At 42.2% G+C, this 275,141-nt stretch overlaps 5 protein-coding genes across 7 annotated transcripts; 2 read left to right on the top strand and 3 right to left on the bottom strand.

Annotated features, from left to right (window-relative positions):
* The first annotated feature begins 16,785 nt into the window (after positions 1–16,785).
* Neurog2 (neurogenin 2) lies at positions 16,786–17,589 on the top strand. Its single transcript, XM_051185483.1, has one exon. The coding sequence runs from the start codon at positions 16,786–16,788 to the stop codon at positions 17,587–17,589; it is 804 nt and encodes a 267-aa protein (XP_051041440.1).
* A 38,323-nt stretch (positions 17,590–55,912) lies between these two features.
* Positions 55,913–163,698, bottom strand: Alpk1 (alpha kinase 1). Its single transcript, XM_051185531.1, has 14 exons — positions 163,536–163,698; positions 110,219–110,449; positions 105,957–106,111; positions 75,092–75,290; positions 71,162–71,221; positions 69,407–69,493; positions 67,750–67,826; positions 66,849–66,944; positions 65,514–65,618; positions 61,723–63,820; positions 61,316–61,469; positions 59,615–59,777; positions 58,036–58,222; positions 55,913–56,408 (listed from the first exon to the last, which is right to left on the bottom strand). Exons 2-14 carry the CDS (start codon positions 110,337–110,339, stop codon positions 56,209–56,211), a joined length of 3,702 nt encoding a protein of 1,233 aa, XP_051041488.1. The 5' UTR covers positions 110,340–110,449; positions 163,536–163,698; the 3' UTR covers positions 55,913–56,208.
* Positions 163,699–177,788: 14,090 nt separating this feature from the next.
* On the top strand, positions 177,789–178,775 carry Tifa (TRAF interacting protein with forkhead associated domain). Its single transcript, XM_051185482.1, has one exon. It carries the CDS (start codon positions 177,791–177,793, stop codon positions 178,346–178,348), a length of 558 nt encoding a protein of 185 aa, XP_051041439.1. The 5' UTR covers positions 177,789–177,790; the 3' UTR covers positions 178,349–178,775.
* An 8,797-nt stretch (positions 178,776–187,572) lies between these two features.
* Positions 187,573–216,851, bottom strand: Ap1ar (adaptor related protein complex 1 associated regulatory protein). Of its 3 annotated transcripts, XM_051185528.1 has the most exons (10): positions 216,614–216,850; positions 204,895–204,943; positions 203,988–204,014; positions 201,115–201,140; positions 197,200–197,296; positions 195,740–195,838; positions 193,742–193,797; positions 193,043–193,116; positions 192,729–192,857; positions 187,573–189,288 (listed from the first exon to the last, which is right to left on the bottom strand). In XM_051185528.1, exons 1-10 carry the CDS (start codon positions 216,688–216,690, stop codon positions 189,026–189,028), a joined length of 897 nt encoding a protein of 298 aa, XP_051041485.1. In that variant the 5' UTR covers positions 216,691–216,850; the 3' UTR covers positions 187,573–189,025. The 3 variants fall into 3 exon arrangements, with proteins under 3 accessions (XP_051041485.1, XP_051041486.1, XP_051041487.1); XM_051185529.1 differs by lacking the exon at positions 195,740–195,838 and having other exon boundaries at positions 216,614–216,851; XM_051185530.1 differs by lacking the exon at positions 201,115–201,140 and having other exon boundaries at positions 216,614–216,687.
* Positions 216,852–247,653: 30,802 nt separating this feature from the next.
* Positions 247,654–274,571, bottom strand: Fam241a (family with sequence similarity 241 member A). Its single transcript, XM_051185527.1, has 2 exons — positions 274,275–274,571; positions 247,654–248,856 (listed from the first exon to the last, which is right to left on the bottom strand). The coding sequence occupies exons 1-2, from the start codon at positions 274,416–274,418 to the stop codon at positions 248,611–248,613; spliced, it is 390 nt and encodes a 129-aa protein (XP_051041484.1). The 5' UTR covers positions 274,419–274,571; the 3' UTR covers positions 247,654–248,610.
* Between the last annotated feature and the right edge of the window lie 570 nt (positions 274,572–275,141).

Genomic DNA, 275,141 nt, shown 5'->3' with positions numbered 1-275,141 from the left:
AAAATTGACAGAGAAATTCACAAGCATTTCAAGACAGGCACAAACTAAACAAACTCATGACCACCAGGCCAGCATTGCAGAAAGTATGAAAGGGATCCCACACAGTGGAAGAAAGCCGCAATCATGAGAGAACAGAAAAAATATAAATTTCGTGAGAGGAATAGGTAAACAAAAACAAACAAAAAAACTAGTGAAGAATCAATTGTGTTCGACTCAGAAAACCTTAACACTTACAGGGAGAGCTAATAAAAACAAATAATAATTGAACCAAACAGGAAAACAACAGAAGTATAACAACCAGCCAATCCCTCTCAATAACTCAAAGTGTAAACTGTCATTAAAAAGACTTAACTATTGGGCTGAAAAACAAGAACTATTTGTTGTTCATAAACACCTGTGTGGGAGAGATACGCAGAGTCAAATGATGGAAGTTTGTATGCCAAGCCAAAGTTATAATTAACTCTGATAAGGTAGACCTCAAGGAAAATCTTAAGATAAAAGAATGTCACTATATTTTATTTACAGGAGCAGTTCATCATGAAGATATACCAATGGTGTACTCAATTTTACAAAAACATGATAACCACTCCTAGATACAAAAGGCAGGTCTGTCCAGATACGGTAATAGTGGGCAACCTCAATATCCCATTTTCATCAACAGTAAGGATGATTAAACACACACAAATCAATACATGTACAGACTCATGGGCAGACGCCTCATGATCTCAATGGAGACAAAAGGGTTTCAAAAATTCAACATCCCTCTGTGATAAAAATCCATATGGAAGCATATGGATTTCATAGAAAGAATGTACCTCTAAAAAGACCCATAGTGAAGAGGAAGGTAAGTAATAGGGATGGGATGGGGATAAGGTAGTAATAGTAATAATTTGTGTGTGTATGTGAATTGTCAAATAAGTAATTTGATTTTTTAAAAGGCTATATTGGCCAGGTGTGAAACGCACCTTTAATTCTAGTATCCAGGAGGCAGAGGCAAGCAGATCTCTGCAAATTTGACACCAGTCTTGTCTACATAGTGAGGAGTTCCAGGCCAGTCAGGGCTTCAAAGTGAGACCTGCTCCTCCCTTGAAAAGGCTATAATTATGCCAACCTATATCCTACATTATACTAAATGTGATAAAAGTTGAGAGCATTTCCACTAAAATCGGGAGGTACTGATGTCCACTCTTTGCAACACCCCCACCACACACACACACACACACACACACACACACACACGCACGCACGCACGCACTCACGCACACACATCAGATAGGGTCTCTCTGTAGCAGCTTTGGTTGGCAGTCCTTGAACTCAATATGCAGATCAGGCTGGCCTTGAGCACAGAGATCCCTCTGCCTCTGCCTCCCAGGTGTTGGGATTAATGGTGTACGCCACTATACCCAGCCTTATTTTTTCCAGTTTAATCCATTATAATGCTTGAAATTTTAGTTAGAGCAATAACCTAAGAAAAAGATAATTAAAAATGAAAACTATAAAAGAAGACAAATTATCCTTTTTTTGCAGATATTACTTAAAATACTAAAAATACCCAGGCTCTACCAGGAAACTCTTAGACTGATAAAATGCTTTTAGCAAAGGAGCAGAACATAAGTCAGCATTTAAAAACTTGGTAAATTTTCTTTATGTCTGATAAAACTGTTTTAAGAAAGAATTTCTTCACAATAGCTTCAAAGAACAAAGTGTCTGGCTGTTGGTTCAGTGGTTAAGAGCACTTGCTGTCCAGGCAGTGGTGGCGCACCCATTTAATCCTAGCACTCAAGAGGCAGAGGCAGCTGGGTATCTATAGTTTGAGGCCAGCCTGATCTATAGAGTGAGTTCCCAGACAGCTAGGGCTGTTACACACACACACACACACACACACACACAGAGAGAGAGAGAGAGAGAGAGAGAGAGAGAGAGAGAGAGAGAGAGAGAGAGAGTTTTATTCAGTAGTAAAGAACAAAATAGGGGCTGCAGTTAAGGGCACTGCCTGCTCTTCCAAAGGTTTTGAGTTCAATTCTCAGCAGCCACATGGTGGGTCACAACCATCTGTAACGAAATCTGGTGTCCTCTTCTGCAGACATGCAAGCAGAACACCGTAGATATAATAAATAAATTTAAAAAAATTGTGTCGTTCCCAGAAAAGTGAGAGGACTAGAGATCACCATGTTAAATGAAACAAGCCAGATCCAGAAAGACAAACAGTTTTCTATTATATGCAGGATGCAGATTTTTAAATAAATCACATGAGAGCTGAAGGTGGACTAGGTAGAAGGCATTTAAGGGGAGAAGGGAGGGGAACAAGAAAGGGTAATGGAAGAAAGACAAATATTATGTTTTATTTTGAGGCAGATCTCTACCTATCTGATATGGAAGCCAAAGGGAGACTATTGGGGGATAAGACAGGCCCACAGAAGGAAAGGGCTAAAGGTGAGTGGATATGAGTAACTACAGTGATTAAGTGTGTATGAGGATGTCATTAAAAAAAAAAAAAAGCCCATTCTTTTGTATACAAGCAAAAATGAGAAATAAAATAGAAGGGAACCCTGCAATGCTGTGATCCAGCATGCCACTTAAAGCAAGGAAACATGATGCTTAACTGGGGTGTGTTAGTAGCTGAGCTGGGTTGAAGACAAAATGTTTGTTTTATGGTTCTCTCCTCTGCAGCCAGCCAAACCTGTGTTTGGAAGCATATATTACAAGTTAAATTTTGAAGTTACGATGCCAAATTTTAAACTTCAAAGTAAAACATAACTTTTGGCATTATTCTTTCATATTTAAGCAAACAGTCTGATTGGAAAGTGCCAAGGCAAATCCTGGAGGCTGCATGCTCTCAACTACAGTTTAATTTGAAGGCAGCTGTGAAGTAGGTTTATACTAATTAGATTTTTTTTCATATTAAATAAGAATGAACTGGAAATTGGTGATTTACTTGACAGGTAATTGGGCTTTGAAAATTAAATAATTGCTCTAAAAACATTAACTCAGCACTGATTTGAAATGCCTGCTTTGTTACCACTCATGAACAGAAAGTAAGTTTGGTCCAGGTTGCATTAATATGACTTGATTATACAGTCAAGGAAAAATACTGCCCACCTCTCCCTGAATCCCTCCATTCTTTCCACCCATAAACACGAGTTATGTTGATTAAAATCTAAACCTTCTCTGTTAGTCTCTAAGTTACTGGTTTTCTGCTCTCTAATTAGACAAATCTGAGTGGGGATAAATGAGTGTGTGAGATTGTGTGTGTATGTTGCACATATGTAAAGAATTAGGAAGTGGGCAACCGAATAGTCTGGTGCAAGTCTCCATGACACGTGTGTGCAGCTTGTTTTATGGGTCAGACTAGGCAATGAGGAACTGGTTACAGGCTACTCTAACCTCAGCTCCTGGGGGGAAAGGTATACATATTCTCCCTTACAGAGAAACCTTCAAGCATTCTAGAAGCACAAACACTAGGCTCTATCCACTCTTGGAATGTGCCCTTCTTCTTCCTCTCCTCTTCCTCGTCTTGTTTTTCTTTCCCCTTCTTTAACATATACTGCCTGGGGACTGGAGATAACTCAGAAGTTAGGAGCACTGGCTGCTTTTCCAGAGGACCAGGAATCAATCCTCAGGGTCCACATGGCAGCTCACAGCCTTCTATAGCTCCAGTTCCAAGGTTTATGACACCCTCTTCTGACCTTTGTGGTTAGTACACATGCATATGGTGCACAGACAGACATACACGCAGGCAAAACACTCATACTGTAAAAGTAATACATTTTTAATTGCTTTGTGTGTGTGTGTGTGTGTGTGTGTGTGTGTGTGTGAGAGAGAGAGAGAGAGAGAGAGAGAGAGAGACAGATTTGAGACAGAGAGAGAGAGATGGACCGTCAACTTTCATTGTTCTTGTGGCTCCTTTTAGGTATTATGGGACCTATCTGGTGTTTTGAATGGATGATGAAAACCTTGAGCAACATGGTACCATCCAAACTCGGTATGAGTTCAGGGCATAGCAAAAATGTAATGGACAGCAAGCAGGCCAGGAAGACTTGCTGAGCTCAGTACCCCTGTGTGAAAATTATACTTGCTCTTAGGTGCCTTACATGTGGAGTAAGCAAGCTAACTGAATGAGTTACCCAGGACAAAACAGACTGCGTGTCAGTGAAGGAACTGATACAAACAGTTTCGGTGCCAATGGTTCTTCAGACTGTGCTTTGCATCTGTAATTTGGTACTGGCACTAACATGATAGATGAGCAGTGAATGTTATCCACCAAGTGATGTAAGAATCAAGAACAGGGCTGGGCATGCATTAAGAACACTTGGCCACAGGTGCAAGGCTTTGGGTTTAATCAACATTGCTGGAAAAAAAATGTAGAGTGACCAAACAGACTTTTCTTTTTAAAAAACACCACCTACTTTATTACATTTTTTTCCTATATATTTGGTTGGCTTGTTTTTGAGATAGGATCTCATTATATGGTCTTGCCTGCTCTTGAACTCAGAGGTCCACCTGCCCTCCCGGCCAAGTGCTAGGACTAAAAGCATGCTTTCAAAGTAAAGAGGAAAACTAAGTGTTGGCTGGAAACACTTGATTTGGGGTGCACACATTGCTGTGGACAATAAGGTTATGCATGGGCTTCACCTTCAGATTGTGGTTGCCTTTACTTGGTAATACAAGCCTGAATGGAAATAGCATGTTGTTTGTGTTTGTTACACAGGACAGACAGTCCTTCACTCATTGAGTAGTGGATACTGTCCAGACTAAACTCCACTAAACAATTTAGATCAGAATCAAGTAAAACTGGCTAATTCAAATCAAGCCATCGGTCAGGTTCCAGTTGGGAGTGCATAGCTCAAGCTAAGAAGTGCAATAGGAGAATTTTAAGAACTAATTAAGAGGATAATTAGAGAACCAGGACCCAGCAAGAAAAGTGAAGCAACACAGAAGTTAATAAACCTAAGGCAGGCGGTATCAGAGTCCCAGAGCTGGGAGTGTGCAGTAGGATCATGGGAAGCAATTTGGTAGGCCCTGAATCAAAGCAGTTCTGCTAGGATCTGGGAATGATGGAGAGAGGCTTGGAGTTTCTGGCTGACTACCAGCGTAACAAACTGCACCTGCCACAGGGATGCTGGTCCTTACTAGACAGGCAATCTTCAGCACAGCTTAAGGAAATGTGTAAAAATAATAATTGTGTCTCAGCAGCCACTCCCAAATAACCATTCAAAGACTTAATTATAAATGCCTGACCAATAGCTTAGGCTTGTCTCCAGCCAGCTCTTAACAACTTAAATGAACCCATTTCTATTAATCTATGTGTTGCCCATGTTTCATGGCTTGTTACCTTATTTTGTACATGTCCTGTTCCCTCTGTGTCTGACCGGGGACTCCTCAGATTCCACCCTTCTTCCCAGCATTCTCTCTGCCCTGAAAATCCTGCCTAGCTATCAGCTGATCGGCTTTTATTAATCATAAGAGCAACACACTTTCACCGTGGCCAGAAGGATTATTCCACAGCAGATAATGGCAACAATATCCTCTTTGGGATCTGCATGAAGGCAGAGTCATATACAGAGTTCCTATTTGGTATAGTTCAGGCTCAGTGTTTCTGCCTTTTCAGAAGTTCCTGGGTCCCTTTTTCTTTAGAAGTTTCTCTTCAAAAATTTTAGCAGGTATGTGTTAGAAATAAACCTTTATAAAAAAAAAAGTCAAAAAACAAGCAAAAAAGCTGGTTGCCTTTAATTCCAGCACTCAGGAGAGAAAGGGAAGCAGGTCTCTGTGAGTTTGAGGTCAGGCTGGTCTACAGAAGGAGCTCCAGGACAGCCAGGGCTACACAGAGAAACCCTGTCTTTTTGTGAGGTGGGGTGCATTGTCCAATTGACTCTAACTGATCAAGTTACCTTGATGACTAAAGAGAAATGCTTGGTAGATACAGATTTTTCTTAAGTATAAAATTACAAGTTCCAGTTGTGGATTATGGCTGAAATTGATGTCCAGTTGTATCTTTTTGGCCTGATGCTTGAAACTAAAGATCATTCTACTGAATCTAATGGACTACTTGAGTGTATTTTTAGTCATTATTTTAAAATTCCATGTGACACATTTATAAGGAAGTGAAAAATCATGTTGGAGAAAGCAAGGCTGTTAGCTTAATGAAGAGCTGTTTCTTAATTAGTCTATTGTGAATAAATAATCTGTGTCTAGGTATCAGCATGGAGGAAGGTATCACTGGATACAGCCTCATGAGATAGTGGAAGCTGGAGTAGAAGCCAAAACACAGTGCGATTCTTTGGGAGCATCTAGATATTATCTTAAAACCTCCTAAAGCAGGATCCTCAGCCTTTATTGCTCAGCTTCTGAGAAACTGTTCACCCAACAGAACTCAAATGGCCTGAAGGATGTTCTAAGAATGGAATCTCAGTTCACGAAAGCAACAAAACTGTACCCCCTCCTGTGTGTGTGTGTGTGTGTGTGTGTGTGTGTGTGTGTGTGTGTGTGGTGAATTAGATTCTTCCCAGGAGGGGAGCTTAAAGAAACTGTATCTTATTTGCAGCAATCAGTGACTTCGGGGTTGGTTAATATTGACATAGTTTTGTTGCTTGAATTTATAGCTTATTTTGTGCTTTCAAAGTTTCTTGTTAGACTCAGCACAGTCTTAGAAACTCTCTTTTCATTTCTTTCTCTTGATTTTTTTCCTAAACAATATTATTGCATCGTGAAATTAGTTTTTCTCTTCTAGGGAAAGTAGACTCTAAAAGTCCTCAAAAATAAGAAAATGGTTGACTTACTAGGGTCAGCACTCTTAAAGAAAACTGACTTGCCCTCTCCCAGAAGCTGTCAATTGCAATATTTTTATTTATTTAAGATGTATGTTTGTTTATGCGTATGTATCTGTGTCTGTATGAGTGCAAGCCCCTTGCACATGTGGATCCCTCCAGGAGTGGAGCTATAGGCCATCGTGAGTCTGGAGTCATGAGTGCAAGAGCAGTATCAGTTGCTCTTAACTACCAAGTCATCTCTCCAGCCCTGTCACTAACACTTTATATGCATAATACTAGTAAAAAATGAACAGTTAGGGGCCAGTGAAATGGCTGTGTTTGAGGAAGACTGGCACCAAGTCTGATGAAGTGAATCTTTTTTTTTTTTTGGCTTTATATGGTTTATTTCAAATTATTATTTATTTTCTTATTTTTATATTTATTTTTTATTTTATTTAATTTTATATAACAAAGTCCAATTAAATGAAAATAAACATTTATACACAATATTTGGGAATTTGGGCGTCGTTCTTTCCAAGCTACTTCCTGCTGGTAAGGGGCGCTGTCTTGGGGGGATTCGAAGAAGATTGATGAAGTGAATCTTATGTGTATATTGCTACTCTTAACAGTCATTATTTGTTAATAATACCTCATTGGTCAGACACACACACACGGGGGGGGGGTCGATGGTGGTGCAAGTCTTATATTCCAGCGCTCAGAAGGCAGAGGCAGGCAGATCTCTTAATTCAGGGCCAGCCTGGTCTACCAGGCGGGTGCAGGCCTGGGCGGAGCTGGCTTTCCTGGCCGGGAGGGGGCGGCTGCGGCTCGCTGGGCAGCGAGCGCTCCCCAAACAAGTAGCTCTTCTACCTCTTTATATGCACTCCCCCAAAAACTTCGCGGGTACCAGGATAGCCAGGGCTCTAAAATCCTGTCTCTGAAGGAGAGAGAGGGAGAGAGAGGGGGAGAGAGACAGAGACAGAGACAGAGAGAGACAGAGACAGAGAGAGAGGAGGAGGAAAGGAGGAAGGGAGGGAGGGAGGAGGAGAGGGAGAGAGGAGCCACCAACAAGGACAATGTTTATCTGTGCACACAGCATATGGATGCTATGTGAAGTGCAGCTAGTCCCTGTTCACTGTCTGGAGTCAACTCTTGCCAGCCTTTTGGGCCTCATGGCTTCTAGTTAGACTGAAATTCTCACAACAGCTTTGAGGCTCACGTGCCATTGTTCTCAAGCTTGCCTGCCGTCAGAACCCCGAGGGGAAGTGTTGGTAAGTCTATCTCGTTTTTTTCGCCGTCCGAATCCGCGGGCCCGGTACCGCACATCCTCTCGGGGAGCAGCAGGTGCAGACTCCAGAAGGGTGTGGGGGGGAGGGAGGCGTCGCCTGGGTCCCTGCGGGGCTGGTGGATGCTGACCGCGAGTTTCCCCGGCCGTTCTGGGAGGGGCCGTACTGCCAAGTCCCGCCAGGGGGAGCCGCGACCTCGCCTGCCCGCTGCGCTCCCGCTGAGGTCTCTGAGCTGTCGAGGCTCAGGTGTGGCCCGAAGGTCGCAGCGGCCCCCGTCGCCCCGGGCTGCAAGAGCCCCTTCCCCACCGCTGGGCGCTGGAGGAAGGCCCGGTGTTGTGTTGTAAAAGCCTTCTCCGCCCCGCACTGCTCCTAGGCGTGAATGAGTGAGGGGTAGGAGGGGCGCGCGGGCGAGATGGAGAAAAGAGGCTCTGGCGGACTGAATACCTCCTTTAAATTACTGCTGACACCTCGGTTCCAGGCCCCTAAAATCTCAATCAACAATCCATTAGAACTCAACAGGAGTAAAACTAAATCCTCGTTTAAGTGTATTTATCCGATCTCCTTTCTCTCTTTCAAATGCTAAATCCATTTCAGCATATGCCCCTTCTTTCTCTCGCCTTTTTCTCAAGACTGGCAGCCCATACCTCTCTTGTAAATATGAGAGATGCTAATCATATGACATATCACGTCTCCGTCGGAGCCGGAATAAAGCCTTCAGATTTGGGATCATTGCCTCCAGACAACAGCTTCATCAGCCGGAAAGTTGGTTTTTTTCTCCTTTCCTTCAACTCTCAATCCCCTCTTTGTCTGGAGGAAAATGCAGCCGACTCGAGCCACCCAGGCCATATGGTTCACTCTGTATTTTTTTAGTTGAATTCTGAATTGTTTCTGTGACTTGCGAAGTTTTTGGGGGAGTGCATATAAAGAGGTAGAAGAGCTACTTGTTCGGGGAGCGCTCGCTGCCCGGCGATCCGCGGCCGCCCCCTCCCGGCCAGGAGAGCCAGCTCCGCCCAGGCCTGCACCCGCACAAGCATGATCTCAATATTTTGACCAAGTGCAGAGCCCGGGGACTGTGTGATTCGCCCCAAGTGCGAACAGGGCACCTCTCTCCTGACTTGTTACATAAGAGAGGGTGAATATATTCTTTCATTGTTGGGGGAGGGGGCTTAAATATCTCTTTTCAGCTTTGAAAATTAACTATGCTTCCCCTCGTCTTTCCATTACACTTTTGTATTGTCTTCATAGTGCGGACCGTTTACAGACGCCTGTAGTTTAAACAAAATTCTGTTTGTTTGAATGTAGTAAGCTCCATGCAGCTACAGAATGGTGCCTATGCTGTGTTTCCCCAGCGTTTCCCCGGGCTGGCCCATTGCTTGGCATGTCTCGGATGCTCTTAAGCTTATCCTTGAATGTAGGAAGGAGGGAGAGGGCAATGAATAAATTAATAAATATCTTATTCCTCCAAAACGTAGATTAAGAAATCGTGTCTGCTGAAATTCATACTTATATAACACATACCAACAAGAAATGACACTCTTGTTTATTTCTAGAAGTGTTTCTAGGTTTTTGCTTTCCTTTTCCTTAGTGGGAAAATGAAGGGGTGGTGGTGGATCTGCTTCCAAGATCTTCATCTATTTCTCTGCATACGTTTTGTACTTTCCAGGTTGGGGACAGTCCCTGAAGGCTGCCAAATTTCCTTTCTCTCTAACTCCTAACACAAACCCCAAAGGGCCCTTTCACCAAATCATTACATTCTACTGAGGTGGTCAAGCTAGCACTGCTTTTCATGAAATGGAGAAAGAAAAGGGTCCTTGAAGTTTAGAAGATGCCCAAGGAAAGTCCTTGAATGACATCAAAAGAATGAGTTTCCATAGCTGTTGAAGCGCGAGGGCAGTGTATCCTCACAAAGGGGGACGGGGCACCAGGACGGGCCCACTGCTCTGTCCCAGGACAATTGGGTCACTGAAATAGGGAATTAATTACCATTGGAGAGTGGGCAGCCCATTCACTACTGGCTGAGTTTTATTAAACGCCAATATAAATAACAAAACAACTCTTGTGGCTGCACTATCCCTACACGCCAAAGGAAGGATTATGCGGAGGATTAACATCTTAAAGTCTATGAGACTTTCTGACTCAGAGCTCGGGGCTGGTAATCGCGTTTGTCTCCTGGTTCAGCGATTAGTGCTCTTTCTTGCACTTTCCCTGGATAGCCAATGTCCCTTTTTGCAGGCACACAGGCTTGGGGAGGAGTTCTCTTCTTAGAAGGTTCCCCAACTTCACATTCAGGCGTGGGCTATTCTTTTCCCCTCGCCGGAGCAGGGAGCTAGCCAGGACTGGCAGAATCTCCCCACAGTGAGTTCTTTCCTTCTTGGGGAAGAAGAGGGGATCATCAGTGATTAGAGTCTTCCTGGCTCTGCCTTCCCCAGAGCTGGCTGGGGGGGAGGGGTGGGGGGGATGAGTGGTCCGCCCTGCATTTATCCGACCCTGTGAGGCGAGCAGGGTCACCAGTGTGTTTGGCTTGCGGTCACCCAGAGCACTCTGCTGGGCTTGGAGCAGTGAGTGGTCTCAGACCTGGGAGCAAGCCCTCTGACCGCAGTTGTTCCTAACTGGTTCCTCTGATTCCGAAAGAGGGAGCACTGGCACTGGATAAGCTTCGTGGCCACGCACTCCTCCGGGACTCTGTAGAAACCGCAGTCCCTCCTCACCGGATCTAAGAGTGAGAATCCGGAGCGGGAGCTGGCGGGGGGGGGGCGGGGGGAGACTCAGCAGGTGTGAGTTTAGGTTACTCCCCGGGACTCCTTGGCTCCCGAGAGCTCCTGGAAAGCGATACTCTCTTTTGCCTCTACCACCAATCATTAACCTTAAAATCACAGGACTGGGCCAGGCGGGTCTTTAATCCCAGCGTTTGGGAGGCAGAGGCAGACGGATCTCTGAGTTTAAGGCCAGCCTGGTCTACAGAGTGAGTTCCGGGACATTCGGGGCCACACAGAGAAACTGTGCCAACTAATTAATTAATAACAGGATTGTCTCACAAAGATAGCCGATTGTCCCCACGCCCAGCTCCCTGAACCCCTAACTCTCGGGAGCCACAGGCACTCTACAAACATGATACCCCGGATTTGCTAACTTTACTTTTTCTCCGTCTTTCCACCTTTCAGACAGCTCTGGCGGAGGATTAGGATTAAGGCTGCACAACAGTTTCTTTCTGCGCAGTGTAGACGCGCTCCCTCTTGGAGGTGTCGCGGGCTAGCCACGAGCCCAAGGAAGAGCTCCCTCCTTCTCGCCCGGATAGTCATCTGCTGAAGTCTGGACCATTTGTCCTCTCTTGCCACTTGTGAGGTCGAAATGCTGACCTCCCCACAGAGACACCTACCCTAAACTTTAGGGCTTTGGGCCATCTCAAAGTTCAAGCTTCTCAGAAGGAACAAAGGTTTTCTAAAGCTCTCCACCCCTTCACCCCTCCCCTCACTTCAACTTTTTCTCCTGCTACACGCAATCCGCCTCCTTTCTAAGGCTTGGTTGGGGATGAGTTTAAATCACTGGGCTCCCATTTCGTGATAACAGCATGCTTTGAGCTTTTGTTCTCCTAAAGTAGGATTGCACACTGAAAGAGGGACTGAAGATGAACAGTTTGACCCTTTAGGACAGTTCACGCTATGGACAGGCGCAGCCCAGGGTCGCCAGCCTCGTCAGGGCTATTCACGCGCTCCCCGCCCCCTTCACACACATTTCAGCGAGGAAGGGGGAGGGGTTCATCTACACAAACTTTCAGACCACACAAGTGCCTCTTGAATTTATTTAAGTTAAAAGAATGCTAGAAGGATCTAGCTAAGGATGCTGGACTTTGGTCACGTCTGTGCAAAGCTGAGTACAAATCGAAATTGCCTTTTCATTTTCCCAGCAAAACTGGGCACATTGTTGAACAATTAGAAATCTGCTATCCAGACAACTGAGCATGACCGGTTAGTTGGCCTCTGGATTGCACAGTATTTATTGTCAGATTGTCTTTGGACTTCTTTTTTTTTTTAAAATATTTTTATAGTGAGAAATATTATAGGAGTGTTTTAGTATTAAGAGCTGGCAGAAGACTGGATGTTGTGACACAAGACTTTAATCCCAGAACCCTAGGAGGGAGAGGTGGATCTCTAAGAGTTTGAGACTGATGGTCTACATAGTGGGTTCCAGGCCAGCCAGAGCTACATGGCAAGACCCTGTCTCCAAAAATAAGAAACTGGGCATTGGTGGCACAGGCCTTTAGTCCTAGCACTCGGGAGGCAGAGCCAGGCGGGTTTCTGTGAGTTCCAGGTCAGCCTGATCTAAAGAGTTCCAGGATGACCTCCAAAGCAATACAGAGAAACCCTGTCTCGAAAAACCAAGAATAAATAAATAAGAGCCAGCGAGCAAAACACACACACACACACACAGACAGAGAGAGAGAGAGAGACAGACAGACAGACAGACAAAGACAGACACAAAGCACCTCTTCAGAGCGACAGCACAAACATAATACTTAGTTTCAAAAATTTATGTCTATCCTTCATACAATTGCATGAACCAAACAAGAGCTTCTTACTGAAAAAGTGAAAAATCTAGGAGCCCACGACACCCTGATATTTAAAGGAGAGATTGATAACATCAAAATCTGAATATGCATAAAACTCTTAAGTTTCTTGACAATTTTGAAATGCATTGGGCACTTTTTTCCTTTTTTTTTTTTTTTTTTTTTTTTTTTTTTTTTTTGAAATAGGGTTTCTCTGTGGCTTTGGAGCCTGTCCTGGAACTAACTCTGCCTCCCAAGTGCTGGGACTAAAGGCAGTGCCATCACAGCCCAGCTGCATTTTGTACTCTTCGAGGAGTCAGTCTTAACACTATTTTACCATTTGTCAGCATCTGCCCAGACAATTCTGTGTGCATTATTTTCATGAACCACAGACAGTGTATATTTTGTTTGTTTGTTTCTCCAGACAGGGTTTCTCTGTATTGCTTTGGAGCCTGTCCTGGAACTAGCTCTGTAGACCAAGCTGGCCTCGAACTCACAGAGATCCACCCTGCCTCTGCCTCCTGAGTGCTGGGACTAAAGGCATGCACCACCAACGCCTGGCTAGATTTGTTCTTTTTAAAAAGATTTCTTGCTGGGTGTGGTGGTGCACACCTTTAGGACCAGCACTCAGGAGGAAGAAGCAGGAGGATTTCCATGAGTTGTAGACCAGCCTGGTTTACAAAGCCAGTTCCAGGACAGTTGGGGTGGTTACACAGAAAACCCCCGAAAGATTTGTTTATCTATTTTATGTGTGTGAGTGCTTTGCTTGCTTGCGTGCATGCACACACTCTGTGCATGCACCCGGTGTCTGGGGAGGCCAGAAGTGGAGGGAAAGTCAGAAGAGGATTGTCTCTGCGAGGTCAACAAGTGCTGAACCATCTCTCCAGCCCTTTAGGTGTGGCTTTGTCAAAAGAAGGCCTGTACATACTCAGGGAATCATAACAACAGGGTAAAATGTGGGAGTCAGACACCCCAATACTGCCAATAAGCAATGAAAGACTTCCATTATTTCGCTAGCGCCAAGTGTTAGACCCAGCTTGATGTCATCATTATTAGAGCTACACAAGGCCCATAAGGTTTCCCTTTAAAAAATTGCATTTAACTGTATTATGATTATGTTCTGCCAATATTTTGTCTTTAAGTCAGCCAGAACTCTCAGGCTAGGCAAAAGAAAAAAAAAAAAGCCACTTGCACAACTTACCCAAAGAGATGTATTTCTACTGATATCCAAATAAGCCTTCCTTTGTGTTCTATTGCATTAATTTAGTGGCTTGTCTTTCCTTGCAGGCAGCCCCTGTGGAGAGGTGGGGCTATCCCCAGGCCAGCACAGCAGGCTGCTCTCATCATTCTGGTATTTGTTTTTAATGGTCTTTGATCATTTCATCAGATCCCACTGTTCTCATCCTTTATTCCATTCAAGTTTAGGAACAAACACAAACTCTGCATCCACCCCTGCTTGTTCCTTCAGTTCCCACCCTTCCAGCCAAGGCCAAACAGACCCTTAGTGGTTTCCTTTTAGCGGGGATTTGAACATGGTTAAGTATTTGGTGTCAACGACCAGTACTTATAAAATAATGGTCACTGCACCTGTACCATGTGGACCATCCTACACCCTTCACTCCGAATCTACATTTTGCTTAGATCACATTGCCTTCTGGAATGTTCTGCTCCCGAGGGGTCCTAGACAGAGCAAAAGACCCCAAAGAAGACACTCTGAGGGGGGCAGATGCTGTATACTGAGGACACAATGTGGCTTTTATGTCTTTTTGTCATTTCAGTCCTGTCTACAAGGGAAATCACACTGTTCTGATAGGATCTAGTGGGAACTAGATGAAATAATGCTTTTAAATTTAGGAAATTTGCTTTTAAAGGGAGAAATGAAAAACATGTCTCAAAAAGCAAATTTTAAAAATCATTTCCAATTTGACAGAAAAATGTGAAGGTTGGGGAACTGCAAAGACCAAATGTCTTCCCTGGGACCTTAATTTTCCTTTTCTTCACCCTATGCCCGCCAGCCCTGCTCCTTAGCACTCTGGGGAAACCTTGCCAACCGGAACTCTCCTTGGCACCACTTTTCTTGGAAATTAAACTTATTTTCGAAGTCGAAGACCTGTGGATAATCTGTTTTTCTGGTTGGGGTGGACTGCTAACGCCCCTCTCTAGACACTCCCAGTTTAAAAGTCTTTGCAAAAAAGCAAGTCAAAGGATGGAGACTAGTGATACCCGCCACCCTATCCAGGACTCACTTCAGGAGAGTGACAGGCGAGGGCGCGCGGGGGAGGCGAGCTGAGGGGGAAGGGCTGGCGAGCCATTCAGAACAAGTTTCCTTCCAAATCCAGTAGTGCTCCTTTGTCTCTCTCTGTGTCTCTGTCTCTCTCCTCATTGAAAAAGCAGGAGAGCCTCGGGAGGACGGCCCGGTGACCCAATAACGCCCATCCGAAGTGGAACAGAGGTCACACAAGAGTCAGCGTGACCCATTCGCTCCTAGAAGCGGCAGCCCTCCTGCCTCTGGCACACACACAGGAAGTCACACTAAAGTGTACTCTGGTCTAACCTGTGGTCGACACCCAGCCCCCCCCCAGCACCAGAAGTCCCCCAAATTATGTCAGTGCGTGAAGCTTCGCTGTGTAGCGGGTAAAATGAGTGGGTCAAGTGAGTGCGTTTATTTCTTTAAATGCCTATCAATTGCCCTCCTATCTCCCCTTCCAGGGGTCGTCTCTGTGAGACCTCCCCCGCCTCATCCTACATGAGTTTGTCTACAACTCATTCACTCAAAAAGTGCCTACTGCCTGCCACCCGTATGTACCCCTTCCCTTTCCTAACCAAACGAAGGCGTTAAAAAAATAAAGTCTACTATTTGACACAGCCTCAAAGAGGCTTTGCAGAGAGATGGCCGGGATTCTAACCCCCCCCCCCCATTAAGTAATTCCACGGCTCCCATCCTCACTTGAGGCCAGGCTGCAATGGGTGGGACGCGTGTGCGCGCATCCGGGCAGGGGCAGCCCTTGCTGTCTTGAGGACCCGGGCGTGAGCAGCAGTCCGGGTGCACACCCCCACCCCCCACCCCGCACCACGGGCCCCCAGCGCTCGGGCCCCTAATGAGCTGCTGAAAGAGAGCGGGCTCCGGTGCGCGTGGCTCGCAGGCCTCCCGGAGTCCCGGGAACACTGATTGGCCAGCTGCGCCTCGCGACCTCCTTTCATTAATAAATTAGTGGCACGCTCCAGCCGAGCGCGAGCCACCAATCACAATAGACAGCGGCGGCGACAACAGCCGCAGCTTGAGCTGCTGCTGCCGCCGCCGCGGCTTCGGTAGCTTGGGCTGAAGCCTGGAGCGCCAACAGGAGCTTTAGAACCATTTTATGCTGATTAGATAAAGGGGGGATGGAGGGGAGGGGGTGATGGAGGAGGAGGATGGATGGCCGGGCCAGGGGAGGGGGAGAGGGACCAAAGAAAGGGAAAGAAATGAATGATGATAATACGATGAAAAGAATAAGCCGGGGAGGGAGAGCGGGAGGGGGGACCAGGGGGAGGAGGAGAGGGCGGGGGAAGGGTAGGTGAGGAGGGGGCCCCGGGGCAGATCTGATTGTTTTCTTGGTGGTATATAAGGGGTTTTAAGGAGAGTCGTGTGCCAGACACACAGCCACTGAACCACAAGCAGCTCGGCTTTAACTGGAGTGCCTGGGAGTCGCGTGCCAGCAGCCTCACGGCCAGGGACTGACTGACAGACAGACACGCACGAGCACGACAACACACGGGACCCGGGCGGGCTGCCGCGGTCGCCGGGGCTCTTGGCAAAGTCACCCAGTAGAGAGGCCCCCCGCAGAGGTGTGCCTAGGAAGCGCCAAGTCCTCTGCGCTCTAGAGGAGCGAAGGACAGCGCTCTTGGTACCCGGCTGCGGGGACATTCCCGGACACACACCAGAGCAGCAGCTGTGCCGCAACACATCTGGAGCCGAGTAGGTAAGCGTGCCTTCCTCGCCTCTCAACTTCGCAGGCAGTTTGCCCGCACAGGCTGACTTTCTATCACTCTAGACGCTCTAGAGGCTTGGCTTCTGGGACCCGCAAAGTGCACGGTCAGGTGCTGGCCCAGCCTGGGGCGCTCCTCCCCAGCCCCATCCTCGCCTTCTTCACGGCTGCACCTTGCGGGGACACGAAAGAGACACTTCTACCGGTCTGTTCCTGTAGTAAATTTCATCTGCATCTTCTTTCGCAGGATGTTCGTCAAATCCGAGACTCTAGAGTTGAAGGAGGAAGAGGAGGTGCTGATGCTGCTGGGCTCCGCTTCCCCGGCCTCAGCCACTCTGACTCCGATGTCCTCCAGCGCGGACGAAGAGGAGGACGAGGAGCTGCGGCCGCCTGGCGCCGTGCTTGGGCAGCGTGGGGCGGAAGCCGGGCAGGGGGCGCAGGGCAGTTCGGCGTCGGGTGCTGGGGGTTGCCGGCCAGCGCGGCTGCTTGGCCTGGTGCACGAGTGCAAGCGTCGCCCGTCCCGCGCACGGGCCGTCTCCCGGGGAGCCAAGACGGCGGAGACAGTTCAGCGCATCAAGAAGACCCGCAGGCTGAAGGCCAACAACCGCGAGCGCAACCGCATGCACAACCTGAACGCGGCGCTGGACGCGCTGCGAGAGGTGCTGCCCACTTTCCCCGAGGACGCCAAGCTCACCAAGATCGAGACGCTCCGCTTCGCCCACAACTACATCTGGGCGCTCACCGAGACCCTGCGCCTGGCGGACCACTGCGCGGGCGGCGGCGGCCTCCAGGGGGCGCTCTTCTCCGAGGCGGTGCTGTTGAGCCCCGGAGCCGCGCTCAGCGCCAGCGGAGACAGCCCTTCGCCCCCCTCCTCCTCCTGGAGCTGCACCAACAGCCCTGCGTCGTCCTCCGCCTCCTCCAACTCCACGTCCCCGTACAGCTGCACTTTGTCGCCCGCTAGCCCCGGGTCAGACGTGGACTACTGGCAGCCACCACCTCCGGATAAGCACCGTTACGCACCTCACCTACCCGTCGCCAGGGACTGTATCTAGAGCTGCGCATCCCCCCCCCCATGCCTCTACCTGGTCCTCCCTCCGTCCTTCTCCCGCCCCCACCCTCCTCGCCCGGCACTCCACTCCACTTCACAGAGCAGAGGTAGCGGTGCCAAGCCCCCCGGCTGCTGGTGCATTCGCTGTGGGTTAACTTCACACACACTGTCTCTTATTGAAGATGTGAGGATTTGTGGTCAAAGGGGATTGTGGCGTGTGGAGTTGGGGTTGGGGGGCTGGGAGGGGAGACTTCGTGAGATTATAAAGACAGATACTGAGAAAAGATGCCATTGTCATAACTAAAGAGTTTGCGGAGCAGACTGGAGCTCCTCCCCTCTCTCTCAGATGCTGGAGAACTCTGTCAAGCAGTCCAGTCCGTGTGAATCTCACAGAGGGAATGCAACTGGTCCCTGTGATCTTTTCACCTTCGTTTCCACATAGAGATGTTAATGTCAGTCGGAAAGAAATGTGTCTTAGCATCTGAATGAATTTACCGGTAATAATATTATCCACACATTTGCAATGGCTGGCATCTGCTCTATTCCCATTGCTGTCTGCAGGCTGTGGGAATTTCACCTGTCAAACCAAACTTTCCCTCTCTGATGTGCACTTTGTTCTTTTCCCCAGATTCGTCACAATGCCTATTGTCCCGCCCTTCTCTTTCCTTTTTTTCTCCATTTTGCCATCTGTCTCTTATGATTTATAAGGGGAAAAACTTGTTTTGTTTGAGGGCCAGGTTAGAAGTCATTGTATAATTTGTAGGCTTTTGTAAGGATTGAATGCAAGCGTGGAAATTTAGGCTGAACTCTCTATCAAAAGGAAAAATGTGGAGGAAAAGGGAAAAATCAGGAGGGAGGATTGCTTCATGCATTATTTATCTCGACCTTTTAGGGGAGAAGGAACTCCCCCATCCTTTCAAGAGATTAAAAATAAATCAACAGTCTGAAAACCTAAGCAGACACGGGGCATTACCAGGATCAGCCACACACGTGTTCCCTTCTATTTATTTTGAAGAAAACTTTCATGGGAAAAGTATGTATTTTTTTGTATATTCTACAGAGTTTATTCTAGTATGTATTTACATCTTGAAGAACAAGAAAATTGTTTTGTGATTATGCTATAAATAAAGTATCTAATTTTCATAAGTCTGTATTTTTTCCCCCATGTGGTCTTCAATATAGAATGAGTTTTATTTTACTAAAGTTCTTGGCATGTTGAATTGACTATATTTTACTTCTTGGGTAATGTTTGGTGTGGAATTTCGCTAAGAAATTGCAAAATATGGAATCATATTTGAAATATCAATAGTGAGATAAGAATGTAATTCATCACAAACTCAAATTTTGCTTTTAAGAAATTACTTCTTAGAGGTACAGAGATCTCCATGAGTTCAGAGCCATCCTGGTCTACATAGTGAGTTCCAAAACAGCCAGGGCTACACAGTGAGACCCTGTCTCTAAATAAATGAATAATTCTCTTCTTATGCTAAGAGGTATAGTTTAGTGGTAGAGCACTTGCCCAGCATGTCAAAGACCCTGGATGTCTAAATAAATAAATAAATTTTTAGCCAAAGAAAAAGAGCATGAGGAGGGGGTCTTAAATAATAATTATGTTGCAACAGGCTTTAGAGTTCAGAAAAAAATCGATTTTTAATAATGTTTGTGTTGGGCATGGTGGTGCTCACCTTTAATCCCAGCACTTGGGAGGGGGAGGCAGTGAATCACTGAATTGTAGGCCAGTCCGGTCCACATGGTGAGTTCCAGGACACAGCCAGGGCTATGTAGAGAGACAGATGCTGTGTGTCTGTTTAAAAGAAAAAGGAAGAGAAAAAAGAATTTTTTTGGTAGTGTTCACAAATCTCTTTCTTTCAGTTAACTTCTTTGAGATTCCCCTTTCATCTTTAAACTGTAGGAGTTGTATATTGTGCCCAAGGACCCGCCCCCTCCAGCTCTAGCTTGTGTAATGTGAAATATACTTTTAGTTTGTTATGAGTGGCTGGTTTTGTACTAACCACTTCAACAAGCTAGCTTGCTTCAAAAGGCAAAGTTCTAGAGAAAAGGAGACATTCAGGGTTAGTTCCAATGCAAAGACTATATTGAGGGAAATAGCTTTGCTTTCTCATCTTTATCGGAGTCATTTGAAGGGGAAGCAAAAGTAATGGGTTTATATCTCACTCTCCAAACACTCCGATGGCTGAAAAATGACCAAGTCAAAGCTGACCACAACTGAGAATAAAGCCCCAGGGGAACAGATGAACACAGCAAAAATAAAATCATGCAATTTAAAAAAAAGTTAGTTGTTCATTGTACTTTCTTCCTATAAATGTCATATCTGGTTTTGTCTTGACTAAATCCTCAGTTCCTTTGTGTAGAGAAATGGTTGCTTCTTCTGGGATTTCTGTCTGAAATTCTCCACGAATTGGGAATTTTTGGTGTTTAATACCTTGGACTTTTTAATTTTTTATATTTATTTTATATGCATGGCGTTTTTTTTTTTTTTTTTGCCTGTATGTATGTCTGGGTACTATGTGTGTGCAGTGCCAGAAGAAGTCAGAAGAGAGAGATACCATCATGCCATTGCTGGGAACTGAATACAGATCATCCGGGAGAGCAGCCAGTGCTCCTAGAAGCCACCTTTCCAACTCCAGTGCTTAATATCATCAAAAGAAAATCAACCCAGAGATTTTGTTCTGGTTTCATACTGATCAAAAGAGGGTCTGTTGGACCCACCCCCTTCTTGTGATAGGCTAGGAATGAACCCAGTGTGTCATGGACCCTAGGCAAGCACTTATCAATGAGGTACCCTTCTGCCTCAAAAACAATTCTTTGTAGTTTAGATGCCATCATTCATCGTGTGATGGTATGTTATGGAGATAACGTGGTACTTTTCTTATTTATGTTTGTTCTCTTAGTACTAAAAAAGCTAACCAGCAAGCTGAGGATGGATAGTGTGAATGGTTGCAAACATCAGTGGTTTGATGCCCAAGTGTGTCATTCTGTTGGCAATGATTATAGCCCTAGATGGCATCTCCTTTGGAAAATCCCTGAAGAAACAGCAGTTGAGAGCCAGGTAGATGTTCTAAGGGCTTAAGCAGTAGATGGCACAGCCACTATAGCTTTGAGTGATGGTAACATGGTGGATGACACACTGCCAGGCATCTGCTAGTCCAGCCTCTACAGATTCTCCAGGCCCAGGGGTTTTCCTACTTCCTGAAGGCAGGGGCTTGCAGGTAAACCACACCTAAGCATCACATGCTACATGCCAGGGGTTCTTGCTTAGCGCTCCAGAGTCCTGCTCTAGCTCTCCCTTCCTCGTGGAATCACAGGCTAATATACAGCAAATTTGGTGCAACTGTTTTTATGGTGCCTAATTATCTCCAACAGTTAAGAATGCTGTTCTCAGGGTAGTGATGATGGCTCAGTACAGAATATGCTTGCTGTGTAGTAGGAACTGCATTTGATCTCTAGCACCCATGGAGTGGGGAGGGATGGGGGGGCAGGTGTGGCAGCCAATTTGTGAGCTCAGGTTCAGTGATAGACCCATTTTTTCCTTTCCAGAATAAATGTTTTTCGAAGCAGGGTTTCTCTGTATAGCTTGGGAGCCTGTTCTGGAACTCAATCTGGAGAGCAGGCTGGCCTCCAACTCACAGAGATCCTCCCTCCTGTCTCTGCCTCCTGAGTGCTGGGATTAAAGGCATGTGCTACCACCACTCAAGGAAATCAAGCCAGCAGTTTTTGTTGTTGTTGTTTCCCTGTGAAAACAGTTCTGGCTGTCCTGGAACTCGAGATTAATTGCAGTATTTCTCCCTTCCCTTTCCTCCCTCCAAACCCTCCCATATACCTACCACCCTTCTCCTCCAAATTCTCCTTTAAAAAAGTTGCAATTGCATGCATCTATGTAATGCAATTCACATACATTCCTAAACATAACCCGCTCACTCCTGTATGATATTATCTGTATGTCTGTTTTCAACGCTGACAGTTTGGCACCGAACAGCCAATTGGTGTGCTCTCCATACCTACTTCCTGTGTGTCAGTCCACACAACATGTCAGTCCACATGTGAGCTGAACAAATATGACACCAGTGAACGCACAAACTGGATGGAGAACAGCAAACGAGGCCTCAACCCTACCACAGACTCACAGATTCCATTTGATACAAAAGGAGAGAGGTGAGGAGGCTGTCTTGATTTTGATTTCTCTCTCTCTCTCTCTCTCTCTCTGTCTCTGTCTCCCTCTCTCCCTCCCCCCCCCCTCGTGTTCACTTAGCCCTAGGAATTCTCCATTTCTCACTGTTACTTCCAAAGCGAGTGGGCTGAGGCCCAGTTCTCCCTTGTAAGGATGAACACAGGCACAGGATAGAAGCTGTTGCTGCATCTGCAGTTGACACCAAAGACCTTTCCCCTTCTCCCTGCTCCGCCTTGGTGAGCTGGTTCTGCCTGCACTACGGTCTCGCTGATCTGGGACTGTCATACCATTTTTGGCAGGCTCTAATGAAGGCCGCGATGCTCTTCTGGGGACAGTTCACTGAGTCGCTGTTTCTAGGTCTTTCTAACACAAGGGCTTACTTTCGGTTGGTTCAGTCCTCAACATTGGATGAGTTATTTATTGTGAAGTACAAAACTATCTGAGGCTGAGAAGGGGGAGAAAGAGCAGGGCATGGCCCAGAGAAAGGCCCGGGTTCAGAGGAATGGCTGGGGCTTATGGGATGTTCCAGGCTCTGTAGGAGGGTCGTCGGCCTTGGCCGCTAGGGCTGGATGGTCAGAATAGCTCCGAAGGTCTTTACGCCCACGCTGGCCTCCGCAGCGCCACCGGTTGGTCGCGGTCGCAGGTGCTGAGGCTGCGCAAGGGCCTGGCCGGCAGACCAGGATGGGAGCTGTGGCACCCCTCAGCCCTGAACATCTCCTGCACCCCACAGCCGTGGGCGGGTGATGGCCTCTGGGCACTGACACCTGGAACCCGTTAAAAGCTCCTTCTCACGCCGGTCCAGGACCCCCCCCCCCACCCGCCTAGGGCTCCCAGGCAAGCTTTGAATGAATTAATTAAATAAAGCAGGCTGCCCTTGAATCAGCCAGTGGTGGGAGCTCCCAGGAGCGTGAAAGTCCTGGCCTGCGAATCAGCAAAAGAAATGTGTGAAAAGAGAATTAGTGAAATTAGGTTAGGCCAATAAAACGTGAGGGGTGCAGCACCCCCCCTCCCTGCTCCCCAAGCCTGGGGCTAGAAGGGCTATCTGGTCTGATCCATTGTTTCCCTCCCTGGCAGGGGGTTCATTGTGTGATAAATAATTCCCCCTCCGTTTTCTTTTATTCTTACTAAAAATGGGTATTTGCATAATCAGTGCTTTGATGTGGCCAGAAATCAGAGGTTTGGTGTCCCCCAAGTCTGCTATTGGGAGCGAAGCAACAAAGCAAGACCCCGATCTCTCTTTCATTACGCTGCGAGCGTGTGGGGCAGACTGTCACTAACAGCAACGTTAAGCCTCTGCCTCCCTTTTTTTTTTTTTTTTTTTAAAGGATCTACTTTAATGATTAAACTTTAGGAACGACCAAAGTGTGTGCGTGTGTAAGAGATGGCCGTTCTCACCCCTCTCCGGCTTCTCCCTATGGAGTTCATTGTCCTCCCGAGTTTGTTTTCCAAGGCTCTTGAGGTGGGGGTGGGGCGCGCCTGGATTCAGGCCGTCCCACGTGGCTTGGAGAGGGTCCCCACAGGGGTCCCAAGAGACCAGGAGAGGCAAGGCCTACTGTAGTGTATCTTTCGGCAATCCCCTCTTCCCCAGCTTTTGGTTTTCCCAGTTTGGCTTAACCAGCTAGGATGAACCGGGTTGATCTAATGGAGGATAGGAATCAGAGTAGAAATTCAGTCCCGGGGTGCAATATGAAGGTGGGGGTGGGGAGTCCAGATGGGGGGGCAGTTTTAGTTTGTGCCCTTCTCGGGATAAGAGAGACCCAGTCATCCGAAAAGCAGACCGCCAAAGCGGGTGTGTCGAGCTATAATTATTCCCATTGCAAGGTGGCCGGGTGGGAAAGTTTCCTGATGGTGCATGCTCTGTAATGAATGAGTTTTCCTCCTCACAGTACCAAAGTCCCGGGGCGGGAGGTGCAGACGGGTCTGCCTGCGGTCTCTTACTCTTTAGGTGTTGGATTACTGATGTGAAGCTCCTAGGCCCTGGCCCAAGCTCAGCCACCCTACAATCACTACAACCACAGTCTCTCTCAACAAGCGCAAATGGATGTCGGGAAGCAGCGAACCCTGGGAACACTCTCACTGTCAGGGCCGGGTTCTTCTCTCAGACCTCTTCACCTTCCAGGTCGTTCTTCACGTGACCTACCAGCTTTGGATCTCAGAGTTTCAGCTTTGGTTCGCTCATCAGCACTATACTTAAACCTCTGATTTATTTGTTTATGTATTTATTTATTTATTTGTACTTTTCAAGGCTGTGACTGTATATAAGTGTTTGGCTTTCTTTGTATCTACTTTCTAAAGAAAAAAACAAAGTTAACACACGTTAGGAGAAAGAAAGACAGGGTTCCCTGATTGATTCCGGATGGAAGCTTGTCCTCAAGATCTGGCTTTGGGTATTCAGAGTGCTGGTGCCTGGTGGACACTGCATAGAATACACCGAACTCCAGAAGTGAAGACCGAAACGTTAACGCCATTTGTAGACACACGCGTGGAAGGGAAGCTGTTCACACTATAGGTGGCCTTTGAAAAGGACTAGAGATCTCGGGTGGATTCCATCAGCCACTTGTCCACCAAGCCCCTCCCTTTCTAAGGAAGCCACCGTGTCCCTCCCTCTTCACCTTGCCCTCTTACATTCACATGCTCATTTCCATTTCTGGTCCCCTACCTGGAAGCATTCCCGCAGACGTTAAACAGTGGAGTAAAGCACCCAGATCTCTGGATTGTATTTGATGTAGAAACAAACGAAGGCGTGAAACTCCATAGAAAAATGGAAACAGGAATCTTGAAAGTGGGAACTGAGAGCTGGTTTCCATGGCAGCAGCTTGCAGTAAAGCTTAATTCCATGTGACAAAGAGGTCATCTTCCTTTTCAAACGTGTTTATGATCCTTTTGTGTATTGTATTTTGGCATAAAAGCTTGTGTGCCCCGACAGGGCTCTGCGGGCGTCTCTGTGACTCTCAAGGGGGTTTATTGCCTCCTTGGCATAAGAATAGCAGAAAGAATCCAAACCGGTGCTGTTGCCACAAAGGAGAGAGATCCTATAGCTTGCCCTTATTTTTCCCTGTAATACATAAATCTCACTATGCATTGAAGCAATTAAAAATGAATTATTTTTGTTTGAGTTTTCCACAACCTATTGTGTTTACTGAAACACACATGCAAACAAATACAAGAAGACTGATGCAACGTAAGGATACAATTCATTCATTCATTTGTTTATTTTTATTAACCATGTGGGAAAATAAGTCAGTTTCAGTAAAGCCTTAAACATGCTGAGGGAGCTCTGTGCCAGGGAGGCCAAGATCAACTTGAGAAGAATGCTGTATTACTACATCTGGGCTTCTTCTACGCTAAAGTACCACAAAGTGTGCTTTAAATAAAATTTATCTAAACCAGTCAGCGTATTTTGCTACTCTCAAAATTTCCATGCCGCTAGCTTGGAGGCAGATAAGGGAGAAACGCTGCACTGGTGGGACCGTAATGCTCCTGCAAGGTCCTCCATTCAGAACCAGCCTTTCCCTTGATATAGGCGGGGGTGACTTTGGATGACGTGTGTGTAACAATAGACACGCGCACAGCAAAGATTTCCAGTGGAGCACTTGACAGCATCTGCAATGGAGCCCCATCATTTTCATTAGTTGTAGACTGCTTCACCAGACATCTTCAGCTACCAGGAAACTGACTTATTACTCTGTACGACTGTAATTTGCAAAGGGTTCCATGCTCCTTGGCTGCATGCTCAGGTACTTAAGACTGTGGTGCTCTCCGGCATTGGTGGCTAGTGGTGGGGGTGGGGGGTGTCTTCTGGATGCCCAAGCATTTCTTTCTCAGGGCACAGGACACCCCTATGACAGCACAGGACATCTGGCAGTAATGCCTCCCTCACCACACAGTGCTCAGTGCTTTGTGGAGGTTGCCTAACTCCCCAGCATTAAGACAGCAATGACCATAAGCTCTGGAAAAGCAGGTCGGTGCAAAATTGCTAGTCATAGATTGCTAGGTAAATAGCATTTCTTATTCTTACCAAAATAGTAGACGTCATAATACATTTCTTTTTTTTAATAGTGTCCTTTTCTTATCTCAGCAAGGAGATACATGAATGAGTGTGAAACTCTGCCCAGAGCCATTCTGACCTTGATGTTACCACTTTTTAGTGAACACTTGTTCCTTGAGCTTTTTACTCAGCCCTTTTGTTTATAATGCACCTTCAAATTATAGGGATTTTTTTTTAATCCAAAAGGATTAGGATCTCAAAAGAGCATTAAAACCGTGCTTGGTGTCATGGCACACACCTACAATCCAACATGGGCAGAGAAATCTTGATTTCAAGGCCAACCTAAGCTAAATAGTGAGGCCTGATCTTAGAAAAACTAAACTGCAAGACAAAGTATCATTAAACAAGGTGGTATATACCATTTAGATGTATTTGAGCCTTATAGAATCTAAAGCATCAGATGACTCACCTAGTTTCCTTCCACACATTTAAAAATTATTATTGTTGTTTTTATCTTTATGCATGGTATATATGTGTGGGGACACATACCACAGTGTATGTGTGGTGGCCAGTTTTTGGAGTTGTTTCTTCCTTTCTTGTGTGGACACCAGCGGGTTTAATCTCAGGCCATCAGGTTTGTGTGGCAAGGGCCCTTTACCCACTCAGCCATCTTGACGGCTCATTGTTCTTTTTTTTTTTTTTTTTTAAACCATCGTGGGTGGACATTTGGAATAATTAAGAGCACATGCTGCTCTTGCAGAGGACCCAGGTTCAGTTCCCAGCAGTTCACAATGGTCTACAACTCCAGTCCCAGGGGATCCAGTTCTGTCTTCTGGCCTCTGTGAGTACCAGAAATGTATGCAGAATGCATGCATACATGTGGACAAACACTGACACACATAAAATAAAAATATCAATAGCTAGCTTTTGAGTGCACAGTATAATTCACTAGTGCTGTGTCTACCATATTATTTTACAGGCAGTTAACTTTTTACAGATTTCTAGAAAAAACTTTTTCATCCAGAAAACTTGAACTTTATGTCTACTTAACTATAACTCCCTAATCCTCCTTCCTTCCCTCCCCCCACCCCAGCTCCTGGCAACTTTTATCTTCTTTATACTATGAGTTTAATAGCACAATATATTTCATATAATAAAAATGATTTTATTTTCCAAGCATGAAAGATTCTGTTTCTCTCTCTCTCCCCCATTTTACTAAACTTTACATTTTCACATTACTGGTGTGGAAATATGTATAACATCATACCCCTTACCACATCCAGTCCTGCTGATCAATTACATGAAGCCATTCTCCCCTTTGCATAGTGGCTCACCGAGGACCACTTTGCAAAAGTGCTCCCATTGTCTGGGCCCTTGTCCCTCTTTAATGACAGTATCTACTCCTGAAAGAGTCCTATAGGTAGTTTCTTGGTTGGAATTTCTATTGCTGTGACGCTGTGAAGAGACACCGTGACCAGGGCAACTCTTATAAAGGGAAACATTTAGTTGGGGTGTCTTGTTTACAGTTTCAGAGGTTCAGTCCATTATCATCAAGCCAGAAGGCCTGCAGGCAGAGGTGATGCTGGAGGAGTAGCTGAGAGTCCTCCATCCTATAGGCAGCAGGAAGTCACTTGGGACCCTGGGTGGTACCCTGAGCATATGAAACCTCAAAGCCTGCCCCCACAGTGACACACTTCCTCCCACAAAGCCACCCTCCTAATAGTACAACTCTCTATGAGATTATGGCCAATTATAATCAAACTGCCACAGGTAGTTATGGTTTTGTCTCATTTGTTCTAGGAAGGGCCCACACCAGTTCTATAGCGCTTCAGGGCAGTTTGAGAAGTAGATTGATCTTGGGACACATGGATAAAATTCACTGAGATATTGAAGCCTAAAAGGTACTGTTAACTGCCACTAAATCACTAATTTAGAGTATGTGGTGAGGCTATCTTTGTTTGGTTTTGTTGCTTTTCCATTTGAGGGAAACCAGTGTTCATGAACTCAAGCGGCCCGGTTCACAGTCTTTCCAGTGATTGTATTGAGTGACTCTGAGGCTGTTGGGCCTAAATTACATCAAATAGCTATGATCAGAACAGGGTTTCCCAGAGATTAGAGCCAGAAGATTGTCAATCTTTCCTCAAAACAGACAAGTTTTGCTAAACAAAACCTGACATTTTAATTTATTTTCAGTAAGACTTGTGTGTGTGTGTGTGTGTGTTACAGACTGAACTTAGACATGCTAAACACATGCTCTACCACTGAGCTACAACCCCAGGCCCTGTTTTCAGACAACTTTTGTTTTCCAAAGAGCCCATATTGATGACCAGACTAGCCTCAAAAGCAGAGAGATCTGACTGCTTCTTCTGGAGGGCTGGGATTAAAGGCATGCACCATTTTACACAGGCTTTTTATGGCTATCTCTTTAAAAGTGAAAGCCAGGGACTAGAGGGAAGGCCCAGCAGGCAAATTTCCTAGTTGCTTAAGCCTGAAGACACAAGTTCAATCCCTGGAATCCACATAAAGCCAGGAGAAAACAGATGCTTTAAAGTTGCTGTATGCACACACACTCACACACTAATAGTAACTATAAATACATATAACAAAATGAAAGATTTAAAACTTCAGGAAAGCAACCGAAAGTGTCCTTAAGCTACATTAAGGTTTGTCACTGACATCTGACTTGCCATGTAGCACTTATCTTTGAAGAGAAGCAGAGTATGTCAGTGGTGGAGCCTGGGGTGAGGAGGCATCTCCTCATTCTAAGCTCATCCCAGGTAGGGGGTGAAGACTTCTTTCATTCAGAGGCTCTCCTCCCTCATCCTGCCTCCTCTCTCCCAAGCTCCCTGATCCTCACAGGTGTTTCTTGATTTAGGCAGCACGGATTTGTAAGTCCATCGAATAGTCATTTAAAATTGCTCGTCTTAGGGGGGAAACAGATTAAGTCTCGGCTCTTCATGAATAGCTCTGCTCTTTTTTTTAATAAGGAAGAGCTAGACTGGACCAGCGCCGACGGCATATTTACCTTCATGAGCTAAAAGGGGGGAAAAAAGTTAATTACTGCTCCAAGCAAGTTAGTCTGGCTGTCCTGAGCTGTCTTTTATTAGTTATCCCTTCATTAATTTCCCTCACTGGATTTGCTGCTAATAGCTGCCTGGTCCCGTCATCTCAAAGCTGCATCTGTGCCATTGAGCTGAAAGTAGGAGCCTGGCCAAAGGGGGGTGGTGATGGGGTGAGGGACGCTATTTACAGATCAGCTCTTATTAACATGACGGGCTGGTGTGCTGAAGAGGGGAGGGGGTGGCCTCTGAGCCCAGGGCTGGAGAGCAGAGGGAAGGCCCTGAGATTTGAAAAGCCCTGGGGGAAAAAGGCTTTCAGATTTTCCCTTTTCCTCTGTGCCAGTGTTCCTTGAGCACCACCTTAGAGTAATGAGCCGATGAAGCATGCTACCTTTCACTGAACTTCACTTTGAGTTGTGAAAATGTTAGTCTTTCATTAAGGAAGCTTACTTTCCTTATGCTTCCCTTCTATAACTTGCAACCTTCTAAAGGACATTAATTCAGTCAGAGGCAATGTATAGAGTGATAATTCAGTTTTTATTTTTTGCCCCACATCAGAGGTATGTTGTTTTGGTTATAGGCAACTTTATTCATTTTTCATACATTATCATTGACAAGGGTCCTCTCTTACTAACTTGGTTTGTATTGTCTCTCATTAAAATGGACAAGTTTGTGTTTTACCCACGTGTGTGTTGTTTAATGCTGCTAGCTCCAGCATTAATGTATGTGCCTCCACAGAGTAGAGATCCAAGAAACGTGTGTGTTAGAGCTGGACATGGTAGCATGTACTGGCATGAAGTCCCAGCCACTCGGGACAATGAAGTGTGAAGACTGAGGTCATAAGTTAGAGATAAAACTCAAAACAAATAAATAAACATGAAAGGTGTTTAAGAAAAATATTTGAGTTAAGGTCAACGAATGAAGAAATATTTCACAAAGAATAGTTTTACTTCCCTGTTCACGCACCGAATAGTTTAGTAGTCAGTGAACTTTGTTTTTGTCTTGAAGCAAATATTTAAAGCACTGACCTCAATTTGCCCCACAGGTAGGCATCCGTTAGTTTTTCCTGCCTTAGACAGTAATACATCTTTTCAAGGTACACCTACAATCTTCAGAGACTGAGAAAGCCTACTTCCAGTGAAATTGTAAGATATTGGGTGTGGTTGGAGTCGGGGGTTCAAAATACAGTATCTATAAACACAATAGCTTGAATAGCTGAGAGAAAATGGGAACATTTTCCTGCCTTTGTTGTGATACATGAGCCTGAACTTGCATTGTGTTGCTATAAACAAACAGGAAAGTGACATATCAGGACTCTGTTAGTGCCCAAGTTTTTACGTCTACCAGCTCAGGTTCTGATCTCGCTTCTAACAAATATTAACTTTGTCTTATTAAAAACAAAAAAACAAACAACCCCTCTAACTTTACTTGTTTCTTCCCCCCCTCAAAAGTGTGCTCTTTAAGGATCTCACATACATATACAATAGAATATGATCATATCCATCCCTAATTTTCCACTGGCTTTCCTGTATCACCCAGCAGGTCCCCCTCCCAACTTCAAGTCCTTTCCTCCCCTCCTCCCCCCCTCCCCCCCTCCCCTCCTCCTGTTCCTCACTATCCTTTCACATCACCTACTCAGTCACTAGGTGCAACTAGTGCTGTTTGTTTGTGCATCTTGCAGCATCCACCCTCCCGTACCTCCTCCTTTCCACCCCCACCCCCCATCTCTTCTTAAACCTTTAACCTGCAATAATTTTCTCGTTTCTTTTTTTAAAAAATGTTTTTATTTACTTTATTTGTACGAAGGTTTTGCCTGCATGTTTTTGTATGTATTCCATACATGCTTGGTGCCAGTGGAGGCCAGAAGAGGGAAGCATTACTAGAATCACAGACAGTTGTGAGCTGCCATGTGGGTGCTGGGAATCAAACCCAGGTCCGCTGGAAGAGCAGTTAGTGCTCTCAACCTTGGAGCCGTCTCTCTAGCCTCTTCTTTCTTCTGTCATATCTTCTACTATGCTTTCTAATTATAGTTTTAAAGTGGGTTGTGACATAGTGGTTTCCCTACGGCTTTCCTCCTCTACTTCTCCCCATCCTCCCATGTTCCTCCCTGATAAAGCATTTCCACCTCCAGATTTCCCTCTCTGTTTCTATTTTACCTGCAATCTACTTCCCTCAATGAACCCCAGTATGACCTCTTTCTTTTGTTCCATTTGTTTCTGTGTTACACATGTTTTTGCCTTTCTGAGATGAGTTGGGTGGCGATCTCAGTTGGATTTGCTAGGGGAACACTCCTACATTGTATAGTATCATTTTGGTGAGACCACACTTATAACAACAGTTCCATAAGACTATAACAGAGACCCTGGCTTTGATGGAACACACCTTTAATCCCAGCATTCTGGAGGCAGAGGCATGTATATTCTTGTGAGTTCAAGTCCAGTCTGATCTACATAGTGAGTTCTAGGACAACCAGAACTTCATAGTGAGGCACTGTCTCAGAACAAAACAAAACAAAAGTATAACAGCTAAAAATTTCCTATAGCCTAGCCTAGTGATGTCTAATTAGGGTCACTGATACTTCATTTATGTGGATTGTTTTTGAAATAAAAAAGACTCATAATAATACCCAGATGCAAGCATTTTATTTTCTTTTATAGAGGGAGGTGATGGGAGATGTCATTCTGTAAATATGTTTCTCTTTTTGGTTAACGAATAAAGCACTGTTGGCAAATAGGAAGGCAAGATAGGCAGGACTAGGAGACAAGGAGGATTCTGGGAGATGTAGTAGACAGGAGTCAAGATGTAGGGACTTGAAAGAAGAGGTCCGGACCCTCTCTCCGGTAAGATAAGACCACGTGGAAACACTTAGATTAATGGAAATGGGTTAATATTTAAGACAGAGTAAGCCAATAAGAAACACTAGTAACAGGCCAACAGTTTTATATCTAATACAGCATCTCTGTGTGTTATTTGGGGCTGATGGGACTCTGGGACCAGGCTGGGGGACAACTACTTGTAACAGGGAGGCACTGACATTTAAATAGTAATCATAGTCATCTAATGGCTGGACTGTAACTGTTTTAAAATTAGTAGCTATTATTCATTTGATACTTTTCTTTTCTTTTTTTTATTTAATTTTATATAACAAAGTCCAATTAAATGAAAACAAACATTTATACACAATATTTGGGAATTTGGGAATTTGGGCGTCGTTCTTTCCAAACTACTTCCTGCTGGTAAGGGGCGCTGTCTTGGGGGATTCAAAGAAGATTCAGATATCCTGGCTGTAGTCTGTAGGGCTGTTTTGTCCAGCTGTTTTGAATGTAGGATCAGCTTGTACTCTGTTTCAGGCGGTCTGGAGTGATCAAACCACATTAGTCTGGAAGGAATCCACATCTTTTCATTTTCTGTGGAAACAAGTTACTGGGGAAAAGGATTTCTATTTTTGTTTCCACAGAAAATGAAAAATCATTTGATACTTTTCAACCCTAAACATGTAACCCTCTTGTGTTGTGATGAAATAATCCTAACACAAACTTTATCTTAAGTGTTTTTTTTTTTTTTTTTTTTTTTTTTTTTTTAAGCAATTAACCAGAATTCACTGCAATCTGCACTGATTTCCACTTTGAGAACTTGCTTAGAATTTCAGAGATTTTGTGCCCACCTAACAACAGCCCCATGCCACTCCAGACTCCAGCAAACACTTTTTTCCCCCCACAAAATTGCTTATTTTAGGGAGCTCGTAGGAGTGAAATCATATCTTGCTTTCTCATTTGTGTCTTGCTTCTTTCAGTTAGTATTTTCAAGATTACTCGTGTTGGGTGAGATGGCTCCATTGATAAAGGTGTCTGCCTCCAAACTACCTGAGGTCAATCCATGGATCTTCTTGACCTCCACCTGTGTGCCATGACACGCATGCACATGGACACGCATGCACATGCGCATGCGCGCATGTGCACACACACACACACACACACATGCACGAGGCATTTATTCTTTTATTTTGGTTTGCTGTGTGTTTGATAAATGCAGTCATGCAGAACGGAAGACAGAGTTGTTCTAAGTCCTTCTCCAGGCCACACAGAGTAAGTCTTCAGTTAAATACTGCGCCTTCAGTTAAATACCATGATGAGCCTTTTTCTTGAATCTTTTTCTGAAATTTTCATCAGGTCTAATTTGTTTTTGTGGCAGTGTCTCACTATACAGCCCAGCTGGGTTGGATGGAACTCTCTGTGTAGACCAGGCTGGCCTCAAACCCACAGAGATACACTTGCATTTACCTCCTAAAGTGCTGCAGTTAAGTATGTGCACCACCACACTATTGATAGGCGACTTTTAATGTTTAATTAACGAATTGGGTGCATGAGAAAATCTGACAGTGACACTGCCCCAAGGTAACTGTTGCATCCATTATGGCTGCTAGGAAGGTAAATGGAAGGAGCTAAGGGGGAAAGCCACCGAAGACGGACATTAAATTGCCCTTGATTTGAAATCTACCCACAGATGGGTGGCTTAGGCTTCCCTGTGCTGCTGTGGTGAGGTGTGCTGCCTAAGCAAGGGGAAGATAATACTGCATTAGGAGCCAGCAGGTAGCTCTTAATAGTCATTAGCTCTCACCTGACTTTCAAGACCCACCTAGTGAGTTTAGTAACCTCTGATGTAGTTTCTGTCCCATCCAGTCACTCTCCCTTGATCCATCAAACAGTATTTACCAGGGAGCCATTCTGTGCCAGGTATGTTTTGAAAGCCCAGGAATCCCATCACAGATGACACAATTTTTGCTTTCATCCACAAGAGGCTTGTCAAGCCCAGCAGGGATTGCAGCAGTGCATTTTTCTTTAAGAAGAATGACACAGGAACATAAGGGACGTGGCCACCACATTCCGAACTGGCTGGGATGTGATATTTTAGAAACCATTGATAAAGTTTCTGAATGTTAGGAAGAATGTGAATGGAGACTCGGGTTTGTCACTGAAGAGATGTAACTTAAGCCACAGCTATGCATTGCAGTACCTAAGGGGAGTGTATAGAATGCACTTGAGAAAAACCTTGTGTGAATGCCAACTTCCAAGAAAGAGAAAGGAGAACTAGGGACGCTAAGGAAGCCGAGGAAAGGGTGAGCAGGAAGGTGTCCAGGAGCAGGATGTGGCCCACTGTGCAGCTGCCACCAGCAGGAACCAGCATTTGCTATATGGCAGGGGAATTCCAGGGCCAGCATCTTTAACTTATGCTAGTGAGACTGGCAGAGCTTCGTGGGAGACTCAAAAAACTCACTTCACTGGTTTCAGGATTTCTTACATTTTGTTCAAGAGCAATACAAGACCCATTATATTTTCAGTTGTTCTTGAAGACAATGGCAATATATTTGGTAATGCTCACCAGGTAAAAACTAGAGGCTTTGGTGCTGGAGAGATGGCTCAGATCTCCGGCCACTGTGGACACCAAAACTCAGGTGTACATATTCACACAGAAACACACATGTACAAATTTTAAAAAGAAATCTTTTATTAAAAGGAAGAATGACTCCACCAGCATTGTTTATCTAATCATTGAGGAAGACTAGTGACTATATATATATTCTCATTTCCGTTTTGCACTGGCAGAAAACCGAAGCTAAAGGAAGGTAGTCACCTTGTTCAGAGTCACACAGAGAGATGGTGGTGTTGGTGGGAGCTGAGGGTGTGGGTGAGGCTTTCAAGATAGGTAGCACTGACAAATTTGGTTATTGATGTTTAATAAGGATCAGGAGAAACAAATAGGCCGAATAGATGTTTATTCAGGGAGAAATAACTCACAACATAGACAGATGAACACCAGCAGGTTCCTGGTCCCGAGGATGCCTCCGATGTACTCCTGTCCCCATGCTCTGAGCCCTCTCCTCAGACTTAGTTCCCCCAGGTAACGACGTCTCCACCTCCAATGGACGTGGTCTATGCCACAGGTTCAGACAAAGTGAATATCTCACTACACTTGGTGCTTAACCACACACTGCTTACAGTTTGACATTCAGTTTTTTTCTGTTTAATTTTTGCCAGATTTGAGCTGGAAGGATCTTATCAGTTTATATCACTAATTAATAGGTACTAATTAACAGGTAAAAGAACACTGAATGGCCTCTCCTTTCTTCTCTCCATATATAGAAGCACAAGATCTGAGAACTTTAATTCAGGGCTTCTTCAACTTGTGGGCCCTTTCCACATGTGAACATTTTAGATGACCCTAGCTTTATAAAATTTATGAATTTATGAAAATGAAAACAACTTTATTTTCAGTTATTTCATCTGCATATGATTTTTACCATTGATTAAAGAGAGAAATTGGTTTGCATAATAATGAGGTGGCTGTGCTTTGTAATTTCTACATAAGGAACTAAATATCTTGGGTGAATATTTGATACCTTAGAACATGTATCTTCTTTCCTCCCTTTTTCTTTCTCTTTCTCTCTCTCCTTTCCTTCCTTCCTTTCTCTCTCTCTCCCTTCCTCCCTCCCTTCCTTCCCTCCTTCTTTCCTTCCTTTGTTTCTTTCTTTTAAGACAGTGTTATTTTGAGTATCCCTGGCTGTCCTGGAACTCATTATGTCGACCAGGCTGGCCTCAAGCTCACAGAGATCCGCCTGCCTCTGCCTCCTGAGTGCTTGGATTAAACGCGTGTGCCATCACTGCCCAGCTTCCTAGATCTTTTCTAAAGTTTTCCAAAGTTGATGCGTATTGTGATTCACTCTCATTGACACTGTGAGTGGGACTTTACAGAAACACAGTACATAATGGCACCAGTGTGTTGACAGCCGTATCTGAAAATGTTAGGAACTCTGTCCGAATCTCAAGTCCATGTTCCAGCCCGTTTGGTTGCTGGAGTGGGAGCTACATTTCTCTGTATTCCAAGTAGAACAAGAATGAGAAATGTAAACTCCAAAGACACAGAGGAGAAAATCCTCGAGAGTGGCTTTGATTTTGTTAATGGGGAAATTCACCAGCACCTGCTCTGTAGTCCCAGGTCGTCTCCCTGGCCTTGGGTTTTCATGTGAGATCACTTGTCTGACTGTCCCACACTCAGTCTAACTAATGCTCCGTAGAGGAGTCAATGTTTCTTGCAACTGTAACTTCCTAGAGTCAGAGCCCCACTCACCTTGTGTGGAAGGCAACCCAAAAATGGTGCACTAAACATTCTCATGTTTTTGGTTACTCAAACTGACACCGTGGCTTCTGCTAAGAGATTTAGAGGAGGCAATTAAAGTTCCACACCAGGTGACACTGAGATCCAGACATTATCTAAATAGGTCTAACTCAACCAGACTACACTTTTTAAAAATTGATTCTTTGGGAGTTTCACATCATGCACCCCAGTCTCACTCGGTTCCCAGTTCCTCCATATCCGTCTGCCCTTCATCCTTGCACAGTCCCCACAAAAGAAAATAAAAACATTAATAAAAAAAGAAAAAAAAAAAAACAGCAGCAGCAGCAGCAACAACAACAAAAACCCAACAGCAACAAAACACCTCTCCATCACCTCTTAACTGTCTTAAGGGCATTGGAAGCTGCAGTGTGTCACGCAGTATACACTTTTATCCAAACAGTTTTACTTGCAAATGTTCATTGCAATGAATTGTTGGTCTGGCTCAAGGCCTCTGGCTTCTGCTACACCATCAACACTGGACCCTCACCAAAACTCCTTTCCGATATCCTGCTTTTGCCCCGAGTCATGGAGGTCCTACAGCTACGGTTCCATAGGACGAGTCACTTTACACGCTGGTCATAGATGTAGCAGATGTGGAGGTGGGCCAACTCAAAGCCCTGGATGTGGGCCTGGGTGGTAGCTGAGGGTTTTGTTATAGTTTTAGAGGTTCAGTCCATTATCATCATGACGGGGAGCATGGCAGTTTTCAGGCAGACATGGTGCTGGCTACATCTTGACCAGAAGGCAGCAGGAAGTCAATTGACTCAAATGACACCTTTTAAAACAGAAATTTGCTCTGGCAGTGTGCTGTTGCTGGCTTTGAAGGCAGAGGGACTTAAGGTAGCTGAGTGATACCTGGCTAACAATCAAGGAGAAATGGAGACGTCCATTGTGCAAGTGTAAGGGACAGAATTCTGCCAATAACAGGAATGGGTTTGGAAGCAGGCTCCATGCTCATGAGGGCATGGCCAACGGCACATAAATTTTAATCTTCTTCGATCGTGAACAGAGACCTCAGTCACAATATCTGTCACTGCCCATGTTCATGGGGAGGGGGGCTCCGGTCAGGTCCAGCCAACTAATCTGGTCCACACCTGAGAGGGGGAGTGTGGGTTGAGGGAAGGAATAGACAGGAGACAAGAGATAAGAGTCGAGAGGGTGTCCAGTGAGTGCCGAACCGCTTGTTTATTGTGCCCAGACTTTTTATACCTGCACCCCCTCCCCCCATCAAAAGAGGGGAAAAGGCAATCCTGGCTGTAAAGCTCCCAATAGCTGCATGATCTCATTTGCGTTTTTACAGACACCTGGTTAGGTGGGGCCTAGCCGATCATACCCGAGGCTGTACGGCCTCATTAACTTCTCTCAAATCCCCTATCAGTTCCCATTTTTCAGATTTCCTTTATAACTATGAAAATAGGAGAATGTCTGCATCCTCTCCTCTTCTAAAGGTTATTGAACCATCTATATAGGCTCCTTGGGCTCTGGCCATTCCCTGCTGACCAGCTCTGGGGGGGCAGCTGTGGGAGACATAGCTTGACAAATCTTCTTGTTAAGGCATTGTCTGACCTGGTACCCTCCTGACTATATCCAAGGCAACTTCAGGCCCTCCTTGTCCCTGGGCCATGATTAGTTTGTTGGAATAAGACACCTTTGACTGAAATCCTCTGTAATGCAGCAACTATAGCTAATTCTTGAGTGTATGAAGGTCCAATATCTGAACAAATTCGAATAAAATCAGAGATATCATCTTTCTTTCTAGAAAGTCTTACAGCTGTTTCTGCCAGGCTGCACTAATTAGCATTTTCCATACAGTTAGCTGGGCTGGAAATGGCAAACCCCCTGAATCTCTGGCGTCCTGCTGGGATTGGCCGTTGCAGTGGCGGGTTCCAGAGGTCTCAGCACATAGGCCTCTGGGCCTGGGCAGGCCTGCTGCAGGCCAGTGGTGCCTATGGTTGCTTGCAGAGTAAACTGCAGCATGGGTGCATGTGTGGCTCTTACCGGCTTTCATTATCCTGGGTCCGGAGCAGACTGAAGGGGCAGTAGCCTTGCTCCGTTCCGTTCCGTAGCTGCTTGGCTTCTTTATCGCTCTTACTCGTTTTTTCTTTTAGCAGTGGCTCCTGAGACCATGGAGAGCATGGGTGGGGCAGCACCTTTGTTTCTCTGAGTTCGGGTACAGCTCTGAGGTGGCTGTGGTTGTGGTTTTGGCATTTCCACGATCTATGAAGTCTAAAACTTTTTGTACTTGCTCCTGCTCTACCCCACTTCTCCTGACTGTTAAAATATACCCATGTACATGTACCATCATCTGGCTACTATCATTCTGTCCCATATCTACAATTACCTATATTTTTATTTACATTTTTTTTTACTTCCCACATTTCACTTCACTCCTTTTCCCATCTCTTTTCACTTCTGTCCCCCATGCTCAGGCCCCATGGTGGGTGGGCACCAGTTGGTCTTTAGGGGGAGTCGGTTGGATCCAGCTGACCTGCCAGGTCTGTACCTAAGAGGGGGAGTGTAGATTGAGAAATGGCAGGTGGAATAATTAAAGATACTAAGGAAAAGACAGAGAAACAGAATAAAGTCGGGAGGACATCCCAGTGAATATTGAACATCCCATGTTGATTTCTCAAAATTCTTGTATACCCCAACCAAAAGGGGGGAAACGCAAAAGAGTTCTTTACTATGATACCAGGAACAAACAGACTTTCTTCCTTAATTCTTCAAGCATTTAGTAACCATACCTTAGACCAAATCTCTTGTTATTTAGATAAGACATCCACACCTTAGACCAAATACCTTTCAGTAGCCAAGTCTTAGACCTTTAGGTCTTATGACTTTAACCTTGAAAGAGTAAGGATAGTTTTGAACTCTCTGACCTTCCGTCAAGATGAAGCGAAGTTATTTCCATGGGCCCTGACAAATATCCTAATTGCTGATCTATAAATCTGTGAAATCATGAGTAGACACAGTGTTATTTTGATATGTATCAATAGATGGACAACATAAGCTGATTCTGATCAAATGGATCTTTCTGACTCTATAAGGTGCTTTAGCTCTGATGGCAAAAAACTTTGAGATCCTACAGTATCAGAACCAGATGCTTTTGGAAAATCGTGTTTATAGAATCATGATGTTAAGTGGGTAGTGATGGGATAATAGAAACCTCCAGGAAATGCCACGAAAAGAAATGTGAATGAATGGCATTAACAACACAGAAAGGAGATGTTATCAATAAGCAAGAATGGAGACAACTCACATGCACAGAGTGAATCACATGCTCAGCGAGAATGGACATTAGTGTAGACTACTGTGTTTCTGCTGGTGGGGGGATGAAAATATGATGGATAAACAGTAACAACAATGACAAACCACCACTAAGCCTGGAACATCCATTCTGGGTTAGATGGTATTCTAGCAACTTCTATGTGCTCTTTGTGATTATTACAGTGAATCTCCTTAGCCACTGGGCATCAGGCATGAATAATCCTAAGTTAATGGGAGGAGAGGAAATAAGGACACCATTTGGGCATAGGAAACATAAACACCTCTTTTAACCTCATCACAGACTGATTCTCAGTCTTTAGATGCTCTATATATTAAATAGGAGACACATTTGTAAACTCATGAAATGTGAAAAAAGCTATGCTTGATAGTCACTAAATATTTAAGAAAATAATCCATGCTTGGACACTTGCTTTGCAAGTGTGCTGATGTGAGCTTTATCTGAAACACCCACCTGAACAGGTTCAGTGGCCTTTCTGTAGTTCTGTAGTTCTATAACTTAAAGACAGAAGCAAGGGATATCCAGGGCAAGTTGGCTAGCTGGAATGATTGAACTACTGAATTCTGGGGCATCTAGTGTGAACATTGACCTTCATATGCACTTGCACACATGTACCCACAAACATGGAAGTAATAAATGCAAATACGCAGGCACATGTACAATACACATGTATGTTCATGTGTTGAGTACACATACATACATGTTGAAAACACATAATACATGCATGCCACAAGCACATACACGTATAGAATTAAAAAACAACAATACTTGGGCATGATTGATCTCAGCACTCAGGAGGCAGAGGCTGGTGGATCTCTGGGAGTTTAAGATACACCTGGTGCACATAGGAAGTTCCAGTCCAGCCAGGGCTACACAGTGAGACCCTGTCTATCCCCTTCTCCCCCAAATATGTATCTATGTTTCACTGGAAGCATAGCACATAAGAATCCACAGAATATAGTTTAACAGACTGTATGAATTGTCCTAGAAGATTGGGATTCAGTACATTTTGTCTACACAGCAGTAGAGTACTCCTAGAGATAATGATATCACATCTCCAGAGTGGAACAGATGGCCCTCAAGGGTCCTGGGTGTGTGGCTTGCAGATTCATAAACAATGACATAAACCCTCAGTGGCACACTAGTATCATTACTTTTCCCAGTGTAGATCCATGTGCCACAGATGACTTAATTTTAGCTAAATAAGCACTAGAAGCTCCCACAGACCTGAAAAGGGACAAAGCTCTGTAAGTGAATGTGTTCGTGCATTTTTGCTTTTTAAAAAGCCTAGATGAAACCCAACAAACAAACAAACAGAAAAGCTGCTTCCCCCATCTACACAGCAGCCAATCCCTTTCCTACAGTCATTGTTATTTAGATGAGTCTTCTTTTCAGAAACAAAGATGTGGGCTTGAACACAGCTTTTTCTAGGCCCGAGAATGCCTTCCTTATTCAGATTTACAAATAAAGAAGGCCCTCTGGATCTAATTAAGAGATTTTCACCTGCCATCATTTCTTCATTCATTCCACAGACCTGCATGAGGCACGTGCTGTGTTCAAGGCACAATGCTAAGCACTGGCTACACTGAGAGTTGGCCCACAGCGGACCAATCATAAACTCATACTCTTAATTAAACGTGATTTTTAATGATTTAATTCTTTCCTTCACTGAGGCCTTATTAACAAAGAAGTGCCAGGCTAGGCACAGGGGTTGCCAGAATGAACTCACGGCCTCTGGGTTCACGTGCTCATAATCTAATGGGGTGTGTGTGTGTGTGTGTGTGTGTGTGTGTGTGTGTGTGTGTGTGTGTAGAGACAAATAACTAATTATCATGCAATTTAAGTCCCATCCAAAAGATCTGTGGTGGCTTAAAGGAGAGAGGGAAGGAGAAAGGGGATATGAGAGAGAGGGGTATTGATTTACTAGGAAAGATTGCTCCTAGTGGGGTCACAGAAGTTCTCCTGGAAGGGATTCTTGAAGAAGAAGACAGTTTTCCAAGCTGATGGGAGCACAGGGAGATAGTTCAGGGAGAATAGATCTGCTTTCCTGGAAGGATGGGATTCTACCTGGAGATGATCCTGGAAGGAGAGACTCATGCTTGAGAAAGGATGGGAGAAAGGAGGGAAAGCCAGCAGCCCTTGCTAACATTAGAATAATTTTAAAAACAATGCTCTTACTAATTCTGTGAGAATTTCATACAATACATTTTAATCGTATTCACTCCCTTCTCCCAATTCTTTCCAGATCCTCCCCAACACTGGTACCCACCCAGTTTCATATTCTATCCTCTTCACTGTCTCCTTAAGAACAAAAACAAAACAAAACAACAACAACAAAAAACAACTAACCCTATTCACTCCAACTTGTGTTGTCTGACTACTCTGGGACATGGAGCCTGACCTGGAGTATAATAGATGTACTAGGTGTCAGATCATCGTTTAATGATCTGACCTAGTACAGGAAATGACTTTCCTTCTCCCAGCAGCTATAAAATGCCAACAGCTCTGTAACTAGAGTTGGAGCTCCCTACCTATTTCTTTCGTCCATGCTGGGATTCTGCCTGGTTTGAGTTTGCACAGGTCTTGTTCACGGTGTCACATGGAGTCTATAGTTGCATCTCCCATGTTGTGTCTGGAAAATATCATTTCCTTGAAGTCATCTGTCATCTCTGATTCTTACACCTTCTCTTCTCATAGATTTCTGAGCCTTGAGGAGAGGGATGTGACATTAACACACCATTTAGAGCTGAGCATTTCTGTGACTCTTTTTCTTTGCGTGTTGTCCAGTTGTGGGCCTCTTTGTTAATTACCATCTATTGCATGAGACAGCATCTCTGATGAGGGTTTGGAGATGCACATTCTACAAGTGCAGTAATTAGTCATTAGGAGTTATTTAACAGAATAGTATTAGTAGGCTTTCCCATAGGGCCCATGCCCTATTTAGCCTCAGGCTCTTGGCCTAATTGATAGTGTCAAGTTTCATCTCCTGGATGAGTCCTAAATCCAATAAAAATAAAAGTGATTGGTAACTCCCATAATATTTATGCCACTATTGCACAGTGGCATAGTTTTGCCAAGGGGATAGTTATTGCAATTCTCAGGATTCCTAGCTGGGTGATACTAATGACTTTTCCTCTGGTAGCATGCATTGTACCTTCTAGCACTGTGAACATTAGCTAGTGGGATGAAGCTTCTGGGTAGGTCTAGCTTGATTTCTCCACATCCTATGACTCAGTGTGTGGTTTGTTCAGCAATAAGATCTTACTATATGGTTCTGATGGGTAATGAAGAGCATTGGCAATGGGCCACAATATTTGTGGGTCTATGGGACCCTATACACAAACAACTCAAAAAGAAGTAATCCATTCCTGGTACTGGGGTTTTTATTTAGTACTGAGTATATGACATCTAGTTGGAGTATTGTCCCGCATTATGGGGTAACTCCACTTAAACTTTTTTTCTACATGTGCATATATCCATTTTAGGAATCTTCTACAATAGTAGGTTTCCTTGTGGTTTCTCAAAAGGCCTTCAGTATTAGTTATCCCTCCCCATATTTCCTCCACTACCCTTCCTTCCCACCCCCACATAACTAAATCCTTTCCCCTCTATTTTTAATAATTTAATATACTTCCCCTTTCTTAAAAGATTCCCCCATATCTTCTGCCCCCTTACTATTACCTAACTTCCATGGATATTTCAAAGGAAACTTTAAAAAGCTAGCATCCACATGTGAAAGGAAACATGATTTTTTTTTTTTTTTTTTAAAATCTGGGTTACCTTACTCAGAATGATTGTTTCTGGTTTCATCAATTAACTTGAAAAATTTATTTCTTTTTAAAAACTGAATACCATTCCATTGTTTAAATGTGCCATTGTTTTCATTATTCATTCATTAGTTGATGGACATCAAGGCTGTTTCCATTTCTGGCTATTGTGAATGGAACACCAGTGAACATGGATGAGCATGTATCTCTGTATTAAGACAGACAGTCCTTTGGATATATGGCCCAGAGTGGTATAGCTGGATCTTGTAGATCTGTTTTTTTACTTTTATAGGAAATCCCACATTGATTTCCACAAGGGCTGTACCAGTGTGCATCCCCACCAGCAGTAAATAAGTGTATCCCCACCCAACCATTGACAGCCTCAACTATCTTATTGTTTTGTTTTGTTTTGATCTTGGCCATTCTGATTGGGAAAAGAAACCTCAAAATATTTGTCAGGCATGGTGGCACATGCCTTTGTTGCCAGCACTCAGGAGTCAGAGGCAGATGGATTTCTGTTAGTTTGAAGCAACCCTGGTTTAGAAAGTGAGTTCCAGAGAGCCAAGCTACACAGACAAACCTTGTCTTGAAAAACAAAAGCAAACCAACAAAGAAGAAACAAATGAACTTTGGGAACCTATTCCCCATGGAGGGATACTATTTCGGCTCAGATACAAGGGGGGAGGGCTTAGTGATGTAACAGACTTTGATGATCCCCCATGGAAGGCCTCATTCTCCTTGGGGAGTGGATGGAAGGTGGGCTGAGTGGGTTGGTGGAGAGCATGGGAGGATGGGAGGGAGAGGGAATGGAGGGACTGATATGTAAATAAGATTGTTTCTAAATAAAAAATATAAAAAACTATATTGGGAAAAGAGGTAGGGTGATACTGACATAAAAATGCCATTCTTGGGGCTTAAGATACAGGTCAGTGAAAGGTATTTGCTTGGTATACACCAAGTTCTAGGTTCATATCTGTAGTTGCATGAAAACAAAAGAATACCATCCAAAATGTGATACTGTGCAAAGTCCTTCACAGACATTATTTCTAACTCCCCAAGGTGGATTTTTTTCTTTAACCTTTTCTATATGGAGACACCAAGACACCAAATGGCCAAGAGGACTTAACTAGGACCAATTTGCTTATGAGTGGCAGATTTAGATGCATTTCTATTCAATTTTCTAGACACTGCCTTCTATGGAGGCCCAAAAGTGTCTGTAAGCAGTGAGAATGGACTTGATCACCAATGGAAGTTTACCAGCCACTGTCCCAGAAGGGAAGGTTGTTAGCTCCAGGAAGTATTTAAGACAGAAAGTATTTGTTTACTAATTTCTTTTTAGTTTTTAATCTCAGGGAAGGAGAAAGAAGAAAAATTATAGAACATGGATGTGAAAACATGGCAGGAAAAGTGGTGAAGGCAGGGTACCATCCCACAGCCCCTTATCCAGTGCAGAGGAGCCATCTGATTCCCTAGTTAAACCCTTTGTTTACCGAGGCCAGAACGAAATGCTGTGCTCAGTGATGACTGTGTCAACTGGATTCACATCAAGAGGGAAAGCTGATATATCGTCAACTCTTCACCAGTTCATTCTCTTAGAAAACATGCACAGCAAGGAAGATGTAGTGAAGACAGTGTAGCATGCAAGTCTGAAACAAGTCAGTAGGGGGGTGTTTCTACATTGTTGAAGTGAGTGCTGACATGACTTTGCAGCAGTGTTGGGTTTGAGAGCCTGCACTTCCCGGTGGTTCCATCACTAAGCCTCTAGAACATTATAGCATCGGTGCATCAGAAGCTTTGTTGTGAGCACAGCATCTCATCTATTATCCCAGGGGTCCATTCTAGAAACCACCTTTTAGATACGTCTTCTCATTTGTTTCTTAAGCCTCACCTACCAAGAGTGATGACAGGGTCACTCCTTAATACTGAAGAAAATTCACTCAAAAACTTTGCCAACTGAGAAACAGCCATTCACAGTCAGCACTTTTAAACAGTTTGAAAAAAAAAAATATCTTAGGCTCAGCAGTTAAGCACATATATTGTTTTTGCAGAGGATCTGAATTTTTGCAGAGGATCTCAGCACCCACACTGGGCAGCTTACAACCACCTGCAAATCCAGCTCCCAAGAATCCAACACTCTCTGCTGGCCTCACTGGGCACGTGCATGCACCTGCCCATACCCATATCCCAACATACACGCATTATTTCATTAAAAATGATATAATAAATGTTAAAAAAAAATCTTATCAGTTTGAACCTATGGTTTCTCTGGCTTTCTTAGTCTTAGACTTTTGGTAAAAAATATGGTTTTGGTATGGTTGTGACTAAGGAAATGACTGGAATCGTTTTATAGGGTCAAAGGGAAATGCTTCAGCAAGATGGAGTGTGTAAATCATCTTTCCAATAGAAGACACCTCAATAAATAATCAACCCCTCATCCAGCTCTCTTTTGCAATTACATTACATTGGCATGACCAAGCCAAAATACTGTTTACTGAAAAACACAATTTTCTTGAATATTGAAATGGCTATTAAAATGAGTGGCTATAAGGACATTGCCTTTCCTTTTACATTTTTCAATTTTGTCTTTTAAGCATTTGAGATGTATATTGGTTGGAGGATGTTTGTAATTGGACCCTTTTGGGCAAATCTTCAAAAGCAATCAAAGAGGTAAAGGGCAATGCATGCCAAAGGATGAGCATGCTCAGTTCATGCTGAGTTGCATTTAATCAAACTCTTAAAAACATGAATAACATCTTTTTGACATGTTGGGCAACTTAAAACTGTCTGTCCCCTGGACATCAGCTGTGATTTAGCAACTATACTTTAAAAAGGTATTCAGCCAAATAGAGTGGATCTTAAACAACCATCTTTCTGATCACCTGCACATCCCCTCTCCCAAATGGGAGCCGATTGTTGAGGGCAGTAAAAACTGATGCTCGGCAATGAAGAGCACTATAGACTGGAGTGTAATTCACCCTTGTACATCGTTACGTCTACCGATGCTTAGGAAAACCTCTTTGTTGGTTGGTGGTATCCCAGCTTAATTCAGATCGAAAAGCAGGGGCACCGTGAAGTGGAGAGATGATAGAAGGCAGGGGATGGGCTCAGGTCTTTCCTACAGCTGATATCTCCGTCAGCCGAGCTATGGCGCTCTGACTAGCCACCCCCATTCCCGTCTGTCCTCACTGGTGCCTGTCTGTAAGTCCAAATCATTTGCAACTGCTTTTGTCAGGACAATTTTGAGTCTTTGTGTATGTTACGTTTCAAACAAACAAACAAACACACACTTCCAGGTTTTACTGTTTTGGACATTTATGGTTCCCCATTGACAGATCTTGTTAACGTGTCTATGATGGGGCTGAGGCTGGCACAGGATGCTTGTGTGTGGGCCCAGCCGGGCTCTCTGCATGAACTCGCCCTGGAGGCTGGGGAAGGATACAGCTGGCCAGAGGCTCCTGGCCCTCATCTTCCGTCCTCTGTTGCTGCAGGTGGCTCAGAGACTCTGTCCGGCCCAAGGGAACACAGCCCATGATCCAGGTGCTGAGTGCAGAGAGAATGCTCCCTATTGAAATCATGTTGGGAACATGGCCCCTCGAAGCCAGTCTCTGTGTGTTCTTCTGTTTTGTGGACAAGACCATGGCAAATGTCTAACAAAAGTATTTAAACAGTCCTTTTCATTTTTGGTGATTTGTGTAGGGAAAGGAGTTTAACTCTCATGACTGTCTTTAACAGAGAAAATACATGAAGTCCACTGCTGACTCTTGATCATACAATATACTTAAACACACACACACACACATATGCGCTCATATAGAGTATGTTGTATGTGTCTATACACAGTATATATTTCACAGAATAGAGATTAAAACAGGTAAAATCACAAATTACTATATTCGTTGACCTGAAATTACTATGAATATAAAAACTGTACTTAAAAAAATTTTAATAATAGTGTTGCCCGAAATGATGAAATCCAAAAGAAAACAGAATTCTTTTTAATCAGTGTTATTTATGGAAAGGTTTAAAAGTAGGATGTAAACTGAACTTGAGAAATCTTTTTAGTTGAAAATATTTCATTGGAAAGAAATGGCCTTTTCCATGTGTTGTGTATTTTTGTTTGACATAATTGTTTCCCGTGAAGTGAAACACTCTGATACTTAATTTGTCTTCTTGCTTTTGAATTTTTTTCCCCTAAGAACAAGAGTGTCAATTACATATTTGATTGTATAAAACTTTGTGTAACGCAGTTATTTGCCTTGTGGAATAAAGGTTGCAGCCTCGTCTTTCACTATAAGTTTATGGCTATAAGAGATTTATTGAAGATTTAATTAGTATGTGGTTAGGACAATAGAATAGCAGTCTTGGTAAGTGGACACTGTGGCTGACAGATCTGTAACTTCCTCAGATGAAGCCCACTGCCTGGGGGCCAACGGCTGCTCATTTATTTCACCAAATTTAAATCAACTGTGGAGGCAACGAGACAATAAATTGTGTGTCCATCTCTGGTAATCAAGTTGGCATCTTCAACAGCGAAGACTTGTACAAAGATTTCACAGCTCCCTTTTCAAGCTGGATTCCTCTTTGTACCAGCTCGTGCAGGGAATAAAAATGGCGCTTAGCTGTAAAATCATGCTCTTTTCTCTGTTCTTTTAGTACACTCTCTGCCTTACCACCTAGTAGTGAGACAAGAGAGGTTTCAGCTTCTGTGAAGCTGCCACTTAACTGCTGGAGGGGGATTCTTTTGTCTGGGCTTTGGAACAAGATAACCGACTTAATCTTCCTAGAAACACGTGAGTCGCCATGTATCATTTTAATCTGTAAAACACTAGGGCTGAGTAGTGTCACATGCTGATTTTACTTTTCTATGAGAAAGTGACTCCCTGGCTCAATGATGGATTGCTTGTTCCCTTTAAACAACAGTCAAGATGGTGAATGCCCTGGGGTGATAGACAAGAGCATGCAGTGGGAACCAGGGCAAAGCTGATGGCCCCGTTCAAGTTCACCTGACAAAGCTGGTGCAGTTACAAGCAGCATTCGAGAGAGGATTATTCACACTTGCATTATATTTCTGAATGCATTTTCTCTCCCTCGCAGCTGCAGAGCTCTGGCACACTGAAGGCTTATGCACCATAATAAAGAGATTTCTCGTCTCTCTCATTCTCTCGTTTTTTACACGTTACACCTAGTTTCTACAGAACTGTTCAGGCTGAGGACATCTGTATATCCAAACAATACGGAACAAACACCGTCTTCAGAACAATGGCCCCATTAAAGTCAGTAATGCCAGCCTGGTATTTCTCATCTCCAAATGGGGTAAAGACTAAGCATTCTTAAGTTGAACTTAACTCCTGAGACTCAGCCTTTAAGACAAAAATTCTACACACTGAGTAAGTGAGAGAGAAAGATCAAAATTATTTCAAATTAGAAGGATGGCAATGGAGTTTTCCTCGGACTTCCTTGAATTCTGTGTTCATCTGATAAAGACTGAGATATATCAAAGGATGGGGAAGGAAACTGGAAAGCTTTCAATACTCCATCGAAGGAGGTTTCTGTACTTCCAATTACGGTTGGGTTGAGGAAATTCTGAATTTGAATTTCGCCCCACCACCTAGCTGCAGAGTGATTTCTCTGAAGTCCTGTGGTCCAGACGCTTTCCTATGGCTTCTTAGCTTTGTAGCAAGATGGAGGGAGCAGTAAGCAGTTACTGAACACGAGAGTCACATACACTCATCTCCAGCTCCCTTCTTCCTTTAGGTTTTCATCCTCCCAGTTAAGCAAAAGTGATCGAGCAAAGCACTGGCCATTTAAGACGACACTATAATAAAAATGTGCTAGGAAAGGAAGAAGCTGCAGACCCAGTGTGGTCTGTCGAGACATGTAGCCGTGTCCCTAAGGCCTCCCGTGAGCCCAATCTGCCCTTTTGCTCTTTTTGCACACTTTTCCAGGATGTGTCTGTATGGACAATACAGCATGAGTGATGGTGTAACTTCTGGGGTGAGGTGTTACAGGCACTGTGGTTTCTGCCTGCCTGGCTGATGAATTTCTCACTCAAACAAGCTGTCAGGTCCTGTGGAGGAGGGAGCAGAGGCCTCTGACCCTCTGCCCAACTACCGATGGCTGTGTGAGAGACAATGGATGCAGATTTTCTAGGCCCAGTCAAGCTCTCTGAGGCCTACAGCACCCACTGACATCCCTATTGTCACCTAACGGACCCCTAACCAGAACTACCTAGCTAAGCCAACCCCAATTTCCTATCTGCATAAACTGCAAGGTAGTTAATAAATGGAGTTTTAAGCCCTTGTGTGTAAGAAATATTATTTGTGTTAGTGAGAGTAATAGGTAAATAATAGAAAAACCGTTAGCATCTAGTTCCAGTATAGATAATATGGTTCAGTCTTAGGTTATCATTGGTGCTAGCTGAACAATGAGACCTATCCAGCTATTTTGGGGGCTTAAAGTAGGCTTCTGTAGGTTCTAAAGGGGCCAGGGAGAATAAAGGCTCTTGGGGAAGAAGATCTTTTTCACTAGAATGTTAAGAATTAAGTTTTGACTAGCATATACAATAATGGTTGTCAATATGACATTTTCTTTAAACAATTTCAAACGAATTTAGTCATTGCTGTGTGTATCTGTGTGTGAGGTGGGTGTGAGCATGCTGCTGTGTGTGTGGAAGTCAGTGGACATCTTTTATGAGTTGGCTCTTCCATTCTGCCTTGTTGTGGGTCCCAAGATTTGAACTCAGGCCACAGATTTGCATAGCAAGTGCTCTTATCCGATGAGTCATTTTGTTGGCCCCATTACGACATCTCCATGCACTCGTATTTCCCCTTAGTGTCCTTTCCCATCACCTTTCTCCCCAAGTAGTGTCTCTTTTGCTGTCATGCCATGTATATATTTAAATATGGATTGTAATATGACCAAGGGTTTTGTCCTTTTCCCCTTCATTATTCTTGATTTGTAAGAATCCACACAAGAAAGACACAGGCAACCATGCTGGTTAAGCCAATTAAAAGTATATGAGCCCTTTACTAGTTAGCAACCGAGAACGGGCTTGCGTTGAAGTCCAGGGATACAGTGCTTTTAAAGGCAAAACTCACAAAGAGCATAATGCATGTCAAAGTTAGATGAGGGCCAGAATAGCCTTGGTTCATAATAATTATTTCAGGCATACCATGAAGATTATTTTTGACTTACACTTTCAGTTATTTTGGTTATATTAGTTAGGTGAATACGTTGGGACCACAGTCAGTGTCATGGGAATCTCAAATGTGTTGCCAAGTCAGCTGTAACTGTTGGTGGGTAGAGGAGTGAGAAGTGTCTAAGCAGATATGAAACGGTGTTAGGACAAGATGGTATTACCTTAGTCACTTCACTGTGCCTTTCTTGGGGAGATGGAAACAGCTGCCCATTCATTCCGGGACAACACCAATGGCAAAGCAAAACAATTATCCCACTCAGATCGAGTTTAGGGAATCACTGACTTTTGTTGGGGTTACTTTCAGGAGCATGCGTGACTCAAATCCATCTACTGTCACCCCAAAGCCTACCCCAACATGGGTGATGATTCATGAAAGCCATGTCCTTAAAGCTAGGCTCCTGAAAGCTCATCCGGTCAGGCCAGAGAATATCCTTCCCAGAAACGTTAACTGCTTATGTAATCCTGGGGAGGGCTTTGTGCCCTTTTAAGTTTAAAGCTTCCAAACATTTTAAGTTTGTTTACTTTCTGAGCCCTTCACATGGAGACAGCATGCTGATTTGTCTGAGCCCAGCTTACTTTTCTTAACATTTTCCTGCAATGAGATGTTATGGTTGGAAAATAGTTCATCTTGCATGAAGATAACACATTTTCTTTACTCATCATGGGCATCTGGGCTAAGATTTTCTGCCTTGGTCTCTCTCTCTCTCTCACTCTGTGTGTGTGCATGTGTGTGTTTGATGATGTTTGTGTTTATGTAACGGCCAGAGATCTAATTATCTTTGTCTCTCATACCCCATCTTAGTTTTTGATACAGGGCCTCACACTGAACCTAGAGCTAATCAGATCTCTTGAGAAAACTGGGTGTATGGGGGGAGGGGAGAGAAAGAGAAGAGAAGAGAAAGAAAGAGAAAGAGAAGAGAAAGAGAAGGGAAGAAGAGGAGGGGAGAGGAGGACATGAGGGAGCAGGAAGATTGAGTCAGCAGAAAAATCCAGGAGAGCAAGAAAAGAGATACCATAATAGAGGGAGACATTGTAAGTCTAAAGAGAAATCTGGCACTAGGGAAATGTTCAGAGATCTAGAAAGATGACCTCAACTAAGAATCTAAGCAATAGTGGAGAGGTTACCTTAAATGCCCTTCCCTGATAATGAGATTGATGACTACGTTATATGCCATCATAGAGCCTTCATCCAGTAGCTGATGGAAGCAGAAGCAGATACCCACAGCTAAACACTGAGCTGAACTCCTGGAATCCAGTTGCACAGAGGGAGGAGTGATGAGCAAAGGGGTCAAGACCAGGCTGGAGAAACCCATGGAAACAGCTAACCTGAACAAGGGGGAGCTCATGGACCCCAGTCTGATAGTTGAGAAATCAGCACAAGACCGACCAAGACTCCCTGAACATGGGTGTTAGTTGTGAGGACTGGGAAGTCTATGGGGCCTTTGGTGGTGGGTCAGTATTTATCCCTAGCATATGAATGGAATTTGGGAGCCCATTCCTCATAGAGGGATACTCTCTCAGCCTAGACACATGGGAGAGGGCCTAGGCCCTGCTCCAAATGATGTGACAGACTTTGAAGATACCACATGGAAAGTCTCACCCTCCCTTGGGAGTAGAAAGGGGAAGAGATAGGGAGCTGGTGGGGGGGCAGGGGAGGAGGGGACAAAGCGGGAACTCAGATTGACGTGTAAAACAAGATTGTAATATAAATTTTAAAAATTGTTAAAAAAAAGTAATAAATAGTATATTCAAGTTTGATAGTATTTTCTTCCAGGGAATTTCAGGGAATAGATTTAACTTTCTTCTTTAAGAGTCGTACTTTCCAAATAGTGTGCCATAAGCATGGCATGTCTATCCCAAAATAATATTGAGTAATCCAAAGCTAGGCATGGTGGCATGCCCACAATCCTGCTGTTTGGGAAATGGCGGTGGGGGATGGCGGTGGGGGATGGGGGTGGGGGGTGGGGCGGGGATTGGGAGCTGGACTGACCTGAGACTTTCTCAGAGGCCATGATAAAAGGACAAAGGAAACATTAGTTCTGTGTCCTTGTCTAGGAGCTGACAGGCCACTCTAGTAGGAGCTGGGAAGTCAAGAACGCTGAGAGTAATGTAGCCGGTAGAGGTCCAGCTCAAGAGGTTTCAGCATAAGACAGTATTATCAACGTGTATGGAGACTGTTCCTGTGATCGGTTTTTGACTGCTGTCTGCCCCTTTGCTAAGAACATGTCCGAGGCTAAATTAAAAACTAATGAACTAATTTCTTTGGTGGAGGCCATTTTAAAGCAGCATAACACTAACTCTGCGGTGAGGTTACTGTCATCATTTTAATTTAGTTATTTTATTTTGTGTGTATAGGTATTTTATTTTGTGTGTATGCATACTCAGTTGGTTTTCTCAGATACCAGGCAAGGGAACTGGATCGCTTGGGATTAGAGTTACAGATGGTCGTCGTCGTATGGGTTCTGGGAATTGAAGCTGGGTTCTCTGGAAATGCGGCCAGGGTTTTTAACTGCTGAACCATTTTTCCAGCCCTCAGCTTAGTCATTACTGACGAATGTTATGCTGATTTACAATGGAAAAGAACAAGTGAGGCAGAAATACAAAACCTGTGGTTTGAAGAGAAAAGAACACCACTAAACTTAATGTTGCAGGGGAGGTTTGTGCTGAAAGGGAGAAGGCGATTTGTTGCCACCAAGGAGATTCCTTCTGCATGCACTGGAGTAAAGAGAAGGGTGTCCTTTGGGCACTACCCCACCCAGATAATCTTCCAGCTTGTGAAAGGAAAAGGCTAAGGCATGTTCTGTTCCTAGAAAGCAATTTAAAATATAATTCAAGGGGCGGGGGCTCATTCCAAACTAGTAGCCAGACTTGGCATTGTGGTCCATGTGGTGCTGACTTTAGGGTCATGGAGGATGAGTGACGGTGGGAAGGGATCGTGAATTCTTTCTCTGTGGTTTCAGAGAGCTGGTAACCCTCCCCAAACAGTGCCACCAACAGGGGCCCAAGTGTTCAAATGTCCAAGGCCATGGGGGAGAGTCCTCATTCAAACTATTAAAGGACCACAATATATTGGAGATGCCAAAGCTATGAGATGTCTCCCCAGCAGGGCAGCTTACAGGAAGCTGAATCAGCCTGGCGGGGGGTGGGGGGTAAGGGGTGGGGGGTGGGGGATGCACGATGTCAGCAAAGATGGAGGGGTGGAACCACCTAACTCCCATGAAATGAAAGCCCCAGACATGAGGAGGTCTGGAGCTACTGCGCTTGATATCTGTTCTGATTGATCAGTATTTCCCCATTATGCCCCATTCCCTCCCTTTGGGAATGGGAATGCATATTCTATGTTGGAAGTATGTAATTCAATTTTTGATTTTTTACAGGGCTTACAATGAGGAGTCTTGAGTCGTAGAAACAAATTTGGACTTTGAGATAGCACAGAGACTGTGAAAAACAATGGGGCCTTTTGAAGCTCAATGAAATGCATGTGTATGTATGACCAGGAGCCTAACAGGCCAATGAGTAGATGTGGTGGTTTAAACAAGAACACCCCCAGAGTCTTGGGTATCTCAACACGTGGTTCCCAGGGGGTAGTGCTGTTGGAGGAGGTTAAGGTAGCGCAACTGTATTGGAGAAAGTATCACTGGAGATTGGCTTTGGGATTTAAAGTCTCATATCATTTCCAGTACACCCTACACATTCTTTTGATTCAATCTTGAGGTTCAAAATGTGAGTGCTCAGTTTTCTTTTCTACTTCTGTTTGTTTGTTTGCTTTCGAGACAGGATTTCTCTGGGTAGCCCTGGCAGTCATAGAACACATTCTGTAGAGCAGGCTGGCCTTGAACTCATGGATCTGTCTGTCTCTGCCTCCTGCATATTAGAATTAAAGGCAAGCCACACCACTTGTTGTCATGACTCTGCTCCAACATCATAGACTCTTGTCCTTCTGCAACCATAAGCACAAATAAACCCTTCTATATGCTACCTTGGTTGTGGTGTTTTAACACAGCAACAGAAAAATAAGGTGAATGTTTATTTTTCCTGATATGGTCTTAATAAACTTGTGTGCTCATACTGTCTCAATTCACCCCAGTGAATTTAAAGGTGGAATTCTGTCTATTTCAAGGAATGTCACTTACTAGTCTGTGTTGTATGAATAAATGGTGTTTACTTCTTCATTCCAGGACCTGGTTATCCTCTATTTTGACCTGGAGTCAAAAGTTGTTTATAAGATGGAATCTCCCTAGAGGAAGTCTGAAAAACCACTGTTTTTTTTTTTTTTTAAATAGGGAATAGGGCATAGCTTGATCTCAGCAAATGTCCATGCTGAGCCCCGCAAAGGGGAAATGGGAAGTCAAGTCAGAGTGAATTGGGGGATTGGACCAGTCCTGATCAGCATGGCTCTTGGCTATGCACCCTGAGCAATGAATCTACCTGCTTCTCTATGATGGGTCCCTGGGTTGGCGATTGAAGAATGTCTAGGTCCCATCAGCAGCTAATAGCCTTGATGGTTTGGAGGCTTTGGTGACCAGGGGAGAAAGTAGCACATTTTATTCTCGAGGGAACAGTTGATGTGACGGTTTTAACAAGGCCTGGATCCCACTGGTGGAACAATGTGGATTTCCTTGCCCTATACTTGTCCCTGGATTTGGGGGTTTGGAGGGTGGAGTTGAGTCCATTGGTGGACCAGTCCTTCTCCATCTCTTCAGAGAGGTGTTATATAGCACTGAAAAACAAAACAAAACAAAACAACCTTTGTAACAACAAATGCCTTTCCTAGTACTCTTGACTCATGGTCGTGGATTCTAGTTTACTGACTTCTGTCCCATGACATCTAAAGCCTCTTCATCAGTTAATGGCCTTTCTTGCTGTCACAATTTCTTTTTACTGTCATCATCCTCAGTCTCTCATTCAGCACGCAGTCTATTTTTTATTGTTTTTTTTCCGTAGAACTTTACACAGTTTGCTACTTTTCCTTATATTTTTTCTTGATTAGTTTGATAAAAAAAATATTGATCTTCCTCATCTCTCTCTGTGCACTCCTCAGACTCTATTTGATGTTCCTTTCAAATATCTTATATTTAAGAGCAAAGCATGGAGACTGGGAGTCTGTGATGTACACAGACTTGTGTGCTCTATCCTTTGTGCCATTCACAAGGGTCAGTGCAGTTGCAGGAGAGGGTTGATGCTTTGAACTTTTATGCTTTCCTGTCTAATTTCATTCATTACTTAAGGAATAAAGTCTTGCATTTCAACACAATGGGTGGGATTAGAGGATGCTCTCAAGGGAGGGGCTGGGGAACTTAGGTCACTTGTAAAGGGGCTGCTTAGAGCTCCCAATGTTGCTCTCCACACCCCACCTGAGACTTTGAAAGGAACACAAAGTCCTCTCCAAGGGAAGATACCCCTTGGAGGCCCAGTAAAGAAGAAAGGGATAACCGTTTTATGAAAAGTCAAATGTTAAAAGAAAAAACAAAACATGGAATCTTACCTCAAGAGTCTGAGCTTTTCAAGCTCTCAAGTTAGTAGGAAAACAGCAATAGTGTCAGTTGTAATAGGTAATGACCAGAAACTTCTAGAAGACAGACAAACAAAACAAAACAAAAAACAAAACCAAAACAGAAAAGCCAAATCATAATGACTTAAATGACAGAAGTTTATTTTCAGCTGAGTTTTGTATTCTTTATATTGCCTTCACCATACAACCCAGGACCTCCAACATCACATACAACTGTAAAACCTAGCACATTCCCTTGACATGTTCCTGTGTCAGGGGGAACAATGTCTGCCGGATCTTGTCTTGGCAAGCAAGTGTGAGCCTGAAATTGACACTTTTCAATTCCTCTTGTGAGTCAATGGCTGGAATCATTCAATGGCTGCAAGGATCAATACATGCCATGCTGTGCCTCTCAGAGGAGGCAGATGAGATGCTAGGCTCCTGAAGGCCTGTCAAGCTGCCAACTTACAGCCTATACATTGCTTGGTTTCTCTAGTGAAGGTCTGGTCAGAGAAAGACGACGGCATATTTCATTACAGCTTGCGTGCTGGTTATTAAAGAAGTAAAATATTCCCCGCTTTCCAAAATTTGTTGTGACATCTTTCTGATCAATGGAGTGAATCTGAGGGTCAGTAAGATAGATGAGGCCTTTCCCATTGCCAGTCACCCAACCTAAAAGAGAATGAATACATCTGAACACCACATACCCTAGAAATGTCAACACACACACACACACACACACACACACACACGCAAGCTTACACACATGTGTGCACACACACATACGTGCATGCTTAAAGAGATACATTTAAAACTTGACCATCCTGTGATTTATATTCAGAAAGTTTATGCCAAGGAATTTGAGATGTATACCCTAACTGAAGAGAACTGAATACATTGTTATATGCGTCAAGTGTGACATACTGAGATAGTGAATATTCACAGAATTGTAGAGCATAAAGTTCATTTAGAATAATTATTAAAATTTCAATGTTGAGCATTTCCCTCTTGATTTAGAAACTTCTTTATGCTGTATTCACTAGGTCCTATATTTTCCTACTTACCCTACACTTACATGTATCAAGTGTAGATACTGTACAAAAAAGTTTTATATATTAAGTACACAATAGTGAACAAGATAAGCAAAAATGTTTTTACCCACTGAGCAAACATTCTCATGAAGGCAAACAGATAAATAAACTGTGAATATGTAAAACATACAGTGTGAGGGGTATAAACACTATGAAGGAAGAACTGGATTAAAGGGCTCTTGATAGAATATTCACTGACATGAATTATGGTGAGTACAGTAACCAACAAACTGAAAAACTATTAATATTAATGGGGATTTAAAGAAAAGTTAATTTTAAATACATTCAGCTTTCTGTTACATAATAATCCCAATTATGAAACTCAATTATCAGCTTTCACTCTGAATAAAGGGCCAGAGAAAAGAAAAAGTAGAGATGATTTTAAATTTAATTAGTTAATTATTGATTTGTGTGTGGTGGCGTAACAGTTTGAATGAAAATGGCCCCTATATACCCACAGGGAATGGCACTATTAGGAAGTGTTGCCTTGTTGGAGTAGGCATGGTCTTGCTGGAGGTAATGTGTCACTGTGGAAGCAGGCTTTGAGGTCTCATATATGCTCAAGCCACTCCCAACATGACAGTTTGTTTCCTGTTGCCTGTGGATCAAGATGTAGAACTCCCAGCTACCTCTCTAGCACCATGTCTGCCCACATGCCACCATGGAGATAATGAACTAGATTCTGAAAGTGTAAGCTACAACAATTAAATGTTTGCCTTTGTAAGATTTACCATGGCCATGGTGTCTCTTCACAGTAACAGAAACCCAAAGACAGGAGGCCAGGAGTGGGTGTCAGATAACCTGAAACTAGAGTCACAGACAGTTATGAGCAGCCAGGATTCTGGGTACAGGGATTGAACCCAGGCCCTCTATAAGAACAGCAAGGGCTCTTAACCACTGAGTCATACTCCAGTCCCATGGGAAAAGTTCAGAAGATTTTGAAGTGGGTTGTAGTAATAAGAAAGTTATTTTATTTGCATCTACTCAATTGAGTAGAAGCTTCTAGGGACCAGTCTACAGCTGAGCACAAGAGGCCACATTATGGATATCAAGATGCTTATGTCAGGAATCATTTGCTACATGAAGTAAAATCAATGAACTTAATACCAAACAGTACCCTGCACACAGAATGGTCTATGAGATATGACTAATGATTAGTGAAACAAGTTGCAATATTCAGAATAAGAAGTAAACCCTGCTTTGCATACCTTGTAAATCTACCACAACATCTCTGTGCTTAGAAAACTCATAAGAAAAATGACCATAAGCCAAGCCGTATTCTGTAGCTTTGTACTCAGTTTTGACGACTTTTGTGTTATTTGATAACTTGACGAATTCTCCCAGTATGTAAGGTTCCACACTGATGCATCCCTTTATAGTCTTGTCTTCCAAAATCTGAAACATAAAGATGGGAGGTAATGCACACAATGGTGAAGGACACAGTCTCTGCAGTGGGGTGGATCTCAGTTTGGACTGGGTTTTTGCCTTGTAGATTTATTATTCTAGACTTCAATTTCTTCAGAGATATGTCTAAGAGTAATAATAACTCTCTAGTTTTGTCAAAAGGATTCAATGATAAAACAAATACAAAGTACTTGGCATATGTAGCGTAAAATATGATCCAAAGTAATTATTGTTCATAGATTAAATTGCTCACTTAAAAACTAGGCCACAGGGACTGGAAAGATGGCTCAATGGTTAAGAGCACTGGTTGCTCTTCCAGAGGACTTGAGCTAAATTTCCAGCATCCATACATTGGCTCACTTCTATAAATCCAGTCCCTGGAAATCCAATGGCCTCTTCCAGCCTCCAGAGGCATAGAATACACAGTCGTGCACAAACAATACAGACAAAATATTCATATACACAAGTCAAGTTAGGGCACAGTGACCTCACCTCAGGCTGGCTTGCCAGAGTATGTGAGTGGAGCATGCTTTTGAACTAGAGGCTATTATCTCATGAATTTCCATATAATGAGTTTGACTTACTGGTTAGTATCAGTGCCTGTAAGATGCTTGAATAGTTTCTGACATGAAGGTACAAATCAGATGATATTTATATCATAAACACTAGAATAATGAGTCGAAGGGCCTCTGGCTAATGAAAAAAGTCATCACAAATATGAATACAGAAAGGAGTCAGTCTATCTGGAGAAACAGCTACTCTTGATCTGTACAAAGAAAAAGGAGTAGGGAGATTGCTTTCATCTCTCTGAAGTGATGTTTAGTGAAGAGAGAATGGTTTCAGTATCCCTGAAGTCTAGAGTAGAGGAAGACAGATTGGGCCACGTCTAAGAACTGCCTAACAATTATCTAAGTAGAAAGTGAAGTACTTGCATTTTTTTCCCTTGCTAAATGTATTTAATCCACATTGGTTTCAAGGACTCAGAGAAAAAGAAATGGAAAACAAGGGATTTATGCATCATGCTGAAGGAATAATCTGTACAAAATACAACCCTGAAAGTCCCTTTGCAAGAGAGACAACACGTAAAGAAAAGTCTAGTGAGTATGCTAACTTAACCAGACATTAGGGTCAACCGTTACTGTGATGTCACTCACTGACTGGACTGTCTAGCCCAAATGAATGTGTCGGAGTGGACAGAGGATCATTTTTCTCACCTATCTTTTTAACAGGATGAAGCTGATGAAGCAGATAAAGGAGCCTAGGAACTGGATGTATAAGATCTTACCAGGACCATGTTAGAAGTAGATTTGTAATACAAGTACAACCTAATACATACTTGTAGGCTTGTTTCATTAACCAAACTCATGCTCTCTAAGGACTCACCAGCAATACTGTAGACGGGATGTAGAACATCTGTGTTGGAATCTTTTGCTCGTAGAGTCTTTTGTTAAATTCCGTCACATAGTGCTGTGCTGTCATCTGTCGCTCCACATCAGTGAAGTGGTGCCGGAGCCCCTTCCACTCTTTGTATTCTTTCCCAACGTATCTACAGATGGACAGACCCCACACAGCAACATGTGAAACCCCTCGTTACTAGAGGGCAAATGAAAGGGGATGAGACACATGAGTTTTAAAACATATTTCTACTCCTTATCTAACCAGTATCAATTGTCTTAACTTCAGATTTAAATAATTTTGTAAGAACCACTTCTACAACGGAGCACAGCTCATGCTAGCTGGCCTGAAATGATATGGAATGTGGAGGGAAACTGTTGGTCTAGTCAATGTAGTTCTTCACACCTCTCTGTAAACCAGGGGTCAACACAGTGGATTCTAGAGCCCGATACTCTGTCATCTGCAGCATGGGGTTTCCATATATCAACTAGTTGGTATGAAACCCTCCTGTACCCCTTCCTTGTGGGATTGCATTCTTGAATACTAACTTTGCTAACACCTATTATTGGCACACTAGTGTGCTAGTTCTGAGGGCATGGAGAAAAATATGAGATATAAGACGTGTAACTTTCAAGGGCTTATAGTATAATTGGACAGAGACTATACATGGTAGTAAGCAATTAAATAAGACAACAATCACAGTGCTATTTTCACTGTAGTAATTTATACTTACTATATGCTAGTATGAATTTATTAGTAATGTCCCATGTGCTTGGAGTGACCCTCAAAAACCAGAGGGAGTCGTCAGCATCACAGACCATAATGACAGCAGCCCACCTCCTTCCCCCTTAGAAACCTGAATCTAATATGCAAGGAGACTACAGTCCTGGGCATCCAGACTCTTGAGGATGAGAGGCGTCTGACAGTGAAAAGTGCACACCCCAGTGCTGGACCCAGGTCTACAGACGGTGTGAACTAATCCAGAGCATTTCCTTTATTGACTGAGGCCAGAAGCATGCATGTACAAAAGGGCTACCCCTGTGGGATACCTTTCTGGATCATTCTTCCAGAAGTATGGATTATCACTCTATGAATAGGGAGATACCTTTTCTCTCATTTTATGCTATTTATTTCTTAGCATGGATTTGCTAGCAAGAAATTTATTGTAAAGGTCACAAGTTCTACCATGTTTAAATGTATAATAAGAAAAGTAAACCATGAGGTCAGTCTCTGGAAGGCTGCCACCCAAAGATGGCACTGTCTTGAATTTCATTCTTTACCTCTCATGGATCCTCCTCATACCTCACAGGCCATGAGACGTACGTACGTACGTGTGTGTGTGTGTGTGTGTGTGTGTGTGTGTGTGTGTGTGTGTGTTGGGGGGGCAGTTCCCCAATAATCTACAATGTAGCCAACATCTCTAATTTTCTTGTCTATACAATGGGTTTAAAAATGTTTCCCTCATGGACTTGAGATCATGTATACGCAGCATCTGGACACTCATATGGCATTGCTTTGTGATGTATGGAAACTGGTAATCAATTGACTAATGAAGAAGAAGGAAGTCAATATCTGCAAGCATACATTTTGACCATATCTCAACCCTTTCAAAAATCTCATGAATGACTACTTAAGCAAAAGGAAAATTAGCTCCAGTGTGCTGATGACACACATGTTTTCCAACAATACCTCCCCAGACTTTCCTCTTGATGAAGGTAGTGGACCCAAAATGCATTTCTCTGTTTGCCTTTCTTCTTCACTTTCAGGTAGTCCCCTAAATACACCACAGTTTCCTGGGCTGTCCACAACTCAGACTTTTTGGAATATTTTAGCAGTAGTGCATCTGAAAAAGAAATAAGGTTAGACTTCTTTAAGCATTTTGAACAGAGCTTGGCACCTAGTAAGAACACTTTTTGCATGCTCGCTGTAGGTTCTTGCCAGGCAGGAAATTCCATGGCTAGCAAAGCCATTTTCCCAGTGAACCACAAAATGCATCTTTCATGATCAGTGAGCGGTATACCAGCACGCTCTTCCAAGGGCTCCCAAATAGAAATGCCCTGACGCCTGGAGCTATAGAGCAAAAAAGTACTACGTACTGTGTGCTCGCTGGAGTTGAACGGGCTTTAATACTCCGGTATTGTCTAGTCTGTGAAGGAGCCAATCATTTGTCACTCCTGCCAGAAGCTTCTCAAAGTCGTCAGGCTGTAGGGTGCGAGCTTCAAGAAGCTCTTGCCTGCTCCGTCCAGGCAATGAGACAAAAGAACTTCTGCTGGAGTTTAGAAGAGACCATGAACTTTCTCCCTCCAGAGAACTGTTGGAAAAGGCAGGTGATTTCCGCCACCACTGTACGGATGAACTGGAGTTCTGGCTACACTTCAGCATGCTCCCAAGTTCCTTTTCTTCCTCTGTGGTGCTGAAGTCTGCATCGAAGTCTGGAAAGGGACTGTGGCCACTGACAGAGGAATTTGGCCTCTCATCTCTCTGATCTGGCCTCCAAGCACCTGGCCTGTGAACACCATCTTGGCCAGTGGGGCCCTCCTCATCCTCCGTAGAAGCATCAGGGTCCACGGTCTGGTCTTTGACTGAACCGCCTGTCTTTGCTGAGTCAAAATTTTGAACAGACAGGTGAGGAGAGAAAGTCCTTCGTGTCAGCACTGAAGGGCTGCCTTCTAAACATCCCAGTACTGCCTGAGGGTGTGGTGACCCATCCTCTTTGCTTTCTTCTGTTTCTCCTTCAGGGTCAACTGAAGAGGGGTCATCTGTAAATGCAGGCCCCGTGAATCTTTCAGTGACTTTCCCCCCATTCTTTCCTCCACAGTGGCCTTTTATATCATACTTGCTTTCTGGAAAATAACCAGTCATTTCACAGGTTTCTTCTTCTTGAACTGAAGGATATTTGGCCATGTCTGTGAACTTGCCAGAGCTAGATAAGGACCAGGAAACAGAACCACATGACAGACTGGGCTGACAAGATATATTACTGGGTCCTTCATTTCTGATGTCCTGGTTTCCTTCAGGGGCTTCCAGTAGCCCTGTTCCCGAGGCCAAGCAAGTGTCTGTTGTGTTGAGAGGAAGGACGGGTGTTAAGGACGAATGTTTGTGCAACTGACTTTGTGAAGACGCTAGGTTGCGATCTTCAGTTTCCTGAAGAGAGACACCATGCAGCTTTGAAAACAAGTGTGTAGCTCCACAGCTTCTGTCGCTCTTGGGCTCCTCAGACACTGCCGTGGAGCACTGAGTGTCCACAAGGTGTTCTTCTTTGCTAGACTCTTTCCTGTCCATACCCTTAATACCACAGTTCACTTCCTCCCAGCTTGCAGAAGAGCTGAGCCCTGACAGTTTGCTCCAAGAACCCGAGCTATGGCTGTCACTCAGAGATGTATGGGGAACATCTGCCTTGCCATTGCTGTGACTGGGCGGCTCAGTCTCAGTCCCCATATCTTGATCCAGGGAGACCCGAAATGCTTCAGAATGGGTCCAGTTTCTCCTCTTTACTCTTCTGAGCTTTTCCTGGTCTTTCTCAGCCATCTGGGAGGAAGCTATACTCCCACTTTCTTGAGAACACAGTTTATCTAGAGTAGCACCCATAGTATCTACGGTGTTGGTTTCTGTTTTTAGAGCAGTGATGCACACCTCTGGTTTTGTGTCTCTGTGGTTGCTTTTGCTGCTCCTGCAAGTGCCTTCAAATACTTCACACACTGAGGTATGGTGCTGGGAATAGATTGCAAGAATTTGTTGGAAGTCTACGTGCCCACGCAAGATAGGTTTATCCAAGCCACATTTGAAGCTCTCTGGAACGTAAGACCTATCATCTAAGTTTTGGAAGCTTTGAACTTGTAGATGTCCCTTCACCTGGCTGACAAGAGACATGATTTCCTGAGACAGGGCTTCTCTGTCCCGGCTTGTGGAAGAGATGCTAAAGGTGTACAGCTTACCCACAGCTTCACTGCAGAGCTGCCTTGCAGCGCGGATGGCGTCTGTCTCCCCGTGGAGTCTGCAGTGTACTGTGGTGAGGCTGAAAGCAGCTTTGATGAAGCTGTGCAGCTCCTGCTTCCCACTCACCAGCTCACCATCTTTCTTGGTCAGGAGGCCAATCTCAAAAGCCTCTTTGGCATCACACAGGTACACACTTTTCATTCCTGGAGGACAATCAGTAGAGCAACTGTATGACAGCAAACACGTGCCTCGGATATTCTATGGGAAACAGCAAACGCAGGTCAGATATTGTATCCCGGGTGAATCAGAACAAATTTTTCTTCTTCTTCTTCTTCTTCTTTTTTTTTTTTTTTTTTTTTTTTTTTTTTTTTTTTTAGATAGGGTCTCTCTATGTAGCTCTGGTTCTTCTGGAACTCACTGTGTAGACCAGGCTGGCCTCAATCTCACAAAGATTCACCTACCTCTGCCATCCTTGAGTGCTTGGATTAAAGGTGTGCACCACCACACCCAGCAACAGTTTATATTCCCGGAGGATACTCACTTAAAATATTACAGGAAAATAAGTACACGCCATAGACATTATAAAGGAGGTTCACAAATGCTTAATGGAGGATGTGAGTTTTGTTTTGATGAGTGAGAAGGGTGGGAACAGGAGCCACTGACTGGCATGGAGTTAAGACATTATCTTTACCTGCCATCCTGCCATGACCCTGACGCTTGTGAACTGACCATAGCAGACTTATGATTTGCTGTTGTTCATTTGAGCAAAGGGTGTGTGATGGTTGGGTTGTCCCTTTGATTGGTTTGAGAAGTCTGTGAAGATTTATGAGAGACAATGACATTAGGGATGCAAGACCCACCTTGAAGGTGGGTTGTACCACCCAATATGCAGGAGTGAATTTGGACTAAAAGAAGAAGGAAGGTGGATGCCTGCTAGCACTGGCAGCCACGAGGGTGAAGTTTTTGTTCTTGATAGCTACTGCTACTATGATATTTTATCTTACATCAGTGACAGAGCCAATGAACCACAGACTGAAACCTCTGAAACTGTTAGCAAAAAGGCAACAACAGCAGTGTCAAAGCAAATAAAAATACAAAGAACAGCCCTTTCCTTCTCTTAGATTATTTCTCACAGTATTTGTGTTTGTCACAGTGACAACAGTCTTACTAACTGTTGTCTATACCTAGTCTATACCTAGGACACAGACATAATTAATTTCTCTATGCAGTAACGGTATTGATTTACCTATAGGCCAAACAACAGGGTGTTGGGGACAAGAACAAAAGGTCTGTCTGTACATGTTCTCTACAGATGCAAAAATTTTGAGGAAGTGTCAGAGTGTTGAACTTGCAGACATGGAGCTGACCGTGTGTGTGTGTGTGTGTGTGTGTGTGTGTGTGTGTGTGTGTGTGTGTATTTTAAGTTAGTTAATTGTTAATTGTTAAAAGTTATGTGTATGTTTGTCTGTTTACATGTTCACACACATGCCCACGGAGTCCATGGGGAGTGTCAGATTGCTTGGAGCTGGAGCTCCAGGCTGTAACAAGCCCCCTGATGTGGGTGCTAGGAACCTGACCCAGGTTCTCTGCAGGAGCAGTCCCTGCTCTTAACTGCTGAGCCAGCTCTTCAGCCCCCAAAGTTTACTTTGTTTCAAAATGAAAGATTGTTAATCCAAGAGATTTGCATTTAACAGGCATAGAGTAGATCCCAGGAGCTTGTGTTTTGAAAAGGCTCCCTGGGTGGTTCTGATTGGCTGCCAGCCTTAGGAACCCTTACTCTGGAACAGACAGCATTATATGCCATTGCGTGGACTGCAGTAACCTGGCTGCCATCAGGATACAGTCATCCTGACTAACAGTACTGGAGACCTTGCATAACTGCCAGTGGGGAGCCAGCACCTACTTCAAGGTTAGACTTTCCCTCCCCCTGCGTGGGAGGACCTCTATTTACCACAGCTGTGAGCACAAACAGCGGTGTGTAGGCACTGAAGGCAGCTGCCAGTTTGCAGGCTTCTGCAGCTGACAGCAAATGGTGGTCAAACTCCCTGAGCAAGGCCTGTGGGGAAAGAGGATGGAAAGTGAAGCAGCAGGTACCGTTTCTCCATTAGTAAGGTAATACCCACGACATCCCGTTGCTTTTCTTTCAAGATTCTTTTCATCACGAGTCTGCCAGAACAGTGCCAAGAAAGTCTAAGTGGGTCTAAAGATCCCAGAGCATTGGGTGTCTTACCTCTACCTACCCCAATCCCTATTCTGCATTCACAACCCAGAGTAGCGCATACAACAATTAGGCAAAGCAAATCAGATGTGCCTCTCTGTGAAATGGGAGCAATTCCCCATTCATGCAAACTGCACATCCAGACTGGCTGACGATCTCTGTGTTGTTCTTAGTAAAGGTCTCTTTATGGCTTCACACCAAGGGGGACTCATTCATTTATTTCAGAACATAACTGGACACGTCCGTGGGGCTAGACGCCATTATAGACACTGAGACAGTGGACTGCAAGTCTGCAAAAGGCTCATTTTCTATTGAGGAAATGAGCAGTGTACAAAGTTGTTGAAAGAATGGTGATATTAGGCTAAGAATGTGGAGCAAATCCTCAGTGTCTGATTTGAACAACCAAAACATTTGCCCATGGGTGTCTTTCTCAGGATTTATCTTCCTCCTCCTCTTCCTTCTCCTTCCTCCTCATCCTCTCTTTCTTCCTCTCCCTCTTCTTCCTCCTTTTTTCCTTCTCTTTCTTCTCCTTCTTCTTTTATGAGACAGGTCCCTCACTAGGACTTGGAACTCACAGATTCAGCTACAATGGCTCCCTAGCAAGCTCCAAGATTCCTCCTATATGTCCAGCACTGGGATTACAAACATGGGCCATCATGCCTGACTTTTATGTGGGGGTTGGGAAGCAAACTCAGGCCCTCATACTTATGTGGGAAATACTCTGCCAACTGAATTATCTTCCCCTGTCATCCCCAGAGTGGTTTTGTTTTTAAAGGAAATATATGGGACTGAAAGTCACTCTGATGGTATCCTATCGTTCATTAACTTGAACATTTCCATAGCTTTTTTTTTTTTTTTATTTGAGTCAGTGCTAGAGGCTGGGAAGACCAAGGTAAACAGGACCCATTATAATTGATCCCATTAATATAGGAGGGGCTGTGCTCCCAACCCCTACTCTACTGGGAAAGAAGTGGGGTAACCAGCACCAAGAATTGGTAACCAGAACCAGCATTGACAGGTGTCCAGGCAATGCCACTCTGAACCATGTTTTAGACAAATGACAATTACCAAGTTAACCTGTGGGTTGTTCTTAAACTTTTCATAATCCGTTTTGCTCATGGAAACAAAGATGTCTGCCAGTATACCCAGTGATGTGGAAATACCCTGTAAGGAAAACAAACAAATCAGATTGGAATTCTCTCATCTTATGGCCTACAGTTAGTGACTGCATTCCATGTGAATCATCTATCTGTTTGCTATTAGTCTGTGACTATGGCATGGAGAAACTTTTGAATGAAACTTTGCAGGATCAAGAGATTATTACATCCCAAGGTACGAGGATGAATTGAAATATAGCTACTTTGAAGTTGGGCTTCACTGGTTATTGGCACTAATTTATCTAATTAATAGGCCTGAATAACTGGCATGGGAAGACATCCATACTACTCTCCATCTGTGTTGTAAAAGAGGATAGGCCTCACTCAGTAACACAGCTCTGGGAAATGGAGGCTTCCGATCATAAGAGGGCAGTCCCACAAAATTACAGAGAATGAAACTCCCAGCAGCAAAGCAAGGGCTGAGCTGATTCTTAGTTTCTTAAAGATGCTACCACATGAACAGTTAAAGGAAGTTTTTGCTCACTGGACTCTTGGAAAATGACTTTATACATAAGTATCAAGGCCATCTCAACTTTGTCACAGAATCAAGTCAAAGCTAAATATGTGATAAGATAGTCACAAAGTTGCAGAGAACTCAATTCATAGTTGGAGGGTTAGGAATTATTATAGAAACCTGTCACAGGCCAAGAGTAACTAACTATAACACACAAGGAAGTTCCCAGATGTTCCTGTACTTCTGTAGAAAAAGATGACACAGACAGAATTGGTAAATGGTGAAGTTAATTGTGTTATAAGGAGACAGCTATCCAAAGGCAAGTATGGAGAGGAGATACTGCATGTAGGTACACAACTTTTTTATCTGGCTGAGGGAGTGTCAAGTAGCCTACTACCGAGGCCCATATCAACTCTGCAGCTTCATACCACATTCCTGGAAAACAAAGGAAGAATAGGGAGAGACTGTTAGCATCTGTGCCTTAGTGTACAGATAAATAATGAGTAATTATTTATTTATATTTATAAATAATAAATAGATAAAATAAATAACTAGGAAGACATTAGAAAACTAATGCATTCAGAACAGTTATTGGCTTCTGTTAAGAAAACGGGGGCTAGATTAGACTGACAGAGCAATTTGTTTCTTTCCTTTGGTCATATATTGGTAACTTTCCCACATCGCCAAGAAACTTTATGAATTATCACACATCTGGTATCCGTCTTAATTATCATTACTATTGCTCTGATGAAACACCATGAACAAAGCAACTTGGGGAGGAAAGGGTTTATTTGGCTCACAGTTCCACAGCACTGTTCATCATTGAAAGAAGTCAGAATAGGAACTCAGGGCAGGAAAGAGGAGGCAGGAACTCACACAGAGTCCATGGAGGAGTCTTGTTTACTGGCTTTCTCAGCCTTTCCTCTTATAGAAGCCAGGACCACTGGTTCAGGGATGGCACCATCCATAATAGGCTGGGCGTTTTCACAATAATCACTAATTAAGAAAAGGCGCTATAGGCTTGCCTGCTATTGACTTACAGAGGGATTTTCTTAATTGAGATTCCCTCCTCTCTGATGACTCTAGCTTGTGTCAAGTTGACACAAAACTAGCCAGCATATTATCTTTAACATACACAGACATAGATATATAATCTATGGTCATTTCCATTATTTATAAGAATGATAGTTACCATCATCTATTAAAAATTTCAAAACCTTTAGTTTGTCTTTTAGTCTAATTAGAGTTTGAAAACTTTGCTCAGAGACTTTGTGAGTCCTCCTAGGAATGAATGAGTAACCAAAGCCAGTGAATAGCTTCAATTCACAACTGTGAATTTTGCTAACAAAACAGAAAAAAAGATTTTTCTCTTACTAATATTTTTTTTGTTTGTTTTTGTTTTTGCTTTTTCAAGATAGGGTTTCTCAGTGTAGCCCTGGCTGTCCCAGAACATGCTCTGACCTCAAATTCAGACATCTGTTTGCCTCTGCCTCTCAACTGCTGGGATTAAAGTCATATGTCCCCACTCCCTGGCTCTTATTAATATTCCTAACAGTTATGGATTTTTTTTGTTTTGTTTTTGAGATAGGGTTTCTCTGTGTAACAATCATGGCTGTCTTAGAACTCACTTTATAGACTAGAGCGACTTTGAACTGAGATATCTTCCTGCCTCTGCCTCCTGAGTGCTGGGGTTAAAAGCGTGCGCCGCCACCACCTGGCCAGTTACAGGCTTTTTTAAAACATGAAGTCTCACTATGTTGCCCAGGCTGGCCTTAGTCTCCTGGCTCGAGTTATCCTTCTGCCTCAGTCTACAGAGTTGGCTACACTGGTGTACACAGCCATGCTGAGCTCAGCTCCTGATATGGTAAATGTTATTTTCTTCTCAACAGGACGGCTAAGGGGAGTGGGATGTGATAATCTTGACCAGACGTAATCAGAAAACCCCACAGTAAATTTTTACAGCCAGCTTCTGTATGTGAGCCCTAAGAGGGATAATGACTGATGTCAGACAGCACCTAGCTTTTGCAGAATCTGTCCTCTGATCTGTATACAGACCGACTGCACCAGGACTTTGTCACTTTCATTTCTATACAGCCAGGTACCTAGAATAAAAAGGAAGATATTGCCTGAAGTCAAGAAGGAAATGGCTTGGTAAAACAAACCCATGTTCACAGACGTCTTCATGAACACACATGACTCAGATTTGAGAGACAGCTCCAACGCCCATGACTGCACAGGAGCCAGCTTCTACACGGTCTGCGGCTGTCTTATCAACAGTTCTCACTCCCTAGGGTCTTCGCCTGTGCCTCTGGTTTCAGGCACCGACCTGTGCTCGCATCATCCCAACCTGGGATCCCCTGGCTTCTTAAGAGTTCGTCTTTTCTCAGAGCCCAGACTCAGTGCTGCTGTCTTGAAGGCTCCCCAGGTTCCTGATCCCAGGTTGTCTTACCTCACTGTCTGTGGGCTGTCTCACAGACCATGGGGTCAGTTCCAACCACACAGATTTGTTTGGATACTGAAGGTGATGACTCCACACAGGCCAAAAACTTAGGAGAGGATTCATTACCTATGTAATGATTGCTTAGGAGACCTGGGCTGGCACCCAGGCTGGCCATTTGACTGGATGAAGGGAGTGGTGAGTGAGTGGCTTTGGATTTTTCATGGTGGTCATTGTGTGAGACAGGTAGAGGTCTGAGAAGCTGGGCTGGAGTTTGTGGGCAAGTAAACTGGGTTTTCAGTTTTGTATTAGCATATATTAATCCTGCAGTAAGGGAAGTTTGTTATGACATGTCCCCACACATGCACACCTTACCGTGTGCTCTATTATCCCTTTCGTTCTGCTTTGTCAAGTGGCCCAGTGGGTGGCAAAAGGAAAAAGTCAGGATGGTAAATGTCAGTGGGAAAAAGTGGAGTTGGCCTTTTTCTTCATTGTTCCACCATACTGCAGTTTTCTTCCTGGTTCCTGTGTGTAAGCACACAGGTGGTGTGGTTTTGGGTGAGTTTGTGTGTGTGTTTGGGTATGTGTTTGTGTGTGTACATGGGTTTTCTGGCGTGCATGTACAGTGTAGAAGACAGAAAACATGAACTGTGTGGCTTAGTTCTGGGGACCATCAATGAAAGCCATGCAGCGAATATTTCCATCCCAACCTGTCTTCCTCTTGGTGCCATCCACAGTTTTCAAGAACTAAGAGCCAATGTATCTCAAAAGTTTACTGAAAACAAAACAAAACTTGTTCAACTTTTTGGAAAACTTGCTGTCCTAAATGCTTACAACTCCCAACAAAATCTCAGAAGGTTTAAATGATCTGTTAGACAACTCGTCCCAGATGTTACTGAATATCAAAAAGAAAGTAACTTCGATAATAACTTTTTATGAAAGTTGTTATATAGCAAAATGAATTTCCAAGACATTGGAATGCGTGAAGCTGCAGGAGCATTCTTCTGAGTCAGAACCTTCATCCCTAAACCCACCCCATGATCCTGCCCAGGGCTTCAACCGGGCACTCACTGAGGTTCACAGACTGATCATGCACTAGTCGAGGTCCGTTGTAATGAAGCAATGATGTGCCAAGCATCTTTTGCTTAGTGTTTGAATTTAGAGATAAATGGAAAGAGAAATCAGTAAGAAGCTTGGCAGAAACCACTCCATTCCTCACTGCAGATCCAGTCCCAGGCAGTCCCCTGAGCAGCCAGCGTAGATTGAGCTGCTATAGATCAGGGCTATGGTAGGGCCTGAGGGACACATTGCTCTAGAGATGTGAGATACTTACCGGTTGCTCCATTGTTGCTTATCAGGCTGCTCAGGATGTACTCTGCCTTCAGCAGTTTCCCTGAGAAGAAGCAAGCAGACACCAATGAGTGCAGGTGCCCATAGAAGGCCAGAAGAGGTCAGCAGATACCCTGGAGCTGGAGTTACAGAAAGTTGTGAGCCACCTGACATGGGTGTGGGAACTGAACCCAGGTCCTCTGCAAGAACAGTAGTTTTAACTACCGAGCCATCCCTCCTTATCTAATGCTTTTAGTCAAGTCCAATTATTTTTCCCGTGTAGTGACTTGTCTTCTTGTTTCCTTTAAGATTTTTTGTCATTATTTATTTTTTGTAGTTTTGCCACACTGGGTCCAGGAAGGGCTTTGGATTGGATATACTCTTTCCCTGAAAAAATGTGTTTTGTCTCACTTCTGGGTCTCCTCAGTCCTGGAAATTCTGTTATGCGTGTGTGTGCACGTGTGTGTGTGTGTGTGTGTGTGTGTGTGTGTGTGTTTTCTCTTTTAGCTTTCAGACTTCTCCACATCCTTTCTTATTTATTCGCAGTATGTTCTTTAAATTTAATGTTCCGTTCTGTGTCTTTCCCTCCTGCTGTTAGTGCTGTTGCAGGAATATAGGTCAGGAGGTCAGGGTTGAACACCGAGGGCACTTGCATCTTTGTTTCAAGACTGTTGCCAGTTACATAGTGTAAGGCGCAGTGGTGTTGCTGGTCCCTGGCTCCCCCAGTGAGCAGCATGAGCCACAGACCTTCAGAGGCCGAACTCATGTTTCATCATACTCCCAGGGTATCATAGACACGTGGAGGGCAGGCAGCACTGCCCAGGAGTACCATTTGCTGATCCTTTTGATGAATGAATCAAAGGGAGACTGAATGAAAATCAGAGAGAGCACGTAAAAAACTCTGTTGTTTTTTTGCCAGGTAATTTCATAACTTTTGAAACTTTTTTTAAAAATATTTTCTCCCTTTTACTTCACTTTCCTAACCAGTTATCTGCTTGCCATGTTTTCAACGACAGTTTTTGGCAGTTGAGCATCCTCCTCAGCCATGAAATGCATGAAGTTCAGTGCACCCATGCGGAGGGCTCCTGGGAATACTGGCTCTCTGTGTAGCAGTGGTCCTCAACCTTCCTAATGCTGCAACCCTTTAATACAGTTCCTCACGTTGTGGTGGCCTCAACCATTTAATTATTTTCGTTGCTACTTCACAACTATAATGTTGCTACTGTTATGAATCATAATGTAAATATCTGAGATATAGGATATCTGATATATGACCCCAATGTTGAATAAGCTTCTTTGCAACTTCTACACAGTGGCTGATAGGAGTCACTACATCTCCTTTGACAGCCTGTGCAAAGCCTTAAGAATTTTATCTTTCTTCTATTTTTGTTTCCACAGAAAATGAAAAGATGTGGATTCCTTCCAGACTAATGTGGTTTGATCAAGCCAGACCACCTGAAACAGAGTACAAGCTGATCCTACATTCAAAACAGCTGGACAAAACAGCCGTACAGACTACAGCCAGGATATCTGAATCTTCTTCGAATCCCCCAAGACAGCGCCCCTTACCAGCAGGAAGTAGTTTGGAAAGAACGACGCCCAAATTCCCAAATATTGTGTATAAATGTTTGTTTTCATTTAATTGGACTGTTATATAAAATTAAATAAAATTTAAAAAAATAATTACAACACCTATAATAAAGAAATTTTGACTTCTCCCTTAAAAAAAAAAAAGAATTTTATCTTTCTGTATCTATTTTTAATCATGTGACTCAGGGTTCCGTCTTTGGTCTCTGCACAGAGATTCAAACCCTTGTCCCTTTCCTTAGGACTATGTCCAACGCAAATGCTGTTGGAAAAGTGTTGTCAGCAGTAGCTAATGCTCTGACCCTGAATACCCACTATGTTGCAGGCACTTAAAAGCTTATTTACACGCTGATAATGACGGAAGATTCTTCACTGGTTCATTCCTCCGTCTTTATGGATGTCTGTGCCTTTTCTCTGCCATCGTGGTTTGAAATGCTTGCTTCCTGAATCAGAGCGAGCTGAGCAGCAGGTCCAAGGCGGGGTTCTTCTCGTGTCTTCCTGACACCTGCTATTTTGATGTCTGCAACATATTTTGGGTGGAAACCTGCACGGACTTGATTGCAGGGGATTTCGGCTGCACTACTGTCTTTTTCTTTACCCTGTTTGATGAATGTAGTCCCCCATCCTCTCCCCGAGTGACCCAACTCTAAACACCCACATCCACAAATACCTACTCACTGTATTCAGATGCTATGTAGGTACAGATATATTAGGGCAGGAGTTTATAACAGCCAACCCTGAGGCTGTGTGTTTTAGTTGCACTCATGGAAATGCCTTTGAGCAAAAGACAAGCTCAACTGCTGAGAAATAAGACACAGGACTTTTATTTTAGACCCTAGTGAGCCAAGGAATATACCTTCCACGGTGACATTAGGGCTTCAGCAGGAGAAAAGCCCTTTATCACCAATGTTAGAGGTTCAATGACAAAGCCAGGCAAAGGAACCACTGGGGGATATAGCTCAGGGATAGAGCCCTGAACTAGCAAATGTGATGTCATGGGTTCTATCCCCCAAGAGGCAAAAGAGGAGAAAATCTGACAGGTTGGCTGGCTTGTTAGAAACAAAACTGTCAGCACACCTACCTATTATCTGACCTCTATTTCCATACCACAGCCCAGCAACTCTGTATATGCAAATACACAAGTGCACCTCAATGGGAAGCTGCATTAAAAGTCTGCTGTTGCAGGGGGCCCTCATCGTCCTGTCTTCCACAGCAAGCTCTTCACATGGCTCTGCCACTGGATACCACAGAAGGCACCTTTATTACAAGGTTTCCCTCATGCCTCAAATGCCATTAATGCATTAGGGACATCGGAAGGAGGATATTTTCCCATTGTTCAGCCTTCTCTAGAGTTACTCCGGAAAAGGCACAATTTGCTTAGAGTTAGAAGAACTTGCCAGAGTGGCCCTGAGCTTTTGTGCTTGGACTGAATCTAGGCCTTCACATGCGCCAGGCAAGTGGCTTTACGCTGAGCTGTACTCCAGCCCTGATCTGGGATTTTGAAAAGGCAAACTCTACAAGGCCTTCTGCATTAAACAATCGTCCCATTTAGTATAGTTACTGAAGTTCCCTTTCAAGAGAAATGAAGTAAGACTTCAACCTCCAACAGACCACTCACCAAAGTAACAGAAATAAATGAAATCAAGCAAGGGGGGGGGGTTTAACCTCTGAGAGGGGTGATTTCACTTCTCTTTTCATACTTTCTCTCCACGTCTCTATATTTACAGATTATGAGTAATTTAAATGCTTCGCGGGCTGTGTGCGAGCGGGCTGTGTGGAAGTAGGGACGCAGCCCCCACCTCGTCCCTACTCCCTGTCTACGTCTTAAGTTGGCCTGTCAGCCTTGGTTTTCATTTCATTCAAAGTGACAGGGGGAAAAAAAGATACCTTCAGCCCTAATCAGGTACTGTACCGGTGCTCCCAATGATGAAAACCCCTCAAATTGCTTCAGTGGGCTGTCAGCTTCATTGTCGGCTTAGTCAAGTGGCCGTACAGAAAGGAGACAGGAGAGCTAAGAGAAAAGAGTCGATTTCTAATCAGCTTTTTAAAGGCCCTTGGTCAGAAGTATAGCAATTCAGATGCCCCTGTTTGAAAGCAGCGGGACAGATTTGTTAGCAGACAAAGGCTCCAATTAGTATTTTCCACACCCTTTCACAATTTTCTCTACTGCTTTTGGCTCTGAACCCCTTTACGCCAGGCCTTTGTGCCTGCCGAGAGGCGGGTGCAGGGGCAGCGCGGGCTGGGGCCGCAGAGGTGGCACCCGCCGGTGCCCGCGAGGGTCTGCAGAGGTCAAGTAGCTGGGAGTAAGCGGGCTGGGGACCAGCCGGCGCCAAGGGATGGAGCCCACCTGAGTTGACGGAGATCCGGGCTTGGCGGATGACCACCTGCGGGGCGATGGGCGTCGCGGGCTGCAACTTGTGCAGGCCTTTGGCGACCTGCAGGAGTTTTCCGGAGACGTCGAGTCCGTACAGGAACCGGTCCATCAAGAAGACAATAGCGGCGGCGGCAGCGCAGTCCTGGACAAGGATGGAGGCTCGCAAGGCCGCCTGCAGAAGCAGCCACAGGACACAATGAACCAGAGGATATCGCAGGCTCTCAAAAAAGACTGCCCTGAACCGGGCCTAGTCGTCTAGGTACTTTTCATTAAAACAACAATCAAGCTTGTAGCTAGTGAGAGAAGTATTCTTTAGTAAGTGATAAAACCATAAGAAAGAAAAAAATAATTGAGGAAAAGTTCAATTCTGTTGATAAAATAGTATGGTCTTCATTGACCCCCTCCCATGTCTAAAACCATATTGATAGGAAGTGCATATTTCTTGTGAAGTTAAAACAATACAAAAGTGGGGCACGGACTTCAAGTATGAAGTTTTATTTCCACTTTCCCCTCAGTCTCCTCTCCTTCTTATTCTCCTCAGTAATGATATAAGTAATACTCCCAAATAGGTGTGTCCCGTTTTTATGTAGTCATAGACATTAAGTGATTCTTGGTCTTGCCTGGCCTCTTTCTGTCTGTCATTAATGAGATCACACTAGACACACTGTTGTTGGCCTTTCTGGTTTAGACATCATTACATCAGGGAGTGTTTTTCACCCTGCCTCTCTCTCTCCGGGAGAGATAGACAGAGACAGCATTTCATATATGCATACAATGTGGTTTGATCAAACCCACTCCCCTCACCCTCCTCAATTTCTCCGGCTCCCCACTGTCCCTCCTTGAAGCCACTGAGCCCACTTGATGTGCACACGCATAGGGCAGTCCGAAAGAGCATGGCCAGGGACTATATCCCTGAAGAAAACTTAACCTCTCTCCCCCAACAGCCATCCATCACCAGTAAACAGCTCCTCTGCTGGTGACGTAACTGCATGATTCACTTCCGCTCCATGTGGGGGTTATGACTAGCTTAATTATGTGCCGGTCTTGTATGTGTAATTAGAGCAGTTGTGAGCTCATATACTTCCAGAAAATACTGTGTCATTGCAGACGTCCACTGCCTCTGCCTCTTCCTCCTCCTTCTGAAATGAAGCCTGGTGGTAGCTGTCCCATTTTGGGCTGAGAACGTTAACTTAGCATTCATTTCAGCTGCCCTGTAGGGCAGAAGGGGGCCTTCCTCCTCCTCCTTCTTCTCCTTCTTCTTCCTTCTTTTTTCAAGACAATATTTTTAAGGGGGCCTTCCTCCTCCTCCTTCTTCTCCTCTTCCTCCTCCTCCTTTTCTTCCTCCTCCTCCTTCTTCTCCTTCTTCTTCCTTCTTTTTTCATGACAATATTTTTTTTCATTTAAATTTGAAACAAGCTTGTTTTAGGTGTCAATCCCAGTTCGCTCACCCTGGTATCCTCTACTGTCCCCCCACTAACCCCAGTTCCATCCCCCCTTTTTGCTCCCCAAGGAGGGTGAGGCCTTCCATGGGGGATCTTCAAAGTCTGTCATATCATTTGGAGTAGGACCTAGGCCCTTCCCCATGTGTCTAGGCTGAGAGAGTATCCCTCTATATGGAATGGGTCCCCAAAGTCCATTCCTATACTAGGGTTAAATACTGATCCACTATCAGAGGCCCCATAGACTGCCCAGGCCTCCTAACCCCCATGTCCAGGTGGTCTGGGTTGGTCTTATGCTGGTTTCTCGGCTATCAGTCGGGGGTCATCAGCACCACAGATGTAGTCAGTATTGCTGTAGTTGCTGATTTAAGCAGAGTGTAACAGCACCCTGAAAGAGTTCAACCCAAATTCAAAGAACAGGGCATCCTGGAGGATCTTGGCAGCAGTTACAGATTCTAGCAAGTAAAAGGACCAGCTGTTTGGCCAAGGGTCCCTACCTTTCACCAGGAAGTCTAGGTAGAAATGTAGAGTCAGTGGACATGAGCTAAGGCAATTTCCTATAATGAAAACTTGGGGAAGCAAGGCACGTGTTATTCACATGGAGCCTACTCACTGGCTGTTCAGAGAAGAAGTGCAAAAACACAACCTGGGAGAGCAAGCTGTACCCAGGAGCGGTAACCCTTGCTTCCCCGTTGCTTGGGCCATGATTAACTTGGTGTCACCTAGCCTTGGTGGTGCAATTTAAATTATGTTTTGAAGAACATAAAAAAAAATAAAATACAGAATGACGTTTTGTTCCTCTCCCTCTTCTCTTCTTTCTGTGCATCCTCCAGTCCTTTTAATTAGATTTAGGGCATGCCAGGGATGGCGAGATGGTTCAGAAGGTAAGAGTCCTTGCAGAGGACTCAGGTTGGGTTCCCAGTACCCACATTAGGCAGTTCATGCAGCTCCAGTTCCAGGAGTCTACAAAGTGATTATTTTCATCAAACTGTGTGAAAGTTGTTGTGTTTCATTTGCTTACTTTTATTTACTTCCGATGCTAACATGTGTGCACCAATACACACACACCTGAAAGAATAATAAAAATACATCTTTATGTTTAGAACATCGCAGGAGTTTTCTTTTGTCAAAGGTAAGAAAAAATGCATTTCTGTTGAGAGAAAATGCCCTCTGTTTTTGAAACGCTCACAGCAACGGCTCTGCAGTTTCAATACTGCTGTGGCCTACACCTTGGATCCCCATTCCTGCCCAAATGTGGCCTACACAATGGACCCCCATCCCTGCCCAAAACTTAAGTGGCAAAGGTTTGGTTTCCAGGTGAGATATTGGAAAGCGTTAAAACATTTTTTGGTGGTAGAGCTTGGTAGGAGGTCCTTGTGACATCGAAGGTGTGTCTTTGAGGAAGACTGTCACCCTTCCTTTTTTTTAGTCATGAGTGGAGCAGTTGTTGTCCAGAGTCATTGCTATTGAGCATGCCCACCAGAAGCCTCCTAAGCACTAGATCTGATGAGCCATGGGCCAGAACTTTCAAAACTGTGAAGCAAAACAATCCTTTTCTATTTGTGAGATATTTTTCTGTTATTTCTGTAGAGTGATGGAAAGCTAAATCAATTAGCATTTTGTTAAGTAAACTAGGCTGAATATTTACTTCTCATGCATGCTGAGCTTTAACTATTGTACATGGCTTGATTTCTGATTTAGATTCTAGTTTATATATGGTTTATGTTTCCAGCTAAGGATATATACAGCAATGCACAGAAAATAACATTTATGCATAGAATATGTGGTGTGTGTGTGTGTGTGTGTGTGTGTGCATGGACCATCATGGATCATGCAGTGCCTACCAATGACAGCTCATTAATCATCAACTCTTTACTCATATGGAAATGATAATCTCTAGTTAAATTATGTTGCTACCTTAAGTCTTGATTGCTTTTACTGTGATGGAGATGTGGAGATGTCAGTCCTTAGTAGAGAACATCTCCACCTTTATCTCTCCACCTCTTCTTTTTTTATTAGCTTACAAACATCTCTCCTTGTCTTACTGTTTCTTTCCCTGTTATGGGAAGTCAACGATTACATCATTTCTGACTTCTATTTCTTTATTTTGTTGCATGGGAGGCAGAATGACTTTGATTAGAACATTTAGTAAAAATAACTGAGGTCTTTGATTATTTTCCTTTTCTCTCTGAAACAAGCTGTCTGAAGGAAACAGAATCTTTTCCTGTTCTCCTATACCCCAGGTCTTCCCTAGGAAGTCTATACAGGGGATATTCTATACCCCAGGTCTCCCCTAGCAAGCCTATATAGCAAGCACCTATTGGGGATGTTCTGCTTGGCCAGGTGATTCCTGTGATTATGGAAGTCTGTATTAATTGTGCAGGAGATGCGGCAGATCTCCTATGCTCCAATATGAAGCTTTATCATCCAACCTGGTCTTAGTCAGGGAAAAGGTAATATTTAATCTCTTGTTCCAAAGGAGATACCTCAGCTACTAAGAGCACTTGCTGTGAAAACTTGAAAATCTGAGTTTGAATCCACAGCCCCCCCCAAAGCCAGATGTGCCTGTGTTCACCTGTAACCCCGGCACAGAGGGTGACGGGGATTGGGGGAAGCAGAAGGAGGCATTTTGATTCTGGGAGCTCATTGATTAACCAGCCTGCTGAATGCCTAGCTCTAGGTTTAATAAGAGACATTGTTTGAACAGAGTAAGTTAGAGAGAACATAGAAACTAAACACACACACACTACATACACACACACACACACACACACACACACACACACACACACACACACCAAAACACACACACAATATTTAAAATCTTGATCAAACTTCTGTGTTATTTCCCAATTTTCTCATAATCCAAGAAGGGAAGAGAGATTACTTACTGGATATTCTCAATGACCATGGAATTAATACTACCTTTCTTATAAAAGTCATCATAGTCCATGTCCCTGTTTTTGAAACAACCACGTATTTTGCTACTTGATGTCCTTCTCTGCCCTCAGCTCCCACCAGTGGGATAAACCCAAGAGTAGTCATGAGACATCCAGCCTTGAATCCCTTGAAATGAACCTCTCACTCTGAACTGAGACATGTAGAGAGAAACTGCCTGTTTTTTTTTCAGATGAAAAGAAGTATTTGTTTTATTATTTATATGTGAGTGTGAGTACATGTGAGTGTATGTAGGTGCCCACAGAAGCTAGAAGAGACACCAGATCCCCTGGACCTGGAGCTATAGGCAGCAATTGTGAGCTACTTACCTGTTGTGGGTGCTGGGAACCAAACCCAGGTTCTCTGCAGGAGCAGTACTCACTTATGTTTTGTTGGTTTTACAGGGTTTCTCTGTGTTGCAGCTCTGGCTGTCCTGAGCTAGCTTTGTAGACCAGGATGGTCTCACAGGGATCCGCCTACTTCTGCCTCCTGAGTGAGTGTTGGGATTTAAAGGCATGTGCCATCACCACCATCACCTGGCAACAGTCATTCTTAACAGATGATCCATCTCTCCAGCTCCACACCTCCCTGCTTACCATTGTAAAACTACATTTCTCCTTTATTATCCCACCATCACCTTCAGGATTATGTACAGTCTTCCGTGAGTTTTCTTGATTGAACCTCCCATCCTTCCAACCAAGACTGGCAAGCTACAACTGAAATGCTATTGAACTTTTATTTTTCAAGTAAACAATCACTCCGAGAAACAAATTTCACAACAAGTGCTGTCATCTCAACATCTTAAGGCATAGATTCAAAGATAGAAAAGCAAGATGACTATTTTATGTATGTCCAGGTCTCTCTGATAAGGCCAGAGTCTGACTGAGAGTCCTTCCTGTGGGCACCACGTAAGCACTATCCTACAGTTGGCAATTTCAGCTACTATCTACCTATCTACAGGTCACAGACTTTGTGAAGTTTCTCTTACTGCCGGCCCTCCATAATTGGCCCAGAACCACTCTCGTTCAGCTTGCTTATCTCTCTGTACCTCCGAGGGTGGTCAGTGATGTACTCCAGTGTAGCACCCGAGTGTACATGTACCGCTGCTCCTATAGCTCTGTCCCCTTCTCCTTGGAGTCCATTTCTGCTTCAGGCAGTTGCAGAAGCCCCTGGGAACCCAGGTTTGGGGTAAGCCGCTTTCCAGATGTGGTCCTCACATACTTTCCTCATCAATAATAGTGGGTTTCATCTTTGTGGCAACATATAGTTTCTGAAAAGTCCCTCTATACTATCTCACTAGAATTCTGTAGTAGCCTTAAATTTTAAGTTAAAAAATAAAAAAGGAGATGAGAGGTTAAGTGGTTTTTTAAAGTCACAAATCAAATGCATCAGAGACAAATGGGAATCAGTTTCAACTTCTCTCTCAACATCACAGTTTTAAAGTGTAAAATTCAGCTATGCTAAAGACACATTTTTCTTTTAGTCTTGAGAATTTGAAAGACCAACTTTAACAACATCACCATTGCTGAAAAGCACCATTCTGTTTCCTGTTTCTACAAATTTGATTGGTTTAGATATCTAGTGGAATCACAGAGCATTGGTCTATTTGTGACATTGTATTTAGTGTGATTCCTTCACCTTACATCTTTGTAGGATATGACAGAATTCTCTCCCCTGTTAAGGGTGAGTAACACGCCACTGTATGCACATACCACATGTTGCTTATCCTTTTGGCATCAACACATATCTAGGTTAATTCCTCCTTTGCTATTGTGAATGGTGCTGAGATCAATGCAGATGTATGGCATCTCTGTGTGCACATGTATGTGTCTGTACACATTTGCACATGTGTTATGCTCATGTGTGTAAAGGTGTGCAGACATTCGTGTGCCTGTGTGTGGAGGCCAGAGGTCAACAACCTAGATCAGTTATCTCCCTCCTTGTTCTCAACCTTATTTTTTGAGGCAGGATCTCTCCCTGAATCTGGAGTTCAGTGACTCGTTAAGATACCCTGGCCAGTAAATACCAGGGATCCCGATCCCTCTTGCTTCCTCCCTCTCTCATGCAAAGATTATAGGTATTACTATGCCTGGCTTTCTACATGGGTGCTGGGGATCCAAACTCAAGTCTTTATGTCTCAAACAGCTTGTGTTTTTATAAGTCTTGTCCTTCTCAGAGCACAGGGCAGCATGTTCTGGAAAGCCTCAGAAGAACGGATTTCTAAACTAGCTTCAAGAGACTTGAACTGCTTCACAGAACCAAGCTTAAGAAACCCCAAAAACATCTCCCATCCAATAAGATAAAATTTACAGGGGCTGGAGAAAAGGCTCAGTGTTTACAAGCAATTGCTGCTCTTCCAGAGAACCTGGGTTCAAGTCCCAGCTCACAACTGTCTGTAACTCCCGTTCCAGGCATCTGACACACTCACACGGACAAGCATAACACCAATGCACATGAAATAAAAATTTAAAAAATTTTACAATACTAGCACGAAGTAAAGTTACCAGTTGCAAAAGAAGCCTTTTCTATACAGTCTAAAGAAAGTAATCCCCAAAGGACAGACAAGTTACCACAGCTTTATTTGATAATCTTCCAGGAGTAAAAATTAGATAGGCAAATGCAAGATACAAAAATCATTTAAATCAAAAGTTAAAAAAATATATATATACTGCCAAAGATGAAGCCACAGCTATCTGGGACTTTTTTGTTTGTTGTGGTGTTGGGGATGGAATGGAAGGCCTCAGGCATGCAAGGTGAGCCCTGCACCAACTGAGGAGTATCTCAGTTTCCTTGTGTTTCCTAGCTCTGGGTGGGTTGCTCTAGCAAATGGTTTAACCTCTCCAATATGATGTTTCAGAACCAATGGAAATTCTCCTTCGAGTTGTTCAGCAGACTGTGGCTGCTTAATAAATGATGTGAACCCCTGGGAAGAAAACAAAAATCTGTCATTCAGCCCACTCTCTTGTGTGACAAAATATGGAACAGGCGGTGGCAGCACCCCCACCCCCCACCCAGTAAGCCGAACTGGAATTTCCAATACTCAAACAGAAATGAGGAGCCGAATCTGTCCGTTTTCTATAAGAAAACGGTAAAAACATCTCATGTCTTTTCGTCGTTTTCGTCCCTTCACCAACTCTGAGGACTGACGCTTTCAGAGACTAGGAAAGAAAACCGAAGCTGCACCATCTCATAGTTCATGGAAAAAGTGGGGAGCTAGTTCTTCAAAGGGACCCTCCTCGCACTCTCGTGCGCATGCGCGTTGCTTTTGGCTGTGGCCGATGGGGGAACCCCTCCCCCAGCACCTGTAGGCATATTCTGCATCCCGCACGAACACGCCATATATTTGAGCAGGGAACATTGCCTCATCTATTTTCTCCCCTCTACTCTTAATAGATTGGAGCACAAAAGCCCGGGAGAGGGTGACCTGCCAGACAAAAGGGCCTTTGAGTTCCATAGAGAAGGAGACTTGGAGGAGGATGGAAGGAATCCAAGTGGCCCTATTATTTCCACTTGCACTAATTAGACATTTTTCTGTCAGCTATTGAGCACTGCTGAGAGGCCAAACTCACTGAATTCATTTCTAAAGTGTTTACAGAAGTTTGCATCTGTTTGTGTCTCTTCAGGAGGAAAATAAGCACTTCAATAGCATTGTGCAAAATCTAAACGAAGCATCCTATTCTGGAGGCCCTGGCGTCCCCGCAGCTGCATAATTTAGCTCCGTTCGGGGCCCGAACCTCTCGCATCTCCATCCAAAACCTATGATGCAGAGTACAGGGAAGTCAAGTTAAGAGACGGGGCTTTCATTTTTCTCTGCCTCTCTCCTTTGAAGCGGCAGCGTGCTGCGTCCTACGTGCAGATTTGGGTGGTGTGGTCCTTGAAGCCCTGCTTTCTGTTTCTACCCGCTCTTGGAGAAATTAATACCCACTTTCATTTGCTGCCAAGTGAGGGGACAGTGCATTCCTCAGCAGCGAGGCAGACTACATCACCCTTCTGGGAATCTCCCCACCCGGTAGGGCAGGGGGGAGGGGGCTCTCTGACATGAGAAGGGGAGAATGAAAGAGGCTGGAGTGTGTGGTAGGGAAGGGGCACTAAGAAATCGCCCTGCTTGGCAAAATGTGCCTGGGTTGTGCACAATTAGATTAACATGAAAGAGAGCCCCTTGCCCTCCCCACCCCACCCCCCAAAAAAAAGGAAAGAAAAAGAAAACAACACACGCACACACACAAACCCACAGCCAACAAAGGGATAGTGCTTTTGAAAAGCATATTGGTTCACAAAAATATGGATTTTTGCTGTTGTTGTTGCTCTTTGGAGTTTTAGACCTATGACTGACCTCCGTCTCTGGGGACCCGACGATATGATCATATGCCGCAGCAACAGAATTTCCATGTCCTTGGGAACCCAGCAATGCTTCGTTCAGAAAGGCCTGAGAATTCCACTCCTTTCTCTTTCCCCACAGGCTGACTTCAGGGGAGACAGAACAGACAGCAACTGTATTCTTCTTGCTGAATGACCATGTTTAAATCAAGCACTTAGAAACCGGGAAGAGAATTTACTAGATTCCTAAGGGGACAGGCTCACACTTGGGCACACAAAGATACACGTGCCGACAGCCCACAGACATAGAGTTATGTTTCCACATCTGTTTGCGGGATGGGAAATACGGGATTCTAATTGAGTTTAAGGCACAAAGGGAACTTCATGGCTAGGAAGCTGTGTCAGGTGGCAAAGGAATTAAAACTCTGCAATGAGATTTCGATAGGCAGAAGACTGAAAAAATGCTAAGGACAACACGAAGAAACCCTGTCTCGAAAAACAAAAAACAAAACAAAACAAAACAAACAAACAAAAAAAGAAAGAAAGAAAGAAAAAAGAAAAGAAAAAATACTAAAGAGCCCCATCTTTTTAAGGTTGGAGGCTGCATAGCAGCGATCCCCTCCTGGTGTTGAGCCTCAAGTTTGAGTCCCAGCTATGAGTTCAAAGCCAGGATGTGTTCACAGCATTGACAATGGCAGCTGTTGTCAAGGGGGCTGGTCGAGGAGCCTCTGTGCCATCTGGCACTGCAATTGGCTGGAGTGGTGTGAAGGGAAATTATTGTGGAAGATGGAGAAAAGGAAGGGGAAGATATAGGCAGGGGAGGGGGGCATGTTCTGAGGTGAGGATTAGGAAAACAAATGAAAAGTGAAGAATATCAACATGGTGAGTATCAATGCAGGCAACAGTAAGAACAGAACCCCACCAAAATGGGCTACAGAAGGTCAAGTGAAGACCAAACATGGCGCACTCCACACCAGTCCACCTACTACACTGGGGAGAAAAGAAAAATATATCTTAAGATTCATGCCCAGGCCCTGCCAATATTCACTGACTGTCTATTTTTCCAATAGACAATGCAGACTGACATAAAAACCAGCTGTGAGATTTTCAGCATGTTTGTACCCACAGAGAACAGATGGGTTTGCTCCCTTCCCCTGCCCAGATCTACTGTAGATGGAGTTACTTGTTCAATAAAGGGACAAGCAAAGTGTCAAAACAGGGAGTCCTGGTCCTGTGGCTTCTGGCGGATGTGGAGAAGCTCGTCTGTCTCTGGATCCTAAGCGTCTTGATTCCAGGTATAAGTTTTGGTCATTTCAATAACTACATTGATAATTCATCTGGCACACTGTCCCACTTGGTCAAAACTTCTTTGTCTCTGATGATCTTGTTTCATGTTGACTTGGGACTCTACATCAAGTCTTCACTATCAAAAAGGCTCTTGCCATGCAATGCCTTCATTTGGGATCTCTAGAACCCTTTTTCTTTATGTATTGCTTAGTATGTAATTTTTAGTTATAGTAACAGGAAATGGACTGAAACATACTTGCCATTTTTGCCAGGGAGACGCTTCATGCCTATATACAGGGTGCCTTCTGGCCCATTTTTCATGTTCTTTCCATGGTGCCTAATTCAAGAGTCACCTAATCTCCTCCTCTTTCCTTACTCACTTCCAAGCTGTCCTTATTCCATAACTCTCATCTTCAACACCACTGAACTCATTCTCTTTTGTTTGCTTGCCTCATTTTGTTTTGTTTGTTTTTTGAAGCAAAGTTTCTCTATGTAGCATTGGAACCTATCCTGGCATCCACTCTGTAGACCAGGCTGGCCTCAAACTCACAGAGCTCTGCCTGCCTCTGTCTCGTTAGTACTGGGGTTAAAGCTGTGCACCACCACCACTCAGTTTGAACTCACTCTCTTAAGGTTGCCAATAAACCCAAGCCCAATAGATGTCTACTGACCTTCATCTTATCCATCCTCCCTCCCATGGCACTCGGTTGAACCATCTCTTTTTCCCCTTTATTTTCATTTATTTATTTATTTAGATTTTTTTTTTTTTTTTGAGACAGGGTTTCTCTGTATTGCTTTGGAGCCTGTCCTGGAACTAGCTCTGTAGACCAGGCTGGCCTTGAACTCGCAGAGGTCCTCCTGCTTCTGCCTCCCGAGTGCTGGGATTAAAGGCGTGTGCCACCACTGCCCAGCTCTCCTTTATTTTTCATTCTATCTCTGACAGAGTCATTTTCCTGTTTTTTTTTTTTTCTGCTTCATTTGGGACTTTCCCTTGTTCTACATACTCTTTCCTCAGCTTCAGAGTCTTGGGTGCTTCTTTTCCTAGCTACCTTCACTGGGATGGCTGTGGTCTCACATACATCTCAGTTGGTGACTCACACATCTAAACCTGTCCCAAGTCTCTTCTCTGAAATTGGGATCTGTATAGGAAGTTTTCCGGAAGAGCCTGGCTTAGGTGCTGAGTCCATGCTGAAAGTTCATGTGCTTAAAGCAGAACTTTGGTGTGTTCCCCCTCTCCCCCCGCACCATCCATGCATCACCAGCCCAGAGATAACACTCCATTCACTCATTGTTGACTACAAAACAATGATTTCACTATGGTATTCTCGAACATATTTTATAGATTGTACTTTGCACATATTCACACCAACCACTACCTTCTCCCATTCCACTCTCTCCCTTTTTGCTTATTACCTTTCTTTCCCTTAAATAGGCTGTCTTCTGATTGCACACACACACACACACACACAATCATCTTCACCATCATGTTAAGCAAAATGATTCATTAGAAAGACTCAGAAATACAAATACCACATTTTCTGTAATATAAATTTAGGTTTCATATATGAGAGAAAATACGCCATTTGTCTTTTTTATTTTGCTTAACATGATGGTCTCCAGTTCCAGCTGTTTTCTGCAAATGACATAATTTCATTCTTTCCTCATGGGGTTAAATAAAACTCCACATATATATTAGATGCAGTATGTTATATATGTGTTGTATAATACATATGCACATAACACATTTTCTTTATCTATTCATCCACAGTCAGACACCTAGGCTGCTTCTATACCCTGACTGTTGTGAATAGTGTCTCAATAAATATGGACATGCAGTGTAGTAAGTGGAGGCTAATGCAGAGACTTGCAACTAGTCAAAGTGGAGAGAATAGGATCTGAGGAGTGCTCAGCCACGAGTGAGACATCTGTATCCCACCTCTCCCCAAAAGGCTCAGGGAACACGATGAAAGAGTGGCTGTAAAGATTGTAGGTGCCAGGGGCTAGGGAAGACTGGACAGAACCGTGTTTTTCTTGATGCGACAGGACAGCTGCACTCACAAACTCATAGCAGATGTGCTTGCCTGCACCAGACCAGCACAAGAGCAAGCCAAGCCGGTCAACCTTCCAGCATGGGTGGGGGAGGGTCACACACACACCTCAGCCCTAGATGAGAAACTCTTGAGAATTGGTGGCTGTTAACGATGGAAGAGTCAGTTTCCTTCAAGGGTGTGGTCCCTGATGGGCTGGCCATGCTCCAGTGGGTGGTCCTGACTTGGCTTATATATGGGAAGACATAACTGAGCTCAGTGGATTGTAAAAGAAAATAATAATAATAGAACATGGAGTAAGGGAGATATGGGGACATCAATGAGGAGTTGGAGTAGGGGCGAGGGGAAACATGAATGAAATACAGTGTGTGCCTGCATGAAATTCTCGAAGGACAAATACAAAGCATTGCATTAAACAGAAAACATGATGTGTGGGTGCTTCTGTGGTGCGATGACTTGGGATCCTTAGATGTCTAGACGTTACCCTGGCAGTTTTGATTCCAAGTTTCTGACTGCTATTCTTTACCACTCTAATCCAAACAATCAGAAAGCCTTCTAAAACATTAAAAACCTTAATCTTTTCCTTTTCTCACCACAGCCACTGTAGTGTAAGCTGCTGTCAACTGGCTTGAGTAGCAACCTCGTAAGTGGAATCCCTGTCGTTCCACCCAAGTCCCTCTCCCTATGGTTTAGTCCTCACCCATCAACCTAAGTGAGCCCTTTAAAGCACAAACTCATTGATATCAATTTCCTGCCCCAGACTTTAATACGGCTTCCATCACCTGTAAATGGAACTTAGGGCTGGTGAGATGGCTCGGTGTGTAAGGGTGCTTGCTGCCAAGCCCCATGATCTGAGTTTCACACTGGAACCACATGGCAAAGATGAGAGTAGAGTCCTGCAAATTGTCCTTTGAATTTCACACACAGCAAGCATCTATATGCTCACTTGAATGCACACACACACCCACACATACCCCCCACACCCCCCCACACGCACATACATGCTCTTAACAACACCTTCACAGCCCTGACTACTCTAGTATTCAATAATATGCCTTTATAGTGTTCATCTTTCCTTTCTTCCCTCTGGAAGCTTTTACTTTACACTGAACATGACCACCAGGCATTTTGGTGGTTCTCAACTGTGTCTTCAATGCTTGAAGGGAAGTTGTAAGTGTGAAAGGTGAGTTGACAGCTCTCTAATTTTGTTGATTTGGCTATTTTCATACACACATGTATGGTTAGCCAGTGACATCTCAGTTTTTAAATCACAATTTTTTTTTGGCTTGTTCATTTTTTTCTTTTCTTTCTTTCTTTCTTTCTCCTCTCTCTCTCTCTCTCTCTCTCTCTCTCTCTCTCTCTCTCTCTCTCTCTCTTTCTTTCTTTTTGATAGTTATTTTGTTTTTTGAGACAAGGTTTCTCTGTGTAACAGTATGGCTGTCCTGGAACTCACTCTGTAGACCAGCTGGCCTTGAACTCACTGAGATCCACCTGTCTCTGCCTCCCAAATGCTGGGATTAAAGGTACATGCCACCAACACTGCCCAGCCAATTTCTTTGTTATATGAGACAAAAGTAAAAGAATACTAGTGGATCAAAAATTTGGGGGAATGAGATAAAATTGAAAAATTAATAAAGATAAAAGCATACAATATGGAAGACAGAAATTATTTGTTTTGTTTTGTTTTTAAGGTAGACACCTCTTGAGGGCTAGGGATGTATGTAGCTCCGTGTGAGAGTTTATCTAGCTTATTTGAGACTTGTGTACAGTCCCCAGCAACAATAAAAAAGGGAAATAAATAAATAAGTATGAAACACCATGGTCACAGCTCCATGCTAGAGCTGTAATCCAGCACGCATGGGGCCTCAGCCTGGGTTCCATCATAATTTCTGTCTGAAAAAGAAAGCTAAACCTAAAACCCGTGACTTGTTAGCATTGGCTAGGGAGTCCCAAAATGTTTGTTTTTTAGGTTAATGTGGAGCTTAGGTGCACGTCATGCTGGACCCATAAGAAGGTTGAGTAATTAGGGTTTCTAACTGTGAAAATCCCTCCAGATCCTCGGGAAAACTGAACTTAATTAGAGATCCTCTCCACTGGAGATAACCATATAGAAAGTAAAATACAAGGTCCGTATTCATTGACAAATGCTGAAAACAGAACTAACTTATGTGGGACCATGAGCTTCTGCAACCAACTTGACATATCAGGCAAGAGTTAACCGCAGCTCTGGGGTTGCCTCCCTCAGATGGGCCATTGGGCTTATCTGTGAAGCATTTTCTTGATTGCTGATTAATACGGGAGGGTCCAGCCCACTGGTGGTACCATCTCTAGGCAGGTTGGCCTGGGGTGCATAAGAGGGCTAGCTGAGCAAGTCAGGGGGAGTAAGCTACTAATCGTTTGTCCTCCATGGTCTCTGCTTTCAGTTCCTGCCTTGAACTCCTATCCTGGCTTCTCCCCACAATGGACTCTGAGCTGTAAGACAAATAAATACTTTTCTCTCCAAGTTGTTTTTGCTTAGAGTGTTTTTTTGTAGCAAGCTTTTTTTTTTGTGTGTGTGTGTGTGTCAGCTGCCAGCTCACAAATAACAGCAAGCCAACTTTTTATAAATTATGAAAGCTTGGCCTTTAGCTTAAGCTTGTCTCAGCTAGCTCTTAAAACTTAGATCGATCCATTTATATTAATCTACACTTTGCCACTTGGCGTTACCTCTCTTCCACCTTTTTACCCCCTGTTTCCTCTCCATGTCTGGATGGTGACTCTCCCTTTCTTCTTCCCAGAGATCTCTCTATCAGGAAGTCCCGCCTATACAGCATCCCTCCTGCTTAGCTATTGGCCATTCCACTTTTTATTACATCAATACATTTCCACACAGTGTATTAATACCCCACAACAGTTTTTATCACAGCAACAGAAAGCAAACTAGAGCAGATGATGAGCTGAAATCTCAACCACAAGGAAGAACTACGTGTTGCCATGTACTCCATTACCTCGGGCGAGCAGCACCAAAGCCCAAGGATCTACTTAGAGAGTCTTGGCAGAAGACATTGGTAATTTATTTACTTTTCCAAAAATAGGTATTAAGCATCTCCCATATGCATGTGACTGACCGTGGAGATGCATTAATAACTGATGTTACCTTATTCATGATGAAAATTCCTGTCTGTCGATCGGTATGTAAAAAACATAAAAGCCAAAAGAAAGATTTCCAAGAGGAAGCTTCCTAATGAAGGCAGTGTCTTTCTCTCCCAAACTCCAGTCTCCCCCCCCCCGACTCCAGGAAGATGCTATTCTTCTTGAAGGGTGCAGGGACAGATCAAAATAAAGAAGTGTCCTATATGATGTGGAATTCAATGTGGCTAATGAAGGGATGGTATATATATACACATACATACACACACACACACACACACACACACACACACACACACACATATATATATATATATATGTCTCCTGGGAACTAAGTTCACATTCCCCCCACACACCCCGAATAATAGGTATCTCCATCAGGGTCAAGACATGGAAATGTCAGGCTTTCCCCATAAGCAATCCAGCAGATAATCCAGGGCAGTGGATCAAACAGACTCAGTTATCTTAATAGCTGTCACTGCTCTGCTGTGGAAGGGCCTCTGACAAGGAGAATCTTGCCACTTGCCACAGATAGATTAGTACATCAGTGATTAGTGATTCCTTTTAAAAAAGTAATGGTACTGGAGGGACCATGACCTCACATAATTAGGTTCACAGACACCATCCTGAATTTTCAGTTTCTTGCAGTCTTTAGAAGATGGCATGCATATACTAATAATCTATAATTTTGAAAGTATATCATAGTCATATTTTCACTGCTTACCACATAATTCCATAGAGGATTGACTACTCTGATCTTAACTTCTGCATGTCTTGCCTCTTGACAATAAAAATCCTAGCTAGAGGCCTAGAGAGATGGCTCAGTAACTTAGAGCACTAGCCACTCTTCTAAAAGACTTGACTCCCAGCACCTACATTATGGCTGACAACCATATGTAACTCTAGTTCCAGAGAATCTGACACCATCTTCTGTCTTTTTCGGGCATTGCATGCACATGGTACCCAGAGACACATGTAGGCAAAACACCTATACACATAAAAATGAAAAAATTCTAGTTGACTCCAAGCCGTGTCTGCTCTGCTTGTCAATCAACTAATGCTGATTCCATTCCTGGAGCATTCAATGCTATCCTCTCATTCAATCTTTTAAACAGTCTGCAGAGAGATTCTGGTGTTGTTGCTCTTACAGATGAAGGAAAATGGAAGCCAGTGCCCCCCATGCTAACAATAGGCAGCACCGACACAAGTTTTAACAGTCAAGGTTCCAAGTCCAACTCTACTGTCATAAATAATCCAGACTAGATTTGCCATTGTTGCCCCAAACATGTACACACATAGCCGCAGATAAATAGCACAACAGAATTGCTTGAGCTTCCCCTTGCAACCCTTTATTGTACTTGTTTTTCCGATTTCTGTGGTGCTAGAGATTGATTTCTCATAGTGGTGGGATGGACTGAGCTGACCATTCTTAATTGCCCCCACCTATCTCTGAATATAATTTTTATAATGGCAGCAATTAAAATCAAATGCTCACTCACTAAAACAAACTGTACTAGCTATATGTTCCAAGTAGACTGCTATTCAGGATTTTTGTAACTAAACATATCCAATTGCAATTTTGACATGAACAAAGATTCTCATGCCTGGAATGCAGCCATTAAAAACTGGTTTTAGATTCCAGTTTAATCCTTGATTCAGTATTAGCATTCTAGCCTATAGAAATCTATATAATGAACAGGGCATGCATGTAATTAAGTAAGTAAACCAATATCTGAGAGGCAGAAGGATCACAAATTTAAGGTCATTGTGTACGACATAGGGCAATTTTCTCTCAAATGTATATACTATAAATATATCACATATAGGAGTTTTTGACCTAGTGATTGTTCAGAAAAAAATTTTTCCTTTAGTAGTTCTTCTTTATAAGGGAAGGTATGTCACACTGTTTCTGGAGCTGGGATATTGTCATAAAACCCTCACCCTTCTGGCTCCACTGGAGAAACCAGATAAAGCTCCCTGGGAAGTTGTTCAGTCATGATATGCAATGTTTGCTATTGCTTCCCTAATGATCCAAGCCAGTTCCCATGTTGGTGACCTCAAGTTCCATCATGTGGGTCATTTTCATCTTTATTGTCAAAAGAAAAGAGACTACTGTTTCCTGTTTTTGTAAGGTCTGCTTATTTCATCATCTTCGTTTGTTTTTGTTTTTGTTTTAGTAACTTGCTGTTAAGCCTGAACACTTTTCATCTGAGGAATGCTTAACTGGTTTTCTAGGCATGATTCTCCCATCAGCTGGAAGTGGTTCTTCATCCGCTTTGGCAGCCTTTATTTCTGCTTTGATTTTCATGACTTCTTCGGCTGTTATGTCTCCCCCTTTTAAAACCACTACCTGAAACTGTCCATCTTCTTTGTAACTGTGATCACCATCATCATCCGGGAGCTGAGGCTAGATTTTCTTGGTTTCTGTGGTAAGCCTCTCTGTAGTGAGATAGTCCTTCTGTTGCACTGACCACGCCCATTGGGGGTGGAGCCATGGGCGGAAGTGACCTGTGGAAGGAGGTCGGAGGGAGAGCCGGGAAAAGCTCTCTTGCTTGCGGGACTCAGACAGGAGAGGATCGGGTTGAATTTCCTGGTATTCATCTGTCTAGGTTGTAAGTTATTTCTCCCTGAATAAACATCTATTCGGCCTATTTGTTTATCCTGATCCTTATTTAACCGCGATACCTCTCCCTATAGCCGACTTGCTCCTTGAATCGGACAGGAAGGCCAGCTCAGCGGGCTGCACATGCATGTACTATACCTGGTTCCTCTTGCTCACGATGACTCTGCCCCAAAGCACTCACCACACTCGTCTGAGAACTGTTTAAAATTGTTACTGATGAACAGCACTGCAATCCTAGAATTCCATCATTTGTAGACAATTAAGTGAGATTTCACTTTAAAAACCAAACCCAAACACACACACACACACACACAGAGAGAGAGAGAGAGAGAGAGAGAGAGAGAGAGAGAGAGAGAGAGAGAGAGAGAGAGAGAGAGAGGAGAGAGAGAGAGAGAGAGAGAGAGAGAGAGAGAGAGAGAGAGAGAGAGCAGGGACAGGGAGAGAGGATAATAAGGAGACAGAAATAAAATTTTACTGATAGGATGAAAAATAAATAAGAACAGATAACTGATTCATCATGTATCCCTCAGTGGGAAAATGGAAATCACTGTTGCGCTGTATAAACTTCCTAAAACATGTAGTCAGGCAAGTTTTGATGAATTCCTTAACCTAAAGAACGTTTGCTGTCCTCTCCCTGTGTGAGGCAAGACTGTTGTACGAGTAGGCAGGAAACAGGACAAGATGAGTGGAAACATTGGGACAGGGCCCCGGGGAGAGGAAGGGTTGGCTTCCATTTTGCTTGGAGCTTTTCTCTAACTCATGGAGCCCATTGCCTCGCCTCTCCTGCAAAATGGGTCTAAAGCCCCATTCTGAAGGGTTGCCATCAGGAAGAGAGAGGTTATAAAGACTCTGTCAGCTTGGTCATAAGAAATCCAGTGTTTAATATCTGTTGCTGTAGAAAGGTGACCCTTTCATTTACTTCAACCTAATGTAAACACACTAGATAAATGGAGACAATTCTTTTACTTAAGCTCTTCATTTAGTCACATATAACTCTGAGAGGTAACATTGCTTGGCTTGTCTACAAGAGTGGGTGAACACACCCCTAGGATGGTATATTTTCTGAAGGTCGCCTCTTTGTCTGACATTGGACCTTGCTCATTTTCTGCTAGCACTTTAAGTTGTGTTGTTCTGCCCTCATGTCTGAGCCGCATCAATCCCTCCAGGACTTGGCTCAGTTTCTGCCCTCATTATGAGGACATGAAATTCACACTGTAGGGTTAGCCCTCATCAAAGGGATAACTTGCATGCCTGATTCTGTGGCAACTAGAATTTCGTTGGTAGAATACTAAGGACAAGCCACACCATTTTAATTTACTTTCCATTGAAACTAAAGAGTACTTTATTAAAAGGCCTCTACTTTTGGCAGCGTTTTAGAGCAGGGTTTAAATCCTTAGTGGATTTCGTCATACTCCTTTTCTAAGTTCAGAAAATATACAGGCCTTCAGTCTGTTATTTCTCTTTCTCAGCCCTATTCCCTTGGTAGCTAATTTTCATTTATTAAATAACATTTAGTTCTTCTCTGACTTTTTTTTTTTTCAAAACAAGTACTGGAATATTTAGGAGAGGAACTTAAAGTTTAAAAAAACAAGTTAAATTTGTTCTTCTTAGTGTGTATTATGCGTAGGGGTCTTGGTAAGCAAATGTCACTGTGCATATATGGAGGGAGAAAAGACAGACAGACAGACAGACAGAGACAGAGAGAGAGAGAACACCTTGTTAAATATATACTACTGTACATATGTGGAGATCAGAGGGTAACTTGTGGGAACATGGGATTGAAAACTCAGGTCATCAGGCTTGGACAGCTAGAGCCTTTCTTTATAGGCTGAACCATCTCCTTGGCCCAGAAATTATAGTTTGAAATGCTGGTGGTTAGCTTTCATAAATTTCTTTTAAAACCAAGTCTGTTCGAATAACAGGACAGAAGGCCCTCTTCCGGGCAGCAGAGAGAACTGGAGTAAAAACAACCACAAAAGCAAACAAACAAAACATGATGTGTGGTGAGGGCGTATGCCTTTAATCCCAGCAAGCACTCAAGAGGTAGAGTCTGGCAGGTCTCTGTGAGTTTGAGGGCAGCCTGGTCTATAGGGTGACTTCCAGGATAGTTAGGGTTGTTACACATAGAAACTCCGTCTCTGTGTAAAGAGATAAATAAATAAACAAAGAAATTAAAAGGGAAATTGTTCCCGTGGCCAACAACAGCTCTGTCTGTGTAGGCAGAGAAATGCCAGGCTCAGGTAGGAAAGCTGATGTGGCTGCTGCCCTGTCCCTTCTAGCTTCATGACAATGATCACTTAATCTTTCTAGGTCTCCTTTTCCTCAGCTACCAAGCAAGGGCCATGAAGTAGAAGGCCACAGACTCCCTTCCTGGACAGGAAATGATGGATAAAGTATTTAACTCCTATGTTCCTTCACAAGAGAATGCATGAGTACATGTGGGCACACTAATGATCTCTGGAGGTACACAGGTGGATAATGACACTTAACCTGTAGCAAGCCCTCTACTATGAAGAGAAAAGAAAATGCAGAAAAGACATATGAGTAATCAGTAACGACATCATTTAAATGAAATGTCCATGTGTATGTCTTCAGAAGGCCTTTCTCATCCAGGATTAATATTAGACACTATTGTGAGATGTGCATAGTTGGATGGAGGATGCTTTTAAAAGATTAGTAAGATTTCTGCCCACTTTCCAAATTCATGTTGAAAAATATGAGAAAGATGCTGAGGCTGCAAGGAAACCTGGCAGATCCAGATGCTGTGCCTGTCACCCCATCTTCATATCTGTCCTTAAAAACCACTCCCATCCTTTGATTGTTACGAGTATGTGCATACACACATACACATATACACATATGTGCACACATGCACATACACGGCATATAAAAGAGAAGAACTTTTGGGAATATGTTCTCTTTCCTTCTACTATATGTCCATCCCAGAGACAGAACTCAGATCCTTGGGCTTAGCAGAAATTGGCTTTATTCTTTGGGCCATCTCGCCAGCCCTAAAAGATGTCCTTCTACACACATAGGATTGTGCTTTTTTGGAAGAAATATATGCTCATACACTTTCACTTGGCTAATGATCACACCAGTACAGAAGTACTTAGGATGCAGCATGGAATTCTTAATTTCTGCCTCCCCTTCAATGGCAGCCAGTGATAACCTAAGATGACGGTGATATGCATATGGATCCCTAGGGAGGAAGCATGAAGAGTGGCCTCCCACTGATCCCAGGTGGAGGAAGAGGTAGGTTTTCTGTATAGTGAACCCTAAGCTTCTGAAGTTTTTGTTTCCTCTGCAGCCTAACCTTTCTGTTTTTGCTGATCCAGGAAATATGGATAAAATTCATGAGAGAAGCTCAATATAACCTCAGAAAGGGAGGATGTAGCCTAAACCCTTGTAGTTACAGTAGGATTGGAGGAAAGAAAACCCAATCGAGAGACAGTGCTAGGGAAATAAGCGGAGTGTGGTAGCAGAGGGGATGCAAGGACGTGGCGGTATTCAAAGTGACCTCTAGGTCTTCGTTTGACTTGTGGTCCTCCCTACAGCCCAGGTGCTCCAGGAACCCACATCTGTATGTTGTATTGCCTTTAGCAACAGAGCTCTTTGATTGTTGAACACATTTCATATTGGCTACAGCTTGGGTTACACACCTAGACTCTGGACTTTTTCCTGTATGTGCTACCCTTTCTGGGATGCAGGTCCTATTTTCTTCATTAAAGGAAAGAAAATTTCTATTCATGGGTTCAAGACCAGCTAAGGTTACACAGAAAGATCCTACTTCAGAAATAACAACAACAACAAAAAACACACTAAAAAAACCACTACCACCAAAAGCCCTGAAAACTCCTAATTGCTGAACCAGCACAAAGGTCCACAAATCTGCTTTGTGTGGTTTGTTGTGTCACTCCACTTGCTTCTTTATCCACCCCCATCCCCAACTTCTTTTCTGGGATTGAATCCATTGTCTTGCACACACTAGGCAAATGTTATACCACTAAGCTGCATTCCTACTTCCTATGAGTTTGTTGAGAATGGGTATACCTACATCCCTTAGTCTGGCATTGAATTACCAGGTAGCTCAGAGCAGCCTCAAACCTTCAGTCCTTCGAACTCCCACATGATGTGATTCCAAGCACGCCCCACCTTACCCAACTCCAAAGCACAAACACAAATTCCCCCCATTTCAATTTATAATACACACAGTGAATAAGACTGCCTTCTTCTGTTATTCAATTCCTATCGCGAGGCCTTACATGAACTCTTTCCACTTGTGAAGGGAGATGTGGCCGGTATACTCTCATCCACTTCTCAGCCAATTGTGTGGGGCTGCACACAGGACAGCCTCATTTGTATGCCACCATACACACCTGTCAAATAGCATGTTTTATGAGTAGCATACATTTCATTCATTCATTCATTCATTCATTCATTCATTCAAGCATTTATATTCAAGGGCTAGTGAGATGGCTCAGTGGTTTAAGGTACCCGCTACCTTAAACTCAAGCCTGAGGACTTGAGTTTGTCCCATAGTATCCACAATGATTGAAGAAGGGTGTTTATTGTGAAAATGTCACCGATATAAATGTCAGGAAAAGAAAGGCAAGGCGGGCAGGGCCCCTGTTGTCATGGAGCTGATTGTCAGTAGGAGAGAGAGATAACAATAAAAGAAGTTTCCCCATCCAATGTAAACACATAGAGGCACATGTAGCACATGTGACTGGGAGTGTTAATCCAGTCATGCAAGTGATAGACAGCTTTCCTGAAGAATAGAAACGCAAGCTGACATACAAGGCTACACAGAAACTCATCAAAAGGGTAGAGAGTTGCAGGAATGGAGAGCCAGAGAGCAGCCGTGTGCGTGGAATAATCAGTGTTAAGAGTGTAGTGGGGTTGCACGCCTTGCCGCACAGCTGAAGATTCCCTTGGTATACTGAGGTGGTATGACCAGGGTGTTAACCTGCATACTGCTCTCTTCATAGGAAAAGATGTGGAGCCAGGAGACACAAGGGACAATTCGGGAAGCAGAGGTAGGGGCCCCGTCAAGATGGGACTGCAGCTTGGCCAGGGTGGTGTTAGGTTCGAATGTTTCCCTTTCATTTCTTTGTGGGGAACAACCTTAGTGGGGCAGTGTTGGGACAGGGGCCTCATGGGAAGTGACTGGACAATGAGGACTCGGTCATCGCTGTGGGAATGAGTTAGTCACGAGTGGATTTACTGTGAAAGCCAGTGTGGTTCTTTCTTATTCTCAACCTCTCTACCCCTTGCACTTCTGCCAAGAGGTGGCCCTATGCTCCTGGATGTCCCAGTCAATCCCTGTCCTTTATGAATTATCCAGCCCCAGGGATTCCACTGTATTATAACAGCAGAGAGCCCATTTAGACAGGGAAAGACAATGGTGGAAGTGAGCTAATGAGACATTTATAAGCAAAAGGCACTGGCAGGCAACAGAGAGGGAAATGCCAAGAGTGATGGAAGTTTCCAGGGTGCTAGTGAAGGGCTGGAGGTGCCATTCAATGGTAGAAGAGGATTGTATCTGGGAAGTGAGCGGAGAAGGCCTGAGATGTCAGAAAGATGTCCATGAGAAGAAGGTGAGGAAGAACACACAGCTCTGTCTCCAGTGCCCTTCACTCAGGAAACCATGTCAAGCCCTTCATGGCTGAGGCTGGGAACCCATCAGCAGTGCTCACCACTCGCGTGCAACTGGCTCCTTGCACACAGTATTGTGATGATTATTCTTGGTTGTCAACTTGACTGCATCTGGAATTAACTAAAACCCAAAATTAGAGGGGCACACCTGTGAGAGACTTTAGTTTAATTTGAAACGGGAAGACACGCCTCTAATCTGGATCTTTGAGATGGGAAGACTTTCCTTTAATCTAGATCTAGAGCAAACCTGCCTCTAATCTGAGCCACGCTTTCTGCTGGAAGCCTATCCAAAGACATGGAAGAAGGGAGCTTTTGCTCATTGCCTGTTGACTCTTATCTCACTAGCAAGTCCATTCCTTTAATGGAATTAGCCTATTTCCTCCAAATGCCAGGATATGCTGAAGACCAACTGAGACATCCAGGAACTGAGCAACTGCTGGATTCTTGGACCCTAAGTTCATAGGCAGCCATTGTTATATCAACTGGACCACAGCCTATAAGTCATCCTAGTAATAAATCCCATCACCTACATTTACATATCTGTTATATAAATTCTGTTACTCTAGAGACCCCTGACGAACATAGTTATTATCTATACTTCTATACATTTTGCAGTATATCTTTTTGAGCTTTTGAGGGTTAAACCCAGGGCCTTCTGCATCCTAGGCAACTGCTCTATTACTGAGCTATAAAGCCCAGCCCATATGAACCCCACATCTAACACTCCACTTCTGAGATGCGTGCCCTACTTATCATACCTAACCACAATATTCAACAGTAGTTGAAATCTTGAACACATCACTTAGCTGGAGTGGGTTCTTTCTGAGACCATCCTCTGGGTTTCAGGTAATGAAGATGATCAGGAGGTCCTGAGTCAGTGAGGGTATGTGGGGTGGTGGTTTTTGGGTAATAACTGCTTCCTGTCCCTGGTATCTCAACACTTAAAAGCCCAGTCTGGGTGTGCAGTAAACCCTCAATGGAAAGAGTAGAGATGTTCACATGGTGAGGGTGAGTCATAACTTTGACTGTTATAAAACTTCTCTGAGCATTATTTTCTTAACCGTGAGATTACTGATACTAATGTTAACAACTAGAAGAATATCTGTTGATCCTTTTGCAGATCAGGTAGGTGTGATAAACGGAAGAAACTATTTCAAGACACCAGCTTACTTCATTCTTATAGAAAAACTCCTGGGCTTTTCTCCATTCTTCATCTCTTAATAAATAGTTTATTTTTATTTTATGTTTATTGGTGCTTTGCCTGCATGTATGTCTTTGTGACGATGTCAGAGCCCTGGAACTGGGGTTGCAGACAGTTGTGAGCTCTCATGTGGGCACTGGGAACTGAACCTGGATCCTCTGGAAGAGTAGCACGTGTTCTTAACTGCTGATCCATCTCTCCAGCCCCTACCCTTCATCTTTCCACCAGTGTCCCATACCAAGTGTTCAGCACATGGTGACACGTTGAGGTCTGGTTGAGTAGGCGGGTTAATTTATAGCTCATAGTCACTTGTATGTATTACTCCCTGTACAGATGAAGATATGTTCCATTATTAAAGCCCCAGACCACACAGTTGAAGCTGGGAAGCTTGTTTAAGAAAATAATTGCTGAAAGGACAATAATCTAAATGGTACCCATTAATAGGAAAGCCGGCAAAAGGAACAAACGAATGTTAGCTTTAAGAAAATCTTTTAAACACCAGCATATTTATGGATTCTAACCCTTTAACTTGGTGACTGTGCCACATAACTATCTTCCTTGAACCTGACATTTCATTTTCTAATCAATCTATACTCTGGTCTCTCTTACCCCTCATTTCTAAATTCCCACCTCCATACTCTTTGGTCCCAAGTTAGTTACAACAGACATCTTTTTACACATATTTATTTATTATCTGTTATCAGTCTATCTATCATCTATCTATGTATTGTGTGTGTGTGTGTGTTGGGTTTTCAGTATGTGCCTGTGACACTGGGCACATGGATGTCAGAGAACTACTTTCAGGAGTTGGTCCTCTCCTTTCACTAGGTACCAGGGATGGAACTCAAGGCTTTGGGTGTTATGACAATACCTTGACCCTGTGCCATCGTGCTCAGCCCACATTAGAAGTTTTAAAAACATTTCCTGATAGTCTTACAATGGGCAACTCAATTTATTCATGTTTATGTTTTAACTCTTGTCCCTTTAGAATCTCAAGTAGTTTAAAAATACAAACAAGTTAAAGACACTAAGGCTATCTGAAGAGGCATCTTAGAAAAATATTCTAGATGCTAAATGTACTAATATTCATCCACTAAGATTTTTTTTTTTCATTCAAAATAACATTAGGAAACATTGAAACATTTTTGGAGGGTCTTTTTCAAATTCACTCCTATGCAGCATAAATCTTTCAATTTTTTTTCCTGTGGCATAATATTTACAGACTACCCATTTCAGAGCAAGAAAAATGAATCCACCCTGAGCCTGCTTTATCTTCTTAGACCATAGTTTTGTGTCAAACAATGACACATCACCTCTATCTCCTGCACAGGGAGCCAATATAGAGGGAGGGGTGACTAAGGGCAGGTCCCCCCTTTCTGAGACAAGTGGGGATTACCTAGTCCAGTACCACCAACTGGACCCCAACTCAATGCAGGGAGTTTCAAATTCAGGTCTAATGAACAATTCAGTTCCCAACCGCCATAGACGTGGAAAACCCAGCCCTCCCTATTAAAAAAGCTCGATTTCCAGATTTCTCTTTAAGTAGTTATCATTAGTTTTAGAAAAAAAATGAAAGCTACTGAAAAGATTCCCCAAAGAGGCATCCATATAGCAACTTGGACCCATCTTCCCCACATGCTTCAGGAGCAAGGACAGACTTTCCTCGCAGTGCCAGACCCTGCAACCCAGAGGGGAGCGCCACAGAGGCCAGTGCCAAATGCCTTCACTGGGTTTTGAAAACTCCATCAAAGGTTTTGCTGAATGATATCTATACGGGCTGTACTGTTCTCTTTCAAAAACTGCAGTGCCCTTCTCCTGCACTTGAAAAAGGGTTGCTTTTGCTTTTCATCATCTCGTCTTAGAGTGTAAACATTGTTTTGAGTGAAAAGAGCTGAAGGAGTGCTTACTTTCCCTTGAAATTTCATTTTTAAATAAGAGGGAGAGAAAATCCTTTTTCTGACTGATACTAATAATACAGGTCAAAGTGTCAGGCGATATACAATTAAATGGAAAACAAAAAAGGCCTCCCCTCTCTTTCCCACAGCACAATGGCACTGGAATATAAATTACCGATGAAGATGAAATAATGCTTCAAAGCCCTCAGGGCAGGCCAGTGCGGTGTTTGCAAAGTGTTTTCCGTGGCATGATGAGACATTAAAGATGATGGTAACCCATGGATTGGGGTGATACTGAATAGACCAAAGCTAGCATGAGGTAGGGTTTTAGGTCCCTGTAGCCTGTGACCCCAAGATATGCTTTGTTTTACAAGGGCAGCTGCAGTTATCAACAGATGTTTCAGCTATAAATAATTGGTATCATCTCAGAAAAGACCCATCTACCTGGGGAGAGGGCATAATACCCAAACCCCTGCCCGGCTATTACAACCACATTAATCTCCCATCTCTCCAGGTTTCTCAGAGAGCGTCCTGCAGGTGTTTTTTCTGGGAGGACGCTGACAAAGTCTCTCAAGTCAGCAAGCTTTGTGTGCACTGTAAAGGAGGCTGGCCCCTGTCATAAATTTCTGTCGGTGGCCACACACCAAAGGGGGAAAGGATTGGGGGGGGGAGAAGGGAAGAAGGGGGCCAGTGTCCAGAGAGCAGAGCACAAGATACACAAAATATTCTTGATGAAATGGGATGTAGAGTGCCATGCGGAAGAACCCTTAGTTTCACCACATCGGAAATGGAGAAAGAACAGTCTGTGGTTTACCTTTTCCTCCAGCAGCTTAGATTTTGCTTTGCTCTCTTGGTTGTGGGATTTAACTAAAGACAGAGTGCTTACATACACTCTGATTTCGAAGGCTGAAAGGGAAAATTTTTATGGGAAGAATTCCTGTTAAGACTACAAATGAAATGTACAAAGAAATAATAGCTGAAAAAAAAGATAGATTTGGGTGTTTAACTACTTTTCCTGTAAGAGCAGAATTTGACAGTTCATTGGTTACTGAAATACAAACATTCAGACTGAAATGGACAGCATTCTTGACCAAAAGAAGTCATAGGATTTACTGGATCCATCTTAACAAGCTACAATCTCAAAAGCAGTAAGAGTTCCAGAGAGCCTGGCCTACGGAGAGCTATAACTAGTTCTCTGTACGTATGCACAGAGTGGTTTAGCAATTGTGCACTTAGGATCTGACACAATAGAAAAGCATCCTAAAAGTCTGAGGAGGTGCGGCTGCTTAATTTATAGCTTGCTGGGTAAGCTAAAGAGGATGATGCCCAGAGTTTAAAAAAGCTCCCAGATTAAATACATTAGGAACTAAAGGAAGCCCTAGTGGCTGATTCTTAGGGCTGCCACCGAGTGACCTTGTGAGGGGAACAAAGTCCTTCTATTCTCAGTGCCCCTGTTTCCACAGTTGGGAATCCATGTGCCTTCTAGAGCACATAGATTATAGAATACAGTAGGAGGAAAGATGTGTGTGCTCTTGAAATGGTTTGGACAATCCTGAACAACTTCCCTCCTAATTCAAGTGGCAAAATCAGACCCAGGAACTACAACTTTGACTCCAACAGCTTCTGTTTTCACCATTTTGATAGCAATGCCACTACCAGCTTTGGGTGCAGGGAGGGGACAGTATCCTGTCCCCTGATTGAGTAAATATTAATGATTGGGGTCAGGAATTTGAATCCCCAAGTCCCTACATGATACATGACACTAAGACTGTCATGTGGTGTGTGTGTCTCACTATAATAACTACTGCTGTAGGCATATATTAGCATATATTAGCATCATGATTCTAATACTGTCATATGTATGGCTTGTAGGGATGTATTAGCTAGCACAATGACAATGACAACACTGAGATGTTCTTGGGTGCTCATATATTGGCAGTCAACTCAACAGGCAAAGATAGTCTATTGACATCCTATCCATAGAGAAAGATATAAAGAGTCAACAAAACTATAAGTACAGTTCTTCAGCCACACTGGCCATTTCAGGTGTCAGGAGCCCCATGTGGCTAGTGGCTGCTACACTGGAGAGCACAGATGCTGAATGTTTCCGTTGCTGCCAAGACTTCTGTGGAAAGCTCATAGTCAGTGGCTTCACAGTAGCTGAGATTTTACTTTGGCTTTCAGGTTTTTCACCTTAGACTCCCTGGTGGGAAACTGAAGGGAAGCAGAGGAAGATGCTACTCTCTGGTCCCCTGCCTAAGAGAATGGCAATGGTGATAATCACTACAGGGCTATTTCAATAAACAAGATGTGTAAATTCCACAATATGCAAATTATAGTTATTATTTCATTCAACTTTTACACTGATACCAACTATAGTTATTAAATCCCCCACCTAAGATAGGTTTGCTGGCACACACCTGTTGTCTCCACTGTGGGAAAATACCGAGGGAGGATCTAGAGTTCAATGGCAACCTGGGCTACATAGTGAGACCTTGTCTCAAAGACAAAACCCAAATAAAACCAAACAAACTAAAATCTCTAAGCCAATACTTCACTCTTTACAAGGATTTACTTTTCCTCTGCCAATAATCTTCAGTCTGCTTAACCTATTTTACACTGCTTAGGAGTTCCTGAAGATGCTTTTGTGTGTTGATAGATCAAGGGATCTTTCTGAGAGGTTTTTCCTTCAACAGGAAAAAAAACAAAACAAAACAAAACAAAACAAAACAAAAAAAAACTGTGTCTATGTATTCATCTGGAATAATCCCTAAACATAAAACCATGTAAACAAAGTAAAAACTCTAGGATGGTGTCAATGTTTTGATGCCTGATATCCAGACAAATATATTTTATGTGAGGGAAAAATACACTTAAATTACTAAATTGATGATCACCTGAGAAATTAAAAGTAAAAGCAATGTTACCATGAAGCTGGGAAGGATAGCCTATTGGTTAAGAGCACATATTGCTCTTTACATAGAGCCTAGGTGCCGTTCCCAAAACCCATATGGTCTCTCACAATGATCTTTAACTCCAGTTCCAAGGGAATCTGACACCCTCTTCTGGCTTCCTGAGACATCAGGAATGCACGTGGTACACATACAAGCAAACATACATACACATAAAATAAAAATAAATCTTTTTTTAAAAGTAATGCTGCCACAAAGGAAAATAATATTCCTTTTAACTCTTCTAGAACTCAAGCCTGAATCTTGAGCCTTACACGACTTCTTATACTATTCTAAGAAATATGTTTTTATTAGCAAGAACAACTACAGAATCTATAAAAACATGAAGATTCACATATATACTTCTGAATGATCAGGGAGTAAATTTTTAAAATACAGAAACCAGTAAAAACAAATGAAACTATAGACTACTGGACTCCTTTGGGTAGGGCAAAGGCAGTTCTAAGAGATAAGTTTAGAGATGTGAATACCCATATTAAAAGTCAAAGAGATTTCAAATAGCCCAATGATATATTCAAATTGTTTGCAAGCAAGTTAAACTTCAAAGAAATAGGGAGCAATACTAGCAATCAGGGTGCAAATCAATGAAACAGGAATTAAAAGAATAATACAAAAATTAATGAAAGAAACAGTTCTTTGAAATGATAAGGTAGACAAATGCTTAGCCAAACTAAGAAAGAAAAGTAATGGAAACCAAAGCCAATAAAATTAGAGATTACAGAGCTATTAGAACAGATGACTGGTGAAATCTAGAGGATCATTAAGGAATATTTAAAAACCCTTACATTGCAATACATTGGAAAAGGTGAGCTGAAGACTAAGTGCATCCATGACCTTGACTTGATGCTTCCAGAATGGCCTTAGTCATGAGGAGCCAAGAGAGTGAACAGGACGGCTATGCTGAGCAGAAATGACGTGCCACGGACCAGTAGCTTAGCCATCAACACGAGACAGTGGGGGAGATACCGTTTTTAAAAATTATCCAAGTTCTAGAAAGTACCATTTCAAAATAAAAATGTCTTAACACACAGTAAAACCAAAACAACTCAGGTCCACCCAGAAGATGGGACTATGTCAAGACAACAGGCTTCAGACTGTGTCCTCCACCCGCCCTTCTCCACTCACATCAGGTTTGTCTTTCTAACACAGGGGCCTTCAGGAAAACGACCTTTTAAAATAGCTGTTTCCCCCCACATTAGTCAACCTGGCAGAGCTGACTATATGAGTAGGATCTGTCTTGTACTTCAGAGAAATTTAATCTGTTGGGCCACTTAGCGTCTAAATGTCTCACGTGGGGGTGTCAGAGGGAACAGGTGGTATGGCTTTTCCTACCAGTAACTGCTGCAGCCTGGCGCCAATCACATCTTGCAGGTTTGTTTTGTCCTCTGGGCTCATGGCTTGTTTGTACTGCCACTTTTCAGGCACGAAGGGCCACTTCATTTCCTTTGCCTCCTGGATCAGGGTCCTTAACTCGCTGGGGAGTGAGGCTGAAAAGGTCAGAGTTCAGTTAAGGAAATTGCAGTCAAAAGAAGGACGGTTGAGCTCCCTGTGTTATGGTGAAGCACCTCAGGGGCTAAAACACTTTTCCTATCTGTGGCTGGCTGGTCCAAGCTGTTGGGCTACCTTGAAGAATAATAGCAAGGAGCTATCTGTCATGGGTGGCCTGACTCTACTGTGCCCTACAGGTAAACTGGGGTAGTCAGGCATTGAGAAAGGGTTTTAACAGGAAGTGAAGCACTTGAGTGACTGTCTCTGCATGAAGAATCAGAGAAAGGCACGAAGGAAATATTCTGTTCCCTGTAAAGTGAGAACAGGGCTAGAGTGCAACGGCATTTTGAGCTTGCGGTGCCTGAGAAGGGAATCAATTTGTTTCCTTTTTGCTTCTCTAAGACCTTGGCCCGTCTTACCCTTTAACCACCGGCTATGCTTGCATCCAGACAAAAAGTGCAAACGCACAAATGGGATTCCTGGCTATAGCAGTTAATTGTGAAGTGGCCCCGTTTCACATTAGTAACTGTGGTTAAGTCTCTGGGTACGATCCCAATGATCCTGGCTGACAGTCTCTTGTTTAAACTTCAGGGACACACAAAAAAAGCTCTGAAAACTATTAGTATTTCCTTAGTTTTGACATCCAAACCACACCATATATGAGTAGGACTGATTGTCCTATTTGATACTCAAAATTCTATAGCAAGAAGTTCTACACTGAGGCCCATCATCTGCTTCAGGTTGACTGTACTAGATGGTACACACTCCACACTTCCCCACAACGGAAACCATCTGTTTTGAAGTATATGTAGTACCAGGGTTCTGAACAAGGTTGTCTGGTCCTCTCTCCATTTGTCCTGTGTCTCATATTGCACACCTCTAAAACGTAGTTCACCAGCTGTTCTCTTATTCCATTCCCTCTGTAGTTTCTTTTGGTGAATGGGAGCACCACACCCAGATCTGAAGCCCAGTCATTCTAGATATTTGCTTTCTTTCCTTCCCTCAATGGAGTCAACTACCAAATCCCACAGATCCTAAGAACCCATCTCTTTATTTTCTCTATTTTCAGCCATCCTCACAATCTTTTATAAGGCCGAGCCCCTCCCCACTTTTCTAACAAGGTAGACTAGGATAACAGTTTTCATAACATTTTTTTAAGTTATTTCAGTTTTACACATTTTCTTCTGTTTGTAACTGACTGCCCTGCTCCCAAAGCCTGATGATCAAACTCAGGCCCACAGCCTTTGGTATTCAAAACAAACATGGCCACTTCCTGTGAGTCTGTCATGACCTCTCAGTGGAATTGAAATATCTCTGGCATGTGCTTCCAAAACCACAGGTGCATATTCCTGCAGCCTGCACCCTATACTGTTCTGGGATCACAGCTCCCTATCCTCCTGGGCTGGTGAAAGCATCCTCAACACAGCTATCATGTTTCATATCTCATCCCTTTAGTAATCTCATGGCAGCATACTGCCATGGTTAAAGCATCAAGGTAGCACTATATCTACCCGAGACATACTAAATAGAGAAGATAGAGTGTGACAGAGGAGCAGAATAAGAAGGAAGGAAACCTGACTGGGTCCTGGACATCTTTGTGTGAACTTGCCACCAGCTGAACAAAGGTAAGGAGTCTGGGTGGGGAAAAACTGCTTGGCATTGAGGGGACCACACCAATGAGTGACTAGTGTTGACACCCGGAGATGACTGTCGAATTCCACTGAAATTGTGGCTTCAGTTCAGTACCTCCTAGGCCCCTGCTCTGTGGTTAGCATCCCTGTGGGAGCAGAACCTAGAAGTATCATGATCACATTTGGCTGCCAATTACGTCTGTGTAACTGCTAGTCAGAGAATTTCAGTTTCTACAAATGCAACATATGTGCAGAGCAAATTTCTTCAAGGGTGTTTCTAAAGGTCAATGAGTAAAGTGACTGTTGGAGGGGACGGTCCCATGTGGTCCAGCAGACTTACAGATAATATCCCTTTCCATTCTTAGTGTCTTAATTTGACTGTAAATAATCTTAGAAACAAAAAGGGAAGAATAGTCACTTGATAATGAAAATCCCATTCCTGGGTTCATAGACTTCCATTATTCCTGGGTTCATAGACTTCCATTATTCCTGGGTTCATAGACTTCCATTGTGCCGTGGATTGAGTAATTTCTTCACAATATTGGAGAATGTTTCTTCTTCTGCTTCTTCTATTACTGTTATTAAAACAGGGTATGTCTTGTCTCAAACTCTTGATCCTCCCATACTGAGATGACAGTCATGAACCACCATGCCCAGCCTAGAGGAACCACTATGCCCAGCCTAGAGAAAGCTTATTCTTTACAAATGTCTCCTCCACACCTTTCTCCAAACCAAACTATAAACAGGCCAGTGGAACACAATGAAATGCAAGATACCCATAAAACACAGTTTTGAAAGCTGTATTACATTTCGGGTCTTGTTCCGTCTCCCAGGTTGTCAGACAGAGCAAGGAGGAGAGAGATGGGGTTGAAGGTAAAGACAAGCAATATGCTGTGTCTGTGTTCCCAAGTTCACCAGCTGTTGTGCCCACAAGTGACCCTGTACTAATACATTTCTCTATGATTCCAGGCAGTAGCAACATCCATAGTGTCACAACCAGTGGACCAAAGCTGCTCACAGCCACCTGACCACAGGAGCAGGAGGGGTTCTGCACAGAGGCAGGCCACAGGAACAGCGGGGGTTGAGCCAGTACACCACTCTGCATGTGAGAACTCCTTCTTTGCTGGTTATCTGGCCATAGTGCTAGACGCTTACCTGAACGGCCATGTCTAATGGAATGATTTTACAGCCTTGATTTGCCTTATCTGAAACTAAATTCATTACCTGTCCTGTTCTGTGTCGCTTGGGAAGAAAGTGTCATCTGACTGAGGCCTCAGACTACAATAGGGAGGATATGAAGCTCAATACAGAAAGAGGGCACTAGGAAAACTCTAGGAAAAACAAGGAAAACAACTGAACGTACACACAAACTCAGGGAGACAGAGATAGCTATCACTTATTGATCAGGTGCCTGGAACCCGTGGCTGACATGAGGAGCCTGTGATCCCAGTTGACAAGTACAAGCAGCTAGCAGGAAATCCAGCTAGTAGTGAATGGAAGCACACACTGAGGTTTGTTTTGGGAACTGACTGCATGTACAGGACTTCATCCAGAAGGGAGAAGAATGACGGGTTACATAGCTGAGACTCCCATAGGTACCTAAAACGTCCTGTTAGACATGATGTGCCTGCATCCCCTAACTGGGGGAAAGCTCATCCCGGAACCTTCTCCGTACATTGAATATCTTATTCAGGCATCCTATTTTTAAACAAAACACTGAAAATATACAGGAAAATTATTAAAGGCACATAAAAAGAAAATACTTAAACAAATGGAAGGACAATTATTTGAACAATTAAAAAGAACCTAAATAAAGAGGTTACCTCTCCAAAGTTGGAGAAAGAAGAAATAAAGCTCTTGTAGCTTTCTAGGTTTTGTGATTGAGCTCCTCAAACAACATCTGTAACTCTAAATAGCAGAAGCCAGGAAGCAAGACAAAATCTAGACCATGATTATGGTGTAAACAACCTTTCTTGAGATCGCTGGATGTATTTTAAAAATGGCGTGAGGAGTTTGTTGGTGACAAAGAAAACAGAGACTGTCCATACTGGTGAGGTGACCCATTTATGGAAGCCATGGAAGTCTATGGAAACTGATGAAGCACAAACTCCTTGTTTGAGAAAAAAAATATGTGCCACCATTCAGAAGTTGCTTCGATTTTTTAATAATTGAAATTTGTGTGCACCGGCCAACTTGGACCCTTTGTTCTTCCTGAACTAAACTGTTTCTTGTAGCCTCATGTTTACTGAAGCCTAAAATTAGAACTGACAGCAATTCTCTGCAACAAAGTGGGCTTCTTCCCTGCCCGCCAGCCTGCAGCCCTGTCCCATTCACATCCTGGAAATCCACTCATCTCTCGGTGGTCATCTGCCAGGAGAAGAAAAGTAGGGCAGAGAGGAGAATGCGTCATTCAGGCAAGGGTGCAGGCACTGAAGCTGCTGGCTCAACCCCTGGTGTCTCCCACCAGAACCTCACCTCTGCACCGCTGGTCCTCACTCTTGTCCTCTGTAGACACATCTGGCGTTTCCAGCAAGAGATGATCCAGCACTTGCTTACATTCATGCAATATCGAAACCACAGCATCTTGATTATTCATGATGATTGCCCACCCTCCAGGATGAATCGAGTGTCCCTGGGTCTACGGTGATCAATTACCTAGGAGAGGCATTGATTCTCAATAAAGAGGCCCCTTGAAGGCTGAGGTACCTGGTGAACAAAAGACGGAGAAGGATGATTAACTAAAGCGTCATCAATTATCTGTGAGTCTCAAGCAGGGAGGGATAATAGAGCAAACACATGAAAATACATGACAGGCCCTGAGGATGCTGTTAGGGGAGTGTGTGAAATGATTGCAGGGTCTGATCTAGATGGGCGGTACCTCGAAGGCATAGAGTGCAGAAGGGAGAGAGTCTGGGTATAGAGCTTGGTCACCTACGGTGAGGTTGGTGAACTCACACGGGCCAAATAAAATAAATGTGCCCCATGATTTATGTACTTTCTGCATACTTCACTTGGTGCCTCTGGGTCCCAGTAACACTGAGTTTTTCCCCTCTCTGGAAGTCTACAGGAAGCATCTGGCTGACAGTTCTAATAGCCGCACTCAAGCACATGGTAATATGAAGTTCACCACATTCACAGCCCACTACTGATTTCCCCTGTGCAGTATTCTTCATGGTATTTAGCACTATGCAATTTGGATCAAGATAGGCAATGACAGATGCCAAATTTAAAGCTCTTCACTGCCAGGCATATTGCCAAATAAAATAGAGAAATGGTATTCCAGAAAACCCAATTTCCTAAAGCTTTGGACCCACCATGTAGATGGATGGATCAACTGATGTTGGCAGACAACACCTAAGTTAGTAGATTCCTTACACAAATGTGAAGGAGATGGACGGAAGGAGCTTTTGCAGCCATGGTAAGTTTGAGAACAAAATAGTTTACTAGCACGGTGAAAATGCCTAAGCCAATAAACAAAAAGCAATTCCTGGTTAGCAAGTATTTTGGTTTGTCTTCCTTTTGTTGAAGTTGTACCCTGCAAGCAAAAGACAGTACCCTCTTTGCCCTTGACAGACTAAGGGGTGGTATTTCTCTGGTTTAGACACTTTGCGGTGGTCATGTAGAAGTGCATTGCCAGTGCCAGAGTCTCGAAAAGATGGTGACAGTTACAAGGATGACACTAGTGCCTCTGCCTCGGAGCTCACCCACACAATGACAGAATTACTGAGAATGTTAAAGCAAAGGGTTGTTGAGTTGATATTAAACATGCCCTCCAATCTTACTGCCTTGATTTTAAAGAATGCCAAACTAAGCCTTCACTCAAATAAACTAAGCTTATTTCACTCAAAATGATCATGGATTTGTCGGTGAACATGAACAGAGTTCTCATGCTAAAACTGTATCACATTCGAAGAGCTTTCACATAAACGAGGCAGTGAGAAATTAGTCATGAAATTACCTAAGGCTGAGTATAAATTTATCCTCTCTTTCAACCAGTGTGTTTTAGAAAGTATTCTTGTACAAATCGGGTTGTTGCACTAAACTGTATCCAAAGTTCCTTTTAACTCAAGTGTCTACAAGTCACAATGTTCTGTGCTATAAGCTGGCCATGAGTGTGTCTAACTATGAAGAGAACAGATCTCAAGGGCTAGTCCGAATTTTATTCTCAGACTTCTGTCACAAACAAGTGAGGACTTGCTCCTCCCTCTGAGTAATGCAACAAGCAAACAAAACATAATTAGTGGACTAGAGTGGGCAAGAAACTTTGTAACAGTAACATCCCATTCCCACCACTCCACTAAAGAGGAAGGTATCAGCTACCACGTGAGCTTGGTTCAGAGACTAAGACAGTTCAGAAAGGGAAGAACAAACTACAGGCCATGCACCTGCAGGCGAGTCAGGCAATCTTTTGTTTAAGTCCCAAATGAAAGCAGGAAACAGACTCTCTTTCCTAGAATCATTTTCTGAAGGAAAAGGCTGCATAACAATGGAGTAGGAAGACTAGTTGGTGCACAAAGAAAGAAAATGTATTGCAATATGCTCCTAGTAGCTTAGCATCATTTCTTATAGAGGGAAGGCCATCATCTTGTAGAGCTCATAGAAAAAAAGAGTAGAAAGGAAATTCTCAAGAGCCTAAAGGGTAGGGACACTGGGAGACAGTGTTACTATGAGGAAATATGTTTTGATCTTTAACATTAAGAGCAAAATCCCTGTCTGCAGCCACATCACCCCGAAAGTGGAAGATAAGCAGGGTCAGGCCTGGCTAGAAGTTGGATGGGAGACTGCTGGGAAAATTGGGTCTTACAGGCGCTGACAGAGATAATCTAGCCTCCAACCATTTCACCTTCCCTGAGCAACCAATGAGCATACACACACCACCAAACAGCTTCTTGGACTGGTGGGAGGCAGAGCAGAATGGGACAGGAAGAAGATTAAATCTAATTGGAGAGCAAAGCATGTGGGACTTGGATGTTCTTGAGTTGCAGGCATTTGTTAGCCTTTTCAAGCTACATAAAAAGAGGGAAGGAAAGGAACACTGGAGAGCCGATGACACCCAAAGACTGGACAAGGTAAGGAAGTAAGAGAATACTGCCACCTATGCCCCAGGGCCGGACAATTTGCACCCTCAGTGTAAGGGGCTTTACAACAAACCTTCACCTTCCCCCCTCACTTTCCAGGGGAATGCCTTCGCCAAAACACTCCATTGTGAAGGGGATCAACAGAAATCTTCCCTTGAGAATTTGGTTTATAAAAACCTCTTCCAGCCACATAAAATAAAATGTAAAGACAGCGTTAGATTGATTCTTAGGCAACTCTCTAAAGGGATCAGGCTTCGTTCTAAGCTTCAAGGGATTCCAGTCTATTCTAAGAAATGCGAGCTTGTAGACACATCTCACAAACTACCCAAAGGCATAAAGAAACAAAAGGGAGAAGCAGAGAGAATACTTAGTAAATCTGACCCACAGACTTTTAGTTAGTAGACTCAGCAGGTATAGACTACAAAATGAATCTTGATCAAACTAAATAGCCGGATTGAAATTATGAGTAAAGGCACAGGCTGCCTCCCCGTGACTACCTGAAGAAGAATCAGAATGACGGAAAAATAGGCTCTGTTGCAGTGAAAGAAATGGGAGGAAACTCAGACATCCACAAAGCAGTGATCCGACACAACTAAAGTGTGGAGAAGTGGATGGGTGGGAAAGGAAACAAGGCAAGCTCACTCCAGCCATGAAATGCCATGGTGGGGGCAAGAAAAGTAAGCCAGCTGGCCCTAATGACGAGATGGGCAGAGACCGCTCTGCAGTTAAGAGCACTTGTTGCTGTTGGAGAAGGCTGGGATTCAGTTCCTAGCACCCACATGGCAGCTCACAACCATGCAACTTCAGTTCCAGGGCATTCAATACCTTCTTCTGGCCTCCATGCATACAGACATATGTGGTACATATGCATACATGTAATAAAACACTCATTCTCATGAAATAAAAAAATAAATAAAACTGGGGGTGGGAAGAATGTATGCAGTCTTACATTCAGGACTTAAAAAATACTTCCAAGCTGCCAGTTGTGGGTTTTAGACAGTGGCTCCTCTAGTGGGTGACCAGCAGTGCACAGGAATCCTTGTCACTGCTTATGACCCAGGGCTGGGGGCCACAGGAATCCCTGTCACTGTGTATGACCCAGGGTTGGGTCACAGAAATCTCTGTCACTGTGTATGACCCAGGGCTGGGTCACAGGAATCCTTGTCACTGTGTATGACCCAGGCGAGGTGCTACCTTGAATGGGAATCACTTGCTTGAAACTGTGCTATCCTAGAGACCCGAGAACAGTGAACAAGTTCTAGACAGGGAGCATGAACTCAAATCTCCTCCAGGGAGAAAGAGAGCTCCGGAAGGTAGCTGTGGGGCAGAAGGAGAGTGACGGGGGCGGATGCTGAGGAGCCGACAGGAGTAAAGGACAGGAGACTTGGGGTTGAACGTGCATATGAGCAGTAACACGGATGTACATCCATGCTCGCACACACGTGCACTCGCACAACCTCAATGGCCAGGAGCAGATTTCAACAACTGATAATAACCCGGGGGTTTGACGGCCTGACATCAGTGAGTAGATAAACCTCTGGAGTCACCCACCCGCTGTTCCCCGCTAGAGCCCAAGACTCTGCAGCCCCAGAGGACTCCCAGATACACGCAGCTGCATTCCTCCTGCCGCACAAGTCTTGAAAATATGAAGCTCCCGAGATGGGTCCTCTACTTGGACAAACCTCAGCTCTCTTGTTTCCCATGTTCCCAACACACTTGGAAGGCACTCTCAGAGAGAACACTAGACATCCTAGGAGTCCCAAGAGGGTGAAAGAGCCCATCCAAACCACAGATTGCAAGGCTAAGTATGCTCTTTAGGGGTTCCTGGGTTGAAAAACGAAAATCTACTAAAAGAGAGAATCTCCAGGAGACACCACATGCTCACCCAATACAAACTTAACACCAGAATAAGCCTCCAACCCACATATAGAAAAATGAAGACAGATTCGTGCCTCTCTCTCCTGTCGCAATCAATCCAAAGCGAACCAAAATCTTAATGTCAGACCTGAAAATCTGAAACTACTAGAGAACAGCCCAAGCAAAACATTCAAGATTAAGGCACAACGACTCCCTGAGTAATACTCCAACAGCGCAAGAGGTATTTCAGTAACTGACAAATCAGATGGTATAGCATTAAAAAGCTCCTGCGCAGCTAAGGAAACAATTGCCGGGGTGAAAGGAGCCTAGACACTGAGAAAATGCTTAGCCAATATATTCTTGGACAGAAGGGTTTCTTTCATCTAGAATACATAATTCAAAATTTAAACACCAACAAACCAATAACCCAATCAATAAACAGGCTAATGAGCTGAACAGATAGTTTTCAAAAGAAAGAATACAAATGGCCAATAAATATTTTAAAAACTGTTCAACATCACCAGCCATCAGGGAAATGCAAATTAAAACAGTTTAATATTCCATAATAACAGCCAAGTAGAATAGCTATCATTGAATCAGTAAATGAAAATAATCTCTGGTGATGATGTATGAGTAGAACCCTTATACAACATTGATGGGGATAAACTGTTTCAGTCACTCCCTCATCTAATGCCTGTTGGAAACAGGGGCAAACACCCATACATAAACACTGAGTCGAAGCAGAACCCAGATGCAGATGGAGAGGACAAGACCAGGCTGCAGAAACACATAGAGACAGCTGATGTGAACAAGGAGGAGCTAATGGGCCCCCAGACTGATAGCTGGGAAGCCAGCATGGGACTGACTCAGGCCCCCCTGAATATGGGTCTCAGCCAGAAGGACTGAGCAGTCTAAGGGACCTCATACAGTGGAGCCAGGATGTATTCCTGGTGAATAAAAGGACCTTGGGAACACATCCTTCCATGGAGGGATAACTGCCTTAATCTAGAGACAGGAGAGAAGCCCTAGTCCCTACTTCACATGACCTGTCAGACCTACATGACCCCAACTGGATGGCATTCCCCTACATATGGAATTGGGGTGGGGGGATGGGAAGGGAGGGTGGTTAGGGTGCATGTGAGAGGGCAGAGAGGGTAAAAAGTGAGGGAGGGAGGGAGAGGGAACTGGGATCGACATGTAAAATAATAAATTTTAAAAAAATGCTTTGACTCCAAAATTTAAGTTCAAGGACAACTTACTGGGGAAAAGGATTTCTATTTTTGTTTCCACAGAAAATGAAAAGCTGTGGATTCCTTCCAGACTAATGTGGTTTGATCAAGCTAGACTGCCTGAAACAGAGTACCAGGTGATCCTACATTCAAAACAGCTGGACAAAGCAGCCTTACAGACTACAGCCAGGATTTCTGCATCTTCTTAGAATCCCCAATGACAGTGCCCCTTACCAGCAGGAAGTAGTTTGGAAAGAATGATGCCCAAATTCCCAAATATTGTCTATAAATGCTTGTTTTCATTTAAATGGACTTGGTTAAAAAAAAAAAAGAAAAGAATTATGAAGGTTTCTAAAAGAAGTGAAAATACAGGTAGCATATGATTCAGTGATACAATTCCTGAGTATATTCCTGAAGGGACTTTAAGTCAGTATCCCACAGGGATACTTTTGCATCCAGTGTGTTGTTGCAGTACTCACAATAACTAAGAAATGGAATCAGCCTAGATGTCCATCATCAGAACAGATAAAATATGGTACATACACACAATGAGATTTCATTCAACTGTAAAGAAAAATGAAATCATAACATTCACAAGAGAATGGATATGACTGGAGATTATTATGTTAAGTAAAGTAATCCAGATTCAGGAAGACAAACACCAGCTGTTTTCTATCCCATTTGGACATAGGGATATGGGAACTATTAAAGTATGTAGATTAAATAAGGGTTGAATTTACATAGCTGAAACATAAAACTACTTAAAAATTTTATGTTCAGTCCATGGAAGAATGTGATGACATTAGCACTAGCAGAAGGCAGGACATCTTAACTGGATGATGAATCAGAACACACTACCCTAAACGCATCAGAAAAGGATAACAACATCTCAAATCCAAAAGAGAGGTTTAAGTAACAGGAAGCAGCTGGGTGGAAACCTTGAGTCCTGGGTGGGAATAAGAGGGAGAAAAGGAAGAAGTGTTCAGAGAAATGAAACATGCTCTGGCACTTCCTGAGCAAGAGAAGGAAACCATGACTATACCCCTGACCCTCAAGCAAGACAATGAGTGAGTATGACTCAGTGCCTTGAGCTATCATGGTGAAACCAAAGACGAAGACGAAGACCTGGAAGCAGCCAGGAGAAAAGAAATGCCTTCAAAGAAATACATCGATTTGCAGGCATCTGACTGAAAACAACAACAGAAACAAGAAGGTACCCATGTTGGTACATGGGTGCCTTGCAACATAAAGAGGTCTTAAAACAAAAATCTAGAGATCATTGCTAAACAAACCTCTACAGCATAAACAGATTCCTAGCCAAATCTAAACAACAGTAGCTGTATAGAGCTGTTGCAGGAATCCATCTTCATTACAGCATCTGTCACAAGAAGCAAGACAAGCAGTCAGCCTAAGCATCCAGTGATGAATAAAGTTTTAAAAGCGATTAAACACAACGAAATCATACTTAAATTAATAAAAGAAAGAACCCCCACCATTTGTGATAGTATAGCTGAACCCAGATTTAAATAATTGTGAGTACAACCTAAATACAGCAAGCCCCTAGAGGAAGAGGGAAGAATGGAGGTTGTCAGTGGATGGCATTGGAGGAGGAGTAAAACCAGACGCTGGTCAAAGAATACAAAGTTTCAGTTAAACAAGCCAAGAGATTTACTATACAGCCTGGTGATTATAATCAATGGCATGTTAAAGGCTTGACAATTACTAAGTAAACTTTAAATGATCTCACCTCAAAATTAATATGTAAGGTAATACATGTCACTTAACTTTCTTTAGTCATGCCACAGTGTAGACACATTTGTCAATTGTGTGGTGTGTGTGTATGTGTGTGTGTGTGTGTGTGTGTGTGTAATACACACACACGCACACACATATCTATATAAAATTTGCAAATTGAGAAAGAACAGATTAGGGGCTGGAGAGACGGTTCAGTGATTAAGAGTACTAGCTTCTCTTGCAGAGCTCCTGGGTTGAGGTTGTAACACCTGCATAGCAGCTTATAACCATCTGTGACTGCAGCTCCAGAGGATCTGATGCTTTCTTCTGATCTCCCTAGGCACCAGGCACACGTATGGTGCACATACATACATGAAGGTGGAACACTTACACATATAAAAAGAAAACCATGAAAATCTTAAAAAAAGAATAGATAAAAACATAAAGAATATGAGAAAACACACAAGTGAAAATATAAACATATAAAATTAATTGATGTTAACAAGTTCTTAGATGTAGTTTGGCCACGTGAGAGGGAAATTTTCTCTTTCTTTTGATAATATTTTTATTTAAATTTGAAACAAGCTTGTTTTCCATGTCACTTAGTTCCCGCACCCTCCCATTCTCCCCTGCCCCCCCCCCATTAACCTCCATCTCTTCCCCTTTCTGCTCCCCAGGGAGAGTGATGCCTGAGGGAAATTTCCATTTACACAGTAATAAAATTCTTAAAATTTGAGATGACACATTAAACTCTGAACCTTGTAGAAAAAAATGAAACATTACAAAAGGAATGAAACATTACAAGAGGAAGAAGAAGAGAATAAACATGAAGAACAAACTAAGATGGCTGACACAGCTTCCAAATATGGTAGTGTTTCTAAACATTGCTTCAGTTAAAAGTTAAAGATAGACTGCATTAAACGTAGTTACACGGCACTCGGAGAGATGGCTCCGCAGGGAAGAGCACTGGCTCTTCTTCCAGAGAACACAAGTTCTATTCCCGGCACCGATATGGCAGCTCACAATAGTGTGTAACTCCAGTTCTAGAGTATCCAACACTTCTTCTGACCTCTGTAGATACCAGGTTCCCTCTTCTGGCCTCCACGGGGCACTATGTGAACAAGTGATGTACATACACACATTCAGACGAAGCACCATAGACATGAAATAAATACTAATGTAAAACTTCCTGCATTTTCTAAAGAATGAGTGCAGAAACATAGATAGAATACAGAAAGACAAGAAAAGATACATTCAAAGAAGGAAGCAAGTGCAGCTGTATTAATATCAGATTAAAAAAACAACAGCTGAGAGGCACAAACTGTTACTACAGATAAAAACATCATTGCATCAGACTCCTAGCCAGGTCACCAGGAAGGTTCAGCTCTTCTAACCTTGTGTGCATGATTTATAGTCTTCATGCAAGTGAGGCAAAAAAGCTAGGGACTGGGCATACAGCTTAGTGCTAGGGTGTTTACTTAGCATGCACTGAGATTTGAGATAACTCTATCCCCAGCATCACACATACACACACACACACACACACACACACACACACACACACACACACACACAGAGAGAGAGAGAGAGAGAGAGAGAGAAAGTATTGGGGGGGCTAGGGGTGTAGCCCAACAGGGTACTTACTGAGCATACATGAGACCCCAGGTTCAACCCCTAGCATGTCATATGGAAACAGAAAAAGGCTGAAAAGAAAATAAATAGCAGTTTACATAAAACATTCCCTTTGGGGCCAGACATGGCTGAGAGGGTAAAGCACTTGCTGCTCAAGCATGGGGACTTGAGGTCCGATCCCCAGCACCTACAGAAAATGAGTTCCTGCAGTGAACTGAGCAGACAGGAGAGCTCAGCACACAGCTGAGGGAGGAGCCTAATCTCAAACCATGAGTAAGGCAATGATAGACACTGGAGGCTGTCCTCTGACCTCCGCAAGTGTGCCTTAGCAGGCACCTGCTGGCGCCCATACATACAAGCAAGCAGTTGCATACATTCATGTGTGCAGGAAACACATTCATACAGAAGCACAGATTAAAATAATTCAATGGGAACCTCAACAAAATGAAATATTGGCTCTTTCTAAAGAAGAAGGAAACTGAGACGTGAACAAAAAACTAGACTAGGAATAAAAAAAAATTGAAAACAAAATATTGCAGTGTTTTGTTTTGTTTTGTTTTTGTTTTGTTTGGTTGGTTTTTTGTTTTGTTTTGTTTTGGTTTGGTTTGGTTTTTGGTTTTTTGAGACAGGGTTTCTCTGTGGCTTTGGAGCCTGTCCTAGAACTAGCTCTGTAAATCAGGCTGGACTCAAACTCACAGAGATCTGCCTCCCAAGTGCTGGGATTAAAAGCATGCATCACCAATGCCCAGCTGCAGTCTTTTATAAATCTAGAAAAATATTAGAAATATTGTATACCAATGACTTTGTAAACACCAACAAAGGGAATAATTTTATAAAATATAACTCAGAAATCAAGAAGAAATACAAAATTCGTATGATCCTATAATCTTAAAGAAATTTAGTAATTTAAAAATCTTTCTATGAAGAGAACAGTAGGAATACCATACAATGTTAACAACAAACCAAAAAATCCAATCCTAAAGCAATAAATTATTAGAAATCAAATTTCATGAAAGTAAACAGTTGTCATGGCACAAAAATACACAATGTATCATAAAAATCATATACACATGATTTTTTATAAGTTTCATATAAATTATTTAATACAATTATTTATAATTTAGAATTATTTATGTAACTTATTTATATAAATTGCATGATTATTACATGAAATTAAAAATCTTATATGAATATACCCCTAAAATTCACAGACTAATGAACAAAACTGGAAAAAAATATCCTAAGTGAGGTAACCCAAAACTAGAAAGACAAATATAGTATGTACTCAGTCATAGGTGGATACTAGACATAAAGCAAAATAACAAGCCTACAATCCATAACTCCAGAGAAGCTTGAACTCTCTTCCAGAAACAGATGGAAGTAGATATAGAAATCCACAACTAACCAATGGGCCAAGCTCCTGGAGTACAATCAAAGTGAGGGAGGAGCAAAAATATGAACAAAGGAGTCAAGAACACGATGGGGAAGCAAACCCACAGAAGCAGCCGACCTGAACAAGTATATTATATAAAAATAATATAACAATATGTATGTTTTATATATATGGTGTCTAAGAATAATTTAAGCAACAAATGTGTGGGGCTTTTAGAAGAGAAGTTATAAAGGTCCATGGAAAGGTGGTCCATATTTATATCTTAAAAAGCTCATGATTATCAAGATATCATATTTTCCCCAAATTAATCTGTGACTTTAATGCAACACCAATAAAAATATCAACACCTTTGTATGTGTATCTATGTGTGACCTCAAAGGTCACCCTAAAATGTATATGGAAGAACAAAGAATAATGGAAGGCTAGACATAGACTCAGTAGTGGAGTGTGCTGGGTTAAAACAAAACAAAGCAAGCTAGTCCTTATGTTGCCAGTCTTAGACGTCTGTATATCTATTTGACAAGTAAAACCCCAAAGGATTAAGTGTACTGAACAGCTAATAAGTATCTGCCTTAGGGGCTGAAATCTGTGACTCCAGGCAGAAATGGTTAGAGCCAGCCTTGCAGACCAGAAAGGGCTCTTGGGCAGGGAACTGTGTTAGGGGTGGCATTTAGACAATGACATGGGCAGAGAATGTGAGGGGGTCAATGAGTAAGTTCCAGAAAGTTTGATAGGCAGCTTGAATCACTAGGAAAACATACTCTAGACTGAAAAGGACATTTCAGTCAACCTTACATTCTGTTTGGGTAGAAAACAAAAACAAAAGTATGTTCTGTTTTTTTAATTTATTTATTTATGTACATGGATGTTTTGCCATGGGTGTCTGGTCCCCTGGAACTGGAATTACAGACAGTTGTGAGCTGTCATGTGGGTGTCAGATAGTGAACCCGGGTCCTCTGGAAGCAGTCAGTGTTCTTAACCACTGATCCATCTCTCCAGCTCTGTGTGTTTTGATTTTTTTTAAATGATGAATCGATTTTCACGAAATTTTGTAAGTGAAAAAAAGTTTTAGTATCTTTTTTCTTACTCAGTGCCCAGCCCATGGACCACACCTTATTGAAACAGGAGATTGGATGGTGAAGCTGCCTCCTGCTTTTGCCTCTCTTGTCCCCTGTCCACCCTCTCCAGTTCCCTGTCACTGAGTATGTTTACCAAACTTTCTGTACAAAAAAGTGCAATAAGAGTGTTCTGGGTCACAAATGGGTTAGGCAGTGGCCTCAGGAAGGAAAAGGAGGAAGCAGAACAGACCACGCTGCAGGAGCTGTTGTGGCTTCTCCCGGCTACAGTTACCTGCTCCATCAGCCATGGTGACATCTGAAGAATTATTTGCCTGGCCCCATGGCTGAAGAGCTGCATCCCAGGTCAAGGTAACAAGCCTGCCATCTGGTCCTGGCTCCAGGCTCCTACACTGATGGCACCGAGTGGCAGGAGAGCACCCACATACATGTCCTTCTGTGTCCGTCTCCTAATCCGGAGACTCCATGCAGCGAGGAACATTCGCGAAGCAGGAAATACTTAATAAACTTTGAAGGGCATTCATTTGAGGAGTGTTCCCTGAGAGGCAGACACCACCTGCCCAAACTTTAGGTAAAAAACTTGAAGAGGAGAGGAAGGTCCAGATTTCAAAAACAGTTCAAGACTCTGACCTCAAAACATGTGGCTACTTCACTTCCCATTGTGTAGTACCAGAGACAGGAAAAAGCCCCAGCAAGAACAACCTTATGCAAGACAGTTAATTTTCAGGGGAAGAGATGAAGCACCCTGAGTATATAGTGTGTGCCACAAAGGGTGAGATGTGGAAATGTCTGGCGCGTAACAGTCAGATGGCAAAATGCTGTGGATCTGGGGTGGGGAGGGGGCTGGAAGGAGAAAGCCAGGTGATGGTATCATGCATATATGGAAATGACACACAGGGTACTCTGGTATGAACTTACCGGGGATGTGTAGGAATGTACACTTTTAAATGAATTTACTTTCATTCTATGTGTAGGTAGGTGTGCCTGATGAATGTATGTGCACCATGAGCTTGTAGTACCTGCAGAGGCCAGAAGAGGGCATTGGGTGTCCTGAAGCGAGTTATAGGTGGCTGTTAGTGACCCAGTACCAGGGGCTGGGTCCTCTGGAAGAGCAGCAAGTGCTTTTCATTGCTGAGCCATCTCTCCAGCCCAGGAATAGACACTTTCGATGAGAGCGATGAACGTGGGAATAAAGGTTCAGAATGCAACAAAAAGCTCTTAAGTCTAATTATAATTCTCACAGTCAGAATAGTTCATTAATTTTTCACAGAACATACAGATTTTGACATGAGCAGTAGCACACAAAGGAACAGTTTGAGGAGGGAAGGGATGAGTGGGCTTTGAAGTTATAGGGCAAAAACAAAACAAAAGAAGAATGATGTGTGTAGTGAGATAGTCCGCCTGTGGCATTGACCACGCCCATTGGGGGGTGGAGCCATGGGCGGAGTGACCTGGGGAAGGAGGTCGGAGGGGAGCCAGGAAAGGCTCTCTTGCTGGCATGACTCGGACAGGAGAGCATCGGGTTGAATTTCCTGGTGTTCATCTGTCTAGGTTGTAAGTTATTTCTCCCTGAATAAACATCTATTCGGCCTATTTGTTTATCCTGATTCTTATTTAACCGCGATAGATGTGAAAACAATTACGGTTTTACTCTTAGTCACTAACCAACAGCCAAGATAGGTACCTGCAGGTTATAGTTAGGACTCCAGGGTTTAAAGAATACTACCATTAGGCAAATCATGTCTCAGTGTCTTTGTCTGCAAGAGGCACAATAGGATAGATCTCAACAGTTTTAAGGGATAGGTTGAACTATATATGTAAATATATCAAACATTAAGTCTTTGCCCAGTAAGTAATAAATGCTTGGTAGACTTCAATGGTAGCTTTCAACACAATTTCATGGAGTAAAATTTTAAATTTTTAAAAGGTCACCCAATTTTTCACATTTACCCGACCAAGATATTATTGTGTTACCCATCTATTTATACAAGCCCTTCAATCCCACATTGCTGTTCTAAAGGGTCATACGATTTCTCCACATTTACCCAAGCAGGGCATTGTTTCCTGGCTGGCTTCATTGTCATTTATGATTTTGAGAAAGAAACTTGCTCAGCCCTTCAAGATTTTAAGTTCTTGATATTAAGCTACATGATAATGAAATTATCCTTTAAATAATTTCCAAGGACCACCTTTGATTAACAAATAGAAATTCTGTTAGCAAACTAGAGAAGTATGGACAATTAGGTATTTTTGAAGAAAAAGATGTATTTGCTTATGCTTCAAAGAGAAAAAAAATAGAAAATCCAACCCAGCCAACTTGGTGCAATCAGCTGCTTGCCTTTAGGTTTTCAATGCCCTCTGTCAGGGAAAGGGGGCAGGGCTGAAATGACGGACAAGGAAGAAGAGAAGAGTGACCAAGGATTGCAGCTCAGGCGGTAGCAAGCAGCCCCTTACCATCTCTTTCTCTCTGAACACATGCACAAGCACACACACCGATTCTATTTATTCTACACTTGAAATGTCAAAGGTACCAGGCATGGGCCCCTGGCCTGGCCATGGGCAGGACCATAGTCCTGAGCTGACATAAAGTCTACCATGTGGCTGTGTAATTCACACAGCACGTGCATGTCACCAGCAAAAGATGGATCTTGGCAGGCAGCCTTCTGCTGGCTTGGGGACAAGTATGGACTTGCATGTCCAGAATAGCGGCAGGCCACTGCCACCATGGAGAGCTGTTTGTGTTGCTGAGCACATAGGAGGAAGTATGGTCTGAGGGGCTGCTGTCTACCCACCAAACCCCCTCAGTCCTGTGGCAGCTCAGCAGGCCTAGCACTTAGGGATTCTTCAGAACAAGGAACTGAATAGGATTTCACACTCTTGGGTGACCCGAAGGAAGAACCCCTAAAATGTCTATAGAAAAATGATAGCACATTTAATTGTTATTGTCCCTAAGCTTCTGATAGTATAGACAAAGGCACGGTCTCTAATATGGTTTATTGTTAAGCCACAGCCTTTCTTAAAAACGATAGTTCTTCCTGTAGTCCATAGCTCTGGGCCCTCAAGTCATCAGGCTCATTTGAAAAATGGGTACAGTTTCAGAATAACAGAATTCTAGTGTGTGTGAGTATGTGTGTGTGTGTGTGCGTGCGTGTGTGCGTGTTCATGCACACATGTTAACATCAGAGGTAAGTAAAAGTAAACAAATGAAACACATTAACTTTCACACAATTTGGTGAAAATTATCACTTTGTAGACTTTCTTTTTTTTCTTTTTCTTTTTTTTTCTCTTTTCTTTTTTCTTTGGTTCTGTTTTGTTTTCTGGTTATAGATAGTTTCTCTGTGTAGCCCTGGCTATCCTGAAACCTGCTGTATAGACCAGGCTGACCTTGAACTCAGAGATCTGCCTGCCTCTGTCTCCCAAATGCTGGGATTAATGGTGTGTGGTACCACTAGCTCCTAGACTTTTCTTATTGCTTGGCTTTGAGTTCAACCTAGAAGTTTCAGATAGACTACTTGTAAATTTGGTGACATTTAGCATTTCCTGACTGACACACAGTATCTTGTATACAATAATGTTAGTGAGGTGGTGATTTTGAAGCCTACCAAGAGAATCAAAATAAACATTTTCAACCTCAATAACAAATATCTAAGTAGGCACGTATGTAATTCAACTTCCAAATAAGTTTCCCTAGAGCAATAGTCTGGCTCATAAGATCAGTTTGTGTGAATTGAGAAGAGCTTTACAGCTCGTACCATCTCCCTTACCATTTCCCAACTTAGAAGGAAGGTGCAGACACTTATATCCTGACTAAGAAAATAGAAGGATTTAGTTTATAATCTGACTGTTACAGAATTGTGGTGATAGCATTAATTAGAATCCGTTATAATGCTGGCAGCAAGAAATATGGTCTATATGTGAAAATGGAAAAGTCAACGTTTGGGGACTGGAGAGACAGCTCAGGGGTCAAGATCATCCAATGTTCAGTCATAAGGCCTGGAGTCAGATCCCAGCACCCAGAATGGCCCATAACTCCAGCTCCAAGGGATCTGGTGCCCTCCTCCTACATCCTAGAGCACCTGCACATACATATGTACCCATTCACATAGGCATGCACAAACATACGAACAAAAGCCTTAAAACATTTTTTCAAGTATCAGTGAGTCACTTGGCAGGAGCTAGATAAGTAGGTGTTTTTAAACATCCAGTCCACAGAAGCTTAACATGAGATCGCTCTGTGTCTTTTTTTTGGGGGGGGGAGGTCTGGAGAAGTTAACAGCCCCACCCCTAAATAGAAAAATGGGTTAGTGACTCTATGATGGGCACTCACGTCCCAGGCTGCTTTCAGCAGCAGTGCCTAAACTCAGCTCTCACATCTGAAGGCACCAAAGCACTAAATGATGCATTTTTCCTGGGGAAACAGGATCCTAATTTTCACTTGATACAAGTGACAAGATGGCTCCGAAGGGACCAATGAAGAGGCGAGCAAAGACTAATGGGGTCTAAGTGCTGAAGGTGTTTATAGATTAACCCTGACAGGAGGCAATAGATCTCTTCCCAGGAGGCCTCAATGTTGTCAGCAGAGAGAGTAGGGTCCTTATTTATGAGCACAGTGGATTTGCCCCCGTGAAATAAATTCGGCAGTAGCTTTAGATGAAACATTTTGTTTAGCAGGAAGCTGAAGATGCCTTGAAGACCCTTTCTTCCACGCTGCTATGTGTGCATCCCTCATTGCTTCCCCTGCACTTTGTCTGTGAAATCACGATGGGAAAATGGTGCACATCTATAAAGAGAGCATTTTGTGTTCTAAAACCTGCATGCTCTAAGAGAGGGAAGATGGACCAGATGAATGGTTGACAGCCAGGCCCCAGAGCTGGCTCATTTCTGGCTGCTTTATACGGTGGCCTCACACATCAAATCACATTTGAAGCCAATAGGTTAGAAAATAATTTATCTTACATATTATGTACAATGTATTTATAATAGCCTTTAGAGTGGCATGCCTGGTTTTTCCTTTTCTTATGTGAGTGATACGGATTCAAACTCAGACCCTCCTGCTTGGACAGCCATCTCCCATGCCCATTCTGAGCTTATGTTGTTTGTTTTTTTTTTTTTTTTTTTTTTTTTTTTTTTGTTTTGTTTTGTTTTGTTTTGTTTTCTGGTCCTTGCTTTGGGTAGTAAACAACCTTGGGCATCAGCCCCTATAGTGTAACAATTAGCCTGCAAAACACAGTCCTGCTTCATCTAGTTCTGCAGCTCAGCCCACACAGAGCATACTCAGAATATCTACTCCACATGTGATGAACAATACATTGTATTTTCAAAAGGCCTGACTGCCTCCAGGCCTGCCAACAGCCCTTTCTCAGATTTCTCCTTTGCAAGGTCCTGGTAATGTGTGCCTGGGGATCACAGCTGAGTTTTAATATTTCCTTAAGCAAAACACAAACAAAAGGTTAAATGTTCAAAATAATCATACCACATACTTCAATGCTATCAGCAGAAACAAATGAGCATGGTCTATAACACTCCAGAAGCACACTGCCTAATAACACTGTCCGGGGAAATCAGAGGCTGGAGATGAATAAGGAGAGTGGCCAGGTTTTCTCTGACCCAAACTTGTGCTTTTTCCCAGGAAAACCTTAACTAAACAGATAAAAACAAAAACGATGAGTTATGAAAAAGAACATCTCTCCTTTATCCCCCTTTAACATATTTTGTTTTGTTTTGTTTTGTTTTGTTTGTTGTTTTGTCTTTATTTTTGTTTGGTTTTTTGAGACAGGGTTTCTCTGTGAGACAGTCCTTGCTGTCCTGGAACTAACTCTGTAGACCAGGCTAGCCTCAAACTCACGGAACATGCAGTTTCTTCAAATGTGAAAAAGTATATGAAAGAGCATTGTAGTAATGAAAATGAGAGAGATTTTTCACCATCTTAAAGCTTTCCATTTACCACCCTGAGCAAAGGCGAGAAGTGACAACTGCCAGAGGCAAGTATATTCTGTGGCTCAGATACTGTACTGTCTACCGCAGATAGGAAACCGTAAGATGTGAGCTTTATCCCCACTCTAGAGATGAGAAAGTTGAGGGTAATGAAGGGCAAGTAACTTGCTAAGGTCATACACTCTAGAAGAAGTGTATTCAGAACACTTTGACCCCAGGGGTATTTTCAAAACCATTTCCCCACCAGCCTATGGCCACAACCTGAGTATTTCAAAATGTATCAATACACAGAAAGACAACATCCATGGAAGTTCACTGAAATGCTCTCAGACTTTCATTAAAACCGCTCTCTATATGCACTCTTCTACTTTCCTGTTGAATTTCTACCTCCCTCGGTCTTAATAAAATTAATCAAATCCCACCATCCCCTTTGCCTATATGAAAGAGAGGCAGCTGAAAAGTCAGAAGACTAATTCAACAGGACAGTCCTACACTTTCACACCGAAAGATAATTGCTCACAACTGAATTCTCTCTAGACCCCAACTCCAATAATTCAAGCCAGAACAGCTCTCCTGCCAGACTCCATCAAAGGGCGGGGGCATCCTGTCTCCTACCAGATAATTACAGATGAGGTACTGCCTCTTGCTAGGATTTCTCTCCTTCGCTTTCACCTCTTATAAAAGAAGAAACTTTAAAGATTAGGGTTTTTTTCTTTCCTTCTTCTTTTTTTCTTCTAAAGCTGGGTACACCAACTGGCATGGGCTGTATTAAAATCAGGAGAAAGCTCAGTCAAAAAGCCCTTCGGAAGGCAGACGTTCTGGTTAATATGCACCAACATGAAAGGGCTTTCTTTTCATCCTATACAACTACAGTGTGTGTAAATTGCAGGGGGCTCATTGGCATAAATCTCGGCTGCGACCTCTGAGGTAAACTGGATTTACATTACTTTCTGACAAGAATTAAATGAAGGCCTTGTGGATATATGAACAGCCTTCTAGGCTGCAACAGATGGGCATGAATGTGTTCCCTAGGAAAACTATCAGTGACATCTGTGTCCTCCAAATTCTGGTGGTCTCAGCCAATTAACAGGGGGTGGGGAGAGGTGGGGGTTGGGAGGGCAGTGCACAGCCCCCAGCCAAAACCAAGGCAGAAGTGTTTGTGTTTGGAGATGGGATCAGGCTGGCCTGCAGCCCAGAGGTTAGCACTTCATTGTCACCGTACAAAATGGGGAATGTGGCTTACAAGCTATTTGTATACCACAGTGAGGATAATATGATTTTTTCTCATTTGACCGGAGGAGATGGTCCTCTCTTGCAGCTGATATCATATTTCAGTGCAATCTCTTTGAGAGTGTTTACTTTTGTCTCCTCTGAGGCAGGCTGATGGTGTTGCTGTCTGCCAGCTTCTGTCGCTCATTTACATGTCACGGAGCAGGTGAACTCTGAGGCAGTACAGAGAGACCTCTCCCTAAATTAAAAAAAAGGAAAAAAGAAAAAAGAAAGAAAGAAAGAAAGTGCCTCCTTAAACCCCTCTACATGCCTCCTCGCTTTACCGATTTCACGAGGAAAGCAAAATCAAGGTTTCTGGGTTTAAATGACCACCAAGAGACCCATAGCAGAGCCCTTTAATGAAGGGGTTGTTTATGACGCAGAGCTGTGAAGCCTGAATCCTGCTGTCCGCACTGAGCAGACCTCAGGGGCCAGTGTCTGTCTATGAGAGAGAGAGAACACAGACAAGCCCAGGAAGAAGCACGCTTCCCCTTCAGCCCTTCTCCTCGTCTTCACATCTCAGTCTTTTTGTCCAGAGCGTGCAGGGAAGAAGGCTGGGGCCGGGGCGCTGAAGGAGTCGGGGCTGAAGACAGGACTGTAGTGTCACGGACTGTAGACAGCAATCAGGACAGGTCCATTCATGTATTCTAAGTCCTGAGCCTTGTGACCCTGCACTAACAACACAGCCTGGGAGCCCAGCTTCTCAAGCCTGAGTTCTGTTGTACCGTTGCCTGGATGTGAGAAATGGGCACGTTACTTGGCCTCTTTGAGCCTCAATTTCTTCATAGGTTAACCTGAGCTAATCATACTCTCTCCCTCTCAGTCCGGATGTACAGATCTAACACAGGAGGGTCTGGCATTGAGGAGACAGCTGTGGGAATCCTGGTGCCCGGGAAGCTCTGAAGGCCCACTTGTTCTCTGGTGCCAAACAAGCTTTTCAAAACAAGGGTACTGTTATACCACATGCATTTTTGGAAATTCAAAGAACTGATTTTCCAAAGGAAGCAATTCCCATTACTTTTAGGAGCCTAAGGACATTGCTTTAACAACACATGTTAAACACATTTTAACATGTTTACAAATTGGGGGCATAGCAGATATGAGACCCTAGGTTTGATCCCCAGCATTGGGAGAAGAAATTACCTATCTTCCTGAATGTATAAGCCTTTGTAATTATGACATGCCAAAATTAATGTACTAACCATCAAAACAACCTAAGTATCCTGAAATTGCTGCTTAAAGCTTTCTTAGCAGGGTGGTGGTGGGGCACGCCTTTAATCTCAGCACTTGGGAACAAGAGGCAGGGGGGATCTCTGTGAATTCAAGGCTGGCCTGATCTACAAAAGTGAGTTACAGGACAGCTAGGACTGTTACACAGAGAAACCTTGTCTGGAAAAAACAAAAACTAACACACACACACACACACACACACACACAGAGTCAGGAATATCAGGTACACACACACACACACAGAGTCAGGAATATCAGGTACACACACACACACACACACACACACACACACACACACACAGTTTTCTTAATTGCAGGAATGAGTAGCAATGGTTTGCTCAATCCAAAATTGATTATTGCATGTGATGTTTTAGAAGTGAATGGAACCCATTTTCCTCTTCATTCTAGGTGTTTATATCATTCTTTGTGTGTAAAACACAGTCATTTCATGTGACTATGGTTCAGAACAGAAACAGCCAAAGGGAATTTGGAGAGGCAAAGCCTCCAACCCGAAAGAGAGAGGGCCTGCTCCCCAAGTCAAAAATGCCCCATGCTGAAGCTTTTGTTCTCTCCCCCTCTAATATTTTATTTTGAGATTGTTTTGTATCATAAAAGTGTTAAATATACAGTAAAATTCAAAGAACAGTGAAGTCTAATTACCCTGTGTATAACATATCTACTTATTTACATATGTATGCATACATGTGTGTGGATTTGAACTATTTGAAAGAAAATTAAAGATACCACGAACCATTGTTCTTAAATCATTTAGACCATGAGAAATTACATTTTTTGCATTAAAATCTTTTTATTAATTCTTTGGGAATTTCATACAATGTGCTTTGACCATATTACCCCCCCCCCCTTTTCTCCCCGTCTGCTCCCAGATCTCTGTACTATCACTTTGGAGTAAATTTTCATGTTATATCCATGGAGATTTTTTTTTCTCCTCTTGTTTTCTGCTTCGTATAATCTTCCATCAATCCAATTATATGAACTTAATCAAGCTAACCCTCAGCCCAGGGGAAGATTGTTCCTGGTGGAAGCCAAATTGTTCATCAACAAAGAAGTTGCCCTACCGCTGCACAGTCCCTGGGAGCTGGCTTTCAAAATCATGGGCACAATGGGGGGGGGGGTTGGCACAATTTTTGTATAGAATGTTTTTTTTCTTTCCTTTATTGAGCTGCGATATCAAACATCGTTTTGCCTTATTCTGTTGGTACCGGTATCACTGTGCATCCGCGAGCAGCAGAGGGGCTCTGTTGCTCAGGGATTCAGATGAGAATTGAGTGGAAACAAAAGCACCTGTTGTTTGGTTCCTGTAATGACCTTAGAAGTGGCCAGTTGGCCGCAGCCCCCCCCCCCACTCCTCCTTAGGCTCTTCCAACACTCTCACACATCCTTACTGGATGTAAGAGGAGAATAATTGAGGAGAAGATCAATAAATTTAAAAGCTCTTTAAGGAAAGACATAATGAATTTGGTACAGCACATATTTTTAGATCAAAGTTGCCTTTGAAGTGACAAAGTCCTGCTCCCTAAACTACGGAAGTACTTCCTCTCTCACTCACAGTGCTTGTGGTCAAATAAAATGGAAGTTAAGGAAATTATCATTATCTGAAAATGGCCAAAAGAAGCCATCACCTAGTGACAGCCTTGTCACAAGCGACAATTGGGGAAATTGTCAGGAAGGGAAGGCCTAACAAGCAGAGGAGTGGGCTCGCTGTTTGCACTAATCTGGCCATGCAGCCCCCACACACAATCCCAGTCAGCTTGCTGTGTGAAACAGCTAAGGCTTTGTCAGAGCTAACGGGGAGTGGATGGCGCATTCTTTCATGAATATGTATCACCGTCCCTCTGTGTCCACAGACAAACCCTTCAAAACTTCGATAAACACACACACACACACACACACACACACACACTTCTAACTAACAAAAAACTAAGAACGACTAAGCTCCTCAGTCAAGTGCAGTGAAATGATAATAACTAATGAAAGCTCACGCATTAGAAATTGAGCTAGGGGCACTGGGTTCCATGTGTTTACTGGATCTGTATTTCCCAGCCACTGAGATGAAGTCTTCAGGGGGTTTTCAGTCTCCGGGAACCATGTACATGGATATAAGGATGTGACTACAGGGGTTGTAATCACAGCCTTACAATGAATTCACCTTGGCCATGCCAAATAGATTCTGAAACTGGAATCTACTAAGTTGAAAGTAACTTATGCATCATCATCCAAGCACATAGCATGTTTTTTTGTTGTTGTTGTTGTTGCTGCTGCTGCTGCTGTTGTTATGTTTTTTGGTTTTGTTTGTTGTTATGTTGTTATGTTGTTTTGTTTTGTCTTTAAATGGCAAATCTCAAATCTGAAAGAGAGGAAGGAAACATGATCTGAGAAGCGGTGAGGCAGTGTTTTCCAACACTGAGCAGAAGCACCACTGTACTGGCAAAAAAGGAGAATCACAAAAAGAAATTCCGAAGTGAATGTATATTGCTTTCTACAAGAATAAATTATTTTATACTCACCCCTGGGTACAGATAGACCTAGAATGACTGGAAACAGACTTTGCTTTTCTGCTTATATTGGAGTTGAACTTAGCTTAAATATGAACGTACATATATCTAACTTCATCTTTTATGCAAGCAGATTTACAAGGCAGCAGAACTAGTCCTTCTGATGCGATAAAGTTTGGTTTCCCACTGTGGGAGGGACAAAGCTGAGTTTGGAAGGGATTTGATATTACGAAATGTTTGCCGTACACATTACCATTTCATTAGCATATTCGGCTCTACGTGAAATCCAGCTTTCAATGGTCCCTGCACGCTGGGCTAATCCTCTTTAAAGAGCTACAGGCGATATTACATGTGGCCACAGCAGCAACCATGCCATCGCTGCCGCACTTTGAAGACCATGAACAGAGTCCTCTTGTGCGGCTGTCTGCATCGGCCTCATAAACCGCTGCTTTCTGTGTTGTGAGACCCTTCTGTTTGCTTCAAGGAGAATTATGAGGCCGAAATCCAGGTCGCACTCCGAGGGCTGCGCAGCACTTAAAGGGAAGATATTATGCTGCCTTCACTTTTCCCTAAGTGTCCATCTACAGTCTTTTCAGCTAAGATTAAAATGAACGAGATCCAAGTATTTTGGGTCCTTTGATTAGGATCAAGTGCTAACGACATGTCCTGACTGGGGATTCTGTTCCTATATAAGCAAGGGAGCCGGGCTCAGAGATACCACCAGTCTTTCTCAGGGCCTCTCACGTGGGATAGCATTAAACTGCTTTTAGGCAGTTTGTAGGTAGCTTGCTTTACCACAAAGGCAGTTGAACTGTCCAGCTAAGCAGTAGATAAATAATGGAGAGACCGAAAGAGTGAACAAATGGAACACACTAGAAACTGTACAACATTGCAGAAAATACGTGTGTGTGTGTGTGTGTGTGTGTGTGTGTGTTTGAGAAAGCAAAGAAAGAAGGCTGTGAAATGGATAAGCAAGAGGTGTTTGCTGCCAAGCCTGACGACCAGACTAGAAGGAGAGAACTAACTTCCACAAGTTCTCTGACTTCCACATGAGTGCATGCATGTGTGCACACGCACACACACACACACACACACACACACACACTCACATACATACCACACCTCCACCCCAACACACATACAAACAGCACATACACATACTACACACACACACACACACATATACACAAAAACACATTAAAGATGTTCCCTTAATATTTAGACAATATAAACAAGATTAATTCTGTATCATAAACAAGGCTGGCTATGGTTTCCTTACTTTTTGATAACTACCTTACAAATATGCAATTGGTTATAAAGTTATTAGTTTGCAATTTTGAAATTTACTGTGTAAAAACTGATACAGAGGGACTGTTATAATGATCATGTGATTTTGCTTAAGGCCCACCCAGTGAATTCTACGACTGCAAAGCAAGAGACTGTTCGATTTCCATGCCAAATGAAACTTCTCTTCATTTGATTATAAACCCTAACCCTCATCATCACTTTTGCCCAGAAAACTCAGAACTAGATTTTGCACTCAGTTCCAAGCATCTTTGACTTGGACAGTCTTCTATAAAATGTTTACCCTCACCCTTCACTCTTCCCCTTGGTTCAGTATTTGTAAACACATCTGTGTCTTCCAGTGAAGAGGATTAGAAATATTTTTGAATGCGTATGCAGCATAAAGCACATTTTTCCCCAGTAGTATTCTTTATTGAACACAGCCATTTGCTTTAATAAGAAAGCACTCAGGACTAGGATTAAACAGACTCGATGTCAGATAGGCATTTGTCACTGGTTCTGCTGAGGTGACCCAAAATCAGGGGGCCACTGGTAACTGTATTCCTGGTCCTTGAGTCCACTTTGCACCTTAAGAAATGCACCAGCAACTGTGCCTTGTGAGCATGGAAGCTGCCTCCCATGATGAGGCAGAAGTCTCCTTTCCAAGAGATGTAATTCACTCTCTGCAGTGAAGTTCACTTTGGTCCTTGAAAGGATCCCAACCTGAGAGTCACTTCGCCTGCTGGGAGCCTCCCCTGCATCTGAGCTGCTTAGACAGTACCAGCCAGAGTTTCCGAAATGGATCCCACTCTCTCAGACTTGGTGTCAATGTCCTCTTACACCCAGTGTAAGAAATGAACTTGAGTGAGCATCTGTTCAAGAAAATTTGCTGAAATAATGGCTTTCGTAGGAACAAAACACTGAGGATACACATTAGGAATAAAAATGACATAAAATAGTTCACTAATCAAAATTATTTTTCAAGCGCAATGTTATCTGTATATATACACATATATACACATATACATCTTTATGTATTTGAACTGTATTAAAATCAATACTGTAATACTGAGTTCACAAAAGGAAAAATATCTGCCCACATGTGTAAAAGCATTATATTTGTGAGAAACTAAAATTTTATAATCAAGTCAGTTGGAAATTTCAGTAGCCCTTAGATACAATCCTATCATTTTTCAATATATTTCTGCCCTGAACAGTTGGACCCAAGTATATTCAGACAAAAACTCATAGCTGCACATTCTCTAACAGGGGAAGTGGAAAAGTTAAAAACCAGCCTTCATTGCAAATCAGTAGGAAGAGAGTAACAAGCTAGAACAGCCAGAGGCATGAATGAACATGACCACAAAATGATGACATAAAACAATAGACACATAAAACTATCGTGGGCTGGAATGTTGCCCAGCTGGTGGAGTGCTAGCCTCACATGCTAGAATCCCAGGCCCTGAATAACCAGGGTGTGGTGGTGCAGGTCTGCAGTTCCAGTACTTGGATTTGGAGTCAGGAGAACCAAAGGCTGAAAGCCATCCTTAGCTACACAACATGTTCAAGAAAGGTCAGCCCAAGCTACATGACAGCATGTTAGGTTAAAAAAAAAATACTATGAAAAAAAACTAATCTAAAAAAATTCTATTAAAATCTCATGAAGCATATGTATATCTTCTATGACAATTTTGATAGCCTATTAAAATTGAAAAAATATCCTGAGATCTAATGAAGAATTAGTTTGTCATTTGTTTTTTTAAATAATTTATTTTTCAATGGTGTTTTGTCCTCATATATGTTTGTTTGAGGGTGTCAGATCCCCTAGAACTGGAGTTACAAACAGGTGTGAGCTGCCATGTAGGTGCTGGGAATTGAACCTGGGTCCTCTGGAAGAGTAGCCAGGGCTCTTAACATTGAGCCACCTCCCCAGGCCCTAGCTTGTCACTTGTTGAGCTCCACCTCATGTTTTAGAAATGTGCTTTCCCCCCCAAAAATCTAGATCACACAAATAATATGAATTTATTCCTCATTTGTGAGAGAAATAAAGTACTATCATTAATATCTGGACTTGACTAAATATGGTGCCTACAAGTCACATTACTATTGCCTATCCATGTCTCCAAAATACATACTGCCAACTGTACAGCTCATAAAACCTTAACTTGAGGACTAGAGAGATAGCTCAATGGTGAGGAGCCTTTGCTGCTCTCCCAGAGGACTCCAGTTTGGTTCCCAGCACCCACCCTGGGTGTCCCACAACAGCCTGTAACTTCTGCTCCAGGGGATCTGGCACCCTCTTCTGACCTCCATTGGTGCCCACACACCTGACAGATACACACATACCCATAAATTAAAAACTCCAAACTTTAAAAGTAAATCTTAAAAAAAATAATTTGAGAGGTTTCTATTTAAAGAAAGTATTGCTAAGGCAAACAACTGTCAAGCAGATGATAGTTTAAGTTTAACACATTAGTATTTTAAAGACAGGATTCTTTTTGATAAACATGAGTGAACTTCATAAAAGTGAAAGACATTTTAATACACTTTTTAAAATTAGTATATGGGCAGTGGTATAGTCCTTTAGTTCCAGCACTCAGGAGGCAGAGGCAGGAGGATCTCTATGAGTTAGAGGCCAGCCTAGTCTGCAAAGTCAGTTTCAGGGCTACATGGAGAAACCCTGTCTCAAAAAACCAAACCGGACCAAACAAAACAAAACAAAACATAGAGTCAGAGCTGATCCATGTTTAGTCAACAGTGCTTTGCAGTATTTGCCAGGCCTGTGGTGAAGACACCAGTATGACGGATTCCAAATTCAATGTGAGAGCAATGAAAACTGAGATGAGGAGAGATATTCAGCAGCCCCCACACAGAAACACTAGACACACCAACTGCAGAAACACAGATACTAGGGAAAGGCCACAAAACAGTTGGGAGACTAAACTATTATTTACTTAATTTTTGTCTATATCTGAGTTATGTGCCTGCCTGTAGCCACATTACTTGTGAGGTGGAGACAGGAGAATCAGAAGTTCAAGGTGAGCCTTGGCTACAAAGGGAAGCTAGTCTGGGTTACACGAAACCCTACCTCAACAAAGCATTTATATCTCCTAAATCATACAGTAGTTACTACTTAATTCTTGATAAGTCTAACATTGATATGATCACTTATTTCATGATAAAATTATATTCACTATAGTTAAAAGACAAAAATTTAACAAAATTAGGCAAGAATGGGGAGAGACGGTAAGCCTGTTCTTCATTGGTAGAGATGTGAAATGGCACAATATCTTTGGAAAAACAGTTTGACAGTTTGTTAAAAGTCAGTCTGTTGTAAATTATCTTTACTGAAGGCGAACCCAACAGAAATGAAAACATGTGAATCCTAAGAGTCACCCACATTTGCTCATAGCAGCATTAATCCCACTGACTGAATGGCAGAACCCAACTGTCTACTCATTGATGATGGCTAAACAGAATGCAGGCTGTGCATACAATGGAGTATCACTCAGAAATGAAAAGAATCCTCCTGCGAAGTAGTAGATCTCATGGTAAATACGCCCAGTAATGCCAGAGATTTCCTGAATTACCTTCCCAGGACCACTGACCCGCGGTGGCACTGCCCACGGTGGACTGGGCCCTTCCACATCAATCATCAATCAAGAAAATGCCTCACAGACATGGCCACAGGCCAAAGGGAAGAAGGTATTTTCTCAGTTGAGTCTCCCTCAGATGACTCTAAGTTTATACCAAGTTCATGGAAAATTAACTAAAATAGTTTATAGCAGCAGAAACTGTGGAGTAAATGTGAACAGGGACTCTGAGTTGCCAGACTAAAGAGGAACACAGGACCATTGTTGCAGTTGTTCGAGGTCACCAACTCCAAGTAACCTACCTGAGGTTCTGGATTCTCTGCACTAGTGTGCGTGTGTGGGCGGTGTGTGTGTGTGTGTGTGTGTGTGTGTGTGTGTGTGTGTGTGTGTGTGTGTGTGTGTGTTAGCTTCTTTTCCTGTTTTTGTGATAAAATAACTCAACAAAAGTCAAGCTGAGGGACAAAGAGTTTTCTGACTCACAGTTCAAGGCAAAACCAATCCTAGTTGGGGAAGTCTAGGCATCAGGAGCTGGGAGCTGCTGGTTGCATTGCACACACCAACAAGAACCAGAGAGCAGTGAATGCTTGCCAGAGTTCAGTTTGCCTTCTGCATTGATACATACAGTCCTGGATGGATCCTCTGCCCAGGGAATGGCTCTGCCTACAGTTAGGATGGGCCCTCCCACATCAAGTATAGTGATCAGGATAATCCTTGACAAGAATGACCATAGGCCTTTTTGGAGTCTGTCAAATTGACAGTAAACGCTAACCATCACAGGTATCTGTGATAGGTCATGTTGAAGTCAGCAGTGACCCATACTTAATGAAGTCAAGATGCTAGAAATTTTAAAGAATGTAAATGTACACACACACACACAGGAGACAGGATGTGAGAATGGATGTTTTTCACAATGATCTGTTTGCTTAGTCTGTTACTAATCCACTAAAGTATCATTCCTTATATTTCCACTATCACCATAAAGCAAGATGGCACTGGGCTTTTAAATCCCAGAATGAAAGTGAGTGATGTTGCTATTGTGATAGCAGCATAGACTCTTTGGAAATTAAAAGGCCATCGAAGAGGCAGAAGCCAGGAGGCTAGTCAATAATCAGAATGGTTTGGTCTGCCTAGATCTCCAGCTTCAGCTTGAATGTATAGGCAGACACTAAGGTCTTATGTGAACTGAAAGTCTCTGGCAGAACTAAAAAGCCTGGCAGACATTAGCGTGACTTGAGTGAGCATGGTGAAAATTCAGAACCTCTTACTTCCTTCCAGAGCTGATGTGGTTGACAGACCCTGGACAGCCTTGAGGAAGTAGCTTGGATAGGTAGGCAGTGATTTTTCTGGAATGAATATGAAGTGAAGAAAACAAAATACTGAAATCTGTTAGCTATTGTTGGAATCGTTTCTGCCCTACTCAATAACTGAACTAAAGACAAATGGGAGAGTAGGGTTTAGCTTCTTCACTTACTTGCCTAGTATGTACAAGCCCCAGGACCAAAAAACAAACAAACAAACAGAAAATGCTTGATTTTAAGAAAGTTGGTCAGTAAGTGGAAGTGTGGGGGGGTGGTAAATCCACCTCAGAGTGGACATTCTGGCTCCCAACTGTTTATTTTCCAAGTCCTGGATGTAAAACTATAGGTGACCTATGGAGCAGCGGATAGAACTCCTGCATTGGCTCCCCAACAGTTTTATTCACCGTTTAGTGTGTAAAGACTCTGAGCACCTCACTATTCTTCCACTGGACATCACTGATAGCATGCCACTGGTGATCGTATAAGCACATGCTAGTGGCAAATCCAGATGATGCGTTGGTAAAGAACATGTTAGGATCAGAGAGAAGCCCCACAACTGATCAGAGATTTACAACTCCATCTAGCAGTTATGAGTCTAGAAACCTGAGACATGTTGTGAAAGATAATTTGCTGCACTTTGTAGGCAGGTACGGGAAGAACACGTACAAACATTGGGCGAGTTTCCATCAAAATAAAATAGCCAGGATAATACTGCACTGATCAATACCTATTCAATAAACCACAAGCCTTCTACATGTGAGGAAGGCCCTGAACAAAGATTGTTCTTCATTTGGTTCAGTTCAAAAGATAAGGAAGGAAATGTACACACAATGTTTGTGGCAGACTGGGACATTGTATGTAGCCTGACAAATTTCTGATATAAGGAAACTAGAGTGCTGCCCTGAATTCAGAGCAAACCCTTAATCTCGTTGAAAAAAAAAAAAAAACCAAAAAACTGCTTTCCTTGAGAAATAATACCCCTTGGTGTTCTGGGCCCTGGTAGATCTTGAACATCTGGTCTCAGGAAATGGCTGCCTGTGCATGAGAGAAGATATTTGACACAGCGGCATCACAAAGCCGGACTTAAGAGTACCAAAGACACACAGAAGTTTCTTAGATATTGGCTAATTCCCATGGCACTCAGCATTGCGACCCTCCTGCACATATAAACAGCCTTCTGGCGATTGCTTTACTGTCAGAAAAGATCTTAGACTGATTTGCTGGTGATTGTACATAGAAACGGATGAGCGTAAAAGCTTTTCCTATAGCTTCCAGTGAAGGACAAGAGGGAGGCTGCTTTCCCAGTGACAGGAATTTTGATCCGTTAACCTAACTGTATTTTCGACCCAAAGGGAAAACACCCATAGTGTTGACTCATACAAACAAATCCCCGAGCTTCGGTGTTAGGATAAAGAAGCTGGGGAACAAGACAGAAAGACTATGAGAAGAAGACTTCTGGTAGACACACACAGACCTTCCTATTCCTTGGTGAGTGCACTAAATTTAGTAGCGTTTTCATTGGGGTGGTGGTGGGAACAGGGTTTCAACTCAGGGCCTCATGCTTGTTAGACAAACATTTTACCACCGAGTGAGATGCCCACTTTATAATTTGTAATTTAATACATTAGAAATCCAGCCTCATGGTCAGTTGCAAAATCATGAACTGTTGCCAGACCTTCCACTCTCTTGCCCTTGCAGTATTGTGTGGTCTCATCCCTGAGTTTCATTTCCCTCTCTCCCTGTTATCTGTTGCTTTACGTGGACCAGGTTGGTGCTTAACTCCACAGTTTAGTCCATTATAGCACACGTGTAGTATTCACGGAACTGTTATCAAGCACCTTATTCCTCCTCTGTAAGTATTCTATAGTAAATTCTTGCTAGAGATAACTTCTAAGGGTGTGCGTGCATCTCAGACAAGCAGACACACTTCCTTGGCAAGCTATGAGAGCTGTGTGTTCCAGCATGCTTCCCCTTTTGACTTGGTTGTCAGGGAGCTCAAAAACTTCCAGCCATTGCTGTTGTGCAGATCCGTTCACCTCACCTCCCTGGGAACGGTTTCCTCCTAAACAGCTTACTGTCCAGGTTTCTTCTCTGGTGTTTGTGTGCATGTGGTGCTCAAGCTTGTGTGTGGGCATGCAGATGTGCCATGGCTGGTTATTCTCCACCCTATTGATCAAGGCAGGGTCTCTCAGTTGAACCCAGATCTCACCGATTCAGCTAGTCCAGCTAGGCAGCTTGATCTGGAGGTGCCTTGTCTCTGTCTTCTGAGAGCTGGATTTATGGGTAGGCAACTGTGCCCATGTGCTATTTACGTGGAGTCTGGGGATCTGAACTCAGGTCCTCACACTGGTGCGGCAAACATTTTAAACCCTGAGTCATCTCTCCAGCCCCTTCCATCCAAGTTTCCCAGATTACACTCTCCTTCACTTGTTTATGTGCATTTTAATAATGCATGCCACTCCAATTTCTGTACGTCAGTACCAAAGTAACTACATAAGCAAATAAGTAAGCCTTGCCTTTGGTGAGAGTTCATAGCTCCCCTTAGCAGCTCTGCCACACAATAGCTCATGTATTTAACTAGTCTTTACTGAGTGTTTGCCATGGGCAGACACAACAGTCCTGCACGCCACCAGTGTGTCATTGTGTCCTTGAACATCACTGTTATTTCATGCCAGATGCCCCTCCCTGTCCACTCCAACGGCAGTGACAAAAACCCTGCTTCTATTTGGATTGTCAGTCGGTGGGTGTCTGATCCTTATCATTCCCCTCAGCCACCCACTCCCTGGTCTGCCTTTCGCTGATAGTATTTTCAAATTTAAATCCAATCTTAAAAAAAAATTATCTATTGTATTTTAATTGGTGTATGTATGTGTGTGTCAGGGTGTATTCATAGTGGTGAATGTAGGCTTCCATAGGCATCAGATCTCCTGGAGCTGGAGTCACAGGTCATCGTGAGCTCTCTAAAGTGGGTGCTGAGAACAGATGTTGGATCGCCTTTATGGCCAGTACATGCTCTCACCTACTGAGCCGACTCTCCTGTCCCCCAAATCCATTCTGACATAACATCATTTCCAGCTGTCTGGTAGTTTCTAGTTTACTATATCGTAGGTGAGCTGCAACCTCATGATTTAAAAGCAATTTACAAACCAAAATGGCCTCATCCTGAGAGCTAAGGCTTTTGCATTGAAGACATGAAACATGGGTTTAGGAAAGGACAGAAGCAAGCCAACACAAAGGTCTCTGGAGACATAAGCTTTTCCAGGGAAACCGGCACCAAAATTCAGTTGTACCTTCGCTCCTTGAGAGCATAAACATAAGCGGATTCGATTAAACACTCCCTGATGTTGTTGTTGTTTATTTGTTTACTTTTGAGACAGGGTTTCTCTGTACAGTTCTGGCTGTCTTGGAATTCTCTCTACATGAAGACCAGGCTGACCTCAAACTCAGAGACCCACCTGCTTCTGCCTCCAAAGTTCTGGGATGAAAGACGTGGGCCAGCACAGACGACTCTTCTTTTCTTTCCCTATTCCTTAGGAACAATATTGTCTAATATTGGATATGTTGCTCCAAAGCCGTTAGCTCATACCTCTCTTCTAAGTTGGGTCTTCACTTTGCTCACTGTCCTAGCATCATCCCCAAGGATTTAGTCTCCCACCGAGTGTACATGCCAGATGACTCAGGCACTGATACGTGGACTCCAGAAGCGCACATTCACAGGGAGCCCAATGTGTGGACATGATCATTACAGCCCTGTGATAAATGGCAGGGCAGAAAACCATGGAAGCCTAGAGATGTCCCTTCACCTGACCCACAAGCCAAGAGGCTCTTTGGAAACAGTGACCCTGATTCGTAATGCAGTAAAAGGTCACCCATCTATCATGTTGGGGGAGTTGCTGAGCTTTCACAGCTGAAAAGACCAACAAAACCTCTCAGGCCACTGCATGAACATGCGCAGTTTGGAAAGTCACACCCATCCCCCCCCCCCACAAATACTGTCTTTGTGGCCTAGGCTTGCAAAAATCCCACCTTACTCCGCAGCAGAATTTTTAAGAGAGAAAAATGCTCCTCAAGTAGGACAAATAGATTATATGAGAATATTAAAGAGCTCCCTTAGGAATCCTGAATGCCCAATGTGTCACTCGGGAAATCTCTGTCAGCCAGCAAAACGATGTCAATAAAGGATGATAATTGGTCTCTAAAGGGTTACCATGGGGAGTGGGAAGAACAAACACTCAACTGTGGCCACAAGCAAGCACCAGAGCGAATCATTATTTATCTAGATAAGAAGGTGTAGGCGCTGGGGATACAGGCTGGATTTGGGTTATCGAGTACCGGTGTGTCCACCTTTTAGAGAGGCAACACTTTTGCACCACCCAGGGGCTGCTGGGAAAGCTACTTAAGGCCTGAGACACTACTGCAAGGATAGACTCTCAGCCAGAACCAAAACTTCCTACCAGCCTCTCCTCAGTGTGTCACTGAGTAAAACCACTTCCCCAGACAAACAGTCCCTTCAGAAAAGGTTTCCCCACACCCTAAGGATGCCTTTTGCCATAGAACCGCAATCAACCTTTATCAGTATACCAGGTTTTGCGTTGTTTTGTTTTGTTGTTTTTTAAAACACAAACCCCAGCTTTCTTTAGTCAGGCAGTCTCTGCTTAGTGGTTCCATTATCCAAGTTCGCCATCTACAGGTCACACGGTTTACAAACGGCTTTCAAGAAGATCCAACCTAAGAGTTCTACACAAGGCTTCTTGGAAAGTATTTATTTATTTATTGCTACCCACGACTGATGGGTGTTTGCCTGGTAGCTGCTGTCTTGTTAGGGATTTGTTGTGCCCCCTTTTAGTCCCTTCTGTTTAGGGAGTTAAGTTAAAGTGGCATAGTGGCATCTTAAACATTAAGATTCAGTGCTACTTTAAGCAACTTATTTACCTTTTCTTTTGACTAGCAAACCTTCTTTTCATTAATATTCGCATTGCAAAAGCACTGATAACTTCCAATCTACCCCCTCACCCCCAGTTCTGACCATTCGGCTTTTAGTAACGGACTAAGAATTCACAGGCTTGATCTGTAATTAAGGTAAATCTATGAAGTACTGTTATTCTCAATTACTAAATCTATGAAGCATTTCTATTCTCAGTTAGAGGTCTGGTGGCTTGAGCAAGGCCATGGAGCTAGTTCAAGGGGGTAGAGCTGGTGTTAGAACCTACATGTGAACAACCTCCTACTTGCCTTCAAGTATTTTGTTTATATATTTTTCAGACCTATGATGATTTTTTTATGGCTCTTTAAACTACAAAGTCCTTCTCTTATTTAAGTTTATGTATGTCCTCCAGGGCAGGGGTGTTGCCCTACTGCTTGGTGGGCAGGAAAACGCAATTCTCCTCCTCCATTTGCTGCATAAGAACTGAGAATAGAGGCAGAACCTGCAAAGGAGTCCTCTGCACTGCTGCAAACACAGCCCACTGGTATTCCAGAAGTCTAATGTAGGCATGTCCTGATCCTCTCTCCAGAGCTTGGGTTGGCAAATGCCAACCTGGCCTGATCCCTCCCGTAGGCACTAAAGTATGCCATGTTCTGTCAACAGTGCCTGGACAGAGGCCCTCTCTGCCAAAGAACCCTCCGTCACATTAGGATCAGGGTTGCACTCTCTTCAGGGACTGTCTTTAAAGGCAGCCATAGAAACACTTAGGCCCTGTACCAAATGATGTGACTGGCTTGGATGATTTTCCCATGGATGGCTTCACCCTCTCTGGGGAGTGGATGGAGGGTGGGATGGGGTGTTGGTGGGGGCGATGGGAGGATGAGAGGGAGAGGGAACTTGGACTGGTATGTAAAATAATATTGTTTCTAATTTAAATAAAAATTTATATTTAAAAATGCTCCTCCATGGTCTGTACTTCAGCTCCTGTCTCCAGGTTCTAAACCCTGAGTTCCTGCCCTGATGTCCCTTCATGATGGACTGATGTGTAAGCTAAATAAACCCTTTTCTCCCCAAGTTGCTTTTGATCCTTGTGTTTGTCACAGCAACAGAAACCAAACTAGGTCAGAGCTAAAAACAAAAGTGTCAGAGTTATTGACATAAGGTACTTTGAAAAAAATCTTTCTATATCTTCCACTTTGTAGCCTGCCTACTACAAATTCTGTGCTCTTCAATAACACCAATTCTTTTCTTTTCTTTTTTGTTTTCCCAGACAGGGTTTCTCTGTGTAGCTCAGGCTGTCCCTGAACTCTATCCATAGACCAGGCTGGAGTTGAACTCACAGAGATCTGTTTGTCTCTGCCTCCTCCTGAGTGCTGGGATTAAAGGTGTGTGCCATCACCACTCAGCAAGAATACCAATTCTTAAAAATAAAAGTCTGTGGCAACTTTCTTTCACCAATATAAATCAATAAAAATATCCTGAGCACTTGCTTTTTACTAGGTCTGGAGTGGCTACAAGAATGAAAAAGACATCAGAACGTTCAGAGTTCAGGGTTCACAGATGTACGTTAGGGCTTCTGTGACCACAAATGGTTCCACGTCTGTATGAGGAAGGAGGGATTTCATTGCATGAGGCTTTGTTCAGAAGACCAGTGGAGGCTACACACGAGGGCAAGAAGATGCCAGGGAGTGGCCAGTGGCAGGCTGGATATGTGGAGCAGAGTGGCAGTGTGGAGAGATGCACACCAGGCTCAGGGAGTTGGAATGGGGTTGCAGTAAGGACAGAGGTGCAGGATTCTACAGATCATGTTGGCTGTCCCGAGTTTCGGCTTGGTCTGTTGGAAGTTCCCACAGCCGCCTGAAGATTGATGAAGTGTTTCACAGAACGAGGAAAATGTGAAGTAAATTCATGAGAGATTCAAACCAGAGATGTTCGGGAATCATCCATGTGGAGAAGAAGACACGGAGTTTTCAGTGCAGGCAAAGATAATCTGTGAACCATTGGGGGATGCAGCTCAGATGTGGAGTACTTGAATAGCATGCATGAGGTCCCAAGTTCAACCAACGTGGGCGCAGAGGTGGGTAAAGTATGAAACAGAGCCAGATTTCGAGAGAATGGCTCCACTCGGAGGCCAGAAAGTAGGAAAGCAGACTAAAAAAACAAGATCTAGAAATACTAGAACCCTCCAAGTGCAGGAGACAGGATGCTGTGCATAGCGTAATGTGGTGCTGTTTTGTTTATGATCTAACAAATAAAGCTTGCCTGAAGATCAGCGTGCAAAGCTAGCCACACTAGCAGCCATGGAGGCCAGGCAGAGGTGGTGCACGCCTTTAATCCCAGCTCGGGAGAGGAATGTAAGGCAGGTGGAGACAGGAGTACGGTGTATTCAGTCTGCAGTCACAGTGAGGACAGGTTCGCCCCAGCCTTGGTAGAGGTAAGAGCTCTCTAGTGGTTGGCTGCTTCGCTTCTCTGATCTTCAGCTTGAACCCCAGTATCTGTCTCTGGGTTTTTTATTATTTATGTAACTGCACAAGCTCTATAGAAATCTAGGGAGAGGCAAGTGGCCCAGGCAATCAAAGCTCTTGCTGATCTAATGAGTGGTGATTTCCCTGAAAAGGCAGAGTGGAAGTGGCTGATGGGCGAATGTCAAAGAAGCAAAGGGGATAAGGGTACAAACATGCACTATTTTTAGAAGAACTTCTGTTAAGGGGGGGGGGTAACAGTCTCTAGAGAGATAAATTTTTCATAAGACATATCCTGTAGGCCAATATCTAGTCAATAGCTAAGGGAAAGATTCCAGAAGCAAAAAATAAAGTCAAAATGGAAGAGGGAATTTGAACGAGAGGAATCATAAAAAGGGTAGAAGAGGCTGGCTTAAGAAAAGCAGAGTAGGCTTGGATACAAAACAGAATGTGTTTCTGCAGGGCACAGCGCCAGATACATAATGACTGATGATTTACAGGCAACCCAAGAGTTCTTCCTGGAGAACCAAGTCCCCTAATCTGCAGAGAGAGAAATCTGGGCCTTAGGAAGCAGGAGTGAGTAAAGCTAGATTTGGGGTTGAAATGGGTGCTCTGGAGACAGAGGAGGAATGGAGGAACCGAGGTATGTGATGGAGAAGCCAACTGAGGCTCATCCAGAAGCAGTCAGAGCCTGCTGAGGACTGTCTCAGTTTTAACCCCAATTGCTCCCTCAACTCCAGTCCAGGAAGTGATGTGATGGAAACAAAAGGGACAGAACAGGCATCTAAGAAGCTTGTAAAAACACAAGCAACCCATGTGGCCAACAAAATGTAGGCAGACTCAGCAGACTGGGAATAGGGGAGGTGGGAGATGCCTATAAAGACAAGAGTACAGGATGGGTGGTCTGAGAGGAAAGGTTTTCCGGCTATGATTATATTAGCTGATGGCTAACCTGGGGTTGAATCATACAGATGGCCAGCGAGGCTTGGGGTGTTCTATAGCTCTGTAAGTTAGCAAACTTGTTGCAACAATTACTCAATACTTCCTGATTTTTCAGGAATCTGTACACTTTGCCATATCCATTTTCTTTATAGTTAAAAGGGGGGAAACAGTATAGATGGACCTTAAAATCAACAGCCGGGAATTGCACTACAGTGACTTTAATAATCTTCGCACTCAAGAGTCAGAAATAGGGGAATCAGGAGCCCAACCCTTCCCCTCCAAAACTAACTTAAAATAAGTTCTCCTTGAGTCCTATTTTCAATTTCACTTCCCTTTCTATACCAACTCTGGTTTGGAGGCCTTCAGTAGACTGGCTTCCTTTTTGTCTTTAAAACATTTTCTCTCAGTCTGTAACTAGCAAATTATTCAGTTTTAGTAAGTATCTTTCTTCCTCACAATAACATAATGTTCTAAGACAGCTAAAAATAATCTGCCTCGTTTCCTTCTGTGGACCCAGGCCTAGTATTTCTTAATATTAGTTTCTAGTACTTTGGAGAAAACCCCTCTATTGTTGTTCAGTGTTTAGAAAAGCTGTGTGGGCTCCGTCTGGGAAGACACTATTAGTTGCCTACTCTTACGCATTTCTTACTATTGATAAGTTGGAAACATTTCCTTTTATTTCAAGGACATTTGCAATGTTCCAAGAAAATACAATGCTTTTTGTTAGTTTTCAACTATTATAGTTTTTCCTCTATAGTTCCAGCATGACACAAAAACCTTAATTTTAAGCCATTCCCTAACCTTTTTCTATAAATAAGTCCAAGTTTTTCAGAATACCTCTTAGTATCAATCCTTACCATTATTAACAGAAATCCTCACAAATGTTACCTTGTAACATTTCATAAGATTTCCTGGAATTGAAAAGGAGTTAGTTTTGAATACTAACTAGGATGTTCGCATCAGCTATTTATGCCCTCCCCTTTACCCTTGGTCTACCTGTTTTAAAGCTATTATCAAAGCTGGTTAAATCCATTCTTCTTCTTGGAGCATCACTGCTGCCCTCTTCTGGTGGACTACAACAATACACTTGAACTTCCTGCTTATTTTATTTATTAATGAATGTAAATGGGGCACTCTAAAGAGCAAAAATGGCTCATGTGATTTACAAGGCAGGCGATGACCCAGAGAAAAGTTTATGGGGCATTAAAATAGCCATGTATATTGTTAACCTGATCAATAACATTTTTGAGTTTCATTTTAGTAACAATGCATCTTGGAAACAAATTTGCTGATCAGTTGTCTCACAAATCTATGGAGGGTCAGCTGTGGTAGTGACAAAGGCTACATCTATGCTATCTACAACGACAGAGTTTCCTACCAAATCTGTGGATAGAATCATAAGGCATGCTTAAGCTTCTTGGGTGTGTGCAGGGTGTGTGTGTGGGGGGTCTAATAAATGCATATTTTAGAACGGCTAAGTATTAAAGAGAACATCAGCATGACAAAGAAAGAGGCTTATGTATTTATGAGATGCTCCAAGGATCTTCCGCATGCTGAAACTCCAGGATGCTTCTGACCATGCACCTGCTTCAAAGGCACCATCTCTGTTCTTTTCCCTGTTCTTGGCCTTAGCACATCTCACAGCTGATGAAGATGACCAACTATGCCTCGTAAATGTGGTTTTGCTTTTCAAGCCCTCTTCAAGTATCTCCCCTGCTGGCTCTGTCTATCTCCAGTTTGGACCATTAACTTCTGTAGTGGCCTTCCTACCCATCCCCTCCTAGCTCTTACAGCACATCCTTCACACACTGTCAGGGAGCTCCTTGAAAAGAAGAAACTGCTACTTTGTTACTTAAAAGCAGCTTCTGCTGCCTGGAGATGAATTCCAAACTCCTCAACTCCAATCTGCTGGTTTGTCATTGATGTAGCTTCTGTTCTGCCACACTGAACTTGACCATATTATCTAGAAATTGGTCTTTGATATTTGTTTTCTGTTCTATCATCACCACCACCATAATCAGTAGTAATAGTAGTAGAAATAAGTGGGCATAAGCATGATATTTCATATATGACTGTGCCTTGCTCATATTCGCCCTATCCCCTTATCTATTTATTTTCTATGCTTTGTTCCTAACTCTGGCACAGTGTTCAACAGCACCTCCTACCGGTAACTACTCATCCAACTGCCTCCCAGTACCCAGTGCCTCCTGCTGGTGCAGCAGACTGGGAATAGGGTAGGGTGGAGGGAGATGCCTATAAAGACTTGGGAACAGGAGAGGTGGAGGTTGAGATGAATGGCCTGAGAGGACAGGTTTTCCAGCTACGGTTATGTTAGCTGATGGCTAACCTGGGGTCAAATATCACTGGTTCTCTTTTTATCTTGGTGTCTAGTAGTGGGACCAGCACTAAGGAGTTCAAGGAAAGGCTGCGAGCAGACAAATGGATGGATTCTCTTCTCTCCATCCTCATCAGCTTTATTCTAAATCTTGGAAACACCTCTAATGGAGGAGATATATTGCTCAGCATATTTGTGTTTGCTTCACAGACAGTTGCCTCCTAAGTGTGCAGAGAAACTTTGAGTAATGACAAGAGATAATTGCTGACAGCAGAGAACCTTGAATTAGTAACCAAGCCTTGCCATTAATCACTGTGTCACCTTCAGTGTGACACCCAGGCTTTTTGAAATGACCTTTAGTTTCATCAATCTCTATTATTATTATTTTTTAATTTAGTCTTTTATCCTGTGGCACTGAGGATTGAATCTTAGCAACGTAGTCAGCTACTCTAAATGAGGCTAACACTACTTCTCCATAGACTGACAAAAAGATTAAATACGAAAGAGAAAATCCATGACATATTTACACTTGAGTTAAATTCTAACATTACTTAGTATTTACTTCTTCCAAAAGCAAAGACTCTGTGTAACTCATATTCTCCTGGTTTAAAAAAAAAAAAAAAAACTCACAAGCTGCTCATCTGAGCCTCCAGAGGACTGGGAACTGCATGCACGGGAGCCCTGTGGTAGACTCACCCAACAGGAGTCTGCCAGCATCATGGTCCCACCTCCACCCAAGGGAGGAGTCCTGCCACCACTCACTGAAAGAGGAGAGGCATTGGAGTATTGGACCTGCTTCTTACACCCACCAGAAGAGAACCTTGGTCCTGTACCCACCAGGAGAGGGGGAGACCCTACCGGTACACACTGGAAGAAGGGATGGGTAGACGACAGTATAAGAACACAGTCAATAACAGAAAGATCATTATGACACCACCAGAGTCTAGGGACTCCACACCAGCAAGACCCGGACATCCCAACACAGATGAAACAGAAGAGAACAACCCTAAAAACAACTTTATGATGATTGAGACCCTCAAAGAGGTAATGAGAAAATTCCTTAAGGAAATGGAAGAACATGCACACATAAAAATTCAAGAAATGGAGGAAAAGTCAAACCAAAAACTGCAAGAAACAATTAAAACAGTACAAGGTTTGAAAGCTGAAATAGAGACAAAACAATAACAACAGAAACAAAACAAAACAAAAAAAAATCCCACAGTCTGAGGGAATGCTGGAAAAAGAAAAACTGGGCAAATGATCAGGAACTACAGATGCAAGTATAACCAACCAAATGCAAGAGATGGAAGAGAGAATCTCAGGCATTGAAGATACACGAGGAGAAATAGATTCATCGACCAAAGAAAATCAGTCCACAAATCCCTGACACAAAATATGCAGGAAATATGGGACACTGTGAAAAGGCCAAACCTAAGAATAATAGGTATAGAAGAAGATGAAGAAACCCAACTCAAAGGTGCAGAAAATATATTCAACAAAATCATAGAAGAAAACTTTTCCAACCTGAATAAAAACATGCCAATGAAAGTACAAGAAGCTTACAGAACACCAAATAGAATGAACCACAAAAAATGTCCCCTTACTACATGATAATCAAAACACCAAACATACAGAATAAAGAAAGAATATTAAGAGCAATAAAGGAAACAGGCCAAGTAGCATATAAACCTGTCAGACCAGACTTCTCCATGGAAACTCTGAAAGCCAGAAGGTCCTGGATAGATATTCTACCAACACTAAGAGATCATGGATGCTAGCCCAGACTACTATACCCAGCAAAGTTTTCAATCACTATAGATGGAGAAACCAAGATAATCCACGAAAATCCAGATTTAAACAATACACATCCATTAATCCAGCTCTACAGAAAGTTCTGGAAAGAAAACTCCAACCCAAGGAAGTCAACTACACCCACAAAAACATAGGCAATAGATAACCCCACTTTATCAATAGCCAAAAGGAAAATGGGGAGAAATCCACACAAAATACTACCACCACCAACAAATCCAAAACAAACAAGAATTAACAACCAAAGGTCATTAATATCATTCAGTATCAATGGTCTTAACTCGCCTATAAAAAGACACAGGCTAACAGAATGGATAGGAAGACAGAATCCATCCTTCTGCTGCATACAAGAAACACATCTTAAAGACAGACATTACCTCAGAGGTAAGGGCTGGGAAAAGATTTTCCAATCAAATGGACCCAAGAAACAAGCAGTTGTAGCAATCCTAATATATAACAAATTATACTTTAAATTAAAATCAATCAAAAGACATGAAGAAGGTAATTCCCTATTCATCACAGGAGAAATCCATCAAGATGAAATCTCAATTCTGAACATCTATGCCCCGAATACAAAGGCATCCACATTCTTAAAAGAAATGTTACAAAAACTCAAATAGTACATAAAACTTCAGACACTTATAGTGGAAGATTTCAACACCCCACTCTCAATACTAGACAGGACAACTAGACAGAACTTAACAAAAAAAAACAAACTAACTAACAGAAGTCATGACCCAATTGGGTTTCACAGACCTTTATAGATCATTCATCCAAACACAAAAGAATATTAATCTTCTTCTCAGCACCACATGGAACCTTCTCTAAAATCAACTACATACTCAGCAATATAGCAAGCCTTAATAAGAACATAAAAATTGGAATAACCCCCTGTAACTTACTGGACCACCATGCTTTAAAGTTAGAATTCAACAACACAAATTTCAGAAATTCTACAAACTCATGGGTCAAGGAAGAAATAAAGAAAGAAATTAAAGACTTCCTAGAATTCAATGAGAATGAAGACACAACATACTCAATCTTATGGGACATTTTGAAAGCAGAGCTAAGAGAAAAGTTCATAGCACTAATGCCCACATGAAGAAACTGGATAACAGTCACACTAGAGAATTAACAGCACAACTGAAAGGTCTAGAACAAAAAGAAGTAAACTCACCCCAGAGGAGTAGATGCCAGGAAATAATCAATTTGAGGGCTGGAATCGATAAAGTAGAAACTAGGAAAACAAAACAAAGAATTAATGTAATCAAGAGTTAATTCTTCAATAAAATCAACAAGATAGAAAAAACTTTATCCAAACTAACCAAAAGACACAGAGAGAACATGCAAATTAACAACTCAGAAATGATAAGGGGGGCATAACAACTGACACTGAGGAAATCCAGAGAATCTTCAGATCATACTTTGAAAACCTGTACTCCACAAGTGCGAAAACTTAACGGAAATTTACAATTTTCTTCTGGATAGATATCACTTACCAAAATTAAGTCAAGAACAGATAAGCAATTTAAATGGATCTATAACCTCTAGTAAAAGCAGTCATCAAAAGTCTCCCAACCAAAAGGAGCCAAGGGCCAGATGGCTTCAGTGCAGAATTCTACCAAAAATTCAAAGAAAAACTAATGCCAACACTTCTTAAAGTGTTCCACACAATAGAAGCAAAGGGGTCATTGCCAAATTCTTTTTATGGGGCTATAATTACCTTGCTACCCAAGCCACACAAAGGCACAACTAAGAAAGTGAACTACAGACCAACATCCCTCATGAATATTGATGCAAAAAATACTGGCAAATCAAATTCAAGAATACATCAGAGAAATCATCCACCATGACCAAGTAGGCTTCATCCCTGGGATTCGGGGATGGTTCAACATAGAAACCATGCACAACATATGAAAACCTATCAATGGAATCCACCATATAAACAAACTGAAAAAAAAAATACATCATCGTTTCATTAGATGCTGAAAAGGCCTTTGACAAAATCCAACACCCCTTCATGATAAAGGTCTTGGAGCAATCAGGGATAACAGGAACATACCTAAACATAATAAAAGTAATATACAGCAAACCAACAGCCAACATCAAACTAAATGAGAGAAAGTCAATGTGATTCCTTTAAAATCAGGAACAAGACAAGGCTGCCCACTCTCTCCATATCTCTTCCATATTGTACTAGCTAGATCAAGGGTATACAAACTGGAAAGGAAGAAGTCAAACTTTCACTATTTTCAGATGATATGATAGTTTACATAAGTGACCTGAAAAACTCTACCAAGGAATTCCTACAGCTGATAAACACCTTCAGTAAAGTGGCAGGATAGAAGATTAACTCAAAAAAAAAAAAAAAATCAGTAGCCCTACTATATACAGGTGATAAAGGGGCTGAGAAAGAAATCACTCTTTAAAATAGCCACAAAAACAACATAAAATATCTTGGGATAACACTAACCAAACAAGTGAAAGACCCATATAATAAGAACTTTGAGTCTTTAAAGAAAGAAATTAAAGAAATACCAGGAAATGGAAATATTTCCAATGCTCTTGGTTAGGTTGGATCAACATAGTAAAAATGGTGATCTTGCCAAAAGCAATCTACAAATTCAATGCACTCCCCATCAAAATCCCAGCACAATTCTTCACAGACCTTGAAAGAACAATACTCAATTTTATATGGAAAAACAAAAGACCCAGGATAGCCAAAAACAACCCTGTACAATAAAGGAACTTCCAGAGACATCACCATCCCTGACTTCAAGCTCTATTATAGAGCTGTAGTCCTGGAAATAGTTTGGTATTGGCACAAAAAATAGACAGATAGACCAATGAAATCAAATTTAAAACCCTGCTATTAACCCACACACCTATGAACACCCGATTTTTGACAAAGAAGCTAAAATTATACAATGAGGAAAAAGCATCTTCAACAAATGGTGCTGGCATAACTGGATACTGGTGTACTGGTGTGTAAGAAGACTGCAGATAGATCCACATCTATCACCATGCACAAACTGAACTCCAAATGAATCAAAGACTTCAACATAAACCCAGCCACACTGAATCTCTTAGAAGAGAAAGTGGGAGATATCCTTTGCACAGACACTGAGAGTGACAATTAATAAATGGGACCTTCTGAAATTGAAAAGCTTCTATAAGGCAAAGGACACAGTTGACAAGACAAAAACAGCAGCCCGCAGAATGGGAAAAGATCTTCATCAACCCCACATCTGACAGAGGGCTGATCTCCAAAATATACAAAGAACTCAAGAAGCTAGTCACCAACATCAACTAATCCAATTAAAAAGTGGGCTACAGAACTAAATAGAGAATTCTCAACAGAGGAATCCAAAATGGCTGAAAGACACTCAAAGTGATCAACATCCTTACCCATCAGGGAAATGCCAATCAAAACAACTCCAAGATACCATCTCACTCCTGCCAGGATGGCTAAAATCAAAACACTAAAGACAGTTTATGCTGGAGATGATGTGGAGAAAGGAGTACACTCCTCCACAGCAGGCAGGAGTGAAAACTCGTACAACCACTTTGGAAATCAGTATGGCGGTTCCTCAGGAAATGGGAATAGTCTACCTCAAGATCCAGTAATTCCACTCTAAGGCATAGATGCCTTAGATGCACAGTCATACAACAAAGACATCTATTCAACTATGTTCCTAGCAGCATTATTTGTAATAGCCAGAACTCAGAAGCAACCTAAATGCTTCAACTGAATAATGGATGGAAAAAATGTGGCACATTTACACAATGGAGTACTGCTCAGCAGAAAAAAAGGGAAAAAAAAACAATAGAATCTTGAAATTCACAGGCAAATGGATGGTACTTAAAAGAAACCATCCTGAGTGAGTTAACCTTGTCCAAAAAGACAAAAACAGTATGTCCTCACTCATATTTGGATTTTAGACATAGAGCAAAGTATTACCAGCCTACAACCCACACCACCAGAAAAACTAGGAAACAAGGAGGACTCTAATAGAGATAACATGGTCCCCTGGATAAGGGAAAAGGAACAAGATCTACCAAGAAAATTGGGAGCATGGGGGAGGGGCGAGGGAGTTAAGAGGAAGAGGAGGGGAGAGGTGGGCATGAAGGAGCAGGAAGATTGAGTCAGGGAAAGAATAGAGAGCAAGAGAAGAGATACCATAATAGAGGGAGCCATTATAAGTTTTAAGAGAAATCTGGCTCTAGGGAAATGTCCAGAGATCTACAAGAATGACCTCAACTAACATTGTAAGCAATACTTAAATGCCCTTCCTGGATAATGAGATTGATGACTAGAGCCTTCATCCAGTAGCTGATGGAAGCAGAAGCAGACACTGACAGCTAAGCAGTGAGCCAAACTCCTGAAATTCACTTGCAGAGAGGGAGGAGTGATGAACAAAGGGGTCAAAACCAGGCTGGAAAAACCCACAGAATCAGCTGACCTAAACAAGGGGGAGCTCATGGACTCCAGTCTGATAGCTGCGAAATCAGCATAGGACCCACCCAGACCCCCGAACATGGGTGTCAGTTAAGAGGACTGGGCAGTCTATGTGGCCTCTGGTAGTGGATCAGTATTTATCCCTAGTATATGAATGGACTTTGGGAACCCATCCTACATAGAGAGATACTCTCTCATCCTATACAAATTGGGGAGGGCCTAGGCGCTGCTCTAAATGATATGACAGACTTTGAAGACTCCTCATGGAAGACCTCACCCTTCCTGGGGAGCAGAAAGGGGATGGGATGGGGGTTGGTCGGGGTGGGGGAGGACAAGGGAGAAAGTGCAGGAACTGGGATTGACATGCAAAACAAGCTTGTCTCAAATTTAAATTTAAAAATTATCAAAAAAAAACCTCACAAAATATTTGTTGAGTAAGTAAATAAATCCCAGAATTGTAGTTACTCAAACATAATACAGGTCTATACTTTAATAAACTCTTTCATTATTTCCTACTTAATATTAATGCTGTCCTCTAAGACTAATATCATATAGCATCTAAAGTATACAAAGCATGTGATTTGAGAATAATATTTACAAGCCTTTCATTGTGCTTCCACCCTGTACTGAACCACTGGAAAATGTGATTCTGTGTTGTTGTTTTAATGGTATAAACACATAGTAAGTAATAAAAATAAATACAAATTTGTTCATAGAGGTTGGCAACAGCTATTTTTGTTTAAAATTAATGAAAGGGGAGAAGAAGGAACTAGAACAAACTATAATGACACATGTGTATGAAAGCGACATAGCAAAACCTATTTCTTTTGTATTTAACTATATAAAGTATTTAAAAGTATTGGACCTCCAACAATTTTTTTGAAATTAATAATTCTCATACAGAACTAATACAGAATTAATAACACTCATACAGAAAGTGAAATATGCCTGAATGAACAGCCAAGACAATCTTTTAAAAGAAAAACAAAGTTAGAAGACTCATGCTTTCTCATTTTAAAACTTGCTCCAGAGGCTGGGCAGATGGCTGAGGGGTCAAGATCACTGGCTGCTCTTCCAGATGTCCTGGTTAATCCCCAGCACCCACATGGCTGCTCATAACAGTCTGTAACTCCAGTTCCAGAGGGTTGGGTTTTTTTTTCTGGCTTCCCGGGGCGCCTGAATGCTAGTGCATAGTCGTGAATGTAGACAAAACATTTATAATACATAAAACTTACCACAAAGTATAGCAACCAAAAATCATAATACACATCTATTCAGACCAATGAAAGACTGCAGAGGAAACCCATATTTGTGGTGATTTCAGCAAGAGTGATGCGAGTATTCAAAGAGAAATGTGCAATTATTTTTCTGTAAATGATATTGGGGGAAATTGGATGCCCACATGGCAGAAGAATGAAGTTAGAACTTTCTGCGAAAATTACCTCAAAATGACTCAAAGGTTCAAATTGAGATAAAATTGGAAACCTCTTAGAAGAAAACGTAGAAGTATGGACATAATTGCATGAGTATGACAACAAAAGCAAAAGCAATAGAATAAAAAGACAAATCCAAAATTAAAACTGTCTGTTACCAAAAGATACTATCAGTAAAATGGCAACTTGCAAAATGGGAAAGATGTTTACAAATCATATCAGTGCTGAGGAGTTAATATCCATAATATATAAAGTGCATCTACTATTCAATAACACACAAGAAACAACCTAATTTTAAAATACTGGGTATTTCTTCAAATAGACATGGAAGATACCTAAATGACCAACAAGAAGACAAAAAAAAATCCTCATTGTTGTTAATTGGATTCCATCATAGGAATCCAAACCCAAACCACAATGAGATACCATCTCACACCCATTAGGATATCCACTAAGAGGAGGAAAATCCTCTGGAGAGGATGCAGAGAAGTCAGAACCTTTGTATTCCTTAAGAAAATTAGAAAACAGAATTCCCATGTTATCTAACCATCCCATCTGAACATGCACCCCCAAAGAACTCAAAGAGTGTCTCCAAGAGAGAGCTGTACAATCATGTTCTCATCAATAGTATTTGCAATAGCCAAAAGGTAGATGCAACTTGTGGGCCCACTGATCATCAATAGACAGACAAATTTTGTGTGTGCACACATACAGTGAGCATTAAAGGAAGGGCATGTGTCACAGCATGGGTGAACTTAGCTCAGAGAGAGTGGAAGACACAAACCACAAATGGATGAAGGCTGTTTAAGTCTACTTCTTGGAGGTACTTTCAACAGCAAGATTCATTGAAAAGTAGGGCAGCGATGGCCAGGGGCTCAGGGGAGGAAAAGTAAGAGGTTAGCATAAGTGAGAAGTGGGCTGCAGCTATAAGGGTTCTCAGTGAATGATGTATTGTTTAATGACGTCAAATTGTGCGCTTAAACTGATTATGACAACACATTGTATGCTATGTGGATCTTATGTGAGTTTCTCTGTGTAGCTATGGCTGGTCTGGAACTCATTGTGTAGAATTAGGCTGTCCTGGACCTCACAGAGACTCTCCTGCCTCATGCCTCTTAAGTGTTGGAATTAAAGGTGTATGTCATCACACTTGCCCTATAATTACATATTTTAAGCACTGTGAGTTTGCTGACAACTTCTGATTCCCATCTCCAGTCCAACCCTCTCTCTTGAACTTCAGAGGTACATTTTCTTTGATATTTATTATGAGTATTTTGCCTGTATGTGTATCCAAAGTTGTATGTTCCCCTGGAATGGATGGTTGTGAGTCAGCATGTGGGTACTGGGAACTGAACTCAGGTCCTCCAGAAGAGTAGCTAGTGCTCTTAACCACTGAGCCATCTCTGCAGCCCCAAGCATGACATTCTGAACATGTTCACTTGTAGAAGCCTCTGGCAATGAGCCCATGCTTCCTGATCATGGCAGGGGCTGTTCCTGCTCTAAGAGGTAGGTGTAAGCAACTGAAGGGACACACCCTGTGGAAAGAACTCAGAGGAGGCTCTGCTGCTCATGCAACTTTTACTTCACTACTGTGCAGTTCCCATTCAGAAAGACTATTTCTTGTCTACTGTTATTGGGGAATAACTGTATTGAGACACTGTGGAACGGCTATAATGCGTTGCATAATAATTAAGCTTTTTTTCCTCCTCTTGTCTTTAACTCTGACTTCTGTTTTCATGTACTATAGCCTGGGAAAAGAACACACCGAATGCTCCTAGATTTCTGAGATGGGCTAGGTCATAAAAGTCTTGAAATTCATTATTATCTTTGTTTTTTTTTTCAAGCAATAGACTTTTAAAACACTGTATTCTTGGGCTGGAGAGATGGCTCAGTGGTTAGGAACACTTTTGCTGCTGTTGCCGAAAACTCATGTTCAGTTCCGTGTGACAGCTTATAGCCATCCATAACTCTAGCTTCAGGGGACTGAGTGTCCTCTTCTGATGTCCTCCAGTACCAGGCACAATTCAGATGTGTAGGCAAACATTCATTCCTACAACAATAAAGCCAATAAATCTAAAACCATCTTATTCTTATGAGTGCAAAAAGTGTTATCACGGAAAGTTTGGCACAAAAAATAAAATAATAAATCACAAATATTTATGTCCTCATGTTTCTGTACAGCTCTAATGATGAAGGTGAAGTTTTATAAAGTATAGGCCTTAAAAGTTTGATGTGATTCTCCTTGATTGAGGGTAACCAGTCAGTCTGCCCTTTGCCTCAGTTAAAATGTGTAGGTGTATTTGGAGATGGTTGGTGCTTGCTCTCATTTGTATCCTAACTAACTCAGGGATGAATTCTATTTTTCATTCAGATTTTTAAAAACACATGTCACACACGCCCACACACATTCTCTTTTGGCCTTCATCTCTAAATATAAACAGCCAACCATCATTGACACTAGTCAGCCTTTATCAAAACTTTTCCTGGGGAGGAGACCCTTTGCATCCTAACACAGTCTCCGCATGTAGTGAGATGGATGTGAGTAGATACAGTCAGAACCAGTGGTAGAACAGGAAAGAAGGTGTGCATCCTGGGAAATGTCTGGTCTGGAGAGAATACCAGCTCTGCTGAATCAGGTTTCAACAACTGACAAAGTTCTGGCAGATGGCTGGGTGTAGAGATGGAGCATACAACATGAAGAAGAGAAATGGAGTGTTGCTAAACGCCAGTGGAGAGGAAGACATAGTAATCATCTCTTTCCTGAGCAAGCACTCCTAAGAGGAACACCTGACTCATAAAATTGCAGCGAGTATTGAACAGCATAAAGTGTGTGCAATGTGTAGTAGAAAGTCTGACCCACAGCTCACATTCAACAAATATTTCTCAATGAATGACACCTTCTACTTGCAATGATCACAACAACCTTCGTATCCACTCTTTGATTTCTTTTTCTATCTGAATTAAACAGTTAACTGAGATTAAAAAAATATTCAATGGAAACGTCTAGAAAGAAGCCACACAGTTTTAAGAATGACATGTTGTTATGAATAGTGCAATGAAATCTGTGCTACTTTGTTCTGCTTGGGGACATTGAATCAATTGGTCCATTGACCAGCGGAGAGTGACAGAATAAGAAACATGAATTCTACCTCTGTTCTCCATGGGTACAAGCATGGGTGTGTACACAGGTGCACACACATACACAGCATTAGTTGAACATTAGTAGGATGACAGTATTGGTTGTGATGGTTGTAATATTAGCATTTATTTTATTAAGCCCTTCGGTCAGTTGGCTAGAACCTAGAGGTCTTATCAGATACAATAACAAATGACAGATAAACACGAAGTTTTTGTTTTGTTTTGTTTTTAATGTGGAGAGTGGGTATGAATGAGTAAAATTGAAAGCTATAGTGTATCTTGGTGAGTGGCAACTCCAGAATGTGAATCTGGAAGTAAGCAGAGTGGTGTGTGTGTGTGTGTGTGTGTGTGTGTGTGTGGAAACACATGAGTAGAAAAGCTCAAGTCACAAAGGAAATACTGGCTACAAGGACAATGGAAAAAAATAGCAGTAGAGCTTGGAGAAGTGATGTTCACATCAGTACATGTCCCCTTCATAAAGCTGTCATTGAGAACATCATTTTATTGGGTGGAAATATGTTGAGATAAGCGTCCTCAGAAGGCTAGAAGTGTAAGGTGCACGGTCTCATCGCAGACAGAGCCTGTCACCCATATAGTATACAATGAGTGTGCCAAGGGTTTTTCTGCTGGTCACTGAGAGGCCCTGGTGAGCTGTGTTCCTAGTTCCATGTCCCTACATCCTCCTGCTTGTTTCTCTAGCCCACCAGGGAGGTGGAGGGGATAGAAAATCCCCCTTCACAGAGAGATTTTTAAAGCCACCTGCAACTCATAAAAATAACCATCAAAACTGATTCATCAGTATTGACTCACAGTGTTTCATTTCTTGATTATAATTGGAGGACATGAGTCAAGGGAGAAAACTTCAGGGTAGTGATATGGTTGTCTTGGAAAATGACAGCCTGCAATGTTAGAACTTTAAATATAGACTATGTTAACAACAACAAGAAGAAAAAGGAACTGTGATAAAGTTCTAAAATGTTTTTGTGTGAAAGACAATGATGAACTGACAGGAGTTTCTTGCAATTTGATAAATGTTGTATGCTCTGTACTCGTGGGATGCACCATAGTAAACAGATGAGCTGGGGTTAGGAAAGATCCTAAGCAGGGATCACTGGGAGAGCCAGAGGCACACCCTGGGCTGCAAGATACAGTGATTAAATATAGGCACAATATTAACAGTCTCAAATGAATACAGCCAGGTTATGGCAGTCTATAGCCAAAGTGTCTGACTAGGATGCTATTGGCACTCATAGCAGGTAAAGTTTACATCTCTCCCCTTTTTCCTTATTTACAAACTGGTGCTGAGTAGACCTCAGTGAAAACTGTGAAACAGCCATGGAAAACAAACAGCCACAAGAAAAGTCAACTATGTGTGAAAGGTTCCCAACTTGAGAATGTGAAATCCAAAAGAATCCAGAACTCTAAATTTTTTTGAGCCCTGATGTAATGTCACAAGTTCAGAACTCCATTCCTGACCTCACTCTATAGGTCATAGCCAAAATGCAGGTGCAATAAACACATAAGTAAAAAATGTAAAATTACTATTATGCTGTGAGTACGTGGAGAAGAAATATAAGTGGGTGTTGTTACATGGCTGTCTTTGCCAAAATATCTTATTCTGTATATGCAAAAAAAATTTTAAATCCAAACTTCACCTGGGTGGTGGTGATGCACATCCTTAATTCCAGCACTTGGGAGGCAGAGGCAGAGGGATCTCTGAGTTTAAGACCAGCCTGGCCTACAGAGTGAGTTCCAGGATGGCCAGGGCTACAAAGAAAAACCCTATCTCAAAAAAACAAAACAAAAAACAAAAACAAGCAAACAAAAGCAAAAAATCCAAACTCCAAAACACATCAAGTCCAAGTATTTCAAGTCAGGGATACTCAGTGTGTTGCAGAGTTTCAGCCGCCACTGCCTTTCACAGCCCACACAGAAGTCAGAGGACAATGTGTGAGAATTGTATCTGTCTGTCCACTACTGGGGCCCCAGGGATTGAACCCAGGTCATCAGGCTTGACACCAAGCCCCCTTTCTCACAGAGCCAATAGCTGCACTCTTACTGCATGTTAAACTAAGAATGCAATCTAATGCTTTAATGCTGAGGGCTAGACAGGTGTCATCTGAAATCAGAAGCGAGAGTACTCTCCTTCAGGGAAAGTGTGACTCAGGCACGCAGGTCCTATGGTACGGTCACTGATGCTCTCGATCGTTCAGTGACATTGAAGGGAGGACAAAGAAAGAAGCATGAAGACATGTGCAGGCTTGGGCAGAAGCAACAAATGCACATGGGAAATTTAAAAATATTTTTTTAGCCAGGCGAGAAGCCAATATTGTCTTTGTTAGGAGTATTAGAAGCACCAAGCTTTTTCAAATGCCAAGAAGTGACTATTAGAATAGAGATGCCATTACAATGTGACCTAAAATTCTCTCACCAGCTCCTGCCTTTGTGCTGGCAGGCCCGATAAATCCTAACAACTTCAACGGTTTCAACGTGTGGCTTTCCAGACTAGAGTTCTACTTTCACATATTAAAAAAAATTCTTAACGAGAGGACTATTCTACTTAGAATGCCTTTTTTTTTTTTTAAAAAAAAAAAAACAAAAATCTTGCCCATACCCAGAATTCCTGTCACTTCTTCGCAAGTGTGCAGAGAGACTTTCATCCAGCTGTGCCCTGGCAAAAATACTGACTTCTTCATACAAGTGGCAGCTTCTAGATGGCTCCCTTGTGTGCTTCCTACCCAGTTTCAAACAAGTAATCCTAACAATCCTGCGATTCCTTCATTGAATACTGATTTACTGAGAAGCAAGGTTTGCTGTTAACTAGCAGGTCGGGCAAGTTCTGTGACAAAGTACATTGCTATTCATCCTTATATTGTTTTAAGTCTAATCCACACCCCCCCACACACACACACACAAACACACAACAACTGAAGCTTACTGTGGTAGGTAGCCCTTCCCCTACTCTCTCCATCCCGAAACTACTATGGTACATCTAGAAGCACAAACGTTTCTTAGAGCTCCAAAGTATTTAAATGCAGTGGAGCCTAGGAGGTGGAGCCAGCTGAGTCTACCGCAAGTGCAAGTCACCTCTGAGGAAAACCTGCCACCTCCGCCCTGCATCTGCACCCGCACCTCCTGCAAGTTCTCATTTGAAGGCTGGTACTCACTTTTATCTCAGAGAAAGGGAGAAACACTTAAGACCAGCAACGTGACTCTGGAAATCTTTAATTCCGGCACAAGCTTCTTGGAAACACAGCGTTTCTCCTCAACAGCTTTGGTTTCAGGAAGTGGGAATGTGAAATGAAAAGCCCTTGCTGGCTCAGAATCTGCTTGTGTGTAACTCCACCACAGGACACTCCCCTTTGGTGGCTGCTGCCGGAAAGGTATGCTGGTAGTTGTGTTACTGTGGCTGGCACCTTCTGCCAGAAAAACCCCAGCTTCTTCCTCCGGTGCAAATAAACATGTTGATACACGTGCCTGTGTGACTCCTAGTTCTCTGCTCTAACTCCGAGACAGAGCACAGACATGAGACTATGAGAGCTAGCTTGTCTTTGGATGACGTCAACACAGTGTCATCGTTCGTGAAATCTCATTGGTGACCTGTTCTTTCATTCATGGATGATTGACTATTCTGTCCCGGGCCAAATAAGGAGCTTCCCTGCAGTTTCCCAAGAGAAAGAACTTGTTTGTCCTTCGATGAAGCAAATGAAATCTGTGACTGAAGTGTGGACAAAAGCATGTCAAGAATGCACGAGAAGATGATAAAACGTTTATCAAAATATATCTTACTGAAAAAGATTACTAGGTCAACACTATTTTAACTTTCTTAATCCTTTCTGAGCCTGCTTTGGTGAAAAGGTCTAGAGTGAATAAAGAATGCATTTTATTAATAGCAACCTGCTGGGTTTGGGTAAAACCTTTGGCATACAAGCCCAAAGTGCATGGTTCCCTACTTGTGCAACAAATACTATTTCTACCTAAGAAGTGGAAGGAAAGAATCAAGTAGTCAAAAGCTCTGTTCCCTAAACCTAACTTATGATAAACAATAATGCTTCATATATGACTTTAGAAGTTGTTCAAGCAGCCTGGTAGTGGTGGTGCACATCTTTAATTCCAACACTCCAGAGGCAGAGGCCATCCGATCTCTGTGAGTTCATGGCCAGCCTGGTCTACATGGTGAGTTCCAGGACAGCCAGGGCTACATAATAAGACCTTGTCTCAAAAACACAAAAAAAAACAAATGAACAGAAAAGAAATTACTCAACCCAAGTACTCAGAATTGCTGTAACAAAACTTCTTATTCATTTATTTAAGTTTCCTGTTTATGTATGTACTTTCATGGAATGTTGCTTTATTGTAGCTATAAGCAGTATGTATCTGTTAACTAATTTATTAACCCATAAATCGCACTGAAAAATGTACTCTTAAACAGTACTCTATTATTTAATATTAATCAAATATGTAACTTTGTATTTGTCCTTTAAATCAATTACAAGTTAAAAATACAGGTATTGTAAATATATAAGTATTTAAAACATTTATTCAATAGCGTCTGTAGCAAAGAAGAGAAACGGTTTTAATTTATACTTTTTTTCATTGTATATCAATGATGAAAATTTAAAAATTTATATTACAACAAAAGTCTATGGGGGAGTGGAAATAGAAACAGAGAAGGAGATAAATGAATAATATAATTTTTTTCACTCGCTGAAAAAAGACTCTTTATAGAGAGATGTTAGGAAGGGAGTCCCAAATCACTTGATATATAATTTTGTTTGGCCTTTAAAAGAATTTTCATGGGCCTGGTGGGACACACCTTTAATCTCAGGACTTGAGATGCAGGTGCAAGTGAGTATTTGTGAGTTGAAGGTCAGCCTGATCCCCTGGTACACAAAGGGAGTCCCAGGCCAATGAAAGCTACATGGCGAGTGAGACCTTGTCTCAAGAAGAGAGGGGAAAAAGAAAAGAAAAATGCATAGAGCTGTGTTTAGGAAAACCACACAGAAATCTTTTGCAATTATTTAAAGTTATAATAAAAGATTAACATCAGCTTCAATATATGTTACTCTTATATGTTTGGGGACATGTAAGAAAAAAATGTTAGGATTATTTGGGGAGAAGGAGTGAAATTTTAGTGCCTAGAAGAAGGCAATTGACCCATGGAAATACAAGAAGACACGGACAGAAGAGAAGATGATGGTGGTTGAGTCATTTATCTTCATAGAGTTTGGACAATGTCCACATCTGTCTTTGATAAGGATTCCTGGCAAAATTCCCAGAGCCATTGAAACATGAGATGCAATGTTTTCTTTCTAATCACAGTGTTGAGTTCCAGAAAATTTTCGGTGATAACAGTCCTAGTAGGAATTTAATAGTGAAGCCTTCACTTACTGTAAATGTCAGAGGCATACACTATAAAGGAAGTCCATTATTATATACTTAGAAAAGCTGGCTACCCTACCACACTCATCTAGGTTTTATCATTTTGAATATAAAATCCTGAAGCAAACTGATGTCCCTCGTTCATTTGTATGACATTATAGAAATGTCTGTGTCTGGCTTGTGCCAAGTGCTGCCTTGGAGCTGTGGGTGCGGGCAGCATGCACACAACACCCTCAAGGCCCTGTGGTGGCAGGTGGGTAGGAGGAGAACGGACCTAAGAATTAGCTGGCTATTAGCATACACAATGAGTACTTTGTGCTTCATCATAATTAGTTTGCACTTTTGTCTCGGAAACACTGGCAGATCTTGGAAAACCTTCAGGTATGCAATAAGAAGAAGAATAAATTTTAGAAACAAAACTTTGAGTGGACAGATTGGCTTGTGGAATATGGTAGGAGTCAAGAAACTGAGTTCCAAAGCTATTATGATATTTTAGACATAACCAATGGCTGGTGCTAATGTGTCTAAAACTTATATTTCACAAATTCAAAGGATTCTTATAAGTTCCAGGGAGATAAATTGAACCCACCCAAACAGGTCAGATCCTCTCCAGATAAATATTCAACCTGTCCCTCATCCGGAGACTCCCTTCCCTCACCTTGGAACCCTCTTGGAAATTCCTCCCTCATCTTATGATCCCCCTCCTCTCAGGTACCAGGACCTAAGAAATTTTTTTTTCTAAACTTAACCTTGTCCTCTGCTCTGCCAACATCTTGCCAGGTGTAATTGGTGCCAGAGAGTCCCATACAGCCTGGACTGCGATGAAACAACCAGCTACCCGAGGACAGCTTTCTCAGGTCCTCCAAAGTTGGTCAACACCTCCCACATCAGCAGGAAGTAGTCTTGAGAATTTGATGCCCTTATTCCCGAACCTGCCATGCCTAACTCCTCACCTTTTTAATAATTAATAAAGGTGGGGATATAAGGATTCAATCATTATGCTGGCCTGCTCCTGTCACCTGGAAGAATGCACTCAGGCAGTGTCCTTCTCAAGTAGTGTCACTCCCTGACCACCGACCATTTAAATATGTGAGCCCATGAGGGCCAATCTTATTCAAACCACCACATTCCACTCCCTAGTCCCTAGAGTCTTGTACCCATATCATAATGCGAAAATGCTTTCAGTCCACCTTTAAGTCCCCATAGACTGTAATGGTCTCAACACTGTTTAAAATTACTAAGCTCAAAGTCTCTTCTGAGACACTACTATGTTTCGAGTTGTCTTCTCAGCAGCCTGGTCCCACAGCAGTGCCAGCCCCACACAGAGACGCTGTATTAGATATAAAGCTGTTGGCCTGTTACTAGCGTGTCTTATTGGCTAGCTCTGTCTTAAATATTAACCCATTTCTATCAATCTAAGTATTTCCGTGTGGTCTTATCTTACTGGAGAGAGGATCCCGAGTTCTGCTCTCTCAGGTCCCTACATGTTGAATCTCCTCTTACCTCCTCCTCGAATCACAGAGGGAGATTCCACAACCCCCTTCTTGTAGTTTCAACTTTAAAAATAGAACCACTTGGCTAAAGTTTCCAAGTAACTAAGTGTGGTAATTAGAAATTATGTGAAACCTATATAGTACCAGGGATTGGTAGAGATGATGGGTAGATCAATACAGTGAGATAACATCAACTGAATAGGAGAGCCTTGACATAATTTTACTTAATTTTAAAACAGGAGTAGAATCTGTGTGTTTCAAATTGCTGACGGATTGATAGAAATGTGCTGGGTTGTGGACATTTAATGCTATTTTCAAACTAAATACTAAGTCACGTTGTGATGGAACACCCCTTCCTTTTGTATTAAGAACATATATGATACTGCTCACTTCTGTTCTGACTTACGAAATGATTCTGGCCTGGCTCTTGGAGTATCTACTTCCCTAGAGAACTTAGTTCAGTCTCAGTGTACTTCCTATGAACCCCACATCACTCAGTATCTTTGACGAAGTGTGAAAGGCAGCTGAGGCCTCCACTAGCGCCTCAGGAAAGGAGTTTAGCCTCTCACGTAAAGGATGCTGGCAGCCACAAAGCACTCTCTGAATGCAAGAAGCCCTCACTCCTTGAGGTCATCTTAAAAAAAAAAAAAAAAAAAAAAAAAAAAAAAAGACGAACTTGTGGGCTGGAGAGAGGGCTCAGCCATTCATGGCTCACAACTCCCCTCAAAGAAGAATTTGTTATCATGACAACCACAACAAAGTGAAAGAAAAGTTTTGCTCCCTTTTCAAAAGGAAAACCACAGAACTGGACATGGTGTCAAACACCTGTAATCCTAGCACTGAGGAGACGGTGGCAGGAAAGCATGAATTTGAGGCCAAGCTGGGCTGTGCCGGGAGACCTTTTATTCCCTTTAAGGAAACTGTAGAAGAAAAAGTGGAGTAGAAGAGGAAGGAGGAGGGAGGAGAAGGAGGAAGAAGAAATGAAACATGAGTTCCAACAGCCGTGTTCTTAGCAGATTAAAGAATTCATGAGATTTTCATGCAATACGTTTTGATCTCATTCTTTCTGCTCTTCCTGATCAGCAGATTTGCAAAGGCCACACATTCGGGGCTGTGCATTTCTCCAAGCTAACATGACTCTGCTTAAGATTTGACTTTCAATAAAAAATAAAGCAAAATCTGAGGTAGCTTTGTGAAATAATCTCATTTTAAAAACTTCTTTTTTAATGGTCTTACAGGAAGGTACAGCAATAACACATCTAGAAAAGACTGTCTAATTCAGGGAACGAATGATTTGAGGTCACTTATGTTGTGCATGTCCTCTGGGGATCTTCAGAGGACTCACCAAACTGAAATTACAGAAGCAAGTGGGCACATTTCTTTTTGGCTCTTGTCTGAGTCAAGGGTTTAGAGTCATTTTGGGCCTCTGTCACTTGTCAAGGAGTCTGGCAAGCTGAGATGACTGAGGTGACCAAGCTGTAACTATCTGGAAGGAGATACACACTGGCCAGTAACTGTAGCCACAACCAAGAGTCCCCCAAGCCCCGAGGCAACAGAAGCTCTGAGCGTACATGCTTGCCTAGCTCTTGTTGCTCACTAGCTCATTTTCAGTTTTAAGATCCATTTTTTTTTTCAAGACAAGATATTTCTGTATAGCTTTAGAGCCTATCCTGGAACTCACTCTGTAGACCAGGCTGGCCTTGAACTCACAGAGATCCCCCTGTCTCTGCCTCCTGAGTACTGGGATTCAAGGTGTGCACCACCATCAGTTGTCAGGGGGAAGCAATTGTGACTGAGATTAGATTCTAATGTCAAGCGGCATGCTTAAAGTCCCATGCTGGATCAACCACATCAGTCAATTCAGGGAAGCTAAGAGAATGTTCTCTAGTACCCTCAGTTTTCATCAGCATTTTCCCCTGACAGTTATTAATAGCCCCTGTTTCTATATTAATGGTACTAAGTAAAGGATTCCATACTTGTGTATAATGCACCTTGATCAAATTCACTAATTACTACTCTTAAACCCCCCCCTCGTTTTTCACATTTTCATTTATTTAACCTTAAAGATTAAGGAGTGTGGTGTGATTGAGTAGGCTGATAATGCTTAAGAAGCTGAGGCAGGATCTTGAGTTGGAAGTTAACCAGAGCTACATGACAAAGCCTTGTATAAAAATAAAACCAGCAACAACAAATAGATTAAAGAACAGAAACTCCAATTTTTACATTATTTTATTGTATGAGATTACTTGGCCCAATCAATTGCCAACATCTTATCTTCCACCTCCTTTGGTATTACTCAACTGGAAAAAAAAATACTGTGGCTCTCTCTTCCAAGAAAACATAATAAATGTTGATCATTAAACGAAATTACAACCCTTACTGGAATCTGCCTCACTTAAATGCCCACTCTTAGGTTCCCAACTGAATTTGAAAAAAAAAAAAAAAAAAAAAAAGTCCTCCAGTAGACTGCCACCAGAACACACAGGAGTCCACATCATTTTTATTGCCAGTGAGAAAGGCCTACAACAGGTACTTCCCCTGAAATTAAGGAAAAAGTCCAGACAAATAAATGGCTTCCATGGGATGACTGTGAGAATTGGTATGCGGGTTCCCAAGCCAGGAGGACTGCCAGAACATCCTCCACTATATCTTCCCTCCATCACTGGACTGTTCTCCCATTGCGATCCATCCCCATAACATGCCTTCCGGTTTTCCCATCCCAGCCTCCCGGAACTTTGGAAATTACTGCTGGAGTATTCACTCTGTCGTGAGGGCCTCCCACGAGGTTGTTTCCCTCCCTCTCACCACCCAAGCCTGTGTTGGGCGAGGAAAGGATGGTCAGAGGAAAGTGACAGGTGAGGAATCTTTCGGGACTGCTTGTGTTCAGGATGGCAGCATCCCGAGGGAGGTTCCAATGCTGTCTCTGCTGCGTCTGGACTCTCGCCCCCTTCGCTCACCTGGGGCTTCAGCATCTGCACAGAGTAGTCAGATGGTCCCTGGAGATCAGAGAGCAGGTACACATCCTTACAGTCCTAACTATCCCTCCAACTCCCTGCCAGCACCTCCCCCCTCCCACCCCCCCTCCCACCCCCCCCCCACGGCAGCCCTTAACCTGGAAGGGATCCAGATCCTTCCAGTTCCCTTCTTGTCAGAGCCTAACTCCCGGGTATCACATGTCATCTCGAGCAGCCTGTTGTTGGAGAAGGTGCGGTCACCCGGGTGCCCTGCTCCTCAAACCGGGTCAGGAGACTACAGAAAGGCGTCAGGGGGCAGGGCTTCCTGTGGGAAAGAGCCTGGAGCACGGTGGTGGCCTCCTGGCTGGCTCTGCGGGCTTCTTGTCCGGCGAGGTCACCCACGGGAGGCCGCTCTTGGCGCGCGCGTGGGAGGCTCCGTGGCGGCCGAGGATCGGCGACCAGCGGGTTCGGCGAGCTCGCACTGCGGTGGCAGGGACGGTCCCCCCCCCCCCCCACACACACACGAGGCCGCGTCCTGCCACTTCCACCCGAGGCTCAGCAAGGCTCACGGACTTTCAAATCCCCAGGTATCTGTAGGTCAGCAGTCTGGGCTGAGAGTGAGGACCGTCGCTCGCTCGCTCGCTCGCTTTCCTTTTCTTTTTCTTTTCTTCTCCAAGAAAGAGGGCAACTTTTGTCAAAAGTTTTCAGGGTGTCATCATCTGCCGCCCCTCCATGGCTTGGTTTACAGCCAGACGTGCACTGTGTAATAAGGAAAAGTTTTTAAAAGTTATAGGCAGCCCGATCGCAGATTTATAAAATATGTGATCTTTATAAAACAAGGGAGGAGCCGAGTAATACTGGGAGGGCGGGGGATGTGTTTCTCTTTTCTCCCGTTCTTTGCAAACTTCTCATCTAATCGGATGCCAGAAAAACAGTGCCGTTTGTGCATTCCGGCTCACGATCACGAGCCGACGTCCTGGACGCCCGCCGCTCGCGCTGTCAGGGAGCCAGGGAGACTTTCCCGCCCAAGGCTCCCCGGAGAGCCGGTCCGGACGCACAAGGTTCATCCAGGCCCACCTCCCGACTGCAGACCGGTCACGAGAAAGGCTGCCGTCGTGGTCCGGGACTTCCCGGGCTTTCTAATCAGAAGGAAGTTCCGGGTGCTGGGGTTGGAGGGGGAGGCTCCGCAGGGGGTCCGCAGCCGCGGGAGGTGGGTGGGATGGGAGTTGGAACTGGCGGGTGGGCAGAGCGAGACAGAGAATCTGGGTCCCGGAAAAGCGCTGGTGCTGGTTTTCCCTCACTTGCTCTGCAAGACTGGGAACCGAAAAGGCTGCTGACTCTGCAGAGCAGGTCCGTTTAGGCGTAAAATTCGCGGACAGAAGTCTCCTAAGCCGTCCCGCGGGGCCTTGGCAACCGAGGGAGTTAATCAAAAAGATTTTTTTTTTGTCTTTATATCTTCCAAGTTTCTCTTCCTCTTCTATCATCTCAATTTCCGGTGTTTGTTAGGGGATGGGGGGGAAGCTTTTCCTAAAAATAGAAACGTCCTTCTTGCAATCATATTCTCTCTTAGAGGCTAAGAGCTGGAGCAGAGGGAGGTTAAGGTGACCGTTTTAGAGATCCTTCTCTAGCTCGCCATTGAGAGGAACTAACATTTACAGCCAGCATTGTTTTAAACAAGACACAAATCTCAAATCTCAAAACGTGAGGAAACTTAATGGCACGCGTGACCACCCGGGATGGCGGGTGGGTGGGGGTACAAACTTCCTGTTAAACTGTTTGTCCACCTGGTTCGTTGTAATAAAAACATCGCTCTGCATCTGCTCATTTGTGACATTTTCAACCAATCAGCCTTCAGCAAAAGCAGAGCCTGGTGGCCCTTCCCTGGTCCCACAGGACATAGGGGACAGAGAGGAGCACCTCGTTTTGTGTGTGTAGTTGCGGGAATCGATGCTGCTTTGCACCGAACACAACTGTAAGCATCTTTCTCTCCCTCCCTCCCCCCCCCCCAGGAGAAGAGAGGCTCCAGAGTCCTGCTCTAGCTAGCTGTGGTCACCGGAAGGCTCTCAGGTGAGTGCGTGCCTCCTGGGATGCAGCATGCAAAAGGTTAGCACTAGTCTGGAGTGCAGGGCCCATGCCTTTGGCACATGCCCATTAGCAGAACGTGCTTTTCATTTCACTTATCTACGTATTGTATAATTGTTTCTCTGTTAACAGATATTGTTGGTCAGATGTTAGTGTTTTACAACTTTGTGATGTCAGATAGCAGTAATGCTATATTGCTAATGATATTTTACCATCTCTAATTTTATTTTATTCCACAAAAAGAAGATGGCATGTGGTTTTTGTAAAGAAAAATATTGTTAAATATTTAATGGGTCTTAGTGTATGTGCTGTCAGATTCCAAAGGTGCACAGTGTGCCCCTGGCTCTTGGTTTCCCTTTCCTGAGACACTGTTACCACTGGATAGCCTGTTGGCCTTCTATGTATTTGATAATTTAAAACTAGCAGAGTTCAAAAACTATTTTTTGAGCCCACTACTACTCTTAAATTTGTTATTTTAATAGATCATTTCTATCTTTCTACCGGATTCTGAAGAGCTAAAGAATCAAGCTATTTTGTAGCGGGACCTTGTGCCTCTGGAAATTAACAGATTAGTTGGTTCCTTGACCTTTGTGACTCCCTGAACAACCTGCACAGCGGCCAGCGAGGTAGGCCTGTGCTCATACTCTCACATGCAGGCATAAAGATGATTGACATTTGCGAAAAGCTGATGTTTTGGATCACATCCTCCTATGAGGCCACGCTAGCAGCACCCCCCTCCTGGACAGTGTGGTCTAGGTTGGTACCTTGCTGGCAGCAGCACACATACTTCTGAACCCCCCCCCCCTTCTCTTAGCTTCTACAGCTTGCAAAGGCTAACTGTTAGTCCCGGAGGGGAGACAGTTTGTGGAGTGCTAAGACACAGTGCATTAGAGTTTGGATCCTGTTCTTTAAATTCTGTATAACTCCCTCACCTGTAAAAGGGCAGTCTGTAGGACTATTGTGAAGATAAACTGAGATGGTACAAGTATAGGACTCAGTACCGTGCCTAGCGTGGGAAAGGCATATCGTAAGTAGAAGTTCTTCTGTCAGTTTGTCATCACTTCATCTTCCTGAGACAGATGAATGCATTTGTCACCTTAGGCTTCCTTAGAGTGCCTAAGGAATAGCCTTGAGAAGCCAGGGAGGAATGGCTTTTAAAACATATTGGTGGTGGCACACACCTTTAATCCCAGTATTTGGGAGACAGAGGCAGGGGGAATCTCTGAGTTTGAGGAACTACAGAGTGAGTTCCAGAACAGTCAGGGCTACACAGAGAAACTCTGTCTGGGAGAAATTCTGCCAGAAAGCAAGCTTCTACATATCTTCCACAAGAGACACCTGTTTCCAATAGTGTTGATGTCATTATCGGACTAGAGCAGAGGAGCCAGCTGGCCTCCAAAGGGCCAGCTGGGGAATGATCGTAATAGGGGGCAACAAACTTATCTACTTATTGTATAATTGTTTCTCTGTTAACAGATATTGTTGGTCAGGTGTTTGCTGGAAGGAATCACAATTGTGGACTCAGAGGTTCATCAAACCCTAAGAATGAATTCACACCAAGACTCCCTTGGGCCCCTGACTTATAGAAAATGCCAGGTTCCCCCTTACAGTGAGGGCTACAACTGCCCTGGGTCCCAGGTGTGAGAGTCTATTTACAGCAGACATTTTGGGCAAGTGGGTGCACTCAAAAGACAGAACTTCAAACCCATGGGTTAAATAAGGAATACAAAACAATATTTAGCTGTCATCAAAAGCACTGTATTGGGAAAACTACTGTTTTGTAACATAGTTCTTTTGTAACAATTGAAGCCTGGGGATGAGCTGGAGTTGAAGCATTCTCTGGAAAAAAATGGTGATGGTTTCTGCTCTTGTTCTTTTTTTTTTTTTCCTTTTAAAGCTCTTTGCTTCTTACCAGAAAACCCTGTGGGGGGTGTGTGTGTGTGTGTGTGTGTGTGTGTGTGTGTGTGTGTGTGTGTGTGTGTGTGCGTGTCTGTCTGTGTCTGTGTGATATGTAGTATGTGCATGTATGTGCATGCAGATAGAGGCCAGAGGCTAAGGTCAGGTGTTACTCCTCAGGCATCTACTACCTTCTCTGAAACAAAGCCTTTCATTGGCCTACACTTTTTGCAAAGTAGGCTAGGCTAGCTGGTAGGTGAGCCCCAGGGATCTGCACATCACTGCCTCCTCTCTTACCAGCACTGGGATTATGTGTGACGTGCTCCTCAGTTTATGTGAGCCCTAGAGATTTAGGCACAGTCCTCACACTGGCAAGGCAAGTGCTTTGCCAGCCAAGCCGTCTTCCAAGTCCATCATTTTATTTTGGTGTTTTAAGTTACAAGCAATGCAGTTTTACAGTAGACAAATTTTGAAGCAAACAGGGAATATAGGTGGAAAGTGGATATCACCCAAGAGTCACAATGGTGAATACTTGTTATCAATGGCTAATTATATCATTGTATAACATAGTGTAACTTTTCTCATTCTTGTTATCTGCTTCTTGAGTAGTGAGACTTTATTATCATACCAAAGTATATTCAAATGACAGCGTGAAGTGGTTTGATCAGTTTCACCCATTGCACATTAGCTAATTCTTGCTGGCTTTAGTTTGTTATTTTTATATCCTTGGCCCGAGATTTTGAGATTCCTCTCACTGCTTTCGCTTTTTAACTTACACAAGGATCTCTTACTTTGTTACAAAGTTCAGTATGTGGCAACAATGTGTAAGAGATATGAATATAAAATTAAAATTAAATGTTAAATGTCTAAATTAACAAAAGACATTTTGCTAGGCTGTCATTTGTGGAATAAATGAACAGAGCTTGATTTTAGCCCCATGACTTTGTAAAACGGAGAAAAATGATGTCTTAAAAACAGACAACTGGGTATAATCGGAAAACTGGGAGGGGCTATGTACTGAGCACAGGGTATGATGGGACAATTGGGAGGGGCTGTGTAGTGAACACATGATGGGAAGATTGGGCGGGGCTATGTGTGAGCACAAGGTATAATGGGAAGCTTGGGAGGGGCTATGTGTGAGCACAAGGTATGATGGGATAATTGGGAGGGGCTGCGTACTGAGCACAAGGTATGATGGGCAGATTTTGAGGGGCTGTGTACAGAGACGCTGTGTTAGTTATGTTTCTATTGCTGTGATATGACACCATGACCAAGGCTTTCTTTCAGAAGAGTTTATTTGGGGATTACAGTTTCAGAGGGGTAGAGTCCTTGGCCTTCATCATGAGGGCCATGGCAGCTGGCAAGCAGGCCTGGCACTGCCGCAGAAGCCGAGAACTCACGCTGAAACACAAAAGCCAGGCAGGGAGAATTAACTGGAAGGGGTGTGAACTTTGGAAACCACTGTTTCTGTGCCTCCTAATCAGTCCTAAACAACAACACAATAAAGGCAAAGACAAAAGGGTAGTGAAAGTAGTTTTCAAACCCAGCATCCTTTTGATACCAACATCTAAGATAGTAGTTTAATACCAACCAATTTTTACTTTGTTATAAACAAAACTATAACAACTATAAATTTCATTTAATTATGAAGCCTCATTGATGGGGAGCTGGACAGATGGCTCAGTGGTTAAGAGCACCGGCTGCTCTTCCAGAGGACCCAGGTTTAATTCCCAGCACCCACATGGAAGCTCACACCTGTCTGTAACTTCAGTTCCAGGGAATCTGACACCCTCACGTAGACATAAGCAGACGAAACCTCATTGAAGACTATTACTTTCCAAGCCCTAAATCAGCATAAGCAGATAAAAACCAAGCACACAAGCAATTAAGAATCATTTAGAGGCCAAGTAAACACTCAGCTGCTGTTGACAGCTGTGCCTTCAGCACATATGGTGGAAGGAGTTGTGTGGCTATGGCAAGAAGTCTCCCATATTGCCGGGGCCATCAAGGTCCAGGACTAAACATAATGTGTTTCTGTTTGTATGAAAGAAACTATCTCTGTGGGAAAACATGTGCTTGCATGCATTCATGTGTGTATGTGTACGTGCACATGGGTGTGGGCATGCATGTGTGCATGTTGACATTATTATGCTTGTGTGGAGAACCTATTTGTAAAGTTAAAGGCAACTTTGTAGTGGTTGGCTCTAGAACAGAAAAATAAAAGATTGGGATTGAGTGAGAGCCTTGTTTCTAAATGTTTTTTATTTATTTGACTTTTAATTCGTATATGCTTGTAGTTTTAAAACTGTTAGGGGTTTTTTTTTTTAAATGGTAGTTCTGTATCAAAATTTCTCCAGAAAGTTGTAAGAAATGAGTTTCCCTTTCCTGTTGTAATCCTATAAAGAATACCCCATCCCAACAGCATTGTAGTAGCAGTGAGTTCTAGGTGGGGCACCTCAGGCCTTGGGCTCCAGGGATGCCAACAGTAGCTAGATGGAATTACTATGATTAATGGCTGCTTCTTAAGACATTTACAAAAAAAAAGCATGGACATAAAGGCTGCGGCACTGAGCCGGCCTCATGGGAGTTGCTAAAAATGTAATGTCCAAGTTATAGAATATAAGAATCATTCAAAGTATTTACTTTTTAATCATTAATCTATTAGAAATTCAAGATTGAATTTAATTACATAAGGTGATAACGTTGCAACGATTTATAATTTTAATGAACAGTTTTTTACTTTATTTTTTGTGTATATGAGTGTTTTGCTTTTATGTACATATGTGCACCATGTGCATGCAATGCCTAAGGCGGCCAGAAGAGGGCATTGTATTCCTGGAATTGGATTATGAGCCACCATATAGGTACTGGGAAGCTAACCAGGCTCCTCTTAAAGCGCATCCAATGCCCTTTACAGCTACTCCAACTCTCCAGCCCTGTTTATAACCTTTAGGTTTTTTATTTTAAAAAAGGTTTCACAGTTTATAGTAATCGTGTTATAATAGAATTAATAGAATGTAGGTTTTTGTTGTGTATAGATCTTCTGCAGATATTAAAACCCAAACCAATTGTTTGTGGTAAAGTGTCACTAGGCTAGGATGGAACTCATTATTTTTTGCCTTCAGTTCTCAAGAATTGAAAGAGGGGCCAGGCTGGAGAGATGGCTCGGTTCTTCCCAAGGTCCTGAGTTCAATTCCCAGCAACCATACAGAGGCTCACAACTACCCATAATGAGATCTGGTGGTGCCCTCTTCTGGCCTGCAGGCATACATGAAGGCAGAGCACTGTGTACATAATAAATAAATCTTAAAAAAAAAAAAAAAGAATTAAAAGGGTGTGCCCGTGCCATGACACACCTGATGTTATTTTTAAAGCACGTCCGTCATATTTCTAGATGTGTGTCACTTCACCTGAATCACTGCACTGTTGTTAATCATCCCATTATGAAAATGGTCAAAGGATAAATGAAACAAAGCGAGAGAAGAGGTATTCGCATAGTACTCTGTGTGTTGTTTCCTCAGTGTAGAATCCCCTACCCCATTTTGAGCACACTCTTAGAGAGGGCCGTGTGGGCTGAACTAACCTGATGGTGCTGTTGTTGCAGGCCAGGGAGACATGTCCTCCTTTGAAGACGCAGACACAGAAGAGACCGTCACTTGTCTCCAGGTGACTGTTTATCATCCTGGCCAGCTGCAAAGTGGAATATTTAAATCAATAAGGTTTTGCAACAAAGAGAAGTTTCCTTCTATTGAAGAGGTGAAATTTGGACGGAATTCCAACATCTGTCGGTATACTTTTCAGGACAAACAGGTTTCCCGAGTTCAGTTTGCTTTACAGCCATTTAAACAGTTCAACAGCTCTGTCCTCTCGTTTGAAATCAAGAACATGAGTAAGAAGACCTGTTTGATGGTAGACAATCAGGAGCTTGGCTACCTCAATAAAATGGACTTGCCTTACAAGTGCCTGCTCAGGTTTGGAGAGTACCAGTTCCTCTTGGAGAAGGAAGATGGAGAGTCAGTGGAATCTTTTGAGACTCAGTTTATCTTGTCTCCAAGACCACTCTTGCAAGAAAACAACTGGCCAACACAGAGTCCTATACCCGAGGATGGGGGTTATTCATCCTATTTCACCCACAGGACTTCTCCTACAGAAATGGATGAAAATGAATTGTGAACAGAGTCCAAGCGGAGAAACATGAAGGATGAGGACACGTATGTGGACCCTTGAGAGACATTCTACTTCCTAAGAGTCAATGAGTGTAGTGCATGCTGACTTTGGATTAAGTAACAGCATCTGGAAATCTGTGTTTGTCGTCAACTTAGTCAGCTAAGCATTCAGAATCTACAAAGAATTAAGTGAACATCTGTAAGGGATAGTGTATAAGCATGTCTTCTGTGTAATGTTATTCTTGTTCCTTTTTCTGCTTGATGGTACACCCATGCTTTGTTCTGGTAACAACCATCTCCTGGTTTGGTCACATCATTTCATGGCAGCATTTTCTTTTCAGGTTCAAAACCAGGGCAGATTGTTTGCTGGTGCCTGTGGCATGTTAATACTTGTAGAGTTACAGTCCTGGAATGAGCTCTTGCGTACCATCTGAGTCACTGTGGTTTCATTATGGAATGAATGACTTGAGAAATAATACCTCAATATTCTTTCTATGGAATTACAATGTTTATTCCTAAAATGGCAGTTTTACTTTTCTGTATGTAGGACCTGCAATTAACATTTAAAGAACATTGAGATTAAAATTATCTTCTTACAACATTGAAATGGCTGGGCACAAGCCTTTAATCCCAGTACTTGGGAGGCAGAGGCTGAGTAGGAGAGGGGTGGGGTGGGGTGTCTATAATCTAGTTTGAGACAGCTTGGTCCACAGAGCAAGTTTCAGGATAGCCAAGGATACACAGAGAATCCCTGACTTGAAAAACAAAAATATAAACAAAGCCACCGCTAACAACAAAAGCCAAAAATTCAGAATGAATTTTATCCATCTTACACAATTCAAAAATTATAGAAATCAAAACTTTTTTTTGGTTTGGATTTTTTCGAGACAGGGTTTCCCTGTGTAGCTTTGGAGCCTATCCTGGAAGTAGGTCTTATAGACTAGGCTGGTCTCGAACTCACAGAGATCCACCTGCCTCTGCCTCCCCAGTGCTGGGATTAAAGGCATGTGCCACCACCACCCAGCTAAGATCAAAACTTTTAACGCCTCTTTGCATATGATAATGCCAGGGCTCAGTCCCCTTGACACTTCTCTGGGACTTCCTAAAGAAGGCAAACATTCATGCTTAGACAATGCTATAGAAGTAAGTATGTGTGGATATTTATAATAAGTGCTTATATATTTCTAAACTTTTAGTCTCACAACTCTTAGAAGTTGTGTTTACTTAAGTGATTCTCATTCAGTTCACTTTAGCTAGATTAAGGTGAATGTTAGTGAATGCTAGCTAAAAGAGGATGACAGCCACCAAGCTAAGATAAATTCTAACATTCCCAGAGAGTAAGGCTCCCTGTGTAATTACTTTGGTAAATGAAATTTCAAGCTATAACAGGTGTGTGTGTCGGGGGGGGGGGGGAACTAACCATATACATATTTTTGTTTGTTTTTGAGACAGCATCTTGAACTCAAGATCCTCCCTGAATGCTGTGCTTACGAGTGTGCACCCCTTGCTTAGCTTAATATAACGATATTTCTGAAACCACCCTTCAAAACTAATTTCTAATAAACTCTTCCGCTTGGTGCCATGTGAATGTCATGCTCAGTATACCTCTTGATTAGCTCGCCAGTCACTCTTAGCCTGTGAAACTGGACCTTAGCTCCTGCCCCAGCCCAAGGGCTGCTCCTATGGCCACTGCTTTCTGTAGCTGTACTCTGTGCCCAGCTGACTATTTCTTGTGTAGTTGTCTTGCTGACTCTTGTGGTAAGCAAAGAATGACATACGGGTGACTGTGTGCTAACTGCCAGAGCCTGTGAGTGTGTCATGACACAGCAAAGACAAATGAGTGATGTACATAGAATTGAGGTTGCTCATTAGTTGATCTTAAATTAAAAGAGATCAACCTGGATCATCCCAGACCCAGTTAATAACAGGGTCCTTAAAAAGCAGGAGGGTGAAAGACAGCCGAATGAGCGAGTTTGACAAGGATTCAGCCTGCTGGGAAGGGTTTTGCCCTTGGAAGAAAGAGACCACGAACCAAGGAACGCAGCAACATCTTGAAGCAGAAAATGTACATAGAGATAGACACTTTGGAAAAGGCAGAGAAACCTCAGCAAGAATCTAATCCCGGGGACTTTTTAGTCCACAGACAGCTGCCTTTGACTTCTGACCCACAGGACTTTAAGACAATATAGGTCTTTGTTGCAAATTGCAGTGATTTGTTACAACAGCAAAGTCTTAGTCACCGTTGTATTGCTGTGAAGAGACACCACCACCAAGGCTACTTACAAAAGGAAGCATTTAATTGGGGGCTGGCTTACAGTTTCAGAGGGTGAGTTCATGACCATCAGGGTGGGGAGTGTGACAGCAGGCAGGCAGGTGCTGGAGCAGTACTGAGAGCTTACATCCTAATGCAAAGGAATCTGAGCAGCAGGTCCCACTGTGACAGCCTCCAACTGTCCAACCTCAGTAGTTCTCTGTTTTACCGTGATTTGGACTTCGGGGCAGTGATGCCACTGACACTGGGGGCAGTCAAACGCTCACCTCTGGTTCCTTAGTGGCCTTCCATCGAGAAGAAAATGAAACTAGCAACAGCTGAAACCATTATTCCCATTCGCTTCGCCATAGCCCCTAACCGGCAATGCATCAAGTAAGCTACAGGCAAACAAATATGTTCCTAGAGACAGAATAGCAGGATGCCGAGAGACATATTCTGGAGCAATGCAGACCAGCTAGAAGCTCAGTGAATCCCACCCCTTCTTTCCATGGTTGTCCTTAATCACCATCTGCAATGGAGACTGAGGATCTCAGTCACAGCCCACACCATATAGTGGTAACCACACCTGCTACATTAACAAATACAGTCAAGGAACTGTATGACTACCAAGTGAAAACAAACAAACAAACAAACAAAGCCAAAGCGCCATCAGATAACAGAAATAGCTGCTATCTGAGAGCAAAACAGGAAAAATTTACCTTTGCAGTTAAGACAGTTAAGAGAAAGTTCCCATCTGTCCTGTGCAGGTTGGGGTTTCCGTCTGTAGAGGAAGAGTAAGCTCCTGACTGTCCTGTGTTAAGTCCTTGCAAGTTAAGGTTTCTATGTGTAATTAAGAATAAGTTCCCCCTCCCCCCCCCCAGGCAGCAGAGGCACACACCTTTAATCCTGGCTCTTAGGCAAAGGCAGGTGAATCTCTGAGACTGAGGCCAGTTTGGTCTACAAAGTGAGTTCCAGGACAGGGCTACACAGAGGGACCCTGTCTCCAAAAACCAAAATCTAAACAAAAGTTAAAATAAGTTCCTGTTTCTTAGATCTTGATGTAAACTGCAAAACGTGTTTTCCAGTCTACACTAAGTTTGCGAGCCCATCCGCATGATGCCTCTGCTTACCCTTGTTTCTTTCCTTTCCTTGCATTTTTTTTTTTTCTGACGATGTACAAGCAATGGCTCTTGCCCCTGTGTATACCTTATTTCTCCTATAAAAAGGACCTCCAGAATCTGGCAGGGGCTGCTCTTAAATCCTGACTTACAGGTTAGGCAGTCCCAGGGGCACCCCAAAATACAGCTTGCTTCAATTGGACATTTGTGGGTTTGGTCTTTTCTCCTCGAAATTCTAAGGTCTAACAGCTATTCAAAGTATGAGCAGTATCTCCTGACAGCGAGGTTATGGCCAGTTGTCTCAACGCATAGATATTATTGACATGTAGTATCTTTTAGAGTAAAGCTCCAGTGAACACACCCCTTCCTACACCCACTGAAACATACACTGTTATCCGTGCTAGAGCTTCTTCCTGTCAGTAAAGGCAACTGGGTATAGAAATGGAATTTTCTAGAAAGTAGCTGTAAAAATCATATGTGGAAGGACATAACTAACCCTCAGAAGTCATCCTTTGACCTCCACCCACTCATGTGTGTAAGTCTTCCCCCACATAAATAAATCCAATTAAAAAAAATGTAACCCTATTCCAGGCCTGGAGAGATGACTCAGCAGTTAAGAGGTTTATGGGAGATAACAAGACACACTTTTCATTCCCCTAAACACGTTTATTTAACCCATTTGCATTGATGTGTTTGATCACATGGGTGTCAGGGGTGGGGTAGGTGGTTGGGGGTGTGTGGGAGGAGGTTGGAGGGGTACAGGGTGGGGTGTTCAGAGGCTGAAGGTACATCAGGATGTATACTTGCTTCTGATTGGACCTGATAAGAAATGCAATGAATTACAGCTTTTCCTTCTTAAACGGATACAAACTGTGATTTTGGGCCATTTTCCCAGGAACCTGGGTATGGACCTGGCCAGATCCCATCCATCTGACCAGTATTTAATGAAAGCTTGCTTTAGATTTGCCTTTAAACAGTGGTAGTGGTCGTATTCTCCATCGGTGGAATTAACACTGTGACTTACACTGCCAGGATCTGCCTTCATTTCCTGTGTATTGTGACCTATTTTTCCCGTTCCCGTTTTTGAAACTAAGGAGAAGGCAGTGCCTCCCACGTAGGGCCTCTGTGAAGGCCATCTGAGGAATAACATGCAGCCCCTCATCACAGTGTTCCCTGCTGTCAGGAAGAGCACTGAGCAACTAACTGGTCCTTGTATTGAATGGGAAAAATGAATAAGGGTCTAAAAACTTAGACTTCAAAGCCTATATAGGAAAAGAAAACTTTCAAGCTCCTCTGAGCTCCCAAAAGGCAGCCCAACAGACAAGGCTAAACAAAGAACTGGGTATGTGACTAGAGACCTGAGACCAGATAACACCGCCCCCCCCCAGCTGTGTCAACATTCCTGTCCTAAAGGAGACCAGATAGCCATCAATAATTAACAAGCTTATTTCCCCCGCAACATCCTGCTTAATTCTATAATGCCCAAACATACAGTTATTGTTTTGTCTTATGTTACCATGGAAGCTTTGTAATCTCGAGACTTTCAGTCTTGTGGACTTTCCCTTTAAACCCCACCCCCTTAGCTGTAAGCAATATTCTGCTTGCTCCAGAGTGGGCAGAATCCTGCTGCAGCTTGCCAATAGAGAAACCTTTGTTCTTGCATTTTGATGAGTTGTCTCCTTGGTGGTGGACTTCTTGGGGTCCCAAGAACTGGGCATAACATTATCTGATGTTCTCTGAATTAAATCAGCTCTTACCTCCATGGGACTAAAAAGGGATAAGAGATAGTTTATTCTTGAGTCAAATTTGAGTAACCGCATCCCAGGATTGCCCCCCAAAACGTTTCATAAATGTGGTTACATGCTATTTTTTTCTTTTTATTAATTAAAGAGCGAATACCTTGGTGGGGCTAGTGGAGAGATGGGATATATTCTTCTAGACTGGTAAAACTGAAAGACCCCACTATGCATATTGCCTGTTTGAACTGCTCTTGCTAATTGCCAAGGTCAAGTTATGAAAAACGTACAGGAGGGAACCAGGTGCTGCTCTCATCCAGTGCCAACCAGATATCTGTGGTCTGCAGCTTGGACTAAAGCAAGGTCAGCAAGACGGTATCCGGGATGCTGAGAGAGTCATAACTGAATTCTTTGTATTTTGTGCCCAACCCGAATAACCAACTGTCCTTGGTTAACTACAACTGCTACATTTAGATGAAACAATGAAGTCCCTGTAACCATGCTTCTGCTTCTGTAAGCCTGATTCTTGCCACCCCAACCCTATATAAACTGCCTGAGTTTTAACCTCGGCACGCTCAGTCCCCCCGAAAGACTGAAGCGTCCACAGGTACCTGTGTAAACAATAAACAACCTCTTGCACTTGCATCCAGTGGCCTGGTCTCGTCTCCTGGGGGCAAGGGCCTCCCCCCCCCCCGACAGGCTCCAAACTCTTGGGGTCTCTTGGGGGTCTTTCAAAACTTTTCTGCTGAGAATACATTTCAAAGGTTTCGATGGCCCTAAGAATGTTAGGTGGGACTGAAGGGTGGACATGGAGGCTTCCAAAGGGACTACAGATAACTCAAGGTAGTTTAGCTGAGTCTGCAAAATTCTAAGTCTTCCCAATCATTAAGTTTTCATTAGCCATTGGCATTGTTGAATCCTCAACACAGGGCAGCTGTATTTTCCTAGAGAATTAATTTAGAAAGGATGCCTCTCTGTCTAGGGAAAGGGTCTCCTTCAAATAAATCTGTAATTTTAACCAAATACTCAAAACAATACTTTTCAAATTTCATTTGTTTTCTAAGGATGTTTCTTTCACAGAATTCCAGTTTGCTCTCTACAATCAAAATGCTAATGGATGGGGCCACTCTTAGGGATGCGCTTAGGAGGTCACTGAGCCAAAGAGGCCAAATTACAGGTGACATAAGCAGAATCAGAGTAGTCCATGTTTCTGTTGTTGAGGAGCCAACTGTGAAGTGTAGCCAGGACGTTTTGTAGTGTCTCTGTGTCTGAATGGGTTCACATTGGTTCTATGCTAAACTGGGGTGATGGAGTTGGATGCACACCACCTCCTGGCAGAAATGCCGATGATAAATGGCCTGACAGTTCCTCTAAGGACTGACTACTTTCCTGCATCCCAGGAGAGATCCCAAGGCTTTCAGCCAAGATCTGCATCAGTGTTGAGTCCTACCTGTGTGGGCTATATACATCTAACAGAGTATCTGATTCAGCCCTTGCTTTTGACCCCCAATTCAACTCAACAGGAAACCCTCATGATTCTCCCTCTAAGATTGGCTCTTACTCTGTGTGGCCATTGTGAACTTAAGCCACACCCCCAACACACTGGGGGTACTGTGTCTGTGCTTGCCCTTCTTATGACCTATCCCCTATTTAACAACTTTCAGGAATGCAGAGCTGATCAGTGTATGTCAGGAGCAGTCTATCACACATCAGAAAGGGTTTGTTTCTCTTTTGCTCTTAACAAAGGCTTGTAAAGCTCTCGTGAATTGGCCTCTGATAATTCCCTATCACCTACAACTCATGATACTTCAGTCCCGGAGTCTTTTTCTTCTCGAAACATTTCTTTTCTTGCTTCATGAACTCTTCATATAGTCTTCTCCTTGCCTACAACCTTCTTTACCAGGCTCTCCCACCTGCTCAATTAGGAGCCAGAACAAATGTCTCCTCCAACAAGAAGTCCCCTGACCCGTAGAAAGATCTCACTAGGCCATATTACCTCGCCTCATCACTGTGTATTTCCTAACTGGACTGTGATTGTTTCTTTCTGACATACACGTTCATGGTGGTTTGAAATGAGAATGGCCCCTACAGGCTCATACACTAGAATACTTGGTCCCCAGTTGGTGGGACTGTTTGGGAAGGATTGAATTGTTGCCTTGGAGGATGTATGTCACTAGGGGTGGGCTTTGAAGTCTCAAGAGACCATGTCATGTCTCAGCACCCTCTGCCTCGTGCATATGGGCCAGATGTGAGCTCTCAGCCAACGCTACAGTCCCCTGCTGCCATGAAGGGCATGGACTCTAAGCCCCCGGAACTATGACCCCCCCTCCAATAAACTTTATCTTGTCTAACAGTAACAGAAAAGCAAGGACAGAAGTTGGTACCGGGGAGTGAGATATGGCCACGACAAGGTTGACCATGCTGCTTTTTGGAGGAATGAGGAGCGAGGAAAGTGGTTGAACGCTGTGAGGCCATCCTAGCAGGAACTTAAAAACAGAGCAGTGCGGAGAGCAATGTGGGCTACGGAGGTCCCAGCTCAAGAGGTTTCAGAGGGGGACAATATTAGCAACTGCGGTAGAGGCAATTCTTGTTAACCTTTTGGCAAAGAACGTGGCTGCTTTTTGCCCTTGTCCTAAGGCTCTGCCTGAAGCAAGTTCTGGACGAATTTTGTTGGCACAGGAGATTTCAGGACAGTCCAATACCGACTGTTGTGTGGCTCTTAGCGATCACTTTATGCAGGTCTACAGTGAAAAGGATCCAAGCAGGACAGAAGGAGAAAATGAGCACCAGAAGTTTAATGCTGAAACCACATCTTGTGATTAAAGAGTGATTTAAAGAAAGGCCTGGAATGAAACAGCAATAGGAGTGGTACTCTCCAGGCAAGGCCCCACCCAGCTATGCTTCCAACTTACAAAAGGGAAATGCCTAATGAATCTTCTAAGACAAAGAAGAGCTGATTCAACAAAGGAAAGCACTAATAAATCATAGCTTATTCAAATGTAATTCAGTGAGGGGGCAGGTTCTATCCCTAGGGGGCAGCCAGACTTGGCACCATTGTTCATGTGGGTCTGGCTTTAAGAGTCATAAAAAAAGGGGACATGGAATCTCCAGTTAGGGAAAGCCTGAGGCCAGGTGTGGCAGGAGAGTCCCTGCATGGGGAGACCATTGAGTGAAGATGTGAAAATAAAGTCTAGACTGTATTGGAGACCCCAGGGTGTTGGAGGTGTCAGCGCCCAGGGATGTCTGCCAAGCAGAGCTGCACAAAGGGAGTGAAACCAGCCAGAGAGATGTGTGCTGCAGTCAGCAAAGACAGGTGTTGGAGTTTGTTCTACTTTCTTTCTGTCTTGCTTTGGTCCAGTATTTCTCCACCACCACTCCTCCCTTCTGGAATAGTAATGTATACGCTGTGCCACTGTACATTGGCAGCATGTCTTACAAAGAGTTTCCATCTTATAAAGAGATTGCCTGGAGCCTCGGATGAGACTTTGGATTTTGAAACTATGTTGAGGCTGTGAAAGACTATGGGGACTTCTGAAGTTGGACTAAGTGCACTTTATATTATGGTATGGCCATGGACCTATGGGGGCCAGGAAGTAGAATTTGATGGTTTGAATGAGAATGGTCCCCACTTTTTGCACAGCTGGTGTCACTGGGAATGGGTGTGCTGAGCTTTCAAATGCCCATGCCATTTCTCAGTGAGTTCTGTCTGCCTTGCGCTTGTGGGTGAGATGTGAGCTCAGCTCCTGCTCCAGCTCCATGCCTCTGCCTGCTCCCATGATGCTCACAGACTCTAATCCTCTGAAACCCATACGCTTTCAACAGACCCTTGGTCACGATGGTTTGTTCTGGCAAGACGAAAAGTCACTAAGACAATGTTTGTCAACGTCTCTCATCAGAAAAGTGAGAGAGCAGGGACTCTGGGCCAATTCACCAATGTCTGCCAAACAAACACCATTCTTAGCACTTATAAACATAGAGCAAAAATCACTAGAATTCTTCTTCACAATTAAAGCGTATGTACATGTAGTTCCAGTCTTTTTATCTTCATATCTGATTCAAAAAGATAATTATATGCCAAGAACCACACGACCTGGACCGCTATGAAGCAATACCAGCAATATGTAAATACAGTTAAATGTAAAAATGTTTATTCACAATCCTTGAGAAGTTACCATTCCTTCAGAAAATTCTTTATGAACAAAAAGCCAAAAAATTACAACAGTAAGCTTATGCCAAACCAAAAATATACATCTGATGTAATATAAACCTTAAAAAGCATTAACACAGGCAATGTGAATATAGAGAGTACTTTTAAATTATTCCCATGACACAACTATAATTTAAATTTTAAGACATATAAATAATAGCATAACCTAATGTGTATTTACATATCAAAGTATATTTATTTCTATGAGATTAAAAAATGACAAAATTACAGATGTCATTGTATAGCAGTTCAAATATTGAAAGGGTCACACAATTTTTCACGTACAGCAAGAACCTTACTATCTCTACCTGGACCTTCCTGTACTATTCAGAGCATGCACCATCACTGCTGTACAGAACAAAGACAGCAAGGGAGACAGATACAGTATGCTTGCCAAAGTGACACTCACTCCTTAGCCAAAGCCAGGATTTCAGTTAGGGCGTATTTCCAGGCCCTGGTCTCTCGTACGGATTCACAGACACAGGCTGTCAATACACTGACACATTAGCTCCATCCCACAAAGCACCTTGTACTACAAGGCAAAGTAAAGGGCAATACAATCAATGGGACCTTTCCTATCAGAAAGGATTTTATTTACTTTGAAATACCCGTATTTTATTTTCTTAAATCATTCACAGGATATGTTCTGTGTAAAATCTTTCAAAGATCATTCACTGGAAACACAGAATTTAAAAAATGAAAGTAAAAACTTAAGACCTCAATTTAAAGCCAATATGGTGGCATATAGAAGGAAGTAAAAATTTTAAATTTATATTAAATATTATTTTTTAATTATTACCAACTCAAAGTGTACAAACTCTGGAAGCTTCTCTAATCCTATTAATATTTTATGCAGATTGAATGAACATCCAATTAACATATGTGTATATGATAGATGTGGAAAGAAACCCATACATTAGCATGCTTTGGGGTCACCTCCAATTAACCACTGACTACTAGACAACAAAATTAAAGGAAGTCATCAAAGTAAATGATGCTGGAAAAGGGACCAGCCTTCAAAATGAATTCAACCATCTCTCCTCATGCTGCCTTTACATCTGCTAAGAATTAACAAAAAAATACCTTTAGGTACTCATTTCAACAGTAAAATAGGCTTAGTAAAGCAGTCAAAGTAAAACAAATATGATTTAAGATGCAGAACTTGACCAGGGAGAACAAGAAATCCATGAGTGAGTGTTTGATATGTGCGATCACCGAGTCAGTCCTAGGACACAGAAGGCAGATGCTCAGACCACACTTGACGGAAGCACTCAGCTCCTGTGCCGCCTCACAAAAAGGGGCTCAGTGCCCATCTGCACATTCTGGGTGGGTGACGTTTAACATTTGGTAAGTGAGGTCACACAATTTCATCCTATCGGATCTGTTGATCCGTATCAGACTGCTTGGTGGCAGAATCTGACAGTTCTAATACAGGGTTTACAAACCCAGAGTACTCAGAATTGCCATTGTCATCCATCTCAGCACTGACAAAGTCGTTCTCCCACTCCAGCCCATTGGAATCATCAGAGGCGGATGTGGGGTTGCTACCCTTCTTGCTGCTGTACTTCAGTGCTGCCCGAAGGATGTCTTCCTCTGTCTTTGAACGCTCTCTCATGGGCAGCATCCTATTCATTCCTGGCATTTGAAGAACATCGAAAGAAATCTCCGTAAGAATAAAAAGCTGTATTAAAACACTTGCCAGTTAAACCAGGTGTAGTGGGGCACACCTTTAATGCTAATACCCAGGAGGCAGAGGCAGAGAGGCAGCCTGGTCTACAAAGTGAATTTCAGGACAGCCAGGCTACAAAGAAACCAATCAATCAACCAGCAAACCAGCCCGCAGCCAACCAAGCAAGACTTGTCAGCCTAACAACAGCATTGGCCTTGTTTGACTCTAGTTGTGAATGAGCCTATGGAGCCAGTCCTGTGGAAGCTTTCCTAAGAGAAAAATCTGGGTGTGACTTCCACACGCCAAGTGTCTTTGATAAAAATGCAATATTGACCATGTGACAAAATTTCTGAAGAGCCACAAATCTCACACAACAGAGACTAAGGGTTCACTGCTCTGAGTCTCATCAGGCCACTCGGTATCTTTGCCACGGTCTTTCCCCACCCAATGATTGCTGCATTTCCTGGATGATAGCACTGCAGGGATGACACAGGCTTTTCCCCAGGTCCCTGCTAATGCGGCATGCACTTCCAGTACATCAGCCACCCGTGAACTTAATAGAGCAACCGATTCTACTCCATTTTAGCGTGAAGGAAACTGCAGCAGAAGGTACCTGTCTACGAGGTCATAGAGTTATGAAGTAGTGAGGGGAATTTTCTTTTTTGGTGTGTGTGTGGGGGCACTGCAGGGATTAAAATACAGGGCTCTCTGCATCTACTGCTGAGCTACTTTGTAGCCAGGACTGAATTTTAGTATATGCAGTCTGGCTTCAAAGTCTGTGTTCTCAAGATCTTTTGACTCTTTACTACAGTAAAGTATAGATATTTCATAGTTCCAGATTTCACTCAGAATATAAACTGTTAGTAACACAAATCTCCAAAATACTGACACAATTGAAGGGGAGAAAGGACAGAAATTTCTAAATACTAGTCAACATAAAAGAACTAACACCAAGGGTGAGCAAAGAGGTTCAAATATTTCTGACCTTAGTCAGATTTCATAGCAAAGAAAGAGTATTAAATCCCTACCACTGTCGTCTGTCATTCCTGAAAAAAACTTACAAAGAATCAATTGAGGCAAGTTATTACACTAGATGGGAACATTATAAAAATATGAGCCAGGGTTGGGGAGATTGCTCAGCTGGTAAACTGCTTGTCATACAAATAAGAGAACCTCAGCACCCATGCAGAAGGCCAGGCATAGTGACACCCGTAATCTGAGAGCTGGAGAGGCAGAGACAAGATTCCTGGGGCTCTAATGGCTGGTTAGCCTAGCATAATCAGTGAGCCCAGGTCCTAGAGACCACCTCAAAAAACAAAAGACAGCTCTAGAGAACCGACACCTGAGGCTGCCCCCGCCTCCTCATACATGCACACACACACACACACACACACACACACACACACACACACACACACACACGCACACACACACGGTGCATACACACATATTTACAACCATAAAAAAAACCTATGTGGGCTGAGAACTCCTATGACTATGGATTTGTACCTTGGATTGAAATTGCTCTAAAGGAAGCTGCAACTGTGTAAAGAAAAAAAAAAAAAAAAAAGGTTTTCAGTGGATTCTTTCCTCTGCCTATGCCACTTGAACAATTTTGCTAATAAGTGAGTAATGACCAGGACAACCTTATCCATGAATATGATTAGCACATGTAGATGACAGAGTAAGGACAAATGAGCTGGTGACTGGGATCCAAACCTACACTGAGGTAAGTACAGGACGGGGGAAGGGGCATCACTGGGAAGATCAAACAAACTAATGCACTGTCATCAAGCTCTGCCTGCCAGTCTAATAGACAAAACAAATTAGCAGGATTAAAGCACATCTAACAGCCATTCCATCTCAACAGTCTATGAACTGCTTAAAGCTTACTATTTCTCTTGGAGTTCTATATTCTGTAATTCTTTCATATATTGCTTATTTTTTAACATGAAGATAAAAAATTGGATTTTTCTTAATGAAGTTATGTTGTAGTTAAATAATTTAACTACAATTCTGAGCACTTGTATGTATGTACCACTGCCTATACTAGGTGTTTTACATATTTTATGTCTACCATATTCATCCCTCCCAAATACTTACTTATTGTTTCTTTTTTGTGTGCAGAGGATCAAACCCATGTCCTTGCACACACCAGGCAAACATTCTACTTTTGAACTACATTACTTTCCTCAGACAAATACTTTATTGTTTAGTAATACATTAGCACTTATATAAAACATGAAAAATTATCCTTTATTCTTCCCTTTGAAGATGAACAACAAGCATGGCTTAGGGAGAGTAAGGAATTTATATACGGTACTATGATTTGGAAGACTAACCAGACAAAATTCAAACTTATATCTGAACAACAGCTTGTGTTCTACAAAACACCCCCGAGAATCGCTCCCTGATACCGGACATTAACTGACTTTTGACTTGAAACTGCTCAGGAAGAGGCAGTAATCCCTCATGTGGAAAACTTCCTGAGCTAGGTTAGGAGCACTTTTGAAAAAATTAACATCTGCTTTCTAAATCCCAAGAAGCAAAACTTAAGTAATTTTCTAAGCAATTTACCAGGAGATGATAAATGATAATAAAGTAACAGTCATGGTTCTGCTGGATGGCTGAGCTCTAGGGGTGCCTGATACCAAGCAGATGGCCTGAGCTCAAGCCCTAGGCCCCACATCATGGAAGGAGAGAACCAACTCCCAGAGAGTTGTGTCTGACCTCCCACATGTTGTGCTGTGGAATGATCTTTTTGTACGCTGTGAAGATGTATCACTCTGATTGGATTAATAAAAAGCTAAAGGGTCAATAGCTGGGCAGGCTTTCTGGGCAGAAAGGACACTGGGAAGAAGGGAGACCCAGGAGATGCAGAGGAAGCAGCAAGGGCAACACAGAGCAAAGTTAACCAAGCCAGTAAAAGAACACAGATGAAAAGAAACGGGGTAATTCACATTGAAAGAGCTAGTCAGAAACAAGCCTAAACTATCAGCTGAGCTTTCATTATTAGTAACTCTCTGTGTCATGATTTGGGAGCTGGCTGGCAGGACAGAAACAGACACCTTACACATGTGCAAAGAAACACACACACACACACACACACACACACACACACACAATAAATATAAGAAACAAGAAACAGTAATTGTCAGCTGGGTGTTATAGCTCATGCCTTGAAGCACAGTACCCAGCAGGCAGAGGTAGGTGGATCTTTATGAGCTGGGGCCAGCTTGGTCTATAGAGAGACAACTAAGACTACACAGTGAGCCATTAAAAAAATTGTGATTGTGATTTCTTTTATGGGCTTGAATATACTCAGTTAAATACCACAAAATACAAGGCAGGAAACATTTGAACCAACAAGGGTCAGTGTGACTTGAGGGTCACTGAGGTAACAGACCTTCTTCATCTTCCCACTCCAGATCTAAGGAGGTGCTGTCGTCATTCCCACTAGTTGATTTGGTTTTGGTCATTAAGTCACAGCTGCTTTCAGTATTTGGTGTCAATACTGTGGCGTCAGATGAGAGTCCTGGAACACACAGCAAATGAACAAAATGTCACCTGTACTCTTACCACAACAACCATCTTTCTTTTCTTTCTTGGGGAGCAACTGACTCTTTAAATCTTAAAGTTCCTCCAGACTTCTACTAATATAGTTCTTAATGTGGCAGAAAGTAATTTGAAAATGTTCAGAGAATATTTTAAAAGACTTACTGCTACTTCGAAAAACTTCGTACTGCGACTTTATATTTCTCAAACAAGATTCAAAGTCATCTTCTGGTCCTGTACTGTAATAAAAGTGAATTAAAAAAAATTAAAATGCATTTGGAATAGATGTAATAGAATGAATACTTATGTGAGTGATGGTATTTCTGGCTTGAAGCCTCTTCCCCAAGTTGTAATTGCAGAATATTCACTAGAATATTCTGGTGAAAACAGACTATCTGTGAAGGCCAACCCTCAAAGCTGAATGTAAGCCCAACTTTACAATAACCCTGTAACAACAAGCATGAGCATGTTCATTAAGAAAAAGGAACAACTAAGGTTACTACCAACTTACCTGAAGGAATCCAGTTACCATACCCTTTTCTACATAAAGATGTTATTACTCTTCCAAATGCATCAAAGTCAATTTGAATAAAGGATCACTTATAGTTTAAAAATATTCTCAGTATTCTACAAGTCAGTGTCTTAGAGGAAAGTATATATGAATATACATACAACAATCTGTGTACACACACACACACACACACACACACACACACACACACACACACACGAGGGGATACTAAGGCCTGAGCGCCTAGGGCTTTGAGTGGGTAAATATATTCACAAACATCTGGAGAAGAACAGTCTATTTGGAAATAACACTCTCTGCCACAAACAAAGAAGGAAATATACATTGCTCTTTACCTGTGATAGTCTCCACTGCTAGGATGATAGTGCTGTGTAACTCTCTGCTTTTCTTGCTTTGGAAACACAATGTAATACAAAATCATTTTGATGTCAAGTTACATTTTTAAAAAAATATCCATGCAATGCCAACATCCTTTGCCTAGTGTTTAAAAACAAAAAGTTAGCATCATTCTACTGAAGACTTTTCCTTCTCCAATCCTTCTATATCCTCTTATTTAAGGACAGAATTATTCTCAGTTCATCAGGGAGTGATGCTGTAGTACTGAGAATATTTCGTGTTGTGAAGTGTACTGGCGCCTCTAGCCTTCTCAATACTCCTAAGAACCTCCATGACTAGAAGGGTAGGCAGGAAGCCAACTGTTAGGCCATGCTGACATCTTCTTCAGCAAGGAAGGAGCAATGTGAAGGTTTGTAAGGCTGAGCTGACTCAGGATATGTTAATGAAAGTGGATTATTTGGGATTCAGCACGGGATTCTAGAGCTGTGCTTTGATAGTGGCTGTGTATTCCTGGCATCACCTTCTGGTTCTTCATCTGTTGGTTACAGATGGCTACTGTCCCACCTTAGCAGACTCAGTGACTATGAAAAAGCAGTGAGCCGGTACATGTCTGTATAGTTGGGTCCATGTATAATATGCATATGATGTATTCCCAGAACCAACATTTACTCACGGAAGCAAGAACACAAGAGAACCTAGATTACCCAAACTGACACATGCTTCAATGGGATGCTTTAACCCAATGGTTCTCAACCTTCATAATGTGGTGGCCCTTTAATACAGCTCCTCATGGACCCCAAACCACAAAGTTATTTCATTGCTACTTGGTAACTATAATTTTGCTACTGTTATGAATCATAATGTAAATATCTGATATGCAACCCCTGTGAAAGGATCCTTTGACCCCTATAAGGGTCACGGCCCACAGGTTGTGAGAATCACTACTTTAACCAGATGCAGTGGAGAATTTATTACTGTAAAAAATAATGTCTATATTAAGAGCAACAATTAGTTTAGTAGAAAGAAGTTAATTTTAATGTTTTCCAGTATTTAAGATGTACTAAAAAGGCCGAAACCCACCCCTTCAGAGAGAGAAAGAGATAGTTCACATAGAAATCACAAAGACAGGATTTTTCAGTTTGTCTAAATTTCTACATGTGATTTGAGTTTTGTACTATGAACACTGTATCACAACACTGGTGGCAAATCCACACAGCCAATTATGGAGGGAGACAGTAAGCAGTGTACTGGCTAAGCACCACTGCCCTTGGACTCTGGCTCTCCTGTGTCTCAGCTATAAAACCTGTTTGTCTTTCAGCTTCCTCGTCTGTAAAAATAGAGATTTCAAATGTCCCCTTTCTCCTAAGACTGCTGTGGATTTTCAACTAAGAACAAGAGCATGACAGACACTAGCAGTAAGCAGTAAGCGCTATCGAGCTATGTCATGGTAAGAGATGGTAAATCTGTCTTTCCTGATAATATGCCAAAGATGTTCTGAGGACTCCACCTCTTAGTGTCTCAAATACGTAAGAAATTGAGAATTAAACAATACCCTTCGTAAGCCATAACTCATATAGCTTGTCTTATATTAAGTATAAGAATCTTACAATTTTAAGAAATTGTTTTAAAAATATTCACAAAAATAAACTAAAATGCCTGAGCAATTATATTGAAGGCTAGTTTTGAAGTATTTGCCTGGTAAACACATTTCCCCCAAAAGAATTTGAATTAAGTGCACTAGAATTCATCTTTAGACTAAATGAGAGTTGGCTCCTGCTAATCTAGAGTACACAGCACATGGCATCAAGCTCACATTTATGCTTCTTCTAGAAGGTAAAGATGGGTTCAGCTGCCTTTGAGATTCCTAAGGATGTATGTGTAAGTACGTCCTCTGCTAACCAAAGAGCTGTTGGTGCTAGCAGGAAAGTCCCAACTTGGAATAGTCAGAGAGAACAGGGAGAGACAACCCTGGTGTGCGCTGGGGTTTCCCCCCTCACCTCCAGGAGCTTTCGCTGCCTTGCTGCCCTGGCTGCTTCACGCTGGGCAGCGTATAAAGCTTCTTCTTCTAGTCTTAACTTCTCCTCTTGTAAGGCTAACTGTACATGAACAAAACGGTAAGGATTAACAGAAACCAGAACCTGTCTAGCTGCTCTAAACACCAGCTCTTCCGATTGTAAAACAAAACCGAAATCACTGAAAATAACTATCTATGAAGCACATAAAAATTTAGATTTCTGTGGCTGCCCATTTCAAATTCTTTTACAAAATACCCCAGATGATATATAGGACATTATTGAATTCTTTAGAAAATGTAATCAATGTTCTTTCTTTCAGTTACCATTTTAATACCTGTCACCTGACTGCAATGGTTCTGGCCCTCACAAATCAATCATCCCTAAATCTAAGGCCAAATCACACGTATGCTTTCTCCACTTAAGTGACACCCATACACATTTCTCAATTTTATTAGACTCCTTATTCAAAAACTACTTTCATATTTAAGTTCTTACATTCACAATATCATACACAGGACCTTAATGCTAAATACTGCACTAACCTCTTTTTCCTTTAAAGTACTATAAGCATCTCTCATGTAGATGAAATCAGTACTTTTTTTCTTTTTTGGTTTTTCGAGATAGGTTTTCTCTGTGTAGCTTTGTAGACCAGGCAGGCCTCAAACTCACAGAGATCCACCTGCCTCTGCCTCCCGAGTGCTGGGATTTAAGGCGTGTGCCATCACCACCTGGCTAAATCAATACATTTGTAAATCACAAATGGTACTAAATATATTGTTTTTTATTTTTACTTAAAAAATACTTTTGGTACTGCAGACTGAGCCCAGCACCTTTATAGCCTGACCAGAAGGTTACTTCTGACACAGGGTCTTATTACATATAGTTCAGGCTGGTCTCCAACTTGCTATCTTCCTAAGGCTAGCCTCAAACTCATTCTCCTACCTGCACCTCTCAAGTGCTGGGATTACAGGTACAAACCACCATGCCCAGATCAAAAGACTGCTTTTAAATGTAGAATGGTACACAGATGATTCTCTCTAATTAAGTGGCAATGCAGCTATGATTCAGGCCACTTCCATACTTTATTAACGACTGTGACTGGTAAGGGGTACTTGGTTCACTGAGAACAAATAAACCCAAGACAGACAAAAACTTACACATGGCTCACTGTGAAAGAGGGCAGGTGGTTTGCCTTGACTGGGACAAAGGTACTTGCTCTTGCTTGGCTTTCCTATCTGGGAACTATCTCTAAAGAGCGCTCTACTCTTGTCATGTGACATCACATGACCTCTTAACATGAAACCAAAGTAACTGTAGTGAGGGGAATAAGCTTCCACTTTGAAGTCATTTTTCTTCTATGACGTGATCGGAGGTCAGTGACTGCTGAGCACCACCCATCATCAGGCTTCACATGTATCTAAGCAGCAGAGCACACCACTTACCTCCCTCTGGATTTTCCTATCCACGTCTTTCTGTTTCTCAGCGATTGAATCATAATGCCTCTCTTGCAAGTCAATAATTTCTTCCTCAGTAAGTGGCCTAGAGGAAAGAGGGAGGGAAAGGAAAAACAAAACAAAAGCCCTTCTGATGAACCTGAGTCCAAACAAAACATTCCAAAAGCCAGGGGAATGCTGAAATTTTACTGCCAAAAATTGTATTAAAGCAACCGGATACAGCTTCAATTATGTAAAACTATGAACTGAAATACAATAGTAGCCCTCAGGACAGTGTACGATGATATGCGTTCTCTTACTCTACAGCTGTCCCTTAACAAGTATGGACTTTGCTACTCTCTACACGGGGTCTAACCCATGGCTAACATCTCACCACAGAAGATAACTTCAGTGTGCTGTACTCTATTCCCAGTGTTCATAGTGAGAGCCCTACCTTCCTCCCTGGACCCCTCGTCCTTCCTCACACTGGTCCAGCCAGCCAGTATCTCCTGGCCTCCACTGAGGATAGGGAAATCGCAGGAGGTCTGAATTCTTTCTTACTATACACACCTTCCTTTGTTCCTACCATTACATCAGTCACTCTGGACCCTGAGTACTTTCCACTTTAGTCGTTTCTGCCGTGGGCCGCTAGATTTAAAAAAAGGAAAAGGAAAAGGCAGCTACAATTTGGCTCTCAGTCCCCTATATTACTCCCCAACTTTCTTAAGTTTCTTATTCAATTTTTTTCTTAAAGGTAACTTAATTTCATTTCTACTCTCTTGCTTAAATAAATCTTATTCTTCCGCCCCTTCCCTAAAGAGGCAGGCTCCTTAACCTACCTGAGGTCACTGCTATACTCATGATTCATTCAAGTCCTTGGTTTGTACCAGCTGCTCCCAACACCGTATAAAGTAGAGGCAGAGATTACATGGGAGGGAAATGAGATGGATATATGGTAAGGCCAAGCTTGTGGCAGACTAGGATTTAAATGCGGGCAGTCTAGCACCTTGCTCCTAACTAGTATTGTTCCAGCCTTCATGGCTTTGCCTCCACTCATTCATCAGTATTGTCTTCAGCTTCCATCACTCCAGTAACGCTGGTAATCAATGACTTCTATGTTGTTAAACAAAAAACTTAAGTCCTTCTTCCCATTTAGGTTTCATGAACAGTCTGAACATCCCCTCTAGCCTTGCCTATGTCTGGATCTTCTCGTTTATCTTTTGCCTCGAGAGGTTCTGATGGTTCCTTGTTTCTACCACTTCTCATTCATTCTCCAACTCTTTCACACTGTGTGTCTATTTAACTATCACACCACTCTTCCTCATGCTCCAAGAACCCTATTCTACCATCCTCCATCACAGGTATGTGACCCCACCCCTCAGAGGTGTTGGGGAATGACCCGAAGACTTGGTAAATGCTAGATAAACACTCTTATCACTGAGCTGGTTACATGGGTATGGTGAAGTAGACTGATAATACCAGCATTCAGAGGATCAAAAGTTAAAGGCCACTCTGAACTACCCAGAACTTGAGGCCAGCCTGGGCTGAGTAGCAAATTCCCAACTCTAGACAAATCCTGTAGCAAAGCAAAATACAATACTAAGACCTTAGATCTATTTACCTAAAAGATTACTTAAAGTTTTTTTCATACAATGTATTTCAATCATAGTCTTTCCCCTCCCTCAATGCCTCCCAGATCAGATCCAATTTCATGTCCCTTCTCTCTTCCCCTGGGCTTGGGTCCTGCCCTGGAGTATGGTTGCGGATTTGTGTCCACTCCTCCTTTTCAGTGCTGGGATCTTGTCTGGTTTGAACCTAGGCAGAGACCCTAGACCTTTACTCCATAACTTTCACTGCAAGGAAGACTCACATTTGCATCACTCTATACCGTCCCCAGTGCTTCCTTCTAATCAATGTCACACTGTGTATGTGCATCTTTTAACTAATCATTGCTAAACCAACTCAGAGATCAAGCCAGATGTCATCTATTTGAAAGAAGCCCTTTTGGACATACCTCACCCCCACACATTTTGGTCACAGGGATTCTCTATGATCTATGACTGCTGTTTTAATTGCCACTTTATACTGAAATGTTATCTTTAGGAGCTTTCAATAGAATACACACTTTCCTCTAAAGCAGAGACAAACACACTCAAGGTGGGGGAGAAAGAGACAGAGATAGAAACACACACACACACACACACACACACACACACACACACACACACAAGCACAATGCTTGAAACTAGACTTACCAGGGCTTTGCATGCTCTGCAAGCACTCTACCACCTAGCCACATTCTCAGCCTTTCCCCCCTTGCTGTAAAGAGGATCTCGGGCAGCCCAGGCAGTCTTCCTGTGTGTGCTAGCATAAGCTAACTTCCCCTGATTGTGTTCTCCAGTGCTGCCGTCACATATCTCCCTCATCACACCAAGTCCACGCCTGACCTTTCAATTCCAGTATCAAACATAGTGCCTGGCACAGGGACAGCTGCCCAATAAAGGTTTGCTAAACTAAAAAAATGCAAGGACACAATAACCAAAATAGGAAACAATTCCCTTGACACTAGGAACTTTTTTTTTTTAATTTAATTTTATGTGTATGGGTGCTCTACCTGCATGTATGTATGTCTATACACCAGTCACATGCCTGGTGCCCAGGGGGGCCAGAAGATATTAGATCCCCTGGAACTGGAGTTACAGATGATTGTGAGCCACCCTGTGGGTGCTGACAATCAAACCTGGGTCCTTGGAATAGCAGTCAGTGTTTTTAACCACTGAGCCAACTCTCCAACTTAGGAACTTTTTTTTTTTTTTTTTTGGAGTTAAAGACAGATACTTCTTTTTCTATTCTATGCAATGCTACAGCAGATAATTATAAGAGTCTAGTTACTTCTGAAGTAGCAAAAGAGTTTCTGAGTTGTAGAATGCTTTGGAGCAGTGGTTCTCACCCTTTCTAACGCTGTGACCCTTTAACACAGTCCCTCATGTTGTGGTGACCCCCACCATAACATTATTTTGTTGCTACTTCATCACTATAATTTGCTACTCCTATGAATTGTAATGTAACTATCTGATATGCCCCAAAGGGGGTCTCAATCCACAAGCTGAGAACCACAGTTTTAGAATGTATAATGTAGAAAAAGGGTAAAGCACAAAAAGAACTGGAATTATCAGTACTAAGTGGTTTTAAGAAAACTAAATGATATATAACCTAGGCCTAATTTTAAAAGACTAAGAAACTGGTATAAACAAGAAAATTTTATTATCAAAAGTAGTGTTTGGGGGAATATATAATTTGTCTTTTATGTAAAGAGAAAATTTGTTTTCTGAAACTAACTGTTCAGTGTCTTGAAGACTATGATATGAATCTCTCTGGAATTTGGCTTCAAAAGCTCACATGCTGTTGTTTAAACGTTTCCATTCCATCCTGCAGGGAAGCTACTTAAGAATGTAAACAAGTCAAAATGGCTCCAGGAAGGCCCTGAAACTGACCAGATTCACTAGGCCCCTCCCTGCCAGAGTGAGCAATGAAAGCTTCCAGTCTAGTTCAGATAAGGAGAGCTGCATAGAAAACACCACAGACAAGCCGGACTGCAAAGTCTGAGACCAGACCCTCTGCAGCTCAGTGGTTTAGACCAAGCAAGGCACCTGGAAAGGACACTCGCTGCCCTGAATTACCTGCAGGCTGTGCAATATGCTCCAGGTTCCCAGCTTTGTGAGCGGTCTGTCACCCATGCTGGGTCTTTGAGTCATTTCTACTCCGATAAGTAACCCCAATAAACTCACTGGTTCACCAAGTTGGACTCTGGTGGTATCTGCCCTTTGGTCTGCGGTGGGCTCCCTCTCTGGGATGAGTTGTACCACCCCAGGAAAAGCTTTGTCACATAACACTTACATATTTTATTGTTTTGAAAAGCCTTACCTATGGTTGCTTCCTGGGCTCTCCCCCTGCACAAAAATTAAACAAGTAAAATATTTTTCACTACTTGAACTCACTATCTAAGGCAAGCCAAAGCAATTTCATTCAATCAAAAACAGTTTCTACTTACCTATGTCTGTCACAGTAAGCAAATTTCATTATTAAAAGGATTTGAAGCAAAAACAAAAAAAACCTTTACTATTTTTCAAAGGCAATTATGGAATAACCATTTGCTGAATAATTCTTAATTTTTCTAATATGTGATATGTAGCAAATGAACTAACAGGAAATGCCAGATAACACACTCACTATGACTTCAACATTTGTAGCTGATTTCGGTTATTCATATTTTAAAGTTTTTTGTACTCCTCCCCTGGAAATCAATACTGTTTAGACCAGTTGTTTTCAACCTGTGGGTTATGATTCCTTTAGAGGAGAGGTCCATGCCATTCATAACAGTAGCAAAATGACAGTTTTGAAGTAGTAACAAAATAACTTTATGGTTGGGGGTCACTACAACATGAGGAACTGCATTAAAGGCCACAGCACTATGAAGGGTGAGAACCAGTGCTTTAGACTCTCTGGCCACTTGAAAGCATGCAGAATAGCAAATAACTAAGAGTTGGCCAAGGATGTAAAGAAGATGGGTGTCACTTCGAACTCTTGTTACACTTCTCACACTGAAGGAGTAACGTCCATCGCCTTGCCTGCACTTTGGGCTCTGTGGTTTCACTATTCAAAACAATCTCTGACACGGGGATATTCTGGCTTAAAATATAACAAAATACCTGCAAATATGGTGTCTAGCTGCTCTCTGGTGTCCCTGAGCACAAGAAGGTGATGCGTCTTGCACTGAGAATATGTGGGGTAGACAACTTTCAATAAAGCATGTGACAGATAGTCAGCATCGATGCTAAGGGAAGTGTTTCCACAGAAACACATGAAATAGGCCTACACATTTATCAGGTGATGAAATGCTATGATCAGAGGTTTCCGGAATCTATCTCAGTGCCCGCCCCTAGGAGGAAGGATTTCTGACAGCATTCCCGGGACTCTGAAACATTTTAACTACCATATGAACTGGGGCTGGTGAAATGGGTCAGTGGTTATGACCAGGTCAGCTTGGGCACAGTGAGCTGAACTTAGTTCCCAGCACCCACACCTTGTGGTTCACAGCTGCCTATGAGTCCAGCTGCAGAGGATCTCATCTACTGCCGCCTTCTTTTACTCTCTGAAAGTACCTACAGCATATACTCAGCAGAACATACACATACATGAATAAACATAAATCTAAAAAGAAGAGGAAAAATTGACTGGCGCAGTTTCTTTTCAAAATATAAAATCCAGTAGTTGCCCCCACTTTTTTTTCAATAGCAAGCCTTAATTACTATTAAGAAAAATTTGGGTATTCTGAGTATTTCTTATATATTTAAACTATTCCTATCTGTAGCTAAAATATAGTACTAAGTTGACAATAGGAATCAAATTCTCAATAGTCCATATTCATGTAAGAAGCAGCATCGCAAAGCAGGATGGTACGTAGCCATGACCATCCCAGGTGGGGCAGAGGGGAGGCTATTCAGCAGAGTAAGACCTAGCAAAAGCCCGAGCAGTTACTGAAGAGCACCTTAGGGAAAGCCAGCAGCGCTTCTGACAGGCAGGATGCTGCTGAGGTGGACTATGGAGCTGAAGGAAGTCTTGTTGGTGAAACGGGGAAGACTGAGGCAGGGAATGGAAGGAAGGAGGCTCCATAGAAGGTGGGTGCTGCTTCTCTAGGACAACGAAGGTTGGACAGGTCCCTAGACTGACTATCTACCTACCAGATGATGTATATGCCTTGTTTCATGAAAGGTCTTTTTTGTTTTGTTTGCAGGGTTTCTCAGTGTAGTGTTAGCTGACCTGGAACTCACTCTATAAGACTAGGCTGGCCTTGGACCCATAGATGCACCTGCTTCTGTCTCCTAAATCCTAAGTGATTAAAGTTACGCACCACAACTGCCTGGTTCAGACATTCTTTCTATCAAATTACTTTGAGAAATGCTGAACTGAACAAATTTAAACTACTTTAATAATTAAAAGTTTGTGTATGTGTGTGTGCACGCACGCACGCATGTGTGTGCACTTGACTGCTCAACTCCCATGTGTGAGGTCAGAGGACAACTCACAGGAGTCAGTTTCCATTTTCTATCAGGTAGGTCCTGGGGGCTGAACTCAGGTTTGGTGGCAAGTGCCTTTACCTGCCGAGTCATCTCACTGAACCTATGACTGAAATGCTCAGAACAAGTTGGATACACTTCCTCTTAGAGGACAGTAGGAGGTGAGTAATCTACACAAATTCATAAACTTACAGTTGGGCATGGGCACACAAACTTGAGATCTCCCAACTATGCTTCTAGATATTAAGTATATAGCACAGCTCTGATTCGAAGTTGCATTTTTTTTTTTTCATATTTTAGCATGTCTATTTTTAGGCTCATCTTAAACTTGACTGAGTTTTTAATAAAATGAGATAGAGAGAATCAATCAATATTAAGAATAACTGATGGGAAGTAATGGCTAACATGAGGAACTTTATAGTCATACATACATTCTACCCTCAAAAACCTACAGGAATCATGGATTCTAGGTTAAAGTTACTTATGTAAGGGAGAGACATTAGGAATACCTTCTTTTTTGAAGTTTCTTAGATTCTATAACAGACAAAAATCTGCGTCCAGCATTATATTCACCATTCAGTAGAAAATTCTTAATTTTTACTAACATAAATTAACCAAAGATGGGAAAAATGAAGAATGAACGAGAAGTAAAAAGCAAGACAAAAAATGGTATAACTATTGCAGCACTTAGTGAGAACAAAACGCGAACTGAATACTTACTTCATCACTCTCTACGAGATTCTCAAACTGAAATGACAGAAAGGGAACCATTAGGAGGGATATTTTCTCGTGTACACACATCTCACAAGGAACTGACACTTTTCTTAACATTAAAAATAATACATCTTTACAAGGAATCTAAGAAGTGTAGTAGCTTTTATAATCAGCATATTTGGTAAATTCTAGCCCACAAACAGCACATATATCATTACTTTACTGTTCATTCAGTAGCCAGGCTACTCTGAAGGCAAAGGCAGGAAGATGCTATGTTCAAGGCCAGCCGTGGTGACAGCATCAGTTTAAGGCCAGCCTGTGTGAGTTAGCAAGACACAGTCTCAAAATAAAAAGTGGAGATGAGGATGTATCTCAGAGTGCTAACCAGGCATTCATGAGACCTGCCTCCTATAACAATCAACAATACTAAAATTAGTAATACACACACACACACACACACACACATAAATACATCAGCCCTTACTAATGTGTTCTGGATCCTTCTTCATTATCTTAAAGACCCAGGTTTGGTTCTCCACACCTACATGGTAGCTCACAGAAGTCTCTTATCTTGGCCTGGTGGTGGTAGCACAGACCTTTAATTCCAGAACTTGGGAAGCAGAGGCAGGCAGATCTCTGTGAGTTCCAGGCCAGTCTGGTTTACAAAGGGAGTTCCAGGACAGCCAGGGCTACACAGAAAAAATCCTGTTTCAAAGCCAAAAACTAAAAACCAAAAATCTGTAACTTACTGGGAATCTGTCACCCTCTTCTGGTCTCTGTGGGCACTGCATACACACAGCACTCTTACATGCAGGCAAAATCTCATCTACATAAAACAAATCTTAAAAAACAAACAAACAAACAAACAAAAACTCTGGGCATTTTGGATCCCATCCAACACTCAAGGACTCACCTCTATTGTCAAGTGCTCTCCTCTTGGGCATGTTCTAAAATACTTGGACCTGGGGAGAAAAACATAAAAACGTTAAAAATCATGTCTAGAACAGAATTAATATTGTGGCATAAAAGTATTGATACAACAGATAAGTATAAATTCTCTAACATATATAATTTATATTTGTACTTCTAAAAATAAATCAAATTTACCTAAAAAGTATAGTTTAGATTTTTAAGTTTAGTTAACCAATCTTTTTATTGGCATTGATGTATATTAACTGTAATAACTTATACAAATATCACATAGAAGAGAATACAGTGACATTTTAAATTTGAACTTATTTTAATGTATCAAGTAAAATATCTTGTTAAAAATGGAGGTGTTTATAATGAAATCACATTATACATTGTACAAATGTCAATGAAACCCATTATTATGTATAATTACTATGTCAAAGAACAAGAAAGAGCCTTTAAAGATAAAGGATCATACTAAATAATACACAATGAGTACACCTCTGACATTTTAAAGGTATGTAAAACAGCACAACTCTGGAAGGATGAGCCCAGCTATGGGAGGTCCTGCCTGCAATTGCATTGTTTACAAGGCTGAGGCAGGATGGCTGGCTACTGAGCATCTGAAACCCTCAGGCCTTGGTCTCAAAACAAAACATATATAAAAGGCTTTTTGTTCTTTTCTCATGCCTTCAAACACAAAAGAAGGAAAAGAACTCATAAATATGTCAAGTGACATACAAACGTGTCACTATATCAACTTTAAGTTTAGTAGAAACCAAAAGTGTATTCTATCTATGTGGATCCTCTATCCACAACTGGTTACAGTGACAACAAGCATATTCTTGCCTGCCTGACTGCCCAACCACAAACCACATACCCCTAGACTTCTCTTGACCGGCTCAGCGTTCTCTGGAAACCAAACATAGCTAATATGCCCCTGATAGCTGTATGGCTTCACTTTCTAAAAAGATTAGACCGAAGCCTTATTCACAAAGAACAGATATTGATTCCTACAGTAATAAGAACATATTGATTGGTTGGAGTAAATACGCAATATGGTAAACTTAGGTACTGTGTTTTTGTTTTTTTTTAAACTGTGGGTTTTTTCTAAAAACAAGTATCAGATTTTACATATTTTAAAATGAATTATAGATGTTTTTATTTATTGAAACACTGCTGGCGCCTGTACAGCCCAACTACAGACATGTGCAGTATTAAATCTGATCAGTGATATTCGGCTAACTTTGAGCCATATGAAAACTACAGCTGTTGTCAAATGTTTCCCTGTTTTCTATATGGCAGACATTTTGACCATGGTTAGAAAGGCAGATGGTTTAAGTACCACTTCAACGATGCCTCCTTAGTGTGCAAGTAGTATGGCAGTCCAAGGAAGTGCCAAGCAAATGAAGGCCACCAAGATTCAAGCCTGTTATACTACTCACTGCTAAAAGTCTAACAAACTTGGAACACGCAGTTTTAGCATTTCCTACAAAAAGCTATCTTAACTTTTTATTTTCTACCTCATAGTCCTGTTCCAGAGTGTAGGGTAAGCAGTTTGTCAATCACCCAAGATCCTAACCCATCCATCATTAAAGTATATTAACCTCCTACCACACTTTATTAGCATCCATTAATAATCACAGCTCTGTTTCAATAGAATATTCAAGTCTGTCAATTTTCAAACCTTTACAGGACTTTTAGGAGTCTTCAGCTCTATTGAGAAGGTCCCTAGGGGATCTTAGGGATGATTTGCTGCTGTAAGAGGCCAACTTGCAAGCCACTGCAGCAGCACAGAGAATGACAGTGGCTAGGACACAGTGGTAGCGGACAGTCCTGAGGAGGGCTGAGAAGACAAGACAGGCAGAAATCAAGATGGAGCTGTCAGAGATGAGGGAGGTTAGAAACCAAACAAGCGAGCAGCAGGAGAGCAACATCCATAGGAAGCCAAGACAGTGAAGAGCGCAGACTTCAAGTACACAGAATGCACTACAGCTTTTAGTTACCCTAGAGCCATCTCCACTGTCCAGCATGACAGACGCTAGCAGTAAGCGCTATCAAGTACTTGAAATGCAACCAGTCTGAATTTGGAGGGCTGTGAAATGTCAAGTTGAACTGGATGCTAAAGACAGTCCAAAATTAACAACAATCTACTTCAACATCCAGGTAGGCTGCATGGTTAGATGTGAAAAACGTTCAGATCGTCTTCGATTCATCCTTTCTTCATATTTAATCCATCAATTCTATAGCAGAAAACATCAACACACATGTTCCAGGACTAAGCTAAGTGTGTAGCTTTGAGTCTAGCTGTGTTCATTTCATATGTAAAATCAACCACATGAGTGCTGTCATACATTTTTCATAAAAAAGATTTTCACCAAACAGTGGCAGTAAATAGCTGACAACATTCAAAAATAGTAATTTAAATCACATTATCTGTAAATAAAGGAAAACAGGCATCCTATTTTCTAGAACTACTATTGTTAGCACATCAGTAGGTCAGATTTACAAAAGTCCCTGAATTTACTTAAAGAAAGAAAGAAAAGCCAGCCAGAATCTGATTTTTTCTATCATGCCTGTAAGTGAAAACAGGAAAAAACTTTATTCTTTGCCTCTGTATTTGTAGAATGTGAATAAAGATACTGAATACTTTCAGAAGAAGAGTTGGCATTTCTGTGATACAGATTTCAAACATGTGCGTTAAGAGAAAGACACACTTAAGAAAGTCAGTAAGGGTCAAACTTCTCAACTTCAATTTCATTCGTAATAATACAACAATGCGATTAGACAACTCCCAAGTTCAGAGATCTTGGAGGTATGTATGGCTTTTAAGCAAATAACAAGGTGGCACCAGTAAGTGTGAGGAGGCACCCAGATCCTGCTTGTAGCAAAAGTAACAACACTCCTGCCGCCCACCTTGGGTAGCTGAGATGGGAGGGGTGGGGGGAGGAAGAGAAGGGGCACGAGAAAGAACTGCTCTCTGGACTGGACAAAATACATCAAAGACCAGATCTGGGTGTTCTGCTTTGTCTTTGTACTTCCAATAACTATTTCAGGGAGACAGTCTCCATTTTTCCAACTTGACAAGGAGGCAGCTGCCTTGCCATGGAGATGACTGTCTCACCTGTAGGTGCCCTACTCTCTCCCTGCCCAGCTTTGTGCCAATACTTCTGGGCTCTGTTTTGTTTTGCTTGTTTGTTTTTCAAGACGGGGTTTCTCTGTATAGCCCTAGCTGTCCTGGAGCTCACTCTGTAGACCAGGCTGGCCTTGAACTCAGAGATCTGCCTGCCTCTGCCTCCTGAGACCCGGGACTAAAGGTGTGTGCCACCAACCACCCAGCTAATGTTTTGTTTTTACCATTTCCTATTACTTATTCCTAGTTTCTTGTACTTATTGCTATAATTAGGGGAATTTATGCATGTTCTATTTGCTAGAGGGACAAAGGGCTATAATGAAGTCCTTGTACATGTTAATGGGTTGGAAGAAAGTAGCTTCTCAGTAGGTAGAGCAATGGAAATCCCTTATTGGTAAAAGTATTAATTGGCATAAACTTGAAAAACTTTAATATTTAGTACTGATGAAGATGGGTATAAGCTACAAAGCTGTCACTTCACTCCTGGGAGCCTCTTGTACAGGCATAGAAAGGGATAGCATAAGAATAGGACTTGATAGTAACAGCAAAAAACAAAACAAAAAAAAAAAATCCACAAGCACCCTTGAAATAATGGAATTTTTTCCATCAACAAGAGAATGGATAAATTATGGTATTGTAATATAATACATAATATAATGGTACACAGGAAGAGAAATAAGTGGGTGAGCAGGTATGAAAATGGAGTTTTGGATGCACACTGCTCAAAGTCACTGAGAGCAATGACAAACATAACTAATATTTGCTGTATTTACAAGGAACAAGAATATGATTCTTTCCTTAAATCAAGCTGGGCAAGCCAGCATGAAGACGCTTGCTGCAAGTTCCAGGAACCACAGGAGTCTGGGGGGACCGAGTAGGGATGATGCAGAGTGAATGCATGAATAATACATGTAATCAACTTGAGGCCAGGGAGAAAGGCTAGGGTGGGTCAGCAAGAGAGGCAAACAAACACTTAGCAGATAAGAAACTGATGGAGGGAAAGGATTAGACGATGAATGATGATGGCAAGTAGTATCAGAATCCTAATGAGGGTTACAATGTACAAGAGGCAAAAGGCAAGAATGGGTACAGCAAACAAGTAAACAATAGGGTAAGTCAAGACTCCCAGCAGTTAAAGGAGGAGAAACAGTGATGTGAGAAGCCAGGAGAGTCCTCAGGAAATGTGGCAGGGTCACACAGAGCTGAGCTGAGAAGAAAATATTTGAAGGTCACATCATGTGTACATTTAACTTTCATCAACTCAGGCATATGCTTAAGAGAAAAGGGAGACAAAAATTAACAGGCAAAACCTGACCACTGCTGTAACAGAATGCACACCTAGCACCAGGGTGCTCTAAACAGTGATTAAAGGAAACAGAAATGCATTCTCTGCCTTAGTCTGGAGCTCTCCAAAGTTCAGTCGCCCATGGGTGACTTACAGATACTCCTTATGTTCCCGAGAGGTGTCTCAACATGAGACAGATTCCTGCACATTCATTCCACTACTAAAAATGTGAGTCAGGGCTCAACATGTAAAGGGCAGCAGAGAAGCAAAAAAAGAGACTGTGGTGTTGGCACATGGGGCATTCATTAATAAAAAGAATTTAGGTAGCCTGGAAGTAAAAACTGGAGATTCCTGCAAACTTAATACCTTATTATCAAGACAGATGCTACGATAAATTTCAATCTTGTTGAAAACAAACTGAAAATGTAGTTTGTAATGCTTTTCTGTCATGCTGCTTGGTGGGTTAAAGAAACTACAAAAAAAAAAAAAAAAAAAAAAAAAAAAAACTACACACTGATGTTGTTCTTTTCTAATTCATTTTGTATCCCACCTGGTGAAATACAGTAACACAATCCTTCATATTTTGTTGAGGGTTATAAATAAATGATGAGCAACCAAGGTAAATGGTTCCAAAGTCTACTAAAAATTAAAAGCCTCCCAAGATGTCCCCCACCACAGCCCCAAACAAAAGCCTGGGCAGGCTATAAATCATGTGCCTGGCAAAAGCTATTACAAAGATGATGATGGACTGTTTTCCAGCTGACATCGACTATGTCAGTGGAGGTTATATCACTCGGAAGTGAAGGGATAAGAACTGACAGATGTCTCAGGGAGGAATGACAGCAGTACAAGTATGGCATGCCTATGATCACAGGTCCAGTTCTCTGCCTTATTACGTCAACTGACGCCTTAGCCATCTTCCGCCCAGGTACCGGAACTCAAATATTTGGCTTTTCTGGTCACTAGCTTGCACACAGCAGACAGGGACAGTTTGCGCGGGAGCCAATCCCCCATGACAAATGTCATTTTATATCTATAGCTGCAGCTATTGGTTGATATATGGTGTTCTACTGGTTGTGTATCTATGGAGGCCCTTACAGAACTGGTCATCGCAAAGTAAAAAGTTACTATTAACAGTGTCTTCTGAATGATGAAGTTTAGAAGGGACATTCAGAAAATTATTTTTATGCAAGAACAGTGGACATACGTCTTCCCTCTGTGTATGGCAAAGGCAGGAAGCACAGACTAAAAAACAAAACAGCCAATGCTTCTTGAGAGGAGTGTGCTCTAGAGGAATCTAGTCGTACAAAGGGCGCTCGGGCCTCCGACTTCCATGCTGTGTGCAGCACCTGAAATCACCCATCACCTGCTTTTAGAGGTGATAAATGTGCGATGGGAGATGTCATTCTGTATATGTTTCTCTTCCTGACTGATGAATAAAACACTGTGTGGCTAGTGGCCAGGCAGAAGCACAGGTGGGGCTACCAGACGAAGAGAATTCTGGGAGATGAGACAGAGAGGAGTTGCCACGTAGAGCCCGGGAAGAGAGGACTCAAGGCAGGCGTTCTCCAGTAACATAAGACCATGGAGAAATACATACATTAGGAGTCATGGGTTAATGATTAAGACAGAGCTCGCCAATAAGAAGCCCGAGCCATTGGTCAACAGTTTATAATCAATAGTGTCTGTGTGTTCATTTGGGGCAAGGTGGCAGCAGAACCAGGTGGGAATTCCGTTACAAATGTGACGTCTTTTGATTTCTTTTTCTTATTTCCCTAGGTTACTGAATGACAGGCAAAGCAATGGATTAATGTATATAACATGAAAATCAATAAAAATTAATCTTATGAGTCAAATGGGGTATAGGAGAAGGTAAATTACAAATAAGGTTGTGTTTTAATCCCCCTGAAGAGGAGGATCAGCCCATCCCCAAATATGAGAAAGGGTGGTTCAGAAGTATCAGAGATCAAAAGTCAGGGATATGAAAACAGCTGACATTCTTAAGAAACTATATTCACAGAGTCAACAACTATTTCCATCTGCTATGGACTAGGAACTTAACTAGGAGCCAGGTCCTCAACAAGAAGCCAAGATCAGCGTGGACTCAGACTGTGATGCACATACTCAGAAGGCTAAGTAGGTAAGTAGAACTCAGAGGAGCAGATTGTTCCACAGTGCTGTGAGCTCTTATTTTCAGAGGGCTGGTGATGCTTCAAGAACATTCTGGAAAATAATTCTTGACTTGCCAGTGAAAAGATGAGTAAGCAGGTGTTATCCAAGTGAAAAGGGAAGAAATAGATTCAGGGAAGAATGTAACACAGAGACAAGAAAAGAAAGAGCAGACAAGAGATACATAACGTAGAATCTGGAAAGACATTAAAGGTTTTTCAGATTTTAGCCTTTAGCCTACCTAGAAGTCGGGTAAGCACCAAAATGAGGAATCTACAGGCCAATTTGATGTAGTAAATTTCTCAGTTGAGATTCCCTCTTCTCAGGTATGTCTAGGTTCGTGTCAGTCATCTCGACAAACAACAATAAAAACAAACACAACTGGCCAGCAGGGACACAGAGGTTGTAAAGACACAGGTGACACTGAGGGAAGGAAGGAGTGGTGGCGATGATGTAATTCTATCACTAGACCCAAGATAAATGACAAATGAGTGTTTATTGGGGAACAATCACACAGAAAAATATGAAGACCCTCGGGAGCATCTCCCTGCCCTTCCTACTGGATCTGCCGACCCACCAGAAGGAGTCCCATTTCTGTCTGCCTGAGGCTATGCCCAAGGAGGCGTGGCAACCGTTACAAGTTCACTGACAAGATGCCTACACAGGAGTATTATGCTCCTCAGGTTTATAGCTAAGGTGACTATAGAGTGGTTTTCTCCGAAGAAAGTAGGAAACAAAATAAAAACGAAGGAAGAAGGGACTGAGAAGGAAAGGTGAGCGCAGCACTGCAAGATGGATGTAAAGTCCTGCTTGACAACTGGGAAGTAAGCAATTAGAGTATTTCAGAACACAGAAGGAGCAGACTGAACTCAGCAGGACATGGAGTAGATAAAGCCATGTGTTTCACGGTACTACCCAAAAGTGCACTGGTAAAACTATATTAAAGAAGAACAAAGATCAGAACAAAGCCCTGGAAGTCTCTATGTGGTAACACAGAATGGGCCAGGTTTCTCATAGCCATTTAAATCCCCTTCTGTCAAAAATAACTTGTGAAATTTCAGAAGCATCTTTCATCTATAAGTGTTTCAAAGTCCATAAACATGCACACAATTAAAACAAATCCCTTACTATTGGCACCATAGATTCTCAGCACAAATTATGGCAAAACATCACACATAAAGGCAAAGGGTGAGAGAATACTGTTCCTTATCAGGGATAACACAGTTCGGCTGGTGTACAGGATGCTAAGGGAGTGGCAAATCAAGAGAATTGAGGACAGTAAGGCTGCAAGACAGTGTCAAAACTATTCTCAAATGAAGGATAATATTTTATCAAAAGTTAAAATGTGAAGATTTGTGAATGTGTTGTTTTGAAACAAGGATATCTTCAATGTTCTTTTACTTTTTAAAAATATTTTTTTTCTTATCTATTTGTATTGGTGTTGCTTTGGCTGAGCACAAAGTGAAGTTACAGATACTCAAACACAGAAATGCTTACGATAAAACAGATATATGATGAACACGAATACCACACAGCTCAGCAGGCAGCCATAGGAGAAAAACAAGAGCTAGGAATTTAGAAAACAAAGCAGCAGACGTCACTAAACCAGGAAACACCATGACACAGTGTAGCTTTAGAAAGGCCAGGTATGACATGCAGACAGTAGTACAACGAGAACAACCGGAATGATCTGGGTGACAAGAAGGCCAACACTTAGGAGAGAAAGACAAAACAGAAAACCCCAGTATCTGAGAGCTAGAATGAGCAAGACTAGCAAGGAAAGAGACGAGGAAGGAGACAGACATGATGCCAAAGATCAGGCCCATAGTTTCAAGGAGCTCAGCACCCAGACAGGGTCAAGTTGTTGAGCTGCTATTACATTCTTCACCAAGAGTGTCCAGGATAATTCACAGACACAGGGTAACTAAATGTTATCTACAAAATAAAGAGCAACAAGCTATTACTGGTTAAAGATAAGGGCTCTGGCTTCAGAGGGACTTTGACTGCAACCCCAGCTCTGTTATCTCAGGCAGGTTAAACTCTCTGAGCTTTGGCTTTCAGCCTATAACACAAGTACAAGTAGAATAACATTAACCTAAAAGTTCAAAATCAAAATGCTCCAAGCTCTAAAACCTTTTTCAAGCCAACACGAGGCCACACCGTGGAAATTCCACACCTGACTTCAATCGATAGGAAGACCGTCAAATTACAGGAGACTTTGAGGCCAGCCTGGGTAACAAAGTAAGACAACGTACTGCCTAAAGCAAACTGTGCAAAACCATAGGCAGACTAAATATACTATAAAATCACTTCAAGTGTATAAAGAGTATATGAAATACAACTTGAGTGCCATGTCTAAGGGTATACATACATTCCAAATTTGTGTGTAGAAATACACAATATTCCAATTTGGGTATAGAAATATTCCAAAAATCATAGTAAAAAATAAGAAATTGGTTTAAGCATTTGGATAGACAGAATATACAATTTTCCACAGCACTTGACCGAAGTGTACAAAAGAGAAAATGACATAACACATCATAGTATTTAATTACTGCCCAGCACAAAGGAAGTAGCTAAACACTTATGGGCACTAAAGTCATTTTCACTGGGAAAGGAAAAGCCAATCACTGTAAACTGCTGCCTGGGAGCAAATCTGCTGCTACAGCCCAAGGGGCTAACACCTGCTAAATGGAGCACTCCAAACATGACCACACCTCTGCTAAACCATACAACTCACCTGGATCAAGTGAGGACCATTTCCCAGCAATCTGAAGACAGGGATTAAAAAACAAAGCACAACTAGGTTCGTAAGAACCTATCTAAAAACCAGAAACACAGAGGGCTGGGAATGTGGCTCAGCTGGAGAGCATTTTCTTAAAAGAGACACCCTGGATTTAAGCCCCAGCATTGCATAGAACAGGCAAAGTAGTAGCACGCACCTCTAATACAAGAATCTGGGTGGGAGTTAGAGACAGGACGAATGATTAGAAGTTCAAGGTCATCTTAGACAGGGATTATGCTAAAAGTTACACACACACACACACACACACACACACACACACACACACACAAACGTACGTTCTCCAAAATGTGCTGCTAACCTGTCAGGATAACAATATTCTGTTTTCTTGGCAGTAAGGTCTCCAACATGCTTTATCATACATATTGATATTTTGAAAAGTCAACAGTTATCCTAACATATAAAATACTGGAACACATTCTAGTATAATTGGTAATTATAGTGTTGAGATTGCATACTGTAAGAGTAAGTGATCTCATTTTGAGACTCCTGGGAAATCTGCAAGGCTAAAAAATCAGGCCTCGGATGACAAAGCACCCCTGTGGAGTCTAGCCTAAATGAGCCCAACAAAAAGCCCAGGATGTCCTATTTTTTTCTAGCCATAAGTACAATGACATAAAATCAAAGCAAGCTTTTGTGATTACCCAATTTTCTTTTTACCTTTATAAGTAACCACTCACTGTCCACATGCATGCCTAAAAGAAAATGACTAACATAACAACTAACTTGAAAAGCAGTTTAATCTTACTGTGTTTAACTGCTAAGAATTGTTAAGACTAATATTAAACAGTAAGTTTATCAGAAGATTCAAGTAACAGAACTGTTGAAACCTATGTTTATACAGGCAAAAAGAAACAGGATTGGTCATATGATCTTAGATGTCAGTATCCATCGCATAGACTTACTCGAGGTGTCTACCAAAATTGAAGTAGAGAGTCATGATCAAGGATTATGACAATGTACACATGACTCACTCATTTTCTCTTGTTACTCCTACCCTATGCTGGCAAACTGTGCTCAACCATAGAATCCGCAATTTTAATGAATAGCATATAATTAAAATGTAGTTTGTAAAAATCACTGTGGAAAATAAAAAACCCAAGGTGCTTACAGAACCCAGGTCATGTACTCCAAAGTCAAATATAAAAACATCTTGTCTACCACATAATTCAAAACACTCCTTCCCATAGTTAGAACATTACAACTTCTAAGGCAATAACCCATGATAATAAAGCCAAAAATGGTCTTATGTCCGGTTCTTTCGTGGGTCTATTTGCATAGCTTAATGAAAGGGCTCATCCACAAGAAACTTAGAACTACATGATTTTTGGACAGTTAAACAGCTGTCACACCCCTGTGCCAGGTAACAGTGTAGAAATCAGGAAAATCAAAATCCAAACTAAGCAGAGGTCTTTTAAGTCCATCCACTACGATTCTAGGGATGCATACTGTAAAGTCTTAGGTACTTTGTATCACAGGTGATACTTTCTGACTAGTGAATCGTATTTTATAATGCCTCCATGACTCAAAGATTCGAATTACAAGTCACTTGGTTTCAGTATGTACGCTGAAAGCTTTTTTGATACAACGCTGTTAGCGGAAAACTTGGCAATATGCTTAAGAAAGTAAAAAACAGACATGTCCTTTACATATAGTAGTAGCTGGCTTAGATTTTCAGTTCTTGGTTCAAATCCCTGGAAAATACTTAGTAACAAAATCAGCACCAACGCCATTTTCCCTGCCCCCCCCCCCGCGGACCAATATTCTAGGTAATAAAATGTATAAGAGTGAAATAATGATAGAATTTTGCTATCGGATGGTGTGAACTGAAAAATGTTAAGCATATCCCACTTTCACACAAGAGAAGTGATGTTCGGTGATACTTGGATTCGATCACCAAGTACGCGAGTAGCAACCACGGCATGCTATCCTTTCCAAATTTCTAAGTATTGTTACGAAAAGAATCGCACACTGCCGCACCAATCACTTAAACGCCAGGAGTGCACTAAGATCCGGCAGCTCTTCACCTAACAGTTCATCAGAGCCTGCAGCAGAAGTGACTTCTACTTAAAATGCACCTGAGGCATCAACCTCGGGGCCAGATTTCCGCCTGCTCTGTAAAGGCCCGAAAGGAGATCAAACACAGAAGACTTTAGCTCTGACATTCAACAAACTCCAAGCAGGGTGTGTCCAGGCGGCAACGCCGGGTGCGCTACAGGAGACGCTGCCTCCCGAGGCGGGCCCCCGGGGACAGAGAGCGTGCTCGGGGGCGGCAGGCACCATCACCATCGATCCCCGGCCGGGCCTCCCGGGCCTGCGCTGCTGCTTACCCTCCGCCCGCTCGCTGCAGCCGACCCGCTTCCCGGCGGAGCAGCCCGAAGCACTGCGTCCAGCAGCAGTTCCCCATCGCATGCCGCCCGCCCGGCGCCGCCGCTCCTCCTCCAGCCCCGAGCGCGAGCCCAGGCGGAGCAGCTGCATCCGCGCCGGCCGGAGCGCGGCAGGTGGCGGCACAGGGGAGCAAGGCCGCCGCTAGGCACACGGGTTCCGGGCTACCGCGGCGCGAGCGCAGGGCCTTGGAGTCCCGGCTCGCCAGCCGTCCGCATGGCCCGCCGGCTCGCCACCCGCCCGCGCCGGTCACCGCCCCGGCAGCCGCGGGAGGCCTTGCCGCCACGCCCCCTGCCTCTCCCGTGCTCCCATTGGACACGCTTCCGGAGGCCCGCTTCCGGCGGCCGGCGCATGCGTCACTTCCTCCGGCTTCCGGCTTGGCGGGCTCCGCCTGGTAGGCGGCGCTGTGGTTGTCTGTGCGAGCTCTTGTCTTGAACCGTGATCCTAGCCGGTGAATTGCCTTCTCTTCTGGCTTCTTCGTCGCTGTCGAGCAGGGAGGATCCCGCGGGGATCCTGGAGCGCAAGCTCAGCCTTCGAACTGTGTGCCTAAAGCGTGCGAGCCTCCCGCCTGCAGCGGCGGGTGGGAAGTGGCCAGCGAGTGCGTTCCCGGTACTGCCCCACACACAGCTGGAGGGAGAGGCGCAGGACTCATTGCCTTCACCTAGACGACACAGAGGTTTTTATTCTTCGGATGTTCTCATTGGCGTGGCGGTCTCTATACTGCCAGCATACTGGAGAGACATTAATGGTGCACCACTGGCCAGGTTTTGTATCAAAAAAAAAAAAAAAGACACGTTCCAGGCTGGGATGTAGCTCAGAGTTGAAGAGTGGTGGGAAATCTGCAATCCCAGCACCTGGGACGTGGAAGCAGAATCCTAAATTCAGGGTCATCCTCAGATACGCATTAAATTGGAGATCATCCTGGGTTGAGTCATGGCCTTAAAATAATAATAATAATAATAATAATAAGTTAAAGTAATTTCACGTGTAGGGGGGAGTTGAGAGCCAGGGGAAATAAGCAAAAGGGCTTGATTTTTTTTTTCTTTTTTTTTAAGGAGCATTAGCGGTTGCCAATTTAAACATACTGCCCCGAAGTGGAGCTAGGTTAAGGGAAAGTCCATTTCCTCAAATGCTGCTTTAAAACCCAATTTCCGCCGGACCGTGGTGGCGCATGCCTTTAATCCCAGCACTAGGGAGGCACAGTCAGGCAGATCTTTGTGAGTTCAAGACCAGCCTGATCTTCAAGGGCTAGTTCCAGGACAGTCTCCAAAGCCACAGAGAAAACCTGTCTAAAGCAAAACAATCTGGTTTCCGATGTCAGGTAGCCTTTAAAGCAGAAGGCAGGAGTACTGTTGAGTTAGAGGCCAGCCTAGTCTACATCACCAGTTCTGGCCAGCTAGGGCTATGTAATGAAACTCTGCCCCTGCCCCAATTGGATATAAGACATAATAGTTTCATAAATGCCCACTCCTGTGGGTAATATTGACAAGTAGATCCTACCATCTTAACCTGTTCTCGTGCCAATGAAAGAGTTACATTAAAAATAGTACTAATGATAAAACATTTTTTGAATTGGTCATATTGTTGGTTCTTGTCATTAAGACCCACCAGGATTCCAGTATACTTGACCCTTTTTGGTATCCAAGTAACAGACTCATGGCCCAGCGGATGCTGATAAAATGACTTAATGGTTTGAAACCTAAATTGTTACTGCATTTTCCTTCTTGCTTCCAGTATGTGAAGTCAATACTAATAAAGTAATCTTTGAAATTGAACTATAGATGTTTAAGGAAGCTGGTACCTGAGTCCTATGGATATTACCTATAAGGTTGACCATACCTCGAGAGCATGAGTCTGCAGAAAATTTTGCTAAACTAAAAACTAATTTTCAAAGCTTACATATTGCATAATTACACTTTCAGGAAATCCCCCCCCCCATACCCCTCTTCCCCCCCCAAAGACAGAGTGATAAAAATGCCACACACAGTAAAAGGTTCCTATTGTAATGAGAAGTGACCCACGGTAGGAAGTTTGCATTTTGGTTCCATAGTTATCACCAAGCCCTTATTCATGTTACACTGTAGTTTTATAAGACACTGCTGTTGAGGGAAAGTAGCTTAAGGCACACTGGTGATAATAAGAAATAATAATCTTTTTAAGATGGGGCGTGCCGTGGGCAAGATATGCCCATGGAGAGCAGAAAAGGACATTGGATTTCCATGAGCTGAAGTTACAGGGAGTTGTAAGTCACCAGAGGCAGGCGCTGGGAACCCAGCTTAGGTCCTCTTACTCATCTCTCCAGTCACATAAACTTCATGTGACACCATGATTGTTGCCAATTTTAAAAGCTTAGGAAATGGGCAGGATATGGAGAAATGGGCGGGGCATGGTGGCACATGCCTTTATTAACCCTAACACTTGGGAGGCAGAACCAGATACTTAACTAGGAGTTTTAGGCCAACCTGGTCTACATATTGGAGTTCCAGACCATCCAGGGTCACATGGAGAAATCTTGTCTCAAACAAACAAAAATCCAGAACACCAAACAAAAAACCCAAACCCCACTTAAGTAATATACAGCTGCAGATTTGACAGGACACTTCTTATAGGTGCTCTTAAAAACCTCCATGAAAATTAAATACTAACATTAGTTAAAATCAGGGATTAGTTAAAGATGTGAATGGTCTTCAGAAGCAATGTAGATGAATAAACCTTTTATAAAAACCAACTTTGTTAAGCAGGTCCAAATGACTTAAAATAATACTTATTATTATCTGCTTGTCAAGAAAGGTTTGCAAATAAAATAACCAATTATTTGCAAGGGTACAGTGAATTGGCACTTTCTTGAGCCTCAGACAGAAACTCATGATGGAAAATCATTTACACATATTTATCAATAATCACTAAACTAAATGATTAACAAGTGAAGGATGGTATGTTTGCTGGTATATCCATATTTTGTAGTCATCAGAAATGTCCTCAAAAGCTAATAATAGAGGAAATGCCTTTTGAGTAATGTGTAAAAAATACCAGTCACTTGCTTATTTGTTTTTGAGACAGGGTCTTGCCATGTAGCTTAAGTTTCCCCCCAACTGGAAATCTTCCTGCTTCCTACTACTGAATCAATAGTAAGGTTACAAGTATTCACCACCAAGTTGTGGTGGTGGGAGGGGAGCTTTCTGAATAAACGTTAAATGAAGTTTTGAAGCTTTTCATGTAGTCAGTTAGGGTTGAGGGTGGATAGACTGAAAACCTGTAGCTGTAAGGGATATGATGTGAAGAAAACCCAGTTCTAGTGACATAAGCTTGGCTTCTTACTAAGGTAAAATCTTGCTTTCCTTAAGTTTAGGGAGAAAATGAGGAATATTCCGAGATACAAGCATGAAATGTATTACAGCTAGAGAGCACATTTTTATAAGAGAATTGACCAAGTGGAACATTGAGTTTATTAATAAGAGACAAGTATGTAAATGAGCTCCAGTGAAGGGCTTTTAATGTCAACTTCCTAGAGAGTTCTGCTCTTGCCTTCCAGGTGGAGGGGCCTCTCTTCCTCATCTGCTTCAAAATTCTCTTTTCTAGGATCTTGTTATGATGTTTTGCTCTGGAACCAGGATATGTTTTATACCTTGTAACTGTCTTCTGATCATATGATCACTTTTTTTTTCTCTCACAATTTCTCATTGGTTAGTAATCTCTTTGTGTGCTAACATGTTCCAGTGTAATAGCAGTTCTTACCAAACAGGGACACAGACTTCTTTCAATTCATTTCATAGTTTAGATTACCAAAGCTAACACAGGATATAGCATATGACCAGTATAAACACAGAAAATACAATAAGCCTCTTCAGCTAAATAAAGCTACTAAAAAGCTTACCTGTGAGGATCAGATATCTGCCAATTATTTGGTATATTAATCCCAATATTGTATTATGTGGACTTTAAATACCCTAATTGGGGATGTTTCTGATTATTAAGTATACAGCTATACCTTGTAGTTTCTTACAAGCATCCTCTGAATAAATGCTTCCTCTTCCAGAAATCAGCCTTTTATTTAGACTTGCCCTTAAGCACATACTACTTCTTGAAGTCAGGCTTTAAGACAATAATGTTCCTTAGCCAGATGTAGTGATGCACGCCTTTAATCCCAGCACTTGAGAGGCAGGGGCAGGCAGATCTCTGAATTTGAGGGCAGTCTGGTCTACATAGTATGTTCTAGAACAGCTAGAGCTATATAGTGAGACCCTGTCTTTGAAAAGAAAAGAAAAAGTACCCTGAATGAAAGGGAAAATTATCAACTTTTCAGCCCTGTCTTCTCCATAATCTGCCTCTTTCAAGATGACTGAAAGTTAAAATATCCAATAAGAACAGATGCTGCTTGCTACCTAGTAGCAGCATCTTAAACCCCAATGCAGGAATCTGGCATCATGATCTCATTTAGTCAGCTATGATGACAGCATGTGAAAGACCAATTATCCAATTCAGATTTACGTTGACCCAGCATTGCCTTTTTTTTTTTTTTTTTTTTTTTTTTTTTTTTTTAATACTAATGCACGAGTTATTCTGGCTACTTGTAAATTCTATTCCACAGATGAAGAAAGGCTTTTATTATTTTATTAGGGGTGAGAAGACACACACACACACACACACACACACACACACACACACACACATATCCCACCACCACCACCACACAGAAAGACTTGCAAAACAGAGGGATGAAATCCTTATTTTTCCTGATAGCCTTTTACTTTAGATTTGTATAGTTAAATAGAGAAATTAACTATATGGATGCTTCTCAAAGAAAAGCACACAGAAGTATGTTTAAAGACACAAAGGATAATTACATAACTGAATCACTATCAGCTTGTTGTCTGCCTTATGGGTGTATGGTCAATTATTGTAGTTGCTCAACATCATTCAGTACAAGACACTAGGTGATTTGCTTCCTTCTTTGCTCGCCAACCATTTCCATTCCACAAAAGAGGCATTCACATAAACGGTTACATAAGTGGTGTATTGCAGTTATTGGGCAGAGATTGTCTCAGATCTCTTCATAGCAAGCCAGAAACCACATTACTAATTAGAACAGGGGCATTTTAGCACTGGGAATCACTAAATTGGTTAGTATCGCTTAATACTAGAAGGAAATTCTAAAGTAGCTATTGCAGGGAACAGCTACCACACCTGAAAACCCCTGGACACTGAACAAGGAAAGAATTTAGAAATCCAGAAGTCCCTTGAAAGCAGACACCAATTTCTGAGATGGTTTTTAGGTGCTGTGGAAACATGCTTCATTCCATTGAGGTAGCAGAGAAGGACCGAAGGTGCCGACTTTGAACCCACTCTCTGTGCCAGAGGGTGCTACAGTCTGTTCTACTAATTGGGCGAAGGCTTAGAGATTTAAATAAAAGCCAAGACAGTGGGTCATTCTTGTAACAGGAATGCCATTTATTGAGGAGAAGGAACGGGCTTATATACTGACTCACAGCACAGTGGAAAACCATCAAGAGTCAAGCTTGCAAGTTCTCGGACTTAGCTCCTCCCCAGCAGATGTGTGTTAGCAAATCAAGAAGAGAACCAAGAACTACTCTGGTGCAAGATATTCCAGCCAACAGCTTCAGGCTTGCTCAAGGTGCCTCAGTGGTCCATGCAGGGCCCTACAGCTCACCACTGTGGGAAACATGGCATGACTCCTTCCACCTACTGCCACATGGACCACAGTGGAAAGGAGGATGTCACCTCACATCAAGAGTGTCCCTGATGTGCCTTCCATTGGAAGCTCCTCACATAGAACCATTCCGTTAGAGTTTACAGGATACATGTGCGACTTAAAACAGCATGGCAAAGCAGGGTAAGAAACAGCACAGGTTTCACCATCCTGAAAAACGAGTCTTGGACCCCACAAGAGGAGGCGTTGATACCAGACCCTGGAAAGCCAGAGCACTCACATGATTTTGTCATCTCCCACTGTCCTGTCCTGCAATGTAACAATGCATTTTTAACAGTTTTCCCACTGAATGGTACATTCCCTGATCCTTCCCTTCTATCTAATCTGTTCTGTCTGTCTGTCATGTGGCAGTTATCTCTGATGCTAACTCAAAAAAAAAAAAAAAAAAAAAAAAAAAAAAAAAGAAAGAAAGTAAAAAGATAAAGCTTCTGCCTAGTCTTGAGACAGGAAGATGGGAACTTAAATGGAAGTTTGAAGTCTCTCACCAGCTGAAAAGTCAAGAATTCCAGCAAAATTAATGCTTGTTCTGAAGGTTGCCTACCTAGGACAATAATTCCTCTCATAGAAGTATTACAAATAAGAATGTTAAAATACCAATTAACCACACTGTTTTAGGGTTTCTATTGCTGTGAAGAGACACCAAAACCATAGCAACTCGTATCAAGGAAAATATTTAATTGGGGCTGGCTTACAATTCAGAGGTTTAGTCTCTCGTCACCATGGCAAGAAGCATGACAGCATACAGGCGGACATGGTGCTGGAGAAGGAGCTGGGAGGTCTATGATTTGATCTTCAGTCAGCAGCAGGAGTCGGTGAGCCCCTGTGGGTACAGCTGCAGCGGATATCACCTCAAAGTCCGCCCCCGCAGTAACACACTTCCCCCAACAAGGCCACACCTACTAATGGCGCCACCCCCTATGGGCCAAGCATTAAAACACATGAGTCTATGTGGGCCATTCCTATTCAAACCATCACAAATGCCTACGGCCTGACATATATGACCTTCAAGTATGATCTTGTTCTGTTTTAGCTCTTTTTGGGGAATCTCATAACAGGGCTATAAATGTTATTTACAGTAATAGTATGTCTTATTTGTGCAACCCTTGTTTTTGATAAGGGTTTTACTTCATCAGCTATCATCCTAACCTGAGTGCCTCAGGGACACCCTATCATCTCATTTAAATCCTTTAATAACTCTTTGACAAGTAACTCCAGAAGCCTCCAAAGACTTGGCTGCTGTAAAAGTAGCTAAGCGAGGCTCTCTGAGAAGCCATGCCCACATTTAGGTGTAGCTTAACCTTTCCCCAGCATCTCTTTTCCTCTTAGCCCAGGAGCTTAAGTCCATCTTAGAATCTGTCTTAATTAACTCCGACTCTGCTTTATACCACTGACTTATGCTGAAATTCTATTCTAAGGCAAAAACCAAGAATGCCAGCTCTCAGAGACCTTCAGGTTGCTATAGGTGGCAATGTGGAGCCGTCTCTAGCTGGTGCCCCACTCATTACCGTAACTAGTACTCGTAACTTTGCAAACTCAGTTTCAGGCCAGTATATGGGAAGCAAACTTGTGATGAGAGCTGTCTCTAAGTGATTTGTGCTCCTTCCCATGTGGTCATAGCCAGGCTGATTCATGCAATCCCCGAGGGTATTCAAACGTTTGCTTTCATTTCAAATATTACTGTTGGTTTTCAGTTCAAAGTTTTCATTTTCAGATTTAGACCTGCTTAAATCTGGGGGACATGTGTAATAAATACTACTGTAGGTAAGCAGAGTGCCCTGAAGAGTTGAAAAGAAAACACACCAGTCACGGCATCGGCACAAAAGCAAGAGTGGAGGATAGGCCGGGAACAGACGAGACCCATGCTCTTCATACCCCCATAGCACTTGGGTTCTTGGACCCAGTGGCTGAACAGCACAGTGAGTCAAAACTATGTGAAACTGTCACCCTCCTTTGAGCTGTAAAACCAAAACAAAATGAAAAACTCCAACACTCCAAGGGTACAGTTATTGTCTGGATATTAGGCAAATTATAGGTGAATTAAAATTTAAAGGTATGTGGCATGTCTGTGTTCAAGAATTGGAATGATTTCCTTCACCTCAAAGGAAAACAAAACAGCCTTACTCAGGAATGATAGAGAACACAGAACAAAATTGCACTTTAATGTGGTCTTTTAGACATGGCAATTGACTAATCTTTTTTAAATGAGTAGAAAGGAGCCCCATATGCAAGAGAAGCAGAGCCTGCAGTGGCCTTTCAGATGTAGACAAAGTTACCAGAAGGGCAGAGAGGGTTGACAGAGCTGCTACAGCCCTGCGAGCCGACACGGGCACAATTGGTTAAGACGTGATATTTGAGGAGAGAAAGAAACGTCACAAAGCAAGCAAGTTGAGAGCTAAGAATTATATATATATATATATATATATATATATATATATATATATATACGTGTGTGTGTGTGTGTGTGTGTGTGTGTGTGTGTGTGTGTGAAAATGCAAGGAACGCATCAGTTGACGTTCCCAGAAGATTGCAGCGGGACAACGTAAAGGAGCAGGTCACTTGGAAGCAGTGCACCGCAAGTGAAGGGACAAGGGCTAGGGAAACTATGGAAGCAGGGGCAGGGAGGCCATGCCATGGGGCGCTGGACCAGTGCATGGGTTCCAGAAGAGGAAGAGAGAGGTGGAGAGGGAACATGATCTGAAAATCATGGCCAAGTATTTGGGTTTGGTTTTACTTTTGCTTTATCTTTTTCCCCTGCATTCAAGGAGTGATGTAAGCAGGTGGTCTTGAGCTCCATCTGCTGAAGAGGCTGCCTTTGAACTCCTGATTCTCATGCCTCTCCTCCCAAGTGCAGGGGTCGCAGATGTGCATCCCCATATCCAGTGCAAAGGGATCATTGATATTTGATAAAACACCAGCCTCAGTGTACTGTAACAGGATAATATAAAGACTATGCACCCGGGCATGTGACAGTAAAACTGTTACGGAACAAAAGAGAGATAGAGAAAAGTTAACAACAACAACAACAAACCAACAATAACAAAAAACACATATGGAGACAAAGAAATACCCACAGCAGAGTAGGAGAAACAACAGCAAGAAAGGTAGCTGAGGTTTGGCAGTTTGACTTCAGAGAGCAGAATTCAACAGCACACTTCCTGGCTGGAGCCTGACCCCATACCACAACAAAACACACTCCCAAACAAAGAAAGCAGTATCTCTGAAGGGCCACAGTCCTGCAAAGGGCTGGGGGAGGAGACTGATGGACTCTTGTCAACTAGGTCCAGGGAACACAGCTTTGAAAAATGAAGGCAAAGAACACTTTCCAGTAAACCCAGGCAGAGAGAATTCAATGCAACAGAGTTTTAATACAAAGCAAAACAAAAATAAAAAACCAAACCAAAACTAAACCAATGCTAGTGGAAGCACACCAACCTACAGGAAACAGTAGCAGATGGTTGCTCTGGTTACAGGAAAGAACAAATGAAAACTATGGAAGTGGGTAAATACAAGCCACGTTTTCTTAAGAGGAAAGTTGACCTTATTACTAGAAAAATAGCAGCTTAATTTAGAAACTGTCAAGCATTGAAGAAAATAGATCAATAGGGAAGTGTTCATTGGAATTATGGAATTTAAGTTGTGAGCTTTTTTTTCTATTAGTAAAAATGTGGTTTAATGTAATTTCAATGTAACCTGGTAATTTTAAGATGCACATATTAGTCCCTAGAACAGAACATCTTAATCTCAGCATTAGTATTTGGACCAAATGATGCTTTGTCACAGGGGCTGTCCTGTACACTGAGGAGTGTTTAGAAGCATCCTTGATATCTACTCAAAAGATGGCAACTACACGTGCTTTCCCCCTGAGGCAACCAAAACTTTCTTCAGATAGTCATCTTGTGTCCCTTGGAGACTAATATTTTTCTGTGTTGAAAATCACCAAAGACATCTAGTAAAGGAAATAAATGCTCATCCTTCCTGAAAATACTCACGGGAATGAATGGGTTTAATTTAAATAAATATGATATGCCAGTAAAAGCCAATATTCTTTGAGTAAATAATTTGGCAATAATTTGAGGATTGGAAAAATGTAACAAGTTCTATTTATTTATTTATTCATTTACAGAACTAAGGTTTAAACTAGGCAAGTCCTCTGCCACTAAGCTAAATATATCCCTAGACCACAAGTTATCTTACTACTACGGAGTTGGTGTGAATTTATTAAGCCTTTCCTGAATCAAATCATGGCTAAGAGAGAAGAATCATTAGATTAGGGGACCTGAGTCAAACAAAAGATTGCAGCGACAAGACATCAAAGTCTGCAAAGGACTGGAGGTTACAAGAGCATTCATGAATGATATACATTACAGCCTGCATGTCTAGCAAATAGTTTTATAATATGAACTTATTTAAAGCACAATACAAAATGCATTTTAAAATCTTCAAATCTGTACACAGATTTCTATATTAACTAGGACTAGCTTACAAATTATAAAATACTTAAATACCACCTTTGAAATTCTGAAGAAGTAAACCCGAAAGCCCAATCATGCCGGGTACTGTGGCATACTCCATTAATCCCAGCACTCAAGAGCCAGAGATAGTTGGATCTTTTTGAGTTTGAGGCCAGCTTGGCCTACAGATTGAGTTCCAGAACAACCAGGGCTACACAGAGAAACCCTGTCTTGAAAAACCACCACCACCACCAACAACAACAAGAACAACAACAAAAAACAAATCAAAAGCCAAACAAACAAAAAAGACCAATCAGTACTGCAATCTACCTTTACAATATTGATTTGTCTAGTCTGGTCTCCATGGGGAATTTTCTAAGTTTCCCAGGAACTGTTAATATGGTCTGGTTTGACAGAGTGGACAAATTACATCCACAACTTCCTGTTTTGTAAATAGTGTTGTATCCGAAACCATGCTCATTTATTAGTGTATGCAAGAACTTGAAATATTTTCTGGCCAGAACTTTACAGAAAAGGTCTTTCAACCCTTTCTACGCATCAAGAAGAAGGAATGAAACAGCACTATCATGCTTTAAAATATTCAGTAAAATTTTAGTGGAAAAGTCAGTCAGTAGAGTGATGTATAATATATGTTACTCAAAGTCTGGCCTGTGGTAATTACTCCCTAAACAGGAACCTCCTGCCCCTTGGCAAGCTATATCATGTTTATGACACGAACACACTCCTGGATTGGCATGGTGTAAGTATCACCATGGTGACTAATGATGGCAATACTGTGTACAGTACAATATTCTTTATATGGAATTCTATCATTTGCAACGCTGTTATACTAATACAGGGCTGGCGAGACTGCTTAGAGGGCAGGGGTGCTTGATACCTAGCTTGGTGACCTGAATTTGACCCCACATCCCACATGATGAAAGGAGAGAGCTGCTTTCTACAAGTTCCTCCTGTAAGCTCTCCATGCAGTCTTGGGGTATGTGTGTGCCTCATGCATGCCCCCCCCCCAAAAAAAATCAAATTAATTTTACAAAAAGGAATGGCTAAGCATTAAGATTTTACTCACAGATTTTACTGAGGTATAATTGATATTCACATTTTAAAATTTTTTGATAGGTCCATACAAACATATATACTATACAATGCCTTATAATCGATCTTATGTGTAAAATGCATCATACTCACATCCATTCCCCATTGCCTCCTCTTATTTCTTTCCTACTCCTGCTGACCTCCCTTCTTGTCTTCCTCACTAATCTCCCTCTCACTTTTGTGTGATTTTCTATTTGACCCACCGAGTTTAATTGGGTTGCTTACATGTGCATGGACAACTTATGAGTGGCTATACCACTAAAATTGATACCTTTTCCCCTGGCAACCATTAAGTTCCCTAAGGAGGGATGGGGGGGCATGAGCCCCTCTGCATTCATGATGATATGCTGATGGACCCAGTTTTGGATTGGTATCCACAGCTCCTATGTGTTCAAGATTGCAATGATCATGTCATGTCCAGAAGATAGCATTTCCATAGCATCCAGCCTCTAGCTCCTATATTTTTTCCCCTTTCTTTTCTGCAATGCTCACTTGGCCCTGGAGAGGGTGGTGTAGATGTTCTATTTAAAGCTGAGCATTCAACAATAACTTATTCTTAGCACTTTAACCAGTTATCAGTCTCTACATTAATACATTGTGAAAAGAAGCTTCTCTGCCTAATCCTGAGACTAGCTTTACTCTCTGAGTGGCTATTTGTGTTTAAAGCACACAGTTTTATAAGTTTTGGCACATGTAGACATGTGCAGAATTTTCAGTACAATAAAGCAAAGCAATGTGTAACTATATTTTCCACAGATCTCAAAGCCTCTAGGAGTATTTTTTTTCTTCTTGTTGGAGTATTTCTTTCAGGCAGGTTTTTCCAGATGGTGTGATGGTGTGTATGTGGTTGGTATCATGATGTCCTCATTCACTAGGGCCTATCTTTATTTCTGTCACGTACTGAATATGGAAATATAGCCAACAATGCAGATATGAAGCAGTCTCTTCATACTATGGAGGGGGTCTATATTGCTCAAACTAGTGTGGAAGGATCAATGCTTATGCTCCACCACTCACCCAAGTACCTGCGTTCTAGAAAGGCTATTAGTGGCATCTCTCCCTATAGTGAAGGATAGCCTGGGTTGATAGTTTCAACTTGTGCAAAACTTCACAGTCTGTCTGTTCTTTGAAAGGATTACTTCATAATACTTTGCCACTAGTTTTATCTTCTATCTTTATGTGACAACTTGACTAATACCTTTCCTACATCTACACTGCAAACAATGCAGTCTGGGGAAAACAGGCAAGATATCAAACTGGGGCCCCTGTGGATCCAGAGCAATGTAAACAATGTAGAAACAATGCAGTCTGGTTACTTTTGCTTATTATTGTAACAGTGTATTCAGAGGCGGGCTTATTAAAGTTGATGGCATTTAGAACCAGGCAAGACTGAAAAATTATTTGAGTCTCCATGGCCTTCACTGCCAACCAAAAATGTTTGTAACAAATTTCGTAAATAATAAAATAAGACAAAGCTTTACAGTTCTACAGTGACACAATCTGAAGAGCATTTTAGGACTTGTGCTACAAGCTAACAGCCATGCTTGATACATGGGCCACAGCAACAGTGTGGGCTAGAAAACAAAGGTCTCAGCTCAGATACTAGATTTAAGAACTAAAAGCAAAGATGTTCTCAAAACAAGGTAGAACTTGACAAGGGTCCTGAATTAAAGTACCACAAGTCCCAGTTGTCAGATCTGAAGACTGGGAGATGATGTGCAATGAACAGAAATAGTGGCTTTCGACAGGCAGACAGATGGCCTGGATGAGACATATGTTATGAGTTAGTTTTAACGGGCTCTGGTTTGAGGTGCTCCAGGAGATTCACAGCAGGAGACTGGGAATTGAAGACTACTGAAAATGTGGCTGGAACTCAGGATGTGTGTCCAAATGGGAGACTAAGACTCAAGCAGGCTGGCCAGCTCTGGTCCTCAGTTAATCTAGCTCACTTCCCATTTTGCCTAGATCAAAAACTAAGTCTTGTTTCTGCCCAAAGTGAAATATACTAATCTATTAAAATTCAGTGACGTGTAATGGGTTTAACTTTCAATGTTCAGTTCATCAATCAGTTCAGAAATAGTTTTTTTTTTTTTTTGAGGGTAACAATGGTCATCTTTTCCACAGTGGGCTGATTTTGTGCTTCATTTGAAGATTTCAGAAGCTGCATCAGTGGGAGGATGGGAGGGTTAGGGAACTGGGATCGATATGTAAAATATGAAAAAAATAAGTCATGTGATCTTCAAAGCCTGAGACGTTAACTGCAGCACCTTCCTAGGGAGAGCTCACTACCCTGTTTATTGCTGAGTTAGCAAAGGCTGCTGTGCTTCCTAAGGCAACTTCACCAGAATGGAGGACAGCAAATGACAGCAGCTGTATACAGAAAACAATATCTTTCTTCCCCGCCTTTGACAAATTCTTTCAAGTGTTTTGATAAGACACCAATCAAGTTATCTTAAAATTTATACACAAAAATTTACATCTTATAAAAAATGTGTTGGGAACAGTGAGATGGCTCAGCTGGTAAACTGTTTATTGTGTAGGCCTAGTGACCCTAGTTTAATTCCCAAACACAGGTAAAAATGGAAGGAGAAAACTGTTTTCAAAGTTGCCCTCTGACTTCCAACATGCATACCACAGCAAAAGCCCCACCCCAATACCATGGTATAACTCCCCCCCCCCCAGGCCATGGCACAAACTCCCCACTCCAGACTAATAATAAATAATAATAATAACTTCTAATAATACAAATTTTTAATGTTTTAGTTAAAACCCTCTACTTCAGGCAAAGCCAAATCATTTGCCTTTTAAATAAAGACTAAAATTCTAGGCCTATTATAAAAATTAGAGTACATCTTTAGGTCATACCAATTAAAGCTTTACACAAAGGCTAATAATGAGATACAGTGGAAAACAAGACCAGCTGCTTTCTGTTCAGCCATTAGGGGGAGCCATGTCGCTTCAGAGGATCCGCGTCCAGTTTTGCAGTTATCCAGAAGCTGACTTTTGGGCACAATTCTTCCCCAAAAGAAGGACTTCTCCGTGTTTTAAAAGATTGCATAGGAAGAGCAGCAGTGCTCAGTGAGGCTGTGGGTGGCGGCCATTAAGCTAGGTCAGTCCTGAGCTAAAGGTGTAGCTCGGAGGCAGAACGCTTGCTGCAGCTGCCCAGGGTCCTGGGTTCAGTATCTTAACCTCTGTTTCCCCCAGAAATTTCAGAGTTACAGGTTTTGCATTAAGGTCTTTGGTACCTGTGCAGGGCTAGAAAGGGATGGAGCTTCACTCTGTTCAAAGCATATGGAACTCCATCCAGCGTTACCAGCTCTATTTGTTGAGGATACCGCCTTTTCCCCTCATGCATGTTTTTGACAACTCTGCCAAAGATTAGATGACTGTAGTGAGGCGGCTGTAGTGAAGTCTGGAGACCAAGACAGGGTTGAGTTCCCTCTGCCTGTAGTAGTTCAGTAAGGCCCCTTCCCCTGCCAGAGGCAGAAGACTTACCCACAGGGACCTGGGTCTCTGGTGGGACCTGAGTCGGTCCCTGGAGTCCTGAATGCAGTCATCTGCTCCCCCTCCTCTTCCTCTCAGGAACCCTAAAATGCCCTGCATTCCAAAGCTCAAATTTATAGAGTGCTGGCTGGGCTCTGATTGGCTGAATATTCTCTTTCTGTTGTTATACACCCCCCCCCCACACACACACTTTGTCTCTAATTTTATTAATTTGGATCTTTTCTCCATCTTTTGGTTAACTTGACAAAGGACTTCTCAATCTTACTGGTTTTCTCAAAGAATCAACTTTCATTTCATTGATTTTTTTTTTTCTAGTTTATTGATTTCAGCCCTGAGTTTGATTATATCTTGTGTCTACTTCTTTGGGATGAGATTTTTTTGTTTGTTTTTGTTTTTTGTTTTAGAGTCTTCAGGTGTGTTGTTAAGTTACTAATATGAGATGTTTCCAATATATCTTTATGTAGGCATTTAGTGTTATGAACTTGCCTCTTAGAACCAACCATCTACATCGTGTTCCACAGGTTTGGGTGTGTTGAGCTTTCATTTTATTCACTTCTAAAATGTTAATGTTTCTTTCTTAATTTCTTGATCCATTTTAACTAATAGTGAATTGTTCAATTTTCTTGAGTTTGTAAGGTTTCTGTTGTTATTGATATCCACCTTTAATTTATGGTAAATAGCTAGGATGAAGGAATGTTGTTTCAATTTTCTTGTATCTGTTGAACCTTGTTTTCTGTCCAGTATGTGGTCAGTTTTGGAGAAGGTTCTATGAGATTCTCTGAGAAGTTACATTCTTTTGTGTTTGGGTGAAATGTTATGTAAACATCTGCTGTGTCCATTTGATTTATGACATCATTTAGCTTCAGCATTTCCCTGTTTAGTGTTTGTCTGGATGACCAGTGAGTTGGATGGTGGTCTTCTACCAGAGCATGGTTGACATACTAGGTGCAACACTCATAGGAAAATTCTCTCTCCCTGTCCCAGCAGCTAACAATTGAAATAGCTCCATAGTTTTTTTTTTTAATTTTTACCACATTTTAACAAATAACCAAAATAATTAAAGAAACCCCCAGACTAAGTAGCCATTTTCACTGGAATATATCAACAGTAGACTTAAAATTTAACAAGTTACTGTGATAGTTGAACATTCAAATGGGATCTTTGTTTCAAAATGACTCAGAATAGCTGGGTATTATGTAGATCTATGATATGTAATAGACAGGTGGCTCATCTTGTAATCTCAGCATCAGAGTGAAAAAGACTAGCTTGGACTACATGGTGAAACCTTGTCTCAGTCATAAAATGTTTGCTTTATAGTAATTAAAATATAGAATTTACAATCAATGTGTAAAACAGGAAGCATACTGTTATGATTCTAACTTGATATTTGGCCCATATTGTCAGTTTTCACTATATACTAATTCAAGTTCAGTGATAACAATGTTTAAATAACCAGGTTTGTGATCCCATTACAGTGAAAGTATCTATCAGTCTGTCTGTCTGTCTGTCTATACATCCATCTATCTAAGAAAGTTTCTCTTTATCTATTTGTATGTGTGTATGTGTATACGTATGCATGTGTTTTAATTCTCAAGGAGAACAACTCCTGGTGGGAGCCCCTATCAGTTTCTTCCATTCTTAATTTCAGCCCAGGTACATGGATGGCCCTGTGCTGTGCTGCTGGTGTTGCTATGGGAACAGCAGGCTCTGGACTGAGATTTGCTTGTGTCTGTAAGATTGGACATGGAGGCTCTCAGACAACAGGTGCTTTTTTGGGAAGCCCTAGCCTACCTGAGGCCATCAGCTGTCGTTAAGCTCTGCTCTGAGTCTGTGCTAGAAGACCTTGGCCATCGTTTCCTCTAAGTAAATGTGAAAACCCGGTATTTTTCAGTACTCTCCTCCTTCCGCCTGGATTCTGGCTCCTTCCACCTGGACTCTGGGGGGGCTCCCTTTTTCAATGGTTCATTGCCACAGGGAGGTGGGGGCCGCAATGGCTATCTGTGCAAGTGACCTAGTGGAGAGGGCTGTAACAGCTCCCACAGACCTTCTTTATTGTGGTTCTTTATTTTAAGCCAACACACCCAATTCCTAAAGTACTCAGGACATAGCAAGGATCGTCTCAACAGGACAGCAAAGCATGGTGAGATATTACAGGAGGATGATTAAATGTAAGAAATGAGCTTTGGTCAGTTGTTTATTTAGTCCAATTAAGACAGGCATCATTAACAACTTGAAGGAAAAACACAAGGGTGGTAAGCAGAGACCCCAAAGGGCTTCTCAAGGAACTCCTCTTGGCCCTGCCTTGGGCCTGTTCCCCATTTCCCGGCATTCTGTTTTGTTAATTGAAGAGAAGCAGAAGCAGGGAACTCTCTGAAAAGTGTGTTCAGGGGTTTAGAATTTAGGCTTTCATTACTGACCCCCACTCCCACTTGCAAACAAATTGTTCAAGTAATTGTTTAAAAGTGAAAAGGCTAAGCAGCAGTGAGAAATTTCCAGTTTGGAGATCTTCAGCACCAAGCCTGGCATTTCTTTGGCATCAAACTTGCTGTCCCAACAGTCAGTGATGACACAGCCTCTGCACCCCACCAGACCAAGTGCAACCTGAAGAGAAGAGCCTCTCGTCAGGGCCTGTAACCCTGCTGTCATCCAGGCAACCACCTGCCTCCACGCTCTGTGATCAGGCCTGTTCACTCATGTGGCTTTGATTGTGGTAAATGAAAATACTTTGGAAATTTCCATTTTGAAGGCCAGTCCCTTGTGGAAAACTTTGAGAAGAATTTTATTTACTAAACGAAACCCAGTTAAGACACTTTTTTTTGGTATGTGGTACTTAAAAAAATAATATAGACCATTCTTTAGAAGAAGAAGAAAAAAAAAAAAAGGAAAAGAAAATCACTTTTTTGGTGGTAGGCAAATAACAGACAAGAGGTAGAGCCTCTTATGCACTAAGAAAATAAATTATCACACACGAAGACACTGGACATTATTCAGCAGTAGTTTTGCCTCTTGGAGAGCTATTTGCTGGTATTTGCAAGTAGGGAAACTAAGACACAATGCAATTTCAGAGCAGGCTGGGCGCGCTGCTCCTCTCGATTTGTGACTTTACATGTTTATTGCGAACATGTTCACCATCACCACTGAGAACCTGGCAGCTGAACAACAAGGCCTGGTGTGGGGACACTTGGGTCCCCTGAACTGGAGGATCTCCTAATGAGAGGAAAGCAGGTGGTGCTGTCAGAAGGGGTTGTCAGACCTTGGAAAAAACTCCTACTCCAGAGGGGACTCAGCACCTGCTATTTCCCCCCAAGGAGCAACTCGCAGGGATATGCTGATGTATTCAAGATGCTCCGAGGCCAGCAGGAATAAAAGGGGAAGCTGCCAGGCTGCCATCCGTCCAGGCTTCCTCTCCAGGGTCCTTTAAGGCTCTGCTGCTCAGATTGTACCAGCTAGTTGGTTTTTGAGAGCTCTTTCAATCGTCTCTTCAATCTACCGTGTGTGTGTGTGTGTGTGTGTGTGTGTGTGTGTTGCGTGTGTGTGTGTGTGTGTGTTGCGTGTGTGTGTGTGTGTGTGTTGCGTGTGTGTGTGTTGCGTGTGTGTTTGGAGGAGGGTTGGGGAGGGTGAGAGAGATGAGATGAAAGAGAACTTCATGTGTCTCTGGTACTTCTTTCCTTGGGCACTGGAAGACATCTCAGGCTCAGGCTGTACGGTCCCTGCCCAGCACTGAAATCAGCCCCTACTCCAGGAACTCTGAGCTCCTTTTATAGGAGATGTATTAGAAACAGAGACTGGCTTGGGTTTGTTGATGGCCTTCAAGATGGTGCTGCTTCCAGTCGCTCCAAACTTGGGAAAGGAGTGTACACTAACGTCCTGTCTTAGCTTCTTTCCCATCGCTGTAATAAAATACCCAGACAAAAGAGACTTTAGGGGAGTAAGGGTATATTTTGACATACAATTCAGAACAAATACAGTCAGCAATGGTGGAGAAGACATGGCAACAAGGCAAGATAGTGTGCTTGACAAGAGCCCCATGCCAGCCCCAGTCTCCTCTCTGTTGCCGAAGTTCAGAATGTAAAGCTCCCAGTTACTGCCCCAGCACCGTGCCTGCTGTCTGCTTCCCACATGATCATGGACTAACCTAAAACTGTAAACAAGCCCCTAAATAGATTATTTTGTAAGAATTGCCTTGGATCTTCTCTGCAGAGATGTAGCAGGCAAAGGAAATGCAGGTCCGGCATTCCCGGTAGGCCAAGACCACATGGAAATACTTAGATTAATAGAAAAATGTGTTAACAGTTAAGTCAGAGCTAGCCAAATAAGAAACCATAGTCAATGGCCAACAGTTTCATAATTAAAAAGAAAAAAAAAAAGAATTGCTTTGGTCATGGTGTCTCTTCATACAATAGAACAATAGATAAAACGGAAGTTTAATGACAACAGGAAATTACAGCAACCCAATTCAGGATAACAAAGGGCAAAGACCCTTCAGTAATAAAGGGTTGGGTCACTCCTCCAGGAAAAGACCCAAGACCTGCCAAGGAGATTGCTGAGAATAGAGCAAATACAGAATGAGTAGTAGAGAAAGTTAGTCATAAGTACCAGCTTGTCATATAATCAGTTGTAGAAATGAGGATTATAATTGACATGAGTGTTTCTACCATATTTGGTTAAGAATATGTTTGTGCAAGGTTGAAGAGATGGCTCATAAGTTAAGAGCACAGATTGTTCTTCTAGATGGTTCACATCCATCTGTAATGAAATCCGGTGCCCTCTTCTGATGTGCAGGCACACATGCAGACAGAACACTGCATACACAACAAAAACATAAATCTTTAAAATATGTTTGTGGATATATTTGCATTTTATTTTCTTGATTTATCATGTTAATGTAACATCAACTGAGAGAATACCAGTAGTTGTTATATTTGTGGAGATTCTAAAATCACGTTCCTTAAGGGACAGTGCCACCTATTCTAAACAATATAATGTGTTTGTCATAGTTCATGGGATAGTTGTATCATGGTAGGCATATCTATGACTTGGTAACTGTTTTTATTTGGACACTAACCATGATATAAGGAGAAACAGTTGTGTGTCAAGTTGAAGAGGGGTGGACTTGTGACAGTTATTCTTGGTTGTCAAATTGACTACGTAGAACTTAACTAAAACCCAAGCAGTTGGGTACACCTGTGATGGATTTTTCTTAATTAAATCATTTGAGGTTGGTAGATCCACCTTTTTGTGGCAGCCTGAAAAAGGACCTGAAAGGAGGCAGCCTTTGCTCTTTGCCTGCTCGTCCTCGATCTCACTGGCAAGTTTAACCCTCCATGGCATTAGAGCCCACTTCTTCAGGAATCTGGCATATGCTGAAGACCAGCTAAGACATCCAGTCTCATGGACTGAACAACTACTAGATTCTTGAACTTTCTGTTAGAAGACGGCATTGTTGGACTAGCTGGACTATAGTCTGTAAGCCAATCTAATAGCGCGCTCGTGCACACACGTTATATATATGCACCCTGACTAATACAGAGGACATAAAAACCACAACACCTTTAGTATATGTACTCACTTCTGAGCTTATTTCTATAGTTATTTGTCTGCATCTATATTAAACTATAGATGAGTTCATATTGATATTTCTTCATATGCATTTGAAGGCAAAAAATGGCAGCAGATGGTGTCTCGCAGTAAATTCTATTTCTGTTTTGCTATGATTGCATTTTCAAACTACTCAAAAATCAACATCTTAAATCTTTTCTTTAGGCTGGCTCTAAAAATTAGATTGTAGTAAAAGCATAGTTCTAGGACCAGGGCCCTACATAGACCTCACAAGAGCTGGTCACGTTGCACATTCATACTGCTCTCTGAGCAACAATGGTGACAGGCCATATGAAGTGTGGCTATACTGTGAGGATTCAACAGCTCTATGTTTCTGGAATGAGTATTCTGCAGTCACAGATAGAGACATGATTCATTTGGTGAAGGACTGTGGTTTCAGGAGCTCTTTGTCTTTTTTTGATTGACATCGATCATAGAGTACCACCCAGCATCAGGAATTGGTGCTAGGAAATTGCCTGTAATCATAAAGAAGACTTAAAGTCATTTGACTGAGGAGGAGTGGATTGGGGAATGGGAGCAGAGAGAGTGTGTCAGGATGTAAAACAAACGAATTCTTTTTTAAAAATATGTTCTGATACCCTAAGGCTTTTGCAAACTAGGTTGGTGAGACCTGGGTGTCAGCAATATGGTATGGGGTGTGTGTGTGTGCAGTGTTTCCATTGCAGAGGCAATTGTGATCAGTTGGCCCTGGTGCAAGGCTCTTAAGATTTGCAAATGGAATGCCTAAGGAGCATTCTACTTGGCCAAGCCCAGCTCTATCTGAACATCTCGTAAATATCCCTGCAAGCATAGCCTGACAGTGAAGAAATGTGGGAGAACCAGTTTAGAAATGCCGTGAGAAGAAATAAAGATCAGCGACAGGGGTTCATAGACGTTCATAGCCATGAACATCTAATGCAGGAAAGTACTGTTCAGGCATGGAGAATTGTGTGTACAGAAAGCAAGTATGAAGGCGTGGGCCAGATTGAAAGTATTAGTGGGTGAATCAAGATGGATCACTTTCAATAGCAAAGTTGGCTTGATCAAAAAAAGTCAAAGAAATACCACATTATCTATGTAGCATGCTCTCATAGACTAACAAAGATAAGATTTATGTAAATAATACTACCCATTTATCGCATTGCTTTGGCTTCTATCTACTTGTATACAGACTTCATCCATGGACATTGGCATAAATTGAGTTTTGTTTTGTATGTGAGTGCAGAATACACCTAGTGCAATCATGTTTAACTGGTGAAGCATCACAAATATATTATTTGCTAGTGATCAGGTTTTTCATTTTAACTTTGACGATAAACTGTAAATATGTTCTCTCTGGTTCTGCAAACATACCATAATACTCTTGGCATGTGTCACACAGAAGTTAGAAGTGTTCTCAGGATTGCTTTTATTCTGTGAATGTTCAAATTCACAGCAGAGTTGTGGGTACCCTGCTGAGTGTGGTTTTCTATCTGCCTGCAGAGGAAAGGGGGCAACAGAAACTGTGTGAGTCTGTGGTTAAGTGTTTCAAGCAAGCAAAGCTAAAGAAGATGTGGTCACACAGGACCCTATATCCTGCTCATCAGCTCTGGGGTCCTCATAATTTTACTTCATGAGGCAGTAACAGTTCCCAAGGATTTAAATGAGGAAGATTTGAAAACAAATTTTCTTTTGTGGAGTTACATTTACTTTTCTTCCACCAACAACAGAATAAGCTTTAATGGCTCCCAATGGCAGAGCTTTAAAAGTAAATGCCATCTCTTTGATACCAACATTTATATTGAACAATGGTAACATTGATTGCAAGTTCTCTATATGTAAATCACTTTACATAGTTAAATTAATCTCAGTATCCCACAGGTAACTATTTGAAGTTTAAAGATTTTTTTTTTTAATAAATTCTACAGTTAGTAAACAGCACTGCCAATTCTTAAATTCAAATCCGACATAAAGAAATCTTTTTATCTGGACGTTTGTTTGAACATAGTTCTAATGTTTTCCTATAAGCAAAGGGGAAACTTATGGTTAAACACTGTTATAGTTCTGGTATATAACTAGCTATTGGTCATTGTCTTACTTGATCTTGGTATATGACTAAGATTCCAGGGATAAAAATAGAAGCTAAAAGTACTTGTAAGGGCTCCACAATATTCTGGACTAAGACTGGAGAAAGCTTTTTTGTGTGTGTGCCTGCTGAACTACCAAATCCGGATGCAAAGATCCTTTGTGCTAAAAATAAATAGGAAAATCATGATTAAAGCCAAGTCGTAAATAGGTTGCAAGTGCATGCTAGGGTGCTGGTGGTGGTGGTGGGGGGGGCACAGGACATGGTTTCTCTACAAACAAGCTCTTCTCTGACATTGAACAACTTATTTCAAACATGCTCTGAAAGTCTTTTTTGTTTTTTTCTTTAAAATTCGAACTACTTCGAGAACTGGAACAGAGCCAGAGAGCTCGACCCAGAGTGTTGGAATCACCTATGTCTATTTACTCTTGAATTCTCCAGCTCAAAGACAGCCTTTGAAGATGAATTGCCCCACCTGAAGGACTGGGTGAGACATGAATCTAAGCAGCTCATATGCACAAAATGGAGGTTCTATGGTTTTCAGTGGTGACATGGTAAGTACCATTTCACCAGTGATTCCTAATACTGTCAGGAGGTCTTTACTGGACATACTGTCTGTAGTCCACACACACACACACACACACACACACACACACACACACACACACACACACACAATCTTTATTACAGTTCTTTATCTGATGTGTAAGAGAAACTAGGTAACACAACTAAATGCCCCTCTGGCCACCTTGACACTTGTTTACAATGCATTTATTTATATAGTACTCAGAAGACGAGGTGGCCTCTCACTATGAGATCTGCCTGCCTTTGCCTACTGAGTGCTGGGTTAAAGAGGTACACTGCTACACCCAACTACAAACAGGGCTTTTGGAAGGTCTCAGGCACTACAGGAAGGGGAGGAAGGAAAAGAGTAGAGTAGATGCTGTTTTTGTGTGGCTTTGATCTTCCCCTGGAGACTGAAGGCAGTACATTGATATCTGCTCACTGACCACCTCCATCCCTCAGACATGTTTGAAGATTGCTTTTGGGCAAAGAGCACTGTGGGTATGTGTCCTGTGGGTATGTGAATGCCAAAGGGCACTCCATGGTGCTACCTAGGCCCATTCTGACTACGTGCTAGACTCTCTCTGCCAGAGTTTGCTTTTATTGCTCTCAAGTCTGATCCCAGGTCTTTTGATGTTCCTTGCATGCTAATTTGTTCTGAGTCAACTTCCCAGGGTACTTGGCCTAGAGTAAACACCGCAGCAGCCTAACTCTTAAGCTTTATTTGCAGACTATCCCTGATGAACATGGTTTGATTGACTAGTTCTTAACTTTATAATGGTGTGAAAGCAATACCATTCAGTATAGACTGTGCTTCAAAATTTGGTTTTCATCAGTTCCCAGGCTAGTGATATGCATGCAGGAAGGCAGTCTTGTGAGATATGGCAATGAGCCATAGCTCTCAAATCATTCATGGGATCATATGCATAAATAATTAACACTCTCCTGTGCCAGTTTGCTAAACTACTATATTCTTGTGGTGAAGGTTAAATGTATTTCTGACCCATGAAAGATATTTTCAACTAATGTTGGAATTATCAGAACACAACCACAGTTTTAGAAGCCTCTGTATATGTAGAATTTTAGTGAAAGCAAATCAAAGTGGTTTCAAACTTAAATGCTTTACCTAGTAAGGAAAATTATCATCATTATCAAATCTTTTTTTTTTTTTTTTTTTTTTTTTTGGTGTTGATTTAGATGTTAGATGTTGCTTTGTAAGAACAAATTTACAGCTCAGCGTCCCGGGGGTTGGGGTCGGGTAGTTAAAGAGCTACACAGTAGCTTTGGGGATGGGGTCGGGTAGTTAAAGAGCTACACAGTAGCTTTGATGTAGGGCAAGAAGACAGCACTGCCAGCAGCTGGTTTGTTTGTAATGAGAGGCTCCAGGTGGGGCGCTGTGGCTGGCAGGCTGGTCCACTTTGCCTGCGCCTGTCTCACAAGGATCCCCTGCTCCAATCCCCGAGAGGCAATAACTAGGCAGGATAATAGCTGCTGGTATCCTCGAATCCTCTGGAGACTGAGAACTCGGGAACTAGGTGTCAGTGCTGGTGTGAATTCATCCTGGACTTTGAAGACCACAGGTGCAACCATTAGAAGTCCAGGAGGAAGCACCTTCTCCAGCTGATGCACACCCACAATGTCTAGGTCCTCTGCCTGTGCCTGGCAGACTCCTTGGGCAGCAGCTTCTACTGTCAGCCTTCAGGACAGGACTTGGGGTTCACGGTAGCTGAGACAACCTCTTAGTTTGTCTACTTTAGTCTTGTAATCCCCGAGGTGCAGGTGCAGTAGTCTGCACACCAGTTCCTTCTGGAAGCTGCTGGTTTCCTCCATTGCCACAGTTTCAATGCGCGCTCGCAAATCATGGTTTTATATGCAAGACTAATTTATTGTTTATCTTTGTGGTGGTTTAAAAGAAAATGGCCCCCCAAACAGAGTGGCACTATTAGGTGTGGCCTTGGTGGAGTTGGAGGAAGTGTGTCACCATGGAGGTGGGCTTCGAGGTCTTCTATATGCTCAAGCCTCACCCAGTGAGACAGATCACTTCCTGTTGCCAGTGAGTCTAGATGTAAGAATTCTCAGCTCCTTCTCCAGCACCATGTGTGCCTGTGTGCTGCCTTGCTTTCCACCATGATAATGGAGTAAACCTCTGGGCCGTGAGCCCCAGTTAAAAGTTTTTCTTTACAAGAGTGTCGTAGTGTCTCTTCACAGCACAAGAAACCCAAACTAAAACAATCTTCCAAACAGACATCAAGGGAGAATTGTTCCTTTTTCCTTCTTAGCCTTTGCTTTTATGTTGTACTTATACACATATGCTTATGCCTTAGAACAGAAAATTTATTAGCTAACAGAATGTATCATGACTAGTTTTAATGTTACATACCTAAAACCATACATATTACTCTAAAGAAGAATAATGCATTTTTTAAAAAGTCAACTAATGCCTAAGTTGCATGATCATAACATGCAGGTAAAGATTTTACTCTCTAATGGTATGGGAAATTTGAAAGAAAACTTCCAGCTATTAAAGGTTAAATTAAGATGTTAATTGTTGCAAAGATAGCTCAGATTTACTAAGCACATGAATGACTGTTCTAGACCTCACCAGGCTTCTTCTAGAATTCTCCCAGAATTCTAATTTATGCAACAGCCAAATCAACAGAAAGAACATACATGTCACGGAGATCCTGACTTCAGTTTTCTTACTTCTCTGCTGGACTAAGGGCCACGCACATACATACAAGGAAGGCTCTGGTTTTCTGTCCCAGCTGCAGGCCACACGAGTAGGTACATTCTACTCTGCCTCAGGTGTCTGTTACTCTGGCAATTTCCAACCTTGTGTGGTAGTAATTTCCTGAGGAGCAGCATATGGTGCAGGGAGACGGAAGAAACGCTGAGAATGTAGGGTTGGAAAACAGCGTTGTTTATTAGAAAGATTAGCAAAGTACTTTGTAAGCTTGTTATTTAATATAGAACATTTGGGCTACTGGATGGTGAACTTGTTCTGGAGCCCAAAATATCCAGATCAGATATTTAGAAATTCTTGCTTTAAAGTTGTCTTAAAAAAAATTAAAATTAGCAGGTAAAACTTGATTGAAAAATATTGGTAGAATGAAATTTTAGTACCAAAAGCAAACATATCTATTATAAAATATTCTTTCTTGAGAAACAGTTACTCAACCAAACATGGCATCAACAAAAAATTTTCCCCTCATTTATTCACTAAAGGAATAAATGTTATAACATACAACCCAATTGCTCTCTTTTTTGGAGCCAAAGAATTCTGGTGTATAGAATTTTTCCTTCTTCCTTTTGTTTTCCTTCTCAGTGCTGAGGATGGAGCCACCGGCTTTAAGCATGCAAGGCAAGCACACCACCACAGAGCCACCAGCCTCCATCTATGTGGTCCCTTGTAAATGGACAACAGAGAGAATGTGAATGAACGATGTTGATTCACTCATTTGGCAATTATTTTGCAAACCTATTACACTGCCAGGTGTCCTGGTAGGCACTGGCAATGTAACTACAGACACAACAGACACGTTCTCTGCCCACGTGAAGCCTTTTATCTAATGGAGGAAACCAACAAATAAGCTGTATAGTATGAGTACTGATGCTATAAAAGGGAACCAAGCACACAAGGTGCCCACACTGGGCTTAAAGGGGGAAGTTAAATCATGTTTAAGCTGAGTACCCCATGCAGTTGTATGTGTGTGAGGAGGAGGGGCTAAAGAGTAAAGCACATATAAAGTTCTGGAAGAATGTGTGTCTCTTTCAAGAAACTTATACAAGCATTTAGTGAAGCTGAGTCTTGGAAAGTGTGGTGGCATGGAAAGATGAGATGTGGAAGAATAATTGTTCATGAAAGGCGACATAAGTATTATAGAATATAGGTTTTGCCATAACAGCAACAAGAAGCCATTAAAAACACTGAAATCAAGGAGATCAAAGTCATAATATTGCTTAACTACCAAGTGGGCAATGAAGGTAGGGAGATGGATTAGGATTCTCAGAGGTGAGAATTCTCCCAGGTGAGAAGATGGCTGCATGGACTGTGAGTGATGCTGGGAATGAAGAGAAGTTGTGATACTTTGCGATCTAACAAATAAAGCTTGCCTGAAGGCCAGAGTGGGGATCTAAGCCACTGGTTAGCTGTAGAGGCCAGGCAGTGGTGTCACACATCTTTAATCCCACCACTAGGAAGGTGGATACAGGAGTGATATGGTTGGACAGAGAGAATTTAAGGCAGAAGCAGACAGGAGCTCATTGCATTCAGTGTGAGGATTTGTGGAGACAGGATCTTACCCCTTTGGTAGAGGTAAAAGCTCACTGACTCTGGATTGAACCTGCATAGGGCCAAACTAGGCCCTCTGAATGTGGGTGACAGTTGTGTGGCTTGGGCAGTCTGTGGGGCCATGAACAGTGGGACTAGGATTTATCCCTAGTGCTTGAACTGGCTTTTTGGAGCCTAGTCTCTTTGGAGAGATACCTTGCTCAGTCTGCATATGGGGGGGGGGGCTTGGTCCTGCCTCAAAGTGATATGCCAGACTTCCTTGACTCTCTATGGGAAACCCTCTCTGAGGAGTGGATGGGGGGGTAGGATAGGAGGAAGGTGGGGGGTGGGATCAGGAGGAGGGAAGGGAGTAGGAACTGGGATTGGTATGTAAAAGGAGAACAGATTGTTTTATAAAAAAGTCTCTCTAGTGGCTGGGCCCTGTACTTCTCTGACCTTTTAGTATTTACCCTGACAGCTGACTCAGTTTTTATTATTATTATTATTATTAAGACCAATTAGAAGTAAAGCTACAAGAAGTAGAATTATTAGAAAAAAAAAGACAACAAACAAACAGATAGGACTCAGTATTGGTTGTATGTGGATAGTATGGGAGAGGCAGGAGCTAAAGATTAGAGTTGCAGTTCCTCCTCGGTAGCTGGGGAGAGAATTGTGCAGTGCTGAAGGGGAGGGGAATGCACAGAAGAGAAAGATGGTGAATGTGCTAAGTCTGAGGAATTTTGTAAGCAAGCAAGCCAGCCCTTAAACAGAAAGATCTAGTCTGCATAGTGCTCTGACCTGGAGATGCAGATGGAGGAGCTGTGAGTAGAAAACTAGCAACAAACAGGAGACATGTGAAGGAATGAGAGATCAGGCTGCTTGTCTGACCACCAAGGACAAAGCAGAAAAACAGTACAAAAGAAAATCCACCAGTAATGCCAAAGCCTTGACCTGGGTATTCTTCTTTGTTTTGTACACTTGCCCTGGCTAAGAAAGTATTTACTACAGTTTTAACAAGTCTGAAAGCATAATTTGATTTTTCCCCTTTGTTCACTTTGTAAGGTGAAAGCAGTTTCAATAATCTGTAACCAACAAACATTTGTGAAACAGCTTAAATAGAAGCTATAAACCAAAGATCTCTGGATTTCTCACTGCCTGGATTGGACTATTTTTAAGATTCTAAATTACAACTGGCCTTTACTTAAGCCAAAAATTGTGGTGCCTTAAGTCTTGTCTCCCTTTTCCTGGTCTCCTGGCTCGTCCTTTGTGGGTCTGTAGCTCACTGACAGCCCAGAGAGATTTTCTCTCATCAAAATCAGACAACATATTTCAAAGACAACCATGGTGCAGCCCCCACATGGAAAAGAGGTGATTCTGGGTGGGTATGTGGGGACATAATGCACGTACTTCTCTTGTTTTATAACACAACACGTGTTGCCTTCTTTTCTTTGAAGACTGTGGTAGTCATGGAAATGTGGCCTCCAGGGTGGCTGATTGGGAATATGCTGAGGTTTTCAACAGCTGGCTCTCTAGGGAAAAAAAAAAAAAAAAGTCCTTCTTTGTAGTGCTTGCCAGATTTTATGATATAAGCATTCTCACCAAAGGGCCAATTTAATCTACCAACTTGATGTCAATGAAGGCAGGAAAACATAGTGTAGGCTCTTGACAGCCAATGCAAGCGGCTCCTGTGTACAAATGCACTTTGTTCTGACTAGAATGGCAGCTTAACACAAGACAAGAGTTGTACAAAATACTGTTCAGTTCAAAGAGAATGGATCTACTGACATGTGGTTGCTTGGTGTTAGCTTTTAACTTTTCCTTCCAACACAAGGCAAACAGTATGGATGCTGTGCACACCAGCAGTTCGAGGACCTTAGCACTTAACTGCTATTTCTTGGTTTATAAGGAATCTTGCTATAACTTACAATTGAAATTGAAATAATTGAGAATACTTTTGAATCTATTTCTTTATACCATGAACCAAAGAAGTTATGTTTCATTTCAGGATAATAGTACAATCTGTGGTCTCAGCCAGAAGGACTGAGCAGTCTAAGGGACCTCAGACAGTGGAGCCAGGATGTATCCCTGGTGCACAAAAGGACCTTGTGAACACATCCCCCATGGAGGGATAACTGCTTTAACCTAGTGACAGGAGAGAAGCCCTAGTCCCTACTTCACATGACCTGTCAGATCTACATAACCCCAGCTGGATGGCATTCCCCTACATATGGAATTGGGGTGGGGGAATGGGAGGGGAGGGTGGTTAGGGTGCATGTGAGAGGGCAGAGAGGGTAAAAGGGAGGGAGGAAGGGAGGGAGAGGGAACTTGGAGCAACATGTAAAATAATAAATTAAAAAAAAAAATGCTTCGGCTCCAAAATTTAAGTTCAAGGGGAAAAGAATTTCTATTTTTGTTTCCACAGAAAATGAAAAGCTGTGGATTCCTTCCAGACTAATGTGGTTTGATCAAGCCAGACCGCCTGAAACAGAGTACCAGGTGATCCTACATTCAAAACAGCTGGACAAAGCAGCCTTACAGACTACAGCCAGGATTTCTGCATCTTCTTAGAATCCCCCATGACAGAGCCCTTACCAGCAGGAAGTAGTTTGGAAAGAACAACGCCCAAATTCCCAAATATTGTCTATAAATGTTTGTTTTCATTTAAATGGACTTGGTTATAAAAAAAAATAAAAAGAAAAAAATAGTACAATCTGTGTTCTAACATGTTTAACAAGAGAAAATATTTTATATCAAGGGTTTTTCCATACTAAGCAAAAACTCTGATGGAATACTACATTAATCCATAGTGTTTGCGGAGGTGATCGCAGAAAATGCACCTTATTTCTTCATAAAACATACCCGTTTCCACCAGTGTGCACGTGCATAGTGTTGATGTGGCATTGTATTATAAATACTAGGTCTTCTTTTAAAGTATTTACAACAAGCAGCCCTGGTAGAACCGAGCTGCTATTATGTACACTGCATCTTTTATTTTGCATTCCAAAAGGAAATTAATTAGCCTTCCTGGTAGCACTAGGGAAGAATGTACTCATTAGCATTTTGTGTACATATGCAAAGTCTCATGGCTTCTGACAGAACCTTGCAATCCTACTGTACACACAGGGGACTTTTTCCCAAACACCCTGCCCTGATACTCAACTTAGAAAGGTGATTACAAAAATATCGCAACAAAATAAAAACACAGTATAGTACAAACTTTTGTCTTTTAAAAGCCAAATTTTAGAGGCCTATGTTTATGCATAAAACACAGGTGCACAATACATGTTAGTATCCCTGCCTTCTTATTTATTTATTTTGTGCAAAATTAATTGATTTTAGAAAGCTAAGTTATATGTTTTCATAATTTTCTGTTTCATAATTTCTTACAGAATAATGTTTAAAACTGCAAGAGTAAGAACTTTACAAAGTGGCCTAGTAAACACCCTATTGCTTTAGTTAATGCCCTGCCAAACAAAAATACTTCGCCATCCCATTTTCATATTTCAATATCTTTTTTCAAATAGATGACTCTTAGGCAAAAGCAAAAGATTTTAGGTTCTTTAACAAAGTCATTTTTCATTTTCAAAGTATATACAAAGAAATGCTTGTTTCAATATAAAACTCCATAGTACATATTAAAAACCTGGCTAGCCAATGGCTTTACCCCTAGACTATTACAAGTGGCTACCGAGTTCTTATTTTAAGCATGTGATTTTATTCTGTACTTTTGTATTCTTCAATGCAGCTATCAAAGAAAAATGATATGACTTTTTTTTTTTCTTTTGTAAGATAGAAATCATTCTTTTGGGGAGAAACTCCATGCCATGACAAGAAAGGCATTGTTTTAAACCTTGGAATAATTGTTAGAAAAGAACTATACAATTATAAACCTTTGGAAACAGATGCACCGAAAACGTCTTTAGGAAAAACATGCAACTGGCTAGGTACAAATCACAGGCACTGCCAGGGGTGCAGCATTAAAAAGTCACACAAAAAATGAGCACCAGAATTGACTCTAACTTCACAAACCATGTAATGGGGCCCAAGTACACCATATGAAAAGTTGCATTTAACCTCAAAACTTCACCACCAATAATAAATATATTATTTTCAGTCTTCAGAAAACAGCTAGCGTTATTCATTTTCACGGCACTATGGCGATATGCGGCAGTTACCATTTAGTTTGTTTTGGACTACACAGAGATAACAGAAAGAAAATATCTCCCCCAACTGGGCTTGTTCAATGGAAGTGGGGTGGAATAGCTTTCCAATGAAAACTTATTCTTAGCTACGTCTTCTTTTATCTTCCAAAATGTTTTATTGGGACTTTACAAGGTCTATGCCACCTCACTGCAACTCCATGCTGTGCTATTTCCTCCATCACTGTTGGGTGATGCTCAGATTTGGCACGGGAAAGCAGGTGTCTAAAGGCAGGTGCCGATCACAGCAGTGAAAAAGAGTTTGAATAGTCAAAAATATATATTCATCCTTGTTATAACAAAGAGTTGCATTTTAAAGAAATTCATTTATAATTTTAATTATAAAACAGCCAGTATACAATATGAAATATGTCAAACAATTTTGGCTTTCAAAAAGCCCAAGTGTATAGCTCTATCAGTTACATACATGGCTACCAAATGTCCAATGTTTTACTGCTGTACATAAATAATGACAAGGCAAAGAACAGCAACTAGTCCAAGGGCTTGTAGGCCAAGGAACCATAGCATAAGCCAAAAGAAAATGACCACTACTGGTTCCACAATTCGTTCTCCAAAATACATCCTCGTGAAGCCCATGTTGAGAAGGTTTTTGTTCAGTTCACCAAAAAGTGTCCCCATCTTTTTGTAGTCATCTCCAGTGGGTTCGCCAGTGTGGTTTTGTGATTCTTCAGCATCCTTAAAAAAAGACAAACCAAGATATGGACATAAGAAACATGTAAATATCTTTAATAACAACAATCTCACTACATCTCCAAATAATTGGGCACACACTTCTGGTAATCATTTAGTAAATTCTTATTATGAAGATATACACAACTCATGAGTACATAACTTCTCATGGCAGTGGTTGTCTCTAAATGCAAGAAAGGTCCTGATGCTGAGAAGGGGGTCATCCTGAACTACCTCATGGACAAATCTAACCACAAGAACCTTTATAGTAGTGAGTTGTTATGAAGCATAAGAAGATGCTGTGTTCCTGGTTGGAAGATGGGGGGAGCAGCCATGAGTGGTGAATGTAGTCAGACTGTGAGGCTGGAGGAGAAAAAGGACGTATCTTTGAATACTCCTGAAAGGAGTACATCCTTGCTGATCTAGACTTCTGATCTCCAAGAATATAAGATAATAATAAGAGAAAGCACTTATTGATTTCATAGACTTACACTACTAAATAAATCCCCAGCTAGACCACTGATCTGTAAGATGTGGGTACATTTCATTCACCCCACTCACTCTCCAGATGCTAAGAATCCCACCAAGATGCCTATGTAGATGAAGACTGATGCTCTTATTTCTCTTCTCTGAGAGCCTGGTGGCTACCTTTTTGCCCATCTCCTCTTTCATGAAACAGGGTCCTGGCCCTCTGTCTTGGTGAAGATACTCCAGCAAACTAAGATTTTAACAGTTCAAGCTTAGCTGTCTGGAGAATGACTAGTTACTATGAGATGGTCTGCAGCCATTGCTGTTGTGTTCTTTCCTTTTAAGCCTCAGCTAGATATGCAGGTTTCATAGGGACCTTGCACAGCTTCCTGTCAAAACACTACTGAGACTATAAACACTTCCTGTTAATCTCAACAGGAGAGACAAACTTTCGAAACAGGATTAATTTTACACAAGGCAGAAAGCTTACTGAGAAGTCAGTGTCCCTAGTAAATCTCCATGTACACTCACAGGATCTTCCAAGAGTGTTAATTCCTGTTATTGTCCAATTGTACTACAATTCAGAACATCATGCTAGTTCTTCACGTTTCCAACTCATTCCTGAGGATTTGATCTTTAATATGATAGAAGGAGAAAGCTTTATTAGATGGGGCTTAGTGGGAAGTTATGCCAAATGGGGGTTCTAAAAGAGATAGATTATCAGTTCTTTCGAGAGTTCTTAGGAAAGGCGCAGCCCTTGTTTCAGCCAAGCTTTTGTTTGGACTCCAGTTTCACTGTGTAGACAGAGACACTGCTCCTGAGATTGCAGTCTACCTTGAGGTGAGGCGGCCAAGGCGGAGCCCTCATCAGCCTGTACCACTTCATTTGGATTTTTAGAATCTAAAACTATTAGCTAAATAAAACATATTTTCTTATATATTAGCCTGTCTCTGGTATTTCACGATAGCAATGAAAAACTGACCAATACAACAGTCCTTTGGAATTTTGCAAACATTTCTGGTTCCTATTAGGCTCTGCCAACAGAAGAACCAGAAAGACACTACATAGGTGGAAAAAAGAAAGTAATTTGCTTGGATTAATCTTATGTTTAATAGCATCTCATACTTTTATGTGTTACTGCACTGAAACGTGTAAATTTGTCCTTGGCTGATATTAAGCCATTTCCCTACACAGCAGCATTTGAAGAATCTTTGATTTAGTTTGCAATTGTTCTGGGTCTACCTCTAGATTTCTCTAGTGTTTAATGTTCCTCTAGTGTTTGGTGTTTAATGTTGATAGTGTTTTTGGGTTCTTTTTAAAGTGCTTTAAAATAAGCCCTCTTTATAACCAATCATTGTCCATATACTCACTGTACTTCAGGTTTTTGGCAGTTCTTAGAGATTTTTAAGACTTTTTTTCAGTATTTTTGTGGTTTTAGTATAAACAAAGTACCCAGGCCAAACATAATAGTATTGACTTTAATGCCCTTGTAAATGAATGAAGTCTATAAATGTCCCTGGTTTTCAGGGGGAGAGGTAAGTCTTGCAATATGTAACTCCGGCTGGAAATTAATTAACCTTGCAGTTCAAGTGTAGTGACAGCAAAGGTCCTGTAGGAGTTGGTGGACTAATAAGGTAAGGTAGGAAGAGTACCTTTGGGCAAGCTGTAGTTATTGCAGCCTGCTTCTGTCTGTCTGTCTCTCTATATGCACATATATTCTTCAAATATATGCAATTAGAGAAAATAAGTACAATGAACAACTACATACCTATGAGCCAAATTTAATGATTACTAATTTTTGCCCCCTCATTATGGTACTACTCAATGTGGCCAACGAAGAAATGGTTGTCAGAAAATTCGGTCCTGTGAAAACATCAGATCCCTACAATGAACTCAATAGGAGTTCAAACACACCAAAGATGACACCGCCAATATAGAGAGGAAATGGACAGTGCTGGTAAGTTAGCAAGGTCTAGTGGGCCTCAGTGTGTGCTTCTGTGTCCACAGAGAAGTTTTGGGGTCCTTGTGTGTTTCTCAGAGTTTGTTACTTCCAGGGCAACTGTGACTTCAGTGAGCACCTACTGTGCATCAGGCACAGCACTATCTTGATTGACTTACCCAGCAGTGTCTGTTTATATATAGGTGAAGAAGTGGCCAGCACTGACTTATACTCAGCAGCTGTCAGTTCTGTGACTACACCCTCATCCCCACACATTGCTAATAGCTGATGAATGGGGAACACCTCAGTTTTCAGATACAGCTTATATAGTTCACTTCTGGAAAAAGAAGGCTGTGGTAACATTTTGTTTAAGCCAGTAACAGAGCAAAATGAATGTCAGTATGATTCTTGCTTTCCATCTTTTCTAACAGTTTTAAAGTACGTTTATCAAACAGGAAAATTGTTTGAACTTCTATTTTCATCTTGTATAAAAATTTAAATGAGGTAAAGTTATTTGTGGACTAGTACATTTCCACAGCTTATAAAGTAGAGACTAGAATTCACATTAAAATGTCAAAAGAAAAAAAAAAAGACAGCAAGAATGAAGAAATACACCTAGCATAACTGCAGTAAGAAAATCTACTTTACACACACAGTAAACCAAGGCAGGGATGCAGACAGAGCTTTCCCTGCTCTGACATTAATCACCGGGATTTCTGCCAGACTTCCTTCTTTGTGTGTGAGGTTTCGGTGAAGAACATTTTTCAAACGGACAGCTCCTTTTAGGGTTACACAGCACTACCAGAGAGTGTTCTCAGCGAGGCACTGACAGCCCTTGTTTGTCCGTGATTGAAGACATACACAAAAAGACAAGAGTGACCAACTTACTGAAAATTCTTTTAAATTTTTTCCGTTATTTATTACTATTGTTGCATGCAAGTGTGTGCATGTGTGATGTTTGTATGGGTATCCACAGCACACATGTGGTGATCAGAGAATGGTTTTGTGGAGTTGGTCCTCTCCTTCCACATTTCCATGGGTTATGAGGACTGAACTCATGTTTCCAGGCTTGTGCAGCAAGCAGCTTTCCCAGGGGAACCACCCTGCTGGCTCTCAGAACCCTTATTCATGATAACACATAAAGGTAAGACTTTAAATAGTATTTTTGAGACAAACCTTAAAAGAATTTTGTCAGTCTCATATTTTAGAAACCATGCATAAAGAGGTCAGGTTCCAAAAGTCTACTAACAAAAACCAAGGCACAATTTTAAGATACTGTGCCATTATTATAAATAGATAAGCCATTATTATAAATACTCAGAGAATACAAATGAATACATTAAAAAGTAAGGTTGGATTTATCTTCAGGAATATGAACCCATGAAAGTCACAAGAAGGAAGGTAAATGTGTTGCAGTGCACATGCCAGGATGTATGTTTTTGTTAAAGAGAATTTTTTTGATAGCATTTGAGTATAGTTTGTAATTGAGCTTTACTAACAGAGGAATAAAGAAATGGCAGCTCAAAGCTTGCTGGATTTGCTGGATTTTCTCAATTTGCTTATTCAACTGCTCTATCGTTTTTCAGCTTCACTGGCATTCTGGTGTACTGGCCTCTACTCTGTCTCCATCAATCTCTTTTCTTTACTTACCACAATGACAAGTTCTGGTAAGTTAGTTGTTCCTTTCCTCAAGTTCTCTTGTATGTGATAGATTGTTTTTCTCCTGCTGCTGCTTTTAGGGTTTTCTGCCTTTCAACATTTTAGCTATCACATGTCTGTGTATTTTCTCATGTTTATGCTACTTGGGTTTGCCTGAATTCTATGTATACCTAAAACTTTTTCATCAAGTTTGAGAAGTTTTATTTCAAATGTTTTATCTTCTCTTTCTCCTCAGTATCCCATTACTTGTATGTTGATATGATTTAAGTTGCCACCCAGATCGAGATTGTATAGCTTTACTGACCTACATTTGGATTACTGTATTTTTAACTCCAGAATTCTCATAAGAAAGACTAAGTTCTTTGGTTCATCCATTCTTTAAGCATGGTTTCCCTCAATTGTTATTATTATTTTTTGACATAGGGTCTTACTATGTGGAACACGCTGACCTTACGCTCACAAGTGATTTGCTTGTCTCTACCTCTGCCTCCTGAGTGCTGGGGTTAAAGATGTGTGTCAACATGTCCAGTGTAGTGAGCTAACCCCACCCACACCTGTTGCTCTGACCATATCCATTGGGGTGTGGGGACAGGTGTGGGCATGACCTGGGGGGGGTCTAGGTCTGAGGTCCTGGACCCCAGCTCTCTCTCTTGCTTCCTGGTTGGAGACAGGGAGCATCCAGAGGCATCCTTGACAGGAACCTGCTGGTGGTCATCTGTTTCTGGTGTAAGTGGTTAGTAATTTCTCCCCAAGTAAACATCCATCAGCCAATCGTTTTCCCAGATTCTCTTATTTATCCACATCAGCTTGGTGTAGTTTTTTTTTTTGTTTGTTTGTTTTTGTTTTGTTTTGTTTTTGAGACAGTATATTTCTGTGGCTTTGGAGCCTGCCCTGGAACTAGCTCTTGTAGGCTAGGCTGGTTTCGAACTCACAGATATCTCCCCTGCCTCTGCCTCCCGAGTGCTAGGATTAAAGGTGTGGGCCACCACAGCCCGGCCAGCTTGGTGTAGTTTAAAAACAATGATCATAGCTGCTTGTTTCTTTTGTTTACCCCCTTTATGGCTTATATTCCCTTTCTTAGTGGAGGTTGGCTGCAAAGGTACAGGCCTGCTCCCACTGGCCATGCCTACACAGAAAAGAGCTCCATAAAGGGGGCTGGGAGTGAAGGGGAAGTGGTAAGAAACTCTGGAGGCCACCTTTCAGGTGAAATTGTAGTTCTAGATCAGAGATGGGCATGGAGATTCTAATACAGCACCACGAGGGGGAATGATGGGGTAGGTGTCACTCAAATGCCACAAACACTGTACTTATGAAGATGCTGACGGTAGATTTGCCTGAATAAATGTTACTGTATTTGCTGTCTCCCTTTAAAATGGCTCCAGGCACTCTACACTGTTGCTGTATTTAGTATCACACCAGTTAACTACGCTTTGCAGAGAGGGTCTGCTGAATTCCTTATTGTTCCAAAAGCCTGGTATGGTTATTTGTGGGTATTAGTTACTTTTGATGGCAAATTGAAGGCTAATTTCTATAAGACTGAACCAGAGGAGTTTAGATGGTTGAAAATTAGTAGTATGAAATGAGTAAACAGGCAGTTTCCCTTCTTTGCTTTCCAGATTCTACCACGTTCTTTAGCTGGTAACTGATTCAGTTTCCATTAAGCCCAAGAAAAGCTAGTGGGAATCGAATATCCAAAGTCCAACTTTTCTCTTAGCTGTGCCTAACAGATTAAATTTCATACACAGATTTGCATGTTAAAAATTTTTAGTATAACTAAAATATCTTCTATCAATAACATACGTATGTAAGAGCTCCAGATAAACTAAAAACTTCAGATGTCAGAATCTCATAAAGAATGTTTTGTGTCAATATGATCTTTCCATCCTTTAATGTGTAAATATACACATTAAGACAAATAAAAGCAAGGCTGCCATAAGCTGTCACTTATATTCAGCACATTTGTCATTTTATTGCTTTCAAAAATATGTTTATTCAATAAAATCAATTCAGCAAACACTTTCCTGGTGTCAATAATGTATTAAAGGGCTATACCTTAACTTCAAAAGGCTAGCAATCTAGTATAGAATTTAGTATTAAGTAAACATATTTTTGGTTACAAAATGCTTTTGTATTTGGCTTAACCTGAATAAAAATTAATTTAGAAGAGAGCTTGCAAAATCTGAATATTCAAATATTTACTTTTATGTTTTTAAAAATGAGGTGTTTAACTGCCTTCTATTATAGCACAACCTATCATATGGTTGAAAAAAAGAAACAAACAAAAGTCCCTAACTGGAAGGACTTTTGAACAACTTGCAATTTAAGTTTGCCAATGGTCTGGAATTATACCAGGGGCTTCTTTTGAAAAGCTGTCCTGTCAAAGAGAGACAGTTACCCTAACTGCCTCTCTGTAGGGCACGCCAATTTATTTGTAGCATAGAAAACAACTTGGTCGTCCCCACCACACAATCTTGTTCAAGACAATCACATACTCTGTGGCCTTGCTTCTTTATTTAGTTGGAGAACATATTTTTCTTTTGGAGAGGAAAATTAAAAGCTATCCTTCGACAAACAAGAAAACCCTATACTTCAATATTTAATTTCTTACAAGGATTAATTTCTTCCATTTTATTTCACTTTATCTCAAAAAGTGAAATATGGAGTCAGCCTTGAAAACCAGCAAACAGATAATGTAATGAAGTTTCCAACTGGCTTTATAACAGTCATTAATAAAAGTAAAATTTATTAAGTGTCTAGTGCTCATGGGTCAGTTTTAATTATATTGATATTCAGAGAGAAAGACACTGAAGAGAAGGGCATATGTAATTTGGTCACAGTCACCTTATAGCTTACAGCTGGTCTGGGCAGATGCATTTAGCAGCATGGCTCCTATGACTATGTGTCTAAGGCCCTGTGTTCATTAGCATAAGTCTTCTTATTAATATGAAATCAATCATGTCATCATTCCTATTCTAATAGCCTTAATGTTTCAGTTTTGACAGCAGTTTAAATATACATATCGTCATTCCGCCACCCTTTCTTTTTGGTTTTTCGAGACTGGGTTTCTCTGTGTTGCTTTGCAGACCAGGCTGTCCTTGAACTCAGAGAGGTCCGCCTGCCTCTGCCCCCTAGCCCTCAAGTGTTGGGGTTAAAGGTGTGTGCCACCACTGCCCAGCATCTTCACCCATTTTATTTAGTAAAAATAATAATTTAAAATGGCCTTATATGGCTATCATATTTCACCTACACTCACTTGTGATATTTATGATTTAAAATTTTCTTAAAAAACAAAACAAAATCCAAACCATTTTCTTACCTGAATCCTGTCATTGTCTGTCAGATGAAAACAAAGGAAGAGAAGTCAGCAAAAAGATCAAGCATCTAAACAGGAATGATGCACAGGCTTAAATTCCCAGCTCCTTGGGAGGACATGTCAGAAGGAGCTCAAGTTCTAAGACCTTTAGAGCTACTTGATGAGACCTGTCTCAAAATACTACAGCAAAAAAGCAGGGGTAGAGTTCACCAAAACACTCTAAATTCAATCCCAACTGCCACAAGAAATAAAAATCACAGGAAAGACTAGAAACATAAGAAACATCAGAGACTGGCAATTTTTCCACTCTCCTAAATATATACAGTAAAGAGAGAAGTGTATTTCAGTCAACCAGAGCTACCATCCCCCACTCCAAACTCTTTTTGACTTTGTGGCAGTATACTTGGGAATATCTCAGAGCAAAGGCCTGCAGAGTGTGCTCCAATGATCATGGTGAGGCTGCCAACAGACAACACAATTCTTTAAAAAAAAAAAAAAATCAATTATAGTTACAGAGATTAAAAAAAAAAAAGAAAGGTGAGACAAAGAAATTGGAGTCACTCACTAAGGCCTTTTATACTGAAGTCTTCTTCTTCTACTACTTAATCCAAATCTCCTCCATATCCCACTCAGCCTCTCAAAAGAAAGGTTGCTTTGAACACTGCCTTGCTACCCTCTTGGGAGGAGACTCACATGCAAAGCACGATAGGACATAGCATTATACATAAGGGAAATAGCATGACTATTTCTACCAAAGAGTTACGAATTTCCAAAGCCTCTGAACTTAACACATTCAGCTCTTTTGGCTTGCATTTTCTCCTAGCAACTTATAACCTTAGTTTATCGTGACAGTTGTGATTTTTATGGACACTGTTCTTCATTCCTCTTGAAGGAATCTCCCTATTCCTTTTGCTAGACCACTATGTGTTCTTGGTAAACATCATGTTTAGATGCCTTGATGTAAGAGGATCATATCTCATGGTTTCTAGTACATTTCCCACATTCCAAAATCCTTTCAGTCACTTCTCAATAACTGTTCATCCAATTTCTCATGTGAATTGACCCAATCTTTTTCATTGTTATATACTATTTCTGTTTAAGACTAAATTTATAATTCTGTCTTCCTATTTACAGATTCATGTTTTGTTGTATGTTTGTGCATGTGTTTGTGTGTAAGAGTGCATAAGTGCACAGCATGAATGTGGGGATCAGAGGGTAACTTCAAGTCTTCACCCTTGCCTTGTTTGAGACAGGGGTGTCCCTACTACACACACCAGGCTAACTGGTCCACAATATTCTGGTAATTCTCCTGCCTCAGCTGCCCATCTCTCAGGAGTATATGCTAGGGTAACAGGAGTACATGCTACCATATACTCAGTTTTGGGTTCTGAGGACCCAAATTCATGTGATCAGGAGTGCACATCAAGTGCTTTGCTCACCAAGCATCTCTCCAGGACCACTCATGGGTTTTGTACTATAACTTTTTATTCCCATAGTAAAGAAGAAAAAAAATAAAAGAATCTTGAGTTGAACTAAAACAGATTAATATCAGGCAAGTTACACTTCCATTTAGAGAAAAGCAGTTAAGAACATTGCAGAATGAGAAGCTATAGACAGAGCATTGCCTAGATGAGGGCTAGCTCCGTAGAGCACTGACGTCACTGTCTGATGTAATTTACTGCAAAGGGTTTAAAAGAAGCTGATGCACTGTAAATACTCTTCTGTTGAAATTTAGGCTACAGTTTTCCAGTTTGTACTTAGGCCAAGGAAGTACAGATTTACAAAAGTTTATAAGCTCTGTTCCTGTTTTAGAATATGCTGGTATGTTTATAAGAAATATTCAAATATATGAATGGTCATTGCTAGAATAAAGTTTCTTTAAAATTCATTTCTCATTAATTTCTAAGGACCATAGTGGGATTTGTCTCATCAAAGTCAATAATACATATGAGTCTGACAATTTTTCAGAAACTCATACAAACATACAGCAGGCTTGGGTGTTGCTCAGTATGTCCTGTACAACAAAAGCTTGTTGTGTACTGTTTTTTTTTTTTTTCTGTCAAGTCCAGTGACTTGGTTGATTCTTTTCTTTGCTGCTCTGAAATAACCACTGTGCAATTCTTACTAAGTGAAGTGTCTAAGTTATCAATCACTGGACTAAGTAGGGGGAAAATGGTTTTAATAGCTTTTCATCATCCATAGCACTAAAGAATGTGCAGGGATAAAGAAAAGTGCATAGCAAATGAATGAAGGGCTTGTGTGTGAGATAGCAGGTTAGATTTGCTTCTCTGTGAGCTGATGAAGCAGAAACAGAATATGAAGAAAAAAAGAAAAAAAAAAAAAAAAAGACAGCATCCCACAGAGAGAAATAAAGGAGGAGCTTAGGAAACCCACACAGGGAATGAAAAGGTACCAGAAAAGATCAGAAAACCAGGATGGACAATGCAGTGAAACTGAACGCCGCCTCTTCCATGCTGTTCTTGGCCATGGGAGGGGAAACAAAAGCCTATAAAGGAAAACAAGATACAAGTTGGGCAGCTCCATCCTCAGGACACGTCCACAGCTTTCATGAGCCTCAGATCTACTTGTGGCATCTGGGTCAGCAGTGGAGAGAAATTCCATTTTGCCATGTTGTGTGACCCACAGTGCCTGGAGCCATCTTGAGAGAGGAACTACTGTTAAAATCTCACCCCACAGGCCTCAGACCAAGTCAGGGAGGCTTAATTTGGCCTGGCACAACTCTGGGTAAGAGAAGACCCAGAGAGAGCTAAAAGAGCGGGAGTCAGGTTCTGCCAAGCCAAAGGGTGTAGATGGGAGGGCTCAGGCAGGGAGGTACACTGTCAGGGGCTGGCAACAGACCTCATCAGCTGAGAATAACCGTGGCATCTGAAAGCTTTGAGCCTGTGGCCCGCGAGCAGATCAGACTCGAGCCATCTCATCTGTCATTCACTCAGACGTTCCTGGAGTGTACTGGATACCAAAGGCTGCATCACTCTAGTGGAGTGCTGACCACTTGAAAGTATGAAGCTAGGTCCTCCGCCTGTACCAACCTCACTGCTGTGACTGTTTCTCCCATTCTTCACGCACTTGGAAGACATCCTCCAGTTAAAACATTAGCCACACCAGGGCGTCTGTACACAGGCTCCTGGTACACAAAGAAGGCAAGCTACTCAGGAAGATAGCGAGGGTGGATGACAGCTCAGGTGGATATCCAATACTTGCCTAGTGCAGACATAATATAATCACAGCAAAGAATCTACAAGTTCAACTGTCCTTCCCTTCCATGTTTGACCTGATTTTTCCAGAATCTCCTGGATATCTTTTTCTGACACTTGTGATGGCTGTCCCCACCTTTTTCTCAGTGTTAAAGAGTATTTTAACATTAATATACTACATTTTAAACTTTTTACTTCCCTTCATGCATTTATCTAACATTACTTAAACATTTTTATGAGGTAATATCTTTTCCTTAATCCCCTCACTTATTTTCAACCTTTGTGCTCCATGATTCCTCCTGTATCTTCCTAAACAAGTAGTAATTTTTGACTTTACCATTTTTTTTTAAAGAAAATACTCTGATGCTTTAATTTTTTGCTCCTTTTTATATGTATGTGATTTGTTTCTGTACACTTTCATTATTGAGATGTCTTGTTTTTGCTTTTCTCCCTTTCTCCCCTAGTCTCTTGCCTTTTTTTTTCCTCCTTCCTGTCCACAGCATTCTATTCTTCCTTTCAAATATTTATCTTTATTTCTCTGCTTTTTTCTTCTTCATGTCATCTTTCTTTCTCTCGTGTCTCTTCCAGGCATCTTGCAGTCACTGGTGATGTATTAGTGACTGTGATGGATTTTAAGTGTATTTCTACCTCTTGCATGGGCACACGTTGCTGATAGAGCAGGTCATTCATTATCTCCTTGTGGGCAGCACTGGGCATTGAGACTGTTCAATCATCTGTTTAGCAAGATGCCATGCTGAAACACCAGAAGGGACAGCCAAACAAGGAAATATTCAAACTGAAATACAGGGATTCAAGAAATATGAAAAAAGACACTCCCAGATGATAACTTTGAAGCTATCGAACTGATAAGTACACTGTTTGATGAAAATTTCAATAGTTTCCTGGTAAAACAGAAATGGCGACTGATCTCAAAGAGGATACAGGAAGTAAACATATTTAGTTCAACACCTGGAGAGGAAAGCCAGCAACGGAGGGCAAAGTCAACGAAAAGGCCTCCATAGGAAATGCACCCCAGACACATATACACTCACAAACACACACACACATAAATTAAAAAATGAACATATAAAAAAAATCCAAGACACATTTTGAAAACTGTAAGGGAAAGAACAAGTCATACACAGAGGCAGAAACATCAGAATAATACCACATGTCTTGTAAGCAATTCTAAAAGCAAAAAAAAAAAAAAAAAGCCTGCAATTGTTGTATTTCAATCCCAGAAAGCAAAAGCAAATAACTGCCAACCAAGATTGCTATTTCCAACAAGGCTATTCCCTAAAATGGACAGACAAATAAGAACATGTCAAGGCAAGCAAAGGAGAGGCAATTCTTGATTATAAGTCAGCACTGCAGAAAAAACTTAAGGGAGAAGGGCATAGAGAGAAGGAAGAAAAACCCTCTCATAAGAACACATTTTACAAGAGAAACAGATCAATCAAAGCTAGGAAAGTTCCATCACGTCCAACACGATAAAGCAGCTAATTCCTAGTGCTAATAGGGGAGCGAGAAAAGAACACTCTAACAAGAAAAACAACCAGAAAATTACAGGAATTAGTAAATACCTCTCAAGAAAAAAACACAAATGTCAATGACATGCCTCAGCTCTCAGCTCACCAACAGATGCAGAGTAGCTGACTGAACTGAACAAAAAACAAAACAAAACAAAAAAAACAAAAAAACAAACAAAAACAAAAACAAACAAAACAACTGTCTGTTGTCTCCAAGAAACACCCACAGGCTGAGAGTTAAAGGGTAAAAATCAAACTGTGAAGTGAATGGAAACCCCAAACATGCTGGCATAGTTATTTTGATACCTGGTAAAGTAGATGTCAACTCAAAATTCCTAAGAAAAGCTAAAGGAGTTTAATGCATATTAGTAAGGAGAACAATTTCCTTGAGAATATGTAACAATTGTGAATAAGCACACCCACGCCAGGTGTTTCTAATTTCATAGAACAAACACCTAAGGGACATAATGGACATAAAGGTCAAACGGATCTAGATACAAAAGCACTGGGTGACTCCAATATGTCACTCTCACCTCTACCGAGGTCACTAAAACTGAAAAAACAACAAGGAAATATCAATTGGATTACAACAAATCAAATGAAAGAGATATTTTCAGAATATTCCACCCAACAGATAGAGAATATACATTTTTCTCAGTTACCACAGACTGACTTGACTCTTCCTCAAAACAGAACACAGATTAAGACAAAAAGCAAGCTTTAACAAATAGAAGATAATTAAAATAATTTCTTCTGTCTTCTCAGCCCACAGTGGAACAAAAGTAGAGACCTTAGGAAGAAGATAAGATAGGCTGGGAAGCTAGGCTTTTGGTAGAGACACAGATAGGCTGGGAAGCCAGGCATTTGGTAAAGTGCTTGTTGTGCAAACACAGGACTGAAGTCTGGCCCTTTACATCTACATAAGAAGCCAGGGGTGGTTAGCACACTTGTAACTCCAGAATTGGAGAAGTGGAGATAGGTGGTTCCCAGGGGGACTTTCTGGCCAGCCAGCCTAGCCTGATTGGTGAGTGCCAGGTCTAAGTGGGAGACCTCGTCTCAAAAGACAAAGTGGATCACTGTATTGAGGAGTAATGTCCAATGTGGACCTCTAGTCTCCACACATGTGAATGCATACCCCTACACATGTACACACGCACACACATGCAAGCACGTAGACACACTGGGGGGGGGGAACACACCTGTACAAACAAAACACTCTTGAATGATCAAAGGGCCACTGAAGAAATAAGGGCAATTTAAAAATTTACAGAATCAACTGAAAATGAAAGCATAACTTTCTAGAATTTTCAGAACAAGATGACATTTTATAGGCGGTACCAGGTTGCTTCTGCTACCATTAGTCTAAATAAGATTTGATAAGAGGGGAAAGCCTTTACCGATTACACATCAGATGGAATCAACAGCAAGGGCATAAAAAGAATTGCAAGAATTAAATATCCAACCCAAATAACAGTCAATAAATGGGATAGTTAATGAAAAAAATAAAAGGGAAAATGCATACAAGCAAAAAACAAAAAATACTTACCCATTAGGGAAATGCAAATGAGAACTGACATTTATAGGAAATAGGTGGAACTGGAAAGCATTATGTTAAAGGAAGCAAGTCAGACTCAGAAAGAGAAACACGTTTTCTTTATGTGTGAGACCTAGTTTTAAATCTGTGTGTGTGTGTGTGTGTGTGTGCGCACGCGCATGCACGCATGTGAAAGTCTCAGGCACGCATCATGATGAGGGAGGAGGCAATCTTACCGGAGGTCAGCAGACAATGAAAAAAGCAGAAGTGGAGACTAGCTGGGAAGAGGGAAGAAGCGAGCTGCAGGGGAAGAGGACAGTGCCAGAGAGGAACAAATGCGAACCAAGTATAATGGTATATACATGTGAGTAGGCCATGATGAAACTCACTACTCTGTATCTTAATCTGAATAATTAATAGACTAATCTAAAAAGAAAAGAATATGGGTTTACCACGTTTCTTGTGAAAAAAAATCTTTGAAAAATAGCACATAGAAATAAAGTCAACTGATTTTATCTGAGTCTATTTGTTGTTTTAGGTGGGTTATGATGTTGTGGACGAGAAGTTTTCTGCTTAGACACACAGTCTATAGTTACATTCCAAACCGAAAAACATTTCCTGGAGGTAGGTTTTGCAGCGGTATTTTATGCAGTACGTGTTATGCCCCGCTGTGGCAAACAAGCCTTCATAGACTTGATGGATTTGTAGACCGACTGATGGCTGCTGTCTTGCAGGAACCGCACTCTGGCTCTTGGTGTACCCGAGTACCACCTGACTTTGATTGCTAAACTCTTGACTCTGACCAGTCACAATCCTTGAGTCGTGTAACATGGAAGCTTGCAAAACAAACAGACCCTGTATTCAGTTGGCTTCAGTTTAACAAATGATGGACTGCACATCACAAGCAAGCAGGTGCTGTGAGGTATGCAAAGTAACTCCCTGTCACCAAGCTGCTGGGTGTGTAAAGACGGGTAGGCATGCAGATCCTCATATTTAAACATGGCTACCCTCTTCCTTCCTAATCATGAGATAGTTCAGAGCGTCTTTTCTGAGCCCATGCAGCTCTTCAGGTTTCTAGACTGCACTTGAGCATTTCCTCAGATCCTGAAACCCCAAATTCACCATGCTCAGTGCCAGGCTCAGTCATTCACTCTGGATTGTTTTCTCTAGGATGCTCTGCTTTAGTGAACTGTGCTGTCTGAAGAGTAACTGGAAAGTCTGCTGCTCTCTGTCCACGCCTTCCTCTTTCATCCTTTGCTCAACTTCTGCCAAGTCATTTCCTTCTGAGACATGTGTTAGAACTCGTCATTTACTTGGAGGTGATCTTATTGACTTTCCACTTCCTTCCAGTAGAGATTGCACCTACTTTAATGATAGTATTAATGTGTTATAGTTTACATGATGAAGAGGCCTTTTTTGAGACAGGGTCATATTTAGCCCAGGATGGTGTCAAATTTGCTATGTGATCAAGGGTGACCTTGAACTCCTCCTAATCCTTTTTTTCTCCACCCTGTCCAAGCACTGGGATTACAGGCATGCACCACCTCACAGATAAAATGACTTCATCTTTTAAGTCATATCATGGTCAAGAGAAAATTATTAAATTTTCATCTCTTCAGAAAAAAGTTCTTGTAATTTAAAACTGATCTGTGTCACTTAATTTTCACTGCCTTTCTTTGCTTACCAGCTGTTTGTTCAATGACCTTATTCAGTACTTACACATATCTCAGACATTTGCTCGTCACAACGATGCTATAAACAAGCTACGTGTTATTAGAACCTTGAAGTCAAACACACACTGCAGGACTTCCCGAGTATAAGGATGAACACAGGAGAATTCTGACAACAAATTCTGAACTCAATCCAACAGAGTGCCACTGTGCTTTGAAACATATTGTGTGAAGTTATTTTTTTTTAATGTGCTTTACTCAAAATAACAACTTCTTTCTCATCCTCACTCCTTCTCAACAAGGAATCAAACCTTTAAATCCCTTACTACCAACGTTATAACCAGACATTAAAAACAAAACAAAATGTGAAAGAATGCATTATGAGCTATGGTTATAATTCTTGAGAAATTATTTAAAATAGATTTAATATGTATATTTGTTTACACCTAAATGTGTGTGTACCACATGTCTGCAGGTACCCACAGAAATCAGAAAAGGGCTTCAGATCCTTGGAACTGAAGTTACAGGTAGTTGTGAGCCACTATGTGATCTACTGGTGTGACTGAATGAACCAAAGCAAACTTGCTTAACCACTAAGCCATCTTCCCAACCCCTCAAGAAATGCATACATACATGCATACATACATCTCTCTCTCACACACACACAGAGACAGAAAGAGAGAGAGAGACAGAGACAGACAGAGAGAGACAGAGAGACAGACACTGAAACTGACTAAAACAAGTCCAGGGGCCAGGGAAATGACTCAGAAGGTAAAGGTGCTTGCCACACGAGCCAGACAGCATGAGCTCAATCCAGAACCCACACAAAGCTGGAAGGACAGAACTGACTACAGCGTTGTTGCTTGACCTACTCTGTTGAACACGCATACCCCTGTGTATATAATGATGATTGTAGTCATAATTAAAACATGTCCATAATTTACTTATCCTTTGATCTTTCCAGAAGGATTTGAACTTGCTACAGTGGAAATGAGTAATATAGTAATAAAATACAGAGAAGCACAAGGATGGCTGGGGGAAACGTGAGAACCTGATGGGGAGCCGCAGTCTCTGAGAAGGTCCACCATCACTGCAGTGGACCCTTCTGTGGTCACCCATTCTAAGGAACAACCCCATCCATACCCGTCATCCCAAGACATCTTCTCCACTTTTATTTTTCACAGTACCTATAATCCATTTATTGACTAGTTCCTTTGTGCTTGGTTTCTCCTCACTCCATGGAGAGTGCCAAATTAATTAGAGGAGAAATATACCAGCCTAGAACAGGACCTGGAAAACAGTAGGCGACTCAACTCTGGATTTTTGGTTGAATAGATGAGAAGCCATCAAGAAAGCATAGGCAAGCAAAACCAAAAACATACAACAAACAGCATGTAGAAAACTTTCTGTAATACAACAATCATACTCATTTTCTAAAGTAAATTAACATCTAACATGAGTGGACAGGAAAAGCTCACTTGTAGTATGTGGCCAGGTTGTTAGAACAACTGTGTTTAAAAGCAGTGATCAAATATAGAGTGCCTAAAGACTTAGACTGTATGGGACTGCAGAAACATCGGGAATCATCACAATTGTCACACCATTTTCATTACATTGTTAAATGCACTGCAGCATAACTGAACAACACAATAAAAAGGGGATAGGGCACAGCACTAAACATAAAATGTATTTGTGATTTAAACCCTGGCTAAGGATAAATGAATACGTGTGTGTGTGTGTGTGTGTGTGTGTGTGTGTGTGTGTGTGTGTGTCTGTGTACTTGAGTTGTTGGGTCAAGTGCAAAATTTACCACTTGTGGCATCTCTTCAGATTTGGGTTTTGGAGGACTTGAGGTTTTTAGTTGAGAGACACTCAGCCTATTTTGTACATCATGATTTTCAGTAACCTCCTGCAATGCACAAGAGGATCTTACAGTCTGGACAATAACTATAACTTGTTCATGGGGTGTGAAAGAGATTTCCCACCAAAAGACTGAACTCACTTGTGCCTCTCTGAGAATATTCTTATTTTGGACTTTTTTCTATAAATTCACACCCACACCACTCATCTTTTCTTTTTAAATTCTTAAATAATTTTAGGTCAATCTTAAGTATTTTTATTTCTTTATATGTTTTTATTTACTCTTAGGGAATTTCAAATAATATATTTTGATCGTATTTTTTTCCCCTCTCCCCAACTACTCCGAGATCCTCTCCCACCTCCCTACCCACCTAACTTGTAAGTTCTTTTATTTATAATAGGACTGGATATGTTTCATGTTTACTGGATATTACCTGTTACAGTTTTCACTGTCTACAAATGTACAGATGATACATATTTATAATTACTAACTTTATAAAGCTTTACCTAATCATAGCATTTCATGTTATACAACTTACCAATGAATTTATGGTTTTGTCATTTATTACCATATGCAAAGTTATAATATTCTTTTATATTTATCTCCCTCTAAACTAGATAGAGCCAATAAAGGTAAATGGACTTTTGAGGAATAGATAAAAATCACTGAGACTATTGGCTAGATCTTAAGTAGTCTCTGAAATTATTACAAACTGAAACATACTAGAATTTTTACTCATTTTACTTTTAATTTTAGCTAACTGTAGTCAATGAATTTAAAATAATTCATACTTGCAAACATGAAATAACATGATATTAAAAAATATGTTCAGTTTTACTGATAGTTATCAAAGATAGTAACACAGTTGTAGTAGAAAGAGATGGTTATATGATAAAAAACAAATTACTGAAATAAGTATGGACTAATGATAAACAGCAGTGTATATAGTGAGCTAGAAGTGATTGTATGAACTAATGGTAAACAGTAGTGTATACAGTAAGCTAGAATTCATTGTATGAATTAATGATAAACAATAATGTATACAGTAAGCTAGAAGTGATTGTATGAACTAATGATAAACAGTAGTATCAAAACAGTATACAGTAAGTTAGAAGTCACCACGAAGGAATTAGCCCAAATCAAACACGTTTCCTACAAAGTAATTTTCCTTCTCAATTATCAATTTGTAGTAGTGTAAGGTTACTTTCTGGTATACGAAAAATTACCCTGAAAACTGGAATGAGATATTCTGAATGAGACTGAGGAAATTTATAATACACAAGACTTCAGATTTAAATTCTCTACCTCTGTAGGTACTCTGCACATATGTAGATAAAAATATGGATAACGGGATTAAAATAATTTTTACTAATTGGAAGAATGAAAAATATACCCTAAAACTGGTATCAGAGAAATAAAGCAAAACTTTAATTATGATTATGTTTCAATAGTACGTATTCAAGATTTTGCTCTTCATTTTCCCAAAGTTCAAAGCATTTGCACTATGCTTTCCTTTTGGTCAGAATAAGCTGCAATTGTTGCTGTAGGAAAATAGGCAGGTCATTATCTTTGCCTAGGCCAAGATTAAGCACAGATGCCAATGACGTTAAAGGAAAAAAGAAAAGCCCTTTTAGATAGAAAAGAAAAGGAAAAAAAAAAAAAAAAAAAAGAAAAGAAAAAAGAAAAAAATGAATTGCAGAGTAGAAAATATATTTTGTACCGAGTTTATTGAAAATCCAATTTATTTGCTCAAATTAAGCTAATTTTCAAATGTCTTATTAATTCCTATACACAGGGAGGTGCAACACACACACACACACACACACACACACACACACACACAGAGTAATATGTTTTTGCAGATAAATGGTTGCTATTGAGGATAAGACTGTGAGCCCAGAGAGAGGAAAAACTGAAGACAGGAGACTAAGGTGTAAAGCTACAAAGGTAATGCTTCAACTTAAGCTCCCTGAGGCAACCTGACGGCCATGGTGTTTTCTTTCGTTGTCCCTTTAATCTTGCTTTATCATTTCTCTCAAGTGGGAAAGGGAGAAAATGATATTGGGGCTATTCTTTTTTTCCTCCTGTCAAAGATTAGTGACATACAAAGGGGAAAAAGTCAACATAAGCTCTTTATAAAAAACAAAACAAAACAAATTTAAGTTAATCAGTCTTTTTTTCTTAGAGAAATATAAAACAATTTATCTAAAATTTTAGATTAGAAAATTGTAATACTTATTCAATAGATGACATTAATTCCATAAAGAATGCAGTTCTATGATGTGATTAGTGGAGGGGAATAAGAACAGAACCAGAGGGAAAGGTGACAAAGAGGAAACAGGAAGTAGAAATAGAAGGAGCTAGTAGTACCCACTGAAGGCCCAGTGTGTGTCCCGCATTTTGTATAAAGAATATCTCACTGAAGAGGTGGATGGCACCATACCTGTTACAAATGAGGTCACAATGTTACAACTGGTCACGGGGTTCAGGTTCCTAAAGCAGTAAAGCCAGGGCTCAAACTTAGAACTATCACACTATAAAACCTTTGCTGTTTCAGAATAACCTCAACAAAGAAGAGAAGGATGTGGCAAAGTCAGTGTGGTAGAGGTGAATGGAAAGGAACAGAGATGCCACGGGAGAATGAGCCCAATAGGAAAAATGCAGAAAAGAATGTGGAGGAGAGGGAAAAAATAGCAAGTTTGTTAGATGTGCTGAAAGAGACACAGATAAGTGGTCAACTGGGATTATCTGTTGTAAATACAGACTTCAAGACAAGATATACGCTATTTTTACTTCACCTTTTGGGACAGAGACTAGCAGGGTAATTACTTTCTACAACTCATAGCACTGTACCCCCCCACCTCAAATTTTTGAGTAGGGTTTGGCATGGCTGACATTCTAAGCCATCACTCTGAGCAAAGTGCCTCACCTAGCTACCTTAATGGAGCCAGGATTCGTTTTGGCTCATGGATTCGGAGTTAGGGCGTAGAGGGCATGGAGAGGACAGTTCCCATTAGGCAGCCAAAAGAAGGGAGGCATACACCTCCTGATGTTGTCACAGTATGAATCCATTGTAAGAGGTGAGAGCTTAACATCTGTCTCTAACCTTCTGTGACCTTGCACACTACCCAGAGGTGTGTTTTGCTAATCTTCTAGGCAGTCCTCCTTCTCTAGGCAGTCTTACTCTCTGTACAGTCTAAACTGACCATGAACTCACTGTGCTGCCCTGGCCAGGACTACAAGTGTGTTCTACAGCACCTAGTTTACTCTCTTTCTTAATCCAGTGACGCTGCCAATCACCAGCTGTTTGGCAGTACTCCGGGCCACTTCTATTGGATACCTGTTGATACTACCCCATGTGTCAAAGCCAAAAATGTCAACACATTGTCACATAGATCCTAAGGCAAAACTATCGTCGCTTGAGAACTATCGATCATCTAAACAGCATCAGCACAGTTTTGTTTGCAAACTGCTTTTAAAAGATGTGAAACTGTGGATACAGACAAATACCTAGTTCTGGGCTACATAATCTAAGGGAAAGTAAAGGAGCTAGAAGAGACTGCTCTTCATGACGGTGACTGTGTGTGAAGATAAGAGAACTAACTGGCTTTGGAGTCTAGAGACCCGGGTTCTCCTCTGCTCCATTACAGACTAATAGGATCAAGAGCAAACCCATTGACTTGTCAGCAGTCTACTTTCAGGGAAAAACTGTGAAAGAGCTTCCTTACATACTTCCATACTGATACTATTGCTGAAGGGCAATTACAATGAATACTGTGGATTAGTGTACTTAGATTTCCCCCATTTTCCTGCCAAAGTGTGCTCTGTGGTTATGGCACTGGTACCAACTGAGAATCTGTTAGGAGAGGCCAAGTGTGTGAGACCTTACTTCAGATTAGCTGCATCAAAATCCTTGTTAGCAAATACTTAATGATGGCACTGGTACCAACTGAGAATCTGTTAGGAGAGGCCAAGTGTGTGAGACCTTACTTCAGATTAGCTGCATCAAAATCCTTGTTAGCAAATACTTAATGCCGAGTTCGAGGGTGCCTCTCCAGGGCACCTTCAGCCCAGACTAACTGTTAACCATTGTCGTGGAATAATAAGGATCAGGGGAAACAGATAGGCTGAATAGATGTTTATTCGGGGGGAAATAACTTACAACAGAGACAGATGAACGCCAGCAGGTTCCAGTCCTAAGAATATTTTCTTTAAATCTTACTAAATGCTAATGGACTAAATATTGTTAACTATAATTCTTATTTGATAACTGTTTTGTTATATATTTTACTATGTTATAGTTAAAACCCTTCTATTTATTTTAGACAGAAAAGAGATGATGGAAGATGTCATTCTGTAAATATGTTTCTCTTATTAGTTAACGAATAAAGCACTGTTGGTAAATAGGAAGGCAAGATAGGCAGGACTAGGAGACAAGGAGGATTCTGGGAGATGTGGTAGGAGAGTCAAGATGTAGGGACTTGAGAGAAGAAGGTCCAGACTCTCTCTCCAGTAGGATAGGACCACATGGAAACACTTAGATTAATAGAAATGGGTTAATATTTAAGACAGAGCTAGCCAATAAGAAACACTAGTAACAGGCCAACAGCTTTACATCTAATACAGTGTCTCTGTGTGTTTTTGGGGGTTGATGCAGCTGTGGGACCAGGCTGGTGGGAAAACTGATCGTAACAAACCATAGTTGTGGAAAATCTTATCAGATTTCTCTTCAGTTCTAGTTGATTTGATAATTAGGTTTCCCAGCTAATACTTGCATGCTAGCTAACATACTAGGGACTGCTCTAAGAGTACTTTTCATACATTATTAACTCATGTGATTCTTCCAACCCTCCTATGAGGCTGACATTATTCTCATTCTCATTATACAAATGAAGAAACTGAAGCCCACAGAAGAGGGTTTATTTACTCACCTAAAGCTTCAGTTGTAAGTACAAACCTTTGTACTCTGGATCCACAACCCACCGTGAATCGTACCTCTAATGATAAGACCATAAAGGACACAGAGGCTAGCTATTTTTCCAGATCACCTGTGAAAAACTTTGATAAATACTGCCATGGAAGTCCCTCTTATTTACTTAAATTTCTAAGTAAAATTCTTTGTGAAATTCTAGGCATTGCAAAAAGGCAAAAACCAGAAATGAAGCATCATTATTTTAAAGGAAGCAGGTGGAGCTCTGTAAGTTCCAGGCCAGTCTGTTTTACCCAGTGGGTTCTAAGCCAGCCAAAACTGCACAGTGAAGGCCTGTCTCAAAAAAACAACCAAACAACCAAACCAAACCAATCCAGGCAATAACAAAAAGGTGGCACACTTGTTGAATGCATTCCTTTGGTTGTTTCAAGCCATTTCCCGGAGTTTGACTCTCTGACCTACTTTTTCCACTTCTAGGAAATCTATTTCAATACAGAAATGTTCTGATTGGTAATGGATACTTTTTATACAACATTATTCAATTACAGAAAGTTTGAAGCCACTTAAGTGTACACTGTTAGGAGGATAGACTATAAGGGAGCTCTGAAAATCATTCTTTCACGGGACTTGTCTGACATGGCAAATAATGCCAACTTCTAAAGTCTGACATGGCAAATAATGCCAACTTCTAAACATAATCAATCAGATAGAAAATTCCTTTAAAGCACATGATGTCTACATGGACCCGTTAGCCAAAACACAGAGCGACAGTAACACCAAGTGCTTGACTTCAAGGTATTGGACTAATTCTTCACAAGCATTTGTTTTCTTCACATGCCATTTTTAAGTTTCTGAAGTACACATCACTTGTACAATAACAAAGACCTTAAAATTAATAGCTTCCTGTAAACACAGCCATCTCAGGCTATTGTGAATTGCAATCTATGTTGTAATAAAGCAAATGCCACTGACATTACAGATGCAGAATAAAACCCAGAGAACTTCAGCCTTCTAACTATCAAGCACTTATCATCCATAAAACCACCATGTGGTCACTGTAATCAGTATGCTTGGATCATCTCTCATGAACACAATTACCAACTTATATGGTATAGCTATGCCTAATCTCTTCAGTTGCCCAGAGAACAGCACACGTTACTCCTTGTCCTTGCTTATCTCTCTGCCAGGCTTGACTTGTACTTCTAATCAGGCAGTTATTTTTTTCTCAAGGCTGCCTTCTTAAGGGTTTGAACTGGGCCTCTTTTGTCAATCACCCTGCCTGCAAAGATCCAGGCCAGAATACCACTTAGCTTTCCTTCAGATGGAGTATGAGCTAAGGACAAACTGTAAATGATGGGAGAGATGGATGTGGAGACTACAGGCTGGGAAGGAACCCAGGGGTGGGGCCTGCTTCTTATCAGAAAAGAAAACAGAAACAGAGCGAGATATAACACGCAAGATTAGGAACTAGCAAAAAGCTGAGATGCACATGCGAGGTGATTCTAGAATACACCACATTGGCCCCACCCAAGATTAAGGCCTTCCAGAGGACTCTAGCCTTCAGTTCCCTCTAAACACCCAGGAGGCTGGGACTCTGAACTTCAGAGCAACTGAACACACTGAGCAGAAAGACAGCAGGAAAACAGAAAGACAAGCTCATTAGTGCAGCTTCCATTTTGGATTCTGTCATTGATTTTATGGAAATTTTCAGTGTAAACTTTAAGTAATGTAGGAAGCAATTTTCCAGAATTATCACATTTGTAATTTGAAGTCTGGTACCCTTAACAGCAACCCCTCCCCCCCAAAATGAACAAGAGAATAGTTCCATAATGAAAAATTAAAATGACTCCAATATGTTTTACAGTTGTCAACTGTAATTCTCTTCTAGATATTGTATGCCTAAAAACAGTTCTATGTAACATTGCATAGATTTTAAAATTTCATTTGCAGGTTGTAAAGAAACCTAGAAAACAGGCTTTCTGATAGACTGTTGCCAAAATATGATGGATCACAAAAGTTTTCAGTGTCGTTGGGTTGGGCTGTACCAATTCTGACTTGCTGATAAGAGGTTCCCAGGTACAGATAGGTAAGAGTTCAGGTGTTTTCTTCATGATTGTGAGAGCTTAGTGTACACAGGCAAATGATGTAGTAACGTGTAAGGAGCACAGAAAAATGAAATTTCATGACACAATAAAGGAAGCAGGCATGTAATAGGGTATCTCTTTCCTAGAATGTATTTTTAATTTTTGTTGAATCCTTTTTCTTAGTTCTATTAACAGTTTCACAATGTCCATGGCATGGTGTTGGTAAAATCCAGAGGCACTTAAGGCAAGTATTTCACTTATGCCGGTACAACCATTTGTACATTTACTTTTGGGAAAGTTTTAGTGGCTGTCTTTTCCAGTTGAGCAACTAAGGTAAGAGGAAATCAAGACCTTATCTACTTTGTCAAGCATGGCACAGTTAAATAGAAATGCCACCAGAAAGAGAACCAGTAAGAAGATCTCCTAGCTACCAATTCTTTGATTGTCACTAGCTCCTATATTGTCACAAAGATGAACAATTACTCTCCATATGGTGAATAAGCCCAAAGCCACACAGCACTGTATTTGTTTCTTAAGCAATGTGTTAAAATGTTTTTATTTTACTAATGTATTTAGTTATTTATTTAGTGATGTTAGTTTTCGAAAATGTGAGAGAAAAGGACAAATGGGGAGTGATGACAAGAGACAGGTTTTAATTGATTATTCAAACAGTATAGGCTTGCTTATGAGATTTCTAAAGGTCTGCTTCTAGGGAGGATTTCTGAGTAGCTAACTATTGTAACTGAACGTAAAAAAAAAAAAAAAAAAAAAAAAAAAAAAAAAACGTCCCACGTAGAATTCAATTTTTACATTCAAAATGAGATCAAATTCAGAGAACTTACAAAGTACCTAGTTTCTCTCTATTATGTCTGGCCTCTTAGTAAAGCCTCCTTTGCTATGGTGCTCACAGAAAGCAATTTTCTGTTTTCACTTCTAAAATGAAGTTGAGCTCTGCTCGCTGGTGCTGTGAAACTTGCTCCGGGGAGAGTCCCGGTGTCCCCGGGACTCCGACACACGCTTCCCCACCCGCTGAGCCGGCCGGCCGCCCACACCGTCCAGGGCGCGTGCAGTGTGCTCTGAAGCCGAGCGAGCCGAGGGCCCACGTAGCACAAGTTGCCGGCTGTTTTCAGGTGAGGCACCGGAGGGCATGTCCACCGAGCCCGGCCCCGCCCGTCAACCGCTCGCCGCGTGCCCGGCCGCCTGCCCCGCGGCCCGCGCTCACCTGCTCGCCCTCGTCCTGCAGCCGCCTGCGCCGCGGGCTCGCCCGGGGCTCCCGCTCCTCTGCCCGCTCTGCCGGCGCCGCCCCGTCCTCGTCGCGCTCCCCGCCGCCGGCGCCGCCCCGCAGCACCTCCCCGGCCGAGCACATCCCGCCGCCGGCACCGACCGTTCGCACGGCCGCCGCTGGCCACACCGGGACGCCGCTCGAGAGCGCCCAGCACAGATGTGAACCCCAGAAGCGCGCCCACCGGCCTGGGCGCCAGAAGTGCAGGAGCCGCCGGCCCCTTCTGTCAGCCGCTCGCCCCGCCCCCAGATCGGGGGCGGAGCCCTCCGGGGGCGGGGCCACATGGGAGGGGCGGGGTCGAGGCGGGCTGCTGTCCAATGGAGGCGGGACTTGGTTGGGTGGGCAGGACTCTGGGAGGGCGGAGCCAGGGAGGGGCGGAACCAAGGAGTGTTGTAGCTTTATCTCTGAAACTGCATGAAAGAGACTATGAAAGAAGCCATAGGTGTTTACGGGAGATTGTGTGTGTCTGACAGGTTATTAATGTATAGAGAGCTTCTGTGTAATTGTGTTAATAACTATCTGTACACAACAGACATATTCTGTGTGGTGTGCCGTGCCGTGTGTGTGTGTGTGTGTGTGTGTGTGTGTGTGTGTGTGTGTGTGTGAGAGAGAGAGAGAGAGAGAGAGAGAGAGAGAGAGAGAGAGAGAGAGAGAGAGACAGTGAGACAGAACACAGAAAGAGATGAGAGAGTGGGCAAGGAAGCTGTAAGAAACACTGCAACAGACTACTACAACTGCCTGGGGATGGCTTGAAGGAGGCTGTGTCTGACTAGCTATTAATGTATATGACAGTCCCTGTGAAACTGT

Source organism: Phodopus roborovskii, unplaced genomic scaffold (genome assembly GCF_943737965.1).
Source record: "Phodopus roborovskii unplaced genomic scaffold, PHOROB, whole genome shotgun sequence".
Classification (NCBI taxonomy): domain Eukaryota; kingdom Metazoa; phylum Chordata; class Mammalia; order Rodentia; family Cricetidae; genus Phodopus; species Phodopus roborovskii.
The sequence above is the reverse complement of the archived record's forward strand: the minus strand, read 5'-3'. Positions and strand labels throughout refer to the sequence as shown.

What these genes read in the sequence shown, in the direction of transcription:
- Ap1ar (XM_051185528.1), bottom strand. Translation starts at nt 216,690, where the DNA reads ATGGGGAACTGCTGCTGGACGCAGTGCTTCGGGCTGCTCCGCCGGGAA. An exon ending in ATAGGAAAATCCAGAGGGAG is followed by an intron (nt 195,839 to 197,199) that starts GTAAGTGGTGTG and finishes GTTCATGTACAG; the next exon opens with TTAGCCTTACAAGAGGAGAA. An exon ending in AGCAGTGGAGACTATCACAG is followed by an intron (nt 193,117 to 193,741) that starts GTAAAGAGCAAT and finishes CTTTTATTACAG; the next exon opens with TACAGGACCAGAAGATGACT.
- Tifa (XM_051185482.1), top strand. Translation starts at nt 177,791, where the DNA reads ATGTCCTCCTTTGAAGACGCAGACACAGAAGAGACCGTCACTTGTCTC.
- Alpk1 (XM_051185531.1), bottom strand. Translation starts at nt 110,339, where the DNA reads ATGAATAATCAAGATGCTGTGGTTTCGATATTGCATGAATGTAAGCAA. An exon ending in TCAACTCCAGCGAGCACACA is followed by an intron (nt 61,470 to 61,722) that starts GTACGTAGTACT and finishes TTTCTTTTTCAG; the next exon opens with ATGCACTACTGCTAAAATAT. An exon ending in CAAGAGGAAAGTCTGGGGAG is followed by an intron (nt 59,778 to 61,315) that starts GTATTGTTGGAA and finishes GTCCATCTGTAG; the next exon opens with ATACGTTGGGAAAGAATACA.
- Neurog2 (XM_051185483.1), top strand. Translation starts at nt 16,786, where the DNA reads ATGTTCGTCAAATCCGAGACTCTAGAGTTGAAGGAGGAAGAGGAGGTG.
- Fam241a (XM_051185527.1), bottom strand. Translation starts at nt 274,418, where the DNA reads ATGTGCTCGGCCGGGGAGGTGCTGCGGGGCGGCGCCGGCGGCGGGGAG. An exon ending in TGCAGGACGAGGGCGAGCAG is followed by an intron (nt 248,857 to 274,274) that starts GTGAGCGCGGGC and finishes TCTTTTTTTAAG; the next exon opens with GATGCTGAAGAATCACAAAA.